This window comes from Neopsephotus bourkii, unplaced genomic scaffold (genome assembly GCF_033783945.1).
Source record: "Neopsephotus bourkii isolate Nb327-2 ecotype Australia unplaced genomic scaffold, CSIRO-AGI_Nbou_v1 NB_5, whole genome shotgun sequence".
NCBI classification, from domain to species: Eukaryota; Metazoa; Chordata; class Aves; order Psittaciformes; family Psittacidae; genus Neopsephotus; species Neopsephotus bourkii.
This window is the reverse complement of record NW_026900522.1, coordinates 988,701-1,244,258: the sequence shown is the minus strand read 5'-3', so window position 1 is coordinate 1,244,258 and position 255,558 is coordinate 988,701. Positions and strand designations below refer to the sequence as shown.

Here is a 255,558-nt window from a genome sequence, read left to right as displayed (position 1 = left end):
TAAGTCACCAATTTGTTGCTATTGTAGAGACCTTGGACAATAGCTATAGTTAACAAATGCAAGAATAAGGTTTAGATAACAAACACACCTCCTCCAGGCTTCCCAAACACAAACTCCACAGAAATTTAGAGAACCCCTGAGAGTCTCTGGGTCTTGACATGTCTCATCTGTGGGTGTGGAGATGATTTTATTTCCCCCCACCTCCCTGCATCAATCCAGTGAAAATCCTAGGTATTCTAGGTATGTTTATTCTTTCAGAGCTTCATTGAACAGAAAGTATTAACAAAAGCAACCTAAACTTTACCTTAAAGATACAAATCAAGATGAAGAAGGAAGTTTTTTCTTACTCTTAAAATGCCTTAAAATTTCTAAAACAAGCAAAAAACAAAAAACAATTAGTTTAAGCAAAATTCACAGGTTTTTGATGTTGTTTGGATGCACAGAGAAAGAAGAGCACTTGGCCTGTTTTGATATATCTATGACAATGAATTGTACCTTAAGAAAAGCATGTTGCTTATCTATGGACAAACAAGTTTATTTTTACAGGTATATTTTAAACTAAGCATAATAGTTCTCAGTGAAGGTGAACTTAAGGTAAACCTATGAAGACATGCATTAAGTAATGGGGAAAAAAAAGCCACTCATGGCTTCTAGCAATTCATAGGGTCTTATAAGGTTGTGGGCACTTTACGGTGGTGTGGCCATAACCTCTGATGCTGCAGATATTCATCATGCAGCAGAAAATTTACATCATGTGGGAAGGGTGCAGAGGAAAAAGGCACAAGTAGAACGCTTTAGCTGCTTTATATAATAAAAGTTTGAGATTCGTGAGGTGCATGGAAATTCTTTCTGGGTCTTACAGAGCTGTCATATTCTGGGATTCACACTCTCTCTCATATATCCGGGAGTTGAAGCTGTCTAAGAAGGGTCATAGAGGATGACCAGTCTTCTCAACTCACTTTTTTGATGAACTTTTGTATGTTTCCAACACTGCACATACAACTGAAATACCTGAGATCAAGTATTTTATGAGGCTGCCAATGTCTTTTTGAACAATAAATGTAGCGATTTTGTTTCTGTTTGAAAAATAATATTGAATACTTGTAGAAACGTCATTGAAGAAAATGGAAAAGTCTTATTGCAAAACAGGATAAAGGGAGGGAAAGAAAGGATAGCTCTTCTAATTTTTTAGCAAATTAAATTGATAGATCCAATAACTGTTTAGCAAAGAATAGACTTGACTGTTCTTTCTATGACACATGAAATTAACTCCAAGTTAGAGCTGCAGTTCTTTCTTAAATTTGCCTCTGACTGTTGACATAGTGACTTCCAAATTGTTTAGGAACAGAAAACTTAGCAGCTGACATCCACCTAGCTGTGAGAAACTTCTAACATTTTTAATTCTGATAAAGGCTCTCTTGGACCCTGGCAATATCCACTGTTACGGTCATTAATTTGCTTATGTTTCTAGTAGAAATTGCAAAATGATTCTTATTATTTCAGTTTCCTTCTTGGGACCTCTGCATATGTTAAAGCAGATGACTTGAATTCCAGGACACTAGTTCAGAGATCACACTTGGAGTGTATCATCTTCTCTGTCAGTTTGACTTCTTGTGTTTTGTTTCACCTCGTAGGGTAATGGAAATCATCTGGGAGGGCAACAGAAGGAATGACATCTGACTTGCTTTCTGTTCCCTGTGCCTTTAACTTCCCTTCCTAGAAAGCTGGTGATAAAGGTCCACCTTCTATAATACACGTCTTTCACCTGCTTAGCTCAAGAAATAGCACTTCACATATATTCGCCCCACTGCAAGTACACTTGACATCCTGGAGCCCTGAATTCTTGTGGTTTGCCTTGCCCCTCCATTTAGCTTGGGAAAGTGAGAATGGAGAGACTTTAACCTGTCTGGGAAAAGGTTCTATCCATTACCTGTTTAGAAAGACAACTTGCCAAGGCAGAAGCATTTCTGCTCACTTGGCTGCATAAGAGATTAGGTATTCCTATTACTTCTATCCCGATTCTCAGCCTGCTGAGAGTATAAAGAGCAGTAAGTGAGCTGTCCCTACATTGCATAGGATAATTGGCCTAAAGATCCCTGGTCCATCTTCTGAGTGAGGCTGATTCTGCCTGTGGTGTTAATACAAGGTCAGAACACAGTAAAGGATGACAGCCACAGAAGGCACCCTCAGTCCTAGGCAGGAAGTACTGCTCTGCCCTTTAACATCAAATTTCCTATTCCTGAGGAGACTGCTGTTGTTGTTGCAAAGCTTATGTTCAGATAAAGGCTTTCCTAAAGAAGGTCACAACTCTATAACCATCACTTTCTTGGCCTAAAACAGTTGATGTAACGGCATAACTATCAAAAGTAGGTCTGGGAATTTTTCAAGTCAAGATATTTCCAATGTTTGTGGTAAACTGATATGTTTTTTTTTCGCCACAGACAACAACATAAGGGTGCAATAGAAGGTGAACAAATGTTATGGAAATAGTAGACAATATCATAATGCAAGTACCTGTAGAATGCAAGACAAAGCTGGACAGATCCATAGTACACCCCCAAATTTAGATTTTTATTACTGCAGTGATCTCTGTAATCTTCAGTGTCTAGAAAATAAGAAAACAGAAAGTTATTATTACAGAAAAGCAGCAACTTAATGTTCTGTCAATCTTTTGAATAATTTTCCATTTTTGTGACATTCCCTGATCCCATTAAACTCAAAACATTTTACAGAATTTGTTCAACTGGGATGGTATAACATCAACCTGCACTACAGATGCTCCCTCCTATTTTTAAAGTTTTGGAAAAAATTACATGAAAATTTTTCACTTGTGGATGGAAAAGGATCCGTAAATACAACAGAGTGATGGTTATCCTTGTCCTGCGATTGGTTGTAAAGGCGGGCTTCATGTTACTGGCCAAATCATTGATCTTAATCTTTAACTCATCTTTCTCCTTCTCCAGCTTGACGCTTTGTAGGTCTTCACTCCCCAGACTCATCTGCCCGCAGCAGAAAAAGAATAATAACTCCATAGAACCACAGAGATGTTGGTGGTAACGGACCTCTGGAGGGCCCTAGTCATGGTTTTGAGTCAGGAAAATACTCCGCATCTTTCAAAAATCTGTTGCCACGTTTCACTGTTGTCATACTGAAAAACAATGTCAAGGCTGAAACTTCCAAGCCTCTACTTGTGTTTTATTATCTGACACTACCAAGAGTTGGCCTTCATCACTTTTTTAACAGGATGACAAGTAGTTATAGGCTGTTGTACCACTCCCAAGCCTCTTTGACAGACTAAACTCCTTGCAGGTTGTGTGTGCTGATCAAGTTCTTAACCTACTACTGCACTCTCCAGTTATTCCACATCCTTCTTGAACAGAGGGGAAAGAATAGCTTCCTTCAGCATGACGGTGACACTGTTCCTAATGTAACCTAATATAGCGTTTGTTTCCTTTACAGTAAGAGTGCACTGCTGGCTCATAGTCACATTTGTCACCTGAAGATTTCTCAAGGACTTCCCTGCATCATCACTGTGCAGGATGAGAATGTTGAATAATATGGGCCACAGTGTTGAACCACCATGATTGTTATTAACAGCTAACTGAATATCAAGCCATTCATAACTGTCTCTTGAACTCAGAGGTCCAGCCAAAATTCAACAAACCTAATAGTCCATCTATCCAATGCATTGCCTGAGTAAGACTGTTGCAGAAGAAGAACTTACTAAAGTTCACCTGGTTTTACCCCTCATCCTGATATCTATTTGTTTATTCATGGAAGCAATCTTTTCCAGCACAATTATTTTTCCTCCCTCCTTTTCTTCGCTTCAGTAAGTGTCCTGTAACTTTTGAGGGCTTCTTATGTTTTTCAAAGTTACAGAGGATAAAATAAAAAAGAGAAATGAAGTAAAAAATGCTTAGAAAAGTATAATTTGATCCTTCTTTAAGCATACAGCACAAACATTTTCCACTACAAGAAAAAAACAACCCAGTTCTAAATTACTTAACTCTATGCATTGGGTGTCTGTGGCAAGGTTTTTGTAGCAGGGGTTGCAGTGATGACCTCTGTGAGAAGAGACCAGGAGCCGCCTCCCTGTTGGACACAGTTTTGCCAACTCTGCAGTGAACAGACGAGCTATGTAAATGTCAGATTTTGTTTCTAATTTGATAAGCCAACCCAATGTAAACAGTGTCACATGGAGTCCCTTATAAAAATCAGCTGCAAAGTTTTGATCATTTCAGGGTCCTGCCAGAATCAGACATCTCAGAGGCTTCAGAAGAAGGAAGTAAAAAATGTGATTAAAAAAAAAATAAAGGAAAAAATCAGAACTTGGCAGCACTCAGAACATTAATAGAATCTAAGCCAAGGAGACATTACTCTGATATTCTAATAAATGGATTTGGAACCCACAATTAGGCATGAGAGTTCATGTAGTCACTTCGCTTAAAAAATGATGTAAATAGTAGAACCCCCCTTGTTCCCAAAAATCACAACCGGATAGTGACCAGGGATCAGGAGTGGCCTTCACATAAAGGATACTGCATAGGATAGAACCCTTCTCTTTTGGGAGTGGCTGGTTACACTTAGGCCTCAAAGACATCTGGAAAATAATGTCAGGCATGCAAAAATGAGTATGGAAAAATAGCTAAGGGATACCCAGGACTAATGAAATAGTTTTTCTTAGAGTGTGCAATTTAGCCATAGAAATAATTTTCACAGAACACTGGGAGGATCAAAGGGTAAATGAGATTAAAAAGAATTAAAAACCTTTCTTTTAGTTGTTTTTTCTTTTTTTTTTTTGATTACATAAAAATTTAGACTAATTATTGTAGAATAAGTCTATATAAGAAGCAATTATTCATACGAGTCCACGTAAACCATCCTGTTCAAATCTCTAATCCACTATCTTTTATTGTTCTCTCTGGACAGTTCTGCTAGTCCTGCTAGAACTAAATAGATATAAATAGTTCTACCTTGTTCTGCTATCTCCTCTTTAACATTAGGGATAAAAGGGCCACTGTATTCAGGTATTACAGACTTATATTGCAATGCAGCAAAACCTGGGAACTCATTTGTTTGGGTTTTTTTGTTGTTTTGTGTTTATTTTGGGGGTTTTGTTGTTGTTTTCTGTTTCTCCATTCCCTGTTCTGATAATGTCTGCAGTTCATTTTACCTCATTCCCGGTGCTAAGCAGTGGGGAAGACCACCTCCCTCAACCTGATTATGATGCTCTTCCAAATGCAGCTCAGGTTGCTTGGCCTTCTTCGCTGCAAGGGCACATTGTTGTCTACCAGGACTTCTGGTCCTTCTCTACAAAGCCGCTTTCCAGACAGTTGGTTCTCAGCGTGTGCTGGTGATAATTCTTTCTCAGGTGCAAGAATTCACGCTTCCTGGTTTTGGACTTCATGTCAGCCCTTTGCTCCAGCCTGCTGCTCAAGTCCCTATAAACTGCCTCTCTCAATTTTGTATTTCGTGCAAACTTCGCTAAGCATGTTTTTTGTCCTGCCATTCAGGTTACTAATGATGATGTTAAACACTATTGAACCTCTGTTTTCTGTCCCTCTTTTACACATGGTTTTCAGGTTTTCAGTTACATGCTTTTTTTTTTCTTTTTGTTAAATTAGGGGACCTCAAATAAACTTCTTTATCTTAGGGATGCCACTGGATATCGTGCGTAACATGGGACTATTCAGAGCTGGTGATAATGCTTCTTGAGGGGGAGCATTAGGATGACATCTTGCCTAAACAGCCTACAGTTAACTCCCACCTATGCAATGCCATTTTCCACTCTTTGGATTCCTAGGTAAAGATCCTCCTCTCAGTCTAGAGCATGGCATAATCACAGCCTTCTTCTCTAAAGTATTAAACCTTTCATCTCAAGAGATGTCAAATGAGTAGCTTAGGGGATATGTACATTACTCTTTGCAGGGCTAAGTAGAGGTGATGGAGAAATCTGATGAGATTTCTTTAAAACTGTTGTTACTGTCAGTATGTCTTATTATTTTTTTTCAATGTGACTCCACATACAGACATGACACTTTGCTCCCACAATCCAGTCTGGAGCACACCGGCTGGTTCTGTCCAACCTGGCTGCTGTGGCACAATGTTGTATATTAATTGCACCCCTGTTCCAGACAGACAATATAGCTACAGAATAGGCCACCTATATCCTAATGCCACGTGGTGCAACACATGCTGTCCTTATCCCACCATGTTACTGTAGTGAGCTGCAGCTTACTCTTACCATACTGGGGTCTATGAACTGGGAAATTGCAAAGCCGCTACTGTGTTTTCAGCACCATGGGGGCATAACATCAGTGCTATGCTATGTAACTGCTTGATCCTGTTAGCTCTGTTGTTACAGCAGGTACCCAGGAACATGTTTTTAAACAAATCTAAAAAGAAGGTTAATTTGGTAAAGCATTTGGGATTAATTTTAGCCATTTGTTTTACTTTAACACTTGAATAATTATAATTGCTTTAAAAAAAAGAAGGTATTTTAAAGGGAAATTTCTAGACTATCACATTCTAAACTTCTCTGAACAGACTCTTTTGGATATTCCACACAAAGGGTTTTTAAAGTTTTAATAGCAGATTTAGCTATTTGAAGATATTTATCATTACACATTATTTGTACTTAGCAGACTGAGACTGCAAGAATATGGAAATCACAAGATCACAGTATAACACCCATAATACACAGTTGAATCACAATACAAACATGATTCCTGTTAAATTTGTAGGTGCTCACCATCATGATGCTGGGCATCCCCAGTCACTGGGAAGGAATAAGAGGGTTGAGACCAGCCCAAGGCCATTGCTCTCTTCAAAGTTTTGTTTTGTTTATTATTTGATTTTAATATTCTGTGTTGGCCTGAGCCACTTACACACTTCCCCCCACCCTTTACCCCCTCCTGCTTGGTCTCTGTGGCTCAGGAGGATTATATTTTCTACTAGCTGTTTTCAGGAAAATCTTTTACATAAACAGTTGTGCCACTCAACTGATACAGCTATTTATCTTTGTGTTAACTTCAGCTCCCTTTAGGATTGCTGTTATCACTTCCTACATTCTTTTCTGAGCTTCCTGGCACAGCATCCTTGCTTACCAGCTGTGAGCCTTCTGATGTGGGGGGGTTTGTTGATCAGTCACTCAGACTGTTGCTTGAAATGATGTTATTGAATGTTCTTACTGTATTGTATGCTTCTATTCAGAAGGACCTTGACAGGCTGGAGAAATGGAAAGATAGGAATTTCATGATATTCAACAAAGGGAAATGCAAATAGTGTGCACAGGTTAGTGTCAGGTAGGTACCTTCCAAGGGAAGCTGACAATCACTCAAAAGATCCACAAAATAAAATACAAGAAGTGTGCCTACTAAAGAGAAGGTGATTATGAGCAGAAATACAGAACAGCTTCTGAAATATGCAGTGTGATTGCATTCAGTCTGTGAATTCACATGCCGTATCTACTAAAGATTCAGCTTGACGATGAAGACAGTCCTGAAAGAACCATCAATGTTTGAATGATAAAAGAAAACCAAGTAGGGAGGTAGCCCCTAATTGACCTTCTGCAGTTTCTGTTCCCATCTATGCAGGGTTGGCCACTACTGGCCCTAGAAGCAGAACACAGCCAAAGCCAGCTGGTTGATTGAAAGCTGTCTCTGGGTATAGAATATCTTGCACAGCAAGGCACTGGAGTGCTGACATTCCTACAGAGGAGGGGGGATTTGGGTATACTGAAAATAGATCTTTCTTGAGATGGAGATCAGGCAGCTGCCTTACTTTCTCCCAGCTCTGAAGATATTACTTCCCTTCCCCCATACTGAGAAGCACCAGAAAGGACAGGCAGGTATTTTCAGCAGTTCAAATAAAATAAAATTGAAGTATCTAAAATTCTCAGTTTATGGCCTTCTTCTTCCAAGACCCCTGAAAGAAACTACCTTCCCCCTGTCCATTGTGTTTTGGAGGTTACACTGTATTTGAAATGGGAATAACTGATATTCACAGTTCTGGAAGGAGCATTTATTCATAAGCAATATAATCGTTATGCTACTGTCCTCACCTGATATTAGCCACTGATTTTAAGGTAGCACACTAGACAAAGACAGAAAAGTCAACATCACTGTAATACTTGCAAGAAAATCTGTGAAGGCTCATGATAAGTAGATGCAAGAAAGTAACTCTTGACAACTCTGGCATGCCCATGATAATGCTTTCTGTAACCCTGAAATTCTCACTGATGCATTTTGTATTTGGGCTCTAGCTTACATTAAGCTGTTTTGTTAATGGATTAGGTGCTTTTTCCTTTTTCCTCATATATGATGTTATTGCTGGACTCTTCAAGAGTTTCTATCTTGTGGTCTTTTCCCCATGCTGTAAATTCTGATCTTGCCCTTCACTGGTGTGGTCTGAAGCTTCTCTACTTTACCTAGTCATGTCTGCCAAGAGGAGAGGGTTTGAAGCTTGAGCCTGTAAGAATGCAGCAGCATCTATCTCAACATGGGCTCAAGAAAAACACATGACAAGTGTTCCAGGACAGGTGGCAACTCTAACCAACTGCATGTAGGCACTGCAATGTAGCAGTAAGAGATGTTGGTCCGAGCAGGTTCTTTTGCATGATCAGTCCAATTCTATACACTTGAGATTCTATTCTATCACCTGAGGATGAGAGGAAGACTTTAGTTTTTTTATTCAAAATTTTCCCCTGCTTTTGGGTGCAGACAGAGACATAGAAGGACTTGAAGAACTTCAGTGAAGAGATTGGCAATCATGTTAAAGAAATTTATGCCCTCAGAAACAGGTTTTTGCATGCTATATGAATTTTCCAAGACACATAAGGGGAAAGGGACAGGAGCAGGAGAAAAGCAATGAGAGGACCTGTAACAGCTGATAACACCTAGCAGTCTGTATAGGCAGAGGCTCTGGGACTGGAAAGCAGGAGATAACTACTGTATGGGAGAAAGCAGCTGCAGCATTGATTGGTGATCTTTCCTCTTAATCTATTCTTCCTAGGCAGAGCCTTCAAGCTCTAAATTCCACCTCTCCAGACCATTTTCTATAGGTTCTCCTCATGTCCTCTCTTCCCCTCCTTCTTTCCCTCCCCACTCCTATTAGATACAGACCCTGGAGAACCTCATTTCTGAGTGTGGGGGACAAATATCACATTAAATATTGGTCTCACATAGTGCTGTTAAGTAGTGTCTGGTGGAGTAGTGAGAGTGCATGGAGAAGACAGAGGTTTAAGAACCTTAACTTTCATAGCTGGTGGCGGAATAACATACAGGTTTTCTGCTAAACCATTCTGTACTTTGGGATGCTGAATCCTGCATGCTTGTGTCTGTTCCCATAAACTTCAGTTTCAGAATCAGGCAGAAGGTGAGTGGGAATCTGGACATCTAAATTTTGTGCACTGGCTCTGTCAGTACTCACTCCTCCCTACCAACCTTTTCAAGGTACACTAATGTCTATTTAGGTCATTACTCAGCCTGTCTCTTTATTTCTATAGGAGGAATCAGGTGATGTGATGTTCTGATCTGTAATTATGTGAAAAAACCCTAACAATATTTTTCTACAGTCATCAATGTTTTTCACAGTAATCAGTAATCACAGTAATCAGTTATTTTCATGCTCCTCAGTTACATTTCAATTCCAGTGAAATTCACCCAAGAACTGTGGCAGAGATTTGATTTGGGGTGATGGGCTGAAATATTATTCTTATTTGGAACCTTATGAAAGACACTGTATTCAAGGAGCCAGGGATCTTGACCAAGCCATGTTGACTCTGTTGGTCCTTGTACTTAGGGCTTGAGAATTCCGTATCTTATTAACGTAAGCTTTAACTTATAATATCTGAGAGAAAGCTAAACTTTATCTGCATCAAGGGGTGGAATGCCTTGATCCTGACCAGGAAGCCACTGTACATAGAGAACTTGGTAATCCACATCACAGTTAACCTGAGCACACCTAGGCCTGTGCTTCGCTGTGCTGCCCTTCTAACATGGCCTTTGGATCTGTGCTACACAGATCTCGGCTTCAGGGCACACTCAGCCACATCATGGTAAGGGAGCACCCTGCAGGCAGCTCCCTCTTGGTGCTGGTGATTACAAAACCTGCCTGTCCTTGCCTGTATCTAAAAGCTCAAAAAGAAGTTCCCAAGTGGGCTCTTCAGCCTTTATGAATAGAATTGTCATTTGCAAGAAAATTGTAATAGCACAAATGACCTGAAAACAAGGAACACAGATGGTATTTGTGCAATGTACCATGGGAAAATCCATTCAACGTTGCATGAAGACAGGGTGCCCAGCATCTGAAGGGATGCAAGTTTTACTCAGCATCTGTGTTCATCTTTTTGTTCTATCTTATTCAACTGTCTTCTTTATTAAGGCATTTGTTGTTGGACCTTTCTTACTGAGATACAGATAGCAACCTGCATTAGCTATCCCCTCCTGCTTCCCCTTGCAGTACACCATTGGATATTTAGATTTTACAGCTTGTTCACATCTCATCCCAGGCCATGAATTCATCTTCAGTTACTGTGAAAGTCCTTCTTCGGGGCTAATTAGGAAGAGCATGTTCTTTTTTGGGGGGAGCAAAAAATAACTATCTGAAAAGCTTTTTTTCTTTCTAAGAATGTTTCTACTATCATAAATAATGGTGTGCTAGGACGATTCACTTGACTGCCTTTCCTACCTCTGTTGGGAGCAAGTTATTATATCAGGAAGTGAGAGTAGGATAAATAGATGTAGATTTACCAATCTGAGTGAAGAAGAAATAAAGGGCTGTAGCCTACCCCAGCAGCTTTATGGTGTGTTGAAGATAAATTCAGATAAAATAAACAGCGTGACCAGCATTTAAGTCACAGCAGTCATCACAATACAGTAGCTTGGAATTCTAAAAACAAGTGAATTGCTAGCTTGGCTTTCATCAAATTCATATTAATTCTTTCACATTCTTCCCTGTTGGGAAGTTCCCAGAGGGATTTGCATCCCATACAGATTCAGCAACATCACCAGCTCCTCAGTAAATATAAGTTATGCCAGAGCCTACTTTCTTTTTACCTGTTGTGATAAGCGGCATATTCCCACCATGTCAACCCACAACAAATCCATGTGTGAGCACCTCCTGTGGGATTATGTCAGAGACTAATACTCTTTGGTCCTTTTAGATATTCCACATAAGGAGGTTTTAATGTTTAATACCAAATTTACTTATTTGAAGATATTTGATGTTACATGTGTTTTAGAAATAGCAGAGCAATACAGCAGTTTGATGAAATCAATACAAACACAGGAGAGCAATTGCAATACAGAATTGAATCACAAACCAAATGTGATTCCTGTTACCTACCTCTTCATATTCACCATTGCTGGCCATTTCCAAGTGCCAGGAAGAAACACACTTCCTATGATTCTGGGAGAGTTGTTTTCCCACTCCATAATGGCCATCAGGTTACAATACAAATGCTGGCTTTGGCAGCTGCCCTGATGGGTGGGTGGAGGTGGCCCAGGTGTAGATACTCTGAGAGTGTGTGGGTTTCCTCCACCCTTTCCTGAAATGCTATTCTGCCCCAGGCACTCCTCATCATTTGTGAATCACAGCTTTTCTGTGAGACTTTGCCAGATTTTAGGCTTGCACATTTCCATATTTTCCCAAGGCTTACTGGGTCTTTATGAGGAAATGTTTGGTGTTAGAACTATAACTTGTAGTTAGGTTTGAACAAGCTACTGGCAGTGGTAAAGAGTGAGCAGTCTGCACAACTCTGGTCTTTTCACAAAAGGTTTTCAGAAAGAGTGGGTAATTAGATGCTGTGTTATGAGCTGGAACTCAGAATTGTCATTATTACCATCTCCAACAGTACATTTCACACAACGCTATTGCAGACACGGTGCCTTATGAGAGTGTGGTGCTTGGGACACTACACAAGCAGCAGAGTTTCGGGGGGGGGGGGGGGGCATCATATTAGAATAGATGATGTAACGGCCCCCAAACAGTACAGATCCCTGATACAAACTCAGGCTTTGTCTGTATTATTAAACTAAAAATATGGCACAAGCTGTTCTTTGACCCAGAGGCCAACAAGCTTAGTTTTGCTTTGCCTCTGACACTAAAAGAATCACAGACACTCTGTAGGTCCTGTCTTGGTGTGCCAGAGATGCTTGTGTGGGCAGCCCTACCCACTGATCATTCTTCACTCAGTTACACTGTTGATATCTGAATTACATTGATTGGAAAGCTCACAGCAAGGAGGTGAATATGTAAGAGTTTTATCTAGTGTCTTTATTTATCTGTGATACAGAGAAATGTGAAATGTTATGGAGATGGGAAGTAATCTCAATACAGAGTACCTTCTAGTCTTTTAATCACTGCAAGCGCAGACCTTGGAAGACTATGTTGTCGCCTCTCTAAGCATGATATAAGAAGGATATTCCATCCCCACTGCCCTAGGAAGTCAGAGCAGGATTGTAAGTCACAGTATGATCCCTAACAGGATCAGTTTGAAATAATTCTTGTACAACTGTGGAAATGTTAAAGCTGCTGTATGAGCCTCTTTAGAATACTGGATGGGGTACTTGCCATTTCTGCACAAATAGAAGAGATGTATTCAGGCTGGAACTGGTACAGGAAAAAAGTGATCTGGAAAACTAACTACTGACTTAAGAAGTAGCAAATAAAACAGCTTGTTTGGTTTAAGCTGGTCAAAACCAAGACTTGCAGTGAAAAAGTATGCATGAAGAGGGCTTATTCCAGTGGAAGGAAAGAATGTTTGTATCTAAAGAACTGCTTTACAAAAGCACTGTAAAACTTCGAAGAATATAACATAGTCACAAGTAACTCTAGGTGAGAATTTGGTTTCTAAGGATGGTTTTGTAGAATTAAGGCCACCAAGATGGCCAGAGGACAGTAGCATATTATACATAATGAGAAGCTAAAAGAAATGGTTTAGTTCATTCTGATGAAAAGGAGGATAAAGGGAGATCATACTGCTATCTACAGCTATCTGATATCATAAGATTGGACACAAGCTAGAATATAGGAAATTCAGATTAGATACAAACAAAATACCACGAGGGCACAGCAGCACCCAGGCTCCAGTGTCTCCATTGTGCACCTTTTTTCCAGGTGCTGTCCCTGAGGGGACCTACCTGCCTCGCTGCTGTGTGTTGGCTTGTTGTGACAGGCATGTCAGGACATGGCAGTTGGCTTGGGTCAACCCAAAGGCCAGCCTTGAGCAGTGTCTCCCCAGCAGTGGCTGAGAGCCTCACTGCTGTCTTGAGGCTGACAAAGTTCGGGAATTATGGGTACAGACACATGTGCTGAGGCTTCCCTTGATCACTGCCCCATTCCCCAAGTGCTCTGGGCCTGGGCATGTCCTAATACTGATGCTTTTGTTGTGTTTGGGATCAGGAAACTGCTTCTGGTTCTCCTCACATGGATTTGTCTGACAGCTTGAACAAATGGGAACATTCAGTAGCCACTCCACTGATGCTGAGGAGCTGTGCAGGGTAACTATGAGTGGCTTGAAAGATCCCATTTTTCCATCTTTGTTTGCCTGTTAATTTCACTTGATGCCCTTACTTCTTGTGCAGGAAAATTCCTTCATCCATCCACTTCTCTTGTTGTCTCGAGTTTACGGACCGTATCTTACACCTGTTGGCTCTCTCCTCTCCAGCTTGAAGGGCCCATGGCTGACTAGGCATTTTCAAGTGCTAAAGGACATTTCAGATGCTTGTGCCAGATGACACTGAATGTTCTTTCCAGTGGGATGAACTCCTGCTGGGTGCCTGAAAAGATCTCTCATTCTGATTCATGTTTGTGTTGAGGAGATGGAAAAGATATCTGTCTCCTCAGTATGCATAAAGTGCATGCTGTTCTCCTCAAAATGAGCTCTCCTATATTGGGTGAACCCAGTGGAGCCTGATTTGTATGAAAATCTCTTTGCTTAGCAATTCCAATACAAACACATCTCTGAGCATCCAGCTAAAGAGCCTATTTTTATGGTTATTGATATCACTGCTCTCCAGGGTCAGGTTTCAGAAGAAAGAATCTAATTTTTCGCTGACGTTGTAAAATCTGAGGGGGTGGTCAGAGGTCTCTGGGGGATAAGTGAAGCACTTGGCTCCACCAGCTGCACAGGGAATATGATCTGGGCCAAATATAAGAACTCAGGGATTTAGACATTTGTTTTAAATGTTACAAGTTCATTTAAAGTGATGGTTACAGCCATACTTACACATGCCTGCCCTGCACCATTTATAGTATTCTAATGTTTCTCCTTTAGATTTGCTTTGCCGTTGCTGTTCAGAGTCTGAAGCAATCCTGTGGAGGAATATCTGGGTAAATGTGTAAACAGACTAGTTTTTCCTCAGAGAATTATGGGCACTGTTGACTATGACCATGTTCACCCTTTGTTTCATCATCCCAGTTCTCACATAAGTACATGAAACAGCATTCATAGCTCTTTCTGGTAAGAAAAGAGGATCCTATGTGCCAGAGAATAAACATTTTCCTCTCCTTATGTGATAAAATTATTCTACAGAGAGGGACTTTTCCACTGTTGTTTTTGCAGTGGGAGGTAGACTCATTTCCTTTTTTTGACAGCAGAAGTGTGGCTATGGAGCTGCAGGAAGAGAAAAACAAGAGTCCTCACATCCTGTTGAGCCAACGCTTACCTGTTCTCTGTGTAATACAACAGGAGGAAGGTCTCCTATGTGGCATCAGATATCCACAGGGAACCAGGATCAGTATGTGGTGAGCTCATGAGAAGTGTCTGCAGCAGCACCTCTGTCTTCCAAGTCTTCAGTATCAGGGGTCTTAAGAGGTAGTAACAGAAAAATTATGGAGGGAAGTTTTATCCCTTGTATCTGAATATTATCATGGAATATTTCACTTATCAACCTGCTTCATGCTTAAATTAGTTATCTCCTCTTTCTATTCAGCCAGGAATGCTACATCTGTGCCAGAAAAAACAGCACGTGCTCAGTGGTCACAGAAGTATTGCAGCAGAGTAAGCTGTGTCATCAGGAACTTGACATTATACCACAGGGACTGGAGAAGACTGGGCTGGTTTTGACAGTGGCTTGCATTTAGCTCAGGGGAAGGTGCTGGACTTCCACAAATGGACTCCTGCCAAAGCAGCAGCTCCCTCTTATCCTCAGCTGAGATGTTCATGCAGGAGTCCACCAATGGCAAATGTTAACATGCTCATTAAACAATCCACACATGCAATGGCTACTTGGATTGTTTGGGAATAGCCTGTGGCATGGCATCTACTAAACAGTGGATTATCTGCATAACAAGGAAGTTTGGCACCTAGGAGTTTGGCTTCCACATTATGCAAAGCATCTAGGCTACTTCCAGCACAGGCCAACCATACAGTGTGGTAGGAGACTGACATGCACAGAATAAGTAGTTCAGAGCCAGGACAGGGTACAGACTTTGTGAACTCTGTCGTCTTGGAAGGGAGAATGGAAAGGAAGGGGTTTGACCTCAAGATTTAGAGGAGAAAATGCTGGAAAGGTGCTTCCTGGATTGTGGCTGTCAAATTGCAGGTGTCAAAAAGAGACCTTTTCAGGCTATATACAAGTGTGAAAAAGAGCGTGTGCATGTGTGTGTATGTCTCTGTGGCAATGTGCAGGGGTTCCCACAGACACCTGCATTTTTTATCGCTTTGAGCCAAACGCTGCACCATCTCTCCTACTGGGAAATATCCCAAGTGAACAAGGCTGGTTGGCCTATGGAAAAGGGTTTTACAAATAATCCTTTGAGGGTACATTGGGCTACAGACTTTAATCACAAACGTGCCATTTTGATTGGTTCCTCTCCATTTTATTTTGATTGATTTGCTCTCCATCAAGCTTCCTCCTTGTCAACACTGAGCAAGTAACAGCATGGCTAATAAAGAAAAGGAATAATGAGGTTTGTGCCCTCCCAGACAGGTCAGCCAGAGGAACTTGCCAAATATTCTTGTCTCATCATTCATTTGTTATCTCAGACACTGCCAGAATATTTCAAGCAGCAGCTGGAGGGGGCCAGCTGGCAGGCTGGCTCTTCAGCAGGGAAACAATCCTCTCCCCGCCTCACAGTGCTCAATACCTGACTGTTTTCTACTTTAACAACAGTTTCCCTGCTAGCTTTATTCCAGATGTGGTTCTTGTGAAGGAACAGACTGAATCTGGCAGTGTGACAGGGGCAAGACTGCCATGGTTCCAAGCCAGGCCCAGCCAAGCAGTAAGGCTGAGCATGTGCCCAGAAGGCACAATGCACATAGAGCACACATATGCAACATGTATGTACATATATATACAGCTGGCCACACAGATCAGCACAGATGAGAACACTCAGCACTCGCACAAATACAGACAGCACAAACAGCCTCATTCTGTTCCCATCTGACAGCTCAGGATGAAGTTCCAGTAGTGGCAATATAAAGTACAAAGTGAGCCTGCCAGTACCTGGGCACAGGTGCCCGGTGTGCCCACTAACTATCCCTGGCTCCCAGTCTCCTCCAGACCCCATGTTGTGTTCCTCATGGTTTGTAAAAAGGCAGATCTGGAAATCCTTCCTGAAGGTGGACTGGACAGCTTTTAAATATCCAAAGGAATGGGAGGACTTTCCCTGTTTCCTTTAGGTCACCTCAAACCAATGGCTTTGTTTTGTTGTTGTTGGTTTTTTTTTCCTCATGCAAAACCCTGAGTTGCCCAGCTCCTTTGTTACACCTTGTTGAAATCTGCAGAACCTGTAGCCTGTGATGTTTCCAGAAGTGTTTTGTATGTCTGGGCCCCAGCAGCTCCAGTTCTCTGATTGTACTTTTTCTGCAGTCATCAGATCTGTTGTTGTTCGAATGCCTTTCTAGAGTGAAGATAGACATGCCATTGCTTACCTGTACTGCCTGATGGGGCAGTTGCTCTCATTCCTGTGGGTAAATTCCACATTGTTCAGCAAGGGTTAGATTACTGGATCGTGCAAAGGAGTAAATGAATGTGGGTTGCATATTCCTTCCTTTGCACTGGTCTTGGCTTCAGTGTGTATGTCCTTGATGGAGGTCAGTCTCATTGCTGTGTTGGTGCCTGATGTGTATTGGCATCTTTCTTTTCCCTGATCCCCCAAATACTACAACATTACTTATTTCCTTAGCTCAGAAAAGGAATGTGAACACCTGGACACATCTGTGAACTGGAAATCACGGTCTTTGGGTAATCCCTGCATGAGTACCCCATAGGATTTTCTCTCCTAGGTCTTTAATGGTGATGCCTGGTTACAGAAATTGTATAGTAAATTTGTGCTGTGGCTGCACTGTGCCCAACAAACTTTTCCTTGGTGTCAGAAGGTCTTTTGTCACTGCAAGCCTATTGCTGCTCTTCAACCCAGAGACTGCACTAACTTGCATTTAATTTCTGCCTGGTTTCATTTCACAGAGAGACTAAATATCTGGTTTTGTTTTAGTTATTTGCTTTATGTCTTAATTCCTTTCTTAAAGTGCAGTTGATTTCTTACAGTTAATTTACAGTTAGAAGTGTGAACTATGTCTCTTTCTTTCTTCCTTTTTTTTTCTTTTTTTGTTTTGGGGCTTCTTATACCTATACCCTTTCTCATGCTGTTCTACTGGGAACTCATTCCTGCAGACCTTTTCCGTGTGCCTACCAGGGTAGAAATCCGTGATAATGTTAGGAACACTGATTTGGAGTTACTTAGCTTGATCCACACTCAAGACTTTGATAATGGTTGTGAAGTGCTTTGGTAGAAATATTGGTTAAGCAAATTCTTGTGCTCTCCTGTGTAGAGAAAAACAGCCATTTATTTCTGATACTGCAAATGACCTGATTAAAATAGCTGAAAACAACCCCCCCCCCCCCCCCAAAAAAAAAAGAGAAAAAGGTGCTTGTCTTTCATAACTTTCTTCACAATTGTACTGCTGTCATTGAATCCTACTGTCCTAGCAAATAGAAGGATCTTAGGCCTGGGATGAAAATAACAGTAGTATTCACAAATGTTTCTCATCTAAATAGAGTGATAATGAGTTACCATCAATGGACAGTTTTGTTTTCCTTGATAACCTTTTTAATTTATTTTAGATCTAAACAGGCATAGCTCTGCTCTGAAGTGGATCTGGTCTCAACCAGACTGAGATCCGGCCTTAACCAAGTAAGCTGGTTACTGCCAACTCAAGGTGGCAGCAACCTTATGCTGCTGCCACTAAATTTTTTCAGCAGAGGCATATTTTCAGAAAGTACCGGAGGCATGGGGAGGAGAATCAAAAGAATGTAACTCCCAGAGGTTGAGATAAGAACAGTCCAGTAACTAAGGTGTAACACAAACCACTGCTGCTACCACCAATAATAGTAATGATAAGGGAAATAACAAAGGAAGAGAATACATCTGCTCACCACCCACTGACCCAGCCCGACCCGAGCAGTGATCTAGCCCTTCCAGGTAACTACCCCCAGTTTATATACTGGGCATGATGTGCTGTGGTATGGAATAGCTCTTTAGCTAGTTTGGGTCAGGTGTCCTGTCTCTGCTTCCTCCCGGCTTCCCCTCTTCCCTGGCAGAGCATGAGACTCAGAATGTCCTTGGTCAGAGTAAACATTACTGAGCAACAACTAAACCCATCAGTGTTATCAGCACTGTTCTCAGGCTGAAAGTCAAAAACACAGGTCTGCACCAGCTACTAAGAAGGAGAAAAATGACTGCTAATGCTGAACTCAGGACACCTTCTTCCATGCCTTGCATTGCTCTGATTTGTATGCCTGCATTGGTGGCAGAAAAGTGAGATAAGTAACGCCTTCTTGAAAGCTGGTGTACCAATACAGAAGTGTGCAAGGCACAAAGCCAGCTTGTACAGATCCAGAGGCTTACTAGTGAGAGAAGTGCGGTTTTGTCTTTATTACAGATAATGGCTTCTAAAGCATTACTTCATTCTACAGAAGCTGTACTGGTATTTATGTGGTGTATTTTCTTTCTTCCTTTTTTAGCAGTATCTGTTGACATAGAAATCACAGAAGCTGGGATGTCTTCTCAGATTCACTCTTGAATTCTTCTCAAAGCCTAATGTATTTTTCATTTCAGTTTCTTTGGCACTGATTTATGCACTGATTATATACCACAGAAAATAATTTGGTTTCTTCTTATGGTTTTAATTCATTTAGCAACATTGGGTGAGCACCATCTATTCCTTTATTTCAAAATATCTTGTATAAAAAAAGTGGGACTATCCTTAATTTCTCTATAGTGAAAAATCAGCTTTCCTGCAGAGGTCTTATATTCTTCTGTGCTTTTTTTTTCAGCCTAATCGCCTGTTGGCTTTTTAAATGCTCCTGAAATCTTCACTGCAACTAAAAATCTTAAGAGGAACTCCACGGGGTTTCTCATAATCTAGACTTAACCCCAAAAGTTGCTTTTAACATAAAAATATTTTTCGTTTAGTCATATTGGTGAAAACTGTTCTTACCGCAGCCCCTTTACGATGGCTAACCTTACTTACAGAAGCAATTTTACTCCCTTCTATGAACAATGATTTCCTTCTTTGCAAGTATCTAAGTAGCCAAATCAGGTATGAATCTTGCCAGATAAAGACTATACTGTGATTCAGAAGGAAATAGATCTATCGAGATCTCCAGAAAAAAAACAACCAACCAAAACCCCCAAAAACCAGAAAAACCCCACAACCAAACAAAAAAAACCCCCAAACTAGGAAAGTGGTGAGATCTTATGAATCTATGGATTGTCAGTACAACACTTTATTTAAGAAACATTCCCCATGAGATTTGCAGTTTGCAAGTGCTGTTGTCAGCCATGCTCTCAGTATGAGCAGGGCATGCTGGAAGGATCAGTACACCCTGTAGACCCCGATGAGCTGCCTAACAGAGAATGCCCAGCGTCTGCCACAGCAGCATTTCTGCTGCCCTCTGTGTAAAACGAGAGCTCCCAGGAATGTTAGCACCAAAGAAATGAAATTGCTGAAACACTGATCTCTCAGAGCAAGTTTTCTCATCCCAGGACTTCCCAACACTAAGATGAAGCTGGACAGTGGACTCTGGAGATGGTAGGACACACTTTTCTTATGAAAACCTCTATTTCTTCTGTTGACAAATGAAATGCATGCTTCTAATATTCGCTGCAGGAAGTATCTAGTCCCAAGAGGTGATGTGCTATGTAGTTAAAAAAATAAAACCTGTAATGAGCATGGAATAAAATTAGAAGCATTAAGTATCTTTGAGGGAAACAGATTGAGGAACAGAACTACCGGGGGGAGACATGCATAGTGGGCTAAGGGCAATTTTGGCTTTTCATGGCATTGGCCAATGACAAGGGTAGACTAACATTTCTGGGGCCAGAAGTTACTTGTAAAGACTGACCTGTCCCATGCACCAAAGCATGGAAAGACTGTGAAGATCTTTCTATCTCCTAATTGTACTCTTTTGACTCTGCTCCTAGGTTAGCTTTTCCAATGCATTTGTGGTATAGCTTAATGATAAGGAGAAGCATGCCACCTAAGTATGTACAGTATTTCACACTTAAAATGTCTTTCAGAAGAGAGACCAGGAGAAGAGCAACTGGAACTCCAGAGATAGCTCAGCACCACCTAATTGTGGAGAAGAAGGTAAAAAATAATACCTGGGCAGGTGTTGAATGAATGTCAAAGTTGAAGTTTGGCTCTTTCTAGCTTTCCAGCAAGCATCAGTGGAAGAGAACTGGAGAGTGGGTCTTGGATGACGATGCAACATTCAGGATGCCCTTTCCATCACCCACTAAAGCAGCTGAGGAGCTCCTCTTACAAGACCACGTTAGTGGGGTGGGTAAGCTGGGTGTTCTTCGTGTAGAAGAGGCAAGAAGGGAGACAACAGGTGGTAGAAAGAGGTGGAAAATGAGAAGGATTTGGAGTGAAGGGAAATCAGGGCTACTAGCATAGCCTAAGCTTGAGAAAATGACTACTCCCTCAGAGAAGGTCTGAGAACATGTGGATCAGATGCAACAGGTAACACAGGTAACAGAGGTACCATAATATCAGCTAATTAACATGGTTTCAGTGCCTTGCTTTTGAATACTGTGAGAAGAAAGAACATGTGTATCATCCTTTGTCTGAGCTGTGGCTGTACCCTTCTTAGGCACTCTCACAGATTTCTTACTATCCAAACACCAGTTTGAACACAAAAAACATCCCCTGAAGTCTCCTTCACTCTATTCCTTGCTCTCCCTTTCTCACTTTTCTGTCAAGAGTGACGAATGCACTCCTTGGTCAAGTCAATGTTTCTGTGGCCAGAGTGCATGGCCTGTAAGTACTTAGGGAGCTGGAAAACTGAATCAAAAGGAACAAGGCTAGGTACCAAAAGCCACCTGATGTTCATGTGATTGTTTACTCTCTGTCTTTCTCCTCTTCTGTCACTGAGTAGGAATGCACATTTTGGTGTTCCTGTGGCATAGCTTGTAAGTACTTAGAGAACTGAAAACTGAATTTGGCATTGTTGGCTAGAAATCTCCTAAGGAGCTTCTTTCTTCAGGGCAGAAATACTTTCTCCATGTCCTAGCACCTCTCACAGGGCTGATGCTTTTGTGCTAAGGAGACACACCACACTCTTTCATGCCCAAGCTGTTTAAGGTCAGAGAACTCCATAGTTCATATGTGGCAGCAGCTCTAGTGGAGCTCATCAGCTGCATCTATTTTAAACCTTCTCTTAGCGATGCTCCTTTATGCCTATTATGGATCCATGTTTTTCCCAAGATCAGTTACTTGTGCATCAGCACCTATCAGGTCACAAGCCCTCAGGCTCCAGAAATAGTGTGTCAATGCAAAATGACTCCTTGTCCTCGGCTAAGGCAGCAAATCATAAAGTGAGAGGAAACTTGTTTTCCTCACCCCTCCCATTAATATTGCACTCTGATTCCAAGAAGTTTCCAATCACACTTTCTAGAATATCTGTTGGTAAGGCCAGGTCAGCCCAGTGCAATGTGTGGGACTTCTCTCCATTTCCCACACATGCATTTTGAAGTAGATAACCTGACCAATAACTGTCATTTAAGGAACCTGCAGCCTTACCTTTCATCAGTTGGAATACCATTGAGGAACAAATTCTCAAGCCATAATTTCTTACAGGTGAGAGGTGAATCCCACTGTTTTCAAGTGCATCCTGAGCATCCTGATTCTTCCACAGTCAGACCAGGCTGTTGATTTTAAATGGCTCTTGCAATATTGCCCAAAGGGGAACAGCAATTTTATGTCAGAAACATGTTCTGCAAAGTTGTTGTGGTATTTGATAGTCAGTCAGCAGGTTTAAAAATGTACCCACGGAGTTAGAAATACTTATTCATGCTTTTACTGAGCCACAGTTGCAATACACTGACTTCCAGATTAAGCTTTGGAGTCATTCATTGTTTAGAGGATTATGTGCTTTAGCAAAACAAATCCTTTTGCCTCCTTTCAAGTTCTGACAACAGAGATTTTGTCTGAAAAGAAAGTATCCCATCTGCTTCACAGTATCATAGTGTGTGAAGGGGGAGAGGAAAGAGGTTGTTTCCCTTCTTTGATGCCCTGATACTGCTGGCATTGATGCAGCTTTCACAGCTTCACCCATAATGATGGTCTCTCTCAAGAGCATCACTTAAGGTGACACAGGAGTCAACACAGGCTGTCATCTTTTCCTTTAATATATTCAGCTGTTGCCCAGCAAACTATGTCCATATTTAGAACATGGGAGGATTCCTTGGGTCTGAACCTCAGCATGTTTGTGAGGAGGACCTCCTAATCCTTCAAACATGCTGACAGCTGTGGTCAGTGCAAAAGGTTTTCTTCCTGCTGCCTCCTCTGCAGCTCCCCTGCTGCAACTCCAACCCCAGCTCCTTTCCCCAGCAACTTCACAGCTTCTTGAAGTACTCCCTGGAAATGCAGCGGTGTAGAGCTAGTCAGGAACCTCGAGAGACCTGTAAGTGTCCCTGCAGTGTGAGAGATTACTCTCCTTTACCCTTCCTGACACCTGGCTGTAGAATCTGCCCTGAGCAGCTATGTGGTGCAGAATGGTCCAGAATAGCTGTTCTGTACTGTAAGATGCACTGTTGGTTCCTGTGCAGTTAATTACGCGGTTGTCTCTGTTGAGCACCTCTTCCAGATAAGTGAAGCACTAATGTGTCTTCGTGATCTCCCTAGTGGGTACAACAACCTTTGCTTCAGGCTGGAAGCACCAGCGGTAGCCAATTGCCACCTCCTCAGGCTGCACAGCCCCCTTGTGGCACTGATGAGAATAGCTGGGTTTGAGAACCACCATTTCTGCCTTTAAACTATTCCTACTGGTTAGCTTTTCCTTATTTTTATCCTGTCCACACGTTATATTCTGATTTTAATTGTTTGTATAGTTACCCCATGTGGGATAAAAAAAGACAACCGTCAGTGACTGCTGGCTATTTCTGTCTTCCCAGTGTTCAGTTGGCTTACACAAAAAAACCTCATCCATTGCTGCAAAAGGCAGACAAGCAACACTGGTTGGAAGTGTGGAGCTGCCATGTTTAATTCTTCCCTGTATTATTGGAGTGTCAGACTCTGTGATTTCTCTCATGATGTTGTGATACCAGAGTTTTTCTCATTTCCATACTTAGTCAAAAGCAGTTCCTCTTGATATGTATCCTTGCAAAACAGGTTTACAATTTCTCTTCTTATAGGAAATAACTTTAAATTGTAATTCTGTTGCTAGGAAACACTGTAGTGCAGAGCAAAAAAGTTTGCTCTGATGGTTGTAACTGTTACAGCAGCTGGAGTAGTACAGTTTCTGGGTCTTACTCTAGAAAATGAGTTAAATTTCTTGAGCTTACTCCTACTTCAGATATGTAAACAAGCAGAAACAGAAGGAAATTAATGGCTGCTGTTAAGCATGTAGGGGGAACCTGCTTAACAGCACTGAAAAAGCAGAGATTCTCAACACTTTCTCCAGCTCTGTCTTTACCACAACTGTTGAGCTCCAGGCCCTGGGAACAAAATTCAGGTTGATGCAAACACAGACCTAACATCAGTGAAGGAAGAGTTGGTATATGAACTATTAAAGGAGCTTGATCCCTGCAAACTGATGGGCCTAAACAATATCCACGCAAGGGTGTTAAGAAAGCTGGCTGATGTTGTTGTGAGGTCACTTTCATTAATCTGAGTATTTGTGGAGAGAGGGGTATGACCCAGGAGACTGGAAGAAGCCAAATATTACCCCATCACCCCAAGAAAGGCTCAGAGAAGGATCCAGGAAACTGCAGACCCATCAGTCCTGTTTCATCTCCACAAAGGTAGTGAAGCAAATTCTCATGGGGGTATCACAGGTCAAATGAAGTACATGTTAGGAAAAGCCAGCATGGATTCATGATGGGCAATTGTGCTTGACAAACCTGATTGCCTTCCACAATAAGGTAACCTGCTCAGTTGGTGGGGATGAGCAGTGGCCATCGTCCACCTGGACTTCTGCAATGCTTTTGATACAGTCTCCTACAGCCTCCTCCTAGAGAAACTGATGTGTTATGGTCTAGACAAATGGTCTGTGTGGTAGGTGGGGAGCTGGTTAACTGGCTGCACACAATGCTTATATTCCAACTGACCTCTCACTAGTGGGGTTACCTAGGGATTGATATTGGGCCTAGCACCTTTTCAAATCTTCATAAATGATCTGGAAAGTGGGATCAAGTCCACTCTGACCAGGTTTGACGATGATACCAAACTGAGTAGAGTGGAGTGGAGAAGTCAACACTTTGGAAGAAACAGTCTCTCTGGAGCATAACAGGGATAGGTTGTACGAGTGGGCTAACAAGAACTTACGAAGCTCAACAAGGACAAATGTAAGGTCTTGCACCTGGGTAAACCCAATCCAGGAATACAGCACAAGCTGGGATCTACTTGGCTGGGGAGCTGCTCTGTGGAAAGGAATGTGGGGTCCTGGTGGACAGTAAGCTAAATAGCTTACTGTGCTGATGCAGAAAAGAGAGACAATAGGCTGCTGGATTACATCAACAAGGGCATCACCAGCAGAGATAAAGATGTCATTGTCCCTTTCTACTCGGCTCTTGGCAGTCTACACCAGGAATGTTGTGTTCGATTTTGGTTCCTGCTATACAAATATTATGTGAACAGGCTGAGAGGGCCTAAAGGAGGGCCGCAAAGATGGTCCAAGGACTGGAAAGCCATGTGAGGAAAGGCTGGGAGAATTGGGTTTGTTCAGCCTAGAGAAAAGGCTCAGGGAAGACCTTATCACCATGCTCCAGTATTTAATGGGTATCCCTAAAGAAGATAGAGACTCCCTTTTTACAGGGAGTCACACAGAAAATAAGAGGGTTAATGGATCAAAGTTACTCCTGGTGAGGTTCTGGCTGGACACATGAAGAAAATTTCTACAATGAGAACGATCAGCCATGGGAATAATCTCCCCAGGTAAGTGATGGATTCCCCAATATTGGACACTTTTAAGATTTGGCTGGAAAGGGTGCTGGGACTTCTAGTCTAGGCTGTGAATTTGCCATGAAAGTTGAATCAGGTGATCCATGATTTACCTTCTAACATGGTATTCTATGATTCTATGATACTATGAAAATTAATTGCTTATAAACAACCAATACTTAGGTAACTGCAAAATTGAATTGTAACGACCGAAAGCATCCCTTCTGCTGTGTAAGCAAGGGAATCTACAATCTTTATTCACTAGACATTGACATGGTTACAAAGACTAACTACAGAAAAGACAGAGGGCACACATTTTGTGCAACCCCCAGGTCACTTTGATGCTTCTTGACAGCCTCACTCTTCCTCTCCTATCTTCTTGATGTGAAAAACCTCCCGGCTTTTCACTCGGAGCTTGTTGACCTGGGACTCTGCAATGTCAGCCCGCTCCTCAGCTTCCTCCAGCTCATGCTGGATCTTGCGGAACTTGGAGAGATTGACGTTGGACAGCTCCTCCTGTGTGGGGAGAAGGAGTTGGTTGTAAGGAGCCCTCGCAGAGCTGTGGCTCTTCTGCAGAAGGCAGAAACTTCCATCCCCCACCCACCACAGAAAAGCCTTACACAGACCTCCTCATCCTCCCTTATTCCAGATCCCACTGTGACAAGCTTCACCAGCACTGTGTCACACTTGGTCAAGTCATTTGTGTACTTACTGTGCCACTTGTTTATCTAGATGTAAAGACCCCAAAACCTTAGAATGTTGATGAATTGCATTTTCTAAGTATCTGGAATTCATCTCCTCAGCACATGTCTAGCATCCACAGAAAGCGATGCTTGACTCTTCTCCAAGCAATACTTACAGCTTCCTCAGCTTGCCTCTTGTAGGATTTCACTTTCATTTGCAGCTTGTCCACTAGATCCTGGAGCCTGAGAATATTCTTCCGATCTTCCTCAGACTAAAGTGGTTGGCAAACAGAAAAGAAAGTGAATTACTAGTTTCTCCATGCCACAGAACAACATTTAGTGTGGACTGCACTGGAAAAGCTTTGGTTTTCTGGGATGAGGGTGTGTGAGCTCCAGAACACCTCCTGCTTTACCTGGAAGGTCAGCTCCTTCACCCTCCTCTCATACTTGCGCACACCCTTCACAGCTTCAGCGCTGCGCTTCTGCTCAGCATCAACCTCCCCTTCCAGCTCCCGCACCTGCAATCACAAGCCCATCTTTGGAGCTTCCCTGCTATCTCTCCAAGGGACATGCTCACTCTTGCACAAACACCAGCCCTACGCACTCTGGCCTCCAGCTTCTGGATTTGCTTCTTGCCTCCTTTCAATGCCAACTGCTCAGCCTCATCCAGACGGAGCTGCAGGTCCTTCACCGTCTGGTCCAGGTTCTTCTTCATCCTCTCCAGGTGGGCGCTGGTGTCCTGCTCCTTCTTCAGCTCTTCTGCCATCATGGCTGCCTGAGGAGAGCAAAGGGTCAAAGCCATTTTGGGTCTGGAGACATTTTGGGGGAGAATACATCCATCACCAGCAATGAAAGGAGCCCCCAACTCACATCTGTGATGGCTTTCTTGGCCTTCTCTTCAGCATTGCGGGCTTCCTGGATGGTATCCTCCATTTCTCCCTGGATTTGGGCAATGTCTGTTTCCAGCTTCTTCTTGGTGTTGATCAAGCTGGTATTCTGTTGAACAGCAACAAACATTGTCCCCTTAGTTCCAGAACCAAACACTGGGTTTAGTAATTGTGTAAATTTAAGGTTATCATCTATATAATGTTAGCATTGTCCTACAAATGATGCATCTTTTGAGGTCTGACACAAGAGAGTTCTTGAAATTCTAAGAAATATTTCTGACTCCTGTATGTAGAATGCTACCCATTTAGCAATAACCCAATTCTTGGAACAAGGGTAACAGTTCTTTTTCAGGTTAAGCTTTTTGCTACAAGAGGTGATTTAAGAATTCACACAGATGAAAAATGTGAAAAGTGAAATAAAAAAGGCTCTTGAGATTTTGAATTGCATTAATCAACCTGAGTGTGGAGGAGCTGCACACGTTCAGTGGCATCCAGAAGCTCCTGCTCAGCCAACTTCCTTGAGCGCTCCGTCTGCTCCAGGGATGCCCGTAGTTCCTCAACTTCAGCCTGCAACAGGTTTGCTCGGCGCTCCACCATGGCCACCTGCTCCTTTAGGTCCTCCTGTGTCCTCAGAGCATCGTCCAAGTGTATCTGGGTATCCTGGAGAGGGAAATAAGAGAGATTGGGAGGTGGCTTTTTTTTCTATTTTCCTGTTTCCTATTTTTACATCAGTATAAATCTGACAGAATTGCACAACAGGGAAATATTTAGTTGATTCATAAACCAGTGAGCACCTTTTTTGTTGTGCTGTACCTTGAGCACTCCCTGTGTGTTTCTCAGGTTCTTCTGTGCCTCAGCAGCCAAGCGGTTGGCATGGCTGAGCTGGATCTCCATTTCATTCAGGTCTCCCTCCATCTTCTTCTTGAGACGCAGGGCTTCATTCCTGCTCCTGATCTCAGCATCCAGAGTGCTCTGCATGGACTCCACAATTCTGAGGTGATTTCTCTTCATCTGATCAATTTCCTCATCTTTCTCTGCTATTTTCCTATCAATCTCAGCCTTGACCTGGTTGAGCTCAAGTTGGAGGCGCAGGATCTTCCCCTCCTCATGTTCTAGGGAGGCCTGAATAATAAAGAAACAGGGTGTCAATAAAGTAATTTTATATACATCTGTCCTATTTCAAGCTACCTCTTATGAACAAAAATGAGCTCTTTTTCTTTGGATGATGTGGAACCTGAGGCTTTGACAATCCTTGACATTCCAGTCTTAAACTGTTTGTCAGTAGACCTGTCCAAAAAACAGTGAATATGTGTGTGTACCTCAGCTTCCTCCAAGGCAGCCTGGATTTCAAATTTCTCCTGCTCAATCTGCTTCTTGACTTTCTCCAGCTCATGAATCGCTTTTCCTCCCTCAGCAATCTGCTCCGTGAGGTCAGAAATCTCCTCTGTGGGAACAAGGACCAATGCCATGGTCGGCCACAGGGCAGAATGGGAAGGGCCCTCACACACCAACGTGACAGGCATCTTTGCCCACCTGAAGGCACAGACCCATGTGTAGTGGTGGGTACTGGTGGGTGCTGAGAAAGCCCTGCCAGGAGCAGAGGGCCAGGGACTTACGCTGCAAATTCTTGTTCTCGCGCTTCAGCGTTTCTAGGTGGTCCAAGGACTCCTCATAGGCATTCTTCATCTTAAACAGCTCCGTGCTGAGAGAGCGGGCCTCCTTCTGGGAGGCTTCCAGCTCAGCCTGTGTTTCCTCATACTTCTGCTTCCATTCTGCCAGGATCTGAAGAGAAAGCGGGTGTCAGTATGGACGTGACAATGAGGAGGGGATGTTTTCCCCAGGAGCCCCCAGTCTGGAGCCTGAAAGACCTTGTCAAAATTCTTCTGCTTCTTATCCAGAGCTGCACAGGCAGCATTCGATCTCTCCACATCAATCATCAGGTCCTCCACTTCGTTCTGCAGCCTCTGCTTTGTCTTTTCCAGGGAGGCACATTTGGCATTGACAGCTTCAACATGTTCCTCTGCATCCTGCAGGCGCTGTGCCAGCTTCTTCCTGCAATGTGGTAAATACAGCTGCAGGTTAGGGGTAAAGGGTCTGCCACTGCTCTGTCCCACCCCCTACTGATTATTAGGCCTGTCATAACAACTCTAGCCATAAAGACGACAGTTCTCCTTCCAGTCTATGCGTTTTTCCTTCTCTGCCTTCTATCACAAAGACAGTACATCCCAGCCTTTTTTTCTTTCCCTGACCAAACCCGTTTTTGGAAACTCCTATCTCCTGGCAGAGTCCCAGTGTTCTCCAATTCTCTCTTGTATCCCACTTGCCACGTACTTGGCCTCTTCCAGCTCCTCTGTTCGCTGAATAGCGTCTGTCTCATATTTGGTTCTCCACTGGGCCACTTCGCTGTTGGCCTTGGACAGGGCACGCTGCAGCTCCCCCTTGGCTTCTTGCTCCTCCTCATACTGTTCCCGGAGCAAGTCACAGTCATGGCGAGCAGACTGCAAGGCGTGGGCCAGAGCGTTCTTGGCCTGCAGCAACAGGAGTACTCTGACAATGAATGGACATCCTGGCAAATATCCTGACTGGCATGTTGTACACTGAATTGTTCTTCTATGCAAAATGGCAACAGTATGTTGAATGTAGAAAGAAGGTAGGATTGATGAAAAACATAATGTTTAAACTCCAGGGAGGCTAAGAAGCACTAAGAATTAAGAAGTTTTATGATAGTTCTACAGTTGCGTGCCTGAAAAGCCTGTTAGAGAATCGGAATCTAAAAGATAAGAATGAATACAGAATGTCTTCTCACCTTTATCTCTTCCTCTAAGTGCCTTTTGAGCTCCTCAATCTGTTGGGTGAAAGCCTGCTTGCCTCTTGACAGCTGAGAAACCAGACCATCTTTCTCCTCCAAATGGCGTGAATATTCACCTGCACAAATTCAGATAAAGAAGCTTTTCATTGCATTGATGACAGTATTGTGGCCATTTGGGGATGCAAACCAGACACTTAGGAGACCTTATAGAAGGTCATCATTATGATGCCATTTCACACATTTCACATAACAAGGGAGAAAAAACATTTTTAACAAATTATGTTCCCAGAAAGGTAATTCTAAATTAACTGTCTGACATTGTAAATTTTCACATCAGAGATGTGTATGTCATACCTGCTTCTGTCTGCAGACGAGCTCTTTGAGCACTGAGGTCATTGATCATGCGCTGATGCTCTTCTTCCTTTGTCTTAATCTCACTCAGCTGGTCTTCCAGGGTGCGACACATCTTCTCCAGATTTGCCTGTGTGGAAATACATGAAAGTAGTTAATGATGCTAATTCTTAATAATAGCAGCTGCAAAATCTTAAATGTAATAGATTTCTGTTGGGGCATAAATATCTAGAAGGTATTTGCGTACCTTGGCTTTGGAGACGGACTCCATGTTACTGGCCAGGTCATCAATCTCCATCTTCAGCTCACTCTTCTCTTTCTCCAGCTTCTGCTTCACTCGCTGCAGGTTGTCGATCTGCTCCCCAAGCTCAGCGGTGCTGTCCGCGTGCTTCTTGCGCAGGGCAGCAGCCGTGGCTTCGTGCTGCAGCGTGGCCTCTTCGAGGTCACGACGCATCTTCTGGAACTCGGCCTCACGCTTCTTGTTCATCTCAATCTGAGCTGCTGTAGCCCCTCCTGCTTCTTCCAGGCGCTCGCTGATCTCCTCCAGCTCCCTCGAGAGGTCAGACCGATGCTTCTCTGCTTTTGCCCGAGAGGTTCGCTCTGCCTCAATTTCCTCCTCCAGTTCCTCAATACGAGCCTGGAGAACAACAGGGACCATTCACACCCATGACGTCCTCTTACCTGACCTGGGGCTGGATGAGAGAGCAGAAGGAACAGAGACTTGCCTGCAGCTCCTTGATCTTCTTCTGTAATTGCATGCCCAGGGTTTGCTCATCCTCAATTTTGCTCTGGATCTGGCTGATTTCAAAGTCTTTCCTTTGGGAAAAGAAAACCATGTTAGAGCTGAAAGAAAAAAGAAAGAACAAGGGAACCAGCCCAGCACTCAGGTGCCCTACAGCTACACTTACTTCTTGAGTTTCTCATCCAGTTGCTGCTTATCATTTTCCAAATCCATTATATTGTCCTGGGCTAGCTTAAGGTCTCCTTCGAGTTTCCTCTTGGCTCTCTCAAGGTCCATGCGCAGTTTCTTCTCTTGCTCCAGGGATCCTTCCAGCTAAAGCAAAGACCATCAGTGTTCTGATGGTAGTGTCTGACTGTGTAACAGATTTAGTCTTCTCATATGCATCTTTACTTACATCGTCCACTTGTTGCTCCAGCTTGATTTTAGCTTTGGTCAGTGTATTGACTTTGTCCTCTTCTGCCTGCAGGTCATCCAGTGTCTGCTGATGGGCCTCTTGGAGGGCTTTCTTCTCTTTTGTCAGCTTGACAATGGTCTCATCCAGGGCTGCCATCTCCTCTGTGAGGTTTTTCACCTACAGATATAAGCAATTGTCAAAAAAGGGTGGAAAGCTTGCAGTGAAATGCTCCCTTTGCAGTACTTAGTCAGGAGTTGCATTTTTCCTTTTGCTACTCAAATGAGGGCCAGCTCATTTGGTAGTCGGTTTTGCTTCAAGAAACGATACTTTTTAGATCCCTTTTGTGATTCCCTGTGTGTGTACCTTGTTTTCAGTGGCATGCTTTTCCTTCTCCACTTTGGCCAATGTTAACTCAAGGTCATCAATATCTTTCTTCAGCTCTGAACATTCATCCTCCAGTTTCCTCTTCTTGGCTGTCAACTCAGCATTAATTTCTTCTTCATCCTCAGCCCTTTCAGTCACCTCCTTCACTTTGGCTTCCAGCTGGATTTTAGTTTTGATGAGCTGGTCACATCTCTCCTCAGCATCAGCTAAAGCATCAGCTTCCTGGTGGGAAAACACAGGAAAGTTTATTTTATTTTGAAGGAACATGTGTGTATCAGCAAGACCTTTGGGATTACTTTTTGGGAAATTCTTACTGCATAATTACATTGCAAATTAGCCATTTTGAAAATTGTTTTGATCACTTTCACTTTTACATGACCTTTTTCATCACCACATACTGTGTCTAGATACATTACATTCCACCTTGTTTATTGCAGGTATGTGGGTGGCTTACTTGGATTTAATTGATGTTTTCCTTTTCTCCTTTAGAAAGTTATGAGTGATAGTATTTTATAATTCCACATATTCAATTTTATGTAGATGCACTGAGAAATGCAAATAATTCCACCCTTGAGAAAATTTTGACTCGTATTAGTATATTTATACCCGGCCAATACAGCAAGTGGATACTAAAAGTCAGTGTTCCAGAGAAAGATTCACCTTTCCCTGAAATGGACACTCCAAGGATACAGCCTACATGTTGCCTAGAGTGTCCCAAGAAGTGAAATGGCTTTGGAGCAAACATATAAGGCTGGTCTTGTGTGGTAGGATGCAAAGAGCATCTGTTTCTTAGAATCATAGAATCACAGATTAGTTAGGGTTGGAAAGGACCTTAAGATCATCAAGTTCCAACCCCCCTGCCATGGGCAGGGACACCTCACACTAAACCATGTCACCCAAGGCTCTGTCCAGCCTGGCCTTTAACACCAGCAGGAACAGAGCATTTTCAACTTCCCTGGGCAACCCATTCCAGTGCCTCACCACCCTCACAGTAAAGAACTTCTTCCTTATATCCAATCTAAACTTCCTCTGTTTAAGTTTTAACCCGTTACCCCTTGTCCTATCTCTACAGTCCCTAATGAATAGTCGATCCCCAGCATCCCTATAGCCCCCTTTCTGATACTGGACGGCTGCTATGAGGTCTCCATGCAGCCTTCTTTTCTCCAGGCTCAACAGACCCAACTTTCTCAGCTTATCTTCATAGGGGAGGTGCTCCAGTCCCCTGATCATTCACATGGCCTCCTCTGGACTTGTTCCAACAATTACATGTCCTTTTTATGTTGAGGACATCAGAACTGCACACAATACTCCAAGACTTGTGGGAGCAATAGCTACAAGAGTCCGAGTGAGATATGCTGTAAGAAATGGTATTAGGATCTTCATGTTGACAACTGAATTAAGGCAGAGTCAGTGAATCCAATCGCTGTCCCCACTCCATGAAATACACAACAGTGACTGCACTGAGGCTTTATGTCATGAACTCACATGAAGACGTACAGGCGTTAGGACTAAAAAGTGATTTTTTTGGCTTAAACTTCACTTTGTAATAGTGAGACTAAGTGTGAAAGAAAGTGGCCTGAATTTTACCTTTTTTTACATGGTATGCAATGTAAAATTAAAAAGAAAATAAAAGTGTTACTCACAGCCTGCACTTGGAGCTGCAGATCATTTTTCTCTTGCACCAGTTTCACCATTTTCTCCTCCAGCTCCTTCCTCTTTGCCTCAGATTTTGCAAGCTCTTCCTTGGTTTTCTCAAACTCTTCCTTCATGTTGGCCATCTCTTTCTCAGATTCTGCACTCTTCAGCAAGGGCTTGATCTTGAAGAAAAGCTTCATCCAGGGCCAGTGCTTCACATTCATAAATGCACGAACATTGTACTGGATGCAGAAGATGGACTCCCTGAAGAATAATTAAAATGAACATAAAATAATTTCAGGAGGACGAGTGTCAACACTTTCCCCTAAGTGACTTTAACTAAAGATGAGGAATGTCTACCTTCTCTCCACCATTCTCTGGTACTCCACTCTCATCAGGAAGCCCCTACATCTGGCCTGTGTGCGGGTGATGAGCTGTGCCAGCTTCTCATCCCTCATCTCCTCCAGGAGTCCCAGCAGCCCAGCTTTGAAGAACACCTTGAGAAAGGGAATGTTGCTGCACATCACTGGCAGGTAGAGCAGAGCACAGAGATGCAATGAATGACTCAAGAAAGATTTGTACCTTGGTGTGTCCAAATTTGTACTGGGTATGGTCCACATCAATTGACCCAAGAAGCTTCTCAGAAGCCTTCTTGCTGTCAATGAACTGTCCCTCTGGGATCGCACTGGCATTAAGCACCTTGTACCTGTGGAATGAGAAGAACATATGAATAAGGATAACCTCAAGTCATAACAGTATAAATTTTATTGAAGTTCCCATTAGTCTGTGCAGCAGAATTGGGCTGAGGAAGTTGGAAATTCATCTCTTGTTTAGAGATACAGTTATACTGAAGTTCTAATCTGATAACAAAGTTAAGGAAACTTTTATTGTCTTTAGGTGGTCCATCATAGATAAGGACACTGATCTCTAGCCGTTTCATTCTGAGATCTTTTTCACATAACCTATGCTGTAGAAAACATCTAGAAAGGAACATCGCCACTCTGTGTATAGGAAGAACGCATCTTCCCCTGAAACTTGCAGCTGATACAATGGCCAAAGCATGCTACTGAATTTGGAAATTTTGAGAACTTGTAGCCACATGCCAATCTGCATTTTTAAATCTTGTGATCGCTGGTTTGTATAGCTTTATTGTGCTTCCATACTCAGAGACACTTCTAAGGTTCAGCTCTGTGATGAATAGCAAAGTGTAAGGACACTGACATACCTCTTCATTTTATAACACTTACCTCTGTTTAAAGTCAGCATAGAGCACTCTGCTGGGGAAACCTTTCCTGCAAATCCTGATGCCTTCCAGCACACCGTTACAGCGCAGCTGGTGAAGTACCAGTTCATGTTCCATGGCACCTAGCAATACAGACCATAAATGAACACCAATTTCCAGTGCAGAGGTGAATGGCTGTATCAGAGCAAGTTCTCTTTCTGCTTGAGCATCTTACCAGGTGTTTTTGTTTCATTTGGGATGATGCAACGCACAAAATGAGGGTGAGTGCTCCGTAGATTGGTCATCAGCTTGTTTAGATTCTCCTGTTGGACCATGATTTAGTGTATGTTTATATGAAATATGGAAAAACTAACTGTAAAATTCTGGGAACTTAGCATAAAAGCCTATCAGTGAAGATGCACCGTGATGAAAATTATCAACTGATACCTCAGAAAAATAGCTCAAAGCCCTCTGATTCTGAACATTGAACATGATCTTTTAGAGTAAGAAAAAAAGTTATTATCAACCCAATGAGTCATAGAGGGTGTGTACTTCTTAGTTTGATGAGAAAATTCTTGGGTATTTCAGGTTGAGGTTTAGGAAATTACTGTCATTTTTCTTCCGTAAGTGGTATAGGGTTGTTTTTTAAAGCTAATTTGAGCAAAATTTGTTACTTTTTTTTTTTTTTTTTTTTTTTTTACTGTTGAGTGATTTCAAAGTGCTGTTTAATTCTAATTTGCATAGCTGAAAAGATAAAGTGTTTCCTTACCCGGAAAAGAGCTGATACAGTCTGGAAAGAAGAGCCTTTCTTCTTGCCACCCTTCTTGCCTCCACCACCACTAGCCTCTGATAAAGTAAAGATAATGAAACATTTATGGCTCTGGAACCACTGTGCAACAAGAAGATGAGATTTTAGAAAACTCACCTGCCTCTCCACCAACAGAAGCAAAAAGTAAAGCCAGTGTCTTTACAGATGATTTCTGATACAGCCCAATGACTGTTTCATTTAGGGGGTCTTTGTTCTTCTCAAGCCAGCCAGTGATGTTGTAGTCCACCGTGCCAGCATAGTGGACCAGTGAAAAGTGAGCCTCAGCCTTGCCTTTGCCAGGCTTTGGCTTCTGGAAGTTGTTGGACTTGCCCAGATGCTGGTCATAGAGCTTGTTTTTGAAAGAGGTGTCTGTTGCCTTGGGGAACATGCACTCCTCTTCCAGGATGGAGAAGATGCCCATAGGCTAGGAGAAGCAGAAAAAAAATGACAGCAATAAAATATAGATTTGCTTTCAGAAGGAGACTTCAGTAAGGCACAGAGAACTGAGAAATAGATTACATTTTTGGATAAAAAAGTGGATCAAATCTTTGTCTAGCTTTGCATATGCAGTTCTAGACAAGATAGGAATTTGTGTCTGAAACTACTGCATTTCAGAAGTGATAGTGTCACAATCATCACACAGTTTTCTAAATAATTTAGAAACTGATGAATTGAAAGATTTTTATTTTCTGCATTAATTCTTTCATGATGTAGATTTTTGTAGATGAAACTGTCATACTAAAACTCTCCTTTGTTCAACAGATCAACAGATCTTTCAGCTACTCCCTGAGATGTTATTTCTTACGAGATATCTCTGCCTTTTTATTCCATACAGAATGATGTTACACAAAATGGTGTCAGCTCATAGTGATGGTTTTATTCATCACAGTTCATCCAGTATCTTTTTCTATATATACCTATGATTTCAATCTGAAATTGTGTTTCAGAAACCACAGTATTAGTCTTATTATCGTAATATTGAAAACTGTGGATTTCTGAAAAGAGATCTTTCATCTTTGTGGACTAGAAAACACACCTACAGTGAATCCTTGTCATCATATTATGTGTGATCACATTATTTCTTCTATTGCCTTTGACAAACAAGAAAAATTACAGCTATTTGTCTTTCATAAATGCATAATAATGTAGCTAATAAGTAACCTAAATTTATTTCATTGTAGCCTAATCAGAAGGGTCCCAGAAATTACTTTCTGAAAGAAAACAATATTTGAAATTAAAAGGTACACAAAGGTTTTTTGAAGTCAAAGAACTAGATATGGCTATGATGGATAATGATAGGTAGTTTTGTGAAGCATTAGGGCAAAAGAAAAAATAAAGCTGAAGAAAAATCCTATAATTCTGTCACAAAGAAGAAATAACAAAATCTTAAATGTAATAAACAAACTTTTTCAATGAGATCACAGATAAAATAAGTTACATATTCAGGTATTTTGAAGAACTGATTTGGATATGAATGTGGAAGAGTCCTTTGAAAACGGATGCCAAGTAACAAAAAAATTGCCAAATGCACAATGCACCTGAACAGGAAGGATACCTTTTCAATAAGCTCAATGCAGGCAGCCAGGTCCATCCCAAAGTCAATGAATGTCCATTCAATTCCTTCCTTCTTGTACTCCTCTTGCTCCAGCACAAACATGTGGTGGTTGAAGAACTGTTGCAGTTTCTCATTGGTGAAGTTGATGCACAGCTGCTCCAGGCTGTTGAACTGCTCAGTGCAAAGACAAGATTTACTCATTCTCAAGAGGAAGAAACGCCTGCATAGCTTCTTTCTGCACACTTAGAATTATATACAGAGGATGTCCAGTTAAACCTAAGATTTTTTTTAATGTTAAAGCTTCTAATTACTTTTAAAGAGATTAGGGGGTTTTGCTCTTTGCTACGTGAATAATGTTTACGTATTTATTTGTCAAATCAGATTCCAAAATGATTTGTTACTCTTATCCCTCTCAAGGTACAACTTACTTTTCTCTGTTCTGTTGTATTATGTAAATTTTCCCATTGCACTTATGATAAAATTACACATTGTCAGTATTTGCTAGTCCTGGCTTGGACTCAGGGAATCACCCTTTGGCTCTTCAGAACGAAAAGATAGATATTGCTCTCTTTTTCCAAAGCGTAGGCCAAATTTTGTGAGTGGGGCTTAAGTCTACCTTTATCTTCCTACGCTGCATAATAGTCAGTATTTGCGTGCTTTTGTCAGTGGATTTTCTTGATACTAAGCATAATACTAATGTGTATCGCATAAAGCTATTACATGCAGATCGTGCTTTTGTCAGTGGATTTTCTTGATACTAAGCATAATACTAATGTGTATCACATAAAGCTATTACATGCAGATCCACTGAAGCTCGTGAATTGTCCTGGAAAAAACAGTGACATACAAAAGGAGGAAAACATTTCCACAAAATAAAAAATAAAATACTGATAATTAAAAACCAAACAACAAAAACTACAAAACCCCCAAAATTACCTAAAAACCCCCACCTCCACACACAGAAAAACCCAAATAATCAAAAAGGACAACAACCAAACCAACACAAAAAAACTTGATTTGAAATTGTAAGTGAATAGAATTTTTTCCAAAAAACCACTGGAATTCTCCAGTTCCTCTTGAGGCCTAGGTGCCTTTTCAAGATTTTACTACGATTTCTGTAGCACTTACATCAAAGATCTCAAAGCCAGCAATGTCCAGGACACCAATGAAGTACTGTCTGGGCTGCTTGGTATCCAGCTGTTGGTTGATGCGAACAACCATCCACAGGAACATCTTCTCATAGACAGCTTTTGCCAGGGCACCAACTGAATTGATCACCTAAACCGAAGAAGAAGGAAGCATAAGAAAAATAATACCCAGAGGAAGAGAATAAATCAAGACAGAGGTTCCCGGTAGGTGGTGGTTACCTGCTGCACGGTTTGACCCTTGGTCACATATTCATTCCCAACCTTGACTCGGGGGTAGCAGAGGGCCTTCAGCAGGTCAGCTGAGTTCAGACCCATCAAATAGGCAGCCTTGTCAGCAACTATACTCAAAGAGACGAGAACAGAGGGGAAGTGATCACTGAAGGTCAATGTTAGATGTATCTGTAGGTTTCAGCACTGTAATCTTATAAAAGCTTGAAGGGAAATTCAGAAGCATGAATATGGTAGAAAATGAGATTCATGTCTTTATGAAAGTAACTTGGTTGCCCAGGGAGGTTGTGAATGCTCCATCCCTGGTGGTGTTCTAGGCTAGGTTGGACGAAGCCTTGGATGGCATAGTTTAGTGTGAGGTGTCCCTTTCCATGGCAGGGGGTTTGGAACTAGATGATCTTAAGGTCTTTTCCAACCCTAACTATTCTATGATTCCAGGATACCTGAATGCCAGCTTCCAGCTATGTAACCGTTTCTATTATTGGGAGTTCTAGATTTTGTTTATACCTTCTGTGCCATCAGGCTCTGCCTGCTCCTCACGCTGCTTCTGCTTGAACTTCAAGTTCCCATAGTGCATGACAGCCCCTGTCAGCTTGTAGATGGCTGTCTTCTCATCAGGAGTAAAGCCCAGGATGTCAATGGCACTCTGCAACATTATGAGCCAAATAAACCTCTGGACCATTAAAAGGAACTTTCACCTTCCCATTATGCTCTGTGCCACTTACATCTGTAGCCATCAGCTCTTCCTGGTCATTAATGCTGGCAACAGTGATCTCACCTTGACTCACAAACTGGTAGTCATATGGGTTGGTGGTGATAAGGAGCATGTCTGTAAAGAGGAATAGAATATATTTAGGCATAAGAATGAAGATAAATGTTAAACATATTCAGGTGCCATCAGGCAATTTCTCATACTACCTACCAATTAGCTCTGGCTTCTTGTTGGACATGATCTGATAGAATATGTGGTAGCTTCTTTCTGCCTTGAGCTGGAAAGTGACTCTGGACTTTTCCAGCAGATCTGGCAAGGATGGTAAGACAGAGTTAGGTCTGAGAATGTACATTGAGATGGAAAGGGAAGAAGGAATGTGATCAGTCCAGAAAGTCTCTTACACGTTTCAATGTCAGCAGAAGCCAGTTTCCCTGTGGCCCCGAAGTGGATTCGAATGAATTTGCCCTTTAGAGAGGAAAGAAAAAAGGCATTTTGAAATTTCACTGAGATAGTAATTATGTTATCTTATATTCTCCACAGAGGACAAGATGTAAACTTAGGAGTTATTGTATTGTTTGGTTCTGCTTGGGGCATTTTGTTCGCTTGTTTGTTTTTTTTTATTTTGTTTTTATTTTTGTTAGTTTTTATTTTTCTTAAAAAAAGCAAAATGAGACAAAAATGTATTAAGAAACTCTCTATACTAGGAATACTTAGTTAAAGAACTGATCTGAGGTATTATTTTTTAACAGATTATTCTGAATGAACAGGAACAACTGAAAAACAGTAAACAAGCCTTTCATTAGGGCAATTACACATGGGTATAGAGAATGCAAGATGAAGTTGCTTCAAGTTTTTATCAGCTAGGACACTATGAAGGTGGATTTTGATGGCATAAATATTAGGTAAGATTTTTAGAAGCTGCTGAAAAAGCAGCTGTTACTTTCTGAGTTGTGGGGATAAGGGCAACACAACCAGAACATGGAACTTTAAGCTGAGGCTAGGGATTGGTGTTGTGATTTCTCAAGGACATTCACAGGTTATCTTACAAAATTTACAAATGTCTTTTTGTATTAAAATTACTGAAAGAACATATCATGGGTTTGTTTGGTTTCTGATAGGATGTGTTGAAGTCATCCCTTTCCAGAAAATTTGTATCAATGCCTGAGTAATAGACCTGCTCAGTTCTGTGTCTACAGAAAAAGAGTTCTATATTTTTGCTGACCTGATGCAGGCAAATTCCATCTTGTCTTTTCCTCTCTCCTTCCCTTCATTCTACATTACCTCAATTCACACAAATATGTTTATTCATGCTGTATGACAGATATCAGGAGTATAAATATATATATATATATATACAAACATTAAATAAGAGAGATATTTATACATCTTTGCTGTTATTGTTAATTAAATAATCTAGTTAGGTAGTTTTTGTTGACAAAAATATTAGTTCCATTAATTCAATCATCTGACCATGACAGTTCAGAAGTGACAGCTTCTGTTGTGACATCCTTGTTCAACTCTAGATGTCAACTTCTCCAGTCAACAACTTACAAAGCGTGAGGAGTTGTCATTCCTCACGGTCTTAGCATTTCCAAAGGCCTCCAGCAGTGGGTTGGCGCTGATGATTTGATCCTCAAGCGTTCCCTGCAGGATGGTAATTGTTTCAGGTTATCCTTTCAAAAAACATGTCAGAAATAAAGGAAAGCATTGATTCTAGCCGGTCTATCAACTTACCTGCATTTTGCCTGATGTCTGCTCTTCCTTCTTCTTGTCCCCGCTCGCTGCAATTGTTGCAAAGTACTGGATGACACGCTTTGTGTTCACAGTCTTCCCTGCTCCGGATTCTCCGCTGTCCAGCCAAAGAGAGAAGCAGAGAGTGTGTGGTCAGGCAGGAGGTCCCCTGGCACCAGGCAGCCCAGCAGGGATCAGAGCAGGGAGTGTACATACGTGATCAGGATCGACTGGTTCTCGCGATCTGTGAAAGAGGCAGAAACAAATGGACTTCATAAATGAAGAACAGGAAAAGACTGAAAATGAATGCAGTGAATATAAGTCATGACAAGAAAACTGTCTGTACAGGTTTTCCTTTGCTTACTAGAGTTTTTAAGAATTCAGTTCTTTGCAAAGTAATGATTTTTTTTTTATTTTTATCTTTTATAAGAAAGATAAAACCCCACGAGGGGGCACGTGTTTCTTGGGTACTGCACTCTTTACAGTTTTCTTCTCCTGCATACAGTAAATTATTTCATGTTTCATTGTTTTGATGTTTGAGTACACAGACTGTAACTAGAGCGTAATTAGAGTGGAGAGAAAGGGATAAGAAGAACCTATTAAAATGAATCCTGAGATTGGGTAATAGTTATGAACACCATAGGACAGAGAAAGAAAGGAATGGAGTGTTGGAAGCAAAACTAGCAGCAATATATAATTCCATTTGTTTTTTTCATGCAAGGGTTTTATTAAGATAAATCTGATCATTTGTGATATTGAAGTTTCCTTCAATGGTGTGAAGATAATAAAGCACAGTGTTATGTATACATCAGAACCAGGAAAGCTTTCAAAAAGTCTCCTCAGATTAGTGAGACAGAGTATTTCTTCAGAGAATTTCATGGTACAATCCCTCTGAGAAAAAGAGAACCACTCACCAGTCAGCATGAACTGATAGGCATTGTCAGAGATGGAGAAGATGTGTGGAGGGGCCTCCTGGCGCTTCTTGCCTCGGTAGGCCAACACCACCTCCGGGTTGTACACCGGCAGCCACTTGTAGGGGTTGACAGTGACACAGAAGAGACCCGAGTAGGTCTGTGGAGAAGGGAGACAGCATGTTGGCTTCCACTTAGGCTGCAGCAGTTCCTCCCAGCTACCCAGAGGAAGACTGCTGCTGGTACTTACGTAGATCATCCAGGCTGCGTAACGCTCTTTGAGGTTGTACAGCACAGCGGGTTCATGGAGGTGGGTCATCATGGCCATGTCCTCGATTTTATCGTACTTGGGAGGGTTCATGGGAAAGACCTGATCATCCTTCACGGTCAGGGTCTGTCAGAGGAAGAAGGAGATGCATGTATGTCAGCTAAGAATTGAGAGTGAGAATTAAATGGTGTCCTTCAGCCTTGCTTCTTACTCACCTCTCCACCTTCAGTCTTGACAGTCACTTTCCCCGATTCTTTGCTCTGGACTGTCCCTTTCACAAAGGATTCTTTAGGATGGGCCACAAAGACCGAAGTTTTGGCATCAAAAGGCTTGTTCTGGGCAGCAATTCTCTCCTTTTCTGATTTTCTGAGGTAGGGAGCTGCCTCCCCAAAGATGGCCATCTCGGAGTCTGACGACATGGCTGCAGCTTGTGGAGAGGCTCGTCAGCAGAGAACACTGTGGAAGAGCAGATGTGTTGCCCAAATAAGTCAACTTGCTTCATTGCCACACAGTTTATTGAAGAACTTGAACAGATTCATAGAATGTGTGATTTGGAAGGCAGTTCTTAGGTCCATCTTTCCATGCAAAGGAGGTCAAATATCAGATCAAATTACCCAGAGCCTTTTTCCAGTGAAGTTTTTTTTATCTCCAGGCATGTAGATACTTCAATTCCACTTTATCCCCATTTCATCCCTTTTTGATGTTTTACCACCCTGATTGTGAATTTTTTCATTTTCACATCTAATCATATTTCTGTTGTTGCAACACAGGTCTGTTGTCCCTCATGCTTTCACTCTGTGAGTATGAGAACAGTCTGGCTCTTTTTACCATATAACCACTCACTTTTTGTTAAAAACATCAATAAGAGAACTCCATTTCAACATTGTCTCCAGAGTTGACAGCCCTCACCCTTTCAGCCTCTCATACAGCATTTGCTCCTGCCTGTCTTGGAAACTCTCCACTGAACTCGCTTAGGAATGTCAGTGTCTTTCTTGCCATGGGGGAGCACCAAATTGAACACAATACTCCAGATACGGGACCTGAATGCAGGGGAAGAATCAAATTCCTTTTACCTGCTGACTACACTGTTATGACTGCCTGACAATGTACTTGGCCACTCCAAAAGGCACACTGATGACATATGTGCATTAGGACACATAACCCTCTTCTCAAAGGTATTTTCTAGCCAAATGACAGCTAACATATCCTGTTGTGTGGGGCTATTCTTTCCTATATGCAGGACTTCATATTGCCCTTAGTAAAATTCATGAGCTTCTTTTCAGGTCCAGATTGAAGAATTTTAGGAGCCTTCTTAAAGGTAATATTGGTCTGTAGCATATTCATGAGTCCCTTGGTTTGATCTCATCTGATCAGCTGCTGAGGATACCTTCTATCCGTCACTGGATTGCTAATGGTGATGATCAGTATCAGGCTCCTAGCACTCATATATTCCTAGCACTGGTGTGTTCTATACTGTGGAAAGTGCCTCCTGAAAGATTTGAGATCTCTTTTTGCATTTCTAGGTATTGGCATAATTTCTGAAAATGGTTAAGTCATGCCTTGTCAAGCTAAGCAGGGTAACTTTTACATTCTTTTAATATTCTGTGTCTAGGGCTCCCAATCCCTCCTCAACACCATGCTCTTTCCTTTTAGATTGCTAGATCTCAGAAGATTGCAGATTTCACTAGGAAAATTTTAAATGAAAGCATTTGTGGAGGAATGCTCCTGTGATTGACTGCAACATCAGTAAAGCACTTCCAATTTTTTAATCTCAAAGCTTTAACACCATGCTGCAAGCGCTTTGTGTCCCTCTGCAGGTAAATATCAAGCAATGGATTCTAAAGCAGAAATGAGGCACCACAGTGAGGCACCATGCCAGAGGAAGAAGATATTCACACCTACCTGGAGTTACCAAACCAAAAAGCCCCATTTGCCAGTACACAAAATACAGATAGGTGAGTTCAGAAGGTGTTCTGAGGACTAACTAATGCATGGTGCCTTTTGCTGCTGCTCTAAATAATTCACTAGAGTTGTTTGCTTCTCATCACAAAATGTTTCAGCAGCCCCAAATGGTAGCATTAGTGTTTGAAATAAGGTGTGTACTTCGTCTCTCAAAGCAGAGTTTTAGGGTAGAAACACCAAAGGCAGTTTTCCAAACAACTGCAGCCTTCCAGCAACTACCCTCCTGCTTCTCCTCCTGCCACACTGAAGAATGTTGCTTTCTTTGCTTCACAATGCCATGCCTCTTCCAGCTGAAAGAAAGGTCCTGTGATGAAGAATGCCTTCAACCTTGTGGCAAGGGCAATCATCTGAAGCAGGAATGGGGCAAATCAAACCCCCTCAGGCTAAAAGAAGCTCAGCTTCCAGTCTCATTTTTTAGTATAGACTCTGATTGTAAAGTGGGAGTTAAATGTGTAAAACTGCTTTCTTACTGTTGAAAGGACCTGTGAACATCAGCTGTGTTATCAGCGCTCTCTATGACCCCCTTGCCTATCAAACTGTGTCCTTTAGGTGTCTTGGGGATACAAACAGATTTATTTCTGGGTTTAAACAGAGACATATACCCAGGTCTAAAGTAGAAATAATCCTAGATGCAGACAACAGAACAAGCTAAATGATTTAAGGAAGTCAAACTGGAAATTTTAGAGATCTCTCTGAACAAAATACTTTTCCTCCCATGTTCCATTGTCCAAGAACTTTAGTTTCTAGTTAACTTCATATTTGATCTCATGCTTAAATTTTAGTGTGACTCTCACCTTAAATCAACTGTGCTGATATTTCTTTGACAATGGTATAAATCTGTTTTAAGTGACTTAACTCTGTGAAGTAGTATTTGAGCAGTGATATATAAGGAGAGACAATATGTTAAAATACTGCATCACCAACTATTTCTTTGTGTGCTAATTGTGAAAAGAATTATATGCAAAGTTATAATCCTTAGTTCAAGAATTTACAAATTAAAGCTGGATATCTAAACACAGTACTGGATTTCTAAGGAAAACCTATGTCTAGTAAAGGAAAGCACCTGAATTTCTAGGAAGTCAGACAAATAAGCAACTTAATTAAATGTCATGTCATGACTTTTAGTTACCTAAATAACCCAATCAAATGTTAACATTTGCATCAACTCCTAGCAGCATGCAGATCCTCCACTTTACTTTGTTTTGTTTCAGAGGAATAGGAGCACTACATCTCCTTTTTTGTTCACTTAGATAACTTTTACATTTTTACCAAGTTTCCTAGTACAAAGCTCACATGCAGATCATCACCATGCAGTATCATCTGAAAAGTATTTTCATGTAAACTTTTGGCCAGTATCGTATACAATACTACATAGAATTTGTTACAAAGCTTTAAGATTTTGTGATAGTCTGTTCTGTTGGCTGGCTCTGTCTACCTGGACTTTGTGCCAGAATGTATCATTTACTTCACTGGTCCATAATTAAACATAAGGAATCCCCAAGAAGGATTCCCTGGCATGACATCAGTAGCTAGTGGCTTCAAGCACAGCCACTTTGGAGAGCCTTCTTGCCATGAGTAGCCTACACAACCATGCTGTATTTACCATAACTGAGCAGTGGCCAGGACTATGTGGACACACAGCAATTGCCCACAACATTTTACAGAAATTCATCACCATGAAGAAATCTGTTCTACAGAAATCTACCACCTTCTTGTTTGTCCCTTAATTGTGAGTAAATTAGGCTCTTAACTAATTAAGGAGGTATCTTACCTAATGAGAAGATGCCTTGCAGGCTGGAAGACAATCAATGCTGTAAAGCAGAAATGGCAGATCCCTCGTTACTGCTGCAAAGAATTCCACAGGCAGGTCAGAAAACAGAAATAACAACATTCTTTATCCTACAGATATTAAATCCTTGCAGACACCAGGACAGCAGGGCTGAAGTGGGATGTGTGGACTGCAAGAACGCCGTTGCTTTCTGCCGGCCACAGACATGCACTTACCATGAAGCTTTATTTGGAGACGGGACAACCCAGATTCAAGGACTCTTTTATAGAGTCTTGTCAGCACATGCTGCAGATGCCTCCCTCTGTCTTTGGGCAAAGCATTTTTGGCAAACCTTGTTTTTGGCAAAGCATTGTCTGGCAAACTGAATGAACTGAAAATTGGGAAGTGATGCTACTCGATATAATTAGAAATATTTGGTCTCTGACTAGCTGTGTGAATAAATCCCCTATAAATAATATGAGGAGATTCCTAAGGAGGGAATTTCAACTAATGTTGACAAGAGAGATAAGGATAACTGCTATTAGCTGTAGATGGTGGATGCTGCTGTACTCCTAAGTATCTGATGCATCCCATACTGTTGTCCTTCTCTATGTCTTGATGGAGGAAAAGTGGTCATACCCCTGCTTAAGTTTCATGCTCTACTATTTCATTTGTTTATTCCTCTGACATTAGACAGAGTTCCTCTCTGTGGAAAAATACTTGGTGGTGGTTACCTCACCTTCTGAGTAGTTCAGCCAGTTATGATTGCTCTTACTGACATCCGAGTGGTGCTTGTCCTGTCCACCAGAGGTGGCAAGAACCATTTTGAGCTTTTTCTCTTTGTGTTAACTTTGACATTCTCTGCTGGGTGGCACAGGAGGCTAGGTCTCATTAGTGAGGGATACAGGGAGCAATAGCTTCATTCTCTTCATGTTTTGCCTGAAAGGCCTGAAGGCTTTGGAAAGCCTGAGAGAGAGAGAGAACTAGTGCTAGAACAGTTTTGGCAGATGGTGTCATGCAAACTGAAATAAACAATATGCATAAGATGGCTTACAATTACTGGTGTTCTAAGGTTCAAGTTACCTCGAAATGCTTCTTCCCAAGCAAAGGGAAATCCTTCAGATGTGCCTTTGAAAGCCACAGTGGAAGTATAAACATTTGCAGCACAGTAATACACCCCACCAGAGAGTCTCCTGCTGCATGGCAAGTGCACCGTTTCACCTATTGATGCTATGTGTTGCCATCAACATTCACTCATTGTGTCACAACCTGATATATTATTTACTATCTAGTCTACACAGGAATAGTTAAATTTACCATTGCTGTGGTGTTTCCTGCCTTGCAAGCTCTTGCTGTTAAGTTGTCACCATTTTGGTTAAATGAATCCTATACCACATTTTTCTGCTTTGGCTTGCACTTTCAATCCAAAGAAGTTTTCTGCTACTTATTAACATGTGTCTCTTGCTTCATGGAGTGATTCTAGTGATTTGTTTCCTGTTTTCCTGGTATTATGTGCTATGTCACTGCAGGATCTTTTTTTTTCCTGTCTTCTGCAAGAGTCCAGGAATTCCCAAGGCATCTCACATGAAAGACTACAGCCTTCTGTTGAAAAATCACTTTTTCTGCTTGAAAAAAGTGATTGTGGCTTTTGTACTCTTCCTAGGAAGATTCAGTGATGTTACTCAGTATAGAGCTACCATAGTTACTATCTGTCACTACCTGTTGCTATATGCTTATCTCATGACTGGATAAACTTAGATATTGCCAAGTGAAAGTCTACTGAGCCAGTGGAACAGATTACTTCTGATGAAAATAGGAGATTTTGTTCTCCCTGTTTTTAACCCTGCTCCTCATTTTTGTTCAGTCCTGGGAAAGGAGGATTTGGAGAGGAGATGTGGGATCTTCCACCATATGCAGACCGTACTTGCCATTTCAACTTGACCTGATCTTGAGGAGCTCCTTTAGATTCAGCTATAGTTTCAGTGTTAATAAATCTCTGCCACTGTCAGCTTTAAGGAGATAAGTGAAATGGAAAGTCCAAGTCAGGTTCATTTCTGAGAGCTCTCAACGAAACAGAAAGCATTTTGTTCTTTTTCTAAACCTACTAAAAGAGAAAGAAATGTCTTAACATTTACTATGTAAAACTGCTCAAATTTCATTTGAGCAGTGTTTCCTTTCATCTAATGAATGAAACAAACTTTGAAGCAAAATGAAAAATAAAGTGGTTATTTTGCTTCCATTTTTGTTCCCATCTATCTCTGCAGGGCTGGACTTCATCCACACTGGAAGCAAAGCACAGAACAGCTGAAAGAGAAGAAGCAGATTGAAAGACAGCTCTGGATATAGACTGCCCTGCACAGCAATGCAGCTTGGGCAAAGTGCTGGGGTGCTGATATTCCCCGTTGAGAAGAGGGGATTCATGCTGAAAATAGATCCTTCTTGAGAAGAAGATCACAAATTACAGCATGACAGGGTGGCTGAGGGTGGAAGGGATCTCTGGAGGTCATCTGGTCCAACCCCCTGCAGAGCAGGGCCACCTAGAGCCAGATCAGGCAGTTGTCTCACTTTCTGCCACATCTTAGATACTATTGCTTCTCCCCCATGTTCTGTGTATATTGAAAAGGGCTTGAAAGTGAGAGACCACATTTTTGTGCAGTTTGAATTGTGGAAGTAAGTGGAAGTATCTCAAGAATGCCAGTCCCCGTGAAAATCCCCTTGCCACATTTGAGTCCTATTTATTCATATTATGGGAAGGAAGATAAGCCCTCTCTGACACCTGCCAAGAGAAGATACCCAGTTAGAATATACGAACATAGCATGCCCAGTTAGAATATATGAACATAGCAAGCGTGTAGTGATATTACTGAGAATACTTCCACAGCCCCTCTGATGTACTGTTTTGGAGACTTTCTAAGCCAGTGATGATGTCTTTGTATTTTGCATCTAAACCCAATTTTTACTCTATGAACTTGTCCATTTCCTGGAGCTGGAGTTTGCTAGTTCTATACCAGAAGGACACATGTATATCACTCTGGTCAAAACCTAATGTATTCCATTGCAGAAAAATTCCATGTTATCATCATGAAGCATCATTATAATAAAATCTGCTAATCTAACTCATTGCATCATCAAGGAATTTGCTATGATAAAAAAGTGCCTTATAGAATAAGATAACAAGGTCTTTCATTTATTTACAAGAGCAAAACAACAGTTCTGCAAATGTAGGAGTATATCCCGCAGTAGGGAAAACCTTTCTAAGCAAAGCTCCTGACACACTCATGCTGACCACAGGAAAAAGCATGGTCTGCAAGATGTCAGCCACCAGCAGGCTTAGGGTGTACTTGCTCATCCTGCTAGCTCAACACAGGTTGTTGTAAGACAATCCCAGACTCCAGAGAACTCACATTTCCATTGAGATTACCTGGTGTTGCTTGTAATAGGTCTGTAGTCTCACTGCTCAGTACCTTCCTTAATAACAGAGGTCTGAGTTTTGTTGCTGCTGGCAACAGGGCCATTAAAGCCACATTTGGCCTGGCATCCTCAGTGTCATTGGCTTTCTATGGAAAGCATTAGATAAGCAGGCAGCAAGAGAGTAAAAGAAGTTCTAAGGAGAAGCTCAGATTTGTTTGGGAAATAGCCCCTTTTACAGTGAATGTGGTTGTGCTCATGAGTTAAGTGGCAGAAAAGTCACATGCACACAGTGTGCAGTAAGGATTAAGGTTGTGGAAATCCAGAGAGCGGTGAAACCGTTGTCACACCAGTGTCCTGCAGCCTGTACATAGAAGTAAGACAGCACACCATTCAAGAAGCCACAGTAGGCGTGATACCAAGGCTGCACTACTTGCTGCTGTGCCCAAGACATGCTCTCATGGGCACAAAGACCATGGAGATGTTGAGCAACCACTCTGAGGAGGCAGTGTGCTTCAAAGATGCTTTTCTGGGTGCACAGCTGGGTCATAGGCTGTGACAATTCATCCTGCTGTGTCTCCCAGAGACACTGCAGTTGAGCTCTGTGGACTGCCACATGAGGTGCTGTTTAAAGTGTGCCAGATGGCACAGGAAAGTTTATCTTCTGTTCCCTCACGTACCAGCTGACAAGGAAATGCAGAAAGGCATGTGTGTGTTACTAACATCAAAAATAAATTTACTTGCTTACGCATGACACAATCTATTTATCTTGCCCTTCTCCACACGACTGAATTTTATAGATGTCTATCACATCTTGCCTCAGTCATCTCTTCTCCAGTCTGAACATGTCCTTGTACGGAAACAGTTCTCTGTCTCTGATATTATTTGAGACTCTTCTCTGCACTTTTTGGGGATCTGGTTACCAAAACTAAATTCAATATCCAAGCGTTGGGCACATGAATAATGTATGCCATGACATAATGGTATATTCTAATCTGTCATCAGTATCTTCCATAAAAACAAAAGAATTCCATATGTGTTGTCAGCCTGCTTTTAAGATGACAGTTCAGAGACCCATAATAAATTTACCAAGACCTTTTTCATGAATAAACAGGTTTTGGGGATGTAGAGAAATGACTAGTTTATAGATGTTAAATACCACTAACTTGTATTTCAGATCACCTGTTAGGAAAATCAACCAATTATTCTGTGTCATGACATTTTGTGACATTTTGGTGTCACAGCAGATCTTTGTAAATTTTTTAAGTCCTTTTTCCCAGATCATGTATACATAAATGTTGAACTGCACATGCCCTAACTCATCTTTTGATGGCTTCCCACCTCAGCTAAGCATTTATTTCCACATTACACATACTATCTTTCGATTCACGAGGTAAATATTTCTTTCCAGTCAAAGCAATTTTTGCCAATATCATGTGGGAGCATGCGTATAATTTCAGAATCTCATACTGTATTGACTAGATCCATGTCCCTGTTGGTTCTCTGGAAGTCACATGTATTGTGAGACATGGCTTTCACCTGCAAATTCTTTTCCTATTGTGGTTTCTACCAGTTTGTCTTATGCAGGTGACATACTGACACATCTACTTCCCCACAGCTAGGGAAGTTTTAGAAGTCTAATATCACAGATAGATAGAACATTTTATTCCTGTCATATAAAGCACAAATTAAACAACAGGTCACTTCTACAATAATTCAATCTGTTTGTTTGTTGGTTTCAACTATTCCTAGGTATAAAAAAATCTGATGAAACAGATGTGCTCAATATATTTTTTTCTCCTACAACCTGAAGTATTGAATGAAGACCCTAAGTTAGCTGGGTTTGTCAACTTTTTCCTGTATTAATAGATGTTCTTTCTGAAAACTTAATCCCTTCTGAAGGAAAAATTAACACAAACTGTTCAGCTTTTCTGCTTGTTTTCCTTTAGTGCTCTTTTTAAAATATAATTGTTACTTTTTCTTAAGTAATCTCTCACACAGGCCCTCTGTTCATAAAATGCTTATAATAGGCATATAAATATATAGACATATAACCATCTGGGTTATATTTTGGAACCTTTTCTCACAATGGAAAAAATTAGTCAAAGTGATGATGTTAATGTAGTCACTCTTCAGTGATAGTTTTTGTCACTTTCAATGTTAATACTGAAGCTGTCAAAAAGGTTGTAGCAAACACTGAAACAGACGTGCAGAGACATATCTGTTATATTATAAAGTGCATTAAAAAGCTTGCAGATAACATGCCAACATTTCCAGTTAAATTGAGTTTCTTATTTTTTTGGATTATATATCTTATACACCATGCTATTTTATTGAAAAATGTTCCCCATGAGATTTGCAGTTTGCAAGTGCTGTTGTCAGCCATGCTCTCAGTATGAGCAGGGCGTGCTGGAGGCATCAGTACACCCTGTGGACCTTGATGAACTCTCTGACAGGGAATGTCCAGCCTTTGCCACAGCAGCGTTTCTGCTGCCCTCTGTGTAAAATGAGAGCTCCCAGAAATGTTAGCACCAGCCAAAAAGAAATGCTGATGCTCAAATCCAGCAGTGCAAAACTTCTGATTACTGCCTTTCTGCTAAGATGCAGCTGAGTACTGGACCATTGCAATGGTAAGGACATGCTTTGCATATAAAATCAGTAAGGATTAGATTAGATTAAATTAAAGTGAGGGGATATTTTGTATTTCTTGCAGGCAGCTTGTGTGCCATACTGTGGCTGGTGCAATGTGTTGCCTGGTAAGGCAACATGTTTTAGAGATCTGCTCTGGCATCTCTAATAGAGAATTCCATGCAGGTACAGAGAGGGAAAAGTCAAAAAGTCTGAAACTTGTACTGACCTCTGGAAGAAAGTTGATAATGATCATAACTAACAAGGAGATTGAATACATCCTCTTGGATAAAAAGCCGTTCAGGATGTTTATTGCATAGGCTATGAGAAGAGCAAGTGAAAATCCATGCAGCTAGAGCATAAGACTGAGGGTAGTGCCTCTGGTGAAAGTTGTGGGGAGTTCTTTCATTTGTTTTATGAATTTTTAAATTTTTTTAACTTAAATTTTTTTAAATTTACTTTAATCTAATTTAATTTTATTTATTTTTATTTTTTAAATTAATATCTGGCTTTTTCCTCTCCAAATCCTGTCCCTCTGTTCTTTGTGCTTGGTAGGTATACTCATGATTTTGCTTCAGTTAATGGAAAACAACTTCCTCTGGTACAGAATTTTGGAAGTTGCATTTTTGTAAAGGTGATGCTATTCGTTTCCAGAGTGAATTCCTAAAGACTTCCTGAAAAGCTACAATGACAGATAATCTGCAGTTAAAGAGAAGATATTTCACTGGGCAGTGGAAGGGAAGGTGATATTCCATGAAGGAACTATGATCTGTGATGTTAGGATAAGCAGTTCTTGAAAGTGTATCAGAACTCGCCAATTATCCACTTCCTACCATCAGGGCAAACTTGACAGGATGATATTTGAGCTGTGTTTTAAATAAAAGGAGGGTGGTAGAGAGGATACTTTTTCCACCACACAGTGGAGGTTCAGTTACACAGAAGAGGACAAGGGTGGAAAGACTGAGAAGTCAATGGGAAGAAGAGGGTCTCTGGAAATGTCTGAGATGTTGGAAAATGAATCAGAAATGACAGAAATCAGTGTTCAAAGTTCAACATTAGAAACAGCAAACAGTTTGTATTGAGGCGTGATCTACGTACAGTAGAAACTTAAAGTTATCTTTGTATGGAAGTATATCAGCTTCATTTTCATTTTAGTTATTCAGACATTGCATCTGTTTTGCCACAACCTTCTTTATGAAAAATCTCAAAAATCAGAATTTTTGAACAACCAAGGTTGTAAGTGACGCTGGGAGATGACCTGTCTCAGCATTTCATGAGAAAAAGAGCCTAGGTGAAATTACCTAGCACACTGTCCAGTCACATTGTGAAAACCTCCAGTGACTGAGAGTCCACCCATTTCCCTGGGGAGGCTTCCCTGGGGAGGTTGTTCCAGTGAATGACTGTTTCACTGTAAGAATTTCTTACATATACCAAGGTGAAACCTCTCCTAGTCCAACTTGAACCTATTACTCCTTGTCCTCTCCATGTGGCTCTTTACAAGAAGAAGGACTCTAACCTCTTTGTAGTGACCTTTAATTACTGGACAATTACTAACCTTTAATTACTGGACCTTTAATTACTGGACAACTGTGAGGAGGCCTTCCCCTGAGCCATCTGTTTTCCAGGGAAAAAAGAGCTAACTCCTTTAGTCTTTCCTCACAGGCAGATTCTGCAGTCCACTGATCACCTTTATGGTTCTCCTTTGGACTCTCTCTACTCTGTCCATGTCTTTATGGAATTGTAGACATCAGAAATGGCCACAGTACTCTACGTGTGGCCTGACAAGTGCTGAGTGGGGAGATCACATCTCTAACTCCGCTAGTAATACCCTTATAGATGCAGCCCAGGATCAAATTTACCTTCACTAAATGGTGAATTTCAATTCTTTGTTAGCTCACTTAGGGCTACTGGTCTATTGGATGGAATATAATGTTGTGGCCCTGCAGGATAGACTTACACCAGTGCTATGAGAAGGTTGGAGCTGTGAAGAGGAGGACCATGAAATCACTGCTCTGTACTTCATTGTTGCTTGCTTGAAAGCTACATTCACACTAACTGTACCTCAAAGAGTCACCTGCTCATAAAAAAAGCATCTTATGCAAAGATAAGTCTGGCCTTACATTCCTCACTCTCTTAGAAGCGTCCTATGCTCTATACATCCACCCAGTTCCCACCAGTACCTCAGCTTTCCCAAGGTGCACTTCTCTTCAGTGTTTTCAGACATTTGTTTGGCACAGTCACTCAAAAGGACTTGGGGTGTGAGGAGGCACCAGACATAGGCTGCCTGACTGCTTCTCCTGCAGTGCCTAGACAAAGCAGAGGTTCAGAAAACAGATCTGTTCCCCAAGGCACTTTTACCCAGGAGCACAGCAACTGAAGTACTAAACTCAATGAGAATGAAATGGGTTAAGAGACAATGGGTTTACAAGATCAGTGTGGATTCCCCTCTGGAGTGTAGGTACAGCTGTTACAGACAGCCCTGAGTTCCCTGCATCTCTTTGTTCTTCTTGTCACGTATCTGGCAACTGAAGCTACAATTCTGCACCTAGTAACAGCAGCTACATGCACCACAACCTAACTATTTTGAAGAGGACTAATGTTGCAACTAGCAAATGCTCTCACAGATGACCAAAAGGAGCAGGCTCAAAGGCCAAGGTCAGGTACCAAAAGGTAGATGACGTTCACGTGATTGTTCACTCTCTGTCTTTCTCCTCTTCTGTCACTGAGTAGGAATGCACATTTTGGTGTTTCTGCGGCATAGCTTGTAAGTACTTAGAGAACTGAAAACTGAATTTGGCACTGTTGGCAAGAAATCTCTTAAGCAGCTTCATTCTTCGGGGCAGAAGTACTTTCTCCATGTCTTAGTACCCCTCACAGGGCTGATGCTTTGTGCTAAGGAGAAACACCACACTCTTTCATGCCCAAGCTGTTTAAGGTCAGAGAACTCCATAGTCCACATGTGGCAGCAGCTCTAGTGGAGCTCATCAGCTGCATCTATTTTAAACCTTCTCTTAGCGATGCTCCTTTATGCCTATTATGGATCCATGTTTTTCCCAAGATCAGTTACTTGTGCATCAGCACCTATCAGGTCACAAGCCCTCAGGCTCCAGAAATAGTGTGTCAATGCAAAATGACTCCTTGTCCTCGGCTAAGGCAGCAAATCACAAAGTTAGAGGAAACTTGTTTTCCTCACCCCTCCCATTAATATTGCACTCTGATTCCAAGAAGTCTCCAATCATGCTTTCTAGAATGTCTGTTGGCAAGGCCAGGTCAACCCAGTGCAATGTGTAGGACTTCATTTCCCACACATGCATTTTGAAGTAGATAACCTGACCAATAATTGTCATTTAAGGAATCTGCAGCCTTACCTTTCATCAGCTGGAACACCATTCAGGAGCAAATTCTCAAGCCATAATTTCTTACAGGTGAGAGATGAACCCCAGTGTTTTCAAGTGCATCCTAATTCTTCCATGGTTAGACCAGGTTGTTCATTTCGATGGTAATCCAAATGTTACAAATCCATCCAAATTACAAATCTATCCTTGTAATGCTGTCCAAGGGGATCAGCAATTTTAAGTACTAAAACATGGTCTGCAAAGTTGTTGTGGTATTTGATAGTCAGTCAGCAGGTTTAAAAAGGTACTCATGGAGTTAGAAATACTTGTTCATGCTTTTATTGAGCCACAGTTGCAATACACTGACCTCCAAATTAAGCTTTTGGAGTCATTCATTGTTTAGAGGATTATGTGCTTTAGTAAAACAAAATCCTTTTGCTTCCTTTCAAGTTCTGACAACAGAGATTTTGTCTGATAAGAAAGTATCCCATCTGCTTCACAGTATCATGGTGTGTGAAGGGGGAGAGGAAAGAGGTTGTTTCCCTTCTTTGATGCCCAGATACTGCTGGCATTGATGCAGCTTTTACAGCTTCACCCGTAATGATGGTCTCTCTCAAGAGCATCACTTAAGGTGACACAGGAGTCAACACAGGCTGTCATCTTTTCCTTTAATATATTCAGCTGTTGCCCAGCAAACTACATCCATATTTAGAACATGGGAGGAGTCCTTGGGTCTGAACCTCAGCATGTTTGTGAGAAGGAGGACCTCCTAATCCTTCAAACATGCTGACAGCTGTGGTCAGTGCAAAAGGTTTTCTTCCTGCTGCCTCCTCTGCAGCTCCCCTGCTGCAACTCCAACCCCAGCTCCTTTCCCCAGCAACTTCACAGCTTCTTGAAGTACTCCCTGGAAATGCAGCGGTGTAGAGCTAGTCAGGAACCTCGAGAGACCTGTAAGTGTCCCTGCAGTGTGAGAGATTACTCTCCTTTACCCTTCCTGACACCTGGCTGTAGAATCTGCCCTGAGCAACTATGTGATGCAGAATGGTCCAGTGCTGCCAGAATGGCTGTTCCACATTTTAATTACTACTTGCCTTGCAGGAAACCGGCTGTCATTTAAGAATTCACATCAGCACACATTATGTTGGTGACTTTTTTCTGTTTTATCCAGCCAGGATGCACTTAGTATCTACATTACAACTCATCCACTGATGGAAGAGTCAGACAGGTAGGATGTTTGGGTTGTTTTATCTCTGAAAAGCTCTCAGTACTGTGATTTCTTTAAAGCTGTAGTGTTCCCAGAATTATTCCCACTTGGAAACTTCATTATCAACGTAGTTCTTTTAGCTTTTTGTATTTACATAACTACATGTTGTTCTTTGGCACAAAAGCTTATTATAGAATTATATCGTTATTTCAGTACTAGAAAACACTATATCATACTGCAGCAGTCTGTTGCAGTTAGCAGCTAGTTTTGCTAGATCTACACATTATGTTGATTGGGGTTTATCCCATACTGAGTCCTCTTGTTGACACTTTTACCAGTCTGTTCATCAATCTCCATTTACTTTACAACAGAAGCATTATGTCTTAATTTTGGCTATTCTGTCTAACTGAATTTTGGCTATTCTCTTTCCAAGAGAAGGTAACAAACTGCAATGTCTTCTTAACCAAATACATTGCTTGTTTTGCTTTAGAACTCATTATTAATAACATCTTCTATAAAAAAAATGTATCTGATCTTTAGTTTTGCCCAATAAAAAGCCACTTTCTACAGTTCATGGCCTTCACCTGGCTTGTTCAAAGGAGGCAGCACCTCAGTTCTTCCATAAGTTACTCCATGAGGACTCAGAGACGTTCAGATGGGTTTGCGACTCCATTTTTTCCTTTTTAATGAGACAACTTGCCTCTAAATGCAGCTTGTCAAAATGTGAATGGGACCAGCAGAGAAAGCCTCTGTGTAGTGCACCCATTCAGAGAAAGAACTCCCCAAGGTAGAAATATATTTGCTGCGCTAGGACAGACAAGATACTTCTCCTGCCTTTGCCATGAACCTAACCTCTTCCAAGTATGGGAATTAAATCAGTGTTATTTCCTACCCAGTAATGTAATAAGATAGTAGAGAAATACTAGAGATGGAATAATTAAGAACCTACTGCTATCCAAGGGTTACATGAAATAAAATGTTTTGTTTGTAAATGCTTCAGATTTATACAATTGCAGAATTGAATTGTAACAGGCAAAAGAACTGCTTCTGGTGTATATGCAGAGGAATCTATGGTCTTTATTCACTAGACATTGACATGGCTACAAAAACTAATTACAGGAGAAAACGACCAAGAGGTTCACATTTTGTGCAGCCCTCAGGTCACTTTGCTGCCTCAGGACAGCCTCACTCTTCCTCTTCTATCTTCTTGCCATGAAACTCCCGGCTCTTGGCTCGGAGCTTGTTGACCTGGGACTCTGCAATGTCAGCCCGCTCCTCAGCTTCCTCCAGCTCGTGCTGGATCTTGCGGAACTTGGAGAGGTTGACATTGGACAGCTCCTCCTGTGCGGGGAGAGGGAGTTGGTGGTGAGGAGCTCAGGGCAGGGGTTTCACTGCTTCTGCACCTCAGCCTTGAAAGGCTACAGCTCTTCCCTGGGGAAGGCACAAACTTCCATCCTCCACCTGCTACACAAAAGCACCACACAGACTTCCTTATCCTCCCTTATTCAGGATCCTAGTGTCACAAGCTTCACCAGCACTGTGTCACAACTGAGGAGAAATCTCATCACTTGAATTTGTGATTTAGATATTTATCCTCCCACTACTTCATGCACATAGTGTGACATTTCATGTTGAAAAAGAGGCTGAAGCCTTCTGCTATTGATTACTAGCAGAGTCATGAAATTCTCAGTCAGATGCTGTGGCCGCTGGAATTGTTTAGTCTGACCTGCTGTATAACACAGGCTGCAGAACTTCCCTCAGTTCATCCCTGACTGCCCAAGTGTGCCCAGAAATCAGAAAGGCCTCCTAGCAGGAAACTAAATGGCATGGCCAAGACTGGTGGGTCTTGGCAGTTACTTTCATGTCCATTTCCTGATATTTATAGTCATCTCAATGAGCCTGCTGCTCCGATGCAACGTGCCTATTCTTCAGGCAATACTTACAGCCTCCTCTGCTTGTCTCTTGTAGGATTTCACTTTCATTTGCAGCTTGTCCACCAGATCCTGGAGCCTGAGAATATTCTTCCGGTCTTCCTCAGACTAGAGTGGTTGGCAAACAGAAAAGAAAGTGAACTATTAGTTCTTCATCATGTGAGGTTAAGAATTCCCCTTAGGGATGGTGTGTGCAAAATAGGACTTGCTGTGAGAGCAAGGACACCACCTGCCTTACCTGGTAGGTCAGCTCCTTCACCCTCCTCTCATACTTGCGCACACCCTTCACGGCCTCAGCGCTGCGCTTCTGCTCAGCATCAACCTCCCCTTCCAGCTCCCGCACCTGCAATCACAAACCCATCTTTGGAGCTTCCCTGCTATCTCTCCAAGGGACATGCTCACTCTTGCACAAACACCAGCCCTACGCACTCTGGCCTCCAGCTTCTGGATTTGCTTCTTGCCTCCTTTCAGTGCCAACTGCTCAGCCTCATCCAGACGGAGCTGCAGGTCCTTCACCGTCTGGTCCAGGTTCTTCTTCATCCTCTCCAGGTGGGCGCTGGTGTCCTGCTCCTTCTTCAGCTCTTCTGCCATCATGGCTGCCTGAGAAGAGCAAAGGGTCAAAGCCATTTTGGGTCTGGAGACATTTTGGGGGAGAATACAGCCACCCTCAGCAATGAAAGGAGCCGCCAACTCACATCTGTGATGGCCTTCTTGGCCTTCTCTTCAGCATTGCGGGCTTCCTGGATGGTATCTTCCATCTCCCCCTGGATTTGGGCAATGTCTGTTTCCAGCTTCTTCTTGGTATTGATCAAGCTGGTGTTCTGTTGAACAACAACAAATATTGTCCCCTTAGTTCCAGAACGAAACACTGGGTTTAGTAATCAACTGTTTTAATTTTAACTTGTCATCAAAGTATGTCAAATTAGCATTGTCCTTCAAATGATGCATCTTTTGAGGGTCTGACACACCTAGACAGCAGAGAGTTCTTGAAATTCTAAGAAACATTTCTTACTCCTGTATGTACAATCCTACTCATTTACCAATAACCCAATTCTTGGAAAAAGGGTTACAGTTCTGGTTCAGGTTAAGCTTTTACTTACAAGAGGTGATTTAAGAGTTCACACAGATGAAAAATGTGGAAAGTGAAATAAAAAAGTGTGAAAAGTGAAATAAAAAATAATGCTATTCAAAATCTTGAGATTTTGAATTGCATTAATCAACCTGAGTGTGGAGGAGCTGCACACGTTCAGTGGCATCCAGAAGCTCCTGCTCAGCCACTTTCCTTGACCGCTCCGTCTGCTCCAGGGCTGCCCGTAGCTCCTCAATTTCAGCCTGCAACAGGTTTGCTCGGCGCTCCACCATGGCCACCTGCTCCTTCAGGTCCTCCTGTGTCCTCAGAGCATCGTCCAAGTGTATCTGGGTATCCTGGAGAGGGAAATAAGACAGATTGGGAGGTGGCTTTTTTTCTATTTTCCTATTTCCTATTTTTACATCAGTATAAATCTGACAGAATTGCACAAGAGGGAAATATTTAGTTGATTCATTAACCAGTGAGAACCTGTTTCATTGTGCTGTACCTTGAGCACTCCCTGTGTATTTCTCAGGTTCTTCTGTGCCTCAGCAGCCAAGCGGTTGGCATGGCTGAGCTGGATCTCCATTTCATTCAGGTCTCCCTCCATCTTCTTCTTGAGACGCAGGGCTTCATTCCTGCTCCTGATCTCAGCATCCAGGGTGCTCTGCATGGACTCCACAATTCTGAGGTGATTTCTCTTCATCTGATCAATTTCCTCATCTTTCTCTGCTATCCTCCTGTCAATCTCAGCCTTGACCTGGTTGAGCTCAAGCTGGAGGCGCAGGATCTTCCCCTCCTCATGTTCTAGGGAGGCCTAAGTAAAAAAGAAGCAGGGTGTCAGTGACAGAATTTTACATACAGCTATTTTATTCCAAGCTAACACTTATAAAAAAAAAAAAAAAAAAAAAAAAGGAACCTTTTTCTTTGAATGTTATGGAAACTGAGGCTTTGATGTCCATTGACAGCCTCAAGATTTTTCACTCTGTCAGTAGACCTCTCTGGAAAGCAATCAATACGGACATGTACCTCAGCTTCCTCCAAGGCAGCCTGGATTTCAGATTTCTCCTGCTCAATCTGCTTCTTGACTTTCTCCAGCTCATGAATCGCTTTTCCTCCCTCGGCAATCTGCTCCGTGAGGTCAGAAATCTCCTCTGTGGGAACAAGGACCAATGCCATGGACGGGCACAGGGCAGAATGGGAAGGGCCCTCACACACCAACATGACAGGCATCTTTGCCCACCTGAAGGCACAGACCCATGTGTAGTGGTGGGTACTGGTGGGTGCTGAGAAAGCCCTGCCAGGAGCAGAGGGCCAGGGACTTACGCTGCAAGTTCTTGTTCTCGCGCTTCAGCGTTTCCAGGTGGTCCAAGGACTCCTCATAGGCATTCTTCATCTTAAACAGCTCCGTGCTGAGAGAGCGACATTCTTTCTGGGAGGCTTCCAGCTCAGCCTGTGTTTCCTCATACTTCTGCTTCCATTCTGCCAGGATCTGAAGAGAAAGCGAGTGTCAGTATGGATGTGACAATCAGGAGGGGATGTTTTCCCCAGGAGCCCCCAGTCTGGAGCCTGAAAGACCTTGTCAAAGTTCTTCTGCTTCTTATCCAGAGCTGCACATGCAGCATTTGATCTCTCCACATCAATCATCAGGTCTTCCACTTCATTCTGCAGCCTCTGCTTTGTCTTTTCCAGGGAGGCACATTTGGCATTGACAGCTTCAACATGTTCTTCTGCATCCTGCAGGCGCTGTGCCAGCTTCTTCCTGGAAGGTTTTAAGCACAGATCATTATTTGACAGCAAAGCAGAGGCTTTTCACCATAGGTCTTTTCACTATAGCGCATTTTAACACTTCATGATTATATATCCTATGCACAGATATCCACTACTAGCCAGTCCAAAGGTTTTCCGTAACATTCTCTGGGTCAGAGTATTGTTTTCATCTACATATCCTATACCACAACCTTTTGATGATATACTTTACTTCTGCACTTATCTTGCTCAAGTGCACAGTTTCAATTTTTTATGACAATATCACAGTTTTGTCTTCAATTTCCCTAGTTAGTATACCCCTTTTTTAGTCTTCCCCAACTTCTCCACGTACTTGGCCTCTTCCAGCTCCTCCGTGCGCTGAATAGCATCTGTCTCATATTTGGTTCTCCACTGGGCCACTTCGCTGTTGGCCTTGGACAGGGCGCGCTGCAGCTCCCCCTTGGCTTCCTGCTCCTCCTCATATTGCTCCCGGAGCAAGTCACAGTCATGGCGAGCAGACTGCAAGGCATGGGCCAGCGCGTTCTTGGCCTGGGTAGAGAGTGGGATTGTGCCAGGAATGGTAAAATCATAGGAAATCTCTCCTAAATGAATTAGTTTAACATTGGGAGCATGACATGTGAGGGGCTGTTTGCAATAAAGGACAGATGTAGACCTGAGGATAGAATCCTGTAGTCACATCCCCTGCAGAAATGAAAACCTTCCCGCGCTGTGGCTTCTGCTGAGCAGACCCTATTGCCACTAGGCAGTGTGAAGGTTAGAATGTTTTACCTGGCCAGCTGTAGGAAAAGTCATTACCTTTATCTCTTCCTCTAAGTGCCTCTTGAGCTCCTCAATCTGTTGGGTGAAAGCCTGCTTGCCTCTTGACAGCTGAGAAATCAGAGCATCTTTTTCATCCACTTGGCGTGAATATTCACCTAGCAAAGCACAAAGAAAGAAAATATATACGATGTCATTTGTGACTCAAAACTTAGAAATGCTCTTTCTTTCAAGGACATAGAGGAGGTTCTCTCACCTGCTTCTGTCTGCAGACGAGCTCTTTGAGCACTGAGGTCATTGATCATGCGCTGATGCTCTTCTTCCTTTGTCTTAATCTCACTCAGCTGATCTTCCAGGGTGCGACACATCTTCTCCAGATTTGCCTGTGTGGTAATACATGGAAGTAGTTAATGATGCTAATTCTTAATAATAGCAGCTGCAAAAACTTAAATTTAACAGAATTCCGTTCGGGCAGAAATATCTAGAAGTTGCACACCTTGGCTTTGGAGACAGACTCCATGTTACTGGCCAGGTCGTCAATCTCCATCTTCAGCTCACTCTTCTCTTTCTCCAGCTTCTGCTTCACTCGCTGCAGATTGTCGATCTGCTCCCCAAGCTCAGCGGTGCTGTCCGCGTGCTTCTTGCGCAGGGCAGCAGCCGTGGCTTCGTGCTGCAGTGTGGCCTCTTCGAGGTCACGACGCATCTTCTGGAACTCGGCCTCACGCTTCTTGTTCATCTCAATCTGAGCTGCTGTAGCCCCTCCTGCTTCTTCCAGGCGCTCGCTGATCTCCTCCAGCTCCCTCGAGAGGTCAGACCGATGCTTCTCTGCTTTTGCCCGAGAGGTTCGCTCTGCCTCAATTTCCTCCTCCAGTTCCTCAATACGAGCCTGGGGAACACCAGGGACCATTCACACCCGTGCCCTTCTCTTATCTGACCTGAAGTTTTGTGAGAGGGGCAAGGAACAGAGACTTGCCTGAAGCTCCTTGATCTTCTTCTGTAATTGCATGCCCAGGGCTTGTTCATCCTCAATTTTGCTCTGGATCTGGCTAATTTCAAAATCTTTCCTTTGGGCAAAGAAAACCATGTTAGAGCTGAAAGAAAAAAGACAAGCACACCAGCCCAGCACTCACATGCTCCACACCACACTTACTTCTTCAGTTTCTCATCCAGTTGCTGCTTATCATTTTCCAGATCCATGATGCTGTCTTGGGCCAGCTTCAGGTCTCCTTCAAGTTTCCTCTTGGCTCTCTCAAGGTCCATGCGCAGTTTTTTCTCTTGCTCCAGGGAGCCTTCCAGCTACAGCAAAGACCATCAGTGTTCTGCTGTTAGTGCCTGACTGTAACAGCTTTAATCTTCTCATATGCATCTTTACTTACATCGTCCACTTGTTGCTCCAGCTTGGTTTTAGCTTTGGTGAGTGTATTGACTTTATCCTCTTCTGCCTGCAGGTCATCCAGTGTCTGCTGATGGGCCTCTTGGAGGGCTTTCTTCTCTTTTGTCAGCTTGACAATGGTCTCATCCAGGGCTGCCATCTCCTCTGTGAGGTTTTTCACCTACAGATATAAGCATGCAGTGAAATGTTCACTTTACAGTACTTAGCCAGGAGTTGTATCATTCCTTTTGCTACTCAAGTGAGGGCTTAACAAGGAGTTGCATTATTCCTTTTGCTACAGACGTGAGAGCCAGCTAAGATCTTCCAAAGCTAGTATGTCCTGGGTAGCAGGCTCTTTTGCTTCAAGAAGCAATGATTATTTGATCCCTGATGTGATTCCTTGGGTGTGTACCTTGTTTTCAGTGGCATGCTTTTCCTTCTCCACTTTGGCCAATGTTAACTCAAGGTCATCAATATCTTTCTTCAGCTCCGAACATTCATCCTCCAGTTTCCTCTTCTTGGCTGTCAACTCAGCATTAATTTCTTCTTCATCCTCAGCCCTTTCAGTCACCTCCTTCACTTTGGCTTCCAGCTGGATTTTAGTTTTGATGAGCTGGTCACATCTTTCCTCAGCATCAGCTAAAGCATCAGCTTCCTGGTGGGAAAACACAGGAAAGTTTATTTTATTTTGAAGGAACATGTGTGTATCAGCAAGACCTTTGGGATTACTTTTTGAGAAATGATTACTGCATAATTACATTGCAAATTAGCCATTTTGAAAATTGTTTTGATCACTTTCACTTTTACATGACCTTTTTCATCATCACATACTGTGTCTAGATACATTATATGTCACCTTGTTTATTGCAGGTATGTGGGTGGCTTACTTGGATTTAATTGATGTTTTCCTTTTCTCCTTTAGAAAGTTATGAGTGATAGTATTTTATAATTCCACATATTCAATTTTATGTAGATGCACTGAGAAATGTAAATAATTCCACCCTTGAGAAAATTTTGAAACTCGTATTAGTATATTTATACCCGGCCAATACAGCAAGTGGATACTAAAAGTCAGTGTTCCAGAGAAAGATTCACCTTTCCCTGAAATGGACACTCCAAGGATACTGCCTACGTGTTGCCTAGAGTGTCCCAGGAAGTGAAATGGCTTTGGAGCAAACATATAAGGCTGGTCTTGTGTGGTAGGATGCAAAGAGCATCTGTTTCTTAGAATCATAGAATCACAGATTAGTTAGGGTTGGAAAGGACCTTAAGATCATCAAGTTCCAACCCCCCTGCCATGGGCAGGGACACCTCACACTAAACCATGTCACCCAAGGCTCTGTCCAGCCTGGCCTTTAACACCGCCAGGAACAGAGCATTTTCAACTTCCCTGGGCAACCCAGCGTACTAGAATTCAGTGTTCCAGGAGAAGTTTCAATTTTGGCTCAAATGGACAGACAGGCAAAAATGGCTTTGGAGCAAACATATAAGGCTGGTCTTGTGTGGTAGGATGCAATGGCCATCTGTGTCTTCCGGGAGCTACAGGAGCCCGAGTGAGATATGCTCTAAGAATATTAGGCTTTACATGTTTATAACTGAATTAAGGTATAGTTAGTCAATCCAGTCGCTGTGTCTACTCCACTAAATACACAACAGTGACTACACTGACGCCTTATGTCATGAAATCACATGGAGACATATAAGCATTAGGACTAAAAAGTTACTCTTTAGCTTTTTAATAGTGAGACTGGGTTGGAAAGAAGTTGGTCTGAATTTTACCTTTTTTTTAAAGGGCATACAATATAAAATATTTTGTAAAGTGTGCAATTTGATAGTTCTTTAGTATGGAAGAAGGGTTAGATATTATTTTCTCATTTCCCCTGTTAAAAAAGCAATTCAGAAGTCACTCACAGCCTGCACTTGGAGCTGCAGATCATTTTTCTCTTGCACAAGTTTCACCATTTTCTCCTCCAGCTCCTTCCTCTTTGCCTCAGACTTTGCAAGCTCTTCTTTGGTTTTCTCAAATTCTTCCTTCATAGTGGCCATCTCTTTCTCAGATTCTGCACTCTTCAGCAAGGGCTTGATCTTGAAGAACAGCTTCATCCAGGGCCAGTGCTTCACATTCATGAATGCACGAATATTGTACTGGATGCAGAAGATGGACTCCCTGAAAAAGAATTAAAAAATACATTAAATATTTTCAGGAGGACGAGTGTCAACACTTTCCCCTAAGTGACTTTAACGGAAGATGAGGAATGTCTACCTTCTCTCCACCATTCTCTGGTACTCCACTCTCATCAGGAAGCCCCTACATCTGGCCTGTGTGCGGGTGATGAGCTGTGCCAGCTTCTCATCCCTCATCTCCTCCAGGAGTCCCAGCAGCCCAGCTTTGAAGAACACCTTGAGAAAGGGAATGTTGCTGCACATCACTGGCAGGTAGAGCAGAGCACAGAGATGCAATGAATGACTCAAGAAAGATTTGTACCTTGGTGTGTCCAAATTTGTACTGGGTATGGTCCACATCAATTGACCCAAGAAGCTTCTCAGAAGCCTTCTTGCTGTCAATGAACTGTCCCTCTGGGATTGCACTGGCATTAAGTACCTTGTATCTGTCAAAGGAGAAATGAGAACGGTACTTTTTCTCATCCAATACACACTAGCTACTGAACCCACCAGCTCAAATGTAACTAGTTGTGACAACAGACCACAGCCTGAATGAAGCCATATGAATGAACCAGAGTTACTTTTAATGATGCTGAGGAGTGCAGCTCTGTTACCTCTGTTTGAAGTCAGCATAGAGCACTCTGCTGGGGAAACCTTTCCTGCAAATCCTGATGCCTTCCAGCACACCGTTACAACGCAGTTGATGAAGTACCAGTTCATGCTCCATGGCACCTAGCAATACAAACCATAAATGAACACCAGTTTCCATTGCAAAGGGGAATGGCTGTATCAGAGCAAGTTCTCTTTCTGCTTGAGCATCTTACCAGGTGTTTTTGTTTCATTTGGGATGATGCAACGCACAAAATGAGGATGAGTGCTCCGTAGGTTGGTCATCAATTTGTTTAAGTTCTCCTGTGGGAACATATGTTGTAGCTTAGTTTAAAATTTTACTTTTGTATTTTCTGTATCTTCATGCCAAAAAACTAATACAGTGACTCTTAGGAGGAAGTAGCTTTCAAATTCAAAATATATATTTAATTAATCTTTTGTATTCTCGTTAAAATAAGAAAACCAAAATAAATAAATCCTTCACCTTAATCTGTAGAAAATAAACAGTACTGTGTGAATATTTTAACACAAGTCTTTACAGGATTAATATTTATATTACATCCCAGACTCTAAAAGATTTTTTTCACAAAGAATTTAAGTGGACTTTTGATAAAATTCAGGGAGCCAGCTGAAGACTGCTTGAAACAAATCCCAAATGTGAACAAATAATTACTGGGAAAAGGCAGTGAATAACATCTGCTCTATTCAAAATTTCTATTGTTTCATTATAAAATCAACATCATGAAAAGAACAGGATTTTATATAGCTCAGATTTGAAACTATATTTATGTTAATTAACTGATAACATAATTCATACTTTACCCGGAAAAGAGCTGAGACTGTCTGGAAAGAAGAACCCTTCTTCTTGCCACCCTTCTTTCCCCCACCAGCTCCACCACCACTAGCCTCTTCAAAAATAAAAAAAGTTTTTAAATATCATCTCTTTTTTGCTGCACCTTTTCATATAAAAAAATGTTTGCAAACAGAATTTTAGAGAAAAAAAAACGAATTTTAGAAAACTAACCAGCTTCTGCTCCACCATAGGAGGCAAAAAGTAAAGCCAGTGTCTTTACAGATGATTTCTGGTACAACCCAATGACTGTTTCATTCAGAGGGTCTTTGTTCTTCTCAAGCCAGCCAGTGATGTTGTAGTCCACCGTGCCAGCATAGTGCACCAGTGAGAAGTGAGCCTCGGCCTTGCCTTTGGCAGGCTTTGGCTTCTGGAAGTTACTGGACTTGCCCAGGTGCTGGTCATAGAGCTTGTTCTTGAAAGAGGTGTCAGTTGCCTTGGGGAACATGCACTCCTCTTCCAGGATGGAGAAGATGCCCATGGGCTGGAAGACAGTACAATAAAGAAGAGATAATGCTGTATAATAATGTGATCACTACTTGTTCTGAAAGAGAATATAGTAAAATACAGGAAGCTGAAAAATGAACCAATACTCTTGTCATGAAGAATATTTCTTTTTAGAAAAGTGAATTTAAAAGATTCACCTGCTTGAATCCCACTTTGGAAGAGTGCTTTAGGAATGTTTTCTTATGCCAAAAACTATGCAAAAAAATTGCAAGGAGAAATATTATATTTGAAAATATCTTTAAAAAATGTGTCTGTTGCATATGTACTCCAGTTTCTCTACTTTTAATCAAATCCTTAAGTTATACAGAACTACAAGAAATTTCTTTCAGTTTCTTGCACTCAAAGGTCAGGTACTGACTTTATTGGCTTGTGCTTACTTTGCTGTGAACCATCTAGAAAATAATATATTGTCCAAACAACTTCATGCCAGGACCTTAAAAAAACATTTTATTTTACTTTGGGTGGTAGTCAGTGGTTTTGAAATAAAAAAAAAAAAAATTAAAAAATTAAAAATACTTTAATCAAGCAAGTGGAGATACTTTCCACTCAGAGTTGGTGCGTGAGGTTAACTTCCATAGTTAACCTGTGGACTTCTTAATATCTCTAGGGCATAATAAGCAATAGTACAGATTAAAAGGTATTTCAAGAACTATAACTGAATGCATGAATCTGATCATGGAAGAAACCTTATTTTCAATAGCATTTACCATTTTATTTTAAAATAATGAATTTCTAAAAATACCAAGCATTCTGAGTTAAAAAATTACCTTCTCAATGAGCTCAATGCAGGCAGCCAGGTCCATCCCAAAGTCAATGAATGTCCATTCAATTCCTTCCTTCTTGTACTCCTCTTGCTCCAGCACAAACATGTGGTGGTTGAAGAACTGTTGCAGTTTCTCATTGGTGAAGTTGATGCACAGCTGCTCCAAGCTGTTGAACTGCTCGGTGGAAAACAATCAACAACCACCCATCACCAACATGCACAGTTCTTGACCATTCTCAACCCTTTATAAATCTCCCCAGTTAAAACAAAACTGTATTATCAGGACTGCACCATAACAATACCTCTATGCAGCTCTCCACAGAAGTATCTGCATAATGAAAAGAGATTTTTTCTGGAGCAGATATTTCTAGTGGACCTCCTAAAATTCATGAAGCATTTTGGCATTTTTTTTTATTTGGCCAAAACAGTCCCAGTCTCCAATTTTTAATCTCTGATTAAACACTTAGATATTAATTCGTTGGTTATTTAAACATTTTACACATTTATTCTCTTATATGTTTGTCAATGGGTCTTCAAATCTTAGTTCTGCTCTAGCACTTCTCCTATCATATTATTATAATTATGTTGGTTTTTTTTTAAATCACTATCATTAAGCTAAAACTGTTGAAATATTACAACATATAAAATTCTATTAGCTACTTCTACATAAACAATAAAACTGTTCTTGTACAGATGAAGCTTCTGAGGATTTTGCTCTGTGCTACAAAAGAGAATGAAGGACTTTTCCCAGAAAATTGCAGATGACTATCATGTTAAACCTTCAGAAGTTTATTACTCTGTGATATAGCAATCTACCCCTGCAAGAGTAGTTCTCAAGCCTAGAATCCTTACATCAAAGATCTCAAAGCCAGCAATGTCCAGGACACCAATGAAGTACTGTCTGGGCTGCTTGGTATCCAGCTGTTGGTTGATGCGAACAACCATCCACAAGAACATCTTCTCATAGACAGCTTTTGCCAGGGCACCAACTGAATTGTTCACCTAAACCAAAGAAGAATGGAGAAGAAAAATAATATTCAGAGCACACAGTAGGAGGTACCAGCCAGAAGTTCCCAGTCTCCAGGTGGTTGTTACCTGCTGTACAGTTTGACCCTTGGTCACATATTCATTCCCAACCTTGACTCGGGGGTAGCAGAGGGCCTTCAGCAGGTCAGCTGAGTTCAGACCCATCAAATAGGCAGCCTTGTCAGCCACTAAGAAGAAAGAAATAGAAAAATTAAGACTAACAAGACATGCATGATTTTGAGCAATGAACCTATTCCAAAGCAACTGAATTACTGAACAACATTATTGAATGTCCTTGTGGTCAAATTCTTCTTAGTGGATCTCAGGGAAAACACTAAAGTCATTAAAACAAAACGCATATGTTTTGAAAGCTTTTCAGAGCAGTACATCTGAATGCTATTTGTGTTTTTGAAAATCCTCACAGAAGTATCCAGAAACAGTGTATTTATTAAAAATTCATCCTGAAAGCTGAATTTCATCACTTCAGTCCATGATAATTGGCATTTGTAAGCCAGGCAACAAAATACCAAAGTATTAGGAGGTTGGCTGCTTGAGTGGTGGTCACTAATCCAAGGCATACACTTTAAGTACTTGGGCTACCTGTATTCCTCGGCAGCAGCTATAGTCCTAAATGGGAATACATTCCAAAACTAGAGGTAACAGTTAAGAAGTGTCCTCTTTGGTAGGCTTACTGTTATTGTCATTGCAGAAAGCCAAACACATTCATTCATTCAAGAGCAAAACGTAAAAATTCATTCCTGAAGATGGCCATCTAAGAGCATTCTTTTGAAGTAGGCAAGACAATCATTTTAAACCATATATGCATTAGATGACAGATAATACTTAAATGATTAAATAGTCAGCGAAGAAGCAGAGACCTGAGTCAGTTCCTCCCTATTATGTTGTACCTATGCTTCACTTAGGTAATAATAATACTAAGCAGTGGCAGTTATGGATTTGAATCTCCAAAGGAGAAGAAATAAATGGAAAAAAAGTTCCCTTTTACCTGAGCAAAATTCCTAAATGATTTGTGATTTATGAAGAAGTTCTAATACTGGTGGCCCAGGAGAGAATTATGGACATGCATGCAATTTATACTTCAAAAAAAGATTAGGTAGTAATTGAAAAAAAGGGTATATTTTGGATGGCAGTTTCATATGCGTGTACTAGCTCACCTAAACACTTTTTCATACATTTCCATTGTTCTCTTTTGTCATCTTCCATGTACTTAATTATTAGTGTACTTCTATTTCTAACAGGTAAACCACAGATGTTGCAAATACCTTCGGTGCCATCAGGCTCTGCCTGCTCCTCTCGTTGTTTCTGCTTGAACTTCAAGTTCCCATAGTGCATGACAGCCCCTGTCAGCTTGTAGATGGCTGTCTTCTCATCAGCGGTGAATCCCAGGATGTCAATGGCACTCTGCAAGAGGTGTAATAAAATAAAGCTTTGTCTAGAAGAGATGAAAATAGGTACAACCTTTTTAATTCTTACTTACATCTGTAGCCATCAGCTCCTCCTGGTCATTAATGCTGGGAACAGTGATTTCACCTTGACTAACAAACTGGTAGTCATATGGGTTGGTGGTGATAAGAAGCATGTCTGAAAGTAAGAACAGGAGACATGAAAGTTGAGTTTAACCATGCAAGCAATAGTGTGAACTGAAGTTCAGCAATTTCTCCTTCAAGTTGATCATTCTTCCTACCTATTAGCTCTGGCTTCTTGTTGGACATGATTTGATAGAATATGTGGTAGCTTCTTTCTGCCTTGAGCTGGAAAGTGACTCTGGACTTCTCCAGCAGATCTGGAATAAAAATCTGGTTAAAACCAAGAAGAAACAGTAAAAAAAAAAAAAAAAAAAAAAGAAGAAGGAAAAGAGAGAAGGCAAAATAGGTAAAATAGATGGTTGGGTGAGAAGGTGTTGGATGGATGGATGGATGGATTGTGAGCAAGTATTTCAGGCAAATGTCTTACATGTTTCAATATCAGCAGAAGCAAGTTTTCCTGTGGCACCAAAGTGAATTCTGATGAATTTGCCCTTTAAAAGAATAAAAGTGTCTTAATACTTACATCATAAAAATACATCTAAAATTGAGAGGTTTGATATTTATTTTACAGGGCACAATATTTCTACCTAGAGACGTTTTCTTAAGAATCTGTTATATTTCCATTATTGACAAAAAGTTGTCTTCTACATTTTTCACCATGAAAATTGTCTACAGAGGCATAGCTCTGAATGTATGCTGAATGTACAAATGGGAAGGAATGCGTGGATTGCATTAGCCAAAGTCTTCTAACTATACCCTGCATACAGAGAGCAGTCACCTTAATGATATAGAAATAACAATTCAAGTAGTTCAGCTTTTAAATGTCCTGTATTGAATAATTCATTTCAGTTTTGATGATTTAAACTTGACATAAATCAAACTTATTATACAAGTAGAAACTCTCTCTCCACCCTCTGTCTCCCCGCCCCCTGCCTGTTTCTCTCAGACTTCTTTTACTTTCTTTGTCTCTCTCTTTCCGTCTTTCTTTCCCATTTTTTCCTAACTTCCATCTTTTTCTTACTTGGCATTGTCTGCCTGCATTTTAGCAAAAGAGCAGAGATATAAGTAAAAATAAACAAAACTGTTGCTTAACACTACAATACATAATAGCAGAAAGAGTATGGGACCAGTTACTTTGATTTGCATCTCATTGCAAAGGAAAATTATTTTTTGTTTATAGAATCACTCTTCCTGAATTCTGGAGATCTACCTTTAGAAGAAATGATAAAGTCATGTTAAGAAAACTCAGTCTCACTCTTGAAAACGCAATGGCTGAATAACAAAAAAGAACGACTGCCATAAACTCCTGTTTACTGGTTTTTTTTTTCAGGAATCATTTGCTTAATCCACTTACAAAGCGTGAGGAGTTGTCGTTCCTCACAGTCTTGGCATTTCCAAAGGCCTCCAGCAGTGGGTTGGCGCTGATGATTTGATCCTCAAGCGTCCCCTGCAGAATGATAATTATTGCTGGTTATCCTTTAAAAAAAACAGATCAGAAGCAGAGATCAGCATAGATTTCAGCCAGTGTCTATTAATTTGCCTGCATTTTGCCTGATGTCTGTTCTTCCTTCTTCTTGTCCCCACTCGCTGCAATTGTTGCAAAGTACTGGATGACACGCTTTGTGTTCACAGTCTTCCCCGCTCCGGATTCTCCGCTGTGCAACCAAAGAGAGAAGAAGAGAGCGTGTGGTTAGGCAGGAGGTTCCCTGGCACCAGGCAGCCTCACAGGGACCAGAGCAGGGAGTGTACATACGTGATCAGGATAGACTGGTTCTCGCGATCTATGAAGGAAGCAGAAATACAGTACATTGAGTTTTAAAACTCAATGAACACCACAGAAAGAATGAAACATAGCTAGGTAAGTTTAATGTTTTCAACTCTATGCTGTCATGTTGACTTAAAAATCAAACCAACCAAACAAAAATATCTCCACAACACCTCAGTAAGTGAAGTGTCTTTCAATTAAAATACTAGAAAAAAAGGTATGAAGATAGTAAAACACACAGTGTTATGTATGCATCAGAACCGGGAAGCTTTCAAAGTCTCCTCATATTAGTGAGACAGAGTATTCCTTCAGAGAATTTCATGGTACAATCCCTCTGAGAAAAAGAGAACCACTCACCAGTCAGCATGAACTGATAGGCATTGTCAGAGATGGAGAAGATGTGTGGAGGGGCCTCCTGGCGCTTCTTGCCTCGGTAGGCCAACACCACCTCCGGGTTGTACACCGGCAGCCACTTGTAGGGGTTGACGGTGACACAGAAGAGACCCGAGTAGGTCTGTGGAGAAGGGAGACAGCACGTTGGCTTCCACTTAGGCTGGCAGAGCAGTTCCTCCCAGCTACCCAGAGGAAGACTGCTGCTGGTACTTACGTAGATCATCCAGGCTGCGTAACGCTCTTTGAGGTTGTACAGCACAGCGGGTTCATGGAGGTGGGTCATCATAGCCATGTCCTCAATTTTATCATACTTGGGAGGGTTCATGGGAAAGATCTGATCATCCTTCACGGTCAGGGTCTGTCAGAGGAAGAAGGAGGTGCAGGTATGTCAGCTAAGAACTAAGAGTGAGAATTAAATGGTGTCCTTCAGCCTTGCTTCTTACCTCTCCACCTTCAGTCTTGACAGTCACCTTCCCTGATTCTTTGCTCTGGATTGTTCCTTTCACAAAGGATTCCTTAGGATGCACCACAAAGACCGATGATTTGGCATCAAAAGGCTTATTCTGTGCCTCAATTCTCTCCTTTTCTGATTTTCGGAGGTAGGGAGCTGCCTCCCCAAAGACGGCCATCTCGGAGTCTGACGACATGGCTGCAGCTTGTGGAGAGGCTCGTCAGCAGAGAACACTGTGGAAGAGCAGATGTGTTGCTCAAATGTGTCAAAAAGTAAGCAGTTGTTAGCAGAAGAAAAGATGGGAAAAGAAAGATACTGTATTAATATTATTCTTAGCTTTTTTGGATATAATTCTATATTTTTGCATTAGTGTGAGTCAACATTTGTGGAAATTGTGGAAATTATTTTTCAGGAGATCATTTGTTGTAGAGTCCACTATACTGAAATTACATTTAAGTAATTGATAGTCACTTAGTAGTCAAGTGTTTAGGCACTACACTGTGAAGTTGAGAACCTGAAAATTCCTTTCAGCAGCTGAGGCATTCTTTTAAAATTCACTTGAAATTAGTATAATGCAGTTTCTTCCCAAGTGATACTAATTCAGAAAGCTCAGAAGTCTCATACACCATTGTCTTAAATGGTATATAGACAACTCAAGTATCTTGATGGCTTTGTTTCACTCTCTGAAGTGTTTTTATCATTGTATTAATTCTACAATTATTTGCTAGCTTTAGTGAGTTCTAGAATCCAGGAATAAATGGCTACAATGCCTGTGAAAAGAAGACTAATACTGTTCCAAAACACAGTGACAACTCTATTGCTATTAGTTTCTTTACTTTTTAAAAATTAATATCATTTCAGGGGATAACAGATTGAAGCATGAAGACTGAAAGGAATTCTAAAAGTTAGGTATTTTAAAGCCAATAATATTTCTCTGAAAAATTTGCCCCCCTGCCCCTAAATACTGTGAGCAGCTAAGGAAATCTTTTTCTTTGTTAATGCTATCATGTATAGACGTATGTACTTAACATTCACACAACCTTTAATATTCTGTTCTATTAAAATGAGAGAGCAACATGATAATTCTTCCTTTGCCCCTGGAGGAACAGGTGGCTGCTTACAGAGGAGGGCTGCAGCTTCCATTTTTTGAGATAGAGAACAGGCAGAGCGATAAATGGAAAAAACAACAGTGTTGTGTTTTACAGAGATGACAAGCAGTGTATTCTGCTCGTATTACCGTTCTTTCTACTCCTACTTCTTTAGTTATTTCATAACAAGTTTTGGGCATAATAACACATTAATTCACACACTGTTTTAATTACTCTGATCATCTGGGTCCAGTTCTACTGTTGCAAGAGCAAAGATTGGAAGCCAGCTTGCCTCGCTCCTTGTTAAGTCAATTAAGCAGAAGTGAGAAATGTGCCCATGGGGATTTACTGGTCTGCCAACAGTGGTCAGAGACTTCAAACACAGCCACTCAAAGACTGGACCAGATGATCTTCCGAGGTCACTTCCAACCTGGACTGTTCTATGATTCCATGATTCACTTGAGATCTTTATCAGCCCTAGGCACCCCACTGCCTTTACTGTAATCATACTGGGTTTGAATATAGGGTAAAGCAGGGACCCGTCCAGAAATTCCAACCAAAAGGATTTTCCTATGCACTTTAAGAATTAATAAATCAGTCTCTTACCTCTCTTGATACCAGATGGGTGGCTTGCAGGCTGGCAGCTGGTCAGTACTGTAAAACAGAAAAGGCAAATCCTTACTTGCTGCTGCACAGAATTCCAGAGTGAAAATAGGCAGGTGGCTTGAAAGCAGATTTAAAACTTGAGCTGAGAAAATGCATGCTGTCCTGGAAATGAGCACTGGAGGCAGCAGGAATGCTGTGGCAGACACATAAGGGCACCATCCTTTCCCTCCAAGCCTGTGGATACCATACACTTACCTTGAAGCTTTCCCTGGAGACAGGGCAGACTTGTTGCAGGGATGTTTTATATGATCTAGTCTGCAGATGCTACAGATGCCTACTCTTTCTTCGGTCAAAACATTTTTGGCAAACCTTCTTTGGCAAAGCATTGTCTGGCAAACTGAACTAAGGGCATAATTGTCATTTGACATGACTAGATATAATTAGAAATTTTTGCTGTCTTACTGACTATATGAATACATGTCCTATAAATAATTTGACAAGGGTGTTAAGGAGGGAATCTGGACTCTTCAAGGCACTTACGGAACTTGGATACTAGACTTATGGATTCTATTGCTGGCTTTCCCACCGACCCACTGTCAGTCCCAGGGTGGATTGCTTGGTATGTCTGTGCTGCAGCTATCCCAGCTGTACAATGGAGATGACAACATTAATCACACTATGTGATGGTGTGAGGCTTATAAGAAATGCCTGAAAGCAATACATTAAGCAGGCCACTAAGAGGGAAATAAGTATTACTAAAAGCATTTGGCAGTTGTGTTGTAAAAATTCTGAAAGTAGAGGAGGAATCTGGATCATTCAGTGTGATATTGGTGGTGCCTGGGAGTCACAGACATGCAGAGAGACAAAGAGACAAGAGACAAAGGCCAAGAGACAAAGATTTGGTCACAACAATAGGAGGCTGGGGACTAGCTGAAATACTGGGTTGGAGTCTTAGAGGGAGATATAAGGTCACTCGTGGTGTATGAAGAAGAGCACATACACTCATGCACATATGTCCATCTGTACACTTGAATGGGAGATTGTCCAAGAAGGGTTATTACAAGCCTGTACAAGAATTCGTGCTAAGAGGGATGTCATAAGGTATTCTGTGATTTCTTCTGTCTATCTAGGTCAGTGCAACTAAACAACAGGTGCTCCTTTCTTTCCTTAATGGTATTTTAATTAATCAGAGAGTAGCCACATTGGTAATTCAGGAAAGGACAGCAATTATTTCTTATGTCTTCTTTTCTAAGTCTGACCTGTCAATCTGTACCATAAATAAAGCATATTGCTGAGGTAAAGATTTAGGACTGTAAAAATCCATGTAATTTGAATATTCATTCCCCTTTTCAACAAAGAGTTGGTAGTCTTTAAATAAACCAAGGGTTTTTTTTCCATTCCTACTGAAATGTCTGCTCCTGCAGAATTACAGAGCCCTTCCATCATTCCACAGCTTGGCTCACACATCCAGAAGACAACCTAGATAAAGAGACTGTGTATACATAAATACACAGCACTTCTTTCCGATTCCTCTAACATGAAAACCCCACAGTCTCATCTGAAGCCTGTCTCCCGTATGCTTGCTCCCACTGCCAAATTCACTAACCAGGATGAAGGCTAAGACCCCTTCAGTCCTTCCTATGCAAAACTTGCAAAAACCGCTATCTTGCACATTCACATATTTATACAGTTCCTGCAACAAAAGTTATCAACAGGTTGCTGCCTGTATCAGAGCAATAGGTATAGGTGGAGGACAGCCCTGATACGCTGAGAAAGGGGGATTTGCTGATAGTCCTGGGGAATGACTCATCTGGTTTTAGGGAAAGGGTGCTGTTATTCGAGCTGCTTTAAATGCTGTCAGATCTAAACACACTCTTCTTCTGGTCATTGCCATTTTGGTTATTGAAAGAGGTCAAGGGCACAGGGACAAAGTTGGAAAAATGATGCCTAGTATACAAGGGTCCAGCATCAGGTGCTACCCTGCGCATTAAGAGCTTGCTCCAAGAAGGGCTCTGACATTGCAGCACCCACGTTTTGTGTGGCTGGGCCTCAGCCTGGAACCCAAACCTGTTCCAAACTGAGGCACTGGGGTGTTACGTGGTGTCTATCAGCCCAGTAGCTTATTGGTCCTGGCCAAGAAGGGGACAGGAGGGCCTTGGCAGATCAGAGAATAGGGTTAAGAAGACCATGGGAGGAGCAAGGATGTCTAAGACCTCTCCCAGGATGTGAGAGCTGAGGATTTTCTCCCATCAGGTTAGAAAGGGAGCTCTGGTCTCCTATTCCCATGGAAGCTGTAATATCTGAACTGTAAAGGCAGCTTCCTCCAGGAGCAATAGGTTAAGTATTAAGTAGAACAATAAAACGACTTGCATTGGAAGGGCCCTTCAAACATCATCTAGTCCCACACACCTGCTGTGGGCAAAGATATCTTTTGCTAGATTAGATTGCTAAAAGCTCCATCCAATTTGACCTTGAATGCTTCCAATGGTGGGGCATCTGTCATTTCTCTGGGAAATATGTTCCAGTGCCTCACCACACTCATAGTAAAATATTTCTTCATTATATCTACTCAGGATATACCGTTTTTCAGTTTAAAACTATTGCTTCTTGCCCTGTCACCACAGGCATTGATAAAATGCCTTTCTCCATCTTTCTTATAAGCCCCCTGTAAGTATTGCAAGGTGACAAAAAGGTTTCCTCAAACCTTTCTCAACTCTAGGTTGAACAACCCAACCTTCTTCATAGGAGAGATGTTCCAGCTCTCAGGTCATTTTTGTGGCACTCCTCTGGCTTGACTCTAGCAGGTCCACATCTTTTTTTGTGGTGGGGATCCCAGAGCTAATGGGAATATTGCAGGTAGGGTCTTAAAAGAGCAGAGTAGAGGGAGAGAATCACCTCCCTTGAACTGCTGCTCACACTTCTTTTGAAGCAGCCCAGGATCCAATTGGATTTCTGGGTTTCAAGCACACATTAATGGCTTATGTCTACTAGTATCCCCAAGTTCTTCCCTGAGCAGCTGCATTGCTTTTCCTTGAGGTCCTGCTCTCGGGAGTACATAGCAAGCCTGTCTTAATGCAGCACTACAAGACTGGGACAAAATGCCATCAGGATGTTCCTCGAGCTCCAGGAGCTATACGGAGAGTCCAGCTGAATGTGACTTTTGGGGGCTGAAAATCTTTGAATTCCCAGTGGCCAGTGACAAAGCCTGTCTTCTCAGTAAAGCTATTCTGAGGTTTTGTTGGGGTTTTGTCTAGTCTGTGGACCCAGGTGTGTAACAGGCAGGAGTAAGGCACATGGCCAGGCAGCTCTGGGCATGTAGTCAGCAGAGGGGAGGTCTAGCTTGGAAGGGAAGTAGCTGGTTTGTTGGCAGTCACTTAGCAGTGCTTTTAGAATGGCAAACTTCAAAGCAGGTCTGTTCACAAAAGGGTTTAGAAACCAGAAGCCTTCTGTGGAATTGGTTCCAAGCCCAGGTTAGCTTCTCAGGCTATGGGAAAGAAGAATTCCTTCCTTGCTCCCTAATATCCTCTCAGTAGTCAGATGACATTTTGTTTAGCTGTAAAGAACTGTTGAAGTTCAAGTAGGTTTGATCAGTGTTCCCAGGAAGATATAACTGTACCCTCTGCATTATTCCAGAGCTGTATTTTGTGAGGGTATTGCATTAAAGGTACATGAAAGGCCCAATTCCCAATTTTACATAAGGAAAAATTCTAGTTTTCTGTACATTTCAGTGTGGTATATCATTAATATCAGGGAAGATAATTGAAACAATATTAATACAAATTCTGAAAAAAAGTGAAAATATTTTATCATCAGATTTTATTTCCCACAGTCCTACAATATCCATATGTAAGCATATAGGGATATTCAGGTCTTAACTGTCACGTTGCTTTAAAAACTTTTTGTGCATGAGCAACATGCTGTTTTCCAATGTATTTCACAGTCCTAAACTCAGGTGACCACCTGTATTGTTATAAACAGAGTGCTTTTTCTATCTTTTCAAATACTCTATCTGGATTTTTTTTTCCAGTCTTCATCTTTACTTAAAAGTCTACTTTACAGAACTATCTTTTTGCTGAATTGTGTTATCAAATTCAAACTACAGGCAGTTTCCCCCCTGTGGTTGTCTTATATTGTCAAAAGACAATGAAAAAGTTCAAATTACAAAATGATGAATAAGTTTTGGTTAGCTTATGGAGCCTCACACAATGTCTACACATTGATTAAAATGAATTTGAACAGAGCAATAGCAATTTAAACTTGAAGATGTGTATGTGCACTCAGGCACAATGTCAAATTCAGTTAATTTTCAGTGTGTAGGGGGAAGAATATAATAATCTGTGCTCTGCCAGGAAAGCTGAAGAAAATGCCTATGTACTGAGCTCACCTAAAAAATGAAATCTTCTCATAAAAGAAACTGTCCCTCTGCCTTTTCCAGTAGCCACATGGTTTAGGGCAGCACTGACCTATCTTCTCAGTATGACCTTGAAGGGAGCCTTTCGAGCCTCTTTTCATGTTACAGCAACAGCTGAGAAAAGAAGTAGCTGATTCCAACTGCTGCCAGGATTTAATGGAAGCTCAGCACAGGATGGCTGGAGAAATTAATTCCTTCTTATGTCCCCTCTCTGATATTAATGTACCCTGCACTTTGCCCCCATTCCCAGGGTGATATATAACTGAACCCTTCTCATTGTCCCTCTCACATCTCATTCTATGATCAAGCATAGTTTCTGAGGGAAATAACACCATGTTGAACTATCATGGCAAAAGTTTGTGGTGCATCGGTATCTGCTTTACAAGATCTAGAATCCAAGGTAATGGAGACAGTCACAGCAGGATACATTAATAGAACTGAAATTCTCCAATATTTTTATCCTTGACCTAACTCTGATCCTACTCAGTAGCAGATAATTTTTGCTCACTCAGGTATACCTGGGGCAGTACTATGTGTGTTGAAAAATGTGGTCTTATATTTGAGTCAATTATGCCAGTGCTATAGTTCAAAGAGAAAATTCAGTGCAACTAAAAGTATCTTAATGATGTTCTGATAACTGCACCTTCTGTCCACTTAAATAGCAAGGAAAGCCATATCTCCCAGTGATGTATCATATGAAAGAAACTGTGCCGTCTCAGAAGGCAATGCTGCAAACATCCTCCTGCAATGTATTCAGTATCTTGTCAGGAATGGGAAGCTACGTTTCTTCCAAAAAACAGGCGATAATTTAGAGACAACTTAGCTAAGGGATTGACAGGAAATCAGCCTCATGTCTTGGAAGAAACTCTCAACTATCCGATGAACTGAAGGACCAAACAAACTCTGGCTCCCTATAAGCTACAAGTACTTAATTATAACATGAGATTTAAATAGTGATGTTTTTAATGTCAAAACAAAGAAACAGTCTAATTACATAGCTGGAATGCAAAACTAAATTCACTGGTCCACATTTATCTTGCTAAATGTTGTTTTGTTGACACTGATGCCAAAGTCAGGATTCCAGACATCATCAGGTTCTTATTAGCTCCATCAGACCAGGAAGACTGAAAAGGCATGGGCAGGCAGCATTTATATCCATTCACTTCAAGCATACTAGAGGAAAATCTCATTGCTGCGAGATTTTTTTGCTACCATATAATTACATCGCATATTACTAGAAAAACTCTCAACATAAAAAGATATTTGAATGTCTTAGTTGTTTCGGACAACTTCCATCATTCCTTGCAAATCTGGTCATCTTTGCCTCACAGATCAGAGCTGACAGCCCCATCTCAGTGACATCTCAGTTCATTTGCTGTTCTAGAGGAATCCCCTTGCTGACATTAGATTGACAATGTGAGAAAAAGAAACATGTTAAAATCTGTATTTTTTATTTTGCTACTTGTTTATACCTTCACCTGAATAAGAATATATAAAAAGGGATATTTATTTACTTGATATTTTAGTGATCAGCTGTAAAACACTTTGTTCATTGAAAGAAAGAGTAATCCCAATGATTATTACCAAGGAAAATAAACTAAACTTTAGACTGAGGTTTTCAAGGCAAAGTGGACAAGCAATGTGTACTACATTTATAGAGGTCAAAGATGGAGATGAGCACCAGAGGAACATCATGGAAAAAAACTGGATATCCAGCGCTTCCATGTCACTGAAACTATCAATACAGATAGCAAGCACTTTAATTTCCTGCAATTGAAAAGGGCTGGTGAAATCAAGGAAAGTTTGTAGGCAGCCTATTCTAGAGTGTTCTGTAAGAAGCAAAACATTCAATTCAATCTCATGTTCAGTCACTTAGCCACTCTCATGAACACACCCTGAAGGGATTTGAGCTACTCATCCTTTGTGGCACCTTTATTTTCTTCCACAAAGTTGATCTTTCTCCCAGCAGTGATTAATTTATATTTCCTGACATGTTGGCCTGTAAGCTTCTTGCAAAGACCTCTATAATCTAAAGTCCTCAATTTTATTTATCTGCTCTAAGTTCACAGACATTGGTGAATTACATTGGAGAAAGCTCCATCTTGTGCTAAGTCTTTGCTAGTACAATTCGCTATCCAAAGGAACATCTGCCCATACAGGAAGCCAATTACTTATACTGATAAAGTATTAGCAGAGTCCTTGTCAAGCTTTTGGCCTGTGCCAGCTACACAACTCCTAAGCAGATTCAAAGACATAACTGGACAGCTGGCATTTTCTGGGACAAGTCCCAATACAGCCTGCATCCAGCCTCACCATGCTCGAAACAGAAATAGTTTACTCCTATAAGCATAAGCAGTCCCATGCCAGTTGGCCTAAGTTCCTGGACATGTTTAATTTACTAGTGTAGCTGTAGTGCTCCTGTAGAAAGGTTTGAAACAGTCACAGAAATAGCTGTCCCAGGAGAAGGAAGGACCTGCTGGAAGAAGCAACAATACCTTAATGGAAAATGGGAAAGGAAATGGATCTTGCCTCTGTTAGCTTTCTGACTATGTTTCAACCTCTGCAGGGTTGGTCTCCGCTGCAGCTGAATCTAAAGCACAACAGAGTTGAAAGAGAAGAGACAGAGTGAAGCAGACCCTGGATACAGGCTGTCCTGGACAGCGGTGCAGCGTGGGCAAGGTTCAGCAGTGCTGACATTCCCATGGAAGAGGGAGGATTCGAGTGTGCTGAAAATAGATCCTTCGGGATGAAGACCAGGCAGCTGCCTCACTCTCTGCCACTCCTTAAGACATGGCCCCAGTATACAGTGACTGTCTGCAGGACCAGGAGCAAGAAGTCACATCTTAGCAAGGCAGCACACGTCAAGTGGGAAAGTGGAGGCATCTCAAGGCTTCTAGTCTGTATCCCATTAGGCCACCCCACTCTGCACACCCCACCCATGTTTTTTTCTTAGTGCCATTTATCTCATGAACTGGAAACTTTACTTTAGCTGAAATAAGTGTGTGAATGAGGAGACAATGGTGGAAGCAATAAACCTTGTGAAATATCAAGCTAAACAACTTTAGGCTCTGTATAAAGGTGTAAGGATTTTCCTAGTTTATCTTGCAGGTGTCTCATTTGGGAGCTGAGGATGTATGGGGTGGATGAATGGGTTGCTGTGACATTTGAAAACTATCTGGACTATTCAAGGGGTAGAAATCAGCAGCTAAATAGCAGCTAGCTGGCAACTTAATGAGAACAGTACCCCTGTGGTCCACAATGAGGCCCTTACCTTTCAAAATCTATCAGTACCCTGAGTGATGACACCTTTTGCACCTTTAGCAGATAACACTCATCTATGGGGAATGAACATCACAAGTGGCAGAGATTCAATCCAGTGGGACCTTGGTAAACCTGAGGGTAAGGGAAAGAGAGACTTCGTGAAGCACAGTAATGAGAAGTGCAGTTTTCCACCTGGAGCAGAATAAGGCCATATGGACAGGGAAGTGCCTTAGCAGTATCCCTGATGGAAAGGATATGTGCATTTTGGAAGATGTTAGTTTGACTGTAAGCCAGTGCTGCTTTCTCACTGTGAGGAAGCAAATGCCTTAGTGGGCTGCATCATGAACATGTCCAACAGAGTGAAAGAAGTCACTTTCTGTCCTGTACTTGGGGTTGATGCAGTCACACCAGGAATACACTGTTATGTTTGGTGCTTTGCAGTTTAAGAGGGATGTAGAAGCACCTAACAGGGTCTACTGAAGGGCTACAAAAATGGTGAATGACCTAGAGCACATTACCTGGCTACAAACCACCACCAAGTAGAGGGCAACAATTTGCCTTTGTATCTTCCGCTATTCCCCATCTGACTCCTTTGGTCAGAATAATTGCGACAAGTGATAAATTCTTATCCCCCTTCCTGTGATATTTACCAGGATGCTGCAGTTGCACACAAATAATCCTTAGGAGTGCAGTGCAGTCTGTGCGGTCCCAGATGGTTAGGACTTCTGCTGGTGATTTAGTGGCACAAAAATTAAAACTCTAGTTCTAGAATGACTGAAAATAAGAGATTGGAGCATTAGGGGAAATGAGGTGTTCCATGGGTTTCCTGAAAAGACACAGTGACACTGGCTGCACCACAGTGGTACTTTGGAATCTGTTAGGGGAGCATTGATTCCTCTGTATAAAGCTCTGGAGACACCTGCTTTGAAGTATTCTGAACTGTCCCAGCCATACGCATTCAGACATTACTGACTCAAGGTTTACATGGTGCCAAGAGAATTGGTGAGACCACAGGGGAACAGAGAAGCTCCTCCGAGGGATAAGCCTGGAAGAGTTCAGCTTAGCAAAGGTTTACTATTGCAGGGCAAAGGCTGAGGTGGGAACAAGCACTGTAAATAAACCTGCATAACTCTCCCATCAGCTCTTGTCTGTGAGCAAAGCTTGAGTCCGCTTCTGGAGATCACTGCTGAGGTTCCTGTTTAATGTCCCCACTCAGCAAAACCAAAGCTATGAGTGAGCTCCCATATTTGCAAATGACAATGCCAATGCCCAAGAAAACAAAGAGTTGCGTGAGAGGAAGGTCAGAGAACAAAAACCACCTCTTCCTTTCTGAAAGGACAGACCTAAGATTATTGAGACAACTGGGAGAGGACTGTGGTGATCACTCTGTGCCTAAAATAACAAATATATTCTTTGCAATAGGTGACTGCCAGGGGGCAGGTATCTATAACCTATCCTGACAGGAGAAAAGATATCCTTGAGCTTCAACTGATCCCATAAAGGAGCTGCTCATTGAACTGCTGCTAAGCTCCAGACAGACAACGTGTTGCAGGGTGACTGTGTCTGTCCAGCTGCTACACATTCAAGTCATCATACCTACCTGCCTTACTGCTGTGTGTTGGCTTGTTGTGACAGGCATGTCAGGACATGGCAGATGGTCTGGGTCAGTCCAAAGGCCAGCCTTGAGCAGTGTCTCCCTGGCAGTGGCTGAGAGCCTCACTGGTGTCTGAGGCTGACAAAGCTCAGTATGTAAGGGTACAGACACATGTGCTGAGGCTTTCCCTGATCACTGCCCCATTCCCCAGGTGTTCTGAGCTTGGGCACATCCCAGTCCTGATGCCTTTGTTGTGTGTAGGATCAGGATCAGGTGGGATCTCCACCTGGTTTTCCTCTCATGGATTTGTGTGGCAGTTTCTTGAACAAATGAAAACATACAGTAGCCACTCCAATGGTGCTGAGGGTTTGCAGAATAATTATATGTGACAATAAATGGTCTCCAAAGAATGATTCTTATAGTGCAGGCACCCTCTGGGTCTGTAAACATCCTCTCCAGTGCCTCGGGGTTTTTTGACCAAGCTAAAATGAGACAGAGGGCAGATCCTATTCCAGCACACATGAACTGTGCAAGTAGCATTTTCAGATTTGTGTTGCTGGTTTGAAAGGACTGAGTGACATCTAATATGATATGGACATCTGCACTGTCTTGGCCTGAGCAACTCCGTCAATGATACATCCCTAAGGATCCCAGGCCAGACATGGATGTTAATATCATTACTCCTTGCGGCTGGGTTTTAGCAACGTGGATCCCATTCTTCACTGACATCTTAAAATTTGAGGGTGAGGTTCAAACTCTCTGGAGAGCGAGGGTAGGATTTGGCTCTGTCAGCTGCACAGAACATAGGATCTGTGCCTATAACAAACCACAAGGATCTGTACAATTCAAGGCATCACAAATTCATCCAAAATAATTATTTCTCTCTATGTTTGGGAAATTGCATTCATGGATAAATGAAAGTACACCCACGTATGCCCACACACTGTTGATGAACCTCTAATATTTTACTTCTGTGTCGGTCCTCTGGTGGCTGTGCAGAGCTTGGACTCTTCCTGGAAAGAGATCTCTGCAGAATACAGAGTGGTGACATTTTCCTGAGAGAGCCGTGAATGTTTCTGAATGCAAATGCCAGGATTCACCCTGTTTCATCTTCCCAGGCCTCACTGTATTTATTGCCAAGTAAATTCATCCAAATACTCACTTCTCTTTTTTGTAGGAAAACAGGTTCCTTCATGTCAGGGGGGTGAAAACCTGCCTAGGCTGATATGAAGAAAGGCTTCCTGCTGGTTTTCCATGGAGGGGGATGGACTCATTTTCTTCTTTGCAGCAGCAGTGAGGTAGTAGATATGCTCCCTTTCCCTGGTCTCCATGAAATTCACCTGGAGAGTGGCCTCCTACATGGCATCAGAGTTCCTTAGGAAATTAGGATCATCATGTGTTGGGGACATCACAGGTTCCCTTGAGAAATGTCTGCAGCAGCATCTCTGCTCCCTCCGTTTTCAGTATCAAAGACTGTAACAGGCACTGTGTCAGCAAAGTTTCAGGGGAGTTCCTGAGTTTTTCCATGGAAAATTTCACACAGCAATATGCTCCATGTTTGCATGTGTCCTGTCCTCCATCCACTGCAGCATTACTAAGCAGTTCCAGAGCTTTTGGGAAAAGGAGACAGTGAGTGGGGGTGTGGCTTGGGAAAGCTGTCCTGTAGGGACATGTGCTCATAGCAGCGTGAAGGAGACAAGAAGAAACCTTGCAGAAGTACTCTGGCTCCCCACACCACGCCCTCCTGTGCCCTCTTCTGCTGTCATCCCAGACCCACTGAACAGGGAGAAGTGGGAAAGCCTGAAACCTCACTGCCACAGCATGGCACAGTCAGCCCTGGGGTATAACAGCATCAACATGCCCATGGGGGGTAGGGATGGAAGGAAGGCAAAACTGGGCCAGAGAGGAGGCCTAGAGCTGCTTTGCTGCTCTGGTGCAGTGCACCAGTAACACACCCACTCCAGAGTATGAAAACATCACTGAACTTGTGTCAGTCTGACAGTCTTTTTCCTCCTTCTCCTCCTTCTGTGGCAAAATTCTGGTCCCCTGCCATGGCAGGACAACCCTGTTGTAGGTTTCCCCATAGCTGTATGATGGTGTCTTGCACTTATCTCACAGGAAGGTGCTGAGATTCTATCAGTTCAGCCTTGCCAGAGCAGCAGTCCCTTCATGTCCTTAGATGAGATGCCCACGTGGCAGTCCTGCCAGAGGCAGTCTTGCAGCAAAGGGCTTGTTAACACACCCAGGAAACAATCCACACATTCAATGGCTTCTTGGATTGTTTGGGAAGAGCCTGATTGGAATGACATCTACTAAACTGGATTATCTGCATAACAAGGAAGTTTGGCTTCTGTCTTACGCAGAGCATTCATGGCTCTTCTGATGCAGGCCAACAAAGTGTTAGGCATGTGCAGGCAGAATGTGCTTCCCCTTTTAGTGTCATAATCAGCAAGTACAATGTGGCATGAATGAAGTCTTCCCATAGCACAGAATTGTATAACCTCCAGCAAGCAGCTCATCCAGAAGAGAACTGCAGGTGGGTGCCAGAGAGTACAGGGAGGTGAAAAAATGTAATGACGTGCTATAGAAATTCTGGAAAGAGGATTCAGTCATTTTAGAAGATGAAAAGTCACCAAGAGTCAGTGCAATATTCCCACCTCTTGTTCTAAATTCAGTATTTACAGGGGATGCGCATTCTCTCTTTGATGGTGAGGAATGTTTGGCACGTCATGTAAAATTATTTTTGTTCTTTACAGATTACTATTGCTGAGTGGGCATTTTGGCATATCAATTTGTCTACCTAATAATAATACAGTTTGTGCTCTACTAATCTGGACAGATAAAGAAACTTGACAAATATTCCTGTCATTCATTTGCTATCCATGATACTGCCAAAATGTCCTGAGCAGAAGGACATTGTACTCCTGACGGTCCAGCTGGGATCAAATGAGTAATTTTGAGCTTTGAATTGAAAGCAAGAGTGCTTTTAAACAGCAGGATAGGAACACAGAAGTAAACACCTTCCCAGTCTGTCTGTATCAATCAACGTGTCTTAAAATCAATTCTGCAATCTCATCATGTCCCACATTACTACCATTTATAATGAAGAACAGTACAAGGCTGGAGAAAAATTTATAATATGGAGCTCACCACTGCAGTGACCAGGATTTGATGGCATCTTTCAAATTCTCAAATTCTACAGAATTTATTTGTTTACCTCTAAGATTCTCAAAAGATGGATCTAACATAGAGGTGTTTGAGGACCAGAAATTGACCTTTAATTCTCAAAATGGGTTAGCATATGGTCTCTTTACAACCATTCATTTACTACTAGTATTTTCTTTTGACCTAAAGAAATTCTTTCCCTTTATGGTTTTCTCTCCTCAGTTCACTTATACAAACATCCATCTTGTATCAGCTTCATCTCACTGGATTAACAAACCCAATCTTTTCAAGCCACTCACCATAAAATAGTTCATCTGTTCTCTTGATCATTTCAATAATTTTGAGCTGCACTCATTCCACATAAGCGATTCTGTCTCCACTATCTCATCACTTCTTGTTTTATTGAGATCACTCTATGATGAACATGGTTTGCCTATTTTTCAATCCAGCTGAGTTGTGGGTTTTTTTGCTATAGTTGACTGCCAGTTTGACAGATTCACATGATCACAAAATGGCACAAATAGTCTCTCGGGCTGCAAGGGATCACAGCCACATTTGCTGCTTCGCAGGAATGTGCCTGTGCCTTCAGTACCAGCAGCAGAACTGACAGAGAAGCTGCTGTCTTCCAGCTGGAGCCACAGGCTGCAAGAAAGCAGAAGACATAGGCTGGATAAGAAGAAGCCAGAGGCACTCAGAGTAAAGATATCTAGGTTTTAAATGTGCATCAATTGCATGACTGCAGTAACGGAAAAAGATGAAAAAATATAATGCAGGACTTAAACTCTGAAGGTCATCTCAACTAAGTATCCTTAGCTATTTTTTATCATCTAATATTGTTTCAGAAGTTAAAGTTCTGGTTTGCAATCCCTTTCCAACCTTTTTTCTGTAGATCTCTGTTGTTCCATGTGCTTCTTTACTACCCTTCAGGGAGGAAGGGAGACTCTAATGACTCAGTCATTATGAATGAGGCATTATGGTGTGCAAGCACCCATAAGAGTTGCTTGCACATTTTAATATACATGGAAACCTTCTCAGACTTTGCCATTTTGCTGCATCATTTGCCTTTCTACATTTGTGAAATTACAGGATTCAGTTAGTTCTGGGCTCCAAATCTAATATTAATATTATTCTCTTGTCATTCATAAGACCAGTGACAATTTTTAACCATTTGCTTTTTGAATAGTAGCCTACAGTGATCTGCCAAAAACAAACCACCCCGAAATGTTCTGTGACATTTTGAGATGCTCTCAGGATAGAAGAAAAACAGTAATTTAAGTAAAACTTCTGAGAAGTCCTGATATTTCCTTAGAACATACAGGCATTCTGGAGGCATAAAGATTAAGATCAAAATACTAAGGAAATGCTCTTTGCTGAAAGAGTAGTAATCACACGGTCAGTATCAAAATGAAAGAATGTACTGTGCTGAGCAGCAATGATTTGAGATGAGCATTGCCGTTATATATACAGAGTTTTTCACTGCGAATTTTCAGGTGGTCCCATAATTTAAGAGGCCGCCGACATACCAGAAGGCAGTACTGAGAAAGTGACACTGGAAAAATTAATTTAAACTGTTCCTTCAGATAAAAGATGTAACCCCATAAAGACAAGTTAGAGCTATTCAAACTACAAATAAACATTAAGTCACACAAGATGAAGAGCAACCGATTAGGTCTCATTTTTCACAGAAAGAAGCAGAAATGCTGTTGCAGCAGGGGCTGGACGTTCCCTGTCACATGGTTCATCAGGGGTCCACACATGTCCCAGAATGGAGTATTGATTGTATAATGCCAAGTGGCAGCATGTTAGAGCTTCACGTTCCATCACAGCAATCCTACCTTCCCACCAGAGAGAGGAGAGATCTCAGAAGTGTATGTTGTGACACAAGTGTAACACTGACAGCGCTCTCTGCGGCAAACTGCAGCAGCTATCAGGCTTCAGTAAGAGAGCAAATGAATGAGGTGGAATAGGAGAGACAGGGAGACAGGGGTGTGCAGTAGGGACCAGGAGGCAGGAGCCAAAAAGCAATAGGGAAGTGAGTAAAAGGAAAGCTGGGCAACATGGTCTAGTGTGAGGTATCCCTGCCCATGGCAGCGGGGTTGGAACTGGGTATCTTAAGGTCCTTTCCAACCCTAACTAATCTGTGATTCTGTGAATCTATGATTCAAGTAGTGTGTGAAAGCACTAACACTCACCTTGGTCAGAGAGCAGTATTTCTTCCCAAATAAATTCTTTTAATGACCAGTCAGTCACTGACTCTGTTTTCCACCCCACCCAAGACTTCCCAAACTGCTTCTGAACAGCATACCCTTCCTCGGTGCTTAGGCTGGCACTGTGAGAAGGATCATGATCTCACTGCTCTTTGCTTCATAGCTGATTGCAGACTACCTGTATCTCAAGGAGTAACCTGCTTGTAAAGTATCTTGTCATGCGCTGCCCAGTGCATGCACTCCCTCAGCTCTTCCAGGAGCATCTTCCTAGTCCCCACCAGTAGCTCTGCTTTCCCTTATTTTGCTGTTTTCAGCCATTTCTTTTGGCTCACAAGGACCTAGGGTGTGAGGAGGCACCAGACACCTGCCTGCTTGCCTCTCCTGCAGTGAAAAGATAAAGAAAGATTTGGCAAATGGATTCCCAAGGCACTCTTTCAGTACCCAGTGAGACAGGAATTGAGGTACTCAGGCAATGGGTATGAAATGGGTGGAAAACCACAGAATATGCCCCAAGGCTGGTAGATATTTTCTGCAGACATTTCTGAGACATTTACTTCCACTCTTTTGTGTGAAATTATACATTTGGCTTTAAAGATTGCAAACCTCCACTCACCACTGCTTAAATAATATTATACATACTAGTACCCTTTTTATTTTGAAAGAGCCCAACAGCATGTGCAAACGGTGAACATTCCCCACTGTGAAAAAACCCTGCCATATCATCAAACCTTAAATTACCTCTCAGGAGTCAGATATAGTTTATTCCTGGGCATCAGATTACTCGGGTTAAAGCAGTTTCACTAGTTGGTCTTACAGCACTTAAATCCCTCAAGGAAAAATACTTTCTGTGGAACTGAGATTGTTCACCTAACTCTGATGATAGGAAAGGGAACGGAGCTCATATATTCCTAGAAATTCACATCACTTTCACATCAAGGTTGTTGTGGACTTGAAAGTCTGCAACACAAACAAGGTATCAGATGCATCTATTTTAAACTTCCACTCAGAGGTGTTCATTTATGCCTATTATGGACCCATGTTTTTCCCAAGATCAGTTACCTTTGCATCAGCACTTACCAGCTGACAGGCAGCCTGACTCCAGAAATAGTGTGTCAATGCAAAGTGACTCCTGTCCTTCCATGTATGACAGCAAATTACAAAGGGAGGAGAAATTAATTTTCCATTCCACCTCTATTAATACTCCATTTTGATCTTGATAATCCTCTGTACTTCATAGGGTGTCTACTGGAGTTCTGCACAGTGATTGTGGGAATTTTGTGTTTCTTGAATGTACCATTTATAACCCAACAGAAACTTTCAGTTTTAAAAACTTAGTTTTCCTATACAAAAATAAATAAAAAATAACAGTAGTTTGTGCAAAGCACTGTGACAAAAAACCTTATTAATAACAAAAAAATAAAAATCTTTAAAATATTTGTGATTGCTTTAAAATAAAAATATATAATCTACCCTTTATGAGATCATCCAAAATAAACAGAATGGATTATGGTTAATCATACATGTGTGTAATAGTGTATGGCTATTTGCCCTTTAGCAAATAATCATAAATGTCAACCTTTTCTACACTTCAAATACAGACTTTTTATGGATTTACAAAAGTGGAATGCAAACTGAAGGCTTCACATTCTCTCTCTTACTCTGTGTTGTGGAAGACTGTATGATGGCTTCAACCACTTTCAATCACTCTGGTGTTACACAGGTATTCAGATATCAAATACTGTAACTAGTGCCCAATAATCACAGACTTATGGAATGGTTTAGGTTGGAAGGGACCTTAAAGCTCATCCAGTTCCAACCCCTGCCTTGGGCAGGCACACCTTCCACTAGAGCAGTTTGCTCCAAGCCCCTGTGTCCAACCTGGCCTTGAACCGCCAGGGATGGGGCAGCCACAGCTCCTCTGGGCACCCTGTGCCAGCTCCTCAGCACCCTCACAGGGAAGAGCTTCTGCCCAAGATCTCCAAGGACTTGCTCCAACAGCTCCAATTCCCTCTTGTGCTGTTGCCCCAGAGCTGGATCAGGACTGCAGGGGGGGTCTCCCCAGAGCACAGCACAGGGGGGAGAATCCACTCCCTCGACTGCTGCTCATGTTCTGGGGATGCAGCCCACCACATGGGGGCGGGGGGGGGGGGGGAACAGTTCTGGGCTCAAGTGCACACTGAATCAACACACCCAAGTCCTTCTCAGGGTTGCTCTCCATCCAGTCCCCCCCCAGCCTGTGTTTGTGCTTGGGGTTGCCCTGACCCAGGTGTAGGACCTTGCACTTGACCTTACTGAATTTCTTGAGGTTAGTGTTGGCCCACCTCTTGAGCCTGTCCAGGTCCCTTTGGATGGCATCTGTTCCCTCCAGCACGTCAACCGCACCACACAACTTGATGTCATTGGCAGACTTGCTGAGGGTGCTCAGCTCAATCCCTCTGTCCTTGCCACCAGCAAAGATGTTAAACAGCTGTTATAACTGTAATGATAAATACACCAAAAGAATAAACATAAATGGCTGAAGTCCTTACCCCTGTGCAAGGTCCCACATTGATGCGTATTCTGAGGACAAACCTTTTTCTATTCTGAGACAGTGAAAATTCTAACTCTGAGCAACAGCCCACAGGAAAACATCACGCCCCTGCCATGTTTTCCTGTACACAGATCTTCCTTTGCCTATGAAATTCTTTGCCACAGTTGAGCATCTCAGACTTTTCCCTTGCACACACAATGCTTGTGGGATGTCAGTTACATTAAACTGTGAAGCAATGTTATCCTAAACATTTTATCAGTTCTCTGTACAATCACAAAATACTATGTTAAAATGATCAGTTCAGATCAAATAGTTAAGAAATGCCAGGACAAAAGAAGACACTGGAGAGAAGGAGTCAATTTGCTGCATTTAAAGTATGTGCAAAAGAGTCCACTGAGCAGGACTTCCTACAAATGGTAGTTCTTAATAAACACAGTTCATGCTCCATAGCAAGAGTTCTTGCTGGATCAGCAGTAGTCCATTTGACATGGCATGTTAGCAAATCATGGAAGAAATTCAACACCCTATTTGACAGTGGCAGAAGAACAGGTGCATCACACTAATGTTTCTGGACTTTGGCAAACCTTCAGGAGTGTTTGATTTCATTTCACAACAAGCAAAAGAAAGATGAGCATTTTTCAGATTGGCCAGTAGCTTACTGCTCCTTTAACATGTTTCTTTAACAAATTTTACTTCTATAGTGACACAACTAGGCATGCCAGTAGTTTCAGACTGGGATCATGAATGTAACCAGCTGAGACAAAGCAGATGGCAAAGCAGCAAAGCCATCCTCATCTGACATCTCTTCTTCTTTTCAGTCTTGAACACAAAAGTGAGGCATAAATTTCATGTGTTCTTGTGAGCCAGAGGGACATATCCAGTCAAGACACTTCCAGGCACAAGAACACATTAGGCAACGGGTGACATAATTATCAAGGAAAGATAGTTCTCAGCATCGCCAGATTCTTACTCAGCAGAGTAAGACACTGGTTTAGAAACAATTTCTCTGAGGCTGAACAGCAATTCTATGGTAAGAATAAAGATATGTTATCCTTCCTGGTACCCCCAGAGACTTCTGATGGACATTTTACTCTGTGTTCAGCAATCATATTCTTAGCTATAGTTTCTTCGGATATGGGTTCCATAAAATCAGTCTTGAAACCTTTCTGAAACTTCGGTGTCTCTTTTTACATGCTTAGTGGACTGGGGCAGAGTGAAAAGTTATATAGATGACAGAGTAGTTTTGATGCTGTTAGCTGTGCTGGGAAACCACCTTTCAAAGTTAATATACTCAGGCCTTGGCAAGTTATCAGGTTCCAAAACCTCCTCTTCAGGCTCATGTGGAAGGAGTTTGGGACTAGATTCTCTTTGAACATCCAGTATAACATTCTGCTTTCCGAGTCTATCATTAATATGGCCTCTTTGCTCAAAGGAGAGAAAACTTGAGGCAAGTACCTAAGACCAAATGAACTGTCATATTTTATAGCCCATTCTCTTAATAAATTGTCAACAGCCAGTTTAAAAGTCATTACAGCACTGATAAATCAGATATTAGTGGAACGTATTCTTCACACTTAAACATTTTTCATAGATCATTCAAACCAACTCACAAGGCAAATAAGGGAGAAAGCTCAGATTCTAGCATATTGGTTCAAAAATTGCATATAGGACATATCATCACCTTGATTTGACATCTTATATCTATTTTCACCTCCCAGGCTAATAGGAACTATTTAATCGGGGAACAGATTTAAGAAGGAATGAATGATGGATGAATTGTTATATTACTCTACTTCTTTCACTGTCTCACTTGATATCTGAAAATGAAAGTCCTCAATCCTTGGGCTCCCATTCTATAAGCAATATGTAACTTTTGTTTTTTAGAAATTAAAAAAATAAATTAAAAAATACCCCATATATATAAAAATAGAGAATATTCCAGTATTTTCATAGGAGACAACTTCAGATCCACACAGGAAATACTGCTCTAGCCAACTGCTATTTAGCATCAAACTTCTTACCTCTGACTCTGAGAAGCAGAAAAGGCCAGCCAAAAGATATTCTAACCAAGATCATTATTTTAAAACCAGCACGGTCTGACTGATGGAATGAAAACAGCTCTTTAGTGGCACTGATAGATTGTGCGCTGATGCCAGTTGATGGATGCAGAAACATCCATTCTCATACTCCTCCGCAGCGTCAGCAGTGCCAAACATGACAGTGCTGTTCTACTTAGGTTATCACTGACAGAGAGTTTCATAAGTTGTTTCATTGTCTGGATTTCAGTATGTATATAGTATAACATACAGAGAAAATTTCCATTTGACATGAAATATAAATGCCACTATCTGCTTAGCTTCAATTGGAAAAGACCATCTTGCACATATAGACTCAGCCATTTTCAGTATAGTAGGTTTCACTGTCCTAAAATTTGACTTCTGGTTTAACTTGGCCTTCTAAACTCATCTTCCTTGGAAAGAAATAGGTACCTCTGTAAGCGATAAAGTCTTTTCAGCAAAATGGTCATAGAAGGAAATGCCTTTCAGAGCGACCTATTTCTTTCCATGTGCTATAGATTGACTCAAAGTTAATAGCTTGAACCATGACAGTGACCATTCCAGGGCAGACCAAATGTCCAGCCAGTTCAGAAGGTGCCTAAAGCAGTTTCCTAGTGTAGTCCCACAGCACATTGCATTTCCTGTTGCCATTACTATTAGAAGGCCAGAAGTTGTGAACTAGCTTAGTGATACAAGGACTCATCAGAGCTTGCCTGGGCTTGCTGAGTCTTCGGCTTGATTAGTTTTCCTTAGCTGAAGCAGCAAGTTTCCTAACAGTCTGGAGGCAAATGTGTAACTTCATTTTAGCTTTAGCCTGGTTTGTGAGAAGAGATTATACCTTATAAGTTAAAGATCTAAAAAAAACACCAAGTGAGCACTAGGTAACTGGATTTATGGACTGAATAAATAAAGATTTGCAACGGACTGTTCAATAGCATATAAAAATAATGCCAAGAGGACCCAAGACAGAGGACAATGAAATCCCAGCAACATCATACTCTAAGTGGCAAAGAACTCAAGATGCTGAAGACTCACTCTATCAGGAAGGACCCTTGACCTCAGAAGGCCAGAAAAATGAGAACTTAGCATTTTTAAAGAAGGAGCAGATACTATTAAATTCATTATTTATTCATTTAGACTGTATCACAAAGCACACTGGGAGAAATAGGGCAGTTTAAGTTTTAGGCAATGGTGACTGGACAAATGTTTTTTTGACTAGACTGTTAAAATAGTGATTAGACTAACAATGAATTTTCTTGGATTCAAGTGTGCCTTACCACTGGGGATGTAATGATGTGTAGGTCATGACATGGTCCATTGCAGGACAGGGAGCAGCAAACCTCAGTACTGCTTTTCCTCTCCCAACAGCTCCATCTATATGTGAAGTATTTTTCCTTGTCCACATCCCAGATACAGTTGGCCAGGTTCCCTGCAGCCCTCTTTGTCAGCTCTGGGTAGGGAAACAAGGAAAGCAGCTCTTATTCAGCATGCCCTGCTGTTCCTTCTGGGATCTTGCTTGAAGGACAAGGCTCCCATCTAACTCCCAGCGCAGGTGGTGCCCCTGTACAAAGCTACCACCACAAATCACTCTCTGGGCTGAGGCTGTGGCAGGCTTCTGCCCCAAAACACCTTCCCCATGCAGGCTGGAGGCTAGAGCCCATCATGTGCCTGAGGTAGTTGGTTTGCACTCCTCCAGCTCTCTATTGGCAGTAGCACCTCCCCAGCAGCTGGCATCACCCAGCTGTTTGCACCCCTGACCCAGCGGGTCCATTAGGCACAGTGGCCAACCTCCTTTTCCTGGACCTGTGGGAAATATTGTCCTCCTGCTGGAGCAGGCACACTCTTACAGGACTGTGGCCCATGGATGAATGCTTGCAAGTCACACCTCAGCATCTGAACTCAGTGAGCATCCAAAGTCATGTCTTGGCAGCTGTGGGATGAATGCATGAAGTGCTATGTGCAGTGGCAGCATCTGAACCTGCCTGTACTCAGCCTGCCTACACATGCAAATGGAGAGATGTCATCTCTCCCATGGAGCGAAGCCTGTCCTGGCACCAGAGAAGCAGCACATGGGTTTCAAGCTCTCTGTAGTACAGCCTTTTTTTGGTTGATCCCGGATTGGACTCATAGCCATCTATTAGTAGTAATAATGACAACAGTAATTTTCAGAGAAAATACAATTTTTCAGAAATATCAGTAATTTTCAGTTGGGAACACACAGGGACACATGATAAAGTTCTTTTCCTGCCATATATGAATTGTTCAATGACTTCTTAAAATGGACCAAGCTGAAATAGGGGACTTTCAGGGTCTTACTTGCTATGAAAATGCCTGTTCTATACTGGGCTCAAGAATCCAACAGCAAACACTTCTCTAAGAACCCCAGCCCAGACAGTTATTTTTATGGATGCTTGTGTCACTGCTCCTTGGAGTTGGGTTTCATCAGAAAGAAGCTAGTGTTTCGCTGACATCTTAAGATATGGAGAGCTTTGAGCTCTCTGAGGAGTGAGTGAAACATTTGGCTTGACCAGCTGCACAGGGAATGTGGTCTGATCCAAATATAAAAACTGAGGGATTTATGCATTTGTTTCAGGCATTGTAAATTCACTTTAAGAAATCATTCTCCCTGCACACATGCACACACATGTACTCCCTTACACCTTCATGTACTCACACAGCACTTATGATGCTCTGGCATTTTCCTTCAAGGTTGGTCTTGCTGCTGGTGTGCAGAGCCTGAAGTCTTCCTGGGAAGAAATCTCTACATGATGTACAGAGTACAAAGAAATTGAGTTAATTCATGATCAGCCAGACATTGCATTTTAATGGCATCTAGGTATTTATGTTACTTGGAAGACAAAATGCTGGGTAATTCAGTGAAGTTTATGCTTGAGTTGTTTCTGTAACTCAAATTAACTTTTGAATACAAAAGAGTTCTTCTTGACTATATATGTATCTTTTATAAGCCAAGTGCTCCTTAGATGTCTTCTCCACCTCCATTGATATCTGAGGGAATGGTTTCTACATTATGTCTGAATTTGGCTGAAAAAATCAGACTCTGTTCAACAAGAAGACAGAAGATTCAGAAGAAGGACAATTTGCCTTGCTGAATCCTGTTGCTTTTGAAGGGTTTTTCTTCCTTCTTTGGCTGACTTACTTTCTAGAAAGTTTCCTATCTGTCAACACTGACTGGTTAATTATTTCATTTAAAATAGATGAGAAATGCTAAGATTTCTGTCTTACAAGACAGTCAGGCTGTAGAGCTTTCCAAACATGCTTGTCATTCACTAGCTACCTAAGACACTGCCAAAATATCTTTAGCAGTGGTTATTGAATTTCTCCGAGTCCAGCCAAGGTCAGCTAAAAGGTTAGCTTCATCATAAGAAAACAAGCCTAGAGGAAGAGTGGCATAGGAACATTGAACGGGCAGTGAGTCTCACCTTCCTTTATTATAAGCTTCAACATTAGAAATAGAGGAAAATGGCAATTGCCTATATTCTATTAAATGCAACACTAATGCTCTGTAGCATTAGTTAAACTTATTGCCTAAATAAGTGCCAGATACAATTGTTCTTAAATGTTTAGTGTTAGCTGTTATGGTCACTCAGAAGCAGCCTCAGTCTGGGGAGACAGGTAGCTTTTTAATCCCTAAGTCTTTTGGGATCTTTTAGGTTACACAAAGTGTAATTTAAAAATCTCTTTCAGTTTCTAGGATATGTAATCAAATGTATGGTGCCAGAATGCCTAGTGATTACAGCACATGCTGAGATAGCAAAATAGCTATGCTGTGGGGTGGGCTTTCAGTAGCCTGAGTGTCCATCAAATAATATACTATGACAATTCTGTGACGATTAGGATATAGGCCACTTCATGTAGAACAGCATTTAATATTCAAGATTTGTGGAGTAGAAGAACAGCAGACAAGAGAATACAGTTAGCAGACCTCTGATTCTTTATCAGCTTGTTTGACAGTTAATTTAAGCCAGTTGGTTTGTGACAAAATGGGGGGTGTTTGAGAGTATAAAAGGGAAACATTTGGGGATGAAAATAGGGGAAAAGGAAAGAAAGACAGAGTAGGTGTATAGCAAGAGCAAATATCCTACAAACGTTCACCTGACTGATCTCTGAAATGTAATTCTCTTTTTTTTTTACCCAGAAAGAACCGAGTTAAACAGAACTCTACCTATCAGGAGCTAGTTCATCCACAAAATTCAGCCTACCATTTTTTTTCATAAAAAGAGATTCGGAACAAAATCCGTTTTCCTTGAGCTGACTGGTACACTCATTAAAACAAAAAAACAAAGAAAAAACAAACACCCCAAAATCCAAACAAACAAAAACCAACAAAAAAACCACAAAAACCCTAAAAACAAAAAAGTCCCAAAAGACTTTGTGTGATATTGTTGCAAGCCATGCTACCAGAATTAGAATGCTTAGAAATATCAATATGGCGAGTAAATCAACAGTGTATATGGTATGATATAGAAAGCATGGACTCATTCTGCTGTTCCCTGAGTAAAAGGAGATCTCCCTTGAATGTTGGAAGATGATAAGCAGAAATGCCAGAGCAATTCAGAGCAAATCTTCTCATTGCCACACTTGGACTTACATGTTGCTGTGAACAGGGCATGGAGATGGTAAGGACACACTCTCTTTAGTAGATTTGATAAGTATTGGATCAGATTAAATAAACTCCAGGGAATACATTCTATATCCCCCATGGAACTTGCCTGTTAAGTATGGAGTTTAACATGCCATAGTACCTTCTTAAGATGTTCTCTAAGAATCTGTTTGAATGTTCCTCATAGAGACTCTGTGCACTGAGGTGGGGGGCAATGGAATTTTAAACTGATCTCTTGAGATAAACCAATAATTACAAATACTAATGTGGGTTGTAGAATCATTCTGTGGGAAGAAAGGCAGTTGGGACCAATAATGCAAAAGGCAATGTCTGGGCCTAAATGTAAATCTCCAGAGAATATTATTTGTGAAGACTGGCTTGTTCTACGGTTCATACAAAGCAGTGGCAGAGATGTCCACCTTCTTTCTTAATCTTGCTCTTGCTATCAAGGACTAATATGTGCCATGCACTATGCATTTGTAATTCAGCCTTAATACGCAAAAAAGGAAGTAAACATTCCATGTCTCCACGTAGGGAATTTGGAAAACGTGCTCTTATACACATGAAGTCTTTTTCCCTCACTAACTCCCTGTTCCACACAGAGATTAAAGCAACTTAGTCCCTGGAAAGTTCCTGAAACAGCCAACTGAGAGTAGAAAGGTGAGTAAATGCAAAACCTTTGGTTGAAAATTGTCAGTACTGAATGTGCAGCCAAGCTATATAATGCACACCCCTCCTATTTCATAGCAAATATTAAGTAACTCTTAGGTGACACTCAGAATGCCATTTCCTTCGCACATGTGTATTGAAGCAGCTGAGTGACTCCAGTTACAGAGCAGGTTAGTGAAGTAAAAAGGGCTTAGAAGCCCCTGAGTAAAGTGCAGAAAGCAGAGGGACAACAGGTGGCAAAAAGAGTCAGAGAAGGACAGAGAGGGATGGGAGGGAAGTTGGAGTTGCTAGCATGATGTTACTGTTAGGATGCCAGTGACTCAGAAAAAAAGGTTAGGTGGCATGTTCTGTCTGTCACAGAATTGGAGAGGTGTCATGATGCCAGCAGATTATCATAACACTGATGCGTGACTCTCAGACACTATAAATGGAAAGCACAACTAAACTACGTGCTGCCTGAACTTCGTGTGAATATTTCCCAATGATCTTCAGCTGTAAAGACAGATTCACTTAAATCACTGCTTTACCAAGCATGCAGGCATAACCTTTGCCTTCTGCATCCATATTCTGAACTCCCTGATGCTCCCTCAAGGATTTCTCCGGCTAGCCTGAGTCCTCCTGGGGCAGGGTGACCTCTAGGGGCCTCTGGGCAGAGCCGGCATGGAATGAGCATGTCAGTACTCTGCCCCACGCTGCCTTGCATGTTTGCAAACTTGAACTTCGCTTATTAGTGCCCTAGTCTGAGACCTTTATGTATCTTGAATCATGTATTCCCAGCAGTATTGTCTTGTCTTGTAAACGGCTGCCCAGGTAAGTAGAATAAGACAACGCACTTCTTCTTTTCTCTCTTTCATGAGAAGGACGGGATCTTTTTCAGCTAGAAGTTTCTTCTGGGCTTTGAATAGTCATGAAGAGCTGAAATGATAAATCTGATTTGTCAAAATTCACTGAATAGAAGTTTCTTTCTGCAGAACAGGAATGTTGGAACTGGATGATCTTAAGGTCCTTTCCAACCCTAACTGTTCTGTGATTCTGTGATTTTCAGTTAGTGTTATTATTTCAATGAAAGAGCGTCTATTTACTTTGGAGGCATCTAACTGCTGTCTAGATTATTATAACTCTGAGAGTCTTTGCAATCCATGCAGCTCTACTGGAGTACACCACCTGCATCTATTCTATATTCATATTTATGGTAATTATGAACCACTGTTTTTTTCAAGGGCAGTAACCTTTGCATTACTTACAGTAGGCAGTCTGACTGCATGGGGTGTTTATACAAGCTGATTCTAATCTTCAAGATATGGCATTAAATTATAAATACATGAGAAATTAAATATGATCTCATTTATGCAAATGAATGAGAGAGATTTCCTCAATACAAATAAGGAACATGTCCAGATTCGTAGGAACTAAAGAAAGAATTGGGACATAATAGTTATTATTTGAAGTTTTCTGGACAGATGCAGCCTAATGACATATGCAGGTTGAGGTCTTCCTATTAAACTCAGTCACCACCATAAATGTTCAGCACATTAATCATAAATGCAGTATAATATTTTACTTAAAAAAAACCTTGAACTCCTATTATAATTATAGAGTACTCATCTCCTATTCAGAGAAATTACCAGATCAAGCATGTAAAGTCTTTGAAAATTTCATTGCAAAATAATACTGTGGCTTTGTGTATGAATATTGTGAGGTCTGTTCATTGGATTTTGCCAAGATAATTTTTCTGGTCGCTGAACAAATGGAAAACAGACAGAAAATAAATGGTTTTGTAATAACACCAACTAAAATTGTTTTAGTATGGCAACTTTTATTTTATCGCTCACTAAAGTAATAGAGAAGGAATAAGTAGTTAGGAACTAGACGACAAAAACCTGTATCCTGACATAGCTACACACAGGTTGTAAGACAAAATGCTGACCAAAGGATAATGATGACACAGCCCTACACCAGTAAAAAGAGAAACAAATGAAAACTACTAAAAATGGTGTGAACAGAAGTAATCTACTTTTTATTTGCTACATATTGAAGTGGTTGCAAATCTAAAATAAAGAAGAAAGAGACCAAGAGATTCACATTTTGTGCAGCCCCCAGGTCACTTTGCTGCCTCAGGACAGCCTCACTCTTCCTCTTCTATCTTCTTGCCATGAAACTCCCGGCTCTTGGCTCGGAGCTTGTTGACCTGGGACTCTGCAATGTCAGCCCGCTCCTCAGCTTCCTCCAGCTCATGCTGGATCTTGCGGAACTTGGAGAGGTTGACATTGGACAGCTCCTCCTGTGCAGGGAAAGGGAGTTGGTGGTGAGGAGCTCAGGGCAGGGGTTTCACTGCTTCTGCACCTCAGCCTTGAAAGGCTACAGCTCTTCCCTGGGGAAGGCACAAACTTCCATCCTCCACCCGCTACACAAAAGCACCACACAGACTTCCTTATCCTCCCTTATTCAGGATCCTAGTGTCACAAGCTTCACCAGCACTGTGTCACAATCGAGGAGAAATCTCATCACTTGAATTTGTGATTTATATATTTATCCTCCCACTACTTCATGCACAAAGTGTGACATTTCAGGTTGAAGAAGAGGCTGAAGCCTTCTGCTATTGATTACTAGCAGAGTCATGAAATTCTCAGTCAGATGCTGTGGCCGCTGGAATTGTTTAGTTTGACCTGCTGTATAACACAGGCTGAAGAACTTTCCTCAGTTCATCCCTGACTGCCCCAGTGTGCCCAGAAATCAGAAAAACCTCCTGGCAGGAAACCAAATGGCATGGCCAAGACTGGTGTGTCTTGGCAGCTTCTTTCATACCCCTATCCTGGTAGTCACAATCATGTCAATGATCCCGATGGAACATGCCCATTCTTCAGGCAATACTTACAGCCTCCTCTGCTTGTCTCTTGTAGGATTTCACTTTCATTTGCAGCTTGTCCACCAGATCCTGGAGCCTGAGAATATTCTTCCGGTCTTCCTCAGTCTAGAGTGGTTGGTAAGCAGGAAAGAGAATGAATTCTTGGTTCTTCATCATGTGAGGTTAAGAATTCCCCTTGGGGATGCTGTGTGCAAAATGGGACTTGCTGTGAGAGCAAGGACACCACCTGCCTTACCTGGTAGGTCAGCTCCTTCACCCTCCTCTCATACTTGCGCACACCCTTCACGGCCTCAGCGCTACGCTTCTGCTCAGCATCAACCTCCCCTTCCAGCTCCCGCACCTGCAATCACAATACCATCTTTGGAGCTTCCCTGCTATCTCTCCAAGGGACATGCTCACTCTTGCACAAACACCAGCCCTACGCACTCTGGCCTCCAGCTTCTGGATTTGCTTCTTGCCTCCTTTCAGTGCCAACTGCTCAGCCTCATCCAGACGGAGCTGCAGGTCCTTCACCGTCTGGTCCAGGTTCTTCTTCATCCTCTCCAGGTGGGCGCTGGTGTCCTGCTCCTTCTTCAGCTCTTCTGCCATCATGGCCGCCTGAGGAGAGCAAAGGATCAAAGCCCTTTAGGGGCTGGAGACATTTTTGGGGAGAACACATCCAGCATCAGCAATGAAAGGAGCCCCGGACTCACATCTGTGATGGCCTTCTTGGCCTTCTCTTCAGCATTGCGGGCTTCCTGGATGGTATCTTCCATCTCACCCTGAATTTGCACAATGTCTGTTTCCAGCTTCTTCTTGGTATTGATCAAGCTGGTGTTCTGTACCACAGAAAAGACACAAGTTGTACTTTTAGAACTAATGCCTCCATATCACATGCTTAAAGTGCAGCTATTGTTTAGGAAAGTTAATGCAAGAGTCAACTTTGGAGCCACAGCAGCAAACCAGACATAGGTGGCTGGCTGCAAAAGGTTGAACACAGCATTTTGCTTTAAGAGATTGCAGACTTTAAATGTCTAGCAACCACATTTTGAGCTGTCCCTTGCTGGTGGGATTAATTTCCAGCACAGTGCCTGACCTGGGTATGGAGGAGCTGCACACGTTCAGTGGCATCCAGAAGCTCCTGCTCAGCCAGTTTCCTGGACCGCTCCGTCTGCTCCAGGGCTGCCCGTAGCTCCTCAACTTCAGCCTGCAACAGGTTTGCTCTGCGCTCCACCATGGCCACCTGCTCCTTCAGGTCCTCCTGTGTCCTCAGAGCATCGTCCAAGTGTATTTGAGTATCCTGTAAAAGAGGCAACAGAAATTACAAGGTGGAAGTGTCAGCTTGGGTGTCAAGAATGTCAGGGATGTCGAATCTCTTTTTGTAGCTTTGCTGAACGCACCTTGAGCACTCCCTGCGTATTTCTCAGGTTCTTCTGTGCCTCAGCAGCCACACGATTGGCATGGCTGAGCTGGATCTCCATTTCATTCAGGTCTCCCTCCATCTTCTTCTTCAGCCGCAGGGCTTCATTCCTGCTCCTGATCTCAGCATCCAGGGTGCTCTGCATGGACTCCACAATTCTGAGGTGGTTTCTCTTCAGCTGGTCAATCTCCTCATCTTTCTCTGCTACCTTCCTGTCAATCTCAGACTTGACCTGGTTGAGCTCAAGCTGGAGGCGCAGGATCTTTCCCTCTTCATGTTCTAGGGAGGCCTGGACAAGTCAGCAGGAACAGTGACTTAAAGTACTGCTTCTTTTCTAAGTAATCTTTTTTGCAGCACTTCACAAATCAAAGCTTGCTTTCCTACCATCTCTGCAGATTAACTGTTACCGTACGTTCAAACTGGATGCAACTATTAGCTCTGTGTGTACCTCAGCTTCCTCCAGTGAGGCTTGGAGCTCAGATTTCTCCTGCTCAATCTGCTTCTTGACTTTCTCCAGCTCATGAATCGCTTTTCCTCCCTCAGCAATCTGCTCCGTGAGGTCAGAAATCTCCTCTGTGGGAACAAGGACCAATGCCATGGTCGGGCACAGAGCAGAATGGGAAGGGCCCTCACACACCAACGTGACAGGCATCTTTGCCCACCTGAAGGCACAGACCCATGTGTAGTGGTGGGTACTGGTGGGTGCTGAGAAAGCCCTGCCAGGAGCAGAGGGCCAGGGACTTACGCTGCAAGTTCTTGTTCTCACGCTTCAGCGTTTCCAGGTGGTCCAAGGACTCCTCATAGGCATTCTTCATCTTAAACAGCTCCGTGCTGAGAGAGCGGGCCTCCTTCTGGGAGGCTTCCAGCTCAGCCTGTGTTTCCTCATACTTCTGCTTCCATTCTGCCAGGATCTGAAGAGAAAGCAGGTGTCAGTATGGACATGACAATGAGGAGGGAATGCTCTGTCCGGGAGCCCCCAATCTGGAGCCTGAAAGACCTTGTCAAAGTTCTTCTGCTTCTTATCCAGAGCTGCACAAGCAGCATTCGATCTCTCTACGTCAATCATCAGGTCCTCCACTTCATTCTGCAGCCTCTGCTTTGTCTTTTCCAGGGAGGCACATTTGGCATTGACAGCTTCAACATGTTCCTCTGCATCCTGCAGGCGCTGTGCCAGCTTCTTCCTGCAATGTGGGAAGTACAGGTAAAGGGTTTGCCACAGCTGTGTCGCAGCACCTACTGTTTATTAGGCCTGTCTTAACCATTCTAGTCATACAGATGACATTTCCCCTTCAAGTCTACAACTTCTCCACAGGTCACTTTGTCTCCCTCTCTCTCTCTGCCTTCTACCACAAAGACACTACATCCCAGCCTTTTTATCCTTCGTCGTCCTAACCCGGTTTCAGAGACTTTCATCTCCCAGCAGAGTCCCAGTGTTCTCCAGTTCTCTCTCTATCCCACTTTCATCTCCCAGCAGAGTCCCAGTGTTCTCCAGTTCTCTCTCTATCCCACTTGCCACATACTTGGCCTCTTCCAGCTCCTCCGTACGCTGAATAGCGTCCGTCTCATATTTGGTTCTCCACTGGGCCACTTCGCTGTTGGCCTTGGACAGGGCACGCTGCAGCTCCCCCTTGGCTTCTTGCTCCTCCTCATATTGTTCCCGGAGCAAGTCACAGTCATGACGAGCAGACTGCAAGGCGTGGGCCAGAGCGTTCTTGGCCTGTGGGGAATTGGGATTTGTAACTAGAACGTCTCTTGACAGTGAAAATGACAGTGAAATTAGAACACAGCTCTAATCAGGCAATGCGAAGCTGCCAGCTAATGAAGCCTACAGTGATACGGTCTGGAGGATCAGCGTGTGTCAGCGAGAGTTACTCTGGGGACAGCAACCTGCTGTTTCTGTAAATGTTTTGACCTAAGACAGGATGACTCCTGTCTTAGAGACTATCGCCACAACCTCATGAGAGCCTTGTGGATGACTTCCTCCAACATCAAAATCATTATGCTTCAATCCCTCTCTAGCTTAGGGGTTGAGGCATATTCATTACTGGTGTTCCCTCCAGTATTCCATGTGTTTGGAGAAAGAGCACTGAAGCAGTCTTGGATCAGACAGGGTTCTCCAGATGCTTCTGAGCGTGATGCAGCTTGTGGACACAAGGGTACTTCATACCTTAATTTCTTCCTCTAGATGTCTCTTGAGTTCCTCAATCTGTTGGGTAAATCCTTGTTTGCCCCTGGACAGCTGAGAAATCAGAGCATCTTTTTCCTCCACTTGGCGTGAATATTCACCTTGGAAGGGTGAATTGAAAGAAGGTAACTGGAGTGTTTGCAACAGGACAGTTTCTGGCTGTGAACCCATGTGACCAAGAGCAGCCTGAGAGCTAACACCAGTTGTCACTTTTCATCCTTTGGTGTCCTCCCATTCTACCTCAGGAATGAAGATGTCCCTTACCTGATTCTGTCTGCAGACGAGCTCTTTGAGTATTGAGGTCATTGATCATGCGCTGGTTCTGCTCCTCCTTAGTTTTCAGCTCACTCAGCTGGTCTTCCAGGGTGCGGCACATCTTCTCCAGATTTGCCTTGAGAGGAAACACAAAGAGGGACCAGTGCTGAACACCTGGACTCCTCCTTATTCTCACAGTAGGTAACATTTTTTCATGAGAATGTCATGGTACAAGCAGCCTATACCTTGTTACTGTGAAAATGTTCTACTGCAGTTGCATACCTTGGCTTTGGAGACAGACTCCATGTTACTGGCCAAGTCATCAATCTCCATCTTCAGCTCACTCTTCTCCTTCTCCAGCTTCTGCTTCACTCGCTGCAGGTTGTCGATCTGCTCCCCAAGCTCAGCGGTGCTGTCCGCGTGCTTCTTGCGCAGGGCAGCAGCCGTGGCTTCGTGCTGCAGCGTGGCCTCTTCGAGGTCACGACGCATCTTCTGGAACTCGGCCTCACGCTTCTTGTTCATCTCAATCTGAGCTGCTGTAGCCCCTCCTGCTTCTTCCAGGCGCTCACTGATCTCCTCCAGCTCCCTCGAGAGGTCAGACCGATGCTTCTCTGCTTTTGCCCGAGAGGTTCGCTCTGCCTCAATTTCCTCCTCCAGTTCCTCAATACGAGCCTGGGGAACATCAGGGACCATTCACACCCGTGCCCTTCTCTTATCTGACCTGAAGTTTTGTGAGACGGGCAAGGAACAGAGACTTGCCTGCAGCTCCTTGATCTTCTTCTGTAATTGCATGCCCAGGGCTTGTTCATCCTCAATTTTGCTCTGGATCTGGCTGATTTCAAAATCTTTCCTTTGGGCAAAGAAAACCATGTTAGAGCTGAAAGAAAAAAGACAAGCACACCAGCCCAGCACTCAGGTGCCCCACAGCCACACTTACTTCTTCAGTTTCTCATCCAGCTGCTGCTTATCATTTTCCAGATCCATGATGCTGTCTTGGGCCAGCTTCAGGTCTCCTTCGAGTTTCCTCTTGGCTCTCTCAAGGTCCATGCGCAGTTTCTTCTCTTGCTCCAGGGACCCTTCCAGCTAAAACAAACAAGGCCATTAGTACCCTGCTGGCTATTCTTTCCCTTTTCATTTAACTACACAGGTGCTTACATCATCCACTTGTTGCTCCAGCTTGGTCTTAGCCTTGGTCAGAGTATTGACTTTGTCTTCCTCTACTTGCAAGTCATCCAGCGTCTGCTGATGGGCCTCTTGGAGGGCTTTCTTCTCTTTTGTCAGCTTGGCAATGGTCTCATCTAGGGCTGCCATCTCTTCTGTGAGGTTTTTCACCTAGTGATTAGGAGAAAACAGTCTGTGTAGAAGACTTGACTGCTAGCACAGGGACCTTTTCACTTTGCAGTGTTTAGCCACGAGTGTGTTTTTCATGTGGGCTGCCCCGCTGTGATGTTGCTGGTATGTTCCATACCTAGCTTTGTTCTGAGGCTACCAAGCAGATATGGGAAGAACCTGGCCCTTCAGCCTTTTCGTATCTCCCCATGAGTGTACCTTGTTTTCAGTGGCATGCTTTTCCTTCTCCACTTTGGCCAACGTTAACTCAAGGTCATCAATATCTTTCTTCAGCTCTGAACATTCATCCTCCAGTTTTCTCTTCTTGGCTGTCAGCTCCGCATTCAGTTCCTCCTCATCCTCAGCCCTTTCAGTCACCTCCTTAATTTTGGCTTCCAGTTGGATTTTGGTTTTGATGAGCTGGTCACATCTCTCCTCAGCATCAGCCAAGCTGTCTGCTTCCTGTTGGGGAGACACAGGTTTTTGTGGGTTGTAATGTTTCACCCCTTTGTCTTTTCTACTGCTAAGTAGGCATGTGTTAAAATCAGGGCTGAATCTGGCCTTCAACTCCAGCAAGTGGAAGATCTTTCCTGAAGTCCACTGGGGAACCTTGTCATCTGGTAACAACATTGATTCCAAATCTTTTGTGTCTCTGAAAAATGCCTCACATAAAGGGTAGCTATGAGAATACCTCACAGCTACTGCACTTACAGGCAGAAGTACACAGTGATCACTTCAAATAATACATTCAGGAGGAGCAAGGTCTTAGTGTGTTTTTTCCTGACAGAAATGTATTTTGTAGTTTTTTCTTTTCAGTTGTCTCATCATGAACCTTGCAATATTTCAGATGTAATAGCTTTTCCAATGTTGAAAATAACTCCACTAATTGAAAATAACTAAATTTAATTGAGAAATACATTTATTAATTTCCTACATGCATAAAACCACTGAAAGACCAATATAGTTCTTGTGTTTTCTATCCGCTTGTCTTGTACCTTACTTTTACTCCATGCCTAGCATTTCCAGTGCTTTCAGTTTGATCATTTGTTGTTAAGAACTTGCCTTTTCCTAATTGAGTCTGAATGAGAAGTGGCAATGTTTCTGAAAGCAATAGAGGCTTTCTGATGTAGCTCCAAGTAGGAAAACTCATGTTTGCCTTTAGACAGATGCACTGTTTTGAAAGTTGAGTTACATGGAGATACTTCCCTTCAAGTTGAGATATTTCTGCTCTGGATTACATGCTGGAAAGTGTTACCTGGATCTTTCCTCAGATAGCAGGAATACTGAGTTCCATGTGGAGGTGCCACGAGTCTCAACATGCCTCTGCCGGTGCTAGTTTACTCCACATCAGATTGCCTTACAGTGTGTGATTTAAACTGTTTCCTACTGCATGTTAGTCAGATTCCTGCAAGTCTCTGCTTAGGGTCAGCAGCATTCTCAGCGTATGTCATTCTTTTCCTTGGGACAAGTGAACAGTGATACTCACCGCCTGCACTTGGAGCTGCAGGTCATTTTTCTCCTGCAGCAGGGCCACCATTTTCTCTTCCAGCTCCTTCCTCTTTGCCTCAGACTTTGCAAGTTCCTCCTTCGTTTTCTCAAACTCTTGTTTCATGTTGGCCATCTCTTTCTCAGATTCTGCACTCTTCAGCAAGGGCTTGATCTTAAAGAACAGCTTCATCCAAGGCCAGTGCTTCACATTCATGAATGCACGAACATTGTACTGGATACAGAAGATGGATTCCCTGAAATGACATTCACATGGCTCTTGCATAGCTTTGTTGTGATAAATTAGGCATGTTCCATGAGAACAAACTCAATATGAGAAATGTCTACCTCCTCTCCACCATTTTCCGGTACTCCACCCTCATGAGGAAGCCCCTGCACCTGGCTTGCGTCATAGTCATAATTTCTGCCAGCTTGTCATCTCTCATCTCCTCCAGGAGTCCCAGCAACCCAGCTTTGAAGAACACCTTGAGAAAGGAAATGTTACATCATGTTATTGTGTAGTAGTACAGAATAGTGGCACAGAGGCTTTCAGGTTCCTGGTAGATCTTAATATTAGGGCATGGGCAGCCTCAGCTTGGGCCCCCTCCCAAACAGTAAGCATTTAGTCCCTCTCTGAGATATGTGGTGTAAGTTCTGGTTTCCAGATCAGCCACAGCGACACCCACACCTCTGCCTGGTTATGGACCCCAGTAAGATCTACCATGATGTGCAAACTCTCTTCCTGGCTTGATGTTAGATTATTCCAATTGCTGTATGTCCAGAATTAATGAGTAGAGCCTGGGCCTTGTTAACCTATCTATATCTGATTCTTGCCAACCTAGAAAATCAGGCTGTATGGCTTCACCTCAGACCTTTATTGTCACAAACCTCCCTGATGATCTGGAATCTTGGTTGAATGTGACTACCATTACAGGGTCTTCCCCACTTGCTTTGCTTGAGTACTGAGGGTTTGGGCCCCTACACTGCCAGATGTGTTCTTCCTGTGCTCCCTCCCCCTGGCAGAGCTCCCTGACAAACTTTCAACAAAAGTCTGGTTCCTACCTTGGTGTGACCAAATCTGTACTGGGTGTGGTCCACATCAATGGACCCAAGGAGCTTCTCTGAGGCCTTCTTGCTGTCCATGAACTGTCCATCTGGAATAGCACTGGCATTGAGCACTCTGTATCTGCAGAAGAAAACAGAACATGGAGAAACGCCTGTCAACAAAACTGCCAGTCTGATTAAACCCCACAGCCTTCTCACAGAACCAGTCTCATTCCTGCAGACAGTTCACCATTTCACAACAGGATAGGGAGAGTGTTTTCACTATTAAGTTCCAGAGAAACCTGATCTCATCAATGTCATATCAGCATCAACTGGCAGTAAAAAGATTTCATATTGCTGCTCAGTACTAATTTAAAGCATAATGTTTTGAGTATATTATGATACTCAGGGCTCTTCAGTTGGTCTGAATGGGGAAAAATGTGGAGCACTCTTACCTTTGTTTGAAGTCAGCATACAGGACTCTGCTGGGAAATCCCTTCCTGCAAATCCTGATGCCTTCCAGCACACCATTACAGCGCAGCTGATGCAGCACCAGCTCATGCTCCATGGCACCTAACAATGACCACCATTAGTGACTACCCAACTGTTTCACACTCAGAAGAGCTTCTGCTCATGTTTCTCTCCTATTGGATCCCCTTACCAGGTGTTTTTGTTTCATTTGGGATGATGCATCGTACAAAATGAGGGTGAGTGCTTCTCAGGTTAGCCATCAGCTTGTTTAAGTTCTCCTGTGAGATCATGAAGTTTGTATTATTAAGAGTATAGCACTGGAAGCTTGATAGTGGATATATCAAACTGCAGACCTGTCTTCTCTAAAGCATCTTGCAATACTCCCAAAAGGATACTTTAAATTTTTGGCTGTAAAATTCTTCTGTAGAGTAATGGTTAGTATCATTTTACCTTGATCTCCTTATACAAATATACAGCTGACATTTTGCAGCTTTCATTCCAGCTGGTATTTCTTGTGATATTTAGTTGGGCATTTTAAGTGGTTGATACGTACTCTTCGTTACATGTGACTAGTGTCTTACCTGCACTTAAATAAGTTTGGTTTTTTTTTAAATGGACAGACTATTTTTAAAGCCTATATAATCTGACAATTTTAGTAGTAATTCAATCTCCCTAAATATCTCCACCTCAGTCAAATGGTAACCTTGAAAACCTAACTGAAAAAATCACATCAAAAATCATTGATTTGTTGTAATTTAACAGCCACTCTCTTTCCCCACTGAAATTAAAACACTGCCTTAAAATCTTCCATTCTCAAGGAAATTTTCTTAGCTTATGATGTCTAATCTATTATTTTTAAACTCGACAATGTGTGCATACTGATAATCTTCATAGATGTTTAAAACATATATAGAAAATATCTCTGAATTCTCAAGGGGAGGTTTTAAGGAAGTTGAGCTGTTGTGGTATTCACTCCCAGTATGAGTAGGTGAACTTCACCCCCTGGAATTTTTCATTGAATATTCAGAGAAAGTAATAGCAAGAGAAAGACAGGTGGAAGAAGACAGGAAAATATAAAGATCTATATCAATAACTAGATGGAAAAAAGTGCCTAGAAAATTCCAGGAGGCTGACAATGTAATTCTGTCTCCTGAAATAAAAGAAAGGTCATACACATATTGGGGTAGAATTTCTGTGGCATACTAACAGCCTAATTCTCTGATTTCCAAAACTGAAATAGACTTTTCAGATTCAGAGTAAAAGATTTCCATCTTCAAACACATGATGAATTCTGTACATACCCGGAAAAGAGCTGAGACAGTCTGGAAAGAAGAGCCCTTCTTCTTGCCACCCTTCTTGCCACCACCACCAGCATCTGCAAAAGGAAGAACAAAAAAAAAGTAAATATGGATGGTGCATACTGGAAACCACAGAATGCAAAACATCATTGAATGTTCAGTGTTCACTGCCTTAATTCCATGTCAGCATTGTCTCATACTAAAAGTACAGTTTTCACAAAGCTGACCTGCATCTGCTCCACCATAGTTGGCAAAGAGTAAGGCCAGTGTCTTCAGGGAAGACTTCTGGTACAACCCAATGACTGTTTCATTCAGAGGGTCTTTGTTCTTCTCAAGCCAGCCAGTGATGTTGTAGTCCACCGTGCCAGCATAGTGCACCAGTGAGAAATGGGCCTCGGCCTTGCCTTTGGCAGGCTTTGGCTTCTGGAAGTTGTTGGACTTGCCCAGGTGCTGGTCATAGAGCTTGTTCTTGAAAGAGGTGTCAGTTGCCTTGGGGAACATGCACTCCTCTTCCAGGATGGAGAAGATGCCCATGGGCTGGAAAGTACCACAAGAAGTGACAGAGATAAATTGTAATGATGTGAAGCATATTCTATGAACATCAAACGTATGATCACGTAGCTGGTAGCATCTCAGCCTGGATAAAGGCCTATGATTGTTAGGAGTTGTTCTCATCCAGGAAGCTTGTTTCTGCCTTCCCTTGCCTTCCTGCAGCCTATTTTCATGGAACTGGTAAGAACATCTGTTCAGTTCAGATTAGAACCGGGAGTAGAAATGGAAGGAGAAGTGGTATGCAGAAAAACTATTGGGACAATAGCCACAAGGGGTGCCTAATTTGTTTGTGGAGGAGTTTCAGTTTGAGTCTTCAGAGGAGAAAGGAAAGGGTAGCAATCCCAGTTTGCTTTAAGAAAGTCTGTTGGTGGGAATCCAGGCTACACTTTCCATGCCTGAAAACCAGGCAATGCAGGATTGATGGCACAGGTTTGCATTTCCTAATTTCTATTCCCCAGATGAAAACACATTTAAGTGCAAACTCTTTTGTTTACCTGAAGCTGCATGTCTGGCTGTGAGGTCTTTCTGAGCTGAATCTGGCTCAGAAAAACCACAGAATTCCATTATAAATTGCACACTTGTATGGAAAAGGTACCTTCTCAATGAGCTCAATGCAGGCAGCCAGGTCCATCCCAAAGTCAATGAACTCCCATTCAATTCCTTCCTTCTTGTACTCCTCTTGCTCCAGCACAAACATGTGGTGGTTGAAGAACTGTTGCAGTTTCTCATTGGTGAAGTTGATGCACAGCTGCTCAAAGCTGTTGAACTGCCCAAAGCAAGGAGAGGAACACAGGTTCTCAACATGTGGCAAACACCAAAAATATTTGCTAGCATAATCCTAGTGCTGTTTGAAGTTCCCCACATGAAACACCACTCCTAACTTACAGCATGTGTTTCCTTCAGTAACCTTAGCTGCATCTTTGTGTAGGTGTCTCAGCTCTCTGACCTCCCAGAGGGTGAAAGCCAAAGTATCCCAGCCAAGCATTTCTCTGCCCTTAGATCAACAACCTGGAGGTTTCTCTGCTGTGGCACAGACGTCCTAGCACTATCACTGCTTTCACAGCAGAGGAAACATGCTGTGAACTTTCCCAGAGCACTACCCTTGCAGTAGCTTTTCCACACTTTTGGCCCACATCTGTGTGAGCCTGAGTCCTACAGCTCTCTTTGTCTGCAGAGCCAAACACGTTTGCAAGCTCAAGGGCCTCTGAGATCATTTGTCAGAAAGCAGATCTTTCTTCTATCTGATGATAACATTAGAATCCAGGTGTTGGTGGGTAAATCCATTTGAGGGTACTACTGTGACACTGAAGTGGGAAGGGTTTCTAGAAAACTGCAGATGAGGAGGATAAACTTCTGATTCCTTTTAAAATAGAAGCGTGTTTCTGAGACCTCATGACTTCTCCCTTGACTATGATGCCAAATCCTTGTTTCTTACATCAAAGATTTCAAAGCCAGCAATGTCCAGGACACCAATGAAGTACTGTCTGGGCTGCTTGGTATCCAGCTGTTGGTTGATACGAACAACCATCCACAAGAACATCTTCTCAAAGACAGCTTTTGCCAGGGCACCAACTGCATTGTTCACCTACAGCAGAAAAAAAAGAACAGAATCAATGAAGAATGCTTAAGTATTTTTGAAGCCATTTTCAAACTATCCTCTATTTACCTGCGTAACAGTTTGACCTTTGGTCACGTATTCATTCCCGACCTTGACTCTGGGGTAACACAGGGCTTTGAGCAACTCAGCTGAATTGAGGCCCATGAGGTAGGCAGCCTTGTCAGCCACTACAGGAGAAGAGAGATAGGCATTTATGTTTGGACAATGGCTAGAATTTGGCCAATGTGTACAGCTCTGTTGTCCATGTTCTAGAAATGGAAAAGCAATGGCCTGGCTCATACAGATGGTCTGGGAAGGGATATTAATTTTAGATGTCCTTCTTTGAAAGGAAGGTCAGGTATGGCTTGGGTAGGAATAGATTGAATCTGAAAGTTCTCAGAAGGAGCCCCAAAGCCTCTGGGAATACATAAGGCATGGGGGAAGCACATTTCTGTGGAAAGTGGATTTCTGCATAGCAAAGAATGGAGGATTTATTTCACAAAACCTGTGATTGCACATCATCGTGACCTAGTGGTTGAATGATTTAGAGAGAGAGTCTGTGTTCCTGCCTTAAGGCTGCGTGAGTTTGGTATGTACCATTGCATAAAATAAAGGTATTTCCCATGATCAGGGAAGCTTTTCCTCAGTGTTTTATGTGCTGACTCTGGCCAAGAAAGGCCTGTCTTTGGAGGCCAACATGTCTTTCCTGCAAACAGAGAAGATCTTTGAACAAGTCAGTTGTTGAATCTACTGTTACCCTCAGTGCCATCAGGTTCTGCCTGCTCCTCTCGTTGTTTCTGCTTGAATTTCAGGTTCCCATAGTGCATGACAGCCCCTGTCAGTTTGTAGATGGCTGTCTTCTCATCAGCACTGAAGCCCAAGATGTCAATGGCACTCTGTAGTTAAAACAATGCAGCAAAAATATTACCTAACCTAATATTATTATATTAGGGTATATTATATATAGGTAATAAGTAATATATTATGCAATTGATTGATTGATTGGTGGTTTTGCTTTGCGAGTGAAGATTTGGGATGTATTACATATATATAGGTAATATATATACTTAATATACATTTATATATACGTAATATATTATATAGGTAATAAAGGTTTAGGTAATAAAGGTATACGTAGTAATACATAAGATTACTAAACTGAGATTAACAATCTTATTACAAATGTTTCCTTCATAGTACTTACATCTGTAGCCATAAGCTCCTCCTGGTCATCAATACTGGGAACAGTGACTTCACCTTGACTCACATAGTGGAAGTCATAAGGGTTGGTGGTAATGAGGAGCATGTCTGAAAGCAGGAAGAAGCAAGACACAGGTTTAGTTTTGCCAACCAGGCAATAGAGGGAACTGTTTCTCAGTGATCATCCTTACAAAGTCATAGTGATCCCTCCTACCAATGAGCTCTGGCTTCTTGTTGGACATGATCTGATAGAATATGTGGTAGCTTCTTTCTGCCTGGAGCTGGAAAGTGACTCTGGACTTCTCCAGCAGATCTGCAAGGAAGGGAGAAAGATTCAGTCACAGGAAAGCACACAGAGGTAGGAAATTAGGAAGGAAAGGGATAAGGCCAGGAGAGTGTCTTACAAGTTTCAATGTCAGCAGAAGCCAGTTTGCCTGTGGCCCCAAAGTGGATTCTGATGAACTTGCCCTGTAAGGACAAGCAGCAGCGTTTCAGCATGAATGGGTTTTTTTTCATGTCTCCTTTATGAAGAATACTGGTAGGGCCATTGTGTGTCATGTAATGAGAGGGAGAGATTTTGTCTAAAGCAACAACTTACAAAGCGTGAGGAGTTGTCATTCCTCACAGTCTTGGCATTTCCAAAGGCCTCCAGCAGTGGGTTGGCACTGATGATTTGATCCTCAAGCGTTCCCTGCAAGATGATAATTCTTTCTGGTTATCCTTCTGAAAATCATGTCAGCAACAAAGGAAAGTGTTGATTCAAGCTGGTATTTATTAATTAATAATTTCATTCTCAAGCAATCCCTATAGGATGACAATTATTCAGTTACAGTATTTAGTTGGCATCACAGTCACATGCAAGCATTGGGTCTCTTCTTCCTGACTCACCTGCATTTTGCCTGGCTGCTCTTCTTTCTTCTTCTCCCCACTCGCTGCAATTGTTGCAAAGTACTGGATGACACGCTTTGTGTTCACAGTCTTCCCTGCTCCGGATTCTCCGCTGTGCAGGCAAAGAGAGAAGCAGAGAGTGTGTGGTCAGGCAGGAGGTCCCTGACACCAGGGAGTCCCACAGGGACTGGGGCAGAGAATGTACATACGTGATCAGGATTGACTGGTTCTCACGATCTGTGAAGGAGGCAGAAACATTCTGTCAGTGGCATCCTTGAGTAATACAGAACACAATGCGTGTGCTGAATGCATCAGTGCTTTTTGAGAGCCTGTGCTCTATATAGAGACAGCTGGAGTTATCAAGTTTGTATTTATTCAATGTTCTTTTCACCTGTGGGGTGTTCATTTAAATTCCCTTCTTGGTCATTGAAATAGGACATTTTTTTCTTGATTTACCTAATTCCCATAGTAATTGCTGAATGAATACTGATGCAGGAATGCCTGTTGTTGCAAGAAGTGGAGGCTTATCTTCCTCCATGAATTTTGTTACAGATATTGGAAGATTTTTGCATGAAAGAACTCCCTGTAGAAGCCACAGAGATTAATATCAAGTTTCTTTTACGTCTTTTTAATGTTCCAGTAAGCATAACTATACATCAGTGAGTCCTCAAACAATTTAGGAATCCAAGATCAGTTTATACTTGCTTTCTTTTATCAAAATGCCTTTTGGGATGTCTGATTAATTATTATCTCTAAGTAGTAAGGGGTTGTAGCTACTAACCGTATGTGTCTAAAGAATTCTGATCTCTCCCTTGATTAAGTTATTTGTAGAAATGTAGAGATTTAATCAATGTTGGTAATCTTTAAACAAGATCTTTTTCTTCCTTTTTTCCTTTTCTTACTTTTCCTTTTCACCAGTGAATTCAAAGGAATGGATTTCTGAGGCAGGAAAGAATGTGAGCGTTTCTTGTTTTCAGTATTTTTTGTTCCAATATATTCCTGCTCATTATTTGCTTATTTATTTCTTTACAAGTCTGTTCTTTAAGGCACTAGTTAGTGCCTGAAGAGAGAAAAGAAAGATAACAAATGTAAAGAAAAATGCCAAACTACTTAAATTTAAATGAACATGAACCTGATCCAGAGGTGGAAAAGGAGAAAAACAAATCCCATGCAAATTACCATTCTATTTTTAGCCAATATTCAGTACTTTTTTAACAGTCAACATAATTATTCTCTGATATTCAGTTATGTCCTTCTGGAATCATCAAACAACTGTAGATGTGTGACCATAAAATCACTGATTCCCTTCTGTTTATTGCAATTTTGGTGCACAGAATTCTAGACATTTCTGGTCAAGTAACTTTCATGTCTAAGAAGCAAATCTGTAATACAAGAGTAGGAATTAATAGCTAATTTGAAATGAAGGCATTTGTAATTATTTCCAGATGGTGCAAATTCTCTGGGATTTTGGCTGTTATTATTTCCTAAGAAGCTGAAAATATCAGAATAACACTTGAAATCAGATCATTTGCTTTTTCAAAAAAGTCTCCATGAAGCCAAAACAATACATTTTTTAGGATATATTAAATAATTTGTTCAGAGGTTTGTTAATATTTTCTGTCACATTTGGAGCAAATCAAATCTCATTTTGTTTCACCTAAGCCAATTAAGTTTACCAATTATTCTTTAACCTTTTCAGTGCTCTTGTCTGCATGCTATCAATTAGAGTTTTAAAAATTATTTGGACAGAACTGGTTTTCATGCATAATATCAGCAACTGCTAAAATTAATTACAGGCTCAAGCCGAGGTTTACAATAAAAATTTTTTTCTTTTTAAAAAAACCCCAAATGTTATATCATGATGAAGATGCTGCCATTTTCTCACCAGTCAGCATGAACTGATAGGCGTTGTCAGAGATGGAGAAGATGTGTGGAGGGGCCTCCTGACGCTTCTTGCCTCGGTAGGCCAACACCACCTCCGGGTTGTACACCGGCAGCCACTTGTAGGGGTTGACGGTGACACAGAAGAGACCCGAGTAGGTCTGTGGGGAAGGGAGACAGCACGTTCACTTCCACTTAGGCTGTCAGAACAGTTCCTCCCAGCTAACCAGAGGAAGACTGCTGCTGGTACTTACGTAGATCATCCAGGCTGCGTAACGCTCTTTGAGGTTGTACAGCACAGCGGGTTCATGGAGGTGGGTCATCATGGCCATGTCCTCGATTTTGTCGTACTTGGGAGGGTTCATGGGAAAGACCTGATCATCCTTCACAGTCATGGTCTGTCAGATGGAGAAAGAGATACATGTATGTCAGCTTAAAGCTGACAGTGGGAATTACATGCAGTTTTTAATCTTAGATCTTTCCTCACCTCTCCACCTTCAGTCTTGACAGTGACCTTCCCTGATTCTTTGCTCTGGACTGTCCCTTTCACAAAGGATTCCTTAGGATGTACCACAAAGACCGATGTTTTGGCATCGAAAGGCCTGTTCTGAGCCTCGATTCTCTCCTTTTCTGATTTTCGGAGGTATGGAGCTGCCTCCCCAAAGGCGGCCATCTCAGCGTCCGGAGACGTCATGGCTGCACTTTAGGCCAGAGTCACAGTCAGCAGAGTGTTCTGTAAGAAAGAAGGTATATTGAATCAGTGAGTGAACAGCTTTGTGTGGAAGTGGATATCTCTTTCACTTTGATCTATTCAAATATTTAAATAGGTATAAACAAGTCAAAAGTTGGATTTAAACTTCCCATTCTTAAAAATATTTGGATAGTTTTCTGAAATATCTCGGTATGTAACAAAGAACAGAATACTTCTATAGTGTTGCAGTATTGTCGTACAGTTTAGCAGTATTATATCAATTTTGTGAACTCTAGTGAATTTGGACACTGCCATAAAAGAGATGTCATATTAAATAAGTCTGATTTTTAATTATTTTTTAACATTCCTTGAGAGTCTCTGAGAGACTTCCTTGTCTGATAGCAAATAGTAGATTTTCACTGAAAAATTTACTAGATATGTATTGTCTTGCATTATGTTAGATATAAAAGTAATTATTGCTTTTTCTGCTTTTCAGAAATCTTAATCTTTTGGATTGTGTTACACAGATACCCAAGCTAATATATAAGCTGAAGGTAAAAATGCTGCCTTCAAATCTACAATAAACATCACTGGTGATAGAGACAGTCCCTGATAGAAATGGATAGTCAAGGCTTAAAGGAAGTTAAATAGAATAAAAAGGTCTATGATTTGCCCAGAAGTTCACAGAAGCCATACGCTTACCTTGAAATTTTCTGCAAGACTGGGCACAGCACTCCAAAGAGACTTTTATAGAGTCTGGTATGCAGATGCTCAGGATGTTTCCTTTTCCTTCAAGCGAAATGTATTTTGGCAAACCACCTTTGGCAAAACATTGTCTGGCAAACTTAACTAATGGCATAATTGTCATTTGATTTGACTAGATATATTTAGAAATGTTTTACATCTTACCATTCCTGTGGATACATTTCCTATAAATAGTCTGACAGGATTATTAATAAGGCAATCTTGAATAGTCAAGGCACCTAAAGAACTTTGATGTAGAATTTATAGGTACCCCTACTGCCTTTACTGATAACCTAAACTTTGACCCAGGCATTCAGCATTTTTGTACTGCAACTATTACAGATGTAAAATGGGAATAATATATCTTGTGCACGTGGTCCTGTGAATTTAGGGGTTGCCTTTACAGCATTAGAGAGGACAATTTCACAAATGACAAATCATGACCAAATGTCATTTTGTAATTCACTATATGTTATACTGAAAAAGAGAAAACCAAACATGCATTGTGGTCCAGGACTTCGACTGCAGTAGCATTAGATACTGAGGAATCCAATAGACAGAAAGTCAGAATACAAGTTCAAGTTTGGACATGTAAGTCATGCTCAGAGTGTGAAAGGTGACTCCTTTGCTATAAAAAGAAATAAATAAATATCTGTGTGAGCAAATCTGCACTTGGTTTTGGTTGGCTTTTTCTTTTTTTGGGGGGGTGTGTGTCAGAAATTGAAAAATTCAGCATGTGCATACTGGAGGGATTGTTCACTGCTGCTGTAGTCAGTGCTAGCTAATGTTAGGGAAAAGCCTTACCTAGTCTTAAACAAACAAATCACTCATGCTACTTCATACTCAGCACCAAAATAGATTATACTGCCTTTTTTCTTCAAAAAAATTCTGGTTTTAAAAGATTCAATGATTTTGTTACAGAGCAGATCAAGAAGAAATGTGTACCATTTAATAACTAGCACTTTTATTAATGGGGAAGTTATTCACAGCCATAGTTATTTCTGTTTCCCAACCTTTAGTAAAGGTACTCTAAGGGTTAAGAGACACAAATCTGCAAAAGTAACCTAGACCAGGGAATACCTTCAACCCCAAATATATGCATACTCCATAAATACTGTGATGTTTCTCATTTCCTCTCACATAAACAATGTTAAGTGCTAACATGCATTAAATAGCTTAGAATAGAATCATAGAATCATAGAATAGTTACGGTTGGAAAGGACCTTAAGATCATCAAGTTCCAACCCCCCTGCCATGGGCAGGGACACCTCGCTCTAAACCGTATCACCCAAGGCCTTGTCCAACCTGGCCTTGAACACTGACAGGGATGGAGCATTCACAACCTCCTTAGGCAGCCTATTCCAGTGCCTCACCACCCTAACAGGAATTTCCTTCTTATAGAATTTCCTCCTTATAGAATTTCTCCTCCTTATAAAATTGTATTTTTCTTCAGTGTTCAAGGCCAGGTTGGATGGAGTCTTGGGTGACATGTTTTAGTGTGGTGTCCCTGCCCATGGCAGGGGGGTTGGAACTAGATGTTCTTAAGGTCCTTTCCAACCCAAACCATTTTATGATTCTATGATTCTATGTCTGGGTGGTTAAAGTCTCCCATTAGGTTCAGGGTCTGTGAGAGTGATGCTTCCTGCAGTCAGCAAAAGAACTCTTAATCAACCTTCTCCTCTTGATCTGGTGGCCTGGATGAAATACCAGCCACACTTTCTTTTGTTGGCTTGGCCTCTAATTTTTACTTATAAGCTCTTAACCCAGCTCATAACTGCTCTTCAAATATAGCTCTATGCAAGCAATACTTTTCTCACATAGACAGCAACCTGCCAACCTCTCCTTTCTTGCCTTACCTTTCTCTATGGTTTATAGCCATCAACCACAGCACTCCAGTTGTGCAGTGCCTCCAACCAAGTTTTAGTGATAGCAATCAGATCATAGTTTTACATCTCGGCAGCAGCTACAAAGTCCTCCTGTTTATTTCCCATGCTGCATGACCTGTTACAAAGGCACTTCAGCTGGACTATTGGCCACATTCCCTTAAAGGCATTCACCCAAATTCCCTTAAAACAACTCACAGGTGTTTCCTTGTGGAGCAACCAGAAGGCACAAAGTCTGTGCAGCCAAATGAGCCTGACTGAAAGAAGCTGATGTGCCTTTGGACAACAAGAGTGTTTTCTTCTCATTCTGACACGCCTGTCATTTAGATGGAGATGCACCTAAATACAATCAACTACAAAGCACAGATCAAACATGGTTTAGGCCTGCCCACCAGTTCTTTCTGTCACACTTTGCCTACTGGTGGCAGTGATGCACCTGCCAGCAGGAAGCTGTTGGTCCTGCACACTGCAGGAGGGATATTGATTTGAACCAGCCAGTGGTCATGGCTGACAGACCTCAGATCTCAGCTAGTCCTCTGAGGACTGACAGCAGACTATTCCTTGACCTGAGCCACACAGGTTTTGTTCCCAGCCAATGAGGGCTTTTCCCCCAGTTGCTGCTGAAACCATTGTTTCACATGATACACATGCTGTTAACTTCAGTAATTAACACATCCCTGGTAAAGTAACAAAACATCAAAGGCCAGGATGGAGTCAAACCCTCTCCTCAGGTGTTTTCAAATGCTTCTGAGAGATAAAAGCTGAACTTCTGCTAAGTTCTAACTTCTGCTTCAACTTTTCTGCTAAGCCTAGGATGGGATAGAGCTTGTGGTTCTGGTAGATGACCTTGAAAAATCAGTCCCTGTGGGATTTGCAGCATGTTGGTGTTGTTAACAGCCATGCTGTTTGGATTAACGGAGTATGCCTGTAGGGATCAGTGTGCCCTGAGTTATGTGCCGTAGAAGATCTAGCTTGAAGCTAGTGCATAGCAAGGCAGGCTTGATAGAGAACACTGGTTGCTGAAGAGGCAGGTACAGCAGAGGTAAGATGTCAGTTTGTCATCAAAGCATCCACCATTCTTTCCTTCTTTTATTCCATCTGCCCAGATTTTTTATTTGTTTCACAGAGCAGATTTACGATCCACAGGCCTAATGGGGTGGTGTCTCTCATGGGTGATATGGCACTTCTTAGGTGAAAAAATTAAGATATGGTAAACTACTATTTGATAAGGGGTAAGTATTGCATTTCGTTATCACTGAACCCGGGGTGCTATAAGGTGAAGCAAAAGCATTTCATGCATGACAGAGACAAATCATGTTAGAAAACATACACTGTAAAAAAGTGCAGCTTTCAAATTGTGTTGTCACTTATGTTGCAGTTATTTGTTAAGCATGCTGAGAGAAATGTCACCAGACCAAACAGGCAGCCTGACAAGGAATGCCCAGCCTCCACTCCAGCAGTGTTTCTTCAGACAGCAGTCCTCTGTGTAAAAGAACTCCTCCCAGGAATGATAGCCCTGGCTGAACAGAAATGCCAGCACCCTGATCCTTCAGAGGGAAACTCCTCTTCCCTGACCCTCTGCTAAGACACGGCAGAGTGCTGGAGCCTACATACGGTACACACATTTTTTCCTTAAAAAAGCCAGTCTTTTCTGCTGATGGGCATTGAATCATGGAATTAAACATGAGGAGTGCTTTCTCCACACCTAGCATACTATGCCTACTCCAATTAGGTGTTTGTGGGTTTTCTGTTTGAGATGCATCCCATCCCAGGGTAGCTATGAAGAGACCAGGATGGCCTTTAGCCATCTCCTCATGCTGCTTCTCTGCTCAGGGATCAGTTTCTGCAGATCTTTCCTGACCTAACAGCAGGGAAAAGGGGAAGGAATGCATCTTTTCTTTAGGGAGTTCATTTGCAGCTTTTTCTATTGGCCATCTCTTTCTAGTGAGAACATTCTTACTTGGCTTCTTGTAGCCTGAAAAAGACTGTCTCAGTGGAGAAGGACCAGACTGTCTGACTGGGAAGGTAAGCAGAGTAGCTGGTAGGACATACCTGCCATTTGAAGTTGGGCTGTACTTGAACGAGTGCCCTATTTGCAGAGTTACTGAGATACCTCTTACTTCCAAGCTATCTCGAAGCAATTGCTTCTGGGCAGTGGGTCCTGGCTGGGAAGGTGATCTTCTGAATACCCTTTCCATCACCCACTAAAGCAACTGGAGGGCTCCTGCTACAGGGCAGTTGAGGAGATGCTCAGGCCTCTTTTGTAATGACAGGGAAAGAAATCAAGACAGAAATGAAGACAGGATGGTAATGTGCTACCAGATAGCGAGAAGCCATCATGTCAGGGTGTTCTAAAAGCACTTGCATGCCCTTGTCCTGAGCGGATTTTCTGCTCACATCACTAAAGCGTTCTGGGGACACACATTTCTATTCATGAGGCTTGTGCTTGTTCAAGTGAAAGTTTAATACAAGTAATGATGACATTATATGAGCTCTAGTCTGGTAGACTTGGGAAAATGCATCTCATATCCTCTCCAGTTCAAATAAAAATTGCTCATGGTCTATATGTAATAGAATTTGTGTTCTTTAATCTCTAGACATTGACACATTGACATGGTTGCAAAGACTAAGTAAGGGAGAAAGTGACTGAGACATTCACATTTTGTGCAGCCCTCAGGCACTTTGCCCCTTCATGACAGCCTCACTCTTCCTCTTCTATCTTCTTGCCATGAAACTCCCGGCTCTTGGCTCGGAGCTTGTTGACCTGGGACTCTGCAATGTCAGCCCGCTCCTCAGCTTCCTCCAGCTCGTGCTGGATCTTGCGGAACTTGGAGAGGTTGACATTGGACAGCTCCTCCTGTGCAAGGAGAGGGAGTTGGTGGTGAGCAGCCCTTGCAGAGCTGCAGCTCTTCTGCGGAAAGGCACATACTTCGATCCCTCATGCACGACACAAAAGCCTTACACAGACCTCCTCATACACCTCTATTCAGGACCTCACTGTAACACACTTCACCAGCAACATGTCACACTTGAGAAAAAACTTCATCACTTGAACTTGTCATCTCTGTACTTCTTCTACCACATCTTCATTCCCAAATAGCAGTGCGATTAATTATATTATATTAATTATATTGGCAAAAATCTAGAAGCTCTCTGGAGAGATTCATGAATTCAGTGGGTGTGGCACCTGGGATTGTTTAGTCTAATCTGCTGTATAACACAGGCTGCAGAACTTCCCTTACTTCATCCCTGTGAGTACTCCAGGGTGCCCAGAAATCAGAAAGACCTAATGGCAGGAAACATGCCCATTCTTCAGGCAATACTTACAGCCTCCTCTGCTTGTCTCTTGTAGGATTTCACTTTCATTTGCAGCTTGTCCACCAGATCCTGGAGCCTGAGAATATTCTTCCGGTCTTCCTCAGTCTAGAATGGTTGGTAAGCAGGAAAGAGAATGAATTCTTGGTTCTTCATCATGTGAGGTTAAGAATTCCCCTTGGGGATGCTGTGTGCAAAATGGGACTTGCTGTGAGAGCAAGGACACCACCTGCCTTACCTGGTAGGTCAGCTCCTTCACTCTCCTCTCATACTTGCGCACACCCTTCACGGCCTCAGCGCTGCGCTTCTGCTCAGCATCAACCTCCCCTTCCAGCTCCCGCACCTGCAATCACAAGCCCATCTTTGGAGCTTCCCTGCTATCTCTCCAAGGGACATGCTCACTCTTGCACAAACACCAGCCCTACGCACTCTGGCCTCCAGCTTCTGGATTTGCTTCTTGCCTCCTTTCAGTGCCAACTGCTCAGCCTCATCCAGACGGTGCTGCAGGTCCTTCACCGTCTGGTCCAGATTCTTCTTCATCCTCTCCAGGTGGGCGCTGGTGTCCTGCTCCTTCTTCAGTTCTTCTGCCATCATAGCTGCCTGAGGAGAGCAAAGGATCAAAGCCCTTTAGGGGCTGGAGACATTTTTTGGGAGAACACATCCATCATCAGCAATGAAAGGAGCCCCGGACTCACATCTGTGATGGCCTTCTTGGCCTTCTCTTCAGCATTGCGGGCTTCCTGGATGGTATCTTCCATCTCACCCTGAATTTGCACAATGTCTGTTTCCAGCTTCTTCTTGGTATTGATCAAGCTGGTGTTCTGTACCACAGAAAAGACACAAGTTGTACTTTTAGAACTAATGCCTCCATATCACATGCTTAAAGTGCAGCTATTGTTTAGGAAAGTTAATGCAAGAGTCAACTTTGGAGCCACAGCAGCAAACCAGACATAGGTGGCTGGCTGCAAAAGGTTGAACACAGCATTTTGCTTTAAGAGATTGCAGACTTTAAATGTGGGATTAATTTCCAGCAGAGTGCCTGACCTGGGTATGGAGGAGCTGCACACGTTCAGTGGCATCCAGAAGCTCCTGCTCAGCCAGTTTCCTGGACCGCTCCGTCTGCTCCAGGGCTGCCCGTAGCTCCTCAACTTCAGCCTGCAACAGGTTTGCTCTGCGCTCCACCATGGCCACCTGCTCCTTCAGGTCCTCCTGTGTCCTCAGAGCATCATCCAAGTGTATTTGAGTATCCTGTAAAAGAGGCAACAGAAGTTACAAGGTGGAAGTGTCAGCTTGGGTGTCAAGAATGTCAGGGATGTCGAATCTCTTTTTGTAGCTTTGCTGAACACACCTTGAGCACTCCCTGCGTATTTCTCAGGTTCTTCTGTGCCTCAGCAGCCACACGATTGGCATGGCTGAGCTGGATCTCCATTTCATTCAGGTCTCCCTCCATCTTCTTCTTCAGCCGCAGGGCTTCATTCCTGCTCCTGATCTCAGCATCCAGGGTGCTCTGCATGGACTCCACAATTCTGAGGTGGTTTCTCTTCAGCTGGTCAATCTCCTCATCTTTCTCTGCTACCTTCCTGTCAATCTCAGACTTGACCTGGTTGAGCTCAAGCTGGAGGCGCAGGATCTTTCCCTCTTCATGTTCTAGGGAGGCCTGGACAAGTCAGCAGGAACAGTGACTTAAAGTACTGCTTCTTTTCTAAGTAATCTTTTTTGCAGCACTTCACAAATCAAAGCTTGCTTTCCTACCATCTCTGCAGATTAACTGTTACCGTACGTTCAAACTGGATGCAACTATTAGCTCTGTGTGTACCTCAGCTTCCTCCAGTGAGGCTTGGAGCTCAGATTTCTCCTGCTCAATCTGCTTCTTGACTTTCTCCAGCTCATGAATCGCTTTTCCTCCCTCAGCAATCTGCTCCGTGAGGTCAGAAATCTCCTCTGTGGGAACAAGGACCAATGCCATGGTCGGGCACAGAGCAGAATGGGAAGGGCCCTCACACACCAACGTGACAGGCATCTTTTCCCCCTGAAGGCACAGACCCATGTGAAGCAGCAGGTACTGGGGGGTGCTGAGAAAGCCCTGCCAGGAGCAGAGGGCCAGGGACTTACGCTGCAAGTTCTTGTTCTCGCGCTTCAGCGTTTCCAGGTGGTCCAAGGACTCCTCATAGGCATTCTTCATCTTAAACAGCTCCGTGCTGAGAGAGCGGGCCTCCTTCTGGGAGGCTTCCAGCTCAGCCTGTGTTTCCTCATACTTCTGCTTCCATTCTGCCAGGATCTGAAGAGAAAGTGGGTGTCAGTATGAACGTGACAATGAGGAGGGAATGCTCTGCCCAGGAGCCCCCAGTCTGGAGCCTGAAAGACCTTGTCAAAGTTCTTCTGCTTCTTATCCAGAGCTGCACAAGCAGCATTCGATCTCTCTACGTCAATCATCAGGTCCTCCACTTCATTCTGCAGCCTCTGCTTTGTCTTTTCCAGGGAGGCACATTTGGCATTGACAGCTTCAACGTGTTCCTCTGCATCCTGCAGGCGCTGTGCCAGCTTCTTCCTGCAATGTGGGAAGTACAGCTGCAGGTAAGGGTAAAGGGTTTGCCACAGCTCTGTCGCAGCACCTACTGATTATTAGGCCTGTCTTAACCATTCTAGTCATACAGATGACATTTCCCCTTCAAGTCTACAACTTCTCCACAGGTCACTTTGTCTCCCTCTCTCTCTTTGCCTTCTATCACAAAGACACTACATCCCAGCCTTTTTTTCCTCCGTTGTCCTAACCCGGTTTCAGACACTTTCATCTCCCAGCAGAGTCCCAGTGTTCTCCAGTTCTCTCTCTATCCCACTTGCCACATACTTGGCCTCTTCCAGCTCCTCCGTGCGCTGAATAGCGTCCGTCTCATATTTGGTTCTCCACTGGGCCACTTCGCTGTTGGCCTTGGACAGGGCACGCTGCAGCTCCCCCTTGGCTTCTTGCTCCTCCTCATATTGTTCCCGGAGCAAGTCACAGTCATGACGAGCAGACTGCAAGGCGTGGGCCAGAGCGTTCTTGGCCTGTGGGGAATTGGGATTTGTAACTAGAACGTCTCTTGACAGTGAAAATGACAGTGAAATTAGAACACAGCTCTAATCAGGCAATGCGAAGCTGCCAGCTAATGAAGCCTACAGTGATACGGTCTGGAGGATCAGCGTGTGTCAGCGAGAGTTACTCTGGGGACAGCAACCTGCTGTTTCTGTAAATGTTTTGACCTAAGACAGGATGACTCCTGTCTTAGAGACTATCGCCACAACCTCATGAGAGCCTTGTGGATGACTTCCTCCAACATCAAAATCATTATGCTTCAATCCCTCTCTAGCTTAGGGGTTGAGGCATATTCATTACTGGTGTTCCCTCCAGTATTCCATGTGTTTGGAGAAAGAGCACTGAAGCAGTCTTGGATCAGACAGGGTTCTCCAGATGCTTCTGAGCGTGATGCAGCTTGTGGACACAAGGGTACTTCATACCTTAATTTCTTCCTCTAGATGTCTCTTGAGTTCCTCAATCTGTTGGGTAAATCCTTGTTTGCCCCTGGACAGCTGAGAAATCAGAGCATCTTTTTCCTCCACTTGGCGTGAATATTCACCTTGGAAGGGTGAATTGAAAGAAGGTAACTGGAGTGTTTGCAACAGGACAGTTTCTGGCTGTGAACCCATGTGACCAAGAGCAGCCTGAGAGCTAACACCAGTTGTCACTTTTCATCCTTTGGTGTCCTCCCATTCTACCTCAGGAATGAAGATGTCCCTTACCTGATTCTGTCTGCAGACGAGCTCTTTGAGTATTGAGGTCATTGATCATGCGCTGGTTCTGCTCCTCCTTAGTTTTCAGCTCACTCAGCTGGTCTTCCAGGGTGCGGCACATCTTCTCCAGATTTGCCTTGAGAGGAAACACAAAGAGGGACCAGTGCTGAACACCTGGACTCCTCCTTATTCTCACAGTAGGTAACATTTTTTCATGAGAATGTCATGGTACAAGCAGCCTATACCTTGTTACTGTGAACATGTTCTGCTGCAGTTGCATACCTTGGCTTTGGAGACAGACTCCATGTTACTGGCCAAGTCATCAATCTCCATCTTCAGCTCACTCTTCTCCTTCTCCAGCTTCTGCTTCACTCGCTGCAGGTTGTCGATCTGCTCCCCAAGCTCAGCGGTGCTGTCCGCGTGCTTCTTGCGCAGGGCAGCAGCCGTGGCTTCGTGCTGCAGCGTGGCCTCTTCGAGGTCACGACGCATCTTCTGGAACTCGGCCTCACGCTTCTTGTTCATCTCAATCTGAGCTGCTGTAGCCCCTCCTGCTTCTTCCAGGCGCTCGCTGATCTCCTCCAGCTCCCTCGAGAGGTCAGACCGATGCTTCTCTGCTTTTGCCCGAGAGGTTCGCTCTGCCTCAATTTCCTCCTCCAGTTCCTCAATACGAGCCTGGAGAACATCAGAGACCATTCAGACCCGTGCCCTTCTCTTATCTGACCTGAAGTTTTGTGAGACGGGCAAGGAACAGAGACTTGCCTGCAGCTCCTTGATCTTCTTCTGTAATTGCATGCCCAGGGCTTGTTCATCCTCAATTTTGCTCTGGATCTGGCTGATTTCAAAATCTTTCCTTTGGGCAAAGAAAACCATGTTAGAGCTGAAAGAAAAAATTACAAGCACACCAGCCCAGCACTCACATGCTCCACACCACACTTACTTCTTCAGTTTCTCATCCAGCTGCTGCTTATCATTTTCCAGATCCATGATGCTGTCTTGGGCCAGCTTCAGGTCTCCTTCGAGTTTCCTCTTGGCTCTCTCAAGGTCCATGCGCAGTTTCTTCTCTTGCTCCAGGGACCCTTCCAGCTAAAACAAACAAGGCCATTAGTACCCTGCTGGCTATTCTTTCCCTTTTCATTTAACTACACAGGTGCTTACATCATCCACTTGTTGCTCCAGCTTGGTCTTAGCCTTGGTCAGAGTATTGACTTTGTCTTCCTCTACTTGCAAGTCATCCAGCGTCTGCTGATGGGCCTCTTGGAGGGCTTTCTTCTCTTTTGTCAGCTTGGCAATGGTCTCATCTAGGGCTGCCATCTCTTCTGTGAGGTTTTTCACCTAGTGATTAGGAGAAAACAGTCTGTGTAGAAGACTTGACTGCTAGCACAGGGACCTTTTCACTTTGCAGTGTTTAGCCACGAGTGTGTTTTTCATGTGGGCTGCCCCGCTGTGATGTTGCTGGTATGTTCCATACCTAGCTTTGTTCTGAGGCTACCAAGCAGATATGGGAAGAACCTGGCCCTTCAGCCTTTTCGTATCTCCCCATGAGTGTACCTTGTTTTCAGTGGCATGCTTTTCCTTCTCCACTTTGGCCAACGTTAACTCAAGGTCATCAATATCTTTCTTCAGCTCTGAACATTCATCCTCCAGTTTTCTCTTCTTGGCTGTCAGCTCCGCATTCAGTTCCTCCTCATCCTCAGCCCTTTCAGTCACCTCCTTAATTTTGGCTTCCAGTTGGATTTTGGTTTTGATGAGCTGGTCACATCTCTCCTCAGCATCAGCCAAGCTGTCTGCTTCCTGTTGGGGAGACACAGGTTTTTGTGGGTTGTAATGTTTCACCCCTTTGTCTTTTCTACTGCTAAGTAGGCATGTGTTAAAATCAGGGCTGAATCTGGCCTTCAACTCCAGCAAGTGGAAGATCTTTCCTGAAGTCCACTGGGGAACCTTGTCATCTGGTAACAACATTGATTCCAAATCTTTTGTGTCTCTGAAAAATGCCTCACATAAAGGGTAGCTATGAGAATACCTCACAGCTACTGCACTTACAGGCAGAAGTACACAGTGATCACTTCAAATAATACATTCAGGAGGAGCAAGGTCTTAGTGTGTTTTTTCCTGACAGAAATGTATTTTGTAGTTTTTTCTTTTCAGTTGTCTCATCATGAACCTTGCAATATTTCAGATGTAATAGCTTTTCCAATGTTGAAAATAACTCCACTAATTGAAAATAACTGAATTTAGTTGAGATTTATCAGTTTCCTACATGCATTAAAACCACTGAAAGACCAATATAGTTCTTGTTTTTTTCTATCAGCTTGTCTTGTACCTTACTTTTACTCCACGCCTAGCATTTCCAGTGCTTTCAGTTTGATCATTTGTTGTTAAGAACTTGCCTTTTCCTAATTGAGTCTGAATGAGAAGTAGCAATGTTTCTGAAAGCAATAGAGGCTTTCTGGTGTAGCTCCAAGTAAGAAAAGTGGGTCCTTCTCAGGCTTGTTTTAACACTATTAGGCAGATACAGTCTCTTGAACATCGAATAGACGGAGAAGATACTTCCCTTCCAGTTGAGATATTTCTGCTCTGGATTACATGCTGGAAAGTGTTATATGACTTCCTCTTCAGACAGGCTGCCATGAGTCACAACCTGCCCCTGCCAGTACCAGTTTACTCCACATCAGAGTGCCTTATAGTGTGTGATTTAGACTGTTTCCTACTACACATTAGTCAGCCCTCTACAAGCCTCTGCTTAGGGTCAGTAGCATTCTCAGCGTATGTCATTCTTTTCCTTGGGACAAGTGAACAGTGATACTCACCGCCTGCACTTGGAGCTGCAGGTCATTTTTCTCCTGCAGCAGTGTCACCATTTTCTCTTCCAGCTCCTTCCTCTTTGCCTCAGATTTTGCAAGTTCTTCCTTGGTTTTCTCAAACTCTTGTTTCATGTTGGCCATCTCTTTTTCAGATTCTGCACTCTTCAGCAAGGGCTTGATCTTAAAGAACAGCTTCATCCAAGGCCAGTGCTTCACATTCATGAATGCACGAACATTGTACTGGATACAGAAGATTGAGTCCCTGAAATAAGATTCACATGCCTATTACATACTCTGTGGATTGTGAATTTAGTCTCAATTAGCCATGTACTATGAAAACATGACAAGTGACTGAGAAATGTCTACCTCCTCTCCACCATTTTCCGGTACTCCACCCTCATGAGGAAGCCCCTGCACCTGGCCTGTGTCATGGTCATAATTTCCGCTAGCTTCTCATCTCTCATTTCCTCAAGCAGACCTATCAGCCCAGCTTTGAAGAACACCTAAAGAAAGGGAATATTGTAGTATGTTAGCCTCAGGTGGTGCATAACACAGGCACAGTGTATTTGAATGCAGGATTTGTTCCTACCTTGGTGTGCCCAAATCTGTACTGGGTGTGGTCCACATCAATGGAACCAAGAAGCTTCTCTGAAGCCTTTTTGCTGTCCATGAACTGACCATCTGGAATAGCACTTGCATTAAGCACTCTGTATCTGTAGGGGAAAGCAGAACATGATGACATCAACAGTGTTAAAACCACCACTGCGTCTGAACCCCCTAGTCTTCTCAGCAATGCCTGTCTCGGTAAAGTCGTGTCTGATGGTGTATTCTTTCAAGACAGTGTAATTGAACTTTTCATAATGTTAAACTGGTTAAGTCAGGAGAATGCTCACCTTCAAGGTAAAATCATAAACTCACAATAAGACATCTTTTCTACGTATGTCCTTTCAAAGTGTAATATACTTCGAATATATAAAGAATATATACTTTCAAGTATATCATTGTACTCAGGCTCTTCATCTTGGTCTGAATGGGCAGAAGGGTGGAGCACTCTTACCTCTGTTTGAAGTCAGCATATAGGACTCTGCTGGGAAATCCTTTCCTGCAAATTCTGATGCCTTCCAGTACACCGTTACAGCGGAGTTGATGCAGCACCAGCTCATGTTCCATGGCACCTAATAAAGACCACAGTTAGTGACTACCATGCTGCTTGACACTCAGGAGGAGTATTTCTGTTGCTTGTGGTTTTTTTCTATTGGATCCCCTTACCAGGTGTTTTTGTTTCATTTGGGATGATGCACCGTACAAAATGGGGGTGAGTGCTCCGTAGATTTGTCATCAGCTTGTTTAAATTCTCCTGTGAGATTAAAAGCTCAGATCAACAAGTGGGAGATCTGCTTCCCTACAGCTGCATGTGTTTAATCCCAGAAAGGAGTTAATAACTTGTCAGATTTAAATGTGATAGCAAAATTTCCGTAGTACTGAACAAAATCTTATGCGGTCATCCATGGAAATATAATGGTTTCTGTGCCATTGTAATTTATAAGTTACAAAAACTGGGACAGAAATTTTTTTATATCCTGATACTCATGGCTTTGAAAGTCATGAGGAATTTCATATGTTTCTCTCCTCAATCTGTAAAATTAGACTTTTCTAGGTGTTTGTCTTAAAGAAAGACTATTTTTTTAAGACTGCTACATTACTTATGAATCATGCTTGGCAGTAGGCTTGAAAGCATGAGGAAGTCCACAGTCACTATTTGGGTAAACATTCTGAACCCTGTGCTACAGCTGAAAGAATCTAACCTATTTAAATGTTACACTTAGCTTAAAAAATAGAGATGCATGAAAAAAGATGTGAATGACAAGATCCTGAAACATTTAAAAGAGTTTTTGTTTATCTGTATTATTGAAAGAACATAATTCCATGTACACAAAAATAAGAACCTACTCCATCATTAAAATAAAAAATTACCTAAAGTACATGATCTTCATCCTCTTGGAATACGACTTATAATGCCCCCATGCAAATTTTAATTTTCTTTTATTCAAGTAAAAAGACAAAAATGGATGAAATCAGTACATACTCGGAAAAGAGCTGAGACAGTCTGGAAAGAAGAGCCCTTCTTCTTGCCACCCTTCTTGCCACCACCACCAGCATCTGCAAAAGGAAGAACAGAAAAAAAAAAAAATAATAATAGAATGGTGCATACTGGAAACTACAGAATGCAAAACAGCATTGAATGTTCAGTGTTCACTGCCTTAATTCCATGTCAGCATTGTCTCATACTAAAAGTACAATTTTCACAAAGCTGACCTGCATCTGCTCCACCATAGTTGGCAAAGAGTAAGGCCAATGTCTTCACAGATGATTTCTGGTACAACCCAATGACTGTTTCATTCAGAGGGTCTTTGTTCTTCTCAAGCCAGCCAGTGATGTTATAGTCCACCGTGCCAGCATAGTGCACCAGTGAGAAATGGGCCTCAACCTTGCCTTTGGCAGGCTTTGGCTTCTGGAAGTTGTTGGACTTGCCCAGGTGCTGGTCATAGAGCTTATTCTTGAAAGAGGTGTCCGTTGCCTTGGGGAACATGCACTCCTCTTCCAGGATGGAGAAGATGCCCATGGGCTGGAAAGTACCACAAGAAGTGACAGAGATAAATTGTAATGATGTGAACCATATTCTATGAACATCAAAGGTATGAGCACGTTGCTGGTAGCATCTCAGCCTGGATAAAGACCTATGATTGTTAGGAATTGTTCTCATCCAGGAAGCTTGTTTCTGCCTTCCCTTGCCTTCCTGCAGCCTATTTTCATGGAACTGGTAAGAACATCTGTTCAGTTCAGATTAGAACCGGGAATAGAAATGCAAGGAGAAGTGGTATGCAGAAAAACTATTGGGACAATAGCCACAAGGGGTGCCTAATTTGTTTGTGGAGGAGTTTCAGTTTGAGTCTTCAGAGGAGAAAGGACAGAGTAACAATCCCAGTTTGTTTTAATAAAGTCTGTTGGTGGGAATCCAGGCTACACTTTCCATGCCTGAAAACCAGGCAATGCAGGATTGATGGCACAGGTTTGCATTTCCTAATTTCTATTCCCCAGATGAAAATACATTTCAGTGCAAACTCTTTTGTTTACCTGACGCTGCATGTCTGGCTGTGAGGTCTTTCTGAGCTGAATCTGGCTCAGAAAAACCACAGAATTCCATTATAAATTGCACACTTGTATGGAAAAGGTACCTTCTCAATGAGCTCAATGCAGGCAGCCAGGTCCATCCCAAAGTCAATGAACTCCCATTCAATTCCTTCCTTCTTGTACTCCTCTTGCTCCAGCACAAACATGTGGTGGTTGAAGAACTGTTGCAGTTTCTCATTGGTGAAGTTGATGCACAGCTGCTCAAAGCTGTTGAACTGCCCAAAGCAAGGAGAGGAACACAGGTTCTCAACATGTGGCAGACACCAAAAATATTTGCTAGCATAATCCTAGTGCTGTTTGAAGTTCCCCACATGAAACACCACTCCTAACTTACAGCATGTGTTTCCTTCAGTAACCTTAGCTGCATCTTTGTGTAGGTGTCTCAGCTCTCTGACCTCCCAGAGGGTGAAAGCCAAAGTATCCCAGCCAAGCATTTCTCTGCCCTTAGATCAACAACCTGGAGGTTTCTCTGCTGTGGCACAGACGTCCTAGCACTATCACTGCTTTCACAGCAGAGGAAACATGCTGTGAACTTTCCCAGAGCACTACCCTTGCAGTAGCTTTTCCACACTTTTGGCCCACATCTGTGTGAGCCTGAGTCCTAAAGCTGTCTCTTTGTCTGCAGAGCCAAACACGTTTGCACGCTCAAGGGCCTCTGAGATCATTTGTCAGAAAGCAGATCTTTCTTCTATCTGATGGTAACATTAGAATCCAGGTGTTGGTGGGTAAATCCATTTGAGGGTACTACTGTGACACTGAAGTGGGAAGGGTTTCTAGAAAACTGCAGATGAGGAGGATAAACTTCTGATTCTTTTTAAAATAGAAGCATGTTTCTGAGACCTCATGACTCTTCCCTTGACTATGATGCCAAATCCTTGTTTCTTACATCAAAGATTTCAAAGCCAGCAATGTCCAGGACACCAATGAAGTACTGTCTGGGCTGCTTGGTATCCAGCTGTTGGTTGATACGAACAACCATCCACAAGAACATCTTCTCATAGACGGCTTTTGCCAGGGCACCAACAGCATTGTTCACCTACAGCAGAAAAGAAAGTACAGGAGTTACCCCCTATGACCAATTAAGTATCCTTAAGTACTTTTGAAGCCATTTTCAAACTATCCTCTATTTACCTGCTCAACAGTTTGACCTTTGGTCACATATTCATTCCCGACCTTGACTCTGGGGTAACACAGGGCTTTGAGCAGATCAGCTGAGTTAAGGCCCATCAGGTAGGCAGCTTTGTCAGCCACTACAGAGGGTGAGAGAGAGATAAGCATTTATCTTTGGAAAATAGCCAGAATTTCACAGTGGGAACAACTGCTGTTCATGTTCTTGTAATGGAAGAGTAATGATCTGTCTCATATTCCCCATGATCAGGCAAGCTCCTCAGCATTATGTAAACAATGAACAAAAATGCTTTTTTTCAGTGTTTTATGTGGTGACTCTGGCCAAGAATGTCTTCTCTTTGGAGGCCAACATGCCATTTCTGCAAACAGAGAAGTTCTTTGAACAAATCTGTCACTGAATCTACTGTTACCTTCAGTGCCATCAGGCTCTGCTTGCTCCTCTCGTTGTTTCTGCTTAAACTTCAGGTTGCCATAGTGCATGACAGCCCCTGTCAGCTTGTAGATGGCTGTCTTCTCATCAGCACTGAAGCCCAGGATGTCAATGGCACTCTGCAGTTGAAACAATGCAGCAAAAACATTACATAACCTCTTTAACAAACTCAATAAAACTGTTTTCTTCATAGTACTTACATCTGTAGCCATAAGCTCCTCCTGGTCATCAATACTGGGAACAGTGACCTCACCTTGACTCACGTAGTGGAAATCGTAAGGGTTGGTGGTAATGAGGAGCATGTCTGAAAACAGAAACAGGGAAGACACAGTTTTGCCAGCCAGGTAATAGAGGGAACTGTTTCTCAGCGATCATCCTTACAAAGTCATAGTGATCCCTCCTACCAATGAGCTCTGGCTTCTTGTTGGACGTGATCTGATAGAATATGTGGTAGCTTCTTTCTGCCTTGAGTTGGAAAGTGACTCTGGACTTCTCCAGCAGATCTGGAAGGAAGGGAGAAAGATTCAGTCACAGGAAAGCACACAGAGGTAGGAATTCAGGAAGAAAAGGGATAAGGCCAGGAGAGTGTCTTACAAGTTTCAATGTCAGCAGAAGCCAGTTTGCCTGTGGCCCCAAAGTGGATTCTGATGAACTTGCCCTGTAAGGACAAGCAGCAGCGTTTCAGCATGAATGGGTTTTTTTCATGTCTCCTTTATGAAGAATACTGGTAGGGCCATCGTGTGTCATGTAATGAGAGGGAGAGATTTTGTCTAAAGCAACAACTTACAAAGCGTGAGGAGTTGTCATTCCTCACAGTCTTGGCATTTCCAAAGGCCTCCAGCAGTGGGTTGGCACTGATGATTTGATCCTCAAGCGTTCCCTGCAAAGATGATAATTCTTTCTGGTTATCCTTCCAAAAATCATGTCAGGAACAAAGGAAAGTGTTGATTCAAGCTGGTATTTATTAATTAATAATTTCATTCTCAAGCAATCCCTATAGGATGACAATTATTCAGTTACAGTATTTAGTTGGCATCACAGTCACATGCAAGCATTGGGTCTCTTCTTCCTGACTCACCTGCATTTTGCCCGGCTGATCTTCTTTCTTCTTCTCCCCACTCGCTGCAATTGTTGCAAAGTACTGGATGACACGCTTTGTGTTCACAGTCTTCCCTGCTCCGGATTCTCCGCTGTGCGGGCAAAGAGAGAAGCAGAGAGTGTGTGGTCAGGCAGGAGGTCAACTGGCATTGGGCAGCCCCAGAAGGACCAGAGCCAGCAGTGTACATACGTGATCAGGATCGACTGGTTCTCACGATCTGTGAAAAAGGCAGAAGCAAATACATTATTAACATGTGTCATGAATATCCTGGATAAAATATTCCTAGGTCTTTTAAAACATGCACTAGTTCCTAACTCCTTTAATAAACCTGTGTGTGTTCACCCCTAATTCCTTTTGAACATTTTAAAGTTCTTAGCTGTGGCTGGGAAGCAGACATGTCAACACAGATGTGGATGTTGTTAGGTGTAGTATACACACTTCATTTCTGGATATTCTTTTCATGTTCAGCTGTTAATCTTTTTTATGGAAAATTTCCGACTAAGGAGTTACTGATTAATTGTAATATCTGCAAGCTAAAGTGAACTCTAGCAGGTGCTTCTCATAAGTGTCATAACAACAACCACTCCTGATGACTCCATAGGCCCCTCAGAGTGTTTCTCCATCTATGCAAATGGATTGTTGCCTATAGAAAAATCACAAAAACATCGTAAGTATTTTACCAGAATGCTCTCCAATACTCTACAACTTTGAAATTTGCTTTTTTTTTTTTTCCAGAGTTAGATTTGATGCTTCTGTGTGTAATAACTTGGGCACTGTTTGCTTTCCAGAATTTTGTCTGACTGCTTTTTTAACCCATACTCAGTTCTTTTTGTGTTGTTTTGGTTTTTATCATCCAGTCTGCTCTATTTTTGAACCCTTACTGTGTGAAGACAAACAATTTGTTTGGTTTTGAACTTGGTTTTTCATGTACTCTGTCTATTCTTCATCTCCATGGTAGGCATAATTTTATAAAGTAGCACAAATTATTTGACTAGAACTACCGAGCAGATAACATTATGAAACACTTTCATCTCTGTCTTTACCTGTTCCATTTCTACTATATTCTTTTTTGAAAAAGGAAATGCATACAGGAGACAAGGTGCAAACATTCCTTGGGTAACCACACTGATTATGACTTCTTCTGGTTTGGTCTCTATTTCTTGCTTTCAACTTGTTATTTTGTAGATTTCTTATCAGTAAGCCAAAATTTTTGAAGCTGAATTTAGAAATACCTATAATAGAACTAGTAGTTTTTAGCAATGAGCTCATCTTTTGGGTTTGTTTTTTCTGATTGTGTCCACTGGCTTGTGATCTTTTCATCCAAACTTCGTTGCACATCGCTGGATAATTCAGTCATTTAATATCAAGTCCCTTTGAGATCCTTTAGTGTTAGACTTATCTCTATTGGCCTGAAGGACTTAGTGAAATCAGAAAGCTTGTCAGCATTTCCCAATAATTAAAAAAAGAATTAAACAGCAGAAGTCACAGAATAGATCCCAGTGAGACTTCATTGATAAAATCTTTCATGATAACTGAAAAAAAAAAAGTGTGTCTACCATGTCTTCCTTTTTCTTAATCAGCCCTTTTTTGAACCTTTTCAACTAGCAGTGAACGTAAGCATGATAAATTATGCTAAGAATAGCTGCTCTATCATCCATACTGAAGATCTTTGTTGAATTCAGACAGATTGCCTTGACCAGCTCTCCTTTATGTAAAAAATAAGTAGATAAAATTAGTAGCTTCCTAAGGCAAAACTTCACTTTAACAAAAATGGATCTTTTTCAGTTGGTAAGTCTCATACATCCACATGACTAGTAACTGCCTTATTTAGAAATAGCTGACACCAAGCTTATTGGCAGCTCCTTACAAAACCCTCACAATTCTTTTTAAAAGTAAGTGGAACACTCGACATTTTCCAGGCAATTTTCAGTGAGAAGTTTTTATCTGTAGAGTTCCACTGGAATGTCTGGTTGAATTCTGCCTTGTCAATGTGCTAGTGGATTTTTTATTGTTGGGTATTTTAAGGACACTTTAATCTGAAGAAGTTCCTCTGATGAATCTCACTATAAGGAGAAATTTCAGAAATGGATAATTAAAAAAAAAAATATCTCATTTAGTTTTTCTGATATGACCTTACATTTTTCAAGTTTTCTTTTAAAATTTTGGCTGTGTCAGTACAGATGCTACTGACTTCTTTTAAACCTTTCTGCTTCTTATACGTTTAAGAAAGAAAGAGGTACAAGTTTTCATGTGTGCTGCAAGTTGTTCTCAAACCTTTAATTCTGCATGCCTTCTTGTGTTCTCACAGCTAACCAGCCAGAGTTATATTTTGAAGAAAGTTTATGTGTGTTTAATAACCTCCTTTAATAGGCTGTGTAACTGGACTGGCTTTCAAAGAAAATGCTTTTTGCCAGGTAATTTATGTTTCTTTTATGCCTCTAGCTTGATGTTTTCCAATAATCTGCATGCAGTCAGAAGAGACTAAGGCAATAGGCAACAAATTCCTTGTGGAAAAGTCTGGGTTTGTATTCATCAAGTTCCTGCACATCTCTTGAAGATCCAGCAAGAGTATGTCCTTGATGACTTACATAGAATCATAGAATCATAGAATGGTTAGGGTTGGAAAGGACCTTAAGATCATCAAGTTCCAACCCCCCTGCCATGGGCAGGGACACCTCACACTAAACCGTACCAGACAAGAACTCGTCCAACCTGGCATTGAACACTGCCAGGGATGGAGCATTCACAACCTCCTTGGGCAACCTATTCCAGTGCCTCACCACCCTAAGAGGAAAGAATTTCCTCCTCCTTATATCCAATCTAAACTTCCCCTGTTTAAGTTTTAACCCATTACCCCTTGTCCTATCACTACAGTACCTAATGAAGAGTCCATCCCCAGCATCCCTATATGCCCCCTTCAGATACTGGAAGGCATAAATACTGCCATCATGAGACACTAACCAACCATCAAATTATTGTGTTCCATTTTCATGTATCCTCTTCCAATTAACCTTCTTACCAGTTTGAATGCTAAAAACTTAAGTGCACAGTAAATGGGGATGAAGGGGGGAGCAAGATTTATTTTAACAAATTAAAATATACAGCTCTTTGTTTAATATTTTTCTGACTTATCTGATCTTTCTTGAAAGTCTGGAGATTCAGACAGTGCTAGGAAAGTTTTTACTACACTTCTTTCTTGTGGCTTCCCTTAATAGTAATGAATGGAAAAGAAGAAATTGTTTCTGAGATGGAAGGAGGAAGTACAAATTTTCCGAGCAGGTTTCACTGTAATGTCTGACTAAGTCTGCTTCCTGGGTTTTCTAAAGCCACCATATTTAGCACTGGCTTCAGTGTTGAGTCTTCTTTCCCTTTAGACCTAATCTTAGATACAGGACTCCACCCTAGTGCCTTTCAGTCCTGCAAAGGAAATAATTCAAAAAACAACCCTCTCAACAAAGAAAGAAACAGAACATCAAAAGTTCATCCAAATTCCTTTGAAAGAAAATCTGACATGTATTGAGCATGAAAACATCCTCAGAAGTATCTTGGTCAGTAAATTCTAATGCTAATTGTTAGAAACATGATCTCACTGATGGTGTCCAGTAAAGAAAGTATTTCCAATGATAAAGAGGACAGTCACCCTCTCAACACCATTAAACTAAAATAATTTGCAGTGAAAATACTTTTTTCACTTCTGTGAGTCTTCAGAGACAAATAATTTTAAAGAAAACAGAGCACTCACCAGTCAGCATGAACTGATAGGCATTGTCAGAGATGGAGAAGATGTGTGGAGGGGCCTCCTGGCGCTTCTTGCCTCGGTAGGCCAACACCACCTCCGGGTTGTACACCGGCAGCCACTTGTAGGGGTTGACGGTGACACAGAAGAGACCCGAGTAGGTCTGTGGGGAAGGGACACAGCACGTTGGCTTCCACTTAGGCTGCCAGAGCAGTTCCTCCCAGCTAACCAGAGGAAGACTGCTGCTGGTACTTACGTAGATCATCCAGGCTGCGTAACGCTCTTTGAGGTTGTACAGCACAGCGGGTTCATGGAGGTGGGTCATCATGGCCATGTCCTCGATTTTATCGTATTTGGGAGGGTTCATGGGAAAGACCTGATCATCCTTCACAGTCAAGGTCTGTCAGAGGAAGAAGGAGATGCATGTATGTCAGCTAAGAACTAAGAGTGAGAATTAAATGGTGTCCTTCAGCCTTGCTTCTTACCTCTCCACCTTCAGTCTTGACAGTGACCTTCCCTGATTCTTTGCTCTGGATTGTTCCTTTCACAAAGGATTCCTTAGGATGTACCACAAAGACCGATGTTTTGGCATCGAAAGGCCTGTTCTGAGCCTCGATTCTCTCCTTTTCTGATTTTCGGAGGTATGGAGCTGCCTCCCCAAAGGCGGCCATCTCAGCGTCCGGAGACGTCATGGCAGCACCTTATTGAGGATACGTCAGAAGAGAACCCTGTGGGACAAAAGAAATGTAACATCAATAGATCATTAATGTACCTTGCTTGTGAAGAGACCTTTTCCAATGTCTTAAAATTAAGTATGTACTAGAACTGCTAGAACTAGCAAAACTAACCTTCCTCCTGTTTAATGATTTAACCCCAGGAGAAAAAAATCTTGCTTCTGTGCTTGAATACAGGCTAACTTTTCAAGAGTTGTTGTTATTTTTACCTTGTGACACTGTACACATTGTACTTTGGTTTTACACAGTGTATAGTGTCATATTTGAGAGTATGAGTTACATGAATTCTTATGCAAAATAAAAAAATAAAAAAAAAGGACAGAACATATAGAGATGCCTTAAAAGAAAACGGAAAAACTTCTTTGGAAACCTGTTTCCGAAGAAAAAATACACTGCACAATATGCAACAAAGGTGGATACCTAATTTCAAAAAATCTCTAGACCCAGCAGACTTACCGTGACACTTTTCTTGAAGACAGTGCAGAGAGTTGCAAAGACTCTTTTATAGAGTCTGTCTGGCAGATGCTTTGGATTCCTCCTCTTTCTTCGGTCAAAATATTTTTTGGCAAACATACATTGGCAAAGCATTGTCTGGCAAACTTAACCAAGGGCATAATTGTCATTTGATTTGACCAGATATATTTAGAAATATTTTGTATCTTACCTATGATGTGAATGTATTGACTATAAATAATTTAACAAGAGACTTAAGGAGAGAATCTGAATTAGTCAAGGCACTTAGAGAACTTGGATGTATGACTTACGGATTCTATTGCTGCATTTCCAGTGATTTCCTTCTGGACTTCAGGCAGGTTTTTATTGCATGTCTGTGCTGCAGCTCTCTCAGTTGCACTGCACAGATAACATTAATGTTTTCTACATAGTGAGACTAATGAGGAAATGAATTAAGGACAGTAGACAAACTGTGTGGAGAAAAAAGAAAAGCTAAAATGTATTTGTTAAATAAATTTAACACTTATGTTCGTCTAATATTTGAAATGAGACAAACAAAATATATTACAGTCCAAATTCCTGCATAAAGCATCCTTTGGAAGAGAAATGCAGGTCATGACAAAAAAACAATCACATTCTTTTTCTAAACATTTCTCTTAAAGATAGATTAAATGCAATAATGCATTAGATACACAACTGAGTAAGAAGAAATGTGTAATATTTGGTGACTAGAACTAAAGTAACAAAGTTTATACTGTGCTTCCACGTTTAGTACAGTTTTTTATGAACATGATAGAGTAAAAAGTGCAAAGTAATGTGTTAAACAGCTTAAGCCTCACCTATGTACCCATTGTTAATATATATTAAGCAATGTCTTCAACCAGCTCAGGAAGCAGGAGGTCCTCTAGCCCTTCATTACCTACAACTCCCCCACATAATACCCATCTACCTAGACACAACTCTAAATACAATCACACACCCAGCATACACTCCAAGATCTTCTGCACTCCGACACTCTCAGTCCAGCACTCCCATCCCATCACAATGCCTTATAGACACAATCACACAGTTACAGCAACAAAAGCTATCAACACAGTGCTGCCTATATCAAGGTATTAGAGGCAGTCCTGTGACAATGCTGATACACTGAAAAAGAGGGAATTTGCCAGTATTCTTTGGAGGGTGACTGATCTAGCTGTAGGAAAAAGGCACTGGCACTTGAGCTGCTTTAAACACTGTCAGTTCAAAACGCACCCTTCTTCTGGTCATTGGCATTTTGGTTACTAAAAGAGCTCAGTGGATAAGGCTTGGGGAAGAGCACCAAGGCTGGAAAAATGATGCCTGTGATCCAAGGTAGTATTCAGCATCAAGCACTGGCCTGTGCATGAAGAGCTTGCTCCAAAGAGGGCTCTGACACTGCAGCACCCACTTTTCTGGAATTCAAACTCAAGATCTCATCCATAAACTCCCTTTGCAGGAAGCTGATGGAAGCACCCTGTGCCCTACCCAGGTGGAGCCCAGAAACAAGCAATGGGAAACAGTGAGCACAGGGGTACACCTGAAGTCTCTGAGCAATCACTGACTCCCATGGGGATGCAGAAGTTAGAGTCATAGCATTATTCAGGTTGGAAGGAGCCTTAAAAAGGACTTTCAAAATGGGGCTCTCCATCATCTGTGCTAGGAATCTGTCCTCACTGTACTCTGGTACTTTCCTGAACTCTGTGCAGCTTCCTGTGCTCCTTTTCCAGCATATGTTTGGGTGATTAAAAGCTTCCTGTCAGGATCAGGGCCTATGATAGCAATCAGGTCATAGTTTTCCATCTGGGCAGCAGATATCAGGTCCTCCTGTTTATTCCTATGATGCATGCACTGGAATAGAGGCACTTTAGCTGGGCTATTAGCCATGTCAACTTTGTAGAGGAGTTGGCCCTAATTCCCTCACATAAATTCACATCCATTTCCCTGTTCTTTCCTAAAGCGTCAGCAGCCCCTGGCTCTTCTCAGGTGCTTAGAACTCCATCCCTTTCCTCCACTAACTTGAGTTTAGTGTGTTATTAATGAAGATACTAAATTATATTGATTCCAGTACAAACCCTTAAGGGACACCACTTCAAGGGCTGTCTTTGGTATGATGGAGCAAAACTTGAAAGGTGACTGCTATTAATCAAGAGTCAGGAGGACTGTTGAAAGAAGGAAAAATTCTCCTAACTGCTACATACACAGGTTCAGCCTTTACACTGAGAATACTTCTGCTAGTAAGTTTAGCTAAAAAACACCAGACCTCTCCATCAAACAGTGATATCACTACCATTGTGTGACTTCTGCAAGTGGCACCAGGTGTGTCTTTTTATCCTTCTGTCAGTTGTCTCGTACTGAAAAAATGGCACAAGCTCAGTAGATTGGGCCCAGGGCTGGTTGTGACAGGGTTGAGTATCACACTGTTCCAGGCTCAGCTTTAAACATTCAACTGTAATACAAATTAAAAAGAAACAAAGTAAAAAGAACACTGGAGAATTCCCATTTTGTGTCATGGTACCAGTTCAGTATGGCCACCATTCATAACCATAAGCTGTAGCATGTCCTGTTGGAAATTAATGATAATTAATTCTTGGAGCAGCCTTGTAGCCTGTCAAGTTAGAAGAACATTTCAGTGCCCAGTGTCTCCATGTCATTATCAGAAAAACACCTTCAGGCCTCCTGCTTTTGTCCTCCACTCCTTCCACCCTGGACCAAGGTGACCAGGACCTCCTAGCAGTTGCAATATCAGGAAAAGAAGCATGATTTCAGGCCTCTAGCCTCGTTTTCCAGCTCATTGTTCTAGAGCAAATGCAGCTGAACCATGTAGGAATCAAACAGCAAAGTTCAAGAAGGCATCTTCCTGGGGCTCAGTATGTGTGGTGTAAATTATAACCTTGGCAGCAGTGAATTCCAGTACAGAAATGTAGCTGAGCTGGTGAGCTCCCATCTGAGTTCAGTGCTGAACCCAAGGCTTTTAGGGGTAAAGCAAAACCATTTCGTACATCACCAGAGACACAGCATTTTAGAAAACATACACTGTAAGAAGTGCAGCTTTCAAATTGTGTTGTCACTTATGTTGCAGTTATTTGTTAAGCATGCTGAGAGAAATGTCACCAGACCCGACGAGCAGTCTGACAAGGAACACCCAGCCTCCACTCCAGCAGTGTTTCTTCAGACAGCAGTCCTCTGTGTAAAAGAACTCCTCCCGGGAATGATAGCCCTGGCTGAACAGAAATGCCACCACTCTGACCCTTTGGAGGGAAACTCCTCTTCCCTGACCCTCTGCTAAGACACGGCAGAGTGCTGGAGCCTACATATGGTACTCACACACTTCCTTCATTAAAAAGCCAGTCTTTTCTGCTGATGGGCATTGACTCGTGGAATTAAACATGACAAGTGCTTTCTCTATACCTAGCATACTATGCCTACTCCAATTAGGTGTTTGTGGGTTTTCGGTTGAGATGCATCCCATCTCAGGATAGCTATGAAGAGCCCAGGATGGCCTTTAGCCATCTCCTCATGCTGCTTCTCTGCTCAGGGACGAATTTCTGCAGATCTTTCCTGACCTCGCAGCAGAGAAAAGGGGAAGAACCTATGTGTGTTTGTGGTTTTGAATACCTTGCCTTGAGGTAGTTTCATTTGATGTATACACAGAGTCCGTTCTCCATCCTGTGCTCTCTGCGCCCCCGTTTTTTTTTAATGGGAATTCTGATATTTCTTCATTTCCAAGGTTTTGGCAATGCATTTCAGTTACATACAGTTGTAGTCTCCAGAAATCAAAAAAACCCATGGGCATTAAATCAGACTTCATAAGTAAAATCTTCAGGCTATTAACTCTCTGTGAGAACTTTTATAGACATCTAACTGAAACATCATCTGTTCGTTCTTCATCATATCTTATGGTTCTTTTCAGACTTCAAAATGGCCATCCTGCACTGTGGCCCTGTTAGGCAAAAACTTACCAGTTGCCAAGGTAATTTGATTTCTATTGGAGGAAAATAGAGGCCTAGGATCCAGATTAGGACATTAACCATGGAATATTTTGAATAAATATCAAGTCAAAAGCATACAGTACTGTTTTGTTCTACACAGAGGGATGATCTGCTTCCATTTTGACCAGTGATCCTGGAATTAAATTTTACCCATCCATAACACTTTGAATCAAACTTTCTCTAAGGGTGGATAGTCCAGGAATTCTCCACATATCAACCAATGCTTCATTATCTTATGCAAAGTAGGTAAACCAGGGTTCAGACAGACACTGGCTCTTGTCAAGCTACTGGCCATCTCTTCAGAAAGCGAAGTGAATTCCAGGTGATGTGTGAATAGATCAAGATGAGATGAATGAGATGTCTCCTTGAGAAATCCATACTTCATAGCACAAAATACACCTTCTCAAACTTTCTATACAAGCCCTTTGCATTCCGAGCATTTTCAGATCTAAATCCTGTAAAGCAAAACTCTCAAGATTTGAATGTTTTAAATAACTGTCTTCATACTGGTTATTGAAATAGCTCAGTTTCGGTAGACTGAACCCAGAAAAAAAAAAAAAAAAAGCCAACAAGCCAAAACAAACAACTAATTCAAATGCTACAGCTGGAACACATGCATGTTTCACATGGATTTGGGAAATGGACTTAACACCCACAAGTTTACAAGAATACTTAATCTTGGGAATGAGAGTGGTAGGACATGACAAGCTTTTAGCTAAAGGAGTCAAATGATCAATATGAAACAAAATAGGTTGTCTCATAACGCTGAATTGCTCACAAAATGCAGACACCCATGTTTCTTGTTGAAAATGAAAGACATTCAAAAATTTTTATTGTTTAGTGTTAGTTTTTAAACTAATCTTGAAGAAGATTCCTGATGGTATTTGCAGCTTGCAAACACTGATCTCAGCTATGCTGTTAATACTTATAAAACATGCCAAGAGGAACCTTTGTGCCTGTGGATCCTTTATGAACAGACTGATAAGGAATGTGTTGGCTCATCCTGAAGATCTCTGGGTAAAATAAGACCTCTCAGGAATGCTGGCTTGAGACAAGGAGAAATGTCAGAACACTAATTCTGTGGTGCAAAGCTTTTTATTCTGACACTTCTGCTAAGATGTGGCTAGGCTCTGGATCCTGGAGATGGTAAGCACAATTTTCACATGAAAAGTTCTTTTTTATTCTACTGAAAGGTAGTTGTTGCGCTGAACTGGAATCATAGAAACATAGAATAGGTTGGGTTTGAAGGGACCTTCAAAGGCCATCCGGTCCAATCCCCCTGCAATGAGCAGGGACATCTTGTACTAGACCTTGAATTAAAGGGAATTACAGTGAGTCCGTTCTCCATTCCTGTCGTATCATACCTAGTCTGGGAAATTGTTTATGTTAAGACATGTCTTTCAGGGATTTGAGCTATTATTCCAGATGAGCAGTGTTAAAAAAGATGGAGTAGGAAATAAGTTTGAAATTATTTCTAGGGAAAAGCCAGTGATAAGCCTAAGAAATAGAAGACTAACCTGGTAATAGGTAAGGAACATTGGGACAGTTATTGATTTGGCTACTGCAAAGACAAAGTGCAAGTGAGTTAACCTTTATGTCTGCTGCTGTTCAGAACATCCTTGTACCTCAGGTTAATTGTGAATGGACTGATATAGCCTTTGCTGTCTTCTGATCCTGCTACTTTGTTTGGAGACTGCTTTCTGCAATGCTTTATACAGTTATTTGACCTCACAGCAGGGAAAAAAGAAGTGACTCCTACTTCAGAAGTTTCAACAATAATTTTTAAAACCCAGGAATATCTTTACTTTGTTCTGATGAAACTTAAGTAGCTGCCCGCTGAATAAAAGCAACAGTAATGCAAAGAATGAAGAGGGAGGGCAAAATCAGCTGAAGACAGTTAACACACAGTTCATGGAGATCTTAAGAGGAGAAGCTCTTGAGTGTGCATGAGATTTCTATGGTTACTGAAATTCCTCCTATCTCCACAGCAAATGTCAGAGAAGATATATGTGAGCAGTAGGTCCTGGCCGAGGAGGTGACATTTAGGATGCCCTTTCCATCACATGACAAAGCAGCTGAACAGCTTCAGTTACAGAACAGGTGAGTGGGGCATGGAAAGGGAAGGAAAAGGCAAAAGGAGTTGGAGAATTACATGAAAGGAGAAGAAACAAGGACAGCAATACAAACTAAAATGACCAGAAACTTGATGAATTAGCTTATTTCTCTGTTGACAGTACACCTGTGAGAGAAGCAGGGAGAGGCTACACTATGGAGATACATTTGTTTAGATTTTCACAACTAGCTTTTTGTTGCTCTAAGCAGATGTTACAATTACATCCAAACATTTTGCCTACTTTTGTGATAAAACAAGAAAGTCTTCTGAACATTAAAACTATTTAGATTACACAAGGCATTCTCAAGTGAAGGAAGAGTTTGCAGTATTGATACACTGTGAGATGTCTTCTGTTGGTAATTCCCATATTCATTATTTACACTGAAAGGAGAGGATTCTCAAAACTTGCTTTCAGTTTGGAGAATAAGAGGATAACACCTTGCACTGGAGGTCAGGATACACACTGGTATTCACACAAAATCACCCTTTTCTGATATTAAACTAATAGCTAAATGTGCAACAACCACTTCTTCTGGTCACTGCCATTTTTGGCAGCACAGGTCAGTCTCTTCAGCTCCTTGACAAATCCCTTCAGTTGGCCATATATTCCTGAACCAGGGTGCCTTGTAAGCTCTCAAAGCAGAGTCATCCCATGATCCTACACTGCTGTCTGATTCACATATTAGCTAAACTTGAACTTTACCTCCTTGGGTTTCCAAAGCCTTCATTTGTGTTGAACTGTATTTCTCCCAGCAGTACTGTGCTGGTGTTGGGGCTACGCTGCTGGCATGGTGGGGCTGGGGGGATACCTATTCTGTGGAAGGTGCAAGAGCACTGTCATGAACCCTGAGTAGCAAAGCTGAGGTGCTAGGTGATACCCTCCTCTTTGCTTGGAGTGTGATGGGAAGCTCACAGTGTGAACTACTGAATTTTACTTTATTGACAAACAGTGTCAGATGGGAAATATCTTCAACTATTTGTGCTACTATTACTAGACCACTGCTTTTCTGCTCCAGATATTCCCTGTCAGTCCCCTACTGACCATATGGGCCACAAGTTCTATTTGAGCCAATTATCTGCATTTATTTTAAACTTTTCTCTGAGAGGTCCACATATAGAAGATAATCACAAGTTAAGAAAAAGAAAACTTCCATTTTTCACTGGTGTTCTACATGCCTTCTAATAACATAATATATCACATCCTCAATAAACTGCACTGTAATTCACGCACAGAACAATATGTAGTGCTAGAATAATCTATCTAAAGATGGCTTTAGGAAGAGCACAACTTGACTGAGGTCATTAGTTCAGATTGAAAAGTGCAGCAAGTTGCAAGGATCAAAAAAATTCCCTGCACAATAAAACACCTTATAACAGTGATATGACTTTAAAATCCTAAAGAATATGATACTTCTCAAGTAAGGCAAATAAAATATTTAAGGTATTTCTAATTTACACTAAATATTTTCATTACCTTATTTTGTTCAAACTATATTTTCCACAGAAAAGGTAGTGTTTTTCCTAGTCACATATTTACCAAACAAACCCATTGAAATGTGAATTGTTTCCCACTATAGACACTTCCTAGATCTTTAACAATACATCCAAACACCAGTACAGACCAAAAACTTGCCTAGAAGCATTCAAAACTATCAAACTGTCTTCTTTTTCCCCAGTGTTAACTTCTGTTATGTTACAATCCCCACTTCCTTTCCTTCTTAGTTCAACAGCCATAAACCATGCATTGTCTGCATCTTCCCCAAAGTACATTGTTTCTCTTCATTATATTTCCTTCTGAAAATCTGAGAAAATTTCTCCAGTTTCCCATAGCTACTTTTAATTATGGTTCCATTCTTCCCTGAAGAAGTGCTTAGATGCCCCTCTCCTATAGACTCTCAGGCCCTTCACAAATTTTCACATAACAACCACATCAGACAACTGCAGCAGGCAGTCATGGTAATCGTGGTGTGGTTAAAATGGCTGCTGAACTTTGCAGCTATATGTTGTGGCTCTCAAGTGTAGCACTGAATACCTCTGCTTTAAAAGCCAACAGAAATCCTGGGACAGGATTCCCAAGTGCTCTTTACCTGGCATCGTGTATTTTATCCCAAAGACTCTTGGCCCTCAAGGGACAGGTCTCTGGCAGGCTCATGCTGGGACACCGTTACCATTTCAGTACTTGTATCATGAAGGAAATGTCACATTCTTGCCACAAGCTCCTCCTTGAGAGGCGATCCACAGAGTCAGGGGCATGAAGCGCTGCTTACCTACATAAGTCAAGTACTTGGCCTTCCAAAGCCTTCTCCTTCTGCAGTCATTGCTAACTCCCTGCCACATAGCAGGGTAGAAGTAGAGAAAAGACTTCACCCCTGTCAACAAGATGAAGGAGAAGGTTTTAAGGCAGTGCAGCTGGAGAGTGTTTCTGTAACTGCAGCCTCAGCTGCACAGAGACACCCAGACTGGACCATCTCCTTTGGGGCAGGGAAATGTCTTTGAGGTAGGTGTCACCCAGCCCCTGCCTCACCTGAGGACCACACATGCATGCCATGGTGCAATCACCATTAATTGCATGGGGAGTCATAAGTACTTAGTTTCAAACAGGAAAATTCTATTGAAGCAAATCTCTCTCCAATCTGCCTCCAAGAGCACATCTGATGGGCCTCCATCTCCAACTGGCATTCAGTTCTTGTCACTGCCACTGTTTCCCCCCAACAGCCAATTAGTGCAGATGCCAAATCCTCAGCACTTGCTGTTCTGCCCCACTGATCACCTATCCTGCCACTCTACTCGCTAGGGAAGACAGCCTGTATTTCACCTGTGCGTTAGTGACTTACCGTGCCTGTCACAGGAGCCCTCTCTCCCAGGGCACTGGTCCTTCTGGGGGGAAGAGGATTGCTCTCGCCCCAGCCCCAGGCTTTCTCTACAAGAGGAAACCTCAGGACAGGAGAGGCAGATGAGAGGCAGGATTTCTTCTTCCCACTGTAGTCCTACTCTGCTTTCCTGCTTAAACAGTGAAGGCTGAGGGGAGCTTACCTTGGGTCATAGTGCCAATTTCACATACACTTCACAAGGAAGAAGGCTGTGATTACTTGTGTGTTTTGAGATAGCACAAAGGTAGACTACAGGAATGGCTTGTCTACACTTTAGGCTGCAAAAAGCTTCCCCTGTCACCCTTGCTGACCTAATTGCCTAGGAGAACCTAATCTGTGGAGAATGGATCTCATAGTCATCCTAAGATGAGCAAGGGTGATCCAGAACTCTGGATCTCTCCTTGTACGTTCACTGTGAGCCTCAGACAGGCAGATCATGGCTGTCAAAGCAGGTGCTGCAGTCGCTGTCCTTAGGCTGCTCTACCAGGTGCATGGTGGAGTTGACAGGGCCATTCCTCATGTTGTCCTTTCAAGAGCCGCACGCTTCCAGCGCCTATGAGGTACTCAGGAGAGCGCCCAGTGCAAATGAGCCCCTTCATACTACCAGTGGCTGCTCCTGTCAGCTCAGGGTCTTTTCATTCACAACTATGTCCTTAGCAGTTCCAGGCCTTCTTTGGCCCGTTCCAGCTGTCTTTGTCCTGTCCCAGTGGAGAACACATGAGACTGACTGACCCTGCAGGCTGCGGTTTAACCCGGCTGCTGGGACTGCTGGTCTGCAGCGACCAGGCGCCCATTGGAGGCTCCACCTCGGCGGCTCCATGGTGCCACCCCCTGGCAATGGGGCCTCGGGCCCGGCTGAGCTCCGTGGGACTGATAGGAGCTGCTGCAGCCCTGCCACCGGTGCCCTGTGGGAATGAAGCCACCGTGTTTCTGCCAAGGATCCCTAAAAGTACTTGTCTGTCCCTTCAGTGTCAGGTGACAAGACCAAGCTGAGAATAAAGCTGCAGGGGCCCGTGTCCTCTGAACCACAGTCCAAGTGCTGAGGCGAAAGGCACAGCCTCTGGCCCAGCTGATGTCTCTGGACCTCCATTTGCTCAGCCTGATTGCTTGTGGTGACCGAACCAGGCAGTGACTCCAGCTCTACCGAGCTCTCCCAAGGGCTTGTGGAGCCAGGCTGCAGGCAGAGCTGGGTCTCCCTGTGACAGCCACCGGTCTGGCCAGGGCTGCTTCTGCAGCCCTGATACTGCAGTGGCCCTTGAGGGATCTCTGGTGTACAGCACAAACATCTTCATCCTCACCCAGACAGGGACTCAAAGGAAGGCAGCTGTAAAGTTCTGCACATTCAGAGCTACAGCTCAGCCCACCTATTTACTTTTTTGTTTGCAAGAGAAGGATGCCCCCAAAGTGAGCTGACTACTGAAAGTACCTGGGCAGCTTCTGTGTTCCCCATGGGACAGCATGTTTTTAACCTTTCAGCTGAGGAAGGAGCTGTGCCGGAGCAAGTCTCTCTGCGGTAAGAATAGCATCTGCCATCTTAGGACACACCACAGTTGTCCAGCTCCTGCATGGCAGCACGTTGTGCTGAGATATAGAAGGCAACCTACCCGCCAAGGAATGTCTTTGAGCGCTATTAGTGGAAACGGATCACCTCCACAAACAGGCATGACCCTGGGCAGGAGTCTTGTGAGAGCAGGGCTATTCTGAGCTCCTGACACTGAGGTTGAAGGGACACACATGACGGGCTGGTCCTCCTGGCTCAGGAGGAGGGGTCAAGGAGGGAGCTGGGAATTTGCTGGGGATACAAGGCCAAGCCTTAGATCATCAGCACTGCCCATGCTTATAGGGATGCTGGGGAGGGACTCTTCATTGGGACTGTAGTGACAGGACAAGGGGTAATGGGTTAAAACTTAAACAGGGGAAGTTTAGATTGGATATAAGGAGGAAATATTTTCCTGTTAGGGTGGTGAGGCACTGGAATGGGTTGCCCAGGGAGGTTGTGAATGCTCCATCCCTGATGGTGCTCAAGACCAGGTTGGACTAAGCCTTGGGTGAGATGGTTTAGTGTGAGGTGTCCCTGCCTATGGCAGGGGGGTTGGAACTAGATGATCTTATGGTCCTTTCCAACCCTAACCATTCTGTGATTCTATGTGTATCTGTCCCTGAGCTCAGGGCACGTGGTTGCCTGCTTCATTTTCAACCATATGCATGTAAGCTACACAAAACCAGAGGCTGTGTAACTGCATGCAAGTGAAGAAACAGTTGACTTTTCAAAACGGAGTCTGAGAAAGGCTATGTTAGATCAAAAGAGACAGAGTCATACCCATCATGCAAGAGCTGCTTCTTCAAGAGCTGCTTCTTCAGTGCCTTGCCTGTCCTTTCCCATCAACGTTCTTTGTGACTGCTTTTGTACAAGCCATCAGAGAAGCTATCTCCAAGCATCACATTTTGGAGATGCCTGCAGGTGGGGCTAGAGATTCTCGGGATGACCAAGAGGAGCAGTTAGCTCATAGATGAGCTTAGCAGGCAAGGCTCTGGCTGTGAACAGAGCTTAGCAGGCAAGAGCCTGGCTGTGAACACAGGCCAATGCACTCTGCCAGGCAAGAGAAAGGCTGCAGGGGTAGAGAAGTGGTGAACGAGGTTGGCCGTCTGCTAAGGACCCATGGGGAAATGTGCAGTGTCATGAGAAGGGGCGACTAGTCTGGAGTCTCTGCAAGGTCCTGGGTTGCTTTCTCAAGGTCCTTCTGATTAAAAACTGAGGTCTACTCCTAAAGAACCATTTCCTATTGCTCTCTAGGTCAGTGACAGCACTGACATAGGATCTGCTCTCCAATGCTCAGTAGTGATAATGGAAGCAGGCTGGACTTCCTTTTGACAGCCAGTGAACTGATGTAGCTGCACTTGGGAGACAGGAAGGTGAAAGCCCTTTGCATATTGTGTCCATAGATGTACAGCCGTGAAGCTGTCAGTTACAACTTCCCAGCACTGTAAGCACCTATTTGTAGACCAAGCCTCTAGAACTGACTTAAGCCAAGCAGACAGTGTCAGCCCTAAGGATAACCCCAAGGATCCACTGGCAAGCTCTACCTTGAAAACACTGTAGGTGAGTTAAGGTGGAAGGCATTCAGCAGCTACGTGCCTCAGGCTTGGGCACAATCATTTTCTGCATGACTTGCGTCCCTGCAGCACACACCACCAGCCCCACTCCCATTCTTGTGGCCCTGCTAGGCTATAATGCCTCATGAAGGACCCACCTCTGCTCTGAACACTAGTACTCTGTATGGTTGCAGAAGAGGTGCAAAGCTGCAGACTGTCAGAAGTTTTCAACATCAATACGTACCTTGACATCTGCTCCTGAGTCTGCTTCTTCTTTCTTTTTAGTGTCAGCTGCACTTCACTCTCAGTTGCTGTTAAAGTGCTTCTCATTCCCTCCACACCGGTCTGCATCAAGAGCTCCTGCAGCCTGGAGTCACCTGGGGTCCCTGGCAGTGAACACTTCAGATAGGTAGAGCTGCAGCAGTGCATGCAAATCTGTAAGTTGATACGGCCAAAAGGATCTCCAAATTAACTAAACAGCCCTCAGCTACTGGTAACCTGTGGTTGATGCACTGTAGACACAGCCCTGCAGGCTGTGAGGCTCCTGAGAAAATCATCCAAGGCAGTGTGGTCTCCCTGAAAAGAAGGGACAGAAATTATTTGGAAGCAGGCAACTGTGGGTTCTATGAACACATCATCTTACGCAGACATTTGGTGGGCTTGTCTACAACATAACTTGACATTGTGCGTGTGCCCTACACCCAAACTAGATGCGAGGCTTAATGCATTGGAATAATCCAGTTGAGATGGCTGACAGAGCACATGAGACACCACAGCTGCACATGCCCACTGTGCCTGTGCTGTTCAGAACATCGTCTGAATGAAGGAAAAAGTGTTTAACAATTCCCCCCTCCCCTTCTTCTCCAGAATATATTGTCTCTTTAGCCAGTAGGAAGGCCAGAAGCAAGGTACGGTATGTGAGAAAGGAATAGAGGTGATGTGTTGATAAGGATGTTGGTGCCATGCAGTGCCTGAAGGGACAGTCTTTCCAGCAGGAGCAGGGGTGGAAGCAGCTGAGAGGATCTTCAGATAAGATAGTGGCACAACTTAGAGGCACTATCAGTGTTTCCTGACAGTGCCCTGTGTGCCAAAAAAATGTTGGTTGTTCATGGTGCACTGCACTGGAACTCCTGATAACTGACGTTTAGGGTTTGTGATGAAAGGACAATGGGAGAGGCATGACGAGTACTTGAAGGCAGGAACAGGGCAAGGAGCTTGTGGAGATGGAACAGGCTAGACTACCAGTAGACTCCACAGGAATGGACAGCCTCTAAGTTTATGGGTTCTTAATGCAGAGTTTGCATTAGCTTCTCCCTTCCTCAAGCCAGGAATAGTGAGAAAACAGTATCACAAGCTTAATCAAAAAGAAAAGAAATGAAAACAAAGGCAGCACCCATTTATAGTGTGCATGCAGAGGAATCTACAGTCTTTATTCTCTAGACATTAGGGTGGGTACAAAGACTCATTACAGAAGAAAGTGACCAAGAGGTTCACATTTTGTGCAGCCCTCAGGTCACTTTGCTGCCTCATGACAGCCTCACTCTTCCTCTCCTATCTTCTTGATGTGAAATACCTCCCGGGTCTTCACTCGGAGCTTGTTGACCTGGGACTCTGCAATGTCAGCCCGCTCCTCAGCTTCCTCCAGCTCATGCTGGATCTTGCGGAACTTGGAGAGGTTGACATTGGACAGCTCCTCCTGTGCGGGAAGAGGGAATTGGTGGTGAGGAGCCCAGGGCAGGGGTTTCACTCCTGCACCTCAGCCTTGTGGGACTGCAGGTCTTTGCTGTGGGAAGGCACAAATCTCCATTCCCCACCCACACTGCTTACACGTAAGCCTCACACAGACTTCCTCATCTCCCTTGCTTAAATTATTTCATCCAAACCAACCAAAACAGGTTTTGAATTGTCCCAGTTCTGTCCTCTGGAATATGCAAAGTAGGGTGGACAGCACACCAGTTTCTGATTTTAGCTGCCAAGAAAATCTCTTTGGGCTGCAGTTTGTTACTCTCCACACTCAAACATTAGGGCTAAGAAAGAGCACCAGCACCAGGAAGCAACATGCATACTCCCCAGAAGGGAGTTTATGTTGTCCTCTGAGAGAAAGTACCTGCTCCCTCCTGCTACTCCCCACTAGATAAGTGTAGCTTCTCATTCTTTCTCCATGCCTGTTATGACAGCACTGTGAGGTAGCTGCCTGTTTCTTCTTCCAAACCAATACACTGCCATGTACAATCAACCCTCCTCTTCTAGACATTGTCTCCAGTCACAGATATCATTGCTTTGACTTATGAAGATAGTTGCTTTGCAGAAGAAATAAAAACTTATTTCCAGTTCATCAGATGAGCTAAACATGTCTGTCTCCTGTTCTGGCTCAGTGTTCTAGGCCTGCACCCTCTGAAGTAAGGTAAAGAACTTATAGGAGATGAATCAGAACCCAGTCATGTCCCTCTCATAAATCATTCACTTATCATAAAACAGCAAAACCTGTCTATACTGGGCAATGCAGGAAAGAACCTGAAAAAATTTATCAGTTGAGAGGTTGGTTGTGAGCTGCATCTCCCAATCTGTTGTCTTGTACAAAAGATGGCAGGACATCACTTTAGTTCATCCCTGACAGGCGACTGACCAGAAGAAAGCAATGTCAACCATACTCAGGATTCTGTTCCTAGTCATTACATTTCTCATGGATAACCACTCCTTACAAGCTTTACAAGGAGGAATTTCTTGTAGGCATACACTAAACTATTCTGTGGTGACTGACATTTCTTTCCTTGCACATGCAGTTCATCATTGTTCATCAGATTCTATGCTCTCCAAAAAAAACACATATTCATTTCTTATATTTGTGTTTCTCCTCAGGAAGAAATGTCAATTACCACTGTACACAATACTTACAGCCTCTTCAGCTTGTCTCTTGTAGGATTTCACCTTTGTTTGCAGCTTGTCCACCAGATCCTGGAGCCTGAGAATATTCTTCCGATCCTCCTCAGACTAAAAGGTTCGGAAAACAGGAGAGTGAATTGGTTTTCCCACACGTGTTAGCAATTACCCTTGTCAGAGAGAGTCTGTGTGAGCCCAAGGACACCACCTGCCTTACCTGGTAGGTCAGCTCCTTCACCCTCCTCTCATATTTGCGCATACCCTTCACAGCCTCAGCGCTGCGCTTCTGCTCAGCATCAACCTCCCCTTCCAGCTCCCGCACCTGCAATCACAAGCCCATCTTTGGAGCTTCCCTGCTATCTCTCCAAGGGACATGCTCACTCTTGCACAAACACCAGCCCTACGCACTCTGGCCTCCAGCTTCTGGATTTGCTTCTTGCCTCCTTTCAGTGCCAACTGCTCAGCCTCATCTAGACGGTGCTGCAGGTCCTTCACCGTCTGGTCCAGGTTCTTCTTCATCCTCTCCAGGTGGGCACTGGTGTCCTGCTCCTTCTTCAGCTCTTCTGCCATCATGGCCGCCTGAGGAGAGCAAAGGATCAAAACCCTTCTGGGGCTGGAGACATTCTGGGGAGATAGCACTTATTTTTGAGCAATGAAAGGAGCCCCTGACTCACATCTGTGATGGCCTTCTTGGCCTTCTCTTCAGCATTGCGGGCTTCCTGGATAGTATCCTCCATCTCACCCTGAATTTGGGCAATGTCTGTTTCCAGCTTCTTCTTGATGTTGATCAAACTGGTGTTCTGTGCAAAGAGATATGGCAAGACTTGTAATATGAGGTCTGCAATGCCAAACCCTCAGCAGCAGCCAAGTATTTGCTCTTCAAGCCTGCAACTCAAAACCTTTGTAAAAATGGTTGTTTACAAAATGCCAGGGGTGGCCTTAAATGATGGGCATGGAGCATGCCTCTCCTTGTGGACAGCAGTACACAGCTCATTCCAGTTCTCCCTATCATCTTGTATATAGCAGCATTCTGTGTTTGGTGAGTGTCAACACAACTGGTTTTACACCACGCCCTGACCTGGGTATGGAGGAGCTGCACACGTTCAGTGGCATCCAGAAGCTCCTGCTCAGCTATTTTCCTGGACCGTTCTGTTTGCTCCAAAGCTGCCCGTAGCTCCTCAACTTCAGCCTGCAACAGGTTTGCTCTGCGCTCCACCATGGCCACCTGCTCCTTCAGGTCTTCCTGTGTCCTCAGAGCATCGTCCAATTGAATCTGGGTATCCTGTAAAAGAAGCAACAGAAATTACAAGGTGGCAGTGCAAGCTTGGGTGTCAAAAGTGTCAGAGCTGTCATATCTCCTCCTGCAGCTTTGATGAACAGACCTTGAGTGCTGCCTGTGTGTTTCTCAGGTGCTTTTGTGCCTCAGCAGCCACACGATTGGCATGGCTGAGCTGGATCTCCATTTCATTCAGATCTCCCTCCATCTTCTTCTTCAGCCGCAGGGCTTCATTCCTGCTCCTGATCTCAGCATCCAGGCTGCTCTGCAAGGACTCCACAATTCTGAGGTGGTTTCTCTTCAGCTGGTCAATTTCCTCATCTTTCTCTGCTACCTTCCTGTCAATCTCAGCTTTGACCTGGTTGAGCTCAAGTTGGAGGTGCAGGATCTTTCCCTCTTCATGTTCTAGGGAGGCCTGGACAAGTCAGCAGGAACAGTGACTTAAAGTAGTGCTTCTTTTCTAAGTAATCTTTTTTGCAGCACTTTAAAAAGGGAAGTGACCAAGCCTCACTTGTAGGCTTGCTTTCCTGCCATCTCTGCAGATAACTGTTACCATACATTCAAACTGGACACAGCTATTAGTTCTGTGTGTACCTCAGCTTCCTCCAGTGATGCCTGGAGGTCACATTTCTCCTGCTCAATCTGCTTCTTGGCTTTCTCCAGCTCATGAATCGCTTTTCCTCCCTCAGCAATCTGCTCCGTGAGGTCAGAAATCTCCTCTGTGGGAACAACGACCAATGGCATGATTGGCCACAGAACAGAATGGGAAGGTTCCCTACACACCAAGGTGAGAGGCATCTTTTCCCCCTGAAGGCACAGACCCATGTGAAGCAGCGGGTACTGGGGGGTGCTGAGAAAGCCCTGCCAGGAGCAGAGGGACAGGGACTTACGCTGCAAGTTCTTGTTCTCGCGCTTCAGCGTTTCCAGGTGGTCCAAGGACTCCTCATACGCATTCTTCATCTTAAACAACTCCGTGCTGAGAGAGCGGGCCTCCTTCTGGGAGGCTTCCAGCTCAGCCTGTGTTTCCTCATACTTCTGCTTCCATTCTGCCAGGATCTGAAGAGAAAGCGGGTGTCAGTATGGGCATGACAAAGAGGAGGGAATGCTCTGCCCAGGAGCCCCCAGTCTGGAGCCTGAAAGACCTTGTCAAAGTTCTTCTGCTTCTTATCCAAAGCTGCACAGGCAGCATTTGATCTCTCCACGTCAATCATCAGGTCCTCCACTTCATTCTGCAGCCTCTGCTTTGTCTTTTCCAGGGAGGCACATTTGGCATTGACAACTTCAACATGTTCCTCTGCTTCCTGCAGGCGCTGTGCCAGCTTCTTCCTGAGGAAAGTTCCTTACTTGGCATAGAGAAACCAATGTGCTTTTCACAAGAGCTTGCTTAATTATTTTTCAATCTGCCATCAAACAGAACGAAGGGCTTCTTATGTGCTGTTCTTACCCTTTGCCTTTACTGAAACACTAGGCCTTCTACAGGATAAAATTTTCCACTCTCTGTTACCCTTCCCAAGGCAAATCTGTGACTTATTCCTCGGAATATCTTGGTGTGTCTCTTTCCAATGTTTTCTTTATATTTTCAGCCCCCCATTGGCTTCCTCACATCCTACCACAACTTACTTTGCCTCTTCCAGCTCCTCCGTGCGCTGAATGGCATCCGTCTCATATTTGGTTCTCCACTGGGCCACTTCGCTGTTGGCCTTAGATAGGGTGCGCTGCAGCTCCCCCTTGGCTTCCTGCTCCTCCTCATATTGTTCCCGGAGCAAGTCACAGTCATGGCGAGCAGACTGCAAGGCGTGGGCCAGCGCATTCTTGGCCTGAGTAGAGAGACAGTGGAATTAGGAGAACTAATTGCTTGCGAGATAATAAAATGGCAACTTAGAGAACCCTGTTGAAAATTTTTTGAATCTGACACTTAAAGTCCAAGGAAGACAGGTACACTATTCCATGTTCTAAGAAGATTCTTATTGCTTCATTCATCAGAATCTAGAATGTTACCTCAGGAGAGATTATGGGCAAAATGTAAATTACAATTTTAAGGCTGGGAATTGCTGAATCCTTTTAGATATGTCCTAAAGTTTCAGCTTCCATTACAAAAGCAAAATAAGAAGCAAATTTTTTTAGACATATCTCAAATCTTTTTATGTCATTTGCAATATGAATAAAGACCTAATGTTGTCCTTTCTTGTCCCAGTAACCAGGTTAGAGGTGATGCTACCCTCAACTTTTCTTCTCACATGAGAGACGGAAGTGGCAATATTGTTAGTCTAGTTTGGAAGCTCCCATATTAAAACCACGTGGTTAAGATATTTTGATTTTATGTGAGTGTAGGAAATATCTAGAAAGAAAATGGAATCTGAATCCAAAGTCAATCCCCCTACAGGAAATATAAACATATTTCCTACCTTTACTTCTTCATCTAAATGTCTCTTTAGTTCCTCGATCTGTTGGGTAAATGCCTGTTTGCTTCGGGAGAGCTGAGATATCAAACCATCTTTTTCTTCGATCTTGCGTGAATATTCACCTGACAAATTATACAGAGAGACTATAACTTAAAAAGCAATTCTAAGCCTATGTGTCTTCAAATCACGTATACCAGCTTACAAAGTATACAACAACTTGAGTAAAACGCCACTCTTTCTTGTCATCACCAATTACAGGTTCTCCCATTCCAGGGAGAGGGAAGGGTGTTACCTGCTTCTGTCTGAAGGCGAGCTCTTTGACTATTGAGGTCATTGATCATGCGCTGATGCTCTTCTTCTTTTGACTTAATCTCACTTAGCTGGTCTTCCAGAGTGCGACATGTCTTCTCCAGGTTTGCCTGGAATGTCAAATACATTTAATGAAAAATGACTATCAATAAGTTCCCAAATCTGTTCTCATCCTGAAACCAATACAACTATGTGTGAAAGAAAAATGTAGTCAGAAGTCTCAAAATCATCTATCAGGTCATGTACCATAGGGCAGTAACCTGACAGATGCTCTGTACCTTGGCCTTGGAGACAGACTGCATGTTACTGGACAAATCATCAATCTCCATCTTCAGCTCACTCTTCTCCTTCTCCAGCTTCTGCTTCACTCGCTGCAGATTGTCGATCTGCTCCCCAAGCTCAGCGGTGCTGTCCGCGTGCTTCTTGCGCAGGGCAGCAGCCGTGGCTTCGTGCTGCAGCGTGGCCTCTTCGAGGTCACGACGCATCTTCTGGAACTCGGCCTCACGCTTCTTGTTCATCTCGATCTGAGATGCGGTCGCCCCTCCTGCTTCTTCCAGGCGCTCGCTGATCTCCTCCAGCTCCCTCGAGAGGTCAGACCGATGCTTCTCTGCTTTTGCCCGAGAGGTTCGCTCTGCCTCAATTTCTTCCTCCAGTTCCTCAGTACGAGCCTGGAGAATATCAGGGACCATTCACACCCGTGCCCTCCTCCTACTTGACCTGAGGATGTGTGTGGGAGGGTGTCCTGGGTTCAGCTGTAACAGTTATTTTTCTCCTCTTTAGTATCTGGTACAGTGCTGCATTTTCAGCTTTAGCCTGAGAACAATGCTGATAACACTGATGTTTGTAGCTGTTGCTAAGTAATATTTACTCTGATCAAGGACTTTTTCAGTTTCATGCTCTGCCAGTGAGGAGGGGCACAGGAAGCTGGGAGGAAGCAGAGACAGGACACCTGCCAGAAACAAGCCAAAGGGGTATTCCATACCATGGCACGTCATGCCCAGTATATAAAGTGGGGGAGTTACCTGGAAGGCCTAGATTCCTACTTGGGTTGGTCTGGGAATTGGTTGGTGGGTGCTGAGCAATTGTATTCTTTCTCCTTGTTATTTTTCTTATCATTATTATTATTGCTGGTAGCAGTAGTGGTTTTGTGTTATACTTTAGTTACTGAACTGTTCCTATCTCAACCCATGGGATTTACATTCTTTTGATTCTCCACCCCTAGCCCTCCAGGAATAGGGAGGAGAAAAAGGGGGGAAGTGAGTGAGCAGCTGTGAGGTTGTGGGTCACTGGCTGGGCTTAAACCATGACAGAGGAGAAAGAACAGAGACTTGCCTGCAGCTCCTTGATCTTCTTCTGTAATTGCATGGCCAGGGTTTGCTCATCCTCGATTCTACTCTGGATCTGGCTGATTTCAAAATCTTTCCTTTGAGCAAAGAAAACTGTGTTAGAGCTGAAAAAAAAAAAGAAAAAGCACATCAGTCCAGCACTCAGGTGCCCCTCAGCCACACTTACTTCTTTAGTTTCTCATCCAGCTGCTGCTTATCATTTTCTAAATCCATGATGCTGTCCTGGGACAGCTTCAGGTCTCCTTCAAGTTTTCTCTTGGCTCTCTCAAGGTCCATGCGCAGTTTCTTCTCTTGCTCCAGGGACCCTTCAAGCTAAATGAACAAGACCACCAATGAAGCAGACAGTTCTAACTCCATACCTATTCTGTTCTTGCTGTATGCTTGTCTGCTTACATCATCCACTTGCTGCTCCAGCTTGATTTTAGCTTTGGTCAATGTATTGACTTTGTCCTCTTCTGCCTGCAGGTCATCCAGTGTCTGCTGATGGGCCTCCTGGAAGGCCTTCTTCTCTTTTGTCAGCTTGGCGATGGTCTCGTCCAGGCCTGCCATCTCTTCTGTGAGGTTTTTCACCTTTGAGAAGAAGGGAGCAAGTTAATCATGTATAACAAAATGTCTTTTCTGGAGTGACAGTGACATCTTCTACCTTATACCTTGTTTTCAGTGGCATGTTTTTCCTTTTCAACCTTGGCCAGTGTTAACTCAAGGTCATCAATATCTTTCTTCAACTCTGAGCATTCATCCTCCAGTTTCCGCTTCTTGGCTGTCAGCTCAGCATTTATTTCCTCCTCTTCCTCAGCCCTTTCAGTAACCTCTTTAACTTTTGCTTCCAACTGGATTTTGGTTTTGATGAGTTGGTCACATCTTTCCTCAGCATCAGCCAAACTATCTGCTTCCTGGTGGGGAGACACATGTGTTCTTGATTTGTTTTCTGAACTTTTTAATGTATGTTTGTTAAAATATAATCTGAAGTTGACCTCTCCTCAAACAACTTTAAACTTGCTTTTTGCTTGCTTCTGGAATGCTTCTCAGTTGGAAACAATTTTGTTTCAGAAACTTTTTTTCTCTCTCCTAAAAATGACTCACTTATGTGGTAGGTGTGAGAATTTTTCATTTACATAAAGGTGAAAGTGTTTGAAGACATTTCTCTTCACAAACATATTATTAAATATGTTTTTGTAACTGAATCCTTCTGAACTCTTTATTATGCTGGGAGTAAAAGCTCCAGTAGTATCAGTAGTAATTCAGTGAAAAAAAGCTTGCTGTCTCTACATGTATTATGATTTCTGCTTGTGCAAGTGGCTTTTACTCTTGTCCATCAGCTGTGTGTCATCCTTTCATACTGTGTCTGGAGTGGCATATGTGGCTTTCAGCTGATCACCACATCATCTTACTCTTTGGTGGGTTTTTGGTATAATGAACTTGTTTTGTCCCAAATGAATGTGAAACACAAATCTTACAAGAAAGTCCAATGGGATATACTAAGGCAAACACCACAATTTTTCCCTTTTCTATAGCAATTTTCAAATGAACAGGTAATTAAGTACAGTGTTCTGATTTTAGTTGGTAATTTAAGAAATTTAATGTGTACTTTAAGATGAGTTTGTAAAGTGACATTTGAGTATCAAATACTTTTGTGTATATTTAAAGCAATATTTTGTGAAGTGCTGTGTGCCTACAAGGTTCATAGGACTGTGGTGGTAAAATTATTAATATTTAAAATTGAGGGGTCTGGCTATAAAGTATCTTTACTAAAAGAATATTCCTTTCAACTAAAAGCAATCCATGATTGTTTTCAACTCCCCACTTTTGAGCTAAAATAATATTGGCTATGCCACTTCACCAAGAGCCAGTCTCTCTGTATTGTCATGTTGTTTACTGTTTGATTCCTTAGAACTGTTGCAGTTAACAAGCTACTTCAGTAGAATACTCCCCGAGGATGGACACCTGGCTTTGTTAACACTGAACTAATTGATTTTCTTCACTCCTTTTTTTTTTTGTGTGTAACAATATACAGGCTGTGTCTCTGCAATCAGTTGGCAGAGAACAGGAGAGCAGAAGAGGAGATGCTGTCCTAATGCACTCTCACTGTATTTATAGTTAAAAAAACTTCAGTCTAACCTGTTCTAAATTGTGCCACCCAGACTGGGGACCCCAACACAAGTACATCACAGAAAGGCGGCTTTTAGAGGAAAGGAATGTTCTTTAATAAAAATACATTTTTAGCCAGCCTCTCAATATTAAATATTAATATTTTATCACCACAGGATGTTGTTTATGAACTACCATAGAAAATCCAGATTAGAAATTAAAAAAACTACAACACAAGAAAAACTAAAACTTCTATTTCAGTATAAATTCCATTTATGACCTTGATTCATACCAGTTAAGTTTAGAGCATACAGAGCTCTTGTCTATATGACAACTAAGTGAAGAAAAAAAACGCCCTGGATGTTGTGAGTGTTTTTCAGAAACAGAAACTCTGTGTCTATATATACATAGACTAAAGAGAAATTTGAAGCTTTCTTTCCCAATCACTGAATGAATTATTAACTGTTAGTTATTAGGCACAGGGTGGATGGCTTTTTCAGCACCTGAATTTACAAGTACCGCTTCAACTCTGGCTTGCATTTACACTCCAAAATTAATTCATTGTTCTATATCCTGGTGAAATGGAGATACCCCCTGAAGGAATCACCATCTCAGAGAGAGTTGAGGGTTCAGGCAAAACTCTGTTCTGAGTATTTCATGTTAGCTAGCTGAATCTGCCTCCTCCCTATGAAGGCAAGACCACTGACTCCCCCTTTGAGCTCTCTGCTTCTTTTTACTGACTCTCAGAGTGCTCACAATGCCACTGCCAGACACTTGTTTCTTCAACTTCACGCACACATGAAAGATAATTCACCAAATATTTGACTTTTGGTCTTCTATAGTCTGACCTTCTACTTTGTAACTAACAGTCTGAATGCATAACCCCTTTTCTGAGTGATAAATTAATGGTTACAAACTCACAGCCTGCACTTGGAGCTGCAGATCATTTTTTTCCTGCGTCAGTTTCACCATTTTCTCCTCCAGCTCCTTTCTCTTTGTCTCAGACTTTGCAAGCTCTTCTTTGGTTTTCTCAAATTCTTCCTTCATAGTGGCCATCTCCTTCTCAGATTCTGCACTCTTCAGCAATGGCTTGATCTTGAAGAACAGCTTCATCCAGGACCAGTGCTTCACATTCATGAATGCACGAATATTGTACTGGATAGAATAGATGGACTCCCTGAAGAATAATAAAAATGTACATTGAATATTTTCAGTAGAACAAGTGTTAACACTTTCCTCCAACTACAGTGAGTTTAACTGAAGATGAGAAATGTCTACCTTCTCTCCACCATTCTCTGATACGCCACTCTACTCAGGTAGCCCCTGCACACAGCTTGTGTGCGGGTGATGAGCTGTGCCAGCTTCTCATCCCTCATCTCCTCCAGGAGTCCCAGCAGCCCAGCTTTGAAGAACACCTTGAGAAAGGGAACGTTGCTGCATATCACCGGCAGGTAGCGCAGAGCACAGAGATGTAATGAATGACTCAAGAAAGGTTTGTACCTTGGTGTGACCAAATTTGTACTGGGTATGGTCCACATCAATTGATGCAAGAAGCTTCTCAGAAGCCTTCTTGCTGTCAATGAACTGTCCCTCTGGGATTGCACTGGCATTAAGCAACTTGTATCTGTCAAAAGAGAAAGGAGAAGTAAAGGGTGTTCTTTCCTACCCAACACACACTAGTTACTGAACCCCAGCAACCCATATGTATCTATAATTTTTGACAACAGAGTGCAGCCTGAATGAAGCCACATGAATGAACCAGAGTTCCTTTTAATGATGCTGAGAAGTGCAGTGCTCTTACCTCTGTTTGAAGTCAGCATAGAGCACTCTGCTGGGGAAACCTTTCCTGCAAATCCTGATGCCTTCCAGCACACCGTTACAGCGCAGCTGATGAAGTACCAGTTCATGCTCCATGGCACCTAGCAATACAGACCATAAATGAAAACCAGTTTCCATTGCAGAGGCGAATGGCTGTATCAGAGCAAGTTCTCTTTCTGCTTGAGCATCTTACCAGGTGTTTTTGTTTCATTTGGGATGATGCAACGCACAAAATGAGGATGAGTGCTCCGTAGGTTGGTCATGAGTTTGTTTAAGTTCTCCTAGAGGGACCAATTAGTAATGTGAGTGGCCTATGTCCAGCATTTGATGCATCAAACCCATGCTGATACCTTTACAACATCTCAGTATTAGCTGGGTTTCAGAACACAGATAAAGCCCCAGAAACCAAATATTTCTATTATTTGAAGATACTGAACACCATTTTTAAAGACTGAAATACTACTAGTGATCCAGTAAGAGCATACACGATTTCACATTTTCCCACAGTGTAATTAACTTTTAGGGTTTTCAAGTTCTGCCATTTAAAGTTATCTTCTTGAGTTTAAAAAGTAGGTTGGTCTTTTTTTTCAGGTAAGAAGAATACGTCCTTGGAGAATGTTTGTAAGGGCATTTCCAATTCCCTAACATATCAACCTCACCAAAATGCAGGAATGCTAAAATTATAGTTCTAGTCTAACTCAAACATAAAGATCTGAATAATATCCTCTCCAAACAGAAACCAAACAAAAGAAATTATTTAATTTTTATAATCTTTGAAGACTGAATGCTTGTTTTTGAACATGACATGTTAGCAATATGAAATTGATCCTGGAAAACCTGATGTGGAATTTTACCACTGTTACAGCAATACAAAATGTTACCTTATTCCCTATGAAATTTAATATTAGATCCCCTCCTTCCTTCATATAACAAAGAGAGAAAAAATGCATTACTGTACCCGGAAAAGTGCTGATACAGTCTGGAAAGAAGAACCCTTCTTCTTGCCACCCTTCTTGCCACCACCAGCCTCTGCAAATGGAAGAAAATAAAAAAAGCAGTTCAGCGTTCACTGTTTTAATTGTTTCAACATTGTCCTACACTGATAGTACAATTTCCACAAAGCTGACCTGCATCTGCTCCACCATAGTTGGCAAAAAGGAAGGACAGTGTCTTCAGAGATGACTTCTGGTACAATCCAATGACAGTTTCATTCAGAGGGTCTTTGTTCTTCTCAAGCCAGCCAGTGATGTTGTAGTCCACCGTGCCAGCATAGTGCACCAGGGAGAAATGGGCCTCAACCTTGCCTTTAGCAGGCTTTGGCTTCTGGAAGTTGCTAGACTTGCCCAGGTGCTGGTCATACAGCTTGTTCTTGAAAGAGGTGTCAGTTGCCTTGGGGAACATGCACTCCTCTTCCAGGATGGAGAAGATACCCATGGGCTGGAAGAAATTACAACAAGAAGGAGAAAGACATTAGAAAGGAGAAAGATTGGAAAGTTGCTGGAGTCAGAAGAGAAAGCTGTTCTCATGTGTTTTACAACACTAAGTTGAAGAAAGCTAACTAAGTCTCTACTTTTTTCAGTGTTGCAGTTTCATTCAAACTTATGTAAATGCCTTTGCCAATGAAAAAAATGCGAATACATCATTGTGAAATACAGTCCTCTCCGTAAAACCTCTGTACTGATAGGTACTTACAGAACATGGCAGTCTTTCATATAACTTCAATTTGTAATCTGGAAATGAATGCTCTCACCAAAATCTTGATATCTGAGTATCATCTCCAAAACCACTTCCACCCTGTTGCCATTTTCACACAGTACAGATTTGAAAAAGCTAGAATATTCTCACATGCTTCTTCAATATGTCTCTTGGCAAGTGTGGAAGATCCAACATATAATAGACTTGAACAGGAAGGATACCTTTTCAATGAGCTCAATGCAGGCAGCCAGGTCCATCCCAAAGTCGATGAATGTCCATTCAATTCCTTCCTTCTTGTACTCCTCCTGCTCCAGCACGAACATGTGGTGGTTGAAGAACTGTTGCAGTTTCTCATTGGTGAAGTTGATGCACAGCTGCTCAAAGCTGTTGAACTGCCAGACATAAAAAAAAAAAAAACCAAAACAACATGCAGAGTTTTTAAGAGTTAGTAATAGTAGCCTGGTGTTTTCTTGTGTAATCCTAATTCACCATGGGTTATACTTCAAATACAAGGCTTCTTCCTTTGTAGTTTTCCTATGTTACCTGTCTAGGATAATCTTTTCATTTAGAAAAGAGAGGAGGTTAGGAGACTAGTTTTCTATTATGATTTTTTTTTGGGGGGGGGGGTAAAAATTAGATTCTGAAAGCCTTGCAAATAAGTGTAGGAAGTTACAAATTGCTACTAAAAATGTATCTCAAAATTTCCTTTATTCTCAATTGTAACATCAATGAAAATGCTGGGATAATTATTTTCCTTACATCAAAGATCTCAAAGCCAGCAATGTCCAGGACACCAATGAAGTACTGCCTGGGTTGCTTTGTATCCAGTTGTTGGTTGATACGAACAACCATCCACAAGAACATCTTCTCATAGACAGCTTTTGCCAGGGCACCAACTGCATTGTTCACCTAAAGCAAGGAGAAAGGTTTGGAGTTGTATATAACTATATACAATAGAGGAGATCAACAGGACCCATCAAAGCATGTTCCAGTTTACCACATTTCTTTTACCTGCTGCACGGTTTGACCCTTGGTCACATATTCATTCCCAACTTTGACTCGGGGGTAGCAAAGGGCCTTCAGCAGGTCAGCTGAGTTCAGACCCATCAGGTAGGCAGCCTTGTCAGCCACTAAATACCAGAAAAGAGACAGAAATAAATATTGGGAATTCCTAAAATTTTATACTTGAGGGACTGTCTCAAAAGCAACAGGAAATGTTTACTGTTACAGAATGCACAAAAATATCTGAGTCAAAGCAACAAAGCTAATTTCTCTGTGGCTTCAGGATACAGAGTATGCAACACCTCCTGAGCTTCGGTTTGCACAAATGTCCTCCAAGAGAACTCATTGCTTTCATTCTTTTTCAGGCATGACTAAGGGACTTCACACTTTCTTTTTAGTCTTATACCAAGAGGATCATCGCTCAGAGCTGGAGGCATGGATTGTACTTACTGCTGTGGCAGAGACTAATCAAATACACATCTCAAATTGAAGTTCCCCCTATTAGGTGAAGGTGCATAGGAGCATAGTCTCCTGCTCTGTAAGGACTGAGACACTTTACAGCACTATATTCCACTGTACAGCAGATTCTTTACAGCAGCTATTCCACTATACAGCAGATTACAAGGTGTATTCCAAATAAACTAATAATATTACTGTGTTAATATTGTTAGTAATAATGTTAATAAAATTTTAATCTTAAAAATACTTATGACTATAATAATGTTACAGGAATTGACATCCATGCTTCCTCACTTCCTGCCAGGGCCAGATCTCTTCATTATTAAGTAGTAACAGAATAAAATCACAGGTATCATTGAACGAGATACATGTCATAATGGCTATCTAGCCACTAAACAAATTATTTTTTTTTTAGTTTACAGATTTGCATACTTAAAGCATGAACTGCCTAAAGTCCTTCATTTGATGACAAAGAATCTCTTTTGGAGAGTGCTTATTCTGCTGATACCTTCTGTGCCATCTGGCTCTGCCTGCTCCTCACGCTGCCTTTGCTTGAACTTCAGATTGCCATAGTGCATGACAGCCCCCGTCAGCTTGTAGATGGATGTCTTCTCTTCAGCAGTGAAGCCAAGTATGTCAATGGCAGTCTGGCAACAGAAACAGTAAGTAAATGTATGAGTACCAGGACTCATCCACTACATGACCTGTTTGGTAAGTTACTTACATCTGTAGCCATAAGCTCCTCCTGGTCATTAATGCTGGGAACAGTGATTTCACCTTGACTCACAAACTGGAAATCATAAGGGTTGGTGGTAATGAGGAGCATGTCTGAAAGCAACAAAAGAGGAAAATTGGGCGTACTTTAGCTTTCCAGATTACTGTTGCTCATTGAAATTCCTTCAAAATGTTACTGATCTTCCTACCAATTAGCTCTGGCTTCTTGTTAGAGGTGATCTGATAGAATATGTGATAGCTTCTTTCTGCCTTGAGCTGGAAAGTGACTCTGGACTTCTCCAGCAGATCTGCAAGGAAGGGAGAAAGATTCAGGCATAGGAAGGCACACAGAGGTGGGAACTTAGGAAGGAAAGGGATCAGGCCAGGAGAGTGTCTTACAAGTTTCAATGTCAGCAGAAGCCAGTTTGCCTGTGGCACCAAAATGGATTCTGATGAATTTGCCCTGTTAAGAAGAAGCAGCAGCATTTCAGCCAAAATACATTACATCTCTTCTCCTTATGTGAGAATATCACTATCCCATCACTACTGTTATAATGAGGAGGGATTTTGTCCAAAGCAACAACTTACGAAGCGTGAGGAGTTGTCGTTCCTCACAGTCTTGGCATTTCCAAAGGCCTCCAGCAGTGGGTTGGCGCTGATGATTTGATCCTCAAGCGTTCCCTGCAGGATGATAATTATTCGGTTATAGTGTTTAGTTGACGCAACAGTTACATGCCAAATGTTCAATCTGTTGTTCTTGACTCACCTGCATTTTGCCTGAGTGAGCGTCCTTCTTCCTGTCACCACCTGCTGCAATTGTTGCAAAGTACTGGATGACACGCTTTGTGTTCACAGTCTTCCCTGCTCCGGATTCTCCGCTGTGCAACCAAAGAGATGCAGAAAGCATGTGGTTAGGCAGGAGATCCCTGTCACCGGGCAGCCCCACAGGGATCAGAGCAGCATACATACGTGATCAGGATTGACTGGTTCTCACGATCTGTGAAAAGACAGAGATAGGAAAACTCTTCCTAGTGGTCATGGACAACAAATAGCTCAGAAATTAGGAGAAAAATACAAAGTAAAACTTCCAGAGAATGCAGGAACAAAAGATAGTGAAAAGCCATGGTAATTCTGGTGGGTACTTTTGATACTCCCACATACTTCAGATGTTATCAACTGGATCAATTAGGACATCACTTCAGAACAGCTTTTGTAGCTTTCTGCCTTTCAAGACACTGACTTATCAGGCTACCTATTTCACTCTTATACTGTAAGTAAATGTAACAAAAATATTGAGCTTGAGCTCTAGCAGCATGTGAATTCTTCTGAAACTAAAACTTTCCTGAGTGATCTTACGGATTTATTTATTATTTTTTTTACCCCTATATATACAGAAATGCTGTATTCCCAAGATCATACATAGAGAAGATTACATTTTCCTTTTGTATTCTGTATCTATTTCCTGTTTTGCAACAAAAGATCAAGAATAGAAGGCCTAAAATCCTGCACAATTGTGATTTTACTACACACATAAGAAAGAGAAAGTAAGAGGTAGAAGAAAAAAAGGAAATGAGATTTTTTTTAAGCTGTTCAGTTTAAATCATTAAAGCTTTATATTTCCCTTGACATTTTTTCTCAAGTTTACTTTTGACTATAAGGTACAACTGATTTACAGTTGCACAGATCAGTATAGGAGTTACATAGATCATTAAGGGCTGCATGTACTTTAGACCACCTGCTCATCTTTTCCATCATGAACCCCATTTGCATACTAATCTTATTAAGCTTATGTACCTGTTCAATGCAGAGATACTGTTTTACTTGTTAGCACTGATACTTCTAAATTTGAATTGAATGTATACACATAATTTATAGGATAGGTGTGATGTTATTGTACTTTGTAGGCTACAGCTGACATCGGTTTAGTGATTATGGTACATAAACTTATGCATTTATGTATGATCCCCTTACAGTCAGTAAATTCTACACCATAAAATAGGTGACTTCTTTCCAATGAATTTCCTCCTTCTAGATTGTTTTCATTAGGTCCAAGTCTTTATTGATTCTAATGGGAACACAGATGCTCAGTTCAAACAGACAATTACAGTTAAGTGTATTAATCTTCCATTCTTATCACACATACTATTTTAAGTGTTGCATCATATTTCCAGAGAATTTTCCTCTACAGATAGATCACTGCAGAGATATTCAAAAGAAATCGAGCACTCACCAGTCAGCATGAACTGATAGGCATTATCAGAGATGGAGAAGATGTGTGGAGGGGCCTCCTGGCGCTTCTTGCCTCGATAGGCCAACACCACCTCTGGGTTGTACACTGGCAGCCACTTGTAGGGGTTGACAGTGACACAGAAGAGACCCGAGTAGGTCTGTGGGGAAGGGAAACAGCACGTTGGCTTCCACTTAGGCTGCCAGAGCAGTTCCTCCCAGCTAACCAGAGGAAGACTGCTGATGGTACTTACGTAGATCATCCAGGCTGCGTAACGCTCTTTGAGGTTGTACAGCACAGCAGGTTCATGGAGGTGGGTCATCATGGCCATGTCCTCAATTTTATCATACTTAGGAGGGTTCATGGGAAAGACTTGGTCTTCCTTTACAGTCAGGGTCTACAAAGGAAGCAAAATATCTATGTATGTCAACTAACAGCTGAGAGAATCAAATGGTGTCTTTCAGCCTTGTCTTACTCACTTCTCCACCTTCAGTCTTGACAGTGACATTCCCTCCTTCTTTGCTCTGGACTGTCCCTTTCACAAAGGATTCTTTAGGGTGGGCCACAAAGACTGATGTTTTGGCATCGAAAGGCTTGTTCTGGGCAGCAATTCTCTCCTTCTCTGACTTTCGGAGGTAAGGAGCTGCCTCCCCGAAGACAGCCATCTCAGCATCTCCGGAAGCCATGTCTGCACTTTAGTGAAGGCACAACAACAGATGTGTCTTGTGGGGAAAACAAGGTTATGGATCAATGTCAAAAATAATATAATCCATATAAGTGAGAAAACTCCCGGCTCTTAGGCTAGTGAAGTGCTAGCTACTCTTCCCGAAACTCTCTTAGAAGCAACCACTCAAATCCACTTTGATTTGAACTTAAAATTATCCTAGTCCCACCAATGAGTAAGACTTAGTCATCTAAACCACATAGGCTTTGGAACGATAAACAGAAATTCTTTAGAATATTTACTACATTTTTGTAATTTTATGAATTCTACCCAGGTTTGAAGTCTTCACATAAAGGAATCCACAGCCAGAGGAAATCCATGTTTGTTCTGTTCCTTAATTATGAATGATGCATCTTCAACAGAGTACTTTCTTGTTAAAAGTATTACCTTATGTGCTCAAAATTCAAAATTACTTCACTTTTCAGATCTTCCCTATTTTCAACAGTCTTAACTATACTAAAGTCAGCAGAAATAAGCAGATTTATGAAAATAAGTCATGCAGCTTTATAACTTTCTGTATAATATTCCTGCAGTCTAGGAATACATTATTCGAGGTATTACCTTTGGAGAAGGCTTGTATCCTGGAAACTGACCAACTCTGTAAAATAGGAATGGCAACTGTTTCTTATTGCTGCATGGAATTCCAGAGACAAATCATGGGCTGAAGATCAGACATGCATTTAAAATGATAATAAAAAGTTTTGTTTGCATGGGCACTCCCTCATGGGAATGGCTGCAAGAGGCAGAAGAAATGGAACAGGGAATTGCAAGGGCTTTGTCCTCTTTCTTTAAGCTCACAAAATCCATGCACTTACCTTGGAGCCTTCCTTGGAAACAGGTCAGACTAGTCTCTGGGAGATTTTATAGTGCCTCATCTGCAGATGCTGCAGATGCTCCCCCTTTCTTCGGTCAAAACATTTCTGGCAAACCTTCTTTGGCAAAGCATTGTCTGGCAAACTAAGGGCATAATTTTCATTTGATTTGAATGATATAATTAGAACATTTTTATATCTTACTCTGTGAATACATCTATAAATAATTTGCCAAGAGTGTTAAGAAGAGAATCTAGACTACTCAAGGCACTTAGAGAACTTGGATGCAGGGACTTGCGATTCCTATTGCTGGCTTTCTCAGTGATTTGCTGATTGGCCCATGGGAGTTTCCTGGGTATGCTTATACCACAACTTTTCAGTCATGCAATGGTGATGATAATGTTTGTGATGCTTTGAAAAAACATGCATTGAGAAAAACAGGAAAAGTATGTCAAGAAACAGCAAATAATTGTTCTTGAGACACTTTTCAGTGTTATTTTCTAAAAAAGTAGAAGTCAAAACGTAGTACAGCTGAGGTTTCTGTGTGGGACACTCTTAATAGCTGACAGAGTTTGAAATACAGCAAGTTAGAAGCCTGAACTGAAGTAATGGGAGACTCTGCTTTGAAACACAGCTCTTGAATAGGATCCTGAGCTGACTTCTGAGGTATCAAATTAAAATACATACTTGGGCATGCATAGATAATAGATGGTTTTGTGCATACTTCACATAAAAAGTGATTTCCCAGAAACTGCTTTCTCACTGTTCACACTCTTATTATTTGCATTTGACCTATGTTTGCTCCTATATTGTCTGCATAAATAATCAGTTCCCTCTGTCAAATCTGAAGTTCCAGAGGCACCAATAGCCCTTCCTTACCTATAACTCCCCAAAACAACGTGGCTCGCCCTGCCATGTTCATACATACAATCACACATATCACCTCAGCATATAGTTCGAGATACTATGCATTCTGAGAAACCCTCAATCTAGCACTGCCTTGCCATCAAAATATACCTATTTACACATTCACAGTCCCAGAAAGCTTTGTACCAAATCATTAGAGGTAGCAGCCAGTCCTACGTAATGCTCATGGATTGGGAAAAGGAGATTTGCTGGTAGTCCAACCTGATCTAGTTTTAGCAAAGGTTGCAATGACTTAAACCGCTTCAGACTCTCCATATCTAAACACATGCTTCTCCTGGTCATTTACATTTCAATCATTAAAATAGCTTAGCAAATGATACAGGGAAGAGTCAGAAAAACAATGTCTTGTGTCCAGTGTAATATACAGCATCAGATAATGCCCTGTGCTGTAGGAGCCCCTTCTAAGGGTGCTCTGGCACTACAGCACCCACATTTTGGGCCCCAGACTGGAATCCAAACCCAGACCTTACTACACAAGGTACAGAGATAGCTGAATCTCTCAGAAGGCTAATATTTTCACATAGATTAGGAAGAAGAGCTGCCCATTACCAGAGGACTAGTATGGTAATTTTGAATTCTTGTCCAGTGCAAAACAGCAGTGTACAGGGCATTTGATATCTTATTCAGTCACACAACCTTCACAAAATGATCTGTTATAGAGGAACAGAGGCCTGCCAAATTTCCCTCTGTGTCCAGCTGCCATGCACAGATTCTTGGAGAAAGGTATTGGGAACATATACTGCCTTGTCTTCCTTTTTTGGTTGAACAGCAAATTTATACCAAGCAGACTACACTCAAGAGAAGTGGAACTTGTCAAGCTGATTCCTTTTAGCTCTTGGCATGTCCAGCACTGAAGTCCTGTGTTAATGTTTTTCCATGCTCATGCTGTTCAGGGAATTCAGGTCCCTCAAGTTTCCTGCTTCAGGCCCTTCAGAAGTCTCTCCTCATTTCTTAACAGCTGTCCTCAGGACAGTAACACTAACTGCAATTGAGAGGACTAGCAGACTGCTAGAGCAATGAATGTGACACTAATAGGAGACCCTACTACTACTCCACATAAATGGGCAAGTGTTATTTTAGATTGTAGTACCAAAACTGTATGTGCAGACACTGTCAACAAATGCTTCATGACACCACTAGTTAGAGTATAAAGGAAAAGCAGTGTTGGCTTACACGGTTTAAATACAGACTTGGACATAGTTAAAAATAAAGCTGTTTAAGGATTGATCTGTGGCAATATATGTAATAGAACATCCTTGGAGGAGTTACAATAGCCCTCAAAATTCTACATAATTGTGTTTTAAAGCACATACAAATAAGGAATCAAAGGGAAGTGGTTAAGTTTTAATAGACTGAGGAACAGTTAATGGTACCATAGTAGAGGCCCAGGTCAAAGATTGCCAGAAAAGAACTGATAAAAGAAAACAGTCACTTCATCATAGAAACCAGTCAGGTTAATCAAGTATGATTACACTGCCTGTTAGATACATGTTGGCTGCTTTCAGTTACTGTCTAGTCCTTCACATCCTTAGCAATAAATACCAACGACGTATTTGTGATCTTTCAAATAACTAAAGTGAAACTGAGCAGATTACAGGTTCACTGCTTTTTTTTAAAAAATGGGCGTAACATTAGCCTTTTTCTAGTCATATGGGAACATCCCTGTGTGTCATCAATTTTCATTAATGATAAACACAGGCCTTGCAATTACATGGGTGAACTCCTTTAACACCCTTTAATGAGACAAACCCACCCCCTAGGTATTAATACATCCAGCTTCTGTTAGTAATTCCAGCTTCACTAGGTAACAGGTTAGGACTTACCCACTGTTGGTTACCCCTTTCCTTCTCATGTTCCATTGAAAGAAGCAGATGCCTGGGGACAAGTTTATCTATAAAGACTGATGCAGAAAATGTGCTACATATTTAAGTGCTTTCTCTATCATCTCTTAGTAGGTGGCCTTCCACATTCAGCAGTAGATAGATATTTTCTTTGAACTCCCTTCTGCAGCATTCATGCAGAACCCTTATGCTTAATGTCTCTAAGTGCCCAAGCATTGTTTTATATTCCTACTAGTCCTTGCCTGAACCTCTTACACAATTCTGTGTTTTAGCTCAAGAAGTTTGCTGCTTAGCTAAGATCAAAATCCCAGTCTTCCTGCAGAACAAGGTAGTTTGTTCCTGAGGTGTCCATAATTTTCCTTAAAACCCTAACGATCTCTCCTGAGCAGTGCTCTCTTTCACAGCTGCTGCCAAGTGTGTTCTAACTAGCAGTTCCCTAAATACAACAAATTCCAGTCTTATGAACTGTAGAGTGTTAATTCTGCTGCTTACCTCCTCAGCTTTCCACTAGATCCTTCACTCAGTCATCATGTGGTTGCTGCAGCCTGAGCTGTCATCTGGGATAATATTTAACCCTGCTTCCAATACTCAGCATTGCCCATCCAGTATTTACACTAGGATATTGTCATTAGCACAGTCTAAGAACTTTGGGCATTAGCTTCCCGGTGCTGTTGCCCCCCTAGCAGATGTCCAGATGGCTGAAATCTTCCAAGAGGCTGAGGGGACTTCTGCCTTTCTAAAGCTGTAGAAATAATCCTTTACTATGTTGCCTTGGTTGGGTGGTCTATAACAGACCACATCACAATATCCCTCATTTTCCTCCTCTCTCTGACAGATCATTCTGGAGCTTTGCACAAGGAAGAAGCACTTGCCATAAAGCACAAATCCTCCTCATCCTCCCTGTCTATTGTTCCTAAACAATCCATATCCTCCTATCACCATGTTCTAGTAGTGCATACTATCCCACCAAATCCCCATGATTCTGACTGTGTTCCCCTTCTCCCTTGCAAAATTCCTACATTTGCAGCTATTCCTCTGCAACTTCTGGGCTTAAGTCTTGTTCCCGTAATGGAGCTGATTTTACACCCTTCTCACCAGGTTAGTAGTCTCATTGCGAAGAGCCCTTCCTTTCTTTCTTTCTTATTTCTCAAATACAGATGTCCAAAATGCTAGAGCAACTAAAAAATGAAGTTGCTAAGCTTCCGAACATGTGTAAGCTCCTAATTAAAATCCATTTCAATATCACAGGACTGGTAGGTGACCAGTGTAATCCCATGGTATTAAAGGGGCTTACAGGGAAACCAAGGGATATACATTATGGTGAGGCTGATGACTATACTGGACAAATCAGTAGAAATTATAATACGAATGAAATTAAAAGATACAGGAAAAATCAACAGTCTTTCATAGGTATTTGTAAAGAGAAGTCTTGGTTCATAAACCTGCTTGCTTCTTTGAACGCATGTATATTTAACTACAAAGACTGTGTCTGTAACGCTAAATAAATCTGCAAAATGATACAGGATGCCTTGCAGCCAACCTTCAGTGCCTGTGACTACCAGAATTGTGTGGTTGCATCCGTACTGCATAACCCTTGGCTTGGGTCTCAGCCATTTAGCACATGCCTACTTTCTCTTTCACACCAACTAAATTAAGTATCAAGCTGAAGCTTCTCCCCTGAAGATCTTAATAGGTAACATTAAACAGTGGTATAGAGGGAAAACTGTATACTGCAGCACTGGGTGCATGCACACTGCTCACAAAAATGGAGCATTAGCTGTCAGCAGTTTTCAAAAGGAAACCAACCTTACCCTACAGAATGGATCTGGAGAGACTAGAAAAAGAAAGAATAAAACAAGAGAAGAAAACAATACAGAAAAGAGAGGAAAAAGGAGGGAGAGAAGAAAACAAGATCTAAACTTTTACCCTTTCCCCCACATGTTCTTTATGGAAGATAAAGATTTTATTAATTCATATTTGCAGGCAAACTAACTTGAAGATTTTTCTTCCATAGATTTAAAAATCCTGGTCATATGGACAACTCAAATAGATGTCTTGGAATATGCTCTGGGATACACACCAACTGCTTTGGATATGTTTTAGTTCATAGGGATTATCATTCCCACAAAACTGATAAATTTTTGTTACATGGCCTATTAGGCATTCCAGCTTCTTGCAAAGAGTACTCTGTAATTTGACTTACCAGATCCAGACTCCAAACAAATTTAGCTCCACAGTTCTCAGTGAGTTAGGCCACAGAAAACTGGCCAATTTCCTCTGTCCAAGCATGGGGCAACTGAGACACTACATGTCCTTGGGAACAGGTATCTGCTGAAAAAGGCAGCTATGCCCTGATGCAAAACAAAGAGGGAGATGGATCCAGACATTGACTTCCTACCACTTCTGTTTCCATCCCTATAGGGTCTGGAACCCACTGGGACTAGAAGGAAACCACAGCACAGTTAAAAGAGAATGAGAGATATCCCTGGATACAGATGGTCCTGCACAGATACATGGTGTGGTCAAAGTGCTGGAGGGATGCCATCCAAGATTGCTGAAAAGTGATCCCATCCCACTTTCTGTAAGTCTCCACAATGTGATTTCCATTCCCTTTTGTCCAGTGAGCATGAGCTGGGGAGAAAGAGGGTGGTGACAGTCGAGCACCATCAAAGGCGCTTGAGTTTGTGGCCCAGTGAAAACCGCACTCCCTGCTCTGCTTCTTAGAGCAGCAGGAGCAGCACCCTTATAACCTACCTAGTTAGAAAGATATTCCAGGAGTAGTATCTCCATGTCACTGTCATGGAACCACCTTCAAGCCTCCACTCCTTCAACCATTGACCAAAGTGACCTGGACCTCCTGGTCAGTTGTAATATCAGGAAAAGAAGCATGATTGCAAGCCTCCAGCCTCCATTTTCAGGCCCATTGGTCTTCTGCCCAGAGAGAAGCAAACCCAGGTGGACCATCTGGGAATCAACCAGCAAAGACCTAGAAGGCACCTTCTTGGGTCTCAGTATGTGTGGTATTAATTATAACCTTGGCAGCAGTGAATTCTAGTACAGGAAGTTAGCTGAGCTGAGTCTTTGAAGGAGCACATCAAGGTCACCCTCACAATAGCATTCAGTACCTTTGTTACTCTCATTAGGTCCTTTAACAATTCAGCCATTCTGGACCAGCTACACCGTGGATTTCATAGACATTTTGTCAGGTGTGCATCCAGTTGGTGGACATCAAAACAGAATATTCTGATCCATAGAATCTCCCCACCAAATGGAGGGTGCTTTCCAAAAGATAAGTAGGTTCCTCCTTTGCACTGAGCTTGCCCATCTCTTCCATGCTGCTTTTCCTGAAGATTGCCACCAATGGTATTAAATTCTCATCCCCTGCAAAAGTGGAGAGAGTTTATTCACATAAACATACATATATGAAAGTATGTGCTTTTTTTTTTTTTTGTAGGTTGTTCTGTTGAGTTAGGTAATTTATAGTTCTCTAGTAGGCAATGAGATCCTTCATCAGCTTTAACAGCCTTTTCTGTCAAATCACACCTCCAGCAGCATATTTAAGATTCCTTTCATCATCCTGAGAATTTTAGCTGAGAAGCTCAATATTCCAAATTTATGACTTTTTCCATATTGTCTACGTTGTAGCCTATGGTGAGATGAGCACTCAACTCCTACTTATCAGACAGGGCAAAATTCCCAGGTGAAGAGATAGATCAGATTATCTGTGTTCTACAGAAGCGACAGGGAGCACTGTACAATCTGAGTTCCATGAACAAAGTATTTGTGCTGCAGAGATTACCAATGACTAACTGGGTGCATTTACCAGTGCTTGAAGTGTTTAGGTGAGCTGTTGTTCAGAAGGGAAAGGTCTAATTCCATCCATATTCATAAATCTGCATAGACCAGATGCTGAGGAAATAGTGCAAAGTGGAACCCAGGCTGGAGACTGCAACATGATGCAGATACTTGTGAAGTATTGTAGACAGAAAGAAAATCATGTATGGCAATGTGATACCTAGCTACTAAAAGATCACTTTCTGGTGTTATGCTGCTTCTTTCCAGATTCTGTAACTCATACAGAGTAGAACAGCATCAACCCCAGAATATATGGCATCATTTCTATTCTGGAATAAGTACATTAACATACAGCACTTTCCAGGTGAAAAAAAATTACAAAAAAGAAATCACCAACACTCTAACAGCAGAGGCTGAGACAGTGACAGACCTGAGAGATACAAAAATGCTGTGGAAGATAGCTACACTTATGACTTCTAGAAAAAACAAAGATACAGGATGGAGTCTGAATTTCCCTGACTTTCTCATGGTTTTGCTCTTTGCAGGATTTTTAGCTTTCAGGTGTTGTTGTTGGCCATGCTGTCATTATGGTAGGACCTATCGAGACAGATCAGTTCTCTCTAAGGCTGTCATGGACAGTCTGACAAAGAATGCCCAGCCTCTGCTGGCCTCTGTGTAAAATGAGAGCTCACAGGAATGTTAGCACAAGACAAGCAGAAATGTCAGAACACTGTTCTGTAGCAAAACTGTTCATCCCTACACTTCTGCTAGGATGTGGCTGGACACTGAACTCTAGAGATGGTAAGAGCACATTTTCCGTATTAAAAGCTTCTTTATGAATTCAATGTAGATTTGCGAAGGTGCATGCTTTCAACATTGTGTGCAGAATGTGCTCAGTCCATATTTTTGATGTGTCACTGCTTAGGAAATGTGCCATTAAACTATCATTTCTGATAAATGTGGCTGAAAGAATAGGCTGAGAGAATTGCTGGAAGCTATGATGTCCTAGGAAGAACTACTGAGGATCATAGCTACTGAGACTTGAAACCTGCTGGTTTTAAAATAGTGTGAACCACCAATGAATGGCAAATGTAAGCAAAAATGCAGGGTCTACATGTGAGCACTTGGGAAGACAAGCTGATGTCACTGGCTAGCCAGAACAGGGCTATAATAGCCTTGCTATCCCCTGTCCCTTCTGCTCTATTCAGAAACTAAATCTGCAGATCTTAACACAGTTGGGATTTATCTTCACTGCATGTCAAGCAAAGTGAGTGCATCCGTCCTAGGGGGAACTTTGATAACTAATTTGTCTCTTAGTTTCTCACAGTGTATTCTTGGAAGTTCTCAGCATAAGTTAACTGAACATAAGAGTCAAATAAAACCCACAGGCCAGGATTAGAGAATGGGCAGCTTTCAAATGTGCACTCACCATAGGTGCCCCATTACTCACACTCCTTCTGTCTCCACAGCTAACATCAGTGGAAAAGATCTGGGCAGTAAATTCTGGCCAAGGAGATGACATTCAGGATGCCCTTTCTATCACCCATCAAAGCAGCTGAGGGTCTCCTGTTACACAGCAGGTGAGTGGGGTGGGCAAGCTGTGCAACCACTTGGGTAGAAAAAGGTAATTGAAAGAGCAAGCAGCCAGAAGAGGAGGAAGGAAGGGGAAGGAAAGCAAAGTAAGGAGGAAGCATGGCATTAATACCTGCAGGCAACTGTAGCATAACCTAAAATAAGCTGCACTTATGAGATCAAAGGTCCACGTCTTTGAAAGTGATGCCCAGGAAGGAGTGTGTTCTTGCCTAAGGCAACGTAGAGCAGCACTTCTCTAAATACTCAGTAATTTGTATTTATTGTCCTGGGCAGGACACTGTATCTGAGTATTTAAAAGCTCATGATGGATTTTCAGCTGATTAATTTCTCCAAACATTTTTTGAACCCATGAACTCTTCCCTGGACATATGGCAGTTTACAAAGGCTAACTCATAGAAAGCAAACATTCCCATATGCAATTGAATTCCTTTTATTATTATCTTAGACTGTTAGAAATAATATATCCTCTTTGCACTTTATCCAAATTTTCATATTGTCACACATTTGAGGAAGTAAAAATAGTGATTTAACTGCAGGGAGAATCTCGCAGATGCTAAATTAGACTATGCTACAGTTAATCTGCAGTACATATTTATACTACAACAGGATTTTCTTCTTGTAGCATTTCAAGGGACTTTTTTTTTCCCAAACACTATGGGTCCTGCCGCTTCAGAGACTCTACCACAGCCTCCTATGTAAAATTAGCAGACAGATTTCCTTGGTGTCAGCCTAAGTGTTTCCTTAATTTCTCTCTGCATCCTTCTGAGATGGCAAGGGAAAGATACAAGTCCCTGCTCCTCGTGAAGGGCAAATCAGTTGTGTAAGGCAGAACAGCTCCAGCAGGAGACAGTGATGATGACATGCCACCAGGTAGCCTGGAATAGCTAGCTGAGGAGATAACGATGTCCCTCTAGTCTAGGAGTTCACAGAGTATCTGAGATCCTCTGCGATGGGGCAGCAGTTCTGTTGAACATATGCAATGTTTCTGATTTAAACTTTCTCTTCAGTACTGTCCTTTACAGCCACTTTGGAGCAATATGTTATGGCAATAAATAACCAAGAGGAAGGAATCCTTGGTTTCCCTCCCCCTGGTATGCTATTTGCATCCTGGTAATTCATCATAATTTATGGCCTCCTCAAGAGAGGAGTGCTGTTAATTCAGCATGAAAGAAAACCTAACAATACAGCTTTTTTTCCTTTATGTTCCAGCTATATGTGATATATACTGTCTAGGTTACCACACTGCTAAAATTCATACTGCATCACTAGAAAGGTATTTTTTTACATGTTAAAGAATTCTTAAAAACAGTGTCATAACAAGAGTTCTCATTTTTAAAGGGTGATTACACTCTGTCTTAAATTAAAGGCAAATTATTTACCCTATATATATATAACCTAAAGTACATATTAAATGGAAATTTAAATTTGATCAGTTAAATTCAATTAAATTACTTTACATTATTAAATTGATATATTAATGAATTAAAAATAATTTTAATTAATCCATTTTTAAAGTTTAATTACATATAAATTTATAAATCAAATACAAACCTTAGAGTGTATTCCCCAAACAAAATTTGTTGTTCAGGGAAGCAAACAAACAGAACCTTAAAATGGGAACTCTTTCCAACTGGGAAAAGGAGCTTTTAATATATAAAAATAAAATTTCAGGTATTAACACATCTACCTAAGTTTGCTAGGTATGAGGCAGAGTGGGGTATATACACCTTCTCAGAAATTCTAGCACCTTCCCTAGGCAAGATCAGTAGCTGACTATGAAATTAAACATAAAAATAGACATGAGGAACATCACAGTTTCAGTTGCATGAAAGCTGCTGATACACTTGTTATTTTTCTGTAAAAGTGCATATGATACCATCCATATTTAGACAGCCTTTCAGAGATGCATGTCTAAAACAGAGACTTAAAAGCATAAAGGAGATAATGAAATACTATACATCTACTGTTTTACCATACACTTTTTCTCTTTCAAATATTTCCTGAATATTTACTCCAAGTCCTTTTCACTTCAAACGAACCCGTTACAGTCCTGGCAATATAACCTTCTATGTTCCTTACTGAAAATCTTTTACATTTGAAAAAAATATTTTCATACTCCTATACCCAGTCTTTACATTTATTGTCTCATAACTTAAAACATGAAGTTCTATCCATACCTTTTCTCTATGTCACAATTTTCATATTTGTCATTCTGGTTTATTTCCTCCTTACTCTTAAAATTACATTTATTTTTCAGAAGACGCCTACAAATTAAGCTCTACTGGGGATATTGTAGACTAACACTGAGATTAGCCCTTGCTGAGGAAAGCAAACATTCACATCCAGCAGTATACAAAGGATACTTATACCAATATGTGCAGTAATAAGATGAGCCATTTTTGCAACTGTTTGACATTGTTGAGTTGGATAAAATGTTGCCCTTAATTCCTTTTCTCCCTGTCTCAGATGAAAAAGCCCGTGCATTTCCCTGTCTGATTTCATCCTCCAAAAGTACTCTGTTTACCTTCATTAAATTTCCTTCTGAAAATAAGAGGATACTTACTCCAGTTTTCCAGAGCTACTTTTAAGTCTGGTCTCACTATGCCCTGCAAAGTTCTTAGATACCACCTTTCCCAAAGGACACACTACCAGTGGCTGCTCCTGTCAGCTCAGGGTCTTTTCGTTCAGAACTATGTCCTTAGCAGTTCCAGGCCTTCTTTGGCCCGTTCCAGCTATCTTTGTCCTGTCCCAGTGGAGAACACATGAGACTGACTGACCCTGCAGGCTGCGGTTTAACCCGGCTGCTGGGACTGCTGGTCTGCAGCGACCAGGCGCCCATTGGAGGCTCCACCTCGGCGGCTCCATGGTGCCACCCCCTGGCAATGGGGCCTCGGGCCCGGCTGAGCTCCGTGCGACTGATAGGAGCTGCTGCAGCCCTGCCACCGGTGCCCTGTGGGAATGAAGCCACCGTGTTTCTGCCAAGGATCCCTAAAAGTACTTGTCTGTCCCTTCAGTGTCAGGTGACAAGACCAAGCTGAGAATAAAGCTGCAGGGGCCCGTGTCCTCTGAACCACAGTCCAAGTGCTGAGGCGAAAGGCACAGCCTCTGGCCCAGCTGATGTCTCTGGACCTCCATTTCCTCAGCCTGACTGCTTGTGGTGACCGAACCAGGCAGTGACTCCAGCTCTACCGAGCTCTCCCAAGGGCTTGTGGAGCCAGGCTGCAGGCAGAGCTGGGTCTCCCTGTGACAGCCACCGGTCTGGCCAGGGCTGCTTCTGCAGCCCTGATACAGCAGTGGCCCTTGAGGGATCTCTGGTGTACAGCACAAACGTCTTCTTGCAGTGTGAAAGCACAGCCTGAGCAAAAGAAGAGCCATGTTCTTCTCAAGGCTGATGAACCACGGAGCAAGCCCTGCCTCTGCCTTCCTCCTCACCCAGACAATGACTCAAGAGGAGACAGCTGTAAAATTCTGCACATTCAGAGCTATGGCAAAGCTCACCTTTTTTGTTCATTGTTTTACAAGAGAATGAATGCCTCCATTCACCTCAAAGTGGGCCCTGGCTGACTGCTGGAAGTACCTGGGCAGCTGCTGTGTTCCCCGTGGGACAGCATGTCCAATGGGGGGCACGGTGAGCACCCAGGTGCTGGGTTGGCACAGCCTCATTGCACAGGCTCCCGAGGGGCCACTCTTGATCTGTCTCTTAGCAGAGAAAGCACACTCATGCCTGCTTCTGGTTTTGAACCTTTCAGCTGAGCAAGGAGATGTGCCGGAGCAAGTCTCTCTGCGGTAAGAATAGCATCTGCCATCTTAGGACACACCACAGTTGTCCAGCTCCTGCATGGCAGCACGTTGTGCTGAGATATAGAAGGCAACCTACCCGCCAAGGAATGTCTTCGAGCGCTATTAGTGGAAACGGATCATCTCCACAAACAGGCATGACCCTGGGCAGGAGTCTTGTGAGAGCAGGGCTATTCTGAGCTCCTGACACTGAGGTTGAAGGGACACACATGACAGGCTGGTCCTCCTGGCATGGCCCACCTCCAGAGCTCTCTGTGGCCCTGTCTCCTCCCCTGGGAATGATTCTTGGGAAGGCTGATTGGTGGATTTGTGGGACCTCAGAGCCCAGGAGGAGGGGTCCAGGAGGGAGTTGGGAATTTGCTGGGGACACTAGGCTGAACCTCAACCCATCAGCACTGCCCATGCTTACGGCAAGTCCTGGCTGAAGACGTGTACCTGTCCCTGAGCTTAAGGCACGTGGCTGCCTGCTTCATGTTCAACCACATGCATGTAAGCTACACAAAACCAGAGACTGTGTATCTGCATGCAAGTGAAACACACAGGAAGCTACCAAAAGAAACAGCTGACTTTTTAAAGTTGTCTGAGAAAGGCTATGATAGATCAGAAGAGACAGTCATACCAGTCATGCAAGAGCTGCTTCTTCAGTGCCTGTCTTTTCCCAATGCCCTTTATGACAGTGGTTTTATAGAGGTAAATAGAAAAACTATCCAGGCTTTACACTTACCAGTGTGGCCAGAAGACATCAGCTTGTTCAATCCTCCTTTTCTCTTCCATATGCCTGGCTTGCTTTGCTGGCTGCATTCCTTCATTCTGATCACCCATCCTCAAGTTGCCATGATGGAGGAACTGTGGGGCAAAGGATAGCAGAAGGTCTGTAAAGCAGGATTTCAGAGGGCCTCAGTAGTTTATGCTTGTACACACCATTACAGATAACAGGAGTACTTATTGGCTCCTGGGTGTCATCTAGACCTTATCCAGCCCCACCTGAAGCTCTTGGAGATGCCTGCAGGTGGGGCTAGAGATTCTTGGGGCCATCTAGAGGATGCAGTTAGGTCATAGGTGGGTTTGGGAAAGCAGGCTTCCATGAGAGACCTGGCTGTGGTGGTAAACAAATGCATGCCACCAGGCAAAAGCACGGCTGCACGGGATAAGAAGGGATGAACAAAGTTGGGCATCTGCTTCTGAATACTAGCACTTTGTACCAATGTTCAGTAGATACAGGTGCCAAGTTGTGGACTGTCACAAGTTTTCAACACCAATACGTACCTTGACATCTGCTCCTGAGTCTGCTTCTTCTTTCCTTTTAGTGCCAGCTGCACTTCACTCCTCAGTTGCTCTTAAAGTGCTTCTCGTTTCCTCCATACCGGTCTGCATCAAGAGCTCCTGCAGCCTGGAGTCACCTGGGGTCCCTGGCAGTGAACACTTCAGATAGGTAGAGCTGCAGCAGTGCATGCAAATCTGTAAGTTGATATGGCCAAAAGGATTTCCAAATTAACTAAACAGCCCTCAGCTACTGGTAACCTGTGGTTGATGCACTGTAGACACAGCCCTGCAGGCTGTGAGGCTCCTGAGAAAATCATCCAAGGCAGTGTGGTCTCCCTGAAAAGAAGGGACAGAAATTATTTGGAAGCAGGCAACTATAGGTTGTATGAACACATCATCTTACACAGACATTTGGTGGGCTTGTCTACAACATAACTTGACATTGTGCGTGTGTCCTACACCCAAACTAGACGTGAGGCTTAATGCATCGGAATAATCCAGTTGAGATGGCTGACAGAGCACATGAGACACCACAGCTGCACATGCCCACTGTGCCTGTGCTGTTCAGAACATCGTCTGAATGAAGGAAAAAGTGTTTAACAATTCCCCCCTTCCCTTCTTCTCCAGAATATATTGTCTCTTTAGCCAGTAGGAAGGCCAGAAGCAAGGTACGGTATGTGAGAAAGGAATAGAGGTGATGTGTTGAGAAGGTGCCATGCAGTGCCTGAAGGGACAGTCTTTCCACCAGGAGCAGGGGTGGAAGCAGCTGAGAGGATCTTCAGATAAGATAGTGGCACAACTTAGAGGCACTATCAGTGTTTCCTGACAATGCCCTGACTGCCAAAAAAATGTTGGCTGTTCATGGTGCACTGCACTGGAACTCCTGATAACTGATGTTTAGGATTTGTGACTGCCAGGATGACAGACAATAGCAGGGAAAGGAAAAAGGAAAGGGATCAGCCTCTCTTGCCTCTCACATGGGAAGTAAGATGTGATGAAAGGACAATGGGAGAAGGGCAGAAGCAGGGCAAGGAGCTTGTGGAGATGGAACAGGCTAGACTACCAGTAGACTCCACAGGAATGGACAGCCTCTAAGTTTATGGGTTCTTAACACAGGGTTTGCACTAGCTTCTCCCTTCCTCAAACCAGGAAAAGTGAGAAAACTTGTTCTGCAATGCAGTATCCCTAGCTTGATCAGAAAAAAAAAAAACAAAAACAAAGGCGGCACCCATTTATAGTGTGCATGCAGAGGAATCTACAGTCTTTATTCTCTAGACATTAGGGTGGGTACAAAGACTCATTACAGAAGAAAGCGACCAAGAGGTTCACATTTTGTGCAGCCCTCAGGTCACTTTGCTGCCTCATGACAGCCTCACTCTTCCTGTTCTATCCTCCTGTGGAAATCCCGGCTCTTGGCTCGGAGCTTGTTGACCTGGGACTCTGCAATGTCAGCCCGCTCCTCAGCTTCCTCCAGCTCGTGCTGGATCTTGCGGAACTTGGAGAGGTTGACATTGGACAGCTCCTCCTGTACGGGAGAGGAAGTTGGTGGTGAGGAGCCCAGGGCAGGGGTTTCACCCCTTCTACACCTCAGCCTTGCGGGACTGCAGGTCTTTGTTGAGGGAAGGCACAAATCTCCATTCCCCATCCACACTGCTGAAACATAAGCCTCACACAGACTTCCTTATCCTCCCCCTTTTTAGCAGACACATGTAGACTGCGCACAACAGGCTTTAAAAAGAATACTTCTCTCCAGTTTGGGAAGGGAACAAACTAGGCAGCTGGAAATCAGATTTTGTTAGCTCTGGAATTAAATGTCCAGCTACCTCTGTGGACCCTCAGATAGGGCTAGGAATGCGTAAGTGACACTGAGCCCCTGATATGTCCTCAGTATCCCAAGTATCCCTGATAACTCCTCAGGTATCTCCTAAATTACCTCAGTGTCCCTATGAGTCCAGAAAATTTAACTGTAGTGGACTGTTCGCAACAGCAAAGAAGCAAAGCTGAGACATTCATAAATTCAGGGACCTCAGGGCTTCCCTCAGGCCATCCCTGATGACTGCATGCTGAGAAAAGGGCAAAGGCTCCTTGCACAATTCTAATTGCAGTGCTCAATATGGTTTATGGGCATACTTCAGACACCTTCTCTACCTGCTGAAATTGCTCCGGCCATATATAAAATGTGGCATCCCCTGTGGTAGATGAGCATATAGTGAATGACAGGATTTCTTACACAAAGCTCCTAGGCACAGTAGTCCTAGGCACAGAACTCTGGAGTTTTGGCAAGTCCTTTGCTTTGTAATAACGAGCAAGCTTCTCAGAACTCCAGGGTCACAGACATCTTTTGTAAAGTCACTTGTATGAATTTCAAATCTGCTTTAGTTCTAATGCAAAAAAATCAATTAGCCTCCTTATTTGCTCATTGATTTCATTCTCAAAGGCTAGGCTACCGTATAAGCATTTCACAGAATCTGAAGAACTCCATTATTGACCAGGGACACTTTCCAAGTTTCCTATACTCATCTCCTCAATGACCATTCTACCCAATTAGAAAGTGTTTCTTGCCATGCAGTGAGAGTGATACTTACAGCCTCTTCAGATTGTCTCTTGTAGGATTTCACCTTCATTTGAAGCTTGTCCACCAGATCCTGGAGCCTGAGAATATTCTTCCGATCCTCCTCAGACTAAAAGGTTCGGAAAACAGGAGAGTAAATTGGTTTCCCTACCACCAGAGTTAGCAATTCCCCTTGGCAATTAGGTGCAAAAATTTTTACTTCCTGCAAGGATGTGTGTTAGCCCAAGGACACCACCTGCCTTACCTGGTAGGTCAGCTCCTTCACCCTCCTCTCATATTTGCGCATACCCTTCACAGCCTCAGCGCTGCGCTTCTGCTCAGCATCAACCTCCCCTTCCAGCTCCCGCACCTGCAAACACAAGACCATCTTTGGAGCTTCCCTGCTATCTCTCCAAGGGACATGCTCACTCTTGCACAAACACCAGCCCTACGCACTCTGGCCTCCAGCTTCTGGATTTGCTTCTTGCCTCCTTTCAGTGCCAACTGCTCAGCCTCATCCAAACGGAGCTGCAGGTCCTTCACTGTCTGGTCCAGGTTCTTCTTCATCCTCTCCAGGTGGGCACTGGTGTCCTGCTCCTTCTTCAGCTCTTCTGCCATCATGGCTGCCTGAGGAGAGCAAAGGATCAAAGCCCTTTAGGGGTTAGAGACATTTTTGAGGATAATACATCCACCATCAGCAATGAAAGGAGCCCCCAACTCACATCTGTGATGGCCTTCTTGGCCTTCTCTTCAGCATTGCGGGCTTCCTGGATGGTATCTTCCATCTCACCCTGAATTTGGGCAATGTCTGCTTCCAGCTTCTTCTTGGTGTTGATCAAGCTGGTGTTCTGTGAAAAGAGAAATGGCAAGATTTTTATTATAAAGCCTGCAATATGAGACCTACAGCAGCAGCCAACTCTTTACTCTTCAAGTCTGCAGTTCAAAATCTGGAATCTTTGTAAAATGGTTGTTTACAAAATGCCAGTGATGGCCTCAAGTGATGGCTGTGAACAGCAGTAAATAGCCCATTCCAGTATTCCCTATCCTCTGGTATATAGCAGCACTGTTTGGTAAGTGTCAACAGAACTGCTTTTGCACCATGCCCTGACCTGGGTATGGAGGAGCTGCACACGTTCAGTGGCATCCAGAAGCTCCTGCTCAGCCAATTTTCTGGACCGTTCTGTCTGCTCCAGAGATGCCCGGAGCTCCTCAATTTCAGCCTGCAACAGGTTTGCTCTGCGCTCCACCATGGCCACCTGCTCCTTCAGGTCCTCTTGTGTCCTCAGAGCATCGTCTAAGTGTATTTGAGTATCCTGTAAAAGAGGCAACAGAAATTACAGTGTTTGAGAGTGGGTGTCAAAAATGTCAGGGATGTTGTATCTCTTTCTGTAGCTTTGCTGAACAAACCTTGAGCACTCCCTGCGTATTTCTCAGGTTCTTCTGTGCCTCAGCAGCCACACGATTGGCATGGCTGAGCTGGATCTCCATTTCATTCAGATCTCCCTCCATCTTCTTCTTCAGCCGCAGGGCTTCATTCCTGCTCCTGATCTCAGCATCCAGGCTGCTCTGCAAGGACTCCACAATTCTGAGGTGATTCCTTTTCATCTGATCAATCTCTTCATCTTTCTCTGCTACCTTCCTGTCAATCTCAGCTTTGACCTGGTTGAGCTCAAGTTGGAGACGCAGGATCTTCCCCTCCTCGTGTTCTAGGGAGGCCTGGAAAAGTGGATGCAAACATTTGGAACGTTGATATAGCTTTCTAGGTAATTACAGAATATTTATTACCAGGCAGTTTTTAGCCATATTTGCCCATTGCTCATATTTTTAGTGCAGAAACCAGTGATTATTGGCATTTACCTCAGCTTCCTCCAAGGCAGCCTGGATTTCAGATTTCTCCTGCTCAATCTGCTTCTTGATTTTCTCCAGCTCATGAATCGCTTTTCCTCCCTCGGCAATCTGCTCCGTGAGGTCAGAAATCTCCTCTGTGGGAACAACGACCAATGGCATGATTGGCCACAGAACAGAATGGGAAGCGCCCTCACACACCAACGTGACAGGCATCTTTTCCCCCTGAAGGCACAGACCCATGTGAAGCAACAGGTACTGGGGGGTGCTGAGAAAGCCCTGCCAGGAGCAGAGGGCCAGGGACTTACGCTGCAAGTTCTTGTTCTCGCGCTTCAGCGTTTCCAGGTGGTCCAAGGACTCCTCATAGGCATTCTTCATCTTAAACAGCTCCGTGCTGAGAGAGCGGGCCTCCTTCTGGGAGGCTTCCAGCTCAGCCTGTGTTTCCTCATACTTCTGCTTCCATTCTGCCAGGATCTGAAGAGAAAGCGAGTGTCAGTATGGACGTGACAATGAGGAGGGAATGCTCTGCCCAGGAGCCCCCAGTCTGGAGCCTGAAAGACCTTGTCAAAGTTCTTCTGCTTCTTATCCAGCGCTGCACAGGCAGCATTCGATCTCTCCACGTCAATCATCAGGTCCTCCACTTCATTCTGCAGCCTCTGCTTTGTCTTTTCCAGGGAGGCACATTTGGCATTGACAGCTTCAACATGTTCCTCTGCTTCCTGCAGGCGCTGTGCCAGCTTCTTTCTGGAAGGTGGTAAGCACAGGTCCAGGTGAGGAAGCAAACAGGAGCCTCTGATGGGCAGCCAGTATGTTTATCAGAGGAGCACCCTATGCCACTTGGTTGTGTGTGATCCCCATTTACACAGAGATGTACGGTATCCCCCAGCCATCCGCTGTTATTTCTATGTCTGAATCCAGGGCTGAAGGAATTCATGCCATGCTATTCACTCTGATACTCACACCAGCAACTCTCTGCTATTCTGCATCTGAAGAGCTTTGCTGCTTCTGCTCTTACCCCATGCATACCTGCTCTTGGTTATATTCTCTCATTTCCTGCCACCTCATCCTAAAGCATAGCATTGACTTCCTCCTGACAATATCACAGTAGTCTCCTGAAATTTCTATTCTCAGTCACTTTCTGTCTTGCCCAACTTCCCCACGTACTTGGCCTCCTCCAGCTCCTCCGTGCGCTGAATAGCATCCGTTTCGTATTTGGTTCTCCACTGGGCCACTTCGCTGTTGGCCTTGGACAGGGCGCGCTGCATCTCCGCCTTGGCTTCCTGCTCCTCCTCATATTGTTCCCGGAGCAAGTCACAGTCGTGGCGAGCAGACTGCAAGGCGTGGGCCAGCGCGTTCTTGGCCTGGAGATAAAATCGTTGCCATAAGGAATAAATGTATCCTGGGAATTTTTCTCTTAGTGGTACTTAGACTCTGGAACATATCCCAGAGAACTTGTGATTAACTCACTGTTTTTATAAACCAAGGTCTGACATACTGCAAAAAAGCTGGGAATTCTGCACTGACAGGATTTCAATTACATGAGCTAATGTGATCTGCTTTTGAACTCATGCACAGTGAACAAAAACTGTGTAATGCAAAGTATTTATTTCACATTTAACATGAAATATCTTCACCTTTATCTCTTCCTCTAGTTGCCGCTTCAATTCTTCAATCTGCTGGGTGAAAGCCTGTTTCCCTCTAGACAGCTGAGAAATTAAAGCATCTTTTTCCTCCACCTGGCGTGAATATTCACCTGGAAAAGTTTGCAATTAAGAAGCTATTTTAACATCCAAAAGTCAGTTACAGGGTTGTCCCATATCACAGTTTAACCTCAGTTGGCAACTAAGTACCACACAGCCTGCATCTTCCAGTGGGGTGGGGAAGAGAACTGGAAAAAAGGTAGAACCCATGGGTTGATATAAGAACAGTCTAATTGTTAAAGTTAAGGAAATAATAATAGTAATAATAATGGGATAACAAAAAGAAAACTACAATTAAAAAAAATAAAGCCAAACAATAATCCCAAGTGATGCTCAATATAATTGCTCTCCACCTGCTGAGCCATACCCAGCTATTCCCAGGCAGTGATTTGCCACTTCTGTCTAACTCCCCCAGGTTTCTATCCCATTTCCAAACCAGAGGAGGAAGTGCCATACCAGATTCTGTCTGCAAACGAGCTCTTTGAGCACTGAGATCACTAATCATGCGCTGATTCTGCTCCTCCTTTGTTTTATATTCACTTAGTTGGTCTTCCAGAGTGCGGCACATCTTCTCAAGATTTGCCTAGGTGCCAATCACACATAAGAAAATAGAGTTAATACCTCAATTCTGACTTTGCTACAACAGGAAAATGTGTCCAGAGATGCAGTTTATATATCTACGCATTGCACACAATTCTATGCATTAGATTTGGAGAAAATAGTTATATTAAACTTGATAATAGCTAAATAAAATTAACACAAGTATTAGATTGTTTTCAAATAATTAATAAGTGAGACAAAGTATTTGTGTACCTTGGCTTTGGAGACAGACTCCATGTTACTGGCCAAGTCATCAATCTCCATCTTCAGCTCACTCTTCTCCTTCTCCAGCTTCTGCTTCACTCGCTGCAGATTGTCGATCTGCTCCCCAAGCTCAGCGGTGCTGTCCGCATGCTTCTTGCGCAGGGCAGCAGCCGTGGCTTCGTGCTGCAGCGTGGCCTCTTCGAGGTCACGACGCATCTTCTGGAACTCGGCCTCACGCTTCTTGTTCATCTCAATCTGAGCTGCTGTAGCCCCTCCTGCTTCTTCCAGGCGCTCGCTGATCTCCTCCAGCTCCCTCGAGAGGTCAGACCGATGCTTCTCTGCTTTTGCCCGAGAGGTTCGCTCTGCCTCAATTTCCTCCTCCAGTTCCTCAATGCGAGCCTGGGGAACATCAGGGACTCTTCACACCCATGCCCTCCTCTTATCTGACCTGAGGATGGGTGTAGGAGAGGAAAGAACAGAGACTTGCCTGCAGCTCCTTGATCTTCTTCTGCAACTGGATGCCCAGGAGCTGCTCATCCTCAATTCTGCTCTGGATCTGGCTGATTTCAAAGTCTTTCCTTTGGGCAAAGAAAACCATGTTAGAGCTGAAAGAAAAAAGACAAGCACACCAGCCCAGCACTCACATGCTTCACACCACGCTTACTTCTTCAGTTTCTCATCCAGCTGCTGCTTATCATTTTCCAAATCCATGATGCTGTCATGGGCCAGCTTAAGGTCTCCTTCGAGTTTCCTCTTGGCCCTCTCAAGGTCCATGCGCAGTTTCTTCTCTTGCTCCAGGGACCCTTCAAGCTAAAAGAAACAAGACCACAAATCTACCAGGCAGGTCCAACCCCATATCTGTCCTGTTCTTGCTATATTCTTGTGTTCTTACATCATCCACTTGTTGCTCCAGCTTGATTTTAGCTTTGGTCAGTGTATTGACTTTGTCCTCTTCTGCCTGCAGGTCATCCAGTGTCTGCTGATGGGCCTCTTGGAGGGCTTTCTTCTCTTTTGTCAGCTTGACAATGGTCTCATCTAGGGCTGCCATCTCTTCTGTGAGGTTTTTCACCTTTGAGAAGAAACAAGTGTAGATGAAAAATGTTTCAAACTTTATTGCTTATAAAAACCATCTTATCTGGAGTGATAGTGACATCTTCTGCCTTATACCTTGTTTTCAGTGGCATGTTTTTCCTTTTCAACCTTGGCCAGTGTTAACTCAAGGTCATCAATATCTTTCTTCAACTCTGAGCATTCATCCTCCAGTTTCCGCTTCTTGGCTGTCAGCTCAGCATTTATTTCCTCCTCATCCTCAGCCCTTTCAGTCACCTCCTTCACTTTGGCTTCCAACTGGATTTTGGTTTTGATGAGCTGGTCGCATCTTTCCTCAGCATCAGCCAAAGCATCAGCTTCCTGGTAGGAAAATAGCATTTTTAGGGATACATTTTTTGAGGGAATATTGAGGTGCTTACCTTCATAGTTCAGCATCCTGTATAGCAAATTTGTCATTGAAAGTCTGGGTTATGTTCCAACAGAATGAAATATAATACAGAATTGACTGCATATTGTTAGCTTTGAAACAACCAATTTTGAAAGCTAAAACTGAATAAAATTCTTTTCAATCTACATAATATCCATGTATTTATATATTTCTGCAAGGTATTGGATCCAACATTATCCCATAATATCAAACATTAGAACAAAGTACATAATTTGGATTTAATCATAGGAATGTCTCCCATACTTACGGAGTGCCAAGTCATAACTGTACTCCTGGCTGCATATAAATACCAAAGTCACAACTATGCTTACATGATTCCTGTATTTCTCCATGTATTTTTAACTGTACTGTTTTTCTGGAACAACCATTTCTGATTAAGATTTTCATCACCATGGCCCAAAAATACTCATCTAACAGAGTTGGATTTTCTATGCAATACTCTCATTGCGTAAGAAGAAAAAGGGTTGCTGGGAAATTTGTCTCTAGGCTTTTTTTTTTGCAACAGATGTCCTGGGTTATGTTATACTTTGTCTCAATACTCAGTCTAGCAGAAATAATATGAAAGAAAGAAAGGTACTCTTCGCAGCAGGTGGATTTTTCATCTTTTTACAGTTCAAGATACTTTAAAAAGTGAGCCATAAAAATACCCTATATGCCACATATGGTACATAGGGTTACTTTGAAGATACAGATTTTTCTATTCTGTGAATGATTTCATTTAGAGGGAACAGTATGACAACACTTTAAATGTAGCACATAATTTTATGTAATGATACTGAATGATTTAGGAGAGCAAGTGAGAATATCAAATTCCATTTCCTCTCAGTTAGTTCAGTATTACAACATAGTAATGTTTGTAACATATATCACCACCTACACTGGTAAGAAACAAGTTATCTTGGAGGATAAACATGTGAAATAGATGTCCTTTTAAGTTGTCCTAGGAATTCCTAATCAGGTTTACGTAGGGATTGTTATACTCAATTTTGGAGATGTAGGAAAAAAATCTTAGAACATTATACAATAAATGAAAATGTTTCCTGTTTGCTCTAATGCAGTTTAACTGAATGTAAATGATAGAGACCTCAGAAAAATCTCACCCATGTATTATATTAACTGCAGCCTTCTGTGTCCTTACTGAAGGTAGTTATATGTTTAAGAGTACCGCTTAATGAAATACAATTGAATTTAATCTAATTAAGTTGTAATTTCTATGCATCTTTTGAAAATGTAGCTCTAAATAACAGCCTGCTAGTCACAATGCACTTAGGATGAGGCACACTGGTAGTACTCACAGCCTGCACTTGGAGCTGCAAGTCATTTTTCTCCTGCACCAGTTTCACCATTTTCTCCTCCAGCTCCTTCCTCTTTGCCTCAGATTTTGCAAGCTCTTCCTTGGTTTTCTCAAACTCTTGCTTCATGTTGGCCATCTCCTTCTCAGATTCTGCACTCTTCAGCAAGGGCTTGATCTTGAAGAACAGCTTCATCCAAGGCCAGTGCTTCACATTCATGAATGCACGAATATTGTACTGGATGCAGAAGATGGACTCTCTGGAAGGTAAGTCAAATTAATATGAAATATTTAGACCATGATGACCTAATAAGCCATATACAGTGAACTAAATGTGAAGAAATGTCTACCTTCTCTCCACCATTTTCTGGTACGCCATTCTACTCAGGTAGCCCCTGCACCTCGCTTGTGTGCGGGTGATGAGCTGTGCCAGCTTCTCATCCCTCATCTCTTCCAAGAGGCCTACAAGCCCAGCCTTGAAGAACACCTTTGGTACGAACAAGAAAATAGGTGCAGTGTATGTGTTTGTTATTCAGTGTAGCCCAGTACCCTATTCTCCATGGCAGATAATATGGGATTTAAGAGAGAGAGCAAAAGCACAAAAAAGGTATGTAGTGACAGACTCTCTTGTATCTCCAAGTATCCAGTTACCTGCAGTTGAGGAATTATAATAGCCAGGCATTTTGCTTTTGTTTTTATTAACCCTTGATTATTTCACTCTACAACTTTGCCCTAAATTAGGAGTCTTATTTATCTCTTAATTAAATAATCCTATGGTAATGAATTTCAGTATTATTCAAGTGTTGAGTAAATAAGTATTTAGATGGTTTCTTTTAAATACACTATTTGATTATTTCACATGCTACCTGGAAAATCTGAGTATCATTCTCAAGGCACACAAACCAAAAATGGAAACAAACAGTTCTTGTACCTTGGTGTGACCAAATTTGTACTGAGTGTGGTCTATGTCAATTGATCCAAGAAGTTTCTCACAAGCCTTCTTGCTGTCAATGAACTGTCCCTCTGGGATAGCACTTGCATTTAATACTTTATATCTGGGGAGAAAATAGAAAGACTTGCATTGGACTTGATATTAAGGGTGTTTTCCAACCTAAATGATTCTATGATACTATGAATACACCACTGAGGTCCACTGTTGAGACCAATTGTCTGTTACACTCCAAGAAAGAGTCTAAGAACTGTTGTGAACATAAATTTAGATAAGGCTTCAGTCACCAGAGGTGAAACTTTAATTTCAAAGCTACTCAAAACGGACAAAATGATCCAGTCTGACCTTTGCTTAAAATCTGCATATAGGACTCTGTTGGGAAATCCCTTCCTGCAAATCCTGATGCCTTCCAGCACACCGTTACACCGCAGCTGGTGAAGCACCAGTTCATGTTCCATGGCACCTAGCAATTCAGAGCAGAAATATATGCTATGTTCTGTAATACAGAGGGGAAGAGCTGGACCATACTGAAAAACTTCTATATGTGAGTATCTTACCAGGTGTTTTTGTTTCATTTGGGATGATGCAGCGTACAAAGTGGGGGTGGGTGCTTCTCAGATTGGTCATCAGCTTGTTTAAATTCTCCTGGGAAAGTCATTAACAAAAGTTTGTACTAGCAAATGTAAGTTCCACTATAAGCATCAAGCCCTCTGAAATGAGATCATGAGACAAAAATCAGCTTGCAGAGCCCTGAAGCCCCCTGCACCAGTTTTTCTGACTTTACACAGATCTCTGCTGCTATTAACTTAATGTATAAAGTTCTTCTGAATAATCAGGCATACAACAAATAGGCATTCAAGATGGGTCATATGGAACACTACACAGAACCTTCCTGTTTTACTGAAAGGCAAACTGAAGGCAAAAGCAACAAAAATGACATGCTTCTGTATTTCTATCTTGTAAGGTGGACAAGAATAAGGTGAGATGAACCCTAGTCTTGGTTTGTAATTAATATCTGTATACTTATTTATAAATAATTATTGTCTGTAGTTAATGGAGTGAAGCAGGTGCCTCCAGAGACCATCACAGAGTATACAAATTGAGCAGACAAAACATTATGATGTCTATACACCAACATGTCTAAACAAGAGGGATAGTGGAACAAAATAGCCATTTTAAATGGTGGGTCTATCCCTCATCTTAGGAAAAAGCCGTGAAAACTCTACCGTACTCGGAAAAGAGCTGAGACAGTCTGGAAGGAAGAGCCCTTCTTCTTGGCACCTTTCTTGCCAGCACTAGCCTCTGCAAAATTGAAAATAAATAAAACAGGTTTTAGATTTTTACTTTTGCCTTTCATTATGCCTTTTTTCAAGGTGTACATGAGTGAAAATATAGGACCAACCTGTATCTGCTCCACCATAGTTGGCAAAGAGTAAGGCCAATGTTTTCAGTGATGATTTCTGGTACAACCCAATGACAGTTTCATTCAGAGGGTCTTTGTTCTTCTCAAGCCAGCCAGTGATGTTATAGTCCACCGTGCCAGCATAGTGCACAAGGGAAAAGTGAGCCTCGACTTTTCCTTTTGTAGGCTTTGGCTTCTGGAAGTTGCTGGACTTGCCCAGGTGCTGGTCATAGAGCTTATTCTTGAAAGAGGTGTCAGTTGCCTTGGGGAACATGCACTCCTCTTCCAGGATGGAGAAGATGCCCATGGGCTGGAAGAAACGCACAAAGGAGACAGATTGTAACTTAGTTTTCAGGGCAATAATGACCTTCAACTAGGCAGAGTAGCACAACATAGACTGAGATACACATTGGAAAGGATTATACTTCAATTACATTTTCTGCTAGAAAGGGAGATTAACTATATTGATACTTACATGCTGTAACCCCAAATGAATCATAAAGACTAAAGGAAAGTGAGTTTATGTTGAGAATGTGCTTTAAAGAATCAGAGCACACACAGATGTCTCAGACAAATTGAACATAAGACAACAACGCACCCTTGTGGCAAACGCAGCCACCTCATCCTGGGCTGCATTAAGAATGTTGCCAAGGGAGCTGATCAACCTTTAATCAGCTCTCATGAGAACCACCTGGAGTGCTGTGCCCAGTTCTCAGCTCCCAGTACAAAAGAAATATGGACATAGTAGAGAGAAAGCACTAACTGTTTTGGAAGAACAAATTAAACTTGTTCTTCTTGTTTGGAAGAACAAGTTAAACTCACAGTCTTACTGGGAGTCAAGTCTTACTGGGAGTTTAAGAATCTTTTGGCACTTGAAAGGACATGAGTACAGACTTGCTGCCACAAAGCTGTGTGAAATGTCCTTCATGTCTCGCTTCACAGAAAAAGAATAAACTACAGGGCAATGTATTTTAAGTAACAAAAGCTGAATAGTTGGACATGAACATAAAAAATCCCTTTGAAAATATGACACTAAGTAATTACAGAATTTACCCATGTAGTGCATTTCAAAGGAAGGATACCTTCTCAATGAGCTCAATGCAGGCAGCCAGGTCCATCCCAAAGTCAATGAATGTCCATTCAATTCCTTCCTTCTTGTACTCCTCCTGCTCCAGCACAAACATGTGGTGGTTGAAGAACTGTTGCAGTTTCTCATTGGTGAAGTTGATGCACAGCTGCTCAAAGCTGTTGAACTGGAAATAAGAAATATCCATATATTCATGGGGCAGCAATAATTGCAAAACTTCATCCTTTAAAAATAAGGAATGCAGTTATATTGACTTCATTGTCAAGTCTGTGAATTTCTTCAGTTTGCTTTATGTCCATATAATGAAACATAAGGAGAAATGCATCAAAATAATTGGCCACAAGGATTTTTTTTTTCCATTGCTAAATATGTGAGGATAAAATATATTTCCTGTATAATCTGGGACCAAATTACAGGGAGGAAAAAATCAAGCTTAGGCCTATCATGGTATACATGTTCTTATATTCTCTTGTGCTTCATCATTTTAACCAAGACATTTTTCTTATTGGACCATTCTGTATTTTTGAGTTTGTACAACCTGAAATACGACAAGTCTTTTGGAAGATAATTTTTTTATTTCATGAGAAAAAAAGCAAATAGCTGCAAATAGTCATGTAATGTTATTATGTGTTCTTTAAAAATGTGTCTCAGAATGATCGTAATACCCAGTGTTCACTTCCAAATAGCTCTTACCTAATCTTTGTTACTTACATCAAAGATCTCAAAGCCAGCAATGTCCAGGACACCAATGAAGTACTGTCTGGGCTGCTTTGTATCCAGCTGTTGGTTGATACGAACAACCATCCACAAGAACATCCTCTCATAGACAGCCTTTGCCAGAGCACCTACAGCATTGTGCACCTATAAGAAAAACAAATACCTGGAGTTAGAGGAGAATAAATGCCTACAGAGCAGAGAATAATCAAAAGGATCTTCATTCTAAACATGGTTCCAGGTTACCACATTCCCTACCTGCTGCGCAGTTTGACCCTTTGTCACATATTCATTCCCCACCTTGACTCGGGGGTAGCAGAGTGCCTTAAGCATGTCTGCTGAATTCAGACCCATAAGGTAGGCAGCCTTATCAGCAACTAAAAAGAGGAAAAAGGAAGAATTTAGTGTCACACAGACTTTGAATCTTGGACCCTTCCCTGAAGGCTGCTAGGTTCAGGGTTCTGTTCTTTGAAATCTTTGAGTAGACTCCAATAGAGAAGGGAATCCTGGTAACAGCAAAGCCATCATGATGCATATAAAGCTTAAAAATGCTATCAAGGCTTTCTGAAAGAATTCACGTTCAGAAATCTTCACTGAAACATGTAGAAAATAATGATGTTTTCAAAAATCTCCTGGCACAAAACTGAAAGCTGTGGCTTGCCAGTCTGCGTATCTGTAGTACACATGCATTTCCTGAGCTGCAGTGCCATCAGGTACTGATCAACGTTCAGGTGATCAAACAACCCAGTATTTAGGGTGGAACACAGGTACAGTATCTGTTCACTTTCAGATCCAGAGTCTACCACCCTTTCTGAGCTTTGGTTTCTGATGTTTGGTAAAACTCACTGGGTTTCATCCTTTTACCTACAGGACTTCCCACTTTCTGCCTTGTCCTGTAACAACAGGAGCCATTGCTCAGAAAGCTGGAGACACGGGTCATAGGTCCTGCACCAACAAAGAAAAGGAATCAAATGCACCTCTCACACCAGAGTCCCCTGAGTGTCTGACAGGTGAGTGTGAATGGGAACATGTGCCCCCATCTTCTTACAGCTGAACCACTTGGCTGTTTCACAACTGCAAGCCATATTCTAACAAAGATATGACTAATAATGATACAGGAAGGGAACCCATTGCTCCTGACTTCCTGGAAGTGTATAAAGGACACCTTAAAGTACTAATTGTTCATAGCATAAGATACAAAAATCCTGAGATAGGGAGCTTGATGCGTTAAGAGGACAAGAGACAAGTGTTTTTTCTGACTTACTGTTTTCCTTAGGATCCTAAAGTCCAACACAGAACAACTTTTGCTGTTGTATAGTAGCTTACAGAAGGGATAATTATTCAGCTTGATAATACCTTCAGTGCCATCAGGCTCTGCCTGCTCCTCTCTTGGTTTCTGCTTGAACTTCAAGTTTCCATAGTGCATGACAGCCCCTGTCAGCTTGTAGATAGCTGTCTTTTCATCAGCACTGAAGCCCAGGATGTCAATGGCACTCTGGTAATACAATCAGCAAAGTATTTGCATATTGTGTGATATATGACCTGTATCAGTTGAACTGCTTTGTAAGTAACTTACATCTGTAGCCATCAGCTCCTCCTTGTCATCAATGCTGGGAACAGTGATCTCACCTTGACTCACAAAAGGGAAGTCATATGGGTTGGTGGTAATGAGGAGCATTTCTGAAAACAAATGGGTTCATGGGTTAAATTTCATTTTTTTAATGTAGTTCAATGTTGCTCAATGATCTTCTTCAAAAGCCTCCTACCTATTAGCTCCGGCTTCTTGTTAGAGGTGACCTGATAGAATATATGATAGCTTCTTTCTGCCTTGAGCTGGAAAGTGACTCTGGACTTCTCCAGCAGATCTGGCAGATGGTAGGACAGAGTCAGCAGAAGACTGCACTTAGAAGTGGGAATTTAGGAAGGAAAGGGATCAGGCCAGGAGAGTGTCTTACAAGTTTCAATGTCAGCAGAAGCCAGTTTGCCTGTGGCACCAAAATGGATTCTGATGAATTTGCCCTGTTAAGAAGAAGCAGCAGCATTTCAGCCAAAATGCATTTCATTGTCATCTCCTTATGTGAGACTACCACTAGCCCATCACTGCTGTTATAATGAGGAGGGATTTTGTCCAAAGCAACAACTTACGAAGCGTGAGGAGTTGTCGTTCCTCACAGTCTTGGCATTTCCAAAGGCCTCCAGCAGTGGGTTGGCGCTGATGATTTGATCCTCAAGCGTTCCCTGCAGAATGATAATTATTGCTGGTTATCCTTCCAAAAAAACCCCGTGTCAGAAACATAGGAAAGCATTAATTCAACACAGTGTCTACTAATTTACCTGCATTTTGCCTGACTGCTCTTCCTTCTTCTTCTCCCCACTCGCTGCAATTGTTGCAAAGTACTGGATGACACGCTTTGTGTTCACAGTCTTACCTGCTCCGGATTCTCCGCTGTGCAACCAAAGAGAGAAGCACAGAGCGTGTGGTCAGGCAGGAGGTCCCTTGGCACTGGGCAGCCCCGCAGGGGCCAGAGCAGGGAGTGTACATACGTGATCAGGATAGACTGGTTCTCGCGATCTGTGAAAGAGGCAGAAAGATTACCAGTTGGCCTGGGTAACACTGAGCTGAAAGAGAAGTAAAGGAGTAAACACATAAGTTGGGGCTTCATCAGAAAGTCAAAAGGTACCCAATTCCCTTCAAGGTCCTAGCAGTACTACAAGCCAAAAATGATCCACAGGCCTGTCATAGGCACATAGATCCAAAACAAGCTGTGGGCCCACTCACCCTCAGTTCTCATCAGGAATTAAAATGCTTGTGTTAGAAATAGTGGGATACATAGAAAAACAACTTTTTCTTTCCTACCAGTGAAAAAAAATATAGCAAACTGAGTAAAGTACTATTTCCTCAGCAGCAGAGTGAAGAATTTCGTACAAGAAGTGTAAATAATACACAGTGCTGAGTCCAGGCTTGCTTCTGGGACAGTCTCACTTGAAATCAATTCCTGCATAACTCGCTCAAGCTCTCAGTAATATAGCTGGCTTGTCACATGCGCCAGTGAGGTCAGTGGGGGCTTTGGTCTACACTGCTGTGAGGGAATCAAGCACTCACCAGTCAGCATGAACTGATAGGCATTGTCAGAGATGGAGAAGATGTGTGGAGGGGCCTCCTGGCGCTTCTTGCCTCGGTAGGCCAACACCACCTCCGGGTTGTACACCGGCAGCCACTTGTAGGGGTTGACGGTGACACAGAAGAGACCCGAGTAGGTCTGTGGGGAAGGGAGACAGCACGTTGGCTTCCACTTAGGCTGGCAGCAGTTCCTCCCAGCTACCCAGAGGAAGACTGCTGTTGGTACTTACGTAGATCATCCAGGCTGCGTAACGCTCTTTGAGGTTGTACAGCACAGCGGGTTCATGGAGGTGGGTCATCATGGCCATGTCCTCGATTTTATCGTACTTGGGAGGGTTCATGGGAAAGACCTGATCATCCTTCACAGTCAAGGTCTGTCAGAGGAAGAAGGAGATGCATGTATGTCAGCTAAGAACTAAGAGTGAGAATTAAATGGTGTCCTTCAGCCTTGCTTCTTACCTCTCCACCTTCAGTCTTGACAGTGACCTTCCCTCCTTCTTTGCTCTGGACTGTCCCTTTCACAAAGGATTCTTTAGGGTGGGCCACAAAGACTGATGATTTGGCATCGAAAGGCTTGTTCTGGGCAGCAATTCTCTCCTTTTCTGACTTTCGGAGATAAGGAGCTGCCTCCCCGAAGACAGCCATCTCAGCATCTCCAGAGGCCATGTTTGCACTTTAGTGAAGGCAGGACAGCAGAGGACTGTAATGGGGAGGGACAACATGGAAGCAAGTTAAAAATTATTTACAATGAGGATGGTAAAACACTTGCACAGGTTGCCCAGAGAAATGGTGGGTGTGCCATCCCTGGAGACATTTAAGGCCAGGCTGGATGTGGTTCTGGACAACCTGATCTAGTTGAAGATGTCCGTGCTCATTGAAGAGAGGTTGGACAAGATGAGCTTTGAAGGTTCCTTCCAACCTAAACTATTCTCTGATTCTATGACTATGGCACTGCTTATTAAGGTCTGCTCTGTGCAACTGGGAAAAAATTCATATCCTGTGCCTTGGTTTCTCTTTATACCCTGAGTATTTGGAACATCTAACGAGCTATCTAGAGACTTCATTTTTAGGTCAAATTCAAAAATAGGAGGTTTTCATTGATGAATCTAGGTCTTCAAACATTTAGGAGAGCAACTTTTAATAACCTTTTAGAACTGTGGGTTTGGTGCTTTAAGAATACTGTGTCTGTGAGGTAAGAGCGGATAGTGTTAGGAATGTGACCTTTTAATATTCCATCATAATTGAATTTCTTATGTGCATTTGTCATTCTTAGGTACAATATCTGAGTAATTTCAGCCTCCAATGTTCTGACTTAGGTGAAATAAAATCCATGAATTGAAAGCAGAATCGCCAAGCCTGTGTGAAGCTCCAGACTAAATACTGAAAAAAATCTAGGAAGAGGTAAGTTATCAAAGCTTTAAAATAATTGCAGCAGTTCTTCTGATGCTTCATTAAACATGCAAGTAGCTAAAGTTAGCCAACTGCGCTTGAAAATTCTCTACCTACATCAGTAACATTTATTCCCTCTTTATTCATTAGGTAACAGATATTTATTTATTTATTTATTTTGTCTGGAGTAAGAAAATGGATATCTAGGAGAGCTCTGGCATTTTACAAAGGTGGGTAGAAGGTTTGTGTGCTCAGATGAGTTCTTAATTCATGCATTCTCAGGTAGAATGCAGAGTTTTCACATTTTCCTGCTATGCTCAGCTTGGTCCAGTTCTATTGCTGCTATAACAAAGATGGGAAGCCAGCATACCTTGATCTCAGTTAAGAACAAGTGAAGAATTTCCCCATAGGGATTTTCTGCTGTGTCATCAGTGGTCAGAAACTTCAAACGCGTCCACTTTAAAACCTTGGCCACCTCACCACCTTCTACTCTCATCACACTGGGTTTGAATATAGGGTGAAGCAGTGACCCTTCCAGAAATCCCACCCAAAGGATCTATCTCTGCCTTCTAAGAATTAATAGATCAAGCTCTTACCTCTCTCAATACCAGATGGGTGGCTTGCAGGCTGGCAGCTGGTCAGTACTGTAAAACAGAAAAGGCAAATCCTTACTTGCTGCTGCACAGAAATCCAGAGTGAAAATAGGCAGGTGGCTTGAAAGCAAATTTAAAACTTCAGCTGTGAAAATGCATGCTGTCCTGGAAATGAGCACTGGAGGCAGCAGGAATGCTGTGGCAGGCGCATAAGGGCACCATCACCTTCCTGTAAGCCTGTGGACACCATACACTTACCTTGAAGCAGTCCCTGGAGACAGGGCAGACTTGTCGCAGGGATGTTTTATATGATCTAGTCTGCAGATGCTACAGATGCCTACTCTTTCTTCGGTCAAAAAATTTTGGCAAACCTTCTTTGGTAAAGCATTGTCTGGCAAACTGAACTAAGGGCATAATTGTCATTTGACATGACTAGATATAATTAGAAATTTTTGCTATCTTACTGACTATATGAATACATCTCCTATAAACAATCTGACAAGGGTGTTAAGGAGGGAATCTGGACTAGTCAAGGCACTTAGAGAACTTGGATGCAGGACTTACGGATTCTATTGCTGGCTTTCCCACCGACTCACTGTATGACCCAGGGTGGATTGCTTGGTATGTCTATGCTGCAGCTATCCCAGCTGTACAATAGATAAATCAGGATGTTAAAGGATAAATTAGCATTATTAAAAGCTTTTGGTGGTTGTGATGGTAAAATCCTGAATGCAGAAGTGCAGATGTATAACAGTTCATGAGGGTTACAAGACACAAGATGGTTAGCCAAACAGTACGGCAATGAGAGGCTGGGTTCTACCTGGACTTTAAATCTGGTGTCTCAGGCAGAGATGTGAGGCATCTTCAGGCATTTCAGGAACAGTGTGCATGCACACAAGCACACAGACAGGCGTGTACATGTGTGTATCTCTCTACATATCTCAGATTGCAGACAAGTGGGGGATTCTCCAAGAAATATTGTTGGGAACCTCTGCCCCACCTTGTTGTAAGGGAGGGATTCTGGTTGCTGAGACTTCTGATCTGCAGGTCAGTGCCAGTGAGCAAGAGATGCTCCCTTCTTTAGCAAGCAATTTCTTAGCTTATCCAGCTGTTCCTGTGCCTATAACCCTAGGAAAGATAACTCTGATCTAGGAACGGCCCCTTCCCCCCATTTTTTTTTTTCCTATGTACAAGTGGTAGAAAAATCCTCTAGTCAGCCATAACTATACAAAGAATTGGACATCTGACCAAACACATCATCTCAGTGCGCAGTCCCAGATGCTCTCCAGAAAATACATCCTCAGCCTAGCATGTCTATTTCATCACAAATCTTTCATACTTACAAAAAACACAGTGATACCTTTATGAGAGCATTGTGGGTGCAGATGTGCCTGTACAATGCTGATAGACTGGAGGAGAAGGGGGATTTGCTGGTAATCCTGTAGAGAGATTCATTTAGTTGTAGAAGGGCACTGTCATGTGAGCTGCTTTAAGTCCTGTCAGATTTAAACGCATTCCTCCCATAGTCATTGGCATTTTGATTATTAGAGGAGCTCAGTGGGTAACTCAAGGGCAAAGTTAGAAAAATGGTGCACGGATCTGATGTGATATCCAGAATCAGGCAATATCCAGTGCTTGTAAAGACCATTCCAAGCAGAGCTGCAGCACTGCAGTGCCCATGTTTTTGGAGCCTAAATGCAGAGCTCCATGCTGAGTGCATGGGGAGGCTTATAGAAAAACCCCACACCTTGCCCAGGAGGAGCCCAGAGACAGCCAGTGGGAAATGGTGAGTGCAGGAGTGCACATCATGTCTGCCTCTCTGGGGAGCAGGCATCAAGTGGTGCTGGGAGGGATATCTACCTCCAGTGAGACCTGGCTTCACCATCTCTGCACCTTCCCCTCAGGTGTTTATATACATTGATGAGATCCCCCTGATCCCTTCCTTCCCCAAGCTGAGCAGTCTCAACTCTCTCAGCCTTTCCTCGTAGGAACGATGCTCCAGTTCCTCAGTCATATCAGTGGTCCTTTGCTAGCTCAGTAGCTCTATATCTCTGTTATACCTGGCAGCCTGGAACTGGACAACCAGTGCTAAGCAGAAGTTAAAGGATCATCTCCTTCAACCTGCTGGAAACCCTCCTCCTAATGCAGCCCAGGACAAGGTTCACCTTCTTTGTAGCAAGGGCTCATTGCTGGCTAATATTCAGCTTGGTGTTCACCAGGACCCCCAGGTCCTCTTTTGCAAAGTTGCTTTCCAGCCTGTCAGCACATACTGATGCATGGAGTTGTTCCTGCCCAGCTGCAGGGCTTTGGCCTTTCTTTGCACTACTAAACCCAGAAGTATTGACTTCTGGGTTTTGCCTAGCCAGTACACTGTGGCACACCATCCTTAATGCAGAAAACACTTCATGTTAAATGGGCCTTAACAGTTGCAGAATCACAAAGACTTCAAGTCTTATCACCAGGTTTACCAGTATTGTTCATTGAGTGAACTAAATCATGTGTGAACTTCCAGCTAAAGACCTTTTTTGACATTAAAGCAAAGCAATCAAAGTGCAGAGGCACTTCTACATTTCAACAGTAAACTCCACGCTTTGCATACAAAGAGGGTGAGATACCTGTAGGTTCAATGTAATGTCCATGGAGGTAAAAATGCATATGCTGGCTTAGAGACCAAATAATTTTTCATTTACTTCAGGGACTTGGCTCTCACTGTCTCAAGTATTGGACTATCCAGTTCACTAAAGCTAGTCTCTGTTTGGTCCTTGGTGGAGAGTCTGAATGGCAGGACTACCAGCCAGCAGGATGTGGTTCTAATAGTGGTTCTGGCCCACTCAGTTTTAAGCCGTTTTCAGTATAGGGCCTTAACAGCCAAATGGAAATAATAGACAACCTGAAGGTTGAAGGGTAAGAGCTTGTGATCCCATTCAGTAGAAGAACTAGCATCATTGTCCTGAAGGTGTGAATCTGGCAGCTTTCCTGTCACCAGAAAGAATCACCATTGACACAAAGAAATGGCAGCTATAGAGCTATTCAGTGAAACAAGAAGGAGCAGGCTCCCAGTCACCAGAGAAGATAATTTCTGCCAATCCGTTCTTCTTGGTCTGAGATTACAGACCTTGGGCTCTGAAAGTCCAGGTATACTATGGCTCCGGTCATTTTAGGAGGGAAAGCTACCTTGCATACAGAGAAATGACACAGGATTTACACAAAAAAAACCTCAGATAACTGCAGTCACATCCTGTAAGGAAGACTGGGAATGCTGCCTTACTGCCGGGTGTGTGGAGGGGCTGCAGGACATGCTGTCCCAACCAACAGCTCATCAAATGTTGGAGGACGTCTTACTATGGCTGAAGGTTTCTGTGGACAAATGCAAAGGCAATATGTATGCTGGCTTCAGTTCAGAGAAGAAGAAATTATTGTTACTGTGAATCTCTAATTTGTATTCCTGTGCCCATCATAAGTACTGACCTATGTAATAGCTCTGCATTAGTGCCTCAGTATCATTATAAACCCCCGAAGCTATAAACCCTATAATGTGACTACAGGCATATGCGCTTTGCTTGGTATCTTGGAGTGAAATCCCTCAAAGGTCCTTGGTATAAAAGAGTCTGAAGGATTACTCAAATACAGCAAAGTTCTCCAAAATGTTGTATATGGAGATGCAGCCCTCATGCCAAGAACAATTTGCATACAGAGTTCAGCTAAAACTTACGTACTTTATGTTGAATAATACAACCTCCACCATGAAGCAGCACTTACAGATGACACAAAATGTGTCTGCTTACTTTTCTGTCATCTGCACTATTAACACAGAAATACTCCTCGTGGGTTAGACCAGCAGGAGTGAAAGGGCCTGACTGAATTCAGCATTTAACAGTCCAGTGCCATTCAAACTGACTATCAAGGCTATTCTAGAAACTCCTCTGGAAGAACTAGCATTAAAAAACTCCACTAGACAGTCAACAAGAAGATATAATGTTAAAGCATTGACCACTTTCACTTGAAAACTCTAACTTCAGTTCCACTTCCTTTCCTCCTTTTGCATTAACTAAATAAAACATGGGAAACAAGAACTTCTCATACAGTGTTTTCAGATGTTATTAAAATACCTTTTTGAAGGAGATTATTAGCAAAAGCAATGTCAACTGTAATAGCATATGCTGTGAACACAGGTACTATGTGAACTCCCAGTGAATGTCTACAGGGGAAAGACATCTGATAATTGTACTAAGTTTGTGGAGGCTGGAAGAGGAGGCAGAAGAAAGTGCAAAAAAGTTTGGAAGAATAAGCCAGCATTCAGTGGTTTGATGTATGACATCAAGATCACAAAAGATAAGTGTTTGCTCAGCTGGCATAAGCATCCATGGAAAGCATTCTAAGCTACTGAGCTTCTGCTTTTGTTTTAATTTATGGAGCTCATCTGTCCCACCGAGGTATCAGTTATTGACATGGCACAGTAGCTTATTAGAAAGCTTCTTACAAAGAAGCAGTGTCTAATCTGAAGGAGATGATACAGATTTCACTGTAGTTTAACTCTATTGGTCACAGTAAGTTGTATGAGGGAAAACTCTGCCCTATTTCCTATGTCCTGGTGCAGCTAAGGAGAAATCTGTCCAGGAAAGGATCTGTTGAAAGAAGTGCAAGTGCCTCAATGCAAAAGAAGAATACAACATTTCCTGCCAGTCACTCATTTTTTGTCAATCCTATTTCCATCTCTCCAGGGCTGGACTTCACTGGGACCAGAAGCAAACCACACCACAGTTAAGAGGTGGACTGAAAACCATCTCTGGATACAGCCTGTCCTGCACAGCAACGCATTGTCGGCAGTGCACAAATTCCTCAGGGAGGAGAAAGGATTCAGTTGTGCTGAAAATAGACCCTTCTTGAGACAGAGATCAGGCAGCTGCCTCCCTTCTGCCAGCCTTTAAGATGTATACTTTCTTCTCCTGATCCCTGTGTTTAGCTATCAGACAAGGAGTGAGAAGGCACTTTTTAGCTGGACAGCACAGCAAGGCTAGAGAAGGGAACTGGATGTGGCTACAGATTGCTGGAGTTGGCTAGAAAGAGCCTCCCTCTCCCATCTCTTGGATGATTCAGAGATATCAAGCTCCTGAACTGGAAATACAAGAAACAGGAGGTTTTGTATTAGGAAAAGGAATAGAATTATAGAATGGTTAGGTTTGGAATGGACTTTAAAGATGGTCTGTCAGAGGTGTGGTTAGCTGATTGTAGGAAGATATTACCCCTTTTGCTTGACACTGGCAAGCCCTTATGTGAAACAGTTTGCCCAGTATTAGGCTCCCCAGTTCAAATGGGATGTGAACTAATGGGACCGGGTCCAAAAGAAGGCTAGCAACATAGGCAAGGGTCTAGAATACTTCTGTTATGAAAAGAGTTTGAAGGCATGTTAAGTCTGAGGGAAAAAGGGCTAATATAGATGAGAACAGCTACAAAGACAACGAGTCAAGCTTTTGTTTCATGTGTAGCAAACAATGTAACAAGGGGCAATCACAGCAAATTGTTGCTTGGAAGTATCTAGTTAGACATTAGGAAAATACTTGACTATTGGGTGATGCAGAATGGCACAGGCTCCCGGAGAAGCTGTGGGGCATGTGTCCAAATAGCTTGGCTAATCAAAGCCATGACTAATGTGGCCAGCATCAGCAACAGATCTACTGAAGGAGTAGAATGAACTACAATCATGAGATGGTCCTTCACAACAGAATTTCTGTGGCTTTAATGTAGAGGTTCCCTCTATCTATCCAAAGCAGATATCTGCTCAAAGCTAAGCAGCTAAGGTATCTGTAGCTTCTGAGAAACAGAAATTTTCCTGGCGTGAGTCCTGAAAAATGGCTTTTCTCAAGTGGACCCCAGGCATAAATTTTTGATCTCGATGCATTGCTCAAGGCAGTTAATCCCATGCAACTTGCCAACGCATGTGTCCCCAGAACATCAGTTCCAGAGCAGCAGCAGGCTTTAGTAGTTTTCAGTCCTTGAAGAGCAGTGTGACATGGAGGCAGAGAACTGTAGAGCTTTCTGGGGCAGCAAAGTGCATCACATCATATCATAAAGTTTTGCCATATGAGGAGCAACATGGCAGGCAGAGTACATGAGGGTCCTCTTGTTATCAAAGGCTGGACACATTCACAGTGCTAACTGCATGCTGGTGAGTATCTCCCTGGTACCATTTGTCAGAAAATGTGTGCATGATATAGCGAACTGTGGCTGACATCACTACTGAGTGTTATTTCTGATCATAACATTGATGGGAGTAAGATTACATGATGCCCCTGCCAATGGCATGGGGTTTTGGACTAGATGAACATTAAAGGCCCCTTCCAACCCAAACCATTCTGTCATTCTGTAAATGGCTGTACTGGGTAAGATCAAAGGAACATGTAGACTCTCATACCTGGGACATTTCTTATCATTTCAATCTCTGCAGATACCCACCCTCCACACAATATCCCACCAATGTGGTGAAGACTTCTAAGGCACAAAACCACCTCAAGCTGATGAAGAATGCCACATGAATGGAGCAAAACGAGATAACGCACACACTTTACTGAAAACAGCAATGAATTTTCTCTGTCACTGCCAATAACGCAAGCATGTTCTGTATCTCTATATGAAGCCTAAGAAGAAGCCTTTGGCCTTCTCAAGTGACCTACTTGTCCCCCACATGGAATCTATAATGCTCAAGGGATACAGCAGATATCCCCTTCAACAGGGATCCCCTTGCACACCCTGCTAGTGATCCCAGAAGGCTGGAGAGAACTCAGAGCTGCCCAGCTTCTGCTCGAGTAGGACACCTCCTGTGGGCTGATGGCCTGTAGGACATTCAGGCCTGAGGTGCCTACACAGACAGCAGCGTCTCCTGTGCCTGGATACAGGTCACTTCAGCTGCTCACCCTCAGGTCCCTGATAAAATGCTGTAAATTCTCCGTAACATAGATTCTGTATAATACCTCTGTTTAGTGTTTATATACACATCAATGTATGCTGTTTTACCAACTGTCTCTAGGCACTGTGTCGCAGAGGTGACAGACTTGGTGGCAAGCAGCTTTGCTTGGATGTGCTTCTGAAGTTAGGTTCCTCTCTTTTATAACAACCAATTATGACCTGGCATTGAGAAATTCAGAGATGTTTGTCCATCCTGTGCATGTTACTTACTTTCAGAGGAATTAGCATATATTCCCTCAAAATTCCCAGAGGAAGCACATCCTGCCCAGTCATTAGTACCAAAGAAAGAGACTGAACAGCAAACCCATTAGGAACAAGCACCAGTTTTGCTTTCTTTTGTTTGCCAAAACTCCCTGAAGTACTATAGCACTCTAGAATGCTTCCTAATTAGTCTGATGCTGTTTCAAGCTATCTTCTCCCTTGTGTTCCTACCAGTTATCTGATAAACAGCACTTGAGGAAAGGGGGGTTTTAGCAAAGAAGAACAGGGACTGGCTTGCTCCTGCAAAGGGAGGTGGAAGTGGCTGAGCTTGAACAGATAAATGTAGTTTTAAAAGCCTGAGTTTCCAGGCTTGCAGCTGCTGGGATAGATGGGGAAAAGCAGAGGCTGTAGTTTCTGGGAGTGGCTATTTTAACACTACACACTGCTCCATGTGCCTTCTCACAGTGTGATCTGGCCTTGCAGAGCTCTGGCATAGGCAAACCTTTTGCTGTGATCACTGTGATTATTATTCCCTCCTTCCCAACACTACTGATTACAGCAGGCTTTTCTTAAGCACCAGGGTTTTGGTTTACTCCCTTTTTTCCCTTTCTCTAGGTCTTTAGAGAATTTTACTCCCAAATAATTTGCTTTTCCAGCTGCTATATGAAACGTAACCTCAGGCCATTTGAGCGAATATGAAACAGCAGCTGTGCATCCATCTCTCAGCTGAAAACAGGGGGGATCTGTAAGGCTTGCTCAGCTGTCAGAAAGCAGGAACAGAAAAAAAAGCATCGAGTAAAGATAGTCTCATAGATTTGAGAATCAGCAGATAGAGCAAAGGTCCAGTGGTATTTTTGTGCATAAGTACATTGGATGCTTGGTGAAAATCCAATTTCACTTTTTCCATACTATTTGTAATACTGTGCAAGCATATCATCTTCCCACCTGGTTGTTCCTTTCCCAAAGTGAAAGATCATTGTCCACACAGCTGTGTCTTCAGTTCTCCCATCAATTCTGTCATCTTTCTCTGTGTCCTTCCAAATTGCACAAGCAAAAACTGCAGAGAGCAGGTGGTCTGTGGGCCTGACACAATTATTTCTGTTTTGTTTTCAGTTGATCTCAAAAATTCCTAATACTCTGCCTTTTGTGGCCACCTGTAAGCACTGATTTGATGTCCGGATGTAATTATTCACTATTCTAGACGCCTTTCTATCTCCTAATCCTGGCTCCCCTTGCAGCGACTGAATTTCTATAGATTTTAATCTATATATGGCTCAGAGTCATCATACACACAGAGAAGCTGATGCTCTCTTTCATCTGCATAAAGGGTTTTTATGACTGATGATTATCCAGTCTGCCTTAAAAGGATGACATCTTTCTTAGTGGCTCTCAGCTAAACGATAGCTAGACTCAAGAGTAGCACAGCCCAGCCAATAGAGCAGTGGAAACACAGGTAAAGCAGCAAACTTATGTGGACGTGAGCAGCTCTTCGCTGAGTTATCAGAGTTGTACCATTTACTCATGCTCCTCATGTTCACAACAAGCACCAACGGAAGAACTGCCCGAGGAGGTGACATTCAGGATGGCCTTTCTATCACCCACCGAAGCAGCTGAGAAGCTCCTGTTACAGAGCAGGGGAGTGGGGTGGGCAGGCTAAGATGCCTCCGGGTAAGACAAAGAAAAAAGAGAGCAAATGGCAAAAGGGGGAGGGAAGGAAAGTCAGGATTAGTGCATAATATTAGCACTAGCAACAACTGTATCCTAAAAAAGAGAGCAATGAAGTGATATCTTCCTAGGCTGACACTCATCTGTGACAGATGCACAAATCCCACTTCTGGGCAGATTTCAGTGCTGTGAAGTGAATTATCCTGGTATGGATTTTGTATAAACATGTTCACTTTAAGCATTAGACTTTTCAAGGTTAAGACAGCCCACTGGATTACCATAGGGTTTTTAGTCACTGCAGGGAAGTTACCAACAGCATACATAACAGAGTTTTCCAGTGACATTTCCTGAACTAACTTTTCATGATGCAGAAAAGTTCCTTTTTCATCTTCAGGAAATTTGTCAACAGTCTCCTTATTTCATGTTGGCACAGATTTCCTTCATGTCAGCCTAAATGTTTTCTTAATTTCTCTCTGCATCCCCCTGAGATGCCAAGGGAAGGATACAAGTCTCTGCTCCTCCTGAAGAGCAAATCAGTTCTGTAAAGCAGAACAGTTCCAGTAGGAGACAATGATGATGACATGCCACCAGGCAGCAGGAGCCAGGGTGTTTTACAGCTCAATCACAACCACGACCTGAGAAGATACATGCTAAGTCTGCTGCAGCTCAAGATGCAGTGCCAACTCCATCACTGCTCTGCTGAGCAGCACAGGCCTATGTTGCCTTCACTCCACACCAGTCCCTCAGGTCCCACAAAGTGCCTGCTGCTTCCTGAGAAGTGCCTCCAGGGGGACAGTATCTTGCACGGTTCCTCATAGGGTCTCATCCCACGACCCCACACTGCTGCCTGCCTCTTACCATAGCTAAACTTGGACTTTACCTCTCTGGGCTCTGATCCCAAAGTCTTCCTGTGCCGAACTGTGTTTCTCTCAACAGTACTGTGCTCACACCAGGTCTGTGCTGCTGGCAAGGGGCTAGGAGAGGCAGGCCCTATAAGACCAGTCATGAGATGCTACCAGCAAGGCTTAGATGATTCCTCCTCTCCTGGGGCTCCCAACAGGAGCTCACGGTGTGAATGGCTGAATTTGAATTTACTGACAAAGAGTTTCTTTAGGAAAATATTTTCAACCATTTGCTCTACTATTACCGGAATGCTGCATTTGAGCTCAGGAGATCCCTGGCCATCCATATGGGACAGCAGCTCTGTACGAGCCCATCAGCTGCATCTATTTTAAACTTTCTCTCAGAGATGTTCGTTTATGGCCACTATGGACTGATGTTTTCCTCAAGACCTTTGCACAAGCCCCTATCAGGTGTCAGGCAGCCTCCCTCCACAGATAGAGTGTCAATGCAAAATGATTCTCCTTCTCCATAAAGCATTCATCTTCCTCACACTGGTGTCCCACTTTGATCCTGATAATCCAGCAGGTTTTACAGCAGTGGCTGCCGGTGGGGATTTTTTCCCAGCCTCTGCTCCTCCTGTAGCCTCCCCTGGCTCAGAACCATTAATTTGTTCATCTCCCTTTTATATGGCCTAGTGAAGGTGTCCCAGCCCGTGGCAGGGGGTTGGAACTGGATGATCTTAAGGTTCTTTCCAATCCAAACTATTCTATGATTCTATGTTTCCATGATCTATCTACACGCTCCTCCCAGGACGGGCAGGACCAGCTGGTACCACTCAGACACTCATCTTCTGCTCCCACCTCCTCTCCCACTTCTAGGCTGTTTATTTTCTTGGGAGATTCTTCAAAACACAGATGCATGGGCGGTAGCCCCAGGCTGGGCTCACACAGAGTGACAAGCGGGGTCCCTATGGGGCAGACCACAGCAGCAGTTCGAACCTTGGGCCACTCTGCACCATCGCCATCCACTTACCCCCTGCCAGAGAGAGCAGTTGCTCCTGCGGACCCATCCCGGGCTGCCTCCCCTTCCTGGGGAGCTGAGATCTGGCCATGTTTGGGGCTTACAGCCTCCAGCTGTGGTCTGCCAGTACCCCTGAAGTCTTCAACCCTCCGGGAAGGTAGGGCTGTGCACTGCCTCCTCCCAGTACAGCCTGTGCTCCTGGCTTAGGGACACTTTCTTCTCCGGCGCGCAGGCAGCTCCCCACAGCAGGGTGTGCAGGCATGAGCGACAAGCCATGTGCAGGAGCAGTGAAACAACACACAGCTTTACTTCACAGATGCAATGCAGTCAATTATTTTTTCAAAAGTAAAGCTAAGCTTCACAAAGCTCTCTTGAGGTGGCCTACAGGCCAGACCGGCACTGGTGGGCTATCACTGTAGTGTTTCCCAGCAGTTCTCATATTCTTTTTTCCCCAAACCTGATGCTGAGTTGTCATTTCTTCTACTCCCACATCCTCTATCATCAATTATCTGGTTTCCTCACACACACCCATCTCACTCCCCACCTCCCAAACCCCTCCCTGCACTCCCCCACCCAATATCAACCCTACCTCACCACTGTGCTTACTCTGACTTCCTCCATCTCTCACCCACAGGCTTATTAACTTTTTCTGCAGTGAGAGTGGCATGAAGGCAAGTTCAGGTGCTGGCATCGTATTTAATGCACTGGGGCCGCAGCTCCATGCTGGATCTGAACATGCTCATGGGCTGCTGCTGCTCCATGTTTTTGTGCAATGCTGCCAGTCCTGGAGCAAGCTTGGAGCAAGAACTGCCTCCCTCAGAGGGGAAAGGATTCATGGACTGGGGTCTCTTGCTGATGAGCAAAAAATGGGCTTACAGGTCACTGAATCATAGCATATTTTGGAAGTGACCTTCAAAGCTCATCTTGTCCAACCCTGCTGCAATGAGCAGGGACACCTTCAACTAGATCAAGCTGCCCAGAACCACATCCAGCCTGGCCTGGAATGTCTTGAAGGATTGTTCTAATTCATTGTTTTACAAGAGAATGAATGCCTCCATCCACCCCAAAGTGGGCCCTGGCCGACTGCTGGAAGTACCTGGGCAGCTGCTGTGTTCACCGTGGGACAGCATGTCCAATGGGGGGCACGGTGAGCACCCAGGTGCTGGGTGGGCACAGCTTCATTACACAGGCTCCCGAGGGGCCACTCTTGATCTGTCTCTTAGCAGAGAAAGCACACTCATGCCTGCTTCTGGTTTTGAACCTTTCAGCTGAGCAAGGAGCTGTGCCGGAGCAAGTCTCTCTGCGGTAAGAATAGCATCTGCCATCTTAGGACACACCACAGTTGTCCAGCTCCTGCATGGCAGCACGTTGTGCTGAGATATAGAAGGCAACCTACCCGCCAAGGAATGTCTTCGAGCGCTATTAGTGGAAACGGATCATCTCCACAAACAGGCATGACCCTGTGCAGGAGTCTTGTGAGAGCAGGGCTATTCTGAGCTCCTGACACTGAGGTTGAAGGGACACACATGACGGGCTGGTCCTCCTGGCTCAGGAGGAGGGGTCAAGGAGGGAGTTGGGAATTTGCTGGGGATACAAGGCCAAGCCTTAGCCCATCAGCACTGCCCATGCTTACGGCAAGTCCTGCCTGAAGATGTGTACCTGTCCCTGAGCTTAGGGCATGTGGCTGCCTGCTTCATTTTCAACCACATGCATGTAAGCTACACAAAACCAGAGGCTGTGTAACTTCATGCAAGTGAAAGAAATCCTCAGCAGCCGGAAGTATATCTATCTATTACTTCTGAAGCTCACTACCTCTGAGTGATCTTTGGTACCATTGAGAGGCCCCTTTTCCTCTTCCCAGCCATCAAAATTCCCTCCCCGACTTTTTTCAATGCATTTAACATCACCTTTCTTGTGGTATGGATTTCTTTCATTCCAACTTATTTTTGTCTAATTTTTTGTTTCATTCCATTGCCTTGTCAAAGCTGGATCTTCAGATTAAGCTCTCAGCAGGGGTGAAAAACATTCTCCCAGAAGTTTTCCAGCTGGATCAGCTGGCCAAGTCAATCTCCCTTGGGAACCCACATTCAGGTGGGCAGATGCACAGCAGCAGCACTAGCAGGCAAGAACAAGTGTTCATGGAAATCAATATGTACCAGGTAGCTTATAAAGTGCTGCCACTAAATGCTGTCCCACACCCTTAGGGGATGGATCTCATGCTGGCTCTTGGAACAAGGGCCCTTGGCAGAGACCCAGTCTTTTGAGCCAGTCCCAGTCATGCGCAGCACTCCTGCAGATGAAGACTTGGTTGGTTCAGCAGACCAGAGGCACAGCTGTTCATTCCAGCACCCTAATAAGTGAAACTGACTCCTCCTACAGCCCGCAGCAGTCTGGCCTTGCCAGGAACCTCTGCACTGGTTGGGCATCTCCCTGCATCTACCACAGGACAGTACAACTGCTCACCTAAAGACAGGCAGGTGATACAGAGAAAGGCTTTACCCCATCGTGGTGCCATGTGATCAGGCTCAGGTTCCTACAAAGAAGCCTTTCCAGGTGGAGACTCAAACAGGATCTTAAAACCCTTTCCCTGGCATGGCAGGCTGTGTGATGGGCATGCAGACAGGGCTGTGTGCACCTCTGAGACTCTCCAGCAGGAGGGTGCTTCTGTTTGTGTTGTCCTGAACCACCACGGCTCAGCGTGGGCTGAGCTTCCTTGCTGCAACTCAGGCTGGGAAGCTTTGTGACCACAGCCATGCATTTCTTTCAATCTGTTTTATTCTTACTGCATGAAATTGGCAGTGCACAAAGTGGGCCACAGGCTCTCCACAGAGCTGCCCTGCTACCAGCAAGCCTCCTGCCCTCGTGCTCTCAGCTCCCCAACTCCAAATGAGGAGCTGAACAGAAGTCATTTCTTGGGAGAGCAAAAGAGCAACACATCCACATCTGTCCCAGTTGGTGTGAAAAACTAACGTTCAATTCCAATTCCCCCAGATCACAGGAGTGTAACAGTGGATGGAGGCCCCTCTTGAGAAGATCACGCTGTGAAGACAGCTTTTGGGGAAACTAATAGCTAGACTGACTGAGAAGGTTTATCAGAGTTCCAGGTTTCTGAGACAAGCTGAAGATCTGAGGTTACTTTTTGGGCAGAGTGACGGGAGACCTTTGGCCACTGCATAACAATCAGCATTACCAAATGCTCCTAAAGGAAATGTGAAAACCCACTTGTGTAACTAGTTCAGAGAGTGGGGGGATAAACTTCAAGCAGCTACTCAGATTTTGCTGCGATTATTATAGACCAGTTGATAACTGTTTACAGCTTAACAAATATGTGAGACTGAAGTTCAAGTCCTCATCTGCTTAGACCTGCAACACTGGATAACTCAGAAGCAGGGCAGCTTTCTTAAATGCACAGGGAGAGTAGAAATACTTAATTTGTAATGCACAGAGATGGCTGTTGGTTCACAGGCTGGACCAGGCATTCTCCCAGGAACAGATACAGCTGTGAAGCTAAGCAGGAATGTTGTAACTCTGTTCACACTGCACGTTTGACATCCCACATCTGCTCTGACAGTTGTTTATTCTCAGCTTCATTGACAAGGTCGGGATATCTGCTTTCAAGCAGAAGGTGTGGAGGGAGCCTGTCAAATACCTAGATCTAAAGGCCAGGACAAAATTGCTCAAACATGGTCAGAGAAGCAGTGGGACTTGAACCCTTAGCTTAGAAAGAAAATTACTCTCATCTGAACATCAATATTTGGAGCATCTGAAGTTGCAGGTATCTACTTTATTAACACTGGTATAGCAGCAGAGTGGCAGAAAATGTTTGTGTCTGTAAGCAAGTGGAAGGTTTCCTCCTACCAGCGTAGCTCTAGCTACTGCAAATCCACAGCTGGGAAGATGCTTTGTGCAAGTTCTGGTTACCCCAGAGGAAGCTCATTTTTCACTTCTGAACACTACCTGGAAAGGAGAAACTTTGTTTAGTCCACACATTAAGATGAGTCTTTTGGTCCCCAAAATTACCTGTCTCAATGCACCATCCAGCTAGGATGTGCAACCAGCGCCCAGGTCAATGTAGTGGTGTCTGTAACCCTGAAGACCACACACCACCTGATGTCATGCTGGCAGACTAGTGGGTTGAAATGGAGAAACGTTGGCTTTCCTGAAGTGTGACTTTACTGTTGCAGTGCTCCAGTACTGCACCCCCCTCCTCTGGGACAAGATGTATCCCAGCATTTCCAAAAGTGAATGCAGGGGATAGAAGGGAGCAAAAGGAGGTATTGATCCACTGGATCTATTAAAAGATTTAGGCATTACAATCCTTAATTTTTAAGCTTCCCATAGCAGAATCCAAAACTTATGCCAGGTGCCCAGGCTCCCTGTATGCTGTACAGTATCAAAGCAGGATATAAGGCTATAGCATATTGCAGAGAGTCACGCATATTCACTAGGTTCAACCTGCCTTAGCTGGGGATACCCGGTAGGAGACATCTGAAATCTTGCCCCTGTCAGGCTTTCAATTCAACTAGAGATTCAGCATTCCCTGTATAAGGGAATCTCATGTCTGTAAACTTTGTTCAGGACTGGACTCAGCTTTCCAAGTGCTTCTCCTGGGGTCTTGGTGAGATAACCTTATAAGCACTGAGTCATCAAAGCCTTTTATACTGGAACATCATATTAAGGGACTCAGTGAAAGGTGCACACCATCCTCTGGTAGAACTAACATTGTCTGTCATGTGTCAGGACAGAGCCTTCAGGAGAAAGCATGTCTTCCATAGCATCTCTCTAGAGTTAAAATGCTGTACGAGTAAGAGGATGCTGTGGGGAAGCAGAAGGCAGCCTGGAGCCAAGGTTGTCCATTTCCTAGATATGTGCAGTCAGGTGTTACACCTGCTCAGATCACACTAGAAAACAGGCTCTGGATCTTGTAGCAACCAGTCTTGAGCCGGATATAGACAACTGCCCAGGAAGTTCAGCTGAAGACACAGTGCTGCTGCATATTACTTAATCAGAACATTAATTCTACCTAAGGCCCACAGGAAAGTTGTTTTAGGGATGCTCAGAGTTAGGTTGGCTCTCATTGCTGTCACTTTATGAGGTCGCTTCTTAAATCTGAAACAAATGGAATGGAACAAGCCAGAAGGCTCATGAGCCAACAGGCACCAGAGCCTGAAATGCCACTCACAGAATCATAATAGCTCAGAATCATTTGGGTTGAAAGGGACTTTTGAACGTTATCTAGTTCAAAACTCCTGCCATAGACCGGGACATTTTCAATAGATCGGACTGCCCAAAGCCCCAGCCAATCTGAGCTTGAACATTTCCAATGGTGAAGTATCCACAATTTCTCTGGGCAATCTGTTCAGTGTCCCACCACTCTCATTGTAAAACGTTTCTTTCTGATGTCCAAACTAAATCTCCCCTCTTTCAGTTTAAAACCATTGTCTCCTGTCATTGGAGGCTCTGGTAAAAAGTCTTTCTTTGTCTTTCGTATAAGCCCCCTTTATATATTGAAAGGCCAGAATAAGGTCTTCTCAGAGCCTTCTCTTCACCAGGCTGAACAATTTCAGTCCTCTCAGCCTTTCCTCAAAGCCCTTCCTTCCAGAACACTACTTTCGGAGTGATGGCTATGTCCACCAGCAAGGCATAAATCTACTGCTTGACTTGCTTGAGCAAACAGTACAGACTGCACAACCTGCCTACCTTTGCAGAAGGGACTGCTTGGGTTTTAGCTCTGAGCTTGTTTACTTGGCTTTCAGCAATATCTGCCCTTTCCTCAGCCTCTTCCAGTTTGTGCTGTGCTTTTCTGAATTTGGAGAGATTAGTATTGGCTTGTTCATCCTGAAATGACAAAACAAAAGGAATTAAAAATCCCCCTGACAACATGCTGGCACACAGAGATAACTTTTAAACTGACAGCCCTAGAAAATGCTGAATAAGTTTTTGCTTCATTTAGTGACTCACAGCTTCCTCAGCTTGACTTTTGTAGGATTTGATTTTCATCTGCAGTTTATCTACCAAATCTTGTAACCTCATCATGTTCTTCCTGTGTTCTTCATTCTGTAGAAAGGGAATGTGCAATTATGCATCCTTGGGAGAAAAAGATTAGGAGAACTGCTTTCTCTTTACACCCACCTGGAAAGTCAGCTCTTTGACACGCCGTTCGTATTTGCGGATGTTTTTCATAGCCTCTGCAGATCGTTTATGTTCTTCTTCCAGCTCAGCCTCTAGCTCCCGGATCTGGTGAATTAACCAACAGCTGGCTTGAGCCCTCACGTAAGACTTAGAGAAGAAAGGCATCTTTGACACCATTGTTCAGCACTGGTACCCACCCTGGCCTCTGTCTTCAAGAGCTGTTTCTTTCCTCCCTTCAGTGCCAACTGCTCGGCCTCATCCAGACGGTGCTGCAGGTTCTTCACCATCTGGTCCAGATTCCTCTTCATCCTTTCCAGGTGGGCGCTGGTGTCCTGCTCCTTCTTCAGCTCTTCTGCCATCATGGCTGCCTTCAAAGGAAGATGACACAAGAAACTGGAAGCATGGGAAAGAACAGTGCATGCTGTGTACTATGTGAAGATGTGCTACCAGTTCCTAATGATCCTGTCACCACATTTCCTGCCTTGTGACATGACAGTGGCAGCAATAGCAGGGAAAAGGATAGGAGAAAATCTTCCTCACTGCACAAGCAGAGCTTGGAACAAAGAAAGGGTAAATGCTCCAGCCCAGCATAGGGTCATTACTGTGACCTTCACTGACACACAGGTGCCCTGTGGTAGAGCAACAGCCACAGCAAAGCTTGGGAGAGTACATGGCACAGCTGAGAGGCTTCTCTGCATAACACACGTGCAATATGATGGAATCTCTGTGTTGTGCCTTAGTGCATGCCCTGTTATTGCCATGATGACCTGGATGACAGTGTTACAGTGCAGAAAACAGTTTAAACCTGATATGTTATTTAAGACAAAACTAGGACATATTTTGCTCTCAAACATTTGATTCCACAGGATCAAATGAAGTGTTTTAGTGAAATACAGAGTAATGTTGCTTACAAATAATGTAAAATGCAGCAAATTGCTTTGGCAGCAAAATGCATTAAAAAGTCTAAATTGAAAACTGTGACAATGAAATAACAGCATTTAAATTTGAGCTGTACATGTATGTGTCTAACTCATTATAATGTTCTATTTCTGTTTAATTAGAAGAGAATAAAAATGGGGGGCTTTTTCATTAGCAAATGGAGAAGTTTTCCTTCTATTTAATTCCAAATGTTTTTAACTCTTGAGTTTGTTTTGATCCTATGCATCAAAAACCATCAGCAGGTTGGGTATCAGCTCTATTTCCTGGCCTGGAATTCACTGGCCTTTCAAAGGAGCATATAGGACCAGTTTTGAATGGAAATTCACAATTTTCAATTGAAAAATCCTTCAGTAGGATTTGGAAAAGATAAATCTTTAAATTCATTACCCACTTTACTGGTTTCAATACTGCAAGGTTATTTTGTGGTTGACATACTCATGCAGCACTGGACAAGTCTGGTTTAGACTAAGTAAATGTGGGTTTAGTTCATTACGATGACAACAGCCCCAAGAACTCATCTGTCAGCAGGACAAGTTCCCTGTTGTTCTTATCCTCCTCTGAGGGCCTCTTCAACCAGGCCCACAGACTGGTTTTTCCTTGTCCAACTTGTGACAAGAGCATTTACATTAACTCCCTGCAGCAATGCCTTGGGAAGCCCCAAAAATTCAAAGAGAAAAGCACAGTAACATCCTCACATCTGTGATTGCTTTCTTTGCTCTTTCTTCAGCATTTTTTGCTTCATCAGTAATGTTTTCCACCTCAGTTTGGATTTGTGCCATATCAGCTTCAAGCTTCTTCTTTGTATTATGAAGGCTGGTATTCTGTAAGGGAGAAAAAGGGAGGCTTTAAGTGTTTGTATTTGGTCTTTGACACAGTGAGACTATGAATTGCTATTACTTTATGAATCTCTGGACCCCAAAATTATGTCTTCCTTAGCAAAGTAAACACCTGGGTATGGAGGAGCTGCACACGTTCAGTAGCATCCATCAGTTCCTGCTCAGCCACTTTCCTGGACCGCTCCGTCTGCTCCAGGGCTGCCCGTAGCTCCTCAACTTCAGCCTGCAACAGGTCTGCTCTGCGCTCCACCATGGCCACCTGCTCCTTCAGGTCCTCCTGTGTCCTCAGAGCATCGTCCAACTGCCTCTGCGTGTCCTAAATATAAAGAGCCAATTTTGTCCTAATGAATTTCTTGGACACTGTGCTTCCAAATAAATCAACCTGAAAGGTAAACCAGGACCTTGAGAACTCCCTGGATGCTTTGCAGGTGTTTCTGTGCCTCAGCAGCCTGGCGGTTGGCATGGCTCAGCTGTATCTCCATTTCGTTCAGGTCTCCCTCCATCTTCTTCTTCAGCCTTAAGGATTCACTTCTGCTCCTGATCTCAGCATCCAAAACACCCTGCATTGTCTCAACAGTCCTTTGATTGTTCTTTTTTAACTGGCTGATCTCCTCATCTTTCTCATCAATCTTTCTGTTGATTTCTAATTTAATCTGAGTCAGTTCTTGGTTGATGCCAAGAATTTTCACCTCTTCATGGTCAAGAGTTGCCTTTAAACAGTGAAAACCAAACACAAAAGCAACAGTTCAGAGAACACCATCATTGTGATGGTACTCAGTGACTTACACAAACTCCTAGTTTGTGGCAGTCGACCTTGCGCTTAAGCACTGCCCAGGAAAGAGAACAGAAAGCTCTTCAGACTGCTGTCTGCTTTTCCCAGGAGTATTTCAACTAACTCACCTCTGCTTCCTCCAGAGCTAATCGCAGCTCAGATTTTTCTACTTCAGCTTGTTTTTTGGCTTTCTCGAGGTCTCCAACCATTTTGCCATTTTCAGTAATGTGTTCAGTCAGATCAGCTATTTCCTCTGTGTGATGAGAATGACATCAGCCTGGGGCAGCCAGAGAAGCTGAACTCTCTGCTTTGTGACTGTGTTCAATGCACAGATGTGCATGTGTACACAGTTCTGTACATATGTACAGATAAAACCAGATCCAGCCAATTCATGCACAACAACATACACACAGGGGCATCAGTGTGGTTTCATAGCCCTCCTTACACTGGAAGGTATCTGCATGTGTATACATCTCCGGGTAGGCCATCAGGGTCTTGTTGTTATATGTTCACAGTTCATCTGTAAAATTTACTTTCACAGGCTGCAAGGCCTCTTGAGGGCACCATCCTTACCTGGGAGCAGCACCTAAATGCCCTTGATCTTACATCTCTGCAGTAGATAATGGAGAGCCAGGACATTGGTTTTATTTGCTTAATCACTTTCCTTACTTGCTCAACAACTTCTGGTGAGACATTTATGTTCTCCATTAAAATAGAGAGAATAGCAATGAGAGAGTCCTGTAACTTAATGTACCTCTGGCAGCCACGAGCACGCTTGTAGAGCATGGCTTGCAGTGGTAGGACTGTGGAGAGCTAATGGGAAACCAGAGCCAAACACTTACGTTTGAAAGCCTTGTTCTCCCGTTTGATCATTTCAAGCTGATCTAAGGTTTCCTCATAGGCATTTTTCACTTTGAAAAGCTCCGTGTTTAGTGAGCGTGATTCTTTAGAGAGAGCTTCCCGCTCCAGCTGGCTCTCCTCATACTTTCCCTTCCATTCTGCCATGACCTGAAAGACATTGTGTTTCATTTCCTGCTAGTACAGAAAATGTTATTTGTGGTTATTTTCTGTACTAGATAAACCCTACAGTCTCTGAAAACAGGGCAAATCCCCCTTGCTATGCTCCAGAGGAGCTTCTAATTTAGCCTCAATTCGATTTCAGTGCTGACTTAAGTGAGGAGTATTAGTTTGGCCTTCTAGAAAGGCTAGGCTTAAAAAATACTGTGCTCCCTCCTCACCTTATCGAAGTTCTGCTGTTTCCTGTTAAGGGCAGCAGCCAAAGTGTTTGCTCTCTCTCTGTCCACTGTCAGATCCTCCACCTCCCCCTGCAACTTCAAGTTAATCTTCTCCAAGGATGTACACTTTGAATTCACAGTCTCTGCTTGCTGCCCTGCTTCCTGGAGACGCTGACAGAGCTTTTTCCTTAAGGAATATAAAGAAAACAAGCATATGATTCAGAAAATCATTGTATTATTATAGAACCATAGAATGGTTGGAGTTGGAAAGGACTTTAGAATCATCCAGTTCCAACATTATAGTTATGAACATAATTTCCTGAGTACAGTATCAGAAGTAATTGTTTTCATTAAGTGCCTATACAAACCCCAATAGAATAATTTAGGTCAGGCTACTATAAGTAGGTCTATGTTCTGCACAATGTACATAACATCTGGACAGCTCAGTTCAGCTACCACGTACTTTGCCTCCTCCAGCTCCTCCGTGCGCTGAATAGCATCTGTCTCATATTTGGTTCTCCACTGGGCCACTTCGCTGTTGGCCTTAGACAGGGTGCGCTGCAGCTCCCCCTTGGCTTCCTGCTCCTCCTCATACTGTTCCCGGAGCAAGTCACAGTCGTGGTGAGCAGACTGCAAGGCGTGGGCCAGGGCGTTCTTGGCCTAAAAGTTACCCATAATATCATGTACATATGTTAGCTGTGACCAGCAGGTGACACCCTCACAATGCACACTAAAGATAGGGTCACTGCAGCTTGGGCAGAAGACAAATGGCCAGAGTTTTATCAGTGTTCAGGCAGCTATCTTCGGCTGCAACCAATTCTCAGCTCTACCACTGACAAAGACCAAGGCTGGTGCTTTCACCTTGGCATATGCTGTAGCTTTTTTTCCCTGGGGCTACAGAAGCAAAAGAAATCACATAGACCCTTGCTTTCAAGTTAAAAAATTTCACCAAGACTGAAACCACTTTTCACATGTCAGGGACATCCTCAGCAAAGCACTTGAACACGGTGCTCTCTCTACACATCCTGCCCAGTGGTAACTTTATTGGGGTAGGCTGTAAGCAAAATTACTTACAAACTCCCAGAAGTGTTTCTTAAGTGAACTGAGGCCCTGATTCATTTTGAAGCCTTAGCATGTGCTCAGTGGTCAGCACTACCTTACTCTCTTCCTCTAGCTGCCTCTTAAGCTCTTCTATTTGCTGTGCAATTGCCTGCTTGCTCCTGGCCAGCTGCACAGTTATGATTTCCTTCTCTTCGAGTTGACGGCTCAGTTCACCTGTGACAGGAGAAGACAAGTTTTCAGCACTGTCAGGATGAAACATTCTGAAAACAGGTATAATATATAATAATGCATAACAATAATCAGTAACAGACGTGAAATCACACATTGCAGCTTTATCTGATCACCTATTACCATTACGTATATACTTCTACCATTCTTATTTTACCATTCTCATTGTGTATGTTTTTTTACCATGTCATCTTTATCCTCAGAGCAATGCAGGGTTTGGTAATGAAATGAGACAGATATAACTGACACTTATGTCCTTCAATATTACTCCTATTCTGCTTCAGTCATGAGCTTTACTGTTCATTCAGACTCCATATATGCATGCTTAATCCACAGCTCTCTCAAATTTAATTATTTAAGTGCGTACCACTTAATTTCTCTAGGGTTTCAAACCTTCTTAGTAATATCCTGTACTATCTCCACAACTGATTCCAGATAGGTTTGCCTATTTTTTTCCCCACACAGGCATTTGCAATATACAGTGCAGAGCATTTGGGCACCCAGTGCTACAAGGAACCTGATTCATCACTGCTGCTGCCAGAGGACCACAGCTACCTGTGCTCCATAAACAGGATTGTCTAGTGTGAGGCATGTGAGGGGGCTGGAACTGGATCATCATAAGGTCCTTTCCAACCCAAACCATTCTATAATTTTATATATCCTGAAGTTTCACTTCATAAGCTTTACAAGAACTGGAAAACATTTATTCTACATCACCCTCTGTCCTGTGGGCTGAAGTATATCTCCTTTCTTGGAGAAGTATAGTCCATGCTGTCACCTCTAGAATACTTGGGTTTGCTTGTAGCCCTCTAAAATTGTCTTTTTCTGAGCCAATTTAGAGTTTTGTCAAGCTTTCCATTTTGTTAAGAGTCCCCCAGAGCACTATGCACAATGACATTACAACAAACTGGTCAGATCTATAGCATCATCTTGTAAGTATGATCACTTCAGAAAGGTTGCTCAGAAGAAAATAAGGAAGAATGTGGTTATAGTCTGTGAATCCCACATGACATTCTCCACCAGAAGATGTTTAAGTGTCCTTTTCCCTGTTAAGGGATGGAGATGCGGGAGTCACAGATGACAACCAGTATCTAGTTGAACACCTTTTATTAATGAAGTCACTACAGTTATTAGCCTTGAGCTGTTAATGCCAGGCAACTCTGAACACAGCACAGGTATGCATTTTTTCACAGCTCGCTCACATACACATTCACTTGTATCTCTCCAGTAGGAGCAATACCTGAAGGTCAAACCCAGCTCTTTGCTCAGAAGCACTTAGTCAAAAAGACCCTAAGGGGCTCCTGGTTTCATCAAGTGGTATATTTAATGCTGTAGTCTTTGCATACAGCAGCCACAATCCTCCTGGATGTGGTCCCAGTTATACAACCCACTGTTGATGCTGTTGATGGTGTTTGCCAGTGGCTTTGGGCTGATTTGACAGGTCTTAAGTGTTCTGAGTTTGGCAGTTCTTGTGGATTCATCAGAACGACTAGCCTCCAGAAATTAACAGATTTTGGGAGACTTTCACATGCAATGCACTCTTTGCCATGTTATTCCCTTGTAACTGTATTACCATCCACATACAGATGTGGCTATAGAGCTCATTCACATAAATCCATATGAATTCATATAAAAAAGGGGTTTCATGGCAGGTGTAGCTCTGTGCTTCAGCTGCTAGAACAGCAAATGTCAGCACTCCATGACCTGCTGTTGTGTAAAATCCTTAAAATTCAGGTTAGTTTAAGTCAATTCAGTGGCATTTTAATTTGAGATGCCTGACCTTGCAGTCAACCAGACCAAGGAGCATTCATGCTCATCACACTCACTGTTGCAACAAGTCTGCACGGGAGCAGTTACAAACTTCATGAGGGTAGCACACACAGAGATACTGTACACACAGTGAATATGTGCACTCTTGGAGGAGTAACTGCAGTTCTAAGAGGTTACTCAAGTCATTTTGGACAGTCCTGAATTCCCAGTGCCTCTGCATGGAATCAGTTATGTCACATCATTCTAGGAATCAGTCACCTAAGCAAATAATGCTTGCAATTGGCATATGAACTTTAAAGTGTCCCTCATGGACTCACTGCCTTGGATTTATTTCTAATGCTGTCTGTGCCTATAACAATGAGTCTGGAAGTAGAATGAGCACCCTGGGTACAATAAGTCTCACAGTACACATTAGAGGGTATGGGAAAAAATGTGCCCTCAGCAGATCTTTGTGCCTTCCTTACCGGACTCTGTCTGAAGCTGAGCTTTTTGGATCACCATCTCATTCATGTTTCTCTGGTTTTCCTCAAATTTGGCTTTCATATCTCTCATCTGGTCTTCCAGAGTGCGGTACAATTTTTCCAGATGAGCCTGAAAGGGAGTAAGAAAGTGGAATCTGTGTATGTGTGTTTGTAATGTATTAACCTCCCACGGACAGAAACAAAGCCAATGCAAGCATTTAGCTTATAAAGAAACACCTTGGACTTAGTAATGGTCTCTGTACTACTGGCCAAGCTGTCAATCTCCATCTTCAGCTCACTCTTCTCTTTCTCCAGCTTCTGCTTCACTCGCTGCAGGTTGTCGATCTGCTCCCCAAGCTCAGCAGTGCTGTCCGCGTGCTTCTTGCGCAGGGCAGCAGCCGTGGCTTCGTGCTGCAGCGTGGCCTCTTCGAGGTCACGACGCATCTTCTGGAACTCGGCCTCACGCTTCTTGTTGAGGTCACTTCGAGCAGTGGTGGCTCCCGCAGCCTCTTCAAGCATTTCACTGATTCCCTCAAGTTCATTCGACAGCTCATGGCAATGCTTCTCAGCCTTTGCCCGCGCTGCCTTCTCACTCATGGTCTCCTCTTCCAGCTCTGCCACTCGAGCCTGTATAACAAGGAAACAGCACATCAGGAATAAATAAGGGAACAGACAATTCAGTGCTTAGTTTAACATATAATTGTCATAGTAGAGTACAAGGCCACTGTTTTGGAGACTATAAGCACCTGCAGCCCATGGAGGACCCTACGAAGGAGCAGGCAGATGCCCAAAGGAGGCTGTGACCCTGTGGGAAGTCCATGCTGGAGCAGGCTCCTGGCAGGACCTGTGGCCCCATGGATAGAGGAACCCATGCTGGAGCAGCTTTGTTGCAGGACTTGTGACCCTGTGGGGGACCCACACTGGAGCAGTCTGATCCTGAAGGATCCACCTCATGGAAGGGATCCACCCTGGAGCAGCTGGTGAAGAACTGCAGCCCATGGGAAGGTCCCATGCTGGAAAAGTCCATGGAGGACTGTCTCCTATGGGAGGGACCCCATGATGGAGCAGGGGAGTCCTCCCCTGAGTGGCAGAGTGTGGGATGAACTGACCAGAAGGCCCATTGCCGGTGGCCCTGAGCTGCTGTGGCAGAGAAGGTAGAAGAAATGGGAGTAAAGTTGAGTCTGGCAAAAAGAGAGGCGTGGGGGGAAGGTGTTTGAGGTTTGGGTTTATTTCTCTTTACCTTACTCTGATTTGATTGGTAATAAATGAAACTAATTCCCCCAAGTGGAGTCTGTTTTGCCCATGATGATAATTGCTGAGTGATCTCTCCCTGTTCTTAGCTTGACCCACGGGCCTTCACTGTATTTCTTCTCCCTGTCCAGCCGAGGAGGGCAGTGATAGAGCAGCTTTGGTGGTCACCTGGTGCTCAGCCAGGGCTAACCCACCTCACTTCTGTGGAGCAAATTATTACAGTGTATTGAGGCAACTACTGTGGCTAAGTCAGAGGTTTTACGTTACCAACCATGGACAAGCATTTTTCAGGCTACTGCAGCTTAAACAAGCAAAAAAAGTAGAGCTAGAAAGTTTCTTGCCTGCAATTCTCTGACCTTCTTCTGGAGTTGAATACCTGAACTCTGCTGTTCCTCAATTTTAGTTTGCATCTCATTAAATTCCAAGTCTTTCCTGTGAAGAAAATGTTCTTTCAATAAAGATAAAACAGGTCCAGAGAAAAACCAAATGATAAATTTGTTGCTTTTTCTTAATCATACTTCCTCAATTTTTCATCTAAGTGGTGTTTATCATTCTCCAGATCCACTGTGGTTTCCTGGGCAAGTTTCAAGTCTCCTTCAAGCTTTCTCTTTGCTCGTTCAAGGTCCATACAAACTTTTCTTTCTTGCTCGAAAGATCCTTCAACCTGTAACATGAACATATATAAGGATGGCTGATGGAATGACTGATGAATCTGCCTCTTCTCCTTGTGTTGAACATGCTTACATTGTTCACTTGTTGCTCCAGCTTGATCCTAGCTTTGGTGAGGGTATTAACTTTGTCCTCCTCAATTTGAAGGTCATCCAGTGCCTGCTGATGGGCTTCCTGTAGGGCCTTCTTCTCCTTGTCTAACTTCACAACAGTCTCATCTAAACCTGTCATTTCTTCAGTTAGATTTTTAACCTATTGTAAGGCAAAATACTTGAAGGTCACTAATAATTTTGGCTTTTCCATAGGCTAGTGATCACACAAAGGCAATAAACTCATTGCTAGACTACATGGTCAAACTATACAGCCTTTCTTCTTGCATATTACCCTTCTGAAGCCACAAAGCAACTCAACTTGCATTTTAATGCATTACTGCATGCTCACAGGTTGGTTTGGCTGTGCAACAGAGGTGACCAAATTCTGCACAAGGCCCATAGATCATATTATTGTTCAAGTTGACTGCACCTCCACATCCTATCTACATACACAGCAACTATTAATAAACATGTAAATAGCAGAAATAAAAAGTACCTTGTTTTCTGTGGCATGCTTTTCTTTTTCAGCTTTAGCCAATGTTAACTCAAGGTCATCAATATCTTTCTTCAGTTCTGAACATTCATCCTCGAGTTTCCTCTTTTTGGCTGCCAGATCAGTATTTATCCCCTCTTCATCCTCCAGTTTTTCCATTACCTCCTTTATTCTTGCTTCCAGCTGGAATTTGGCTTTGATCACCTGGTCACATCTTTCTTCAGCATCAGCCAGATTTTCATTTTCCTTTTTACAGAAAACAGACACATGTTTCATTGTCACACATTGGAACTGACACAGAAACCATGTGCTCATTTTGCAACTGGGACACGAAATACTACGATTTCCATTCAGCCCCTTCCTGAACACTCAGACAAAACTAATGCAATTGAGGAGCCAAAAATGGTCTTAAATTTCTTACAGTCTGTACTTGCAGCTGCAGAGCCTTTTTCTCTTGCACCAGAGTCACCATTTTTAGTTCCAGTTCTTTTCTCTTGGTTTCTGATTTAGCCAGCTCTTCTTTTGTTCTCTTAAACTTTTCCTTCATTATGGCCATTTCTTTCTCAGTTTCCACACTTTTCAAAAGGGGCTTTAGCTTGAAGTACAGCTTCATCCAGGGCCAGTTCTTGACGTTCATGAACGTACGGATGTTGTACTGGATGCAGAAGATGGACTCCCTGAAATCAAAACGATCCATCAGTACTGTGAAAAAAGCACATCTTGAGAAAGCAGACCTCACAGAAGACACACACCTGTGGTCCACCATTCTTTTCAATTCAAGCCTCCTGAGGTATCCCCTGCATAAAGCCTGTGTCTGCGTGATGAGTTTTCCTAAGCAATCATCTCGCATCTCTTCTAGGACACCCAGCAAGCCTGCCTTGAAGAACACCTGCAAGGAAAGAACAGAGATCAGTCATTGCTGGGCTTCTATCTGAATGCAGTGAATAATTTCAAACTGTGGGGGAAAAAATATTACCTTAGTGTGTCCAAATTTGTATTGAGTATGATCTATCTCAATGGAAGACAGCAACTTTTCACACGCCTTCTTGTTATCCATAAACTGGCCTTCTGGAATGACAGCAGTGTTCAGAAGGCGGTATCTGACAAAATGAAGGGAAAAGCTTAACCATCAGTCTCATGGTAGGGCACAGGATGCTCCAAGAACAGCCCTCACTTTGAAGGTACAGGTACCTCCAGCCTTCAATAGCAAACCAGTAAGAAGCAGGTCAGATCAACTTTCCATAGCTGTTAAATAACAAAACACTCTTTTCCTAAAAACCACATCATTGATTTTAGCAAGTCTAGCAAGTCTCTTCTCTCAAATGAATTGGGCTCAATGCAAATACAAGAATGAAGTTACAGACCTTTGTTTAAAATCCCCATATAGTATCTTGTTAGGAAATCCTTTCCTGCAGATGCGAATGCCTTCCAGGACGCCGTTACATCTCAGCTGGTGCAGAACAAGCTTGTGATCCATCAGGCCTGGGACAGAACATCATGGGAATAAGACTGACTTTTCTAGCATTGGTTAATTGGTCTTCCTGCCAGTTTCTCATCTTTGTTGTGTGAATTACCTGGGGTCTTTGTTTCATTGGGAATGATACAACGCACAAAATGAGGATGGGTTGTTCGCAAGTTGGACATCAGCTTATTTAGGTTTTCCTGTGAAAAAGAGATCATTTGCAATCTCTATCTTACTTCAAGACGTATCTCAGTATAATTTGACTCTGATGGAAAATGAAACTTCACAAGTTTTTTCTTACTATTCTAGTGAATATTCTACAATCCTGTTCAGGCATTAGCACAGTAAATAGCTACTAACAGTGGATACAAGTGATAAACTTGCCTCCTGTCTTAAAACGAAAAGATGTCCCTTAGTGGTTAGAAGCTAATTATAAGAGCTATTAAACAGGAGAAGGATGGAAAGAAATGCACAATGTTCTTGGATACCAACAGTGGTCTTTCTTGATCAGACAAACTTTTGATCAAATTAATTGACGGGTTCATTTGTTGGTTCTCTTAGATATATAGAGAGATATTATATGTATATATAGATACACATATTAGCTATGTGTATTCAAAAGAGAATTGAGCCACAAAATCAATGTTTGTCTATGACATCAGAAGTCACCTGCTCCGCAGCATAGTTTTTATGAGCATTGCATTTCTTTAATCTTCTCATGCAATAATGATATATGGCCCATGTCACTGCCAGCAGGATGCAGCACTCATCATCCTGCCAGGAAGGGCTAAGTCTCTTCCTGACTCCAGAATACACATGTCACAACAACATTGAGGAGCTGCAATATGTAAGTTGTGTTGCTCACACTGACTACAAGGCACTGGTTGCCATACAACATCCTGTACTCAAAGAGGCACATCCTGGAAGAAGCCAGTTGCAGCCATATAAGGGCAGGATGTTGTTATCAGCAAAGATACTAACACCAAAAACCAAACTATTTTGGCACCAAAGCCAAAACAGCCTTTGGGCTGTCTTGAAACTGTGCAACCTGATCAAAGCACATGAATTCCCTTCTCCACCACTGGACCTCATCAGCAAAGCAGAATCCAAACCAAGCTTTACCAGATCCCAAAGGTAACATTCCACAACATTGTATGGCAACAGAGAAAGATGAAATGGTGACCTACTGCAGAAGGTCTGACAATACTGCCTTCTCAGTGTTTTCTGCAGCTGGCCCAAGCTGTGCCAGAGAACACACCTACCCGAAAGAGTACAGAGACAGTTTGGAAGGAAGAGCCCTTTTTCTTGGTTCCTTTCTTCTTAATCCCACCACCTTCAGCTGGAAAATGAGATGACAGTCCCAACTGAGGTACTGCTGTAGATCCCTTTGACAGCACTATAATTGTGCATCTAATACATAGAGCATGAATACTAACTTAACACTGATTCAAGTCAGGTGATACAATTGGAAACACCAGACAGGAGATATGATTCTCTGATCTTACCTTCATCTATGGAAGCAAAATCAGCATAAAGGTTGCATAAAATTTTCATAGATGATTTCTGATACAGCACCACAACAGTTTCATTCAGAGGGTCTTTGTTCTTCTCAAGCCAGCCAGTGATGTTGTAGTCCACCGTGCCAGCATAGTGCACCAGGGAGAAGTGAGCCTCAACCTTGCCTCTGCCAGGCTTGGGCTTCTGAAAGTTGTTGGACTTGCCCAGGTGCTGGTCATAGAGCTTATTCTTGAAAGAGGTGTCAGTTGCCTTGGGGAACATGCACTCCTCTTCTAGGATGGAGAAGATGCCCATGGGCTGAATAGAGAAAAAAGTGTTTTCAAATAAGAAAAATTCAAGCTATAATAATATAAAGAAATGCTAAAGTTAAAGTACTGGAAGTATTTTATGCAGAATTAACTTGGGAAGTTTGCAGGGAAGCAAAGATTTTTATGAACAGCTGACAAGATATTCAAAAGCACCAGATTTTTGTAAGTAGGGTTTTGAACTACCCAGACATTGGCTGGGAAACTAAGAAAGCCAAGCAAAAACTGTGAAGCAGTTTTCTGGATTATCTGCAGCAACTTCCTTATCCAAAAGGTGCAAAAAGCAGTCAGACATGAGGCTTTCTAACATCTGAATTTAACTGAGAGGAAACCCTGAAGAGGAACCAATATGCAAAGACAGAAGAGAAGTGGGGTAAATATGACAATGGAATGATAACTTGCAATGGTGTGTAAGACAGGCAGAACAGAGAAAAAAAAAACAATGTCTTTTTAGAAGGCAGAATACATTTCCAGTTGGTGGATGATCAGTCATAAGTGGTAGGTTTAAAGGAAGGGAGGAAGTAAGGAGACCTGGAAGCTTCACAGAGAGACTGCATTGAAGGCATTTGGTGCAAATGCTCGAGGATCCCTTCCAGTTCTGACCTCTGTGATTGCAAACACTGCATGAAAAACTCACCTTCTCAATGAGCTCAATGCAGGCAGCCAGGTCCATCCCAAAGTCAATGAACTCCCATTCAATTCCTTCCTTCTTGTACTCCTCCTGCTCCAGCACAAACATGTGGTGGTTGAAGAACTGTTGCAGTTTCTCATTGGTGAAGTTGATGCACAGCTGCTCAAAGCTGTTGAACTAATATTTGAGTAAATGTTTTAATATTGTTAAGCTGACACAAATAGATTATTTCATAGAATTACCAAGGCAAGGTCAGATAGAATATCCCTGAAGGGTTTTGGTAACAGTGTAAAGAATATATCATGGATTGTCCTGGCTTACAGGAAAAGTGCTGTGCATGGTTGATAAAGTCTGCACTGGTGATGGTTTTGGGTGACCCTAAATAGAGATTCTGTGGGAATGGAGCTTCATAGCTTTGCTTCTGCAGTTTCCTTTCTGTTATGTAGTGGTTATAGACCTACAAAGGCAGAAGTCATTTCAGAGATTTGCCCTGTTCTTGGGGCCTGCATTGGGGTGAGGAAGAGGAAAGGTCAGAAAAGTCAAACAAGCAGAAAAATGCATTTAAAAAGAGTGCAAAACCAAACCTCAAAAATCTCAAAGCCAGCAATGTCTAAGACCCCAATAAAGTGCTGTCTTGGAAGCTTTGTATCCAGTTGTTGGTTGATGCGCATCACCATCCAGAAGAACAGTTTCTCATAGACTGATTTGGCAATGGCACTCACTGCGTGGTGCACCTGCAGAGACATGGTTCACACAGCTCTGTCAGGGCACTGCTAGTGCACCACCAGAGCAAAACAGCCCTTCACTATGCAAAAATGCTTTCAGCCCACAGAATGCACTATAGGCCTTAATGGTCCTGACCATCCTCAGCTGTGACCTGCATCCACTCCCATCTCTTAGGGAAATGTGGTCCCTGCTGCTCCCTGACACCCACCTGATGCACTGTTTGGCCCTTCATGACATAGTCATTTCCCACTTTCACCCGGGGATAGCACAGAGCTTTCAGCAAGTCTGCCGAGTTCAGGCCCATCAGGTATGCTGCTTTGTCAGCCTCTGTAAAGCAATACAAAACCAGTTAGTGTACTGATGATGGACCAACCTGATCTAGTTGAAGATGCCCCTGCTCATTGCAGTGAGGCTGGACTAGATGAGCTTTGAAGGCCCCTTCTAACCCAAACTATTCTGATTCTATGAACAGTGTTTTTCCCTTCAAGTCGCTTCTCTGCTATGTCACCCAAGCAGATCAAGTCTGGGTGTGTAACCAGAAACTGGGCAGCACTACCATAACATGTCCCAGCACAGGGTCCTTCAGCAGAGCCATTGGGAGTAAAGTGAATGCAGAAAGTGACTGTACAAGGTGGTAAGTTGACGGTTGAACGTCCTTTTCATTTTCATCAAGGAAGAACTTCTTTCCCAGAAGAGTCCTTGCATTTCTAGGGAAAAACAGTATGAAAACAGTTGGAAATAAGTCTCTCCAAGCCACGAAGGTTTTACCTTCTGTGCCATCTGGCTCTGCCTGCTCCTCACGTGGTTTCTGCCTGAACTTCATGTTTCCATAGTGTAGAACTGCCCCTGTCAGCTTGTAAATCCCCATTCTCTCATCAGGGCTGAAGCCCAATATGTCAATGGCTGCCTGCATGCCAGAGAGATCAGCTGGTTATAGTGGTGGTGATAGTAAGAATGATACTGTCTCTCCTTGCTAAAGGTACTCACATCTGTGGCAACAAGCTCCTCCTGGTCATCAATGCTGGCCACAGAAATCTCCCCTTGGCTGATGAACGGGTAGTCATATGGGTTGGATGTGATGAGGAGCAGCTCTGAAAGGCAAACGAAGGAGTAAGAGCCAGATCATGGCAGTGAATATGGAACAACAGCTCAGCAAGGTTTCACAGGCTCTTTTCCCTTTTGCATCCCCAAGCTCTTAGTTTTCTATTAAGAGACAAGACAGAGTAAAGGCATTCATCTGCCTTCCACTGGGTGAACAGAAAGTCCCGGAAAGCTTCTCAGTCCTACCAGTTCAGTATGCTCTGAACTGGAGCTGAACAGTCAGCACTGGCAGACAAGGAAGAAGGGACATCCAAATACAGCTTTAAGAAAGATAATTTTAAGTGAGACTTGCACATGCTCATCCTCTCATATGACATAGAATCATGGAATCACAGAATGGTTTGGGTTGCAAAGGACCTTAAGATCATCCAGTTCCAACCCCCTGTCACTGGCAGGGATCCTTCGCACTAGACCATGGCACCCAAGGCTCTGTCCAACCTGCTAGAGATGGAGCATTTACCATTTCATTGGACAACCTGTGCCAGAACCTGACCACCCTCACAGGGAAGAACTTCCTTTATATCCAACCTGAACTTCCCCTGTTTAAGTTTAAACCCATTACTCTGTTTTGTATTACAAATTGAGGCCAAAATTCACAACTTATTTTCAGCCCCCAATCCTATGGTAGAGTAAGAGAAGTGAAGGTGTGCATATGTGCAGTGGGGTTGCAAGCAGGAGGTGAAGCCCTCCACACATTGAAGATAAATCTGTGTGCTTGTACACACATACAGCCCCCTAGCACACGGCAGTCTCTGTGGGAAGGGAAGAGGGATGTGGTAACATCAGGAGGAGACATAGTGGGAAGATGAGTGTAGGAACTTCACCTTGGGAACTGTTCTGTGGATAGTTAGGAGGGAAGGGCAGAGTGAAGGGAGGAGGAGTGCAGGAGTTCAGTGTGTGCCAAAAAGGATTGGGATAGATGTGGGGCATAGGTAGGGTATGACAGGGGAAGTTTAGATTGGATATAAGGAAGAGGTTCTTTACTGTGAGGGTGTTGAGGCACAGAATGGGTTGCCCAGGGAAGCTGTGAATGCTCCATCCCTGGCAGTGTTCAAGGCCAGGTTGGACAGAGCCTTGGGTGAGATGGTTTAGTGTGAGGTGTCCCTGCCCATGGCAGGGGGCTTGGAACTTGATGATCTTAAGGTCCTTTCCGACCCTAACTATTCTATGATCCTACGACATGGCAGTGGGAAGGGGAAAAGGATGGAGGGGCTATGCTGGGAACAGGAAGAACTTTTGCTCATACAACGGAGAGTTCAGATAGGTGGTTTGTAGACCAGGGTATGTGCCCATCCTGCACCCAGAGAACTCTGACCTTTCTACTGAAGATTATTCACAGGATCTGGTCCATGTATGCTGGAATTTCCACACCAGCAAGAACAGCAAAGTGTAAGGGAGAGTAAATATCCACTGCTGCACCTCACCTGCATACAGTTTGCATAAGAACTTACCCAGCAAAGATAAATTGGAAGTGGAGTAAACCCTAGTGTGACAGTTACACAGAGAACAGTGCTGTGTGCAGCTTTGGTAACCCAGGCATCATAGAATAAATTCATAGAATAGCTTGGTTTGGAAGGGACCCTCAAAGCTCATCTAGTCTAGGTTTAAACCACGACACCCTGCAATGAGCAGACACATCTTCAGGTAGATCAAGTTGCCAAAGAACCACATCCAGCCTGGCCTGAAATGTCTTCAGGCACGGAGCATCCACCACCTCTCTGGGCAACCTGTGCCAGTGTTTTACCACCCTCAGTGTAAAGAATTTTTTCCTCACATCCAGCCTGAATCTCCCTCTTTCAGTCTAAACCCATCACCCCTCATCCTATTGCAACAGTCACTCCTTATTTTCCTCACAGGCCCCTTTCCAGCGCTGAAATGCTGCTCTAAGGTCTCCCCAGAGTCTTCTTTCCTCCATACTGAACAACCCCAACACGCTCAGCCTTTCCTCATAGGAGAGGTGCTCCAGCCCTCTAATGAATGATGCTGGAATGCAGATGACACAAATAAGAACATGAACAAAGCTTCAGTGCTTCACACAGCCTGAGGCACCTGTCTGAAGGGGAAGCTGGATGCCTGTGACACACGGTGCCACTGGATCCTGTGTCACTGAACTGGCATATTCAGAGAAATGATTTTCCTGTGAAATGTCACCATGGGATGGCTGTCCTTACCAAGCAGCTCAGGCTTCTTGTTGGAGAGGATCTGGTAGAAGATGTGGTAGCTTCTCTCCGCTTTCAGCTGGAAAGTGACTCTTGACTTTTCCAACAGGTCTGTAATATGTGTGTACATACTAATGTTTCAAGCATTTCTTTACTTCATAGTAAAGCAGTAAGACCCCATCATTTACTCACAGGTCTCAATGTCACCAGAGGCCAGTTTTCCAGAGGTCCCAAAATGAATACGAATGAATTTACCCTGGCAAGCAGACAAAAGTAGTGGTCAGTGCAGCATTCCCAGGTTCTTTTCGCTCTTGAATCTCAGTCACAGCATTGCCAAATCAGTCTGAATTAGAAGATAGATAAAGGGCACAGTTTGTTGCAGCCCAATTGTTCAAGGCCAGGTTGGACAGGGCTTGGAGCAACCTGCTCTAGTGGAAGGTGTCCCTGTCTGTGGCAGGGGTTGGAGCTGGATGAGCTTTAAGGTCCCTTCCAACACAAACCAGTCTGAGATTCTATCATCTGACAAACAACCAAGAAATTTGTCAGCAAGAACATTTCTCTCAGCCCAGTGGCTCCCAGTTGCAAGTAACAAGCAAGCAAGCAGGGTTAGAAATGCAGGAGGGCAGAGAGAAACACAGTGACTCACAAAGCGCGAGGAGTTGTCATTTCTCACAGTCTTGGCATTCCCAAAGGCCTCCAGCAGTGGGTTAGCACTGAGGATTTGATCTTTGAGTGTCCCCTGTGAAAACAGGTGAATAACTACTAAGAAACACCCAGGGCTACGTGACAGGAAGAAGTGACCATACTGCTATTCACCTTGTTACATGTGCAACCACCTGCCCTTCATTTCAGCTGTACAGATTTACTACAGCATCTTTTTTGACTACAGCATCAAGAACCAGCAATGTGTTTAAATTGTAAAGAATTCATTTTCCTCTTGTTCAGGATTTCCCCCCTGGTCAGAGCTCTCATCTTTTAGCCACATGGATAGAGTGGTCTGTTTGAAGAAACTGGAGCTCCTGATTCTTCCTGGAGACCAACCCACCAGCCTGGTTTCAGTCCACTCTGGTAGCTTGTATTTCTGGTGGTTCCAACTGCACATCAACCCCTGGTTTTATTGCCTTTTGAGAGGGTGGCTGAAGCTAATGAAAGATGTTTTGGGGTAAATGTTTGTCATAAGTGCTGCCCTCACCCACAAGTCGGTAACATCCCAACTGCCCCTCTGCCAAGCCCTTCTTCCTCACACCTTCATCCAAGACTCCTTCTTCTTGGCTAGGTCTCCACCCGCTGCAATTGTGGCAAAATACTGGATGACGCGCTTTGTGTTCACGGTCTTCCCTGCTCCGGACTCCCCACTGCCAAAAGAAAGCACAGAGTGAAGAATTATCTGCCCCCTTTTTGTTGGAGACAGAAGTCAAAGGGGCAGATGTACTTACGTGATCAGGATGGACTGATTTTCACGATCTGTCAAAGGAAAAATGCCTGCAGTCAGAGAAGCTGTAGGGAAAAGTGCTGGTTCTCTGGCAACCCTGAGTGTCCACTGAATTGAAAGAAACAAAACCTCTACAAGCAAAACTGAAAAGATGCATGGTCTTTTTCTCCTCTCTCTTCCCCTCCCTGCACTGCACTTTATGTCTTCTCCACTTTTGCTCCACCCTGCACTCTCCTTTTTGCTTCTGTCTTTACCATTATTTATTACTTTTTACTAACATAAAGAATAACGTTCTTTATTACTATTTAGAATCATAGAATCATGGAATACTTTCGGTTGGAAGGGACCTTCAAAGCTCATCTAATCCAACCCCCTGCAATGAGCATTGGATATCTTCAACTAGATCAGGTTGCCCAAAACCACATCCAACCTGGCCCTGAATGACTCCAGGGATGGGGCATCCACCACCTCTGGGTAAGCCATACAGGGTTTTACCACCCTCACTCTAAAGAATTTTTTCCTCACATCCAGCCTGAATTTAGTAAGGGCCAGGACTTGATTCAAATTAAATCCATGTATTTTGGTAAAAATGTTTTTTCCAGCTCTGTTCTGAACCTACCTGCTGTTGCACAAAGCCACATGCTGGTGTGCTAAGGACTTCCCAGATAATGTGTCCTATCCAACTGCAACTGCCCTTTGCAGTGGTTCCTGTTATGGTGCTTAGCTTAGTACTTGGACCAGAAATACAGATAATGTGCACTACAACAGCAAAGCACTTCAAGAATAAAAAACCTAATTCTGGAGACATGGAAAACTGCGTGGAGCTGGGTTTGCATCATCTACAGATAAAATAAGCACATCAGATTCTACAGTACATCAGTTGGGAGCTCAAGCAGACAATCTGCAACATGACAAGGAATTGGGGTAGCACACTGTAAGAGATGGAAGAGGCAGCTGAGCCCATGGCAGGTGAGGAATGGCATTTGGCAGGAGCAGTGTTTCTGACACAGCCTTTTTGCTCTGAGTCTGGTCAAACTAGATCCACTCACCAGTCAGCATGGACTGATAGGCATTGTCAGAGATGGAGAAGATGTGTGGAGGGGCCTCCTGACGCTTCTTGCCTCGGTAGCCAGCCACCACCTGCGGGCTGTACACTGGCAGCCACTTATAGGGGTTGACGGTGACACAGAAGAGACCTGAGTACGTCTGTGGGAAACAAAACTGGAAGAGTCACTGCAGTCATCTCCTGACAGCTGGATTTTCTCCTCTGCCAGGACAGGGAACTTACATAGATCATCCAGGAGCTGTAGCGGTCCTTGAGGTTGTAGAGGACGGCAGGTTCATGGAGGTGAGTCAACATTGCCACATCTTCAATTCTGTCAAACTTAGGTGGGTTCATGGCATAGACATCATCAGGTTTGACAGCAAGTGTCTGTAATTCAGAAAGAAAGAGTTGACTCAGCATCTCTCGATGCTCCTTCCCTGTATACACAGAGACACAGGCACAGGGAAGTAATAACATCTGTCAGGCTGCTCTAATTCATAGTTTTCTTTCTGCTTCACTGTGCAAAATGAGATCACAGCTATTGCAGGGCAGACACTGATGCCAGCCAGGAATTCTACAACACGGGCAAATTTACAGCATGTCAATTTATTGTCCTGGAATTGCTACAAACACACAGACAGCATTTGTGCTGGACCAGATCTTTCTACACGTTGTTGCTGCTTATGAACTTCAGGTCCCTGCTGCTCATAGCTGAAATAGCCAGGAGCAGGGCTGCTCATGGCTGGTCTACCTTTCATCCTCCAAGACTTAACGCTTCACTGTGCCTGAAGACACTGTGCACAGGACAAGAACAAGAGGCATCAACAGCAAATCCTTCCTAGGAACAGAATAGTTCCACTCTGGCCTCTTACCATTCCTAGTTAAGCAAAGGCTCTAGCTCTACCAAAACCTGCTCTCCTTGCAGGTGATGTCCCATCACACTACCAGAGCCTCTAGCTGTGGGGGCAGCGGGCAGATGTACAGGAAAGCAGATGTACACTGATGGCAGCAGCTTACCTCAGGCACACTGAATGAAGGAGCTTGAAAATCCTGCTGTCATTTCATAGAACCCCAGACTGGTTTGGGTTGGAAGGGACCTTAAAACTCACCCAGTTCCAACCCCTGCCATGGGCAGGGACCCCTTCCACTGGAGCAGCTTGCTCCAAGCCCCTGTGTCCAACCTGGCCTTGAGCACTGCCAGGGATGGGGCAGCCACAGCTTCTCTGGGCACCCTGTGCCAGCGCCTCAGCACCCTCACAGGGAAGAGCTTCTGCCTTATCTCCAACCTGAACTTCAGAAGAGGGCAGGAAGCTCTGAAGTATTAGGAATTATTAGAAAAGAAAGAGAGAAAAGAAGAGAGTGTTACATAGGATGTGTCCATCAGTCCATTCCCTCTTTTGTTACTGAGCACACCTCTTCAAAAGGATATAGTTGTAGTGTAAACGCTCCAGAGAAGAGAAACAAAGATGGTCACATGTATGAAACAGCTTTCCTATGAGGAGAGCATAACTTGATTGGGATTTAGCAGTGACCAGGAGACACTTTTGCAGTCTACAAAGTCAGGAATAGCAGAGAGCCATTGGCTATGGTGAGGAAGAATTAATATTTGCTTGTGAAAAAAATAAGTTGAAATGAGCAGGCTGCTCATTGCAGAGGAAAGGAAGCACTTTACACACATACTCCAATTTTAAACCATGTAAATCTTGCCCACAGGACACTACAAAGGCAAAACCCCTCAAATGGATGTAAAGACCCAGCCCCCAGGAAAGCAGGTCCTTACACACAGGTGCCTGTGCAGGCTCTGCTCTGTCACATAGCTGGAATTGCTGGAGGCTGGGCTGAACCAGTGGATGGCTGCTGTATTCTTTACTTGCTTTCTGAAGAAGCTTTTAGCACCTACTGCCAGGACGCTGGGTGCTTTGGGCTGCTGCAGCTGTTTTCACAGCAGTTATCAGGCCATGAGCTGCTAAGACCTGCCAGCATTTTTGCAAGATTAACACCTTGGAGGCTTCTCTAGGAGACTGCAGCCAGCGACATTTCACAAGCAAAGGGACTTTCGAAGTAGATGCCTGCTCTGCTACCAGTGAAGGAAGAAGTTTATCAGGGGATACGTGAGAAAGAGTTAAAAGCAGTGGGTGAAAAATGCTAGGACTTGCAAGGCTACAACCAAACCTGGTTTTGAGCACTGCCTTATCTTTGAAGCATAAAGCAAGAGTAACTACCCAAAGAACACCTTCATCCCAGGATCCTGAGCAATGCTTTCCTCTGGAAACTGTGCTGGTCCCAGTCAGAGGGTAGGGCAGGGTAGATGTCTTGCCTGAGCCAGCCTAACTCTGTGCTCCTTGTCCTCCCTATCAGACATCTCAGCAGGGCAAGGAGGAGGACCAGGAGGAACGCACTTACTCTGCCATCCTCTGTCTCAACAGTTATCTTCCCATCCTGTGCAGCCTTGATCTTGCCTTTGGTGTACACCACCTCGGGGTCAGCCACAAAGCAGTAGGTCTTGGCATCAAATGGCTGGTTCTGGGCTTCAATTCTCTCCTTCTCTGATTTGCGCAGGTACGGTGCAGCCTCCCCAAAAACCTCCATGCCAGCGTCTCTGCTCATGGCTGGAGCTGAAAGACAGACCCTGCTGTGGTGGGCCCCTCCCAGAGCACCCTTCCCACCTCTCAGATGTGTGCTGCAAGGTCTGAGGGAGATATTTGCCTCTCAGAGCTGGAATGCACCAAGCAACAAAGAGCTGCCACCCTTCACGGCCTCAGTGAAAGGGGATCCATGCCTGAAGGAGCAGGAGGGTTCCCTGGGGATGTGTTAAAAGGAAAGATCTCTGAAGGATTCACATAGTCCTTAGTAAAACTGAGGCCCTGAAGCTCGTTTTAGTTCCAGTTCTTTACTTACGATTTCCCCCACTCCCTTTTAACATGGTGCCTGTCCTAGTCCTCTGGTGCACAGCTGCAGCAGGCAGGAACAGACACGTGCCATGGTCTGTTAGAACGGATCATGCAGAGGGAAGAAGGGGACCTGCTCACAGTGAATGCAAGGGAAAAGCCAGCTCAAGCCAGTCTGGGCAAGCTGTTAGTTTCCATGCCTTAAATGCTCACCTTAAGGATCAGTCAACAGAAGGAAGGAACAGGCTGACATCTCTGATCTCTGAAAGAGAGAGTGGAAAGGTCAAACTCCAGCTAAACTACAACCCGATGGCCCAATACTCCTCCCTTACTGCAAGCAACCACTCCAGTTGAGGACCAGAGATACCAGTCCTTCCCTATCCAAGGAATGACCCAGTGAGGAATCTACAGCCTCACAAACCTCTAAGCACGGGGAACAGCAGCACTGGAGGAGCTCTCCACGCCTCTGCAGGTCACTCACAACATGCCCATGAGATCAGGAAGCACCAACAAGGGCTTTCTCCCTGACAGCTTTTATAGGCTCAGCCCCTTCCCTTAGCTCGGCCCCTTCCCTATATTTGGAAGGAAGGGATTGCCTGCTCACCAATTCCTGTTCATTTTCTGCCATATACAGTATGCAAAGAAAGGAGCTGCTCTTTTTTTCCAAGTTTAGTAGCTTTGGGACCTGACTGCGGTTTGTAACCTCTTTGTTGTGGGATGTCCTCTACTGGAAACATGCTCTCCTGGCAGCTATGACTGCAGATGGCACTTCACTCCTCCCTGCTCTCACCTAGATGTCAAAGACATGATAGTCCAGAAGGAACCTGCCCCACTGCTGCTGCTCCTGGGGTGCCTGGGCAGCGTTCACAGCGGGAAGGGAATGCGAAGCAGCTACACGTGATGTGGAGGGCAAGGCCAAGGGAAGGGAAAAAGGTGATGGGGATTCACGCAGAATCAATTACAGCAATTCCTGTGGCTTTCCCATCACTGTACGGATCAGGGAGGATGGGAGGAAAGGCCATGACTGGAGCATAATGTGACAAACCATGGCAAAATACAGGCTCATCAGAAAGGACACCCAAATCTAGGCAGGTCTAACCTGTCATTCTGATTGGAGAGTTTATTTCCTGGATTTCAGTGTCACAGGGGTGGATATTTCATGCATTCCATGCCCTGTATATGCTACAGAAATTGAGCCACTTTGGCTGCCTGGAAGGTTCACTACCCTTGCTGCCAAAAGGAGCTGCGGAAGCCATGTCACACAGTGCTGTCAGCTCCCTAAACACAGCTGATTGCGATTCCAGGTGAGAATATTGGTAAGGGGACATAGTAGCCACCAAAACACTGGGCATCAGCCACCGTTGCATGCCAGCTAGGACAGGTGAGCTCTGCCCAATCCTGAGCACCATGTCCATGTGAGTCCCTGGGGCTGTAGGCCTGGCAGTGCCTGGGGAAAGGCAGAACTGTGTCTGAGGAGACACAGGCTGTGCAAGGATAACTACACTAATGCAACTCTTGCTTGGGCAGCACAGACCCAGGACTGGCAGCAAGGCATGGCCAGCACAGGCTTGGACACCCCTCTGTCCCCTCCCCAAGCAGGGCTGTGCCAGAGGCTTCCATTACCACACTACTAAATCGACTTCAGCCCATGTGCTTGCCCTGGAAAGCACTGGGGAAAAAAAGTGGGAATTAGCATGGAGAAAAAGAAAAATGTAGGAAAAATTTTCTTTTATAATTTTATTTTATAAAAATGCAGCAAATTTTTTTATATAGCAAAAAGGAAAAAAAAAAGTAGCAGGAGAGTTTGAGGGTCAGGCAGCACCCAGAGCTGAGCTCTCCCATCCCAAGGCACAGCACCATGACTATGGCAGCACAGTCAGGCTTCTGCTGAGTTATGCTTACTCTGGCAAAGCTGATCCATGAAGTCTTGCAGAGGGCATGAACTGCCTTTGGGCTACGGTGGGCTTTAAGTGGAGGTCCTCCAGTCCCTAGTGCTCTATTTGGCTGCACAGAGCAGACAGGCAATGGCTACAAACTGAGCTCACCTCGTAAAGCAGGGCAGGACAGCAGTTGGCAGAAGCAATGGGAAGCTTCATGCTTGCACTGACAGTAGCTCCTGGTTCATGAGCAGAAGGGTCTCCTCCACCCCGAGGCATCCTGCCTGCTTTGGTCACCTTCTGTCACTGCCCAGGAGCACCCATTTACCCTGTGCACTGCCTGGCCACTCATCCAAGGCTGCAGCACCAGCCTCCCCTCACCAGAGCAAAGCCCACAAGACCTGTGTGAAGCCAGAAGCCCATCCCAAATAGCTCCCGAACCCCACAAAGCGCATTCCCAACTGTAGCACGCTGGGGCATCTGGTTCTGCCACATGGGGGACGTTAGCTCATCTTGCAGACACTGCTGGCCCTGCTTGTGTTTGCCCGAGGAAAGCTGACCCTGTGGCCTTGCAGGAGTGTCATTGTCACTAGTGTTTTGACAAACATATTCCATGTTGCCCTTAATTTCATTTAAGGTCACTAAAAATGGACACTACAGCCCCATAGCTCATGAACCATGAATTCCTAGAATCCCCCTAAGCCTGGAGGATGAGGGAAAGCTTTTTTTAGCAAGCATCCCCCACGATCGGTCCTTTGAACTCGGCACAGTGGATGTACTGAGTGTCTGCAAACGGCCAGACACACCACACCAAGAACCAGCTTGGGGCTTTGTCCTGATACTGAACTGTCGGTGTGATTCAGACAGGGCCTCTCCTGCTCCCAGACATGCCTAAAGCAAGGGGGATGGACCCTGCTCCCCGTACCCAGCTGTAGGATCAGAGCAAAGAGCACACACAGGCAGAGCACACCACTCTTCCCATATTCCCTCCCTGGTTCAGGTGCCCAGTTGGGAGCAGAGTGCAGGAAACCAGTTAGCAGTGAGCAGTGACCTACAGGTTGTCCCTGTGCCAACTAGTCACTGGCATCTGCTGAGCACCACACCAAGAACATACTCCACTGTTTAAAACCATTTGCACACTGCCACTGTCTCAACTGCTCTAAATCAGGACAATCCAGTATATCCGCAAGATGGAATTCCATGTTCTCCCCAGCCTAGCAAGGGTTAGCAACTAAAAAAATACACAATCTTTCAGATCTCCAGTTCTGGTCCATGCATTATGCAACCAGCTACAACAGCCACTGCTACTACCTGCCCACTACCTGCAAAGGCTCCACTTTTCACTGTAACAGTCATGCTTATTTCTAGCAGTTCATCATTACACAAAAACATGTCTCAAGAGAATAACTGCTTTAAAGTCTTACCAGAAGGCAGCCTGGAGCAGGGGCTTGGATACAGAAATGTGTCTGTTACACTGCAAAGCAGGAATGCCAAGAAACTTGGGCAGTGCCGCTGAATGTGCACATCTAGATATTGGGTTTTCCTTTGGTGTTGTTGAGGACATGCACTAGATTCTTCTCAAGAAGTTAAGTGCACAAACCTGTCTGTGTTTAGACTCCTCTGTGCTTTGAGCCTTTGGATGCTTGACAAGCTGTGTGAAAAGGAATGACAGCTTTGTGTGAGTGAAAATCACAAAATGCCATGATAGATCCGAAACTTCTACCTCTGCTCATGCATGACAATGTGAGACACTGCAGGTCTTTCAAACCAACCAAGGAAATGCCAGATTTTCAGCAAGCTGAATAAAGATTATTGCTTTTATTCCATTTCTGGGACTTAAACTTGGAATACGCACTACAGGGAGCTGCAGTGGGCACACTGAGCACATGTACAGGCAATAGCAGGCCCAAAACCAAAATGAAGACCATAGAGTCAGTGTCAATCCCAGCCTGTGCCACCCTGATCTCCCTGCAAAGCCCTTCTCTCTGATTTAGTCCTTTAGATCACCCAACTCAAAGCACCAACCTGGGACCCAGCATGGGGAACAAGTCACCTGCCAGTCCCCCAGCCCTCCCCCAGAGACCCCAGTGGCTCCACCATGCTCTGGGGTTGTCCCTCTTTTCCCAGAGACACCTCCCAGGCTAACGCGTGCCTCTGTGCCTCACTTCACAGACCCAGGCTTGGGTGCAGGAGGCAGGGCTCATACCCCTGAGTCAAGGAGACAGCCCAGAAAAGCTCCTCATGCATGGGGTGAGCAAGGGACCAGTGCCAGGTCTAGCAGCTAGCGGGTCCTGGCCAGGAGAGGGCCATCAGCTGGCTGAGGTTGAACCCGAGAGGCACGACTGATGCTGGGGCACCTGCTGCATCTGTCCCAGCAACTGGTGGGAAGACCCAGCGAGGGCTATGGGGACCATAGCTTGCTCAGGACCAACAACAGTGCCCACCTAAGGAGTATGGAAAAAGAGGGCGAAACAGCAGCAAATGACACTGCAAGCTCCACAGGTTACAACCTGAGGGCTCCCACATAACCCTCACCATGACAAAGAAACATCTAAACACAACCAGGCCACTTCAGAGGACACGGGAGCCAAGGGTATTGCACATTCTGGGCAACATTGATTCCCAGTATTTTCTTACAGAAGCAAAGGGTGCTTATTTCTTGGCCTTGTAAGAGCTAGGTAGGAAAACACATCCTTTTAATTTACTTGTAGAGTGCCTGGATCTCCTTTGTCAGCTCAGAGCTCTCCACTCCTTGCTCCTCTGGACACAGTGCTACTTGTGCCCAGGGCCACTCTGCCCTGATGTTCCATGTAGAGATGAGATTCAGGGTAAGTCCTGGGCCAACAATACCCTGCTTCAGCTTCTCACAGGCAGAGGACAGTGAACCACCTTCTTTATCACCAGAATCTCTCTGGGGCACTGCAGTGAAGCCCCAGAGCACACATGTGGGTGCCATCTTGCTAACAGCCCTTGGAAGCAGCAGCTGCATTTCTGTGTGTTGCTCCATGCTGCCAACATCATTTGGCAGACCCAAACAGACCCAAAGCTGTCCTGAGGTGAAGGTCACAAGCTACCACAGCAAGCTGCATTGCCTTGCAAGGCTCTCTAGTCCTGGTGTTGCCAGGGAGCTTTTATTACTGCCCTTCATTCAGAGAAGGGCACTCGTGGCTCATCATACCCCCACAAATTAAAGGTGGATTTACTGGTTGGTGTCTATCTATTTTTGAACAAAGAACTTCGGGAGAACAAGGAGGTTTTGTAAGCTTGGAGCTGAGTAAGTTCCCTGGCATGCTGAAAGAACCTGCTTTATTAAACTAGTAATACACAGCTTAAAACATGGAATGAGCTGGCTCTTGCACAGAGACAGATGCAATCATTCCTGCCCAGGTCTCCTCAGCACAGCTCCTCGTGCTCCCAGGAACATGTACAACTGATGCAGAGCTGCTATAAGCCAGGGGCTGGGTCCTCTGCAAGCAGCACAGATTGCTTTAAAAACATGAGTTTCTGTTTGAACCAAACCAAACCTTTAAAATTCTCTTGTGCAGGAAAACACTTCACTTTTGACTTTTATTTTTAGGCCACCAAAACTAAAAGTGATCCAGTAAAACTGACCTGCTTATCAGTTCACATCTAATAGCATGGACTGCAGTCATTCCCCTGCAGCACAGCCCAGACTACCTGCTTCAATGGGGAGCTCCTGAGCAGCCCCAGCATGTGATGTCCTGGAGCCACAGCTCCTGAGTTTTCCAGGTGAGCCCACTACACCAGCAACAGGGACTGGAAAGCTTTGGCTGCAAGCAGCAACTTCACTGCATCGTGAGGCTGCTCATAGCTCTGCTTCACTCCTCAGCACTCCACACATTGCTTGTTTTACCTGAGTAAAGATATATCCTGACCTGCAGCGAGATGGTAGAGGCCCCAACAAATGCTCAGCTGTCAGCTCCATCATCAGCAAAGAGCACGTGAGATCCCTCATTCATCACACAGACCTGGCTACAGGCTAATGGGAGCACACCTTCATGACATAGGAGCACATCTTCATGATACAGGGTCAGTGCTTGGACCGTGCCAGTCAGAAGAAGTGAGAAAAAGCTCTAGAAAATGTAGATACTTGGAAAGTTACTGGAGAAAGAGCTACAGTATTTCAAACCACACATAGCCCTGAAGCCTCATCGTACCACAGCTTGCAGTTATCTGGGGCCAATAGTGCTGCTCAACCTATCATTGCCAAAATGCCACCAAGCAGCACTGACCGTGGCATTTCTACCAGCACTGAAGAGCCTGATCCCTGCATGCTTCAGAAGCCTGAGGCTTCATTAGCTGAACCCATGTGAGCAGCACACCCCAGGGAAGGGGATCAGGGAAGAGCAATAGGGCTGGGAAGAGCCTGGAGGGATGCTGGGCATGTGGTAGCCTGACAGGAGTGACTCAGGAGTGGTCCTGAGGTTGCCTTTGTCCCAAAGAAGGTGCTGGCACGCCCCTGGAGCACCCTGTGGGGCCCAGGCCAGCAAGCTCCATGTCAAGACACTCACCAACCCCTGGAAGCACAGCAGCCCTGCTGGCACTATCAGCAAGTGCTCACTCCATACAAGTTGTTAAGGAAGATGACTGACGGCTGCAGATCTGGAGCATCCCAGGACACTGCACCTTGTTTCAAGACAGCAGAAATGTCTATTTTTCCTCCCTCCTGGGAGTTACTCCACCACATATGGAGTTTGTTGGGAGGCACTAGGTAAACCTGGCACTGCAGGCAATGCCTGCTCTGGAATTGACCTGCTCAATCCCTCCAGGGCACAGCAGGCTGCTCTGGCTGGGGACAGTCATGAGTGATTAAAGACACTTCCATCACTCAGATATGCAACAGAACTGCATCCAAAGCACTGTGTGAACACGTATGACCCAGGTAGTCCTCACCACCCAGGTGCAAGAAGGTACAGGCTGAAGCAAGAGACCAACTCCAAAAGCACATGGTCCCGTACAAGTCCAGAGGAGTCCACGAGGATGATCAGAGGCTGAAGCACCTCCTGTATGAGGACAGGCTGAGAACACTGGGGCTGTTCAGCCTTGGAGAAGCTGCATGGAGACCTCAGAGCAGCTTCCAGTGTCTGAAGGGGGCTACAAGGATGCTGGAGGTGGACTCTTCATCAGGGACTGTAGTGATAGGACAAGGGGTGATGGGTTCAGACTGAAACAGGGGAAGTTCAGGTTAGATAGAGGGAAGTTCTTTACTGTGAGGGTGCTGAGGCATTGGAACAGGTTGCCCAAACACTCCGTCCCTGGCAGTGTTCAAGGCCAGGCTGGACAGAGCCTTGGGCAACACTGTCTAGGGTGATGCATCCCTGCCCAAGGCAGGGGGTTGGAACTGGATGATCTTAAGGTCCTCTCCAACCCAAACTATTGTATGTTTCTATGGTTCTATGCTGAGGCATAGCTCAAGCTCAATACAAGCGAAGAGCACCTCCTGGTCAAAGCAAGCTGCTTTGAAAGGAACACTGAGGAGCAGGCACTGAGCAGATCAGGCTTGGGAGCCACATCCTCACCTGCTCTGGGCACAAGCCAGCTCTCGGGAGCTGATTAATTCTTGTGTCCCAGGGCATTTGAGCCAGGGCAATTCTGCTCAAGATCCAAACTGGATTTGGACTGAGCTCTTTGGCTATCATAGCAGTCCCACAGAGTATTTTCACACTGGCAGTACACATGTGACAGACTATGGAAAAATAAAGCCCGATTTGGATTTCCCCCAGTGACTGTGGCCTGATGCCCAGCCTGGCTCCCACATCCCCTCAACAGGCACCAGCTCAGATAAGGGGCAGATTTTTCCTGAGAGGTTTCTTTTTTAAGTGCAGAAGAAAAAGGTTCAATGAAGAGGAAAAACCCAACCACTTTAATGTGTATGAGCACATAAAAGAAAAGGTGATTGGGAACAGTCTATGTGGATTTACAAAGAGAGAAATCACATCTGAGCATCCTGATTGCCTTTTATGATAATGTGACCAGATTGGAGGACATGGAGGGAGCAGGGGATGCTGACCAACCGCAGCTCCCAAAATTACCTGCCACAATGGTCTTGTGTCCAAGCTAGTTTATGATCTGGATGGCTAGGCAACTGACCTCTAGGTCATAGCTGCTATCCAGAGGGACCTAGGCAGCCTGGAGAGATGGGCTGACAGGAACCTTCTGAAGTTCAGCAAGTCCTGCACCCAGTAAGGAAAATGTCCCTGCAAAAACCCATGCTGGGAACTGATTGGCCAGAGGCAGTCTAGGAAGAATGGTCAAGATGGCCACAGGCCTGGAGCCTGCCATCATGTACAGCACAAGGAGAGGCTGATGGACCAGGACTCCTTTAGCCCAGGAAGGAAAAGGCTGCAGGGGGATGTAACAGCAGACTTCCAATGCCTATGAAGAGGTTATCGAGAAGATGGAGTCAGGCTCCTCACCCTGGTGCACAGTGAAAGAACAAGAGCTAAAATGGCAGATGAAATTTGAATGGTGCTAAAGATGTACTCTAGGGAGAAATATACTTTACCCACCTAGAGAGGTTGTGCAGGCTCCATCCTTGGAGGTTTGCAAGTCCTTGCTGCTTAAAACCTTGAACAACCTGCTCTGAATCTCCCGCTCCTGCTTAGAGCAGGAGGTTGGATTACAGACCTCCTGAGGCTCCTTCCCATCCAAGTTATTCCACAATCTGGACTGCAAGTGCAACATCAGGTTTGCAGCCATTTAAAGCCAGTCTCTGTACTTCTCAGTCCCTGGCTCTGCCCATGTTGGTGGTGACAGCATTCCTAAACCAGCCAACTTCACCCACGCTGCTCAAGTATCACTCACTAGCTCAGCTCCTCCACGGGCTACATGCGCAGCACACAAGGAATGCGCTACCTTCCTTGGCTACACAAAAGGAACAATCCCTCATTCCTCAGACATCTTGTCACTAGTCCCCAGCCTGGGATGGCATCAGCACTGCAGTCACTGGTACAGACACAGCCACTTTGGAGAGATGTGGTTTTCCACCAGTAACAAGTGGGGTGCAGGCACACAGCAGTGCTCCATCAGCCATCTGTCTAGGGGGTCCCCAGGGGTTCCCTTTTGCCCAAAGTAACTGAGGTTCACCTTCACAGCACCAGATTCTAATTCACTTCCCAAGTGAAAACTAGTGCCATGAAGTTTCCACAGGGAGACTCAGGGAGCACAGCCATGAGCAGGGAACCCTGCCATAAACTTTCCCCTGAGCTCCCTCTTTGTGGGTTGCATACAGGCTCTGGACTATTGTGGTGAGTACAGGGGGAGTTTGCTCTGACACTGAACAAACACTGCCCATCACTGACAGCCTTCGAGCCTTCCCCACTGTATGTCTTCCCCTCGAACAGCTCTGCCTCCTCCTGGTGAGCATTCAGGATACTCACCCTTGCTGTTCCTCAGCATGCAGGGAACAAAGAGTGGTGCTCCCTGCTGGCACTAAGGCCTGGCAGCAGGACTCTGACAGCTGCCTAAACAGGGGGGTGAATTATTTTTAACACACCCCCCCACACACACACACAAACACACACATCCCAATTGCAAAGAAAGTGGAAAGACAGAAAAAAAAATAGATGGGCAGAGTCAATTTAAGAGGCAGATAGAAGCGGGACATGAGCTGCTCCAAGTGCCAGGAGACAAAGCATGACTTCTTTCTCAGCTGTTGAACTGAATTCTAGCAAGACTTTTAAAAACTCCCACTGTAAACTGATACAGAAAAAAATCCTGTGATCCTTTAGAACAGAGAAAAACAAAAAAAAAACCTTCTTAAAACTATTCACTCTTTGAGGAAGGGCAGAGGGATGGGATCTGTCTTGGAACTTGAAGAATCTTCCTTCCTTGATAGTTTTATCAGAAGGGTGCAGTCTTAGACATACTCTATCAGAGTACCCTTCCAAACACCTTCAGGAGGTCACCAGAGCATAAAGCAGCTGATGTGGAGTTACACTACTTTATCTTGCTTTAGAACTGTTCTGGAACACTTGTGTTCAGTGTGAAAC

The 255,558-nt window shown here is 43.2% G+C and overlaps 6 protein-coding genes and 4 long non-coding RNA genes across 11 annotated transcripts; 3 read left to right on the top strand and 7 right to left on the bottom strand.

The window, feature by feature from the left end:
• Nucleotides 1-25,628: 25,628 nt before the first annotated feature.
• Nucleotides 25,629-42,295, bottom strand: LOC133219087 (myosin-1B-like). Its single transcript, XM_061366187.1, has 38 exons — nt 42,077-42,295; nt 41,844-41,987; nt 41,597-41,753; nt 40,899-40,926; nt 40,686-40,800; nt 40,503-40,595; nt 39,353-39,416; nt 39,162-39,260; nt 38,965-39,068; nt 38,747-38,885; nt 38,231-38,349; nt 37,992-38,141; nt 36,864-37,034; nt 35,426-35,732; nt 35,270-35,346; nt 34,736-34,823; nt 34,526-34,643; nt 33,861-33,984; nt 33,639-33,775; nt 33,287-33,542; nt 31,623-31,865; nt 31,260-31,436; nt 31,032-31,177; nt 30,849-30,939; nt 30,371-30,760; nt 30,127-30,253; nt 29,770-29,888; nt 29,295-29,491; nt 28,832-29,015; nt 28,580-28,745; nt 28,283-28,407; nt 27,777-28,085; nt 27,420-27,623; nt 26,947-27,072; nt 26,681-26,851; nt 26,490-26,594; nt 26,253-26,348; nt 25,629-25,909 (listed from the first exon to the last, which is right to left on the bottom strand). The coding sequence occupies exons 1-38, from the start codon at nt 42,278-42,280 to the stop codon at nt 25,751-25,753; spliced, it is 5,829 nt and encodes a 1,942-aa protein (XP_061222171.1). The 5' UTR covers nt 42,281-42,295; the 3' UTR covers nt 25,629-25,750.
• Nucleotides 42,296-57,198: 14,903 nt separating this feature from the next.
• On the bottom strand, nt 57,199-73,349 carry LOC133219220 (myosin heavy chain, skeletal muscle, adult-like). The gene is made up of 38 exons (XM_061366426.1): nt 73,131-73,349; nt 72,902-73,045; nt 72,652-72,808; nt 72,283-72,310; nt 72,070-72,184; nt 71,884-71,976; nt 70,957-71,020; nt 70,688-70,786; nt 70,481-70,584; nt 70,266-70,404; nt 69,052-69,170; nt 68,809-68,958; nt 67,961-68,131; nt 66,861-67,170; nt 66,659-66,744; nt 66,052-66,139; nt 65,842-65,959; nt 65,550-65,673; nt 65,328-65,464; nt 64,976-65,231; nt 63,477-63,719; nt 63,069-63,245; nt 62,843-62,988; nt 62,666-62,756; nt 62,189-62,578; nt 61,949-62,075; nt 61,732-61,850; nt 61,268-61,464; nt 60,745-60,928; nt 60,493-60,658; nt 60,196-60,320; nt 59,675-59,983; nt 59,319-59,522; nt 58,793-58,918; nt 58,527-58,697; nt 58,336-58,440; nt 58,110-58,205; nt 57,199-57,507 (listed from the first exon to the last, which is right to left on the bottom strand). Exons 1-38 carry the CDS (start codon nt 73,332-73,334, stop codon nt 57,352-57,354), a joined length of 5,838 nt encoding a protein of 1,945 aa, XP_061222410.1. The 5' UTR covers nt 73,335-73,349; the 3' UTR covers nt 57,199-57,351.
• Nucleotides 73,350-80,153: 6,804 nt separating this feature from the next.
• LOC133219383 (uncharacterized) lies at nt 80,154-86,604 on the bottom strand. Its single transcript, XR_009727430.1, has 2 exons — nt 84,105-86,604; nt 80,154-80,367 (listed from the first exon to the last, which is right to left on the bottom strand). It is a non-coding gene; the product is annotated as an uncharacterized LOC133219383 (long non-coding RNA).
• A 14,739-nt stretch (nt 86,605-101,343) lies between these two features.
• On the bottom strand, nt 101,344-118,557 carry LOC133217904 (myosin heavy chain, skeletal muscle, adult). The gene is made up of 38 exons (XM_061363777.1): nt 118,285-118,557; nt 118,052-118,195; nt 117,802-117,958; nt 116,126-116,153; nt 115,917-116,028; nt 115,627-115,719; nt 115,433-115,496; nt 115,243-115,341; nt 115,033-115,136; nt 114,586-114,724; nt 113,898-114,016; nt 113,667-113,816; nt 112,827-112,997; nt 111,907-112,216; nt 111,683-111,756; nt 110,572-110,659; nt 110,366-110,483; nt 109,929-110,052; nt 109,215-109,351; nt 108,868-109,123; nt 107,601-107,843; nt 107,208-107,384; nt 106,990-107,135; nt 106,812-106,902; nt 106,335-106,724; nt 106,062-106,188; nt 105,780-105,898; nt 105,133-105,329; nt 104,610-104,793; nt 104,358-104,523; nt 104,061-104,185; nt 103,593-103,901; nt 103,289-103,492; nt 102,906-103,031; nt 102,640-102,810; nt 102,449-102,553; nt 102,223-102,318; nt 101,344-101,628 (listed from the first exon to the last, which is right to left on the bottom strand). The coding sequence occupies exons 1-38, from the start codon at nt 118,489-118,491 to the stop codon at nt 101,473-101,475; spliced, it is 5,826 nt and encodes a 1,941-aa protein (XP_061219761.1). The 5' UTR covers nt 118,492-118,557; the 3' UTR covers nt 101,344-101,472.
• A 5,124-nt stretch (nt 118,558-123,681) lies between these two features.
• LOC133217965 (myosin heavy chain, skeletal muscle, adult-like) lies at nt 123,682-172,774 on the bottom strand. 2 transcript variants are annotated; one of them, XM_061364003.1, is made up of 38 exons: nt 172,553-172,774; nt 172,327-172,470; nt 172,077-172,233; nt 170,816-170,843; nt 136,828-136,939; nt 136,537-136,629; nt 136,344-136,407; nt 136,154-136,252; nt 135,950-136,053; nt 135,730-135,868; nt 135,323-135,441; nt 135,078-135,227; nt 134,236-134,406; nt 133,316-133,625; nt 133,086-133,159; nt 132,269-132,356; nt 132,057-132,174; nt 131,589-131,712; nt 131,366-131,502; nt 131,006-131,261; nt 129,747-129,989; nt 129,354-129,530; nt 129,136-129,281; nt 128,958-129,048; nt 128,481-128,870; nt 128,208-128,334; nt 127,926-128,044; nt 127,279-127,475; nt 126,795-126,978; nt 126,543-126,708; nt 126,247-126,371; nt 125,779-126,087; nt 125,475-125,678; nt 125,126-125,251; nt 124,860-125,030; nt 124,669-124,773; nt 124,443-124,538; nt 123,682-123,972 (listed from the first exon to the last, which is right to left on the bottom strand). In XM_061364003.1, the coding sequence occupies exons 1-38, from the start codon at nt 172,757-172,759 to the stop codon at nt 123,817-123,819; spliced, it is 5,826 nt and encodes a 1,941-aa protein (XP_061219987.1). In that variant the 5' UTR covers nt 172,760-172,774; the 3' UTR covers nt 123,682-123,816. The 2 variants fall into 2 exon arrangements, with proteins under 2 accessions (XP_061219987.1, XP_061219893.1); XM_061363909.1 differs by lacking the exons at nt 170,816-170,843; nt 172,077-172,233; nt 172,327-172,470; nt 172,553-172,774 and adding exons at nt 137,038-137,065; nt 140,591-140,747; nt 140,841-140,984; nt 141,070-141,295.
• LOC133219288 (uncharacterized) lies at nt 146,332-187,075 on the top strand. The gene is made up of 3 exons (XR_009727393.1): nt 146,332-146,927; nt 147,770-147,881; nt 186,871-187,075. It is a non-coding gene; the product is annotated as an uncharacterized LOC133219288 (long non-coding RNA).
• LOC133219338 (uncharacterized) lies at nt 169,668-184,302 on the top strand. Its single transcript, XR_009727417.1, has 4 exons — nt 169,668-169,794; nt 178,799-178,958; nt 180,718-181,752; nt 184,023-184,302. It is a non-coding gene; the product is annotated as an uncharacterized LOC133219338 (long non-coding RNA).
• A 997-nt stretch (nt 187,076-188,072) lies between the features above and the next one.
• On the bottom strand, nt 188,073-204,469 carry LOC133219157 (myosin heavy chain, skeletal muscle, adult-like). Its single transcript, XM_061366308.1, has 38 exons — nt 204,248-204,469; nt 204,019-204,162; nt 203,771-203,927; nt 203,212-203,239; nt 203,002-203,113; nt 202,813-202,905; nt 202,623-202,686; nt 202,434-202,532; nt 202,244-202,347; nt 202,024-202,162; nt 200,926-201,044; nt 200,665-200,814; nt 199,949-200,119; nt 198,867-199,176; nt 198,696-198,766; nt 198,022-198,109; nt 197,810-197,927; nt 197,447-197,570; nt 196,866-197,002; nt 196,520-196,775; nt 194,894-195,136; nt 194,619-194,795; nt 194,391-194,536; nt 194,214-194,304; nt 193,736-194,125; nt 193,379-193,505; nt 192,857-192,975; nt 192,387-192,583; nt 191,783-191,966; nt 191,531-191,696; nt 191,235-191,359; nt 190,785-191,093; nt 190,487-190,690; nt 190,100-190,225; nt 189,834-190,004; nt 189,643-189,747; nt 189,412-189,507; nt 188,073-188,351 (listed from the first exon to the last, which is right to left on the bottom strand). Exons 1-38 carry the CDS (start codon nt 204,452-204,454, stop codon nt 188,199-188,201), a joined length of 5,820 nt encoding a protein of 1,939 aa, XP_061222292.1. The 5' UTR covers nt 204,455-204,469; the 3' UTR covers nt 188,073-188,198.
• On the top strand, nt 196,676-210,841 carry LOC133219428 (uncharacterized). The gene is made up of 3 exons (XR_009727442.1): nt 196,676-196,782; nt 196,904-197,007; nt 210,492-210,841. It is a non-coding gene; the product is annotated as an uncharacterized LOC133219428 (long non-coding RNA).
• A 10,113-nt stretch (nt 210,842-220,954) lies between these two features.
• Nucleotides 220,955-247,976, bottom strand: LOC133219033 (myosin-3-like). Its single transcript, XM_061366056.1, has 40 exons — nt 247,715-247,976; nt 245,883-245,931; nt 245,185-245,396; nt 243,025-243,168; nt 242,786-242,942; nt 241,741-241,768; nt 241,551-241,659; nt 240,951-241,043; nt 240,497-240,560; nt 240,317-240,415; nt 238,032-238,135; nt 237,813-237,951; nt 237,253-237,371; nt 236,903-237,052; nt 236,325-236,495; nt 235,370-235,679; nt 235,127-235,203; nt 233,977-234,064; nt 233,767-233,884; nt 233,379-233,502; nt 233,155-233,291; nt 232,824-233,079; nt 232,406-232,648; nt 231,893-232,069; nt 231,667-231,812; nt 231,490-231,580; nt 230,135-230,524; nt 229,901-230,027; nt 227,533-227,651; nt 226,840-227,036; nt 226,380-226,563; nt 225,984-226,149; nt 225,270-225,394; nt 224,771-225,079; nt 224,482-224,685; nt 224,229-224,354; nt 222,792-222,962; nt 222,595-222,699; nt 222,424-222,519; nt 220,955-222,300 (listed from the first exon to the last, which is right to left on the bottom strand). Exons 3-40 carry the CDS (start codon nt 245,386-245,388, stop codon nt 222,112-222,114), a joined length of 5,856 nt encoding a protein of 1,951 aa, XP_061222040.1. The 5' UTR covers nt 245,389-245,396; nt 245,883-245,931; nt 247,715-247,976; the 3' UTR covers nt 220,955-222,111.
• Nucleotides 247,977-255,558: the final 7,582 nt, after the last annotated feature.

Bases quoted from the DNA above. Each gene is read 5' to 3' on its own strand.
- LOC133219087 (XM_061366187.1), bottom strand. From the start codon at position 42,280: ATGTCGTCAGACTCCGAGATGGCCATCTTTGGGGAGGCAGCTCCCTAC. The intron at 41,754-41,843 runs GTAAGTACCAGC...CCTTCTCCACAG, and splicing joins ACGCAGCCTGGATGATCTAC to ACCTACTCGGGTCTCTTCTG. The intron at 40,596-40,685 runs GTAAGTTGATAG...ACCATCCTGCAG, and splicing joins AGACATCAGGCAAAATGCAG to GGAACGCTTGAGGATCAAAT.
- LOC133219157 (XM_061366308.1), bottom strand. From the start codon at position 204,454: ATGGCCTCTGGAGATGCTGAGATGGCTGTCTTCGGGGAGGCAGCTCCT. The intron at 199,177-199,948 runs GTATCCTTCCTT...CGTTTCTTCCAG, and splicing joins GCATTGAGCTCATTGAGAAG to CCCATGGGCATCTTCTCCAT. The intron at 190,005-190,099 runs GTGAGTTGGGGG...TGCTCTCCTCAG, and splicing joins CCAAGAAGGCCATCACAGAT to GCAGCCATGATGGCAGAAGA.
- LOC133217904 (XM_061363777.1), bottom strand. From the start codon at position 118,491: ATGACGTCTCCGGACGCTGAGATGGCCGCCTTTGGGGAGGCAGCTCCA. The intron at 106,903-106,989 runs GTAAGTGTGGCT...CTTTGCCCAAAG, and splicing joins CTGGATGAGAAACTGAAGAA to GAAAGATTTTGAAATCAGCC. The intron at 103,902-104,060 runs GTACACACAGAG...TGACTTGTCCAG, and splicing joins CCTCACTGGAGGAAGCTGAG to GCCTCCCTAGAACATGAAGA.
- LOC133219220 (XM_061366426.1), bottom strand. From the start codon at position 73,334: ATGTCGTCAGACTCCGAGATGGCCGTCTTTGGGGAGGCAGCTCCCTAC. The intron at 72,185-72,282 runs GTATGTACACTC...TTGGTTGCACAG, and splicing joins AACCAGTCTATCCTGATCAC to CGGAGAATCCGGAGCGGGGA. The intron at 60,659-60,744 runs GTCTTTCAGGCT...CTTTCTCTTCAG, and splicing joins AGCAGAAGAACTTTGACAAG to ATCCTGGCAGAATGGAAGCA.
- LOC133217965 (XM_061364003.1), bottom strand. From the start codon at position 172,759: ATGGCTTCCGGAGATGCTGAGATGGCTGTCTTCGGGGAGGCAGCTCCT. The intron at 136,940-170,815 runs GTATGTATGCTG...TTGCCCGCACAG, and splicing joins AACCAGTCAATCCTGATCAC to CGGAGAATCCGGAGCAGGGA. The intron at 128,335-128,480 runs GTATGCAACTGC...TTTCCTCTCAAG, and splicing joins AGTCTGTCTCCAAAGCCAAG to GCAAATCTGGAGAAGATGTG.
- LOC133219033 (XM_061366056.1), bottom strand. From the start codon at position 245,388: ATGAGCAGAGACGCTGGCATGGAGGTTTTTGGGGAGGCTGCACCGTAC. The intron at 233,080-233,154 runs GTGTGTGTCTTC...TTTTGATTTCAG, and splicing joins AAAAGAATGGTGGACCACAG to GGAGTCCATCTTCTGCATCC. The intron at 227,037-227,532 runs GTAGTGCTGACC...GGTAACTTTTAG, and splicing joins AGCTAGAGGAAGAGAGTAAG to GCCAAGAACGCCCTGGCCCA.